The 288,358-nt window shown below is 39.2% G+C and overlaps 18 protein-coding genes across 34 annotated transcripts; 10 read left to right on the forward strand and 8 right to left on the reverse strand.

The window, feature by feature from the left end:
• Window positions 1-6,061: 6,061 nt before the first annotated feature.
• On the forward strand, window positions 6,062-10,075 carry LOC122018825 (transcription elongation factor TFIIS-like). 2 transcript variants are annotated; one of them, XM_042576264.1, is made up of 4 exons: window positions 6,301-6,437; window positions 8,349-8,394; window positions 8,525-8,597; window positions 8,922-10,075. In XM_042576264.1, exons 3-4 carry the CDS (start codon window positions 8,565-8,567, stop codon window positions 9,936-9,938), a joined length of 1,050 nt encoding a protein of 349 aa, XP_042432198.1. In that variant the 5' UTR covers window positions 6,301-6,437; window positions 8,349-8,394; window positions 8,525-8,564; the 3' UTR covers window positions 9,939-10,075. The 2 variants fall into 2 exon arrangements, with proteins under 2 accessions (XP_042432191.1, XP_042432198.1); XM_042576257.1 differs by lacking the exons at window positions 8,349-8,394; window positions 8,525-8,597 and adding an exon at window positions 6,062-6,151 and having other exon boundaries at window positions 6,277-6,437.
• A 950-nt stretch (window positions 10,076-11,025) lies between these two features.
• On the forward strand, window positions 11,026-16,025 carry LOC122018837 (serine/threonine-protein kinase AtPK2/AtPK19-like). 3 transcript variants are annotated; one of them, XM_042576273.1, is made up of 7 exons: window positions 11,026-11,176; window positions 12,334-13,254; window positions 14,396-14,478; window positions 14,564-14,684; window positions 14,768-14,941; window positions 15,265-15,372; window positions 15,474-16,025. In XM_042576273.1, the coding sequence occupies exons 2-7, from the start codon at window positions 12,604-12,606 to the stop codon at window positions 15,771-15,773; spliced, it is 1,437 nt and encodes a 478-aa protein (XP_042432207.1). In that variant the 5' UTR covers window positions 11,026-11,176; window positions 12,334-12,603; the 3' UTR covers window positions 15,774-16,025. The 3 variants fall into 3 exon arrangements, with proteins under 3 accessions (XP_042432207.1, XP_042432215.1, XP_042432223.1); XM_042576281.1 differs by lacking the exon at window positions 11,026-11,176 and adding an exon at window positions 11,239-11,317; XM_042576289.1 differs by lacking the exon at window positions 11,026-11,176 and adding an exon at window positions 11,388-11,512.
• Window positions 16,026-16,162: 137 nt separating this feature from the next.
• On the reverse strand, window positions 16,163-36,458 carry LOC122018855 (thioredoxin H4-1-like). Of its 6 annotated transcripts, none has more exons than XM_042576306.1 (7): window positions 36,358-36,436; window positions 34,365-34,427; window positions 33,498-33,704; window positions 32,290-32,409; window positions 18,079-18,201; window positions 16,569-16,736; window positions 16,163-16,485 (listed from the first exon to the last, which is right to left on the reverse strand). In XM_042576306.1, exons 3-6 carry the CDS (start codon window positions 33,534-33,536, stop codon window positions 16,572-16,574), a joined length of 447 nt encoding a protein of 148 aa, XP_042432240.1. In that variant the 5' UTR covers window positions 33,537-33,704; window positions 34,365-34,427; window positions 36,358-36,436; the 3' UTR covers window positions 16,163-16,485; window positions 16,569-16,571. The 6 variants fall into 6 exon arrangements, with proteins under 6 accessions (XP_042432240.1, XP_042432234.1, XP_042432264.1 ...); XM_042576300.1 differs by having other exon boundaries at window positions 16,560-16,736; window positions 36,358-36,434; XM_042576330.1 differs by lacking the exon at window positions 33,498-33,704 and having other exon boundaries at window positions 36,358-36,458.
• Window positions 36,459-69,939: 33,481 nt separating this feature from the next.
• Window positions 69,940-71,154, reverse strand: LOC122018884 (pathogenesis-related genes transcriptional activator PTI6-like). Its single transcript, XM_042576346.1, has one exon. The coding sequence runs from the start codon at window positions 70,908-70,910 to the stop codon at window positions 70,086-70,088; it is 825 nt and encodes a 274-aa protein (XP_042432280.1). The 5' UTR covers window positions 70,911-71,154; the 3' UTR covers window positions 69,940-70,085.
• A 17,036-nt stretch (window positions 71,155-88,190) lies between these two features.
• Window positions 88,191-102,594, forward strand: LOC122018894. Of its 3 annotated transcripts, XM_042576372.1 has the most exons (6): window positions 88,191-88,408; window positions 88,514-88,720; window positions 89,324-89,392; window positions 98,201-98,339; window positions 99,629-99,739; window positions 101,980-102,594. In XM_042576372.1, the coding sequence occupies exons 4-6, from the start codon at window positions 98,223-98,225 to the stop codon at window positions 102,211-102,213; spliced, it is 462 nt and encodes a 153-aa protein (XP_042432306.1). In that variant the 5' UTR covers window positions 88,191-88,408; window positions 88,514-88,720; window positions 89,324-89,392; window positions 98,201-98,222; the 3' UTR covers window positions 102,214-102,594. The 3 variants fall into 3 exon arrangements, with proteins under 3 accessions (XP_042432306.1, XP_042432290.1, XP_042432297.1); XM_042576356.1 differs by lacking the exon at window positions 89,324-89,392 and having other exon boundaries at window positions 88,253-88,408; XM_042576363.1 differs by lacking the exons at window positions 88,191-88,408; window positions 89,324-89,392 and having other exon boundaries at window positions 88,496-88,720.
• A 1,968-nt stretch (window positions 102,595-104,562) lies between these two features.
• Window positions 104,563-107,181, forward strand: LOC122018911 (dephospho-CoA kinase-like). Its single transcript, XM_042576382.1, has 3 exons — window positions 104,563-104,812; window positions 105,096-105,241; window positions 106,640-107,181. Exons 1-3 carry the CDS (start codon window positions 104,591-104,593, stop codon window positions 107,076-107,078), a joined length of 807 nt encoding a protein of 268 aa, XP_042432316.1. The 5' UTR covers window positions 104,563-104,590; the 3' UTR covers window positions 107,079-107,181.
• Window positions 107,182-113,648: 6,467 nt separating this feature from the next.
• Window positions 113,649-120,386, forward strand: LOC122018919 (rhamnogalacturonan I rhamnosyltransferase 4-like). 2 transcript variants are annotated; one of them, XM_042576401.1, is made up of 9 exons: window positions 113,649-113,829; window positions 113,947-114,318; window positions 117,881-117,948; window positions 118,088-118,176; window positions 118,271-118,433; window positions 118,517-118,806; window positions 118,923-119,127; window positions 119,200-119,357; window positions 119,511-120,386. In XM_042576401.1, the coding sequence occupies exons 2-9, from the start codon at window positions 113,991-113,993 to the stop codon at window positions 119,770-119,772; spliced, it is 1,563 nt and encodes a 520-aa protein (XP_042432335.1). In that variant the 5' UTR covers window positions 113,649-113,829; window positions 113,947-113,990; the 3' UTR covers window positions 119,773-120,386. The 2 variants fall into 2 exon arrangements, with proteins under 2 accessions (XP_042432335.1, XP_042432326.1); XM_042576392.1 differs by having other exon boundaries at window positions 113,649-114,318.
• An 869-nt stretch (window positions 120,387-121,255) lies between these two features.
• LOC122018933 lies at window positions 121,256-126,760 on the forward strand. 6 transcript variants are annotated; one of them, XM_042576419.1, is made up of 5 exons: window positions 121,256-121,348; window positions 121,420-121,529; window positions 122,241-122,768; window positions 125,407-125,447; window positions 125,571-126,760. In XM_042576419.1, exons 3-5 carry the CDS (start codon window positions 122,465-122,467, stop codon window positions 126,483-126,485), a joined length of 1,260 nt encoding a protein of 419 aa, XP_042432353.1. In that variant the 5' UTR covers window positions 121,256-121,348; window positions 121,420-121,529; window positions 122,241-122,464; the 3' UTR covers window positions 126,486-126,760. The 6 variants fall into 6 exon arrangements, with proteins under 6 accessions (XP_042432353.1, XP_042432347.1, XP_042432366.1 ...); XM_042576451.1 differs by having other exon boundaries at window positions 121,298-121,348; window positions 122,363-122,768; XM_042576441.1 differs by having other exon boundaries at window positions 121,312-121,348; window positions 121,420-121,518.
• Window positions 126,761-128,992: 2,232 nt separating this feature from the next.
• On the reverse strand, window positions 128,993-131,015 carry LOC121999899 (myb-related protein 1-like). The gene is made up of 7 exons (XM_042554530.1): window positions 130,650-131,015; window positions 130,355-130,565; window positions 130,204-130,280; window positions 130,068-130,125; window positions 129,937-129,988; window positions 129,806-129,875; window positions 128,993-129,679 (listed from the first exon to the last, which is right to left on the reverse strand). The coding sequence occupies exons 2-7, from the start codon at window positions 130,563-130,565 to the stop codon at window positions 129,095-129,097; spliced, it is 1,053 nt and encodes a 350-aa protein (XP_042410464.1). The 5' UTR covers window positions 130,650-131,015; the 3' UTR covers window positions 128,993-129,094.
• A 4,434-nt stretch (window positions 131,016-135,449) lies between these two features.
• On the forward strand, window positions 135,450-144,866 carry LOC122018966 (glucosidase 2 subunit beta-like). Its single transcript, XM_042576461.1, has 17 exons — window positions 135,450-135,687; window positions 135,804-135,917; window positions 136,119-136,214; window positions 136,763-137,002; window positions 137,432-137,604; window positions 140,075-140,167; window positions 140,242-140,310; window positions 140,403-140,498; window positions 141,737-142,076; window positions 142,180-142,281; window positions 142,365-142,466; window positions 143,057-143,114; window positions 143,216-143,284; window positions 144,005-144,092; window positions 144,174-144,235; window positions 144,358-144,409; window positions 144,501-144,866. Exons 1-17 carry the CDS (start codon window positions 135,576-135,578, stop codon window positions 144,561-144,563), a joined length of 1,929 nt encoding a protein of 642 aa, XP_042432395.1. The 5' UTR covers window positions 135,450-135,575; the 3' UTR covers window positions 144,564-144,866.
• Window positions 144,867-145,854: 988 nt separating this feature from the next.
• Window positions 145,855-146,283, reverse strand: LOC121996526 (glycine-rich protein 5-like). Its single transcript, XM_042550518.1, has one exon. It carries the CDS (start codon window positions 146,281-146,283, stop codon window positions 145,855-145,857), a length of 429 nt encoding a protein of 142 aa, XP_042406452.1.
• A 1,781-nt stretch (window positions 146,284-148,064) lies between these two features.
• On the forward strand, window positions 148,065-157,481 carry LOC122018972 (glucosidase 2 subunit beta-like). The gene is made up of 17 exons (XM_042576475.1): window positions 148,065-148,302; window positions 148,419-148,532; window positions 148,734-148,829; window positions 149,378-149,617; window positions 150,047-150,219; window positions 152,690-152,782; window positions 152,857-152,925; window positions 153,018-153,113; window positions 154,352-154,691; window positions 154,795-154,896; window positions 154,980-155,081; window positions 155,672-155,729; window positions 155,831-155,899; window positions 156,620-156,707; window positions 156,789-156,850; window positions 156,973-157,024; window positions 157,116-157,481. Exons 1-17 carry the CDS (start codon window positions 148,191-148,193, stop codon window positions 157,176-157,178), a joined length of 1,929 nt encoding a protein of 642 aa, XP_042432409.1. The 5' UTR covers window positions 148,065-148,190; the 3' UTR covers window positions 157,179-157,481.
• A 988-nt stretch (window positions 157,482-158,469) lies between these two features.
• Window positions 158,470-159,036, reverse strand: LOC121996534 (glycine-rich cell wall structural protein 1-like). Its single transcript, XM_042550530.1, has one exon. The coding sequence runs from the start codon at window positions 159,034-159,036 to the stop codon at window positions 158,470-158,472; it is 567 nt and encodes a 188-aa protein (XP_042406464.1).
• A 23,936-nt stretch (window positions 159,037-182,972) lies between these two features.
• Window positions 182,973-184,721, reverse strand: LOC121999910. The gene is made up of 4 exons (XM_042554538.1): window positions 184,298-184,721; window positions 183,590-183,742; window positions 183,400-183,516; window positions 182,973-183,309 (listed from the first exon to the last, which is right to left on the reverse strand). The coding sequence occupies exons 1-4, from the start codon at window positions 184,640-184,642 to the stop codon at window positions 183,208-183,210; spliced, it is 717 nt and encodes a 238-aa protein (XP_042410472.1). The 5' UTR covers window positions 184,643-184,721; the 3' UTR covers window positions 182,973-183,207.
• A 5,845-nt stretch (window positions 184,722-190,566) lies between these two features.
• LOC121996541 (pentatricopeptide repeat-containing protein At3g24000, mitochondrial-like) lies at window positions 190,567-192,771 on the reverse strand. The gene is made up of 2 exons (XM_042550541.1): window positions 191,069-192,771; window positions 190,567-190,956 (listed from the first exon to the last, which is right to left on the reverse strand). Exon 1 carries the CDS (start codon window positions 192,769-192,771, stop codon window positions 191,203-191,205), a length of 1,569 nt encoding a protein of 522 aa, XP_042406475.1. The 3' UTR covers window positions 190,567-190,956; window positions 191,069-191,202.
• A 15,076-nt stretch (window positions 192,772-207,847) lies between these two features.
• Window positions 207,848-212,048, forward strand: LOC122018989. The gene is made up of 3 exons (XM_042576499.1): window positions 207,848-208,562; window positions 210,409-210,495; window positions 210,656-212,048. Exons 1-3 carry the CDS (start codon window positions 208,212-208,214, stop codon window positions 211,739-211,741), a joined length of 1,524 nt encoding a protein of 507 aa, XP_042432433.1. The 5' UTR covers window positions 207,848-208,211; the 3' UTR covers window positions 211,742-212,048.
• A 3,213-nt stretch (window positions 212,049-215,261) lies between these two features.
• On the forward strand, window positions 215,262-224,630 carry LOC122018981 (E3 ubiquitin-protein ligase WAV3-like). Its single transcript, XM_042576487.1, has 2 exons — window positions 215,262-215,902; window positions 222,440-224,630. The coding sequence occupies exons 1-2, from the start codon at window positions 215,636-215,638 to the stop codon at window positions 224,348-224,350; spliced, it is 2,178 nt and encodes a 725-aa protein (XP_042432421.1). The 5' UTR covers window positions 215,262-215,635; the 3' UTR covers window positions 224,351-224,630.
• Window positions 224,631-264,281: 39,651 nt separating this feature from the next.
• LOC122018996 (UDP-galactose/UDP-glucose transporter 5B-like) lies at window positions 264,282-266,780 on the reverse strand. The gene is made up of 5 exons (XM_042576507.1): window positions 266,196-266,780; window positions 265,544-265,656; window positions 265,374-265,466; window positions 265,192-265,257; window positions 264,282-264,523 (listed from the first exon to the last, which is right to left on the reverse strand). Exons 2-5 carry the CDS (start codon window positions 265,646-265,648, stop codon window positions 264,449-264,451), a joined length of 339 nt encoding a protein of 112 aa, XP_042432441.1. The 5' UTR covers window positions 265,649-265,656; window positions 266,196-266,780; the 3' UTR covers window positions 264,282-264,448.
• Between the last annotated feature and the right edge of the window lie 21,578 nt (window positions 266,781-288,358).

Below are 288,358 nucleotides of genomic sequence, written 5' to 3' on the forward strand. Positions count from 1 at the left end.
AAATTAACCAAAAAAGAAGGAGCACTTTGTCGGGGCTTTGTTAGCGTCGCAGGAGCGTAGAGCAGCAGAGCAAGCAGTCGAAGAGTTCTCAGTTGTTTTTGAAGCTCCACCCCTGGGGCTTCTTTTATATGCTGCTCCGGGCGCCTGGATCCCTTCCGGGCGCCCTGGTGCGACGTGGCAGGTCTAATCAGCGAACTCCACGTGGCGACGACTCGGCCTGGATAAAATTCACCTCCGGGCGCCCGGATCCCTTTCGGGCGCCCGGACCTCCGGGTGCCCGGATCCCTTCCGGGCACCCGGACCTCCTATTTCCAGAAACTTCCTTTCCTGCAAAACAGAGTTAGTCCGAGGCAAATATATATTCTGCAAAACAGATTGTTAGCACAACTAAAGTAATATGATTTAACAAGAAAAGAGTATGACTTAGATTCCGTCTTTCCGAGACCGGAATCTAGTCACGATCTCGACTTAGATATCCGAAATGGATCTAAGCCGGATCGACGCCTAATGTTCCCTTCCTGGGAACGCGTCCTCGCAGTCACTCCCCTCCAGTGACTTACCTCACTTACCTGCCAGACGTCCGGTCAACCCGTCGACCCATCTGGACTTCGTGCCAGCTATCCGGTCAGCCCGTCGACCTAGCTGGGCTTCGTGCCTAAGCGTCCGGTCAGCCCGTCGACCCGCTTGGACTTCGTGCCAGCTATCTGGTCAGCCCGTCGACCTAGCTGGGCTTCGTGCCAGACATCCGGTCAGCCCGTCGACCTGTTTGGACTTATCCTGCACACTCGATCAGAGTGTTAGATCAACAATAAACCTAACTTAACCTATTTGTCATTCATCAAAACCTGGGTTAAATCGTTAGTGCTAACCGCACCAACAATAAACAATTGCTCATGACTAAGATGGAAAGGAACAAACCATTGGAATAGTCGTAGTGTAATTAAGTATTAGTTTATCTTGACTAATAAATTACACTAGTACACTCTAAGTGTATTGAGTATGACCAATTTAGGTAAGTTCTTTTTATACTGACTTGATAAAAGAACTAGACCTTAGTTATTATGGAAGTGTGTGCTCTTAATCCTAATATAATAACAAACACATATATTTAGTATTTATTTCTTTGACTTATCAATGGGTGAGATTTAGCTCGATAAATCAATAAGCCCGATAAGTTGGGAAATGATATTACTTATAGTGTGTGTTGTTGATTATAGAAGGAAACTGTGTCCTAGTAATCTAGGTTGAGAATGTCCCCAAGAGGAGCACATAAGGATTGTCATGTTAAACCCTGCAGGTGGACTTAGTTCGACATGACGATGAGGTTGAGTGGTACTACTCTTGGACTAAGAGATATTAATTAAGTGAGTTGTCAGTAACTCATTTAATTAGTGGGCATTCGACATCTTAAACATAGGGAGACTAACACACTCATAATAAGAAGGAGCCGAAGATGTAATTTGGGATTGGTGTGGTAGTTTAATAATAATTCTTTAGTGGTATAAATTATTCTTGATGAAGCTAAGTTGTGTGTTCGGGGCGAACACGGGAAGTTTAATTTCATCGGGAGACCAAAACCAATTCCTCCCCTCGGTCCCTATCGTAGCCTCTTGTATATAGAAATTTATACCCACCACATACCCACTTCTTACCCACCTTTATACCCATCCTATTGGGGTCGACCAAGCAAGCTTGCAACCGAAGCTTGGGTCGGCCAAGTAAATAGGATGAGTTGAGTTAGTGTGACCGACCCTAGCTTGAACCCAAGCTTGGTGTGGTCGGCCACATCATATTAAAAGGGATTTTATTTTTAATCTTTTCTTAATGTGGATATCATGGTTTTAAAAGAGAGTTTAAAATTTAAATCTTTCCTTTTATAACTTTCTACAAAAGATTAAGAAAATATTTGAAATCTTTCATTATTTGTAGATTGAAAGGTGGATTTTAATTTTAAGAAAAATTTCATTTTTAACCATATTCATGATTTAAAAGAGAGTTTAAAATTAAATATTTCTTTTATAAGTTTCTACAAAAGATTTGATATCTTTCCTTATTTGTAGATTGAAAGGAGATTTTAATTTTTAGAGATAACTTTCCTTTTTGAAAATTATCCACATGTTTAAAAGAAATATTTTAATTTATAAAAATTCCTTTTTATAATCCACGGGAAAAATTATTGGAGAAATTTTTTATAAATTTTCGGAAACAAATTAGGAAATTTTAATTCTTGTGTTAATTAAAACTCTCCTTGTTTTGGAGTTTAAAGTGGCCGGCTATTATAATTAAGAAAAGGATTTTAATTTTAATTAATTAAAATTTTCCTTTTCATGGCAAAAGAATTAAGGAAGTTTTTATTTAAATTTCCTTATTTGTCAAGACCAAGGATTATAAAAGAGGGGGTAGAGGTGCCCACATGACAAGAGAACTCTATTCTTTTTCTCCCTCTCTTCCTTGGTGTGGCCGGCCCTTCAAGTTCTTCCCTCTCCTTTTTCTTTCTTCTCCTTGGTGGCCAAATCTATTCAACCTTTGAAGCTTGGAAGGTGGTCGGATCTTGTTTGGAGAAGGAGGAAAAGGATGCTTTGTTTCTAGCATCCCTTGGAGCTTGGTGGTGGTGGCCGGACTTTTACTTCTCTTGGAGAATTGATGGTGGCCGAATCTAGCTTGAAGAAGAAGGAGCTTGGTGGTTCTCATCTCGGAAGATCGTTGCTCACACAACGTCCGAGATTAGAAGAGGAATACGGTAGAAGATCAAGAGGTTATTTGCTTACAAAGAAAGGTATAACTAGTAATTATTTTCCGCATCATACTAGTTTTCTTTGTATAGTTATTTTTGGAAATATCAAACACAAGAGGCATATGATTCTAGAGTTTTCAGATTTCTTTCTAATTTATGTTTTTCTTTATTTTTCGAATTTGTGATTCGATTGTTCTTTTTGGTTAAACCTAGAGTTATATAAGGAAATTAAATATTAGCTTTCCTTAAAGGGCTTTGTCTAGGCGGTGGTGGATGCTCTCATACTCAAGAAGGCCATGTGCCTCGCCATGCAGTCCTGGAAGCCAATTTTGGAAATTAATATTTAATGAAATTTATAACGTAGGTGGATTTGAATCAATAGTGTTAAGTTCCGCTTGCGATTCAAATCTAAACCATTAAGAACAGATAAGTTAAATTTGGAATCAATGATATTAAGTTTCGTCTGCGATTCCTAATTTAACTTCTAAAGAACACAATAGGTTATTTAGAAAAGGTTCAACACTTGTACAAAATTTTTGTACAGTGAAACCGGTACGATCTTCCTATGATTGACCAACAGTTTGAATGGACGAATCCGATGTGACAATCAATTGGGAGTAAGGTCAATTAATTGGGAACTCTAGATCTCAAGATAAAAAAGGCGTTTTCATAGGGGATTCAACACCTCTTTTTCATTGTCAATTCTTGAAAGATTCCGAGAGAAGTGTTGCTGTATTTTCGAGTTTACAAGAGACATTTTAAGTAACAAAAGATCAAGAAAGTAAGGTTTTTATTTGTATTGTGTATTTATATTTTGTTTTCATTGTATTATTGTATGTGAACTTGTACGAGGTTTTTTCACCTCTGGATTGTTTTTGAGGAGTGCTCTTCATAATAAAGTGTGTGCACTGTGTGAATCCTTGAATTAGTCATATCAAGGAAATGAATACCAAGTAAATATTAGTATTAGTACTATTTCAAATTTTCTGCTGCAACATATCAACAAGATGAAGCAATTTGAGTTAATTATCCCTGCTTTAGCTCCGAAAGTGTCATAACAAACATTTATGGTGTTGCATGTTGTACGGAATTTAAAAATTGATCAAGTCTATGCAACTCTGGTGTTTTTATTAAATACCTATATAAATTTTATTAAATATTAATTTTGTTAACAAAATAAATAAATCGAATAATTGAGGTGTTGAATTAAAATTGAATTGAGGTCCTACAAAATTCACCGGATAACCTTGAAGATAAGAATTATGTTAGTCGAAACCGAGGTTAACTTGTATTTGATGGTCAAATTATTACCGAACCAAATGTAATTAGGTTAAATCAGTTCAATTAATTTAAAATGAGTTAAGAATTTTTTTAAAAAAATATATATTTTCCTCCTATCTTTTCTTTTTAATTTTTCCATATACACCTACACAGAGCTCATATTGCCTTGCCTCTAAATGCCAGCTTCTCTTCTTCTTCTTCTTCTTCTTCTTCTTCTTCTTCATCTTCATCTTCATCTTCATCTTCATTTTCTTCTTATGTTTTTTTTCCTTTTTTTTTATAGGTATTTCGTTCTTTTTTTTTTTCCTTTTTTTTAGGTATTTCTCTATTTCTTTTCCAACTATAACTCTCTTTTTTTCTTCCTTTTTTCAATAATAATAACCCTCCTTCTTCCCCTTCCTTTTATTGTTTTCTAGCCAACCAACAATGATTCTATAGACTCTAGTCCTTCTTCCTCTCAAACAAGAGCCACCCGTTTTTTATCTTTTCTTATCATCAGAGTTAGCCGATCGAAACTATTAGAAAAGAGGATAAAACTTCCATTCTCTTCCTTTCACCCTTGTAATTGTTTTGTTTTTTTTTCCTTTTACAAATCAATAGTAGTTCCCACTGTTCTATTTGGGTAATCTTTTAGTTTACTTTATTTCTCGTCTTTAGCTAAATGTCAATAGTAGGAAAAATAAATAATCATAATTGTTGCCGTCCATAAATAGAAGTCCCAATTTTTATTTTATCTAGACTTTTTATCCTTTACCCGAAGTCCAACAAACAATAAGTTCAAGCCCTTTCCAACTTTAAGTTTTTGGATTCGTCCCATGAGACTCTAATGAGGGAGGAACTAAGTTAAAGGTTTATAACCTAACAAATAAATCTCAAATTAGGTAATAGTACATAATAATACATTATTTTTTGGATAATTTTACATACAGTCCCCATTGGTAAACAAATCTTTGCATGCAGTTCCCATCCATGAAATTCTTTGTTTTCACTCCCCAGTCAAACATCTTTACCTAATTGCTCATGCTATTTTTAGGTACAAAAAGTCTAAAAATCAGTATAAATCCTCTTAAATTGAGTATATTAACTTAGAATCTAGTATGTTTTCTATCAAATTGAGTACGATTCTTTTTTCACCTCAAAATATACTTGATTTTAGTTTAATGTGCTGAATTATACTCATTTTTAGACTATTTGTACCGAAAAATATGAGGATTAATTTCGATAGAAAATATACTCGATTCTAGTATAGAGTACTAGATCATAGTGTAAAGTGCTGAATTTAACATGAATTATACTTATTTTTAAACTTTTTATACCTAAAATATAAGAGGGACAATTTTGATAGAAAATATACTCGATTTTTAATATAAAGTACTGACTTTAAGAAAAATTATACTCATTTTTGATCTTTTTATACTCAATTTTGGAATTTTGTATCTAAAAAAATTTGAGAGGCAATTTAGGTATCAATATTTGCATGAGGAAGTTGAAACAAATAATACTTTGCATGCAGGGAGTGGAAACAAAGTTTTTTGGACATGGAGATTGCATGCAAAGTTAACATTGTGATTGAAGATTTTTCTCTAATTTACCGTTATTTTATTTTTTTTAATGCTAAATTTTAAAATAAAATAGGTAGATTTTACTAAATTAAATAAAAAATTATATTATGATAACTTGCATAACCTGCTACAATATTATTATTATTATTGTCCCCCGGATGGATTTAGTAACTAGCACATGAGGTGTTGCCACCAATGAGGTCTGTAGTTCGAATATCGACAAAGCTGAGGTAAATATTTCTCTTATGTGTTAGTCACTATTCCAAAGATTAGTAACTACCCTCCGTGTTGACCCTGGGATGGGTTGGCGACGAACGTATTCGTTTTTTTTTTTCCACCAATATTATTATTATTTTTGTTTATTTATGTGTTTTTACAAAAGTCCTCAAAGCATCATGCAAATTTTACCACCGTTCGATGCGAATCGCACAATCCTCCAGTTAGTTTCCCCTCTCTCTATATATACATAGGTCGAAACGCTTATAGACACTGTGGTCGGAGAAGCCGACGACGAGTGGTTCGTCCCACGCCCCTGGAACAAACAGACGCCCCTACGCCGCTTTCGCTTGCTAGGGTTCGTTCGTGCGCTTTCTCCTTCGTCCCCCCTCCCTCCCTTCAGTTTTCTTTCCTTTTGCCCTTTTCGATCCTTTGCGTCATTGCCATGTTTCTTGGTTTCTTTTACTTTCCCCTTTCTTTCAGCCCTGATGGAGGAGGAGCTCTCGGAGACGTTCGAGGCTGCAAAAAAGGCGGCGGAGCAGGTCCAGACCGGCGGGGAGTGCACGGAGGTTGAACGATGTGTCAGTGCGCTTCGGAGGCTGAAGAAGATGCCGGTGACCACGAAGGATTTGGTGGCCACTCAGGTAATGAGGTCCTTCCGAGCTGCATTTCTCGTACCGGGACTTATTTGACCGGATCGCTGTTCCTGCTGTTGTTTTCGAACCTATTTTGTTTAGAAAGTTTCGATCTTTTTATCTTTTGGAAACTCATTTGCCGCTTCTAGTTGTGGAGATTTGGTGTCTTTTTATCAGGGTGCATTTGGGTATCGACCTGATACAGAGTTTTGTGTTTGGAATGATCCGTGAGGTTATTAACTTTGCTGGTTTGTTATGGATCAGACGAGAGCTTGTTCTATTTTTATCGTCAAGATTATTGAAACTTGTTCTGTTTTTAGTAACAATAGACAAAAGCATCCCATTAAGTTTGTTCAATAGACGACAGTGGAATTATAGCATTCCAATGCCAATCCCCAACCTTGATAAATAAGTTGGAGGGTAGTAGGTAGTCTTAATTGTTTGAGTAGACTTAGAAAAGGGTAGATCCACATGTATTACTAGTAATACGTCTTAGAGTGAAATGATGACAGAGTGAGTATCAATTTGCCAAACCTCAAATAGTTGGGACTCATGGTTGTTTTTGTTGTATGCAAAAAATGAGAAAACACTTAACAAAATAGATGGTACATAAAGAAGGCAGTAATGTGAGACAAGAAGAAAAACAAAAAACTATCACTAGGAGGTTGATTTAACCAAGCTCAATTTGGTTAGCCAATCTCTTGATGCCTCTACCAAATTAGGAACTCATGCAAGAGTTTAGGCGTTTACAAGATCCATGCCTTGATGGCTCCACCGAATTAGAAACACTGCAGACAATAAATATCATCGAGAGATTTTAGTCGATTATTTAATGGCTGTATTAACACCAACAAACACCAAGCCTAGTTAAAGGTAATAGATTGGTTCCTTAATGGATTGTTTTTCTGAAAACCTAGCCAAACGTTATGCAATTGACATAGTGCAACACATATCAGGTATGCAGACATGTGCAGATGCATTTTGTGAGTTAGAAAATGCGCTTTGCCTTATTAAAGTTAGATAATTTAGGATGTCAATAGTAGATATGATTGATCTTCATCAAATTCACCTCTTTAAGTTGGGGTTTTATTATTCATGTGAGCTCCAAAACTTTAATTACCTCTAAATAAATTTAGAGAATCTTCAATTAAGGAGCTTAATATAATTGTCAAATATAAGACATTTATGTTTTTTATCATGTCAATTGTTACATGAAAGAAAAAATTGCAGCAAAAGCATGGGAAATATGTTAAAGGTTGATGGGACACTTGAAGACTTGAACTTTGTTTTTTGAGCTTGAGCAAGGGTGCACAACATACTATGGAGCTCATTGATCTACATTTGGTGGTTGCTGGGGGCATTTCTTTCACTTAGCTTATCGACATAAGCATGTTGAAGTAAGGCCTTAACTGAAGAATTTGAGGATTGAAGATCCAAATGGATGGATTTGGATAAAGTGAGCAATAGTCATTGAGTCATGGTCAGGAATTTAGTTTTAAGATGCTGGAATACATTGGGGTTGAACCTTGACTAATGAATTTAAGTTTTCGAGTTGAAACATAGGAACCAAAGTGTGTTTCATGATTTAGTAGGGGCTAGACGCATATGTGTGATACATGCAGACAGCTTAACAGCACATCGCATTGGTTTTTCTTTGTTCGACTATGAATAAATTCGAAGAACAAAGGTTGAGAATATTTTGAAAGAATGTATAAGACAACATGTGTCTTTTTTTGCCTAAGGATAAATCTTGTAATTATGAAGGTATTGTAGAATAAACAACAGCTAGGATTGAAAAAATGCACTTCTGTTATTCGTCAAGATATGCAATATTATTAGTATAAATAATGGAGCAAATTATGTAAACTTTTTCTTAATGAATTTCCTTGAAGCTATTTCCTCTTGGGTCTCAACACGCAGGTCTTAGTTTCTTTGTCCAAGCAGATAACTTCTGATGAGAACAAAGGCAAGTAGTTGTATTTCATTTACTTACGGTTTGATATGCCTCTTAGATAAATGTTGTCCTGTAACCAAAGCTAGTAGTTTTCCTCCAACTAAGCACTTACTCTTAGAAGGAACATCATTAAAATCTGTAGATAAGAAGCACATGTACACTTGTACAAAAGAATAAGCTGAATGATGAGGTGGCTTCCCTCCCTCCCAATTAAGGTAACCATCAACAAATTTTTTTGATAAAGGATCATATGCATGTACCACTGCAATTGTCTATTTTAAATTCATATTTTCTGAATGTTCTAGATCCTTGAACTTTTTGTCCATTGAATTGGAGCTTGACTATTCTCCCTTATTTATATGCAAAAATTAACGGTAGATTTTCCTCTTTACAAAGGATTGTTTTTTGATGAATTCAAGTTCATTCTTTATTTGTTTGGAGCCAAGAATGTGGGCCTCATTCTTCTACCTTGTATATATACCTACTGGATAATGGTTGGAAGTTCTGCATAATGATGGTAATAGAGTTTTATATTTCAGGTTGGCAAAAAACTTCGCCTTCTGACAAAACATTCCCATGATGAGATTCGGACTGTGGCAAATGATTTATTTCAGTTCTGGAAGAAACTAGTGGTTCAGGAGGCATCAAAAGATAATAAGAAATCTGAAGCCTCGGAGGGAAAAAATATTCCAAAGGTTGAAAAGGACACTGAGCGAGCAATGAAACTTAATGCGGACAGGATTCCAAAAGCTGCATCAACAGAGAGCAACATTGTTTCAAAATTTGAATGTGTTGAAGCTGGTAGGGTAGACTGTGACGGGGAAAAACAGAATAGCAGAATGTGCAAACAAGGATCTGGCAAATTAGAGAATACCAATTCTAGTAAATTTGGGCACACAAACACTGGAGAATCAAACAAGAGGGATGGTTTCTCCACGGATGAGAGTGCAGAATATATTTCAAAGAAACCTCGATTAGGCAGTGGCTCATTGAAGCTGTCTTCAATGGTAAAGTGTAACAATCCTGCACGTGATAAGATCCGAGAGCTTATTGCAGAAGCCTTTGCGCGAGTTTCTAAGGAAACAGCTGAGAGCAAATTAGATGAAGTGAGGAACATCCTGGATGAAGTTGATGCATCTGACCCTATTCGTGTAGCTGTGTCTATGGAATCTGCTTTATTTGAGAAGTTAGGCCTCTCAACTGGTTCTCAAAAACACAAATACAGGTCTATAATGTTCAATTTGAGGGACAACAATAACAAAGACTTCCGACGAAGAGTCCTCCTTGGTCTTGTAAAGCCACAGGACATAGTTACTTTGGCTCCAGAAGACATGGCTAGCGACGAGAGGAAACAGGTGAATAAACAGATAAAAGAGAAGGCCTTGTTTGAATGTGAAAGAGGATCAGCTCCTAAAGCAACGACTGATCAGTTCAAATGCGGGCGGTGTGGGCAAAGGAAGACCACATACTATCAATTGCAAACACGTTCCGCTGATGAACCAATGACTACTTTTGTAACTTGTGTAAACTGCAACAACCATTGGAAGTTCTGTTAATGAATCAACATCACCGTTTGCTTTGTTGCGGTAATTAGGTGATGCAGGCATCCAGAGACTGCATACTATCAATTAAACTTGTGCAGCTGTTGAGCTGATGACTAATTTCAGAACTTAATCAATTGACCTCCTGCCAATTGAAAAATCTGAACCCTTTGCTTTATATGTGATGCATAGGTGGTCAGAATTGAATATTCATTTATCAGCCACTTAGTCTTCCTAAGAGGTTTGATATGGTAGTTTGTTGATTTAATCATTTTTATTAGATGTTCAGCTGTAACATGGACGTTAGTAGTTACCATTTCTATTTGCTGCAAAGTCATCATTGCCTACATGATTTGCTTTGCAGAGTCCTTTCACTCGCCTGATTTGGTCAGATTAGTCCCAGTCATTGATCGAGCTAAAAATTTCAGTCAAATCGAACTACTCAAAAGGGCTCTTAGCATTGCATTTTGGCAACGATCGTTTCATTTGTGATCACAAATCTTCTACAGGAAGACGTCCTAATGCTCAGGGCGGTAAAGAGTTATCAAATTTATTTATTTAATTGATTAGACATATTAAATAAATATCAATAAATTTGTATTAAATTAAATGTTAAATAAATAATCAGTCCATTTACGGCCCTACTAATGCTGCCTGAATCCTTTGGTTGTCAGTCAGTGAACTAAGATATTGTCAAAATCCAAAGTTAAGATCAAAATTTTTTATTTGTTCTGATATTTTATAAATCAACAGAATATTAATAAAATTCATCTGGTCGATTAATTTCAGACGCCAAACTCGGTCAACGAATGCGGAAACGCGGAACCAGCCGCCCTCGCAATCCCCATCAATGTACTCGCATACAAATATCGTGCGTCCACGCGACGGTAACCCACCTTTTCCGTGTCATCCACGGACCCAGTAATATAAACGGATCAGATAAGCCAACAAAAAGATCTGACGGATGTCAATCTGAATTGTTGTAGGATAACGTACGGACGTCCGCACGGGCTGAGCGGTTCGGCTTTCGTCGAAGGCCAGGCAAGCTTTGCGCATATGCCAATATACGCATGGCTTAAACTGCTCCACCAGTAATTCGTTGCCACGTTGCACCGATAAGGATTCGACTGGGGGTGGGAACGATCCGGTGGGCTTCATTGTAACGCGAAATAAATATAAAAGAGCTTCGGAGATCGGCAATTGATCGCCCGCCGCGGTTTCCCGTGCTCCAATCAATCGCTCCGCCTCGCAAGGTTTGCGAATTTGCCTCTCCTCTACCCACCTCTATCGATTGGTGTCTGCTCGTTGTAATCTGGGGTTTCCTTGAGATTAGGGTTAGCTTTGGGGGTGCTTGGATTGCAATATTGTGCTTGCAGTCGCACTGCAAATCAGTTGTATGTCTTTAGATGTTTTTGTTTACCTTGTATTTTAGTTTGAATGATTGTCCTGGTACGATGCATGTGCTTGTAGCTGCGTTCGCTTGGCCTGATTCGAAAGAAAGTTTTGTTCTTTCTTGGGCATGGATGCTGTGGGAAATCTGGGTGTTTCAAGTAATTTCTATTTAGTTTGTGCCCTCTGATCTAGATCGGGTAATAGTTTTGCTCCTATGCTAAGATATGGGGATATTTTTCTTGTTAAATTCGTTTTTACGTATTTCTTGCCCTTTGTTTCGTTAATTTTATGCGTTTTATGACGATAAGCTTTTCTCCAAGTCGATTTCTTGTCAAGTATAGAACGAAAAACTTGGAATATTCATGCGTACATGAATCTTGGCTTTGAAGATGGGAAAGAAGGGGATTTGTGATGCCTTCATGCTGAAGTTGCGGTTGGGGGGGTATCTCACGCCTGCTGCAAGGGACTTCTTAGGATCTGCTTTGGATATTCCTTTGTTTTAAGCATTTACCTGAAAAGAGGCGTGCCTGATTAGCTATCTGACTACTTAGGAGAAGCTTAGGATATTAGTTCTTTTCTCTTTGTCGTGTGGGCTAAGTCATGGCAATTGCTATCGAGCGCCTTCATTTATTTTGCTGGTTTCCTCAAATATCAGCATCTCACATAAAATTTATTTTTAGATGAACTGTCAGGTCCTTTAGGTCTCTGAACCTTAGTCCTGATTACAATTTTGCAGTTTTATTGGTGATGAATTATGTTAATATTGATTCAAAGAACCTTTACTAATTTCATATGTATGAGCTACAATATGCCAGACAATCCTTTGGTAGGACTTTCTAATTCTACTGTCCTTAACACTTCAAGGAAAAAGGACTATTCATCCTACATCTATTTTTTGGAGTGTGCAATTTTATTTTTCTTCTGTATATGTTCCATCCATTGAAGTGTAATTTTCGGTCAATATGATTTCTCTGATTTTGATTGATGTGTCTTTTTCTTTTCTGTTAAACATCTCTAGGCAACTTGATCTTCATGAATTCAAGAAATACAGTGGTATCTTCCGTTTCCTCTACAGTGGGAAACAACATCAGCTCTGGGCTTCTTCTTTGCTCACTGCCAGGATTTCTGGGATTTCCTATTATTTATGTGGATTTCCAGTTATTGAAGGCCATTGTTAGGACTCCTTCTTCATCAGTTGTCTTGGAGACCTGTGGAGTTTGCCTGATTTAGTGGAAGGGAAACCAAAATCAACTACAGCAGTTTTGAAATCAGTCTAGCAATTTAAAAAATGGTCTCCTCTGAGGTAGGTTGTGTCGCCAAGGTCAATGTTCACAAGAACTTAAAGATGCAGATACTTCTTCCAGCAGTCTCTCCTGATGTTGTGGCCTCCGAAAACTTGGAATTTGATTTTTCTGATGTGTTCGGTCCTGTCCCAGTTCATGCCTCTGTTAACTTACATGTTGTCATCCCTGATAATACTGCATCAGTTTCAAGTGAGACAGTTTATGATGACCCAATGGTTATTCACAAACGATCACATTCATTAGTGGGCCCTTCAACTCCAGTTAGCCAATCATTGCAGCTTAGCAAGCTCACAATACACGAGAGTGATAGCTCCTTGGATCTTTTGGAGTGTGCAACTGGGGAGGCTGATGACCAGGATTCATCAATCTGCATCAGAGACAAGCACGAACCCATATCTGAGAAATGCGAGGGCATTGGACTTGATGATTTTGAGGTTTTGAAGCTTGTCGGGAAAGGGGCATTTGGGAAAGTGTTTCAGGTGAGAAAGAAAGGCACTTTTGAAATCTATGCAATGAAAGTAATGCGGAAGGACAGAATTGTGGAAAACAATCATGCTGAGTACATGAAAGCCGAGAGAGATATACTAACAAAAGTTGATCATCCTTTTGTAGTACAACTTAGGTATTCATTCCAGGTGCGATATCTTTGTCAACTCTTTACTTATTTTGGTCTGTATACCGATAACATCTAGGATATAATATTGAACACTGCTCAATTTTGGTATTTGAATGAGTCTTGGATCGTGCCATTATATAGATTTGTGGTAGGGTAAGTCTAGGAAATTTTAACTAGTAGTTTTCCTCCTTTTTCTTTTTTTTCAAGAGTTATTTTGGTGAAATTATCAGTTATACTTATTTGACAATAATTATTGTACAATAACATGTTACCGTCTTGGTAACTCTTATAAATTGAGTGCTTTGTTTATTTTTCATCATCAAGCAATTAAAAAGTGAGATTTCTTAGCCTCAATCTGAATAAAGATGCCTTGCTATGCACCTGGTAGTATCCAAGTGTAGTATTTTTAAAATATCTTTAAGCTAAAGATACTGCAAATACACTCTTCAGTCAACATGACAAAATCTCAATTACTACCACTATCTTCTTGCCTCTTCAAGATGCTAAATTAATGTTCTCTTACTAAAACATTATAAAATGTGTTAATAACTTGGAACCTATCACACCTTTAGATTGAACTTGATCAGTGACACACAACTTAAAAACAATGCGTCACAAAGCCCAATTATTTGGGGATGATAACATTATAAATTAGATCACTAGTAATATCCATTCTTGTAAATCATTTCTTATTATGTTAAGCAGTTTTTTGATTGATGTCTTGTGGGGGATTCAACTTGTCTAACTATATAATCTCTTTGTTCTCTCAAGTCTCATCTACATTTTCCTCTCCTTTTTATCACTATTGAAGATACACTTAATTGCTTCCTATGTTCTTTTTCTAGTTTTTTTTCCAATACTGTGTGCATATCCATTTTAGTATGTCATTATCACTAAAGAAATTGCTTGTGTATTGTTTCCTAACTACTCAACAATGATATAAAAAATATTATTTGTTATTCACTTTAATTAATTGACAGTCAATTTATCAGTGAGTTTTTTTTAAGAAAAATAAAATATTTATTGGTTTTGTCAAAGCAGCTTTATGTCCACTCAATTCCAAGTATGGATGAAACGCTACAATGTTGTTCTTTATGATGAAATATGTGCTATCACAGACTTTTGAACATTTTCATCTTGTCTTCCTTTGATCTTTGCAGACAAAGTACCGGTTATACCTTGTGCTAGATTTTGTAAATGGAGGGCATCTATTCTTTCAGCTCTATAATCACGGCTTGTTCAGGTGATCATATGTTCTTAATCTATTCTCTGTATACAAGATTCAAATGCGCCTTATTATGTCAATTTACTTTTAACTACTTTATCAGAGAGGATCTTGCTCGCATATATGCTGCTGAAATAATATCTGCTGTTACCCATCTTCATGCAAATGGTGTAATGCACAGGGACCTCAAACCTGAGAACATCCTTTTGGATGCGGATGGCCATGTGAGGATCTGTTTACCCCTTTTTGTCGACCACTTATCTCGATTGTTTCCAGGAATGACTTCAATTTTGTAATGCTTCCTCAGGCCATGATAACTGACTTTGGTTTGGCAAAAGAGTTTGATGAAAATACTCGATCAAACTCTCTCTGTGGGACACTGGAGTATATGGCACCTGAGATTGTGCTTGGAAAAGGCCATAATAAAGCTGCTGACTGGTGGAGTGTTGGGATTTTATTGTTTGAGATGCTTACTGGGAAGGTTCGTGATTTTCTCCATTCACTGATCTTGCAAAATTGTTGCTAAAAGTTACCTTATGCTGATTTTGCTGTTTAAATTGATTTTGTTAGAATCTTTCTAGCTTGCACAAATTCTAATAGAAACTGTGTATGGCTTAAAGTATCTACTTCAACATTTTTGGAGCTATAAATCACATAACTTTTGTCTTAGATGTACAAAAATTGGCAAATATGTATAGTATTGCTTATTAATTGATCTTTAGCCTAAGCCTACTTGTAAACCTATCTATACATTTATTATCCTATCTTCCTCTATCTATCTAATATGACCAATTGCATATGCAGCCGCCCTTTATCAGTAACAACAGAGAGAAAATGCAGCAGAAGATAATGAAGGAGAAAATTAAGCTGCCAGCTTACTTGTCCAGTGAAGCTCATTCCTTGCTCAAAGGGGTAAGTTTGCAGCATTGCTTTCTAGATTAAACTTGGAATCCTTGTTGATCTCACATTCCATCCTGTGGAAAGTTCATAAGGTGTTCTCTTTCTCCTTTCAGTTGCTCCAGAAGGAAGCAGGCAAGCGGCTCGGAAGTGGCCCTAGTGGCAGCAATGAGATAAAGAACCACAAGTGGTTTAAGTCAATTAATTGGAGGAAGCTGGAGCGTCGTGAGATCCAGCCTAGCTTCCGCCCTAATGTTGCCGGAAAGGCTTGCATTGCAAATTTTGACAAGGAGTGGACAAACATGCCGGTGTTAGATTCGCCAGTTGCCAGCCCAGTGACCGGACAGAATGAATTTCCAGGGTTCACGTACGTGAGGCCTGCTCCTTTCCTTCAGAAGCCTAGTCCTCTGAGCTGAAACACTAGTATCGAGCTGGAATGCTTGGGTATTGCAGTTTGTATTACAACATCTGGTTTGTTTTATTTTCGTTATCAGCCTTTTCTTCTGTGTTTATGTTTGTCTCTGTCCGGTTTTGATTTGCTTGAAAATTGTCTGTAAAGTTGCTCTAAAAACTGTTGTGAGCTGTCTTTACTCTAGCGTCTTTAAACTGTCATGGCTGCATACACTGCAAGATGTCACGTTTTCCTCTTTAAAACTAATTTCATCGAAGCTATCATTTCTTCATTCAAATAGTAATAAAAGCCAAGATCTCTGCAAGGTCACTTGCTCTTACTTTTTTCTTCTCCACATGAAAAGACTTGATGGAAAACCTCTTTCCTTCCTTTTTAACATTCCAAGCATCTAAATTATCAAAAAATAATTAATTTAGAGCATGATATTCTACTACTACAAACCTTGAGCCTTGAGGCTGTACAAATGGTGAACGCAGAATAATATTGGGCCACTAATTCAATGCCTCATTTCCTTAGAAAGTTAAAATTCCTGACATACACAAAATGGTACGAATACCACCATTTCCTAGGGTAATACGCGTGCACCACGTCTACAATATGACTACCGTCTATTCACCACAGACATCAAAAGAATTACTGTATGTATAGCCTCGACAAGTTTCTCCAGTACTAAAAGGTAGTAAGCAGCCTGCGTGAACCTTGCCAATAGTGTTTTCCTGTGAAATCAAGAAATCCAACCTTAGTTTTGAGAGCGAAAAAGAGGAAAACACACACAAGGATACAAAGGTACAATGCTTTCTCATCATAGAGCTGTGTCCTTGGAGCACTGAGTTGAGGAATCAGCAAAGGTAGCTATCTTTTTCTCTAGCTCTGGTTTATTAGCACCGATAAGTTTATCCATTAGCTCCCCGTCTTTCAGAAAGAAGAATGTTGGAGTTGCTCGGATGTCCCATGAGGAGCTAAATTCCTGAAAAGTGTATATCATATATATAATCTATGGAACAAAATTCCTAAAAGATAATTCATAAGCTTAAAATCCACTCTATTTATAATGTTTGATTGGCACGCTTTGCTGCTAATCATATTGCGCGGTAGAATGATTCACCTTGGCATTTATATACTAAACAAAGCAAATCAGAATGTCTATGAGCAGAACAACATTTGGCTATTATAAATATATACGGTTCTAAGTAAATTTCAACTTTAATTGAGTGCAGGAAAAGAGAAAATGAGATGCAAGTTAAGATATTCTGGGCTGCATCTGGTTGTCCATATCGTCATGTGAAAAGCTATTTAAATATAACTTGTACTTCTGTGCTGCCCGTGCTTGGAGGTATTTTAGCAACAACAGTGTATATCTTAAATCAATGGTGGGTATTCTTCTCTTCCAAAACTTTGCACAGATAACTAAGAGAAAAACATCTTAGCAGTTTCAATGAGCTAAAAGCCTAACACTTGCAACCTTAGCATTTAGAAACTCTACTAATCTTTATCACGAGTTCATGACCAATTTAGAAAACTGACAAAAATTTAAGCAACTAAGAATGTTCTGAAATTGGTACTGCAAGATTAATGGTGTACACGCTTCTTCAGAGAATCATCTAGCAGAACACTGAGTGGGAGCAATTTTCAATCTGGCAGTGCTATGGATTGCAATAACCACAGGAGGTATGAGTACTATGATACCAAGACACAGCAAATAACATAAAGACAAATTCAAAACTCAAGTCTTAAAAAAAAACTTATTATGAGCTTATCTAGGAAACCTGTATTGCAATTTATATCATACAGAGTAAGTCCCTACCAAAACTACAAGTTAATTCAGCTTTCCAACATATTGACACAAACTGATTCACCATTTTTACCTAGAGTTTGATGTGATTATCCATAATATACTATGTTCACCGCCTTGAGTAACAGATATCTCTATTCTCCAATCGTAATTCAAAGAAGCATCAGGATCGCACACCATAACTAAGGAGATGAGGATGATTTAGCAGGAAGCAACAAGGGTAATGACCTTATGCAAGCACAATGTGCCCGTTTTCTCAAGGAAATGATGCAAGAACAACAATAAGTGGACTGATAATTCACACAAGCACAGGATTATGGAATAATTCAAACAACCAAAGGATGGCAACACCACACCAAAGGAAATGAGGACGAATTAGCAGGAAGAAACAAGGACAATGACCTTATGCCAGCACAATGTGCCAGCCTTCTCGAGAAAAAGTAAGAATTATAATAAGTGAACTAGAATTTAAATATGGACTGGATTGTGAAGAAATTTAAATAAAAGAAGATATTACCATTAGTTTATCAACATCTATGGTCAAAAACATCAGTGAAGGATACTTCTCAGATAACTCTGCATATAAAGGCGCTATCACTCTGCATGGGCCACACCAAGATGCACTGAAGTTTGCTACAACCTGTGGAAAATCATATAGGAACATTCAGGTTCTATGGTAAAAGAAAAATAAGCTATATGTGAAGAACTATAAAATTAGTCTCAACCTGTGATGTTACAACTTCTATGCAGATCTTTGAACTAATTACCCAAGAAGATTTAAATTGGGTATGAGTTTTTTCATGAATATGTTTTAGATTAGCTATTACAAGTCACTGAGATCACTCCGTCACTTATTTGACAGAGGCCTATGAACAGCTGCCTGGAAAGTTCAGCATCTCTTTTCAGAACAAAATATCATTTTTTAAATTATTTTACTAATTAAAACAATCTCTCCCTCTAGCTAAGCCTCTACCTCCCTTTCTCTCCCTTGCTCCTTCCCAATCTCCTATAGCCATCGTGGAGGAAGACGAATATTCACTGCTGCCAACCAAAGTAAATGAGGGTAAAGGATTTCGTTGGAACAATGGCAAGAAAATTAGTAGGGACAGAAATGGGTAGCTGACAATCGGCTACCCACAAGAATCAGAGCCATTTAAGTCTGGTTTGAGTTCAAGACACATTTGGGTTTGCGTAAAATTGCAGGTACCCATGTATCATCTATAGTGGATATGTAAATGGGCCCTGAGTAGCAGATATTTAATGAGGTTTAAGTTCGGGTAATACCAAAAAAATGTGGGTACTAACACCTTGCCATTCCTACAAATTAGAGCCCTCCCACTAATCCTCTCCAATTTAATCCAGCTACCCATCAACAACAAGGGTGCTCTACCACTGCCAAGCAAAACTTGTGAGCATAAAATTGAACTCTATACAGAGTTGTAAGTCACCCTTGTTAAAGTTGTCAATGATCCAAACACAAAGGAATGTTAAAAAATGATCATCTAATCCAATAAAATCATTCTTTAGCCCACAATTCTATATGTGGGACTAAAGTAGAACGTCACAACTTCTCTCACTCAAAGCTTCAAAGCTTCATATCTTATTAAAGTTTAAATTAACACTCATATCCTATAATCTCTAATTGAGACATAGCCTAATGATGGTTCCACCATCAAACAAGTAGCTTTTTCCCAGAAACCAATCGTGTATAAGGTTAGATCAGCTCTAATGCCACATATAAGGATTCATGATCCATGAATTTTGGTAGGTTCAATTACAGATCCAAACTCCGCTCATGACGACCGGTCATGGCCGGTCCCAAGCCTGGATAAGGAGGAGGGTTGCGTTACGTTGCCGGCCAGCGTTAAAACTATGACAAATATTCAATGAATGAATATATTAAACTATTGTACTAATGCTAAGTTGTTCCCCGGAAGGAACACGTTGCACGGTCCAACTATAACGTCTCGACAAAAACCGCTACATCTCCAGAACTTGGGTGTAATGTTAAATATGCAAGAGTTCGCGTTATAGGGTCCGACTATAACATCTCAGCAAAGGCCGCTACATCTCCATGAGAACTTGAGTGTAGTGTTAAATAGGCAAGAGTTCTCACACCATAGGTTGGATAAAAACAAATATGATAGGAAAACTAATAATTTAAGATTTGGAACATGGAATATAGGAACTCTCACTGGTAAATCAATGAAAGTAGTAGATATGATGATTAGCAGAAAAATTAATATTTTGTGTGTACAAGAGACAAAATGAGTAGGCAAAAGGAAAAGATGATAGAGAACTCGGGTTTTAAGTTATGGTATACTAGAAAGAGTAAAACAAGAAATGGAGTGGGTATTATTGTAGATAGTTTGTTAAAGGATAAAGTTGTAGAAGTAGTTAGAAAAGGGGATAGAATTATAACTCTTAAGATAATAGTGGTGAAAGAAACTATGAACATAATTAACATATATGCACCACAAGTAGGATTAAATGAAGCTACCAAATCAAAGTTTTGAGACGACTTAGATGAAATATTATAAAATATTTCATCAAATGAAATGATTTTAATAGGAGGTGATCTAAATGAGCATGTCGGAGTGAAAAAATGAGGAATATGAGAGGGTACATGGGAGTTATGGGTTTGGAACAAGAAATGAGGAAGGGAAAATTATATTAGATTTTGCGATAGCATATGACCTTATATTAACTAATACGTTTTTTAAGAAAAGAGAAGAACACTTAGTCACATTAAAAAGTGGGAATAATAAATCACAAATTGACTTTCTTATGGTTAGGAAGAAAGATAGAAAGATTTGTAAAGATTGCAAAGTTATCCCTGGAGAAAGCTTAACTATCCAACATAGGTTAGTAGTGTTGAATATACGCCTCAAACATAGTATCAATAGAAAAAAATATATACGATTCCTAAAATTAAGTGATGGAAGTTAAAGGATGGAAAACAAAATATATTTAAGGAGAAGGTAGAAGTACAAGCATTAGGTGAAATATATGATGACTCTAATACAACATGGGATAAAATGGTATCAAAGTTGAAAATAGTAGCGAAGAGTGTACTCGGTGAGTGAAAGGAACATGCACCACTAAGTAAGGAATCTTGGTGGTGGAATGAGAAAGAATAAGAGAAAGTAAAGGAAAAACAAATAGCTTATAAGGAATTAAATATTTGTAAGAACGAGGAAAACTTAAAAAAATATACAATAGCCAAGCAAAAAAACTAAGAAAGTAATGAGTGAAGCAAAAAATAAAACTTTTGAACGATTTTATCAACAATTGGATACAAAAGAAGGGGAAAGAGACATTTATAGAATAGCTAAAGTGATAGAAAGGAAAACAAGAGATCTTAGCCAAATAAAATGTATTAAAGATCATAGTTATCAAAAGCGCTCGCTTCGCTCGCTTAAGCGCAAAGCGAAGCGAGGCGCAGCCCTTGCGCTTCCGAGAACTTGGAAGCGCAACAGGTTTAAGAAGTGCGCGCGTCGCTGCGCTTTGCGCAGAAGCGAGCGAAGTGCAACGACCCTAAAAGATTCCTTTTTTGTTTTAAATTTTATTTAAAGCCCTAATTAATCTCTTTAAACCTGTCTCTTCATCTCCCGCCGCTGTTCGTTGCGTCTGCCGCTGCTGTAACTAGACGGATCTGCTGTGGCTGCTTCTTCATGTGTGCTGCCGCTTCTTCACGCGTCGCGGTAAGTTTTCAATTTCTGTTACTTAAATTCAGTTTGAAGCATCCTGGCCATTCTGCGATCGCCTCCGGCGGCGTCCCGGGATGCGTCCGGCGGCGTCGGAGGCGTCGCGGGAGGCCTCCGACGCCTCCAGCGGCGTCGCGGGAGGGCCCCGACGCCTCCAGCGGCGTCGCGGGAGGGACCCGACGCCTCTAGCGGCGTCGCGGGAGTTCTCCAACGCCGGAGGCTTCCCGCGACGCCTCCGGCGACGTCGGTGGCCTCCGGCGATGGCTCTGGCGGCGTCGAGGGCATCGCGATGGCCGTGGTCGCGACTCGCGTGAAACGGTGAAAGGAGAAAAAGTTTGATTTTATTAAATCAAATTTAAATATATAAACAAAATTAAAAATATAAAAAAATTGATAAAGTTTATTAATTCATATCAATTTAATTTAAAGATATAAAAAATAAATTAAAATTTAAAAAAACTTAATAAATTGCATTAATTTATATAAATCAGATTTAAATATATAAAAATTATTTAAAATAAACAAAAATCTAATAAATATTATTAATTCTAATTTCTAAATCAGATTTAATTATTTAAATTTTAATTAAATGTATCAAAAATATTTAAAAAATCTAATAATCTTATTAATTTTAAACTAGATTTAATTATTTAAATTTTAAACATAAAATTTAAAAAAAAATCTAATAAACTTTATTAATTATAAATCAGATTTAATTATTTAAACATATAAAAAATATATTTAAAATAAAAAATCTAATAAATTCTATTAATACATATAAATCATATTTAAATATATAAAATATGTATAAAAAATAAAAATCTAATAAATATTATGAGCACATATACATCAGATTTAATCATTTAAATATATAAAAAAATATATGTAAAATAAAAAAAATATAATAAATTTTATTAATACATATAAATCAGATTTAAATATATAAAAATATATATATTTAAAATTAAAAATTGTAATTAATTCGTATAAATCAGATTTATATTTTGATATTTTTTACTATTTTATATTTTTTTTACTTATTGATTGTTTATTACTAATTGCAGCGCTCTTGACTCTTGATTCTTGAGTTCCATGTCAAATATAACAATTTCATCCACTCGAAAAGATATTGCTTGGAATTATGCAACATGTTCAAATCCTAAAAATTCAAATGTTGTCAGTTGTATTTTTTGTGGTAAAATAACAAACGGTGGAATTTATCGACACAAGTTACATTTAGTTGGGGGCAATAGAAATGTGAAAGCTTGTCCGAAATGTCCTGAGCATGTTAAAGAAGAAATTAGAGAGTTTATGCAAAAAAAAAAATAATTTGAAGAATCAAATAGATGAAATTCCTCATTCTGATGATGTTGATAATTTGGAAGATTTGGAAGAAGATGAAGAAGATGATCATCAAACTAAAGTGAAAGGGAAACGACCAATATCAGATTCAAGCAACCATCCTACGACCCAAGGTAAAAAGTGTAAACAAACTGGGCCTATTAATCTTTTATTTTATGAAAGATGTCGATGAAATTGTCAAACAAAGACGTGCAAAAAACAAAGGATAATTTGATGAAAATAAAAAGAAGTTAAGAGATATTGCAGTTGAGAAATTTGCAAAATGGATGTATGATGTTGGAATTCCCTTTAATGTTGTTAAATATGATTCTTCTAAGCCTTGTATTGAAGCTATTGGACAATTTGGATCTGGGATGAAACCTCCATCATATCATGAAGTGGGGGTTAAGTATTTGAAGGAGTTGGCAAATACGAACTCACTTCTCAAATCCCATGAAGAAGATCATGCAAAGTTTGGGTGCATAATCTTGGCAGAGGGATGGACAGATAAAAAGGGTAGGACTCTTATAAATTTTTTGGTGAATGGTCCCAAAGGAAGTGTATTTGTCGAATCAGTTGATGCTTCAAGCTATTCTCACACAGCGGACAAAATGTTTGAGTTGCTTTCTAAATTTGTGTATCGCATTGGAGAAAAAAATGTGGTTCAGATTGTAACAGATAATGCAAGCTACAATGTCAGTGCAGGTAATATTTTAAATTTTTGTTAAATATTAGCCTGTTATTTCCAAGTTCCAATTAATAATTGAATTATGTTTTTAATTTTTTTGATTAAATGTTTTTGTTTTTTTAGGTCGTCTTTTGGAAAACCGATTTCCACACTTATACTGGACTCCCTGTGTAGCTCATTATTTAGATTTGTCGCTTAAGGATATATTCAAAATTCCTCATCTCAGAAAATTGCATGAACGGGCATTGATGGTGAATGGTTATAGTTATAACAGACCACAAGTATTGAGCATGATGAGAGAGTTTACTGGACAGAGAGACATGGTAAGAACCGCAAAGACACGTTTCGCAACCGCTTTTTTGACTTTAAAGCGGTTTCATGTACAACAAGCAAATCTGAGAAAGATGTTTACATCTGAAAAGTGGGCAAATAGTCGATTTTCCAAAGAGGCCGCAGGAAAACGTGTAGCAGAAGTGATATTGATGCCTTCTTTTTGGAAAAATATGATTTTTGCATTAAAAGTTGGTGGTCCATTAGTAAAAGTATTACGGCTGGTAGACGGTGAAAAACGATCTCCTATGGGTTATATTTATGAGGCAATGGACAGGGCCAAAGAAGTTATCGCTGCGTCATTTAACAATAATGAAGAGAAATATCGTAGCATTTTTGAATTCATTGACAAAAGATGGAACATTCAACTGCATCGACCTTTGCACGCAGCCGGATATTTCTTAAATCCAGAGTGTTTTTACTCAAACCCTGATATAGAAAATGATACAGAAGTGATGGAGGGTTTGTACAAGTGCATATCTAGATTGGTGAGAGATGAGGATTTACAAGATAAGATCACAAATCAATTGGAAAAATACAAGAAAGCAGGACTTTTTGGTTTGCTCCGACAAAGAACTTTAAAATCGCCAGGTAAATTTATAAATAATATATTGTGCAATATCAATATTGGATGGTAATAAAGTTAATCTTATAATTTATATGTTTTTGTTTTTCAAGCTGATTGGTGGTCTTCTTATGGTGCATCAACGCCTGAATTAAAAACATTTGCAATGAAGATTTTAAACCTCACATGCTCTTCTTCAAGCTGTGAACGTAATTAGAGTGTTTTTGAACATGTAAGTTGGATTTTTTTTTAATACATATTAAAATTTATATTATGAACTTAACCTTTTACTTTTAAATTTTTTTGTAGATACATTCTAAGAAAAGAAATAGGTTGTCTCAACAACGATTGAATGATTTGGTATATATCAAGTACAATAGAGCTTTGAGGAGAAGATATGACATGCGAGATAAGATTGATCCTATTACTTTGTCAGAGATAGATGATAGTAATGAATGGTTGTTGGGAAAATTGAATGACAGTGATAAAGACAATGATAATGATTTTGTCTTTGAAGGTGAAGATTTGCGTTGGAGTGATGTAGCACAAGCATCTGGGGTTGGTGAAAGTGCATATGGCTTTCGATCTCGAAATGCGTCTTCTTCAAAAGGGACATCATCATCTGCATTAGCAAAAAGAAAGTAGTCTTCACCTCAAACTAGTCTTGTAAATGAAGAAGAAATTAATCTTGATAATGAAACTGAAGAAGAAGATACTGATGGATACAAATCAAGCGATGGAGCTGATGACATAGATTTGGACAATGAAGATGAAGAAGATGATTATTTTGATATTTGATATTTCATGTATCATATTTTCAAAGACTTTTAATTTTCAGTAATCTGCAACTTCATCAAAGAATATTTTGTTTATGATTATTTGGATTTTCAAAGACATTTTGAAAGTTTTTTTAATAGATATAATAGCCCTTTTGTTTATTATGTTTTTTTTCCGTAAAGCCTGCGCTTCGCCTTGTGCTTTGCGCTTCAAGCCCCAAGACCCTTGAGCGCTTTTTTGCGCTTTGCGCTTTTGACAACTATGTTAAAGATGAATATAATAGGGTATTAGTAAACAACAACAACAACAACAACAACCAAGTCTTTTCCCACTAGGTGGGGTCGGCTGTATGAATCCTTTTACGCCATTGAGCTCTATCTCCTATTTATCATCATCTATATTTAAATAAATTATCTTGTTTTATTGTTGCTAACCAAGTCTTTTTTGGTCTTCCTCTTCCTCGTTTTATATGCATGTTTATCATAGTTTCACATCGCCTAACTGGAGCATTTATTGGTCGTCTAAGTACATGTCCATACCATCTTAAACGTGTCTCTATGAGTTTTTCCTCAATAGATGCAACTCCTACTTTCTCTCTAATGCTCTCATTTCTTATTTTGTCCATCCTCGTATGTCCACACATCCACCTTAACATCCTCATCTCTGCAACTCTCATCTTCTGCTCATGTGCTCGAGTTCAGCTCCATATAACATAGTAGGTTTAACTGCGGTTTTATAGAACTTACCTTTAAGTTTAAGAGATACTTTACGGTCACATAGAACACCCGACGCTCTCCTCCATTTCACCCACCTTGCATGTATTCCATGTAAGACATCTCTCTCGATCCCTCCATCGTTTTGTAAAAATGATCCTAAATATTTAAATCTCTCTGTTCCGGACAACTCGTCCTCTCCTATCTTAACAATTGTTTCATTACTTCTAATATTGCTAAACTTAAATTCCATATATTCCGTCTTTAATCTACTAAGCTTAAAACCTTTCCTTCTAGTGTTTCCCTCCAAGATTCTAGCTTAGCATTTACTCCTTCACGTGTCTCATCTACCAAAATAATATCATCTGCAAACAACATGCACCACGGTCTTGTGTCTTGAATGTGTGCAGATGAGTTCATCCATAATTAATGTAAAAGATAGGGACTTAGAAATGATCCTTGATGTAACTCTATCTTTATTGGAAATGCTTGATACTCCACCGAAGTCTTTACTCTGGTCGTTACATCCTCATACATATCCTTAATTAGTTCAATATATGTTACGCTAACACCTCTCTTTTCTAAAATTCTCCATATAATTTCTCTTGGGACTCTATCATATGCCTTTTCTAAGTCAATGAATACCATGTGTAGATCTTGTTTTTGCTCCCGATATTTTTCAATTAATTGTCTAAGAAGATGTATGTCGACCTTCCAGGCATGAACCCAAATTGATTTTCTGTCACTATGGTCTCCTTCCTTAATCTTTTTTCTATTACTTTTTCCCAAAGTTTCATAATATGACTCATTAGTTTAATACCCCTATAGTTGCACAATTTTGTACGTCTCCCTTATTCTTATATAAGGGAACTAGAGTACTTATCCTCCATTGATCAGGCATTTTTTTCGTTTTCAATATCATGTTAAATAATTTTGTAAGTCATTCAATACCTTGTTTCCCTAAGCACTTCCATACCTCTATCGGAATATCATCTAGTCCAACGGTTTTTCCATTGTGCATCTCATTTAAAGCTTGTTTTACTTCTGAAGTTTGAATTCTACGATAAAAATTAAAATTTCGATGCTCATTTGACCTAATTAAATTACCTAAGTTAAGTTGGTCTCCTAAACCTTCATTAAAAAGTTGATGAAAATACCTCTTCCACCGCTCTTTTATTTCTCCATCGCTTACTAATACCCTATTACATTCATCTTTAATACATTTTATTTGGCTAAGATCTCTTGTTTTTCTTTCTCTCCCTTTAGCTATTCTATAGATGTCTTTTTCCCCTTCTTTTGTATCCAATTTTTTATATAACCGTTCAAAAGTTTCATTTTTTGCTTCACTCACTACTTTCTTAGCTTCTTTCTTGGCTATTGTATATTTTTTTAAAATTTTCCTCGTTCTTACAAATATATAATTCCTTATAAGCTATTCGTTTTTCCTTCACTTTCTCTTGTACTTTCTCATTCCACCACCAAGATTCTTTACTTAGCGGTGCATGCCCCTTTGACTCACCGAGGACACTCTTAGCTACTATTTTCAACTTTGATACCATCTTATCCCATGTTGTATTAGAGTTATTTCACCTAATGCTTGTACTTCTACCTTCTCTTTAAATATATGTTGTTTCCCATCCTTTAACTTCCACCACTTAATTCTAGGAATTGTATATATTTTCTTTCTATTGATACTATGTTTGAGGCGTATATCCAACACTACTACCCTATGTTGGGTAGTTAAGCTTTCTCCAGGGATGACTTTGCAATCTTTACAAATCTTTCTATCCTTCTTCCTAACCATAAGAAAGTCAATTTGCGATCTATTATTCCCGCTTTTGAATGTGACTAAGTGTTCTTCTCTTTTCTTAAAAAACGTATTAGCTAATATAAGGTCATATGCTATCGCAAAATCTAATATAGTTTTCCCTTCCTCATTCCTCGTTCCAAACCCATAACTCCCATGTACTCTCTCATATTCCTCATTTTTTACTCCGACATGCCCATTTAGATCACCTCCTATTAAAATCCTTTCATTTGGTGGAATATTTTGTAATATTTCATCTAAGTCCTCCCAAAACCTTAATTTGGTAGCTTCATCTAATCCTACTTGTGGTGCATATACGCTAATTATGTTCATAGTTTCTTTCGCCACTATTATCTTAAGGGTTATAATTCTATCCCCTTTTCTAACTACTCCTACAACTTCATCCTTTAACAAACTATCTACAATAATACCCACTCCATTTCTTGTTTTACTCTTTCCCGTGTACCATAACTTAAAACCCGAGTTCTCTATCATCTTTGCCTTCTCACCTGTCCATTTTGTCTCTTGTACACATAAAATATTAATTTTTCTCTTAATCATCATATCTACTACCTCCATTGATTTACTAGTGAGAGTTCCTATGTCCCATGTTCCAAATCTTAGATTATTAGTTTTCCTATCATATTTGTTCTTATCTAACCTATGGTGTGAGAACTCTTGCCTATTTAACACTACACCCAAGTTCTCATGGAGATGTAGCGGTCCTTGCTGAGACGTTACAGTCGGACCCTGTAACGCGAACTCTTGCATATTTATCACTACACCCGAGTTCTGGAGATGTAGCGGTCCTTGCCGAGACGTTACAGTCGGACCCTGCAACGCGTTCCTTCCGGGGAACAACCTAGTATTAGCACAATAGTTTAATGGATTCATTCATGAAATATTTGCCATAGTTTGACGCTGGCTGGCAACCTAACGCAACCCTCCTCCTTTATCCGGGCTTGGGACCGACCATGACCGGTCATCATGGGCGGAGTTTAATAGGGTATTAGTAAATGATTGAAAAATAAAAGAGCGGTGGAAGAGGTATTTTCATCAACTGTTTAATGAAGGTTTAGGTGACCAACTTAACTTAGATAATTTAAGTAGGTCAAATAAGCATAGAAATTTTAATTTTTATCGTAGAATTCAAACTTTAAAAATAAAATAAACTTTAAATAAAATGCACGAAAAGCTGTTGGGAAATAAAGGTATGAAGTGCATAGGGAAATAAGGTATTGAATGCTTACAAAATTATTTAACATGATATTGAAAATGAAAAAAATGTATGATCAATGGAGGATAAGTACTCTAGTTCTCTTATATAAGAACATGGGAGATGTACAAAATTGTGCAAACTATAAAGGTATTAAACTAATGAGTCATACTATGAAACTTTAGAAAAAAGTAATAGAAAAAAAAATTAAGGAGACCACAGTGATCGAAAATCAATTTGGTTCATGCCTGAAAGGTCGACAATAGAAGCTATTCATCTTCTTAGACAAATAATTGAAAAATATCGGGAGCAAAAATAAGATCTACACATGAAAAAGCTTATGATAGAGTCCCAAAAGAAATTATATGGAGAACTCTAAAAAAGAGAGGTGTTAGTGTAACATATATTGAACTAATTGAGGATATATACAAAGTTGTAACAACCAGAGTAAATACTTCAGACGAAGTAACTGAAGCATTTCCAATAAAGATATGGTTACATCAAGGATCAGCTCTAAGTCCCTATCTTTTTACACTAATTATAGATGAACTCACTGCGCACATTCAAGACACAGTACCGTGGTGCATGTTGTTTGCAGATGATATTATTTTGATAGATGAAACACGTGAAGGAGTATATGCTAAACTAGAATCTTGGCGGGAAACACTAGAAGGGAAAGGTTTTAAGCTTAGTAAGGGAAATGTTTTAAGCTTAGTAGATTAAAAACAGAATATATGGTATTTAAGTTTAGCAATATTAGAAGTAATAGACATACGAGGATGAACAAAATAAGAAATGAGAGCATTAGAGAGAAATTCGGAGTTGCATCTATTGAGGAAAAACTCCAAGAGGCACGTTTAAGATGGTACGGGCATGTACTTAGACGATCAATAAATGCTCCAGTTAGGCGATGTGAAACTATGATAAACATGTATATCAAACGAGGAAGAGGAAGAGGAAGACCAAAAAAAGACTTGGTTAGCAACAATAAAATAAGATAAAATTTATTTAAATATAGAGGATGATATAGTAGAAAATAGAGCTCAATGGCGTAAAAGGATTCATACAGCCGACCCCATCTAGCGGAAAATGTTTGGTTGTTGTTATTGTCGTCGTTGTCAATCACAGATCCAATGCTTAAATTCAGCCTAAAAGTAGTTAACTATCAAAGTTTATAAATTCTCATAATTCACTTGCAACTCTCCGCAAGATAAAATTAGAGTGCCACTAGCAGATTTGAAATAGATAATGAGAGGAGAGAGAGAGAGAAATTTGATTGCATAACTAATTAAAAAAAAAAAGCACATTTTGACTTTAGATTGGAAATCTGATGGTTTTCTATCCACCTTGGTAGCATTAATACCTCACTTATGATGTTGTATGACATTTTGATTTTATACAACAAAATGTAGTACCAAATTAAGGTGGCATTTGGTTTAGAGGTTTGGGAATGGGGGAATGGATTCATTCCCAAACCTTGTGTTTGGTTGATGGGAATAGAATCAAGATTTTGGAATGAAACCCAAAAACTTGGGTATGCATGAAACTCACCCCTCCCTTGGGTTTTGATCGAATGGGAATAAGAATTAAATTTTGGACGAAAATACCTTTAGTATATTTGTTCAATTTTTCTTTCATTCCACTCTCTCTCCTTGCTCTCTCTTATCATACTTTCTCTCTCCTCATTCTCTCTCATCACACATTTTCTACTATTTTCTCTCTGTATTCTCTCTCATCACACACCCTCTTTCATTATTTTCTCTCTTCATTTTTTTCATCATACTTTCTCTCTCATCATTCTCTCTCTCATCATTCTTTCTCTCTCCATATTTTATCTCATCACACTTTCTCTCTCTTCATTCTCTCCCATCACACTCTCTCTCCTCATTCTCTCTCATCGCACATTCTCTATCATTTTCTCTTTGTATTCTCTCTCATCACACACTCTCTCTCTCATTATTTTCTCTCTCTTCATTCTCTCCTCATTTTTTCATCATACTTTCTCTCTTATCATACTTTCCCTCTCCTCAATCTCTCTTACTATACTCTCTCTCCATATTTTCTCTCAACACTTTATCTCTCTTCATTCTCTTCCATCTCACTCTCTCTCCTCATACTTTCCCTCTCTTCATTTTTTCTCATCACACTTTCTCTCTCATCACATTTTTTCATCATACTTTCTCTCCTCAATCTCTCATTTTCTCTCATCACACTTTTTCTCTCTTCATTTTTTGTCAATCACTCTTTCTATCTCAACATACTTTCTCTCTCATCATATTTTTTTTCTTCTCAATCTCTCCAATCACACTCTCTCTCATCACACTTTCCCTCTCTTCATTTTTTCCCATCACACTTTCTCTCTCATCATTCTCTCTCATCATATGTTTATCTCACATTCAACTTTCTCTTCCATCTAATTTTTTTCTCTTATTTTTCTCTAAGGGTAAAAAAGAAAATTTAGGTTCATTCCAATTGAAAATATTCAACTTACCAAACATTATTTTTTAGAATGATACCCAAGCTCATACTCATTCCCATTCCGTAATACTATGATACTCATTCTCATTCCGATTCCTACGAGAGAACCAAACGCCACCTAAATTTTGGGTATACATTTATAATTACAACAATTAGCCTGAAAGTTTTCTTACTCCCACTAATTGAATCTTAGTTTCTTTAAAATGGCATGACTTGAATATTAATCACATTAAGTACAATTTGAGCAAGAGGCATCTATTGGTAGAAATCAACTAAAAGCCTCCAATTATTTTTCACAAAGTTGTACATCAGCTACAATACCAAAGTTATATCAGATCCAAGTAAAATGACCATAGTAAAATCTCATCCAAGGATATAAACCCTACAAAGGAATTTTATTTAGGAATTATTTATTATAATAATCATTTGAATAATATAGGCTTCTCTAAACTTTGATCTAGGGATAGAATATATTCAAGTAACCCTCACTCATGAGTATCTGAGACAATTCAGCCTATTTGTTTTACAAAACTTACCTTCTTGTATCATCAAAGCATTGCCCAACATATAATGCAAGCATTGTTTGGTTCATATTCAGAGCAATGCCTATTGTTCCTTCTTCAAACTCTACTAATTCACCTAACATTATTTTGCCAAGGCTACGAATATGAACAATTCTGTCATCTACTACCCTAGTCCAATCCCATTCTTAATGTCATGAATATGTCTTTTCATTTCTTCTTTGGATCTCCTTGAATTATCAGAACTGCAATAAAATCCTTGGTTATTAAATTTTAATGAATTACTAAGTTCTGGTCATTCAAATACTATGAAATTAGAATGAAATCGAATACGATTCCAATATTTCATATCTATCATGTCAGCATGTAACACTAAAAAAAATGAGGTAACACCATTTTGGATGGAATTGTGCAGAAATTCAGGGGACAAATTCACATAACAGAAACACGCTAGACTCAAAAACCTTCATATGCAAGTGTTAATGACAGATCATTTCAAATATATGCTGGATGCTTTGTGAAATCTCTTTAGCCATATTCCTTGGTCTGAAGAATGTACAAGCCTTTTTCTTTTCAATCACTTACAATCTTGCCTTGTTTTTCTGCTTCTGAAATCTTTTGCTCCCAGTTACCCTTGCTTGTTATTACATACACATTGCCACCTCCCATGTCTATCTCATCATCCATGTCACTAGCTGCCTCACTCTAAAAGGAAAAGGGAAGATAATGTAAAAAAATTAACAAGTAGGGAAGAAATTATAAGAGTGATAGATATATACTCAACAAAGATATGGTCCAGAGAAATAGAATAAAAATTTCAGCATTAGATATTGACCAAGAAATTCAATTAACTATTTAAAACAATAATGTGAAATAACAAAAAAATTCCATATATTTTTAGAAACAAACTATAAATTCCATTATTAAAAGAGACTCAACTAATCTACTATAGCAGGAACAAGTGAGTACATAAGCAAATAAAGATTCCAAGCTATTTCAAAAAATAACTCTATATAGAGTGTATGTGTAGTTCAAAACCATAAGAGTTGTTCTTGCCGCATAAGAATATTAGTCCACAAAAATTAATCCTACAAGGCTAGTTTGTCAAAAGTTACCTTGACGCACTCAATCATCATGTCTAAAATTTTTTACTCTCATTTAAAAATTTATTAACTAAATCCCAACTTTTTCAACTTTGGAACAATTTTTTGGCATGTCATTTTCCTGTTAACAACAATTAAATGACTTGCATAGGCTTGACATGGACTACTCTGCTGAGTTAAGAAAGCACAATATGTGCTTCTCTATGGATACATTATCTTGTTTCTTAGTATCCCTCCTTCCCAAGCTCAAACATATTGCACCATTAAATGGAATTGGAAGCAACACCACAAGCATATTTGTTAATAACATTGTTAGCAAAAGTAATATAACTAGTCACATTGACATGACTAACAAAGAGGATAATAAGTTAGGGCTTTGAATGTAAAAAAGGAAGCAAGGACCATATTTCCATATGTTAACCAGGTGGTCCAGGGATGACTCTTGGATCAGATGGTTAGTGTGGGGGCAAAAATTCAATGTCAAAGATATATTAGCACAAAAGTTTTAATGAAAACAAGCAACCACAACATTAGTAAGGATGGCTTAATAGATTTATACATTGTAATATGGGAGCTCTTATGATAAACTCACTAGTAATGTCTCGAGTCCTACAACTAAAGGACCAGTAATTCTTGCAATGATGCACAACATATATATATTCAACAACTTTCATACAGTAAAACTCTCACCATGAATAGCAATAGCAAGCATGAAAACTCTAGCAACATAATGGACAAAGGGTGTCTTCTTTCCAGTTACTAGTTTCACATAAGACTTCTGAAGAGGCAATAATCCACATCAGATTCCCTCATTCTTCATTCAATGATCCTTATGATATAGTAAAGCGATGAGGATCAAACACATCCAAAGTCACAACGAAATGATCCATATCATCACTGTCCAAAGTTGGATAGATATTTCATGTCAGGAGACGATCATTTTCATACCATTACTAGCACAAAACGAGAGAGAGAGAGAGAGAGAGAGAGAGAGAGAGAGAGAGAATTTTTAACATGGTTCAACAACATTTCCTTAAAATCAGAATTGTGCAGAGGTATCTTATAAAGGCATAAATAGAAAGAGGTAGGTTGCATAGGGTCAGAATAGACAAAAAGAAACAATACAAATTGCTTCAAGCTACAGACATGGCTGCCAACATGATGCCCCCATTATCACCCTACAATCTGAACAAACTCACTAGGAAGCTAAACCAGATATACATTAATGCACCATAATTCATAGTGCATCAGTTAAGCTTCATTCTTCTACATTTCATATCACATTAAAAAATAGACGTATGAGGTAACTAACTTTTTTGCTAGATTTGGTAAATTAGCTCCTAACATCAGCATTACCAGCTCAAACTCATATGTATTTTGAAAAGCAAAATATTTAGAATGCAGGATAATCATCCACCAATATAGCAAGGATGTTAACAAAATAGTGATGAAAGATGCAAGTCAGAGATGCAAAGAATAGACAGTGGCAACAAATACATAATTTGTTTATATTAAATAGTGAGAAGGTTTCGATATTGTCTATTGGTAACTTCTTACCTTCCTTACACAGTTTCCCATTTGAATTGAGAAAGGAACCAAAACAACAATTTATATCAGCTTCTGTGAAAAAAAGAACAAGGTCTGTATTACTAAAAGCCCATGAGAGGAAAAATTTACTAGATAATAACTATGAAAATAAATCTCAACAGCCAATAAAAATACAACAACCAAATCTTATCCTACTAGGTGGGGTCAACAACCACTAAAAATAAATGATCAGAAATCTTAGGAAATGATCCAGTAGCATATGATAAGGATATTATAATGCATGGATGGGTGGGTGCTGCAGCGTGGGGATGATTCTCATGTCACAAAAAAAGAACTAAAAAAGACTTTGCAGACAGAGATTTTAATTTGTATAAGATGATAATTCATGTAAATCGAATAGCTATATCATTAATTGTGAAATATTCTAGCGCCGATAAGATTATATTTATTTTCAATCTTAGTTAACTTATTGAGCATATGTATGTAGTGTATCTTATTCCATACATACATCTTTGAGGTTTCATTTTGTTAATAATAAATGAATTTGAAGAAAGTGAATTAAGGTATCAAATTAGGTTTCCGCTAATCTCACTATTTAATGATATTGATTGAATTTTTACAAAGAGGCACCATAATGGTCAATCATTACAACCTACTTTAGCACTCCCCCTAAAAATTGTGTATAACTATTGCTAATGCTCATCTTGCTTACAATGTAATGAAAAATTTTACTCCGTAGGCCTTTAGTAGGCACATCACCTAACTAATATGATTTGACAAAAGTAATCAAGATAATTCCTCTGTCCAGCTTCTCCTTCTAAAATGTCAATACACTTTAATAGCTTAGTACAATTGCATTGCATGGAGTTGTTTACCATTTGATGGCTGCTTTGTTGTCACAATATAGTATTGAAGAATAGCTTTTCATTATGTTAAACTGTACCAAAACAAATTTCTAAGCCGGAGAGCCACATATGGTCTATGGTTAGAGGCTTTGTATTTCACTCAAGAACTAAATCTAGGAAAAGTTTGTTTTGTTGTTCGGTTGTTCCAAGTCACTAGATTGCCAACAGCAGTAAGTAGAGAACCGAGGAACTTGCAGCTGTATACATCTCAACCTTGAGGCAATTGTTGCTAGCAAGGAACAATCTTGTTCTTGGGCATCTCTTTAAATGCCTCAAAATGCGTGTATCGTGTGGGGAATTATCCACTCAACCTCATTCACCTACCAGCAACTTTTCACTTTGGTCATTAGATGTCGCAGGCAATCAACACCCAGCCATAGCAGTCTCATAATGCATTAAACACAAATTTTTACAAGAAAAATAATTGCGCTGTTAAAAAGATTTTGCCACTTAAATAATATGGAAATATCATAGATTTCCTTGATACTTGTCATATTGATAGGAAAGGCACCTTCTTGGGCACAATGTCTTCACTTTTTGTTCTTTATCAATCTGTCACATCAACATAGACGATCAATAGGAAGGGGACGTTAAATTCCAAGAACAAGTTATTGCCCTTCCCCTCCAAAGTGAACCGATATATCTTCCAAAAGTTCTAATATTAGCTACTCCAAGACATTTCTTCTTTCTGCTGCGTTGACAGTTCCAGCTTATATAAGACTTACTGAAAATGACTAAATCAGCTAAAAACTTTTCTTCGTGCACCTATAAGCTACGTTATCAAAGGTCATCTAATATCTCCCGATCTCTAATTAGTCGTCTTTAATTCGCAACAGGCAAACCCAAAAGTTACGTAGAACTGACCATCATATCCCATTCGTCCATGTAAACGGATAACAACCATGCGGCGATATATGAACACAGAGAGGCGCACTAAATAGCAATGATCAGCAACAACTAATCAAAAAAGGGGCATATTTTAATGGAAAATACGGGGAAATGTGAGATCTTTCTCATATGGTAACAAATTCAGAACACACGGGACGAATTAGTCGCGGTGACGTCGCCGAATTCATGGTGAGGAAAGGAATAGTTACCTATTTCAGGCCGACGAATCGCAGTATCGAGCCCGCTCCAGGTTCTCCTCGGAGCAGACTGATCGACACTGTAACAACTAACAACCACGGATTGCTAAGTCGATTATCCCAAAGTCGGTGGTTCTAGAAAGAGCCGATCGAAGCCCAATTTTTCTTAATGGGCTGAACCCATAATCTTACCCCGGTAAATTATTAGCCCATTGCTGAATTCTCTTCTAATATAATTTAACAATTATTCGACCATGCAAGTATTTGCCCCGGGCGTTCAGCAAGCATCCATAGGCGGTTTCGACGGGACATTTTTCTTTTCGCTAGTCCCCGCTTCTCCGTCAGTTCATCCTTGACCAACACGAAATAATTCATGTATGTCTACTAATCTAGGCAGTTTAATAATATATAATAGACTAATAGAGGATATATTTAACTACTTGTCATGATTTGACCTCTGTATCTCATGAGGATAATATCATCATGTGTACATCTGAAGGGATAAAAAATTTGATAAATTGATTGCTAGAGCAGTTAATTTAGATTTATCCTTTGAATCGACTTGTCATGCTAAATAATTTGTAAGGTTAAAATTTTATTAACTTATTTAAAGACAGGTCCAAATAAATCAATCTGTCTAGCCCTCGCTCGCTCGTATAGGTCAATCAACGGCTACAGGATGAGAAAAGAAACATCTATAAAACTTAAAACTAAAATAAAAAAATTAATTTATCTTCTTGACGAATTAAAAAATTTCAATCTAACTCAAAAAGAGTGGTAAGTTAGGCGGATCAATTCATAAGTCCATCATAAAATTATATATATATATATATATATAATTTTATGATGGACTTATGAATTGATCCGCCTAACTTACCACTCTTCTTGAGTTAGATTGGAATTTTTTAATTCGTCAAGAAGATAAGATTATCTGCTCTATCAAATAACTAATCCACCATGGATTCATCTACCCTACTATGGATCGGCTCGCCTAGCAGCTCTATTGACTACTAGGCGAGGAATTATGCGCTTCTGAATTTTTTTCGGCAAGCGAAAAGGGAAAAACTTCTAGAATTAGTTGAGTCAAAGCCCATATACTATATTATAAAAAAACAATGAAATTTTAAGGGTGTATTTACAAATAAAAGAGAAATAAATAAGGATTTTAACTTTTAAAAAGGTTAAAGGCGCCTAACTTAATTTCACTAGTCTTTTAATTATTGTTTGAATGTCAATTTAACTCAAATGATCCTATTTGAAATTGAGAAGATGACATGTTAATTCAGATGGATAGTTTATTGACTAATGGTTGATCTTTTGATTTAGAATGAAGTTTCTCAATGATCTTGTGTACCATCAGACGATCCAATAAAATGTTAATGACCAAAGATTAGGGAAGGGGTCCCTGGCAAGACCCTCCGATACTCAAGTTAGTACAATTTCCTTACAAGTAGAAGAAGAATAATAGTGGATGTATGAATGAAGGTATCAGATGTAAGAATTACATACCTTGTCAACAGAGAGGATCTCTTTTTATACCACCTCCCAGATCTCCGTGATCATGAGATGACTTCATGCGTCAGAGTTTGTTAGGTAGTTCTTCAAAGAGCTTCCGAGGAATCTTTTTTGCACTTACAGATGTACCTCTTTTATCATTTATAACTTAAACTTTTTTTAAAGTCGTTGAAGGAAGATGTCGTTATAGATGAATCATCAATAAGAAACCAAATAGACTCCGGAGTTTCTAAAGTAATATTCCCCGACAACTATGCCAAGCTGTTAAAATGTTGTCGGTTGTTTGTTTGCTGAATATATCTGGGTCAGTCCGCAAGCCGACCATATTACTTGTCATTGTATTATATTATAGTATCTTGGCCTGTCCATAAGGCTGGTCGTATTACTTGTCATTGCATCAATCTGTCCTGTCATATGTTAAATACTGTAGGGATCTATTCTAATATAGAGCCCACAGTGTGTCAAACCTTCATTCAAGAAATCATATGGTAGATTATGTATGTTGATGCGGATGTGGCTGAGGACAGGGGAGTAATTAGGGAATAAGGGAGGGGTGTTTGGGTCTTTTCACTATTAGGGCTTTGGAGTTTATAGGTGGCCTTGTTCTTCGTGTCGAGAGGAGGAGGTTTTTCAGCTTGTGTGTTCGTTGCCCCGCCGCCATCGTCCCTTTGCTCCACACCGCCGCAGCCCAATCGATCAGCTAGCCCACTCCTTCGTCGCCGGCGAGCCTCCAGCTCCTCTGCTTTCCCCCTCTTTCTCTCTGCTTCGGGTTTTTTCCAATGCTGCAGTGATGTTTTTTGGCTGGATTCCCTTCTCGGCAGCAGTTCGTTACCACCAAGGGAGAAGAGGGGGAGGCCTGCCTTAGTGATCGAAAGTCGCCGCTACCCACTGGAGGAAGCGTACGTACGAGGCCGGCATCGACCACCCCGACTACGCTGACGTCGTCACGCGGGGGCTCTCCCGCCAGTCACTAACACCCCTTCTCTCTCCCGTGTGTGAGTCATCAACGCCGCGGGCAGTCTTGGGCAGATCTCACTGCTGCCTCAAGCCTACGGGTCGCTGTCGCCGTGCACTCCCTGTGGCACTTTGCGCCGGCCACGCCTCCTTTTTTGGTCATCGCCTCCAGCAGCCTTAGATGGCTCTACAGCCAACCACAGTGGCTTTACAGCCACTGCCTCCATCGTTTTCGGTGCAAATTAGATCCATCGTTGTGTCTCCGGCAACCATCTATTGTGTATTCGGCCATCGAGCCGTTGTGCTTTGTCTTTCGTGTCACCATTGGTATTGTGAGTTGTTGTTACTAACCGGCCTATGAGCTGTGACTGTATGTTGTATTCCGGCCTGCATGCCGATGTCCCATACTGGTCGTGTCGCCGTTGTATTCCGATTGTGTGTCACCTTTCGAATCCAGGCCGTATCCAGCTCCGTGTCGTCACCGCCGGACTTAGTTCCTCTTCGGTTGGCTCAGATGCATCCGCTCTTCCAGGTCACGATGACTCGATCAGCTTCACGACCAGCTCACCGACCCATCCGAGGGCGCCCCCGGGGCCAGGGTACGTCACTGTACTCGTCTGGTATTTATTTAGTTATGCTATCATTGTGCGGCTGCTTATATATTCATGGGACCCGCCTCGAGCATCGGGGTACCAGAGACCGGGGTGACCCGGTCGCTGGCTGCAGGTAGCATTGACCGGAGGTCTTCCAATGACTTGGTCGACACAGAAGATAATTCGCTCATGGAGGTGAGGTGGACATTCCAGACACGTCATTCCGACAGGTTCATCTTCTCAGCTTCCCGACATGAACATATGTTATAGCTTTATTTTAGAGACAATATGACATTAAGTAACTAAAACTCGGTCAACCTGTGCCTGACCGAGTGCATATGCAAAGTTTTCTAAAGATAAGTATCTTTAAGTTTGTCCGATCTTTACCCAGCTGGGCGTACAAGGGAAGCCTTGTATTCGACCAGTCTTCATCCAGTCGATCTTATACTAAAAGTTTTATAATACCACGTGTCTCTAAGTCCGTTCGAGTTTTACCCGACCAACCGTATATTAAGAACTATATATATATAAAGCTAAGTATCTCTGAGTTCGCCCGAGTTGCCCGGTCGGGTGTTCATAGAGAACTTTTATGTTTATTCGGCCTCTATCCGGTTGACCATATATTAAAAGATATATATAAGGTTAAGCATCTTTGGGCTCGCCTAGGCTTTGCCCGGTCGATCTTATATTTGTTGGTGCAGTTAGCACTGACGGTCTAACTCAAGTTTTGATGATTGACAAAGTAAGTTAAGTTAGGTTTATTATGATCTAACACTTTGATTGAGTGTGCAGGAGAAGTCCAGATAAGTCGACGGGCTGACCGGATATATGGTACGAAGTCCAGGTAGATCGACGGGCTAACCTGATAGTTGGCATGAAGTCTATATAGATCGACGGACTGACCGAATGTCTGGCACAAAATCTAGCTAAGTCGACGGGCTGACCTGATAGCTGGCACGAAGTCCAGACAGGTCGACGGACTGACCTGATGTCTGGCAGGTAAGTTAAGGTAAGTCACTGGAGAGGAGTGACTTGGTGAGGACACGCGCATTCCAGTCAGGGAACTTAGGCGTCGATCTAACTTAGAACCATTTCAGGAATCTAAGTTGAGATCGCGACTAAATTCTGATCTCGGTGAGACGGAATCTAATTACTACTCTATAATTGTGCTAACATTTTGTTTTGCAGGGTAGTATAATTTGCATTTGCCTCGGACTAACATTTTCTTACAGGAAATTGAGTTGCTGGAAAATGGTGGTCCAAGCATTCGGAATGCAAATTCTATCCCGATGTAATGTGGAGCACGCTGATTGGCTGGGCCGATGTCATGCTCTAGGCGTCTGGAAGGGATCCGAGCACCCGAAGCTTCCTATATAAGGAGGCCATCACCTAGAGCAAATAACAACAACTTTTGCTACGATTGCTCTTGTCCGCGCTGCTTCCAAGACACTCTTACTACGCTGCGAAGCTTCTCCAACAACCAACGATTTAGTCTTTACTTTCTTGTTGTCGGTAATTTCATTTTGAAAGTTCCTGTAGTCATTTTGTAAACATCTTTTCAAATTATTAGTGATTACCCAACGAAATCACTCAACGAGTGCGGGCCTTAAAGTAGGAGTCGACGAAGGCTCTGAACAAAGTAAAATTAGTTTGTATTAGCATTGTGTCTTTCGTATTTCTGCTGTGTACTCGACTCGATTTAATTACGAATTTTTTGAATGCTATTCACCCCCTCCTCTAGCGTTTTCACAATCCAATAATATTAAAAGATATATATAAGGTTAAGTATCTCTGGGTCCACCCGAGCTTTACCCGGCCAGGTGTTCATAGAAAATCTTATGTTCGTTCGACTTTCATCAGGTCGATCTTATACTAAAAGATATATATAAGGTTAAGTATCTCTAGGCCCGCCCGAGCTTTATCGGGTCAGGTGTTCACAGAGAACCTTATGTTCGTTCAGCCTTCATCTGGCCGATCTTATACTAAGACCTTTATAGAGCTAAACTTCTTTACGTTCGCCCGGTCTTTACCCGACCGGGCATACACAGAGAGTTTTGTGTTCGATCGACCCTCATCTAGCCGATCTTATATTTTTGTGAGGCTAGCTAAGTATTGCTAAGCTTGACCGACCCTTTGCCCGACCTGACTTTCCTTAAATCGGGTCGGCCATTAACTGACCAAACACACTACCTTTTTATTTTCAGAGTAAAACCCTAAAATCTTTATATTCAACCAAGTTCACATCCGGTTGTCCTTATCCGGACATTCTGCTGTGGAGTCGCACGGGCAAGATCTGAGAATTCTGAGGTTGGACAATCAATAGTACCGGGTATGAAATGTTCATCCATTTTGTCTTTGACCACCACATTACCTTGACTTTAACTACTACGTCATCTTCTAGATCCGCTCGTTATGACCTGTATCACTAGCCTCCCCTTCAAGTCTAGTCAAAGGAGACGTAGTTGACTGACTGGACTCGAGTTTAGTCTCGCTCGTTCTCCTTCTATACCTAGTGATTTTCAAGGTTTATGTTTTTGATCGTGCTTCTAGGCACTTGATGATCTTTTCAAAAAACGATCCGCTCCCTGCTAAAGCTAGTACCGACGACACGCGAAAAGGTATTTTTGACTACAAAATGTGTCAATTGTCACGTCCTACATAAATGTTCATTTATGGATAAATGTCATGTGGCCCCGTTACTCATTCTTTGCAACATTTGCTGACATCTGCTGTTTCGTATGGCACAATGTCACATTCGACTTCGTAAATTAGTGATCATCCTTATGCAAGCCATTTTAATCTAACAGTGGCAACTAAATTTCTCCTTATAAAACCCTAGACCTTATGCATTGTCCGCATTGTCTTTCATCTTCTTCAATCTCTCCTTCCAACAATCTCTTTTCCTCTCGGCTTTCTTTTACTCTTAACCTTACGCCCAATAAGTTGCTGATCTTCTGTCTACTTTTCATTCTACCATGGCTTATGAATTTTTCGCTCTATGGTATACTCTTACCTCTTCGAAGTTCGATGCCTCTGATAGGGCCTATTTCTATTCTAGATATGAAATTCCTCCCAATTACCGCATTCGTCTTTTTCCTCGGACGAGCATCCTCATCTTCCTCCTAATAATCGTGTGACTTTCTTCTCCCATCAATGAGTGGTTGATTTTCATTTTCCCGTTCACCCATTTTTATTAAAAGTAAGTCAGTATTTTCACATCCCACTACAATAATTTACACCGAATGCATTCCGTTATATGTGTGGGATGTTTATGTTTGTTCCACCTGTTTGTAATTCCTCCTACTCCTCGTAATCTTTATCTGTTTGTCTATCCGAAAAAAAAAATCAAAATTTGGGTTTTCCTATTCTAATCTTAACCTAAAGTAGTCTTCTTCGAGGATATGTCATCTTCGAATAAGGGTTGGAAATCTCATTTCTTCTTGATAGAAATACCTGATTCTGTCACTTGGCCTACTGCTTGGCAAGCTTCCTTTCCTCTTCCTGATCCTACAAGATTGAAGAAGGATCTTGTCTTTACTATTTATCTCCCCAAACTGAGCCATCAATATTTTAAAATTTACAAATGGTTACAGGAGGCCTTTTTATATCTTTTTGATTTAAGCCCCATTCAAAAGAGACTGTCATATTCTTTTGGTAAGCTTTGTTAACTTTGATGCTTACACTTTCTCTAACTAAAGTATCTTTTATTTTATGCAGTGGACTATTCTATTATCCTTGATTGATGAATCAATCTATCTGAAAAAGGCTGAGCTATGTGCCAAGGAAAAGGAATTATTGGCCAAGCGGAGTTTACAGTACCCCCTCCTTCTGAGGAGGCCTCTAAAGATCGTGGGATCGAGACGAGCACAACTGGAGTATCCGGGAAGTTGCCTTCAAAACCTTCTCCAACCCCTATGAGCTCTTCTCCAGAGAAGGCAGCTTCTCCCAAGAGACAACTCAAAAGGCAGCTTCTCCCGAAATACAAGAACCATCTCCTGAACCAACCGAACTACCATTCCTGCATAAACTCAAGAAGATATTTCCCTACTGAACTACTCTTCAGATCCCCTTCCTTCTATATCTCCTGGCCCAAGGGCTACTTTGGCTGATCCAGAATGTTCCCCATAACCATCAATTATCTTTTCCTTACCTTCTGCCCAAGCTTCGATTTCTTCCACGTCTTTCCTTCCTTCTACTCTACCAACATTATTAGGAGGTCATTTAATCAGGGCTTGAAAAGAGGCTAAGACTCAACTTAGTGAACTCACTCCCACAGAATTGGCGGATGAATTTTCTTATGAACAAACTAAGGTATTATAGATTGTGTTGGAACCCCAGATTATTTTGATGTGATCAAACAAGTTAAGTTAGGTCCTGTGGTGTTTTGACCTTGTGTCTAAGTGTGCAGGAACTTAGGAGCACAGGAAGTCAAGCGGAAGACGTTATTGGGACCGATATGCCCGCTAGAGAGGGGTGAAGAGCGTTTCTTCACGCTTGCGTTGATTTGCTTCGTCTTGATATGCAACGGAAAATAAAAACAAACACATAACAAACCAACACGCTAACACCTAGGGTTTACTTGGTATCCACCTCAAGAAGAGGTGACTAATCCAAGGATCCACACACTCGAGCACTCTCCACTAGTAAACAACTCCTTCTCGGTCACAGCCGGAGGCGGAGAAGCCTCGTATAAACACACACAACACTACAACACTCACACAAGAAGAAGAAACAAAAATACAATTGAAATACACTCTTCTTCTTGCTTACTTGTTGATTGTTGTTGCCTCTTAAACCTTGGGGATGCAGCCTAAGAGCCTTCAAGAACTGGTGGAGAAGCTCAGAGAAGATCGTCGAAAAATCGCTGTGAGCTCGCAGGAAAAGATCGCAAAAATCTGACAAAGAAAATGCTTCGCCTAGGTTTTAAACAGTGCTCCCAATCGATCCAATCCATCCCCAATCGATTGCCACGTCAGCACCGCTCCATCCCAGCCGTCCATCGCTCATTTCCTGCCCAACGGACACTTCCCAATCGATCGACCGATCGATTGAGACTGCCTGAATCGATCGCTCGATCGATTCAGAGCATTTCTGTGCTCTCGCGATCGCGCGAGAACTCATGTTGCCCAATCGATCGACCGATCGATTAGCAGCTCCTAATCGATCGCCTGATCGATTGGGAAAGCTTCTGTGCTCACGATTTCACATCCTAATCAATCGACCGATCGATTGGGCCTTCCCACAATCGCAGCACACTCCAATCGATCCACTGATCGATTGGACTCTGGTTCAATCGATCACCTGATCGATTGACCAGCCTGGACTTGACTCAAACTCAAGTCCAAATTTCCAAACCCAACTCTCGGTCAATCGTGACCTGTTGGATCTCCATGCCTAGCATTTGGCCACACCCGACCAATCTCGAACTAGCCTTCTAGCCTCCTCTATCAGTCTTGCGTCCCTCGGATATCTCCCATCCTTCACGCCTTGCCTTCAGGAGCTTCCTTCGGCCTCATCCTAGTTGTCGAGTTCTCCTTGCCAAGTCACACTAGGACTTACCTTGCCAAGATCACATGCTTGGACTTACAACCTTTGCCAAGATCACACTTGGACTTTCCACTTGCCTGGCTCCTCACCAAGACTTTCTCCTTTGCCAAGATCATACTTGGACTTTCCCGTTGCCTGGCTCCTCACCAGGACTTTCTTCTTTGCAAAGATCACACTTGGACTTTCCAAATGTCTGGCTCCTCGCCAGGACTTTCTCCTGCCTAGCTTCACTAGGACTTTCCAATTTGCTAAACCTCCAATTAGGACTTCCACCACTGCCTAAACTCCAGTTAGGACTTCCATATTGTCTAAACTCTAGTTAGGACTTCCACCACTGCCTAAACTTCAGTTAGGACTTCCATACTACCTAAACTCCAATTAGGACTTCCACCACTGCCTAAACTCTAGTTAGGACTTCCATACGCCTAACCTCCAGTTAGGAATTTTCCAGTCAAGTCTCTTGTCAACCTTGACCTACTTGACTTGTATTCTCATCACCCTAGTCAACCCTTTAACCATCTCCACAACCGGGCGATTGCCCTAGCAATATCCATATATTGTCAAACATCAAAACTCAAATCTCTACTCAAGCTTGACTCAACTCAAGCTTAGTCAAACTGGTCAAACTTAACCTAGGGAAATTGCCCAATAGACACAACTAGCGAAAAGGACGGCACCAGAGAAAGTCGATAGGCTCGGTGCGTCTGAGGGACCAGGCGCTACGTAAGAGTACACTGGCGGACGAGAACGAAGCGTACGGTGTTTCCGAGGGACGAGAAGCCGAAGCAGAAGATTACTCGGGGAACAAGAGATGCAGCCAGCGAGAAGGTCGGCACGAGAGACAGCCGACGGGCTCGGCGCATCCGAGGGACGAAGAGCTGTGAATGAGTACACTGGCGGACAAGAAGGAAGTACACGACGATTCCGAGGGATGAGAAGTCGGAGCGGAAGCCTGCTCGAGAAGGCCGAAATTGGGTTCAGGTGAGCCTTATTTCGGTTGACCGAAATCACGCAAGCGAGCAGAGCAAAAGATCTAGACCGACGCGAGCAGTACCGGAGCAGAGGGCCCAGATCGGAAAAAATCAACTATGTTGACTTTAGTGGTCCGGGCGCCCGAACCCAATCTGGGCGCCCGGAGCGATTCCGGGAGCCCCAAACTTGATTTTTGACCAGATCACGTTTGACCGTGATCCGTTGCGAAGGGGATAAAGTTTTATCCCCTTCCAGGTGTCTAGAATCCTCTAAGCGCCCTGACCAAGGCTATAAATACAGCCTTAGTGCAGCAGCTTTTCAATTCAACAAGCAATTGTAACAACACTTGTGTGTTTTCCTGTTTTGTTTAGCTTTCTTCTTTCTATGTTTACACTGTTGTAAAAGAGGCTTCTCCACCTGAAAGAGAATTTAGTGCGATCATCTTCCTTGCATTAACAACCTTCCCGGTTATAACTAAGTAAAACCCTTGTGTCTCTTTTCTTTTAAGTTCAGTCTTTAATTATTTATGTAAGTGTTATCTTAAAAAGTTAGAGAATGATATTTTATTTTGAAGTGCTATTCAACCCTCCGATAACCGACCACCAACGATCACCAACAAGTGGTATCAGAGTCAGGACGTCTCAGAAGGACTAACTGCCGACTGAAGCAACGAGATGGCCGGAGCTAACATCTATCCACCAATGTTCGAGGGGGAGTTCACGTTTTGGAAACGACGAATGGAGGTATTTCTTAAAACAAATTGTGGTATTTTACTAATAATAAAATATGGTTATGAAGTACCAAAGAATGCGAACGGAGAATAAATTGAAAAACGCCTCTGGAACAAAAAGCAGCGCGACTATTTCATGTCAAACGGTAAGGTTGAATATCATCTCTTAAGTGTACTACCGGTGGAGGATCTCAACAGAATCGACAACTACCAAAGTGCAAAAGAACTCTAGGAAAGTCTTGAAGCTCCACGAAGAACCGATTGAAGTCGAATTCAACTCCTTGATGGGCACCGAGTCATCCTTCTGAAGAATCCGAGACCGAAGAACAACCGTTATAGCCGAATTCCTTTCCAAGTACACAGAAAGCTCATCCCAGATGAGCATCGATGAAGGAGGAGAGTCTTCGGAGTAAAGCAGCTTTACAGGGGAAGGATCAGAGATCGACAAGATAAGTCATGTACGATCTCTACCACCTGACCAAAATGTTTAAATTTGTTAAATTATTAACTAAAGATTGTTGCATGTTAGAAAAAGAAAATAAAAAACTAAAATTAACTTTAGATAAATCTGGTCTGTCGGGAGATCTTAAAAGATTAGAAGTAGAAAATGATAAATTAAAATTTGAAAATGATAATTTGAAAATACAAGTAGATATTTTGAAAAATCATGCATGTTCAAATAATCAACATATTAGAAAATTTTATGGATTAAATTGGTACCTTAGATACCATAAGGGACAAATTAGAAATATTTTAAAAAAAATATATCCCTAAGAAATATCTAATTAATACAGTTGGCTGGAACTTATATTGGGTTCCTAAGTCTTGTCTTACTTAAACGTTAATTTAGACTAAGCACTTTTAGCAAGAAAATTAAACGTTGAATTTCCTTATGTGGCTTTGTCTAGAAGTGGTTGATGATCCAATAACCAAGAAGGCCTAATGCCTCGCTACAGCCTGGAAGTCAAATATTGAAATAAAATGTTTAATTGACTAACTGATAAAGCATTAATTTGAAATTAGATAATATTTTAAAAAGTCTTTTCAAACATTTTTTTTGGAAATTACTCAAATATTTTTTTTGCAAAGTTCTCTAAACTTAGAAATTTCTTTTGCAAAGTTTTTAACTTAGAAATTATTTTCTGCTTGAATTTTACTTAGAAAAATTTTCTTTCTAAAATTATTGCAAATTCTTTTTTGTGATATCAAAAATAATCTTCGAATTTTTCAAAGTTTTCAAAGTTATAACCCTTAGACTTGTTGTGATATCCCATTTTTTATGTGATCAAAGGGGGAGAAGGAAAATATTAAGTCTAGGGAGAGGTAGATTAAATTTTTTACACTTTCATGCAAAATTCATTACTCTTGATTTATGTTGGTTTACCTTAGCTTAACTTGGATTGCTCAGATCAAAAAGGGGGAGATTGTTGGAACCCCAGATTATTTTGATGTGATCAAACAAGTTAAGTTAGGTTCTGTGATGTTTTGACCCTGTGTCTAAGTGTGCAGGAACTTAGGAGCACAAGAAGTCGAGCGGAAGGCGCAGCTAGCAAAAAGGACGGCACGGGAGAGAGCCGACTGGCTCGGCGCGTCTGAGGGACGAGGCGATGCGGAAGAGTACACCGGTAGACGAGAGGAAAACGTGTAGTGTTTTCAAGGGACGAGAAGCCGGAGTAGAAGATTACTCAGGAAGCAAGAGACGTAACAGCGAGAAGATCGGCACGAGAGAGAGCCAGGGATGGCAATTTTCCCCGCGGATTTGGGGCCCGCGGGGAAAACCCGAAATGGGGATGGGGATCCCCGATTTTTCGGGGATGGGGCGGGTTTGGGGCGGGTATGGGAATACTATCCCCATCCCCGAACCCGCCCCGAATATTATTATTAATAATATTAATAAATAATAATATGATTTTTTAGAAAAATATTAATAATAGTGTTAACATTAATCTATTGGCTTCAAATAGGCAACAAGATCTGTGAGGTCTGTATGTACTTCATGATTTACCTGAGCTATTATTCGGAACCATGTCTTCTGTATTTCCCTGTTTGCCATCCTTGCAGGAAATCGAGCTGAATAAGACTAGCTAGAATGCACTGTTTGAGCCTTACCTTTTCTTGAGACATACAAAAATTATCTCCAGGTTGACATTGTTGCTGCTGATAAATCATGGAGATGGGGCGGGGATGGGGAATCCCCGAACCCGAAAAAATGAAAACGGGACGGGGATGGGAATGGCAAACCCGCCCCCGCCCCGCCCCATTGCCATCCCTAGAGAGAGCCGACAGGCTCGGTGCATCCGAGGGACGAAGAGCTGCGGATGAGTACGCTGGCGGATGAGATAAGGAAGCACGCGACGATTCCGAGGGACGAGAAGCCGAAGCGGAAGCTTGCTCAAGATGGCCGAAATTGAGTTCGGGTGAGTCTTATTTCGGTTGGCCGAAATCACCCAAGCAAGCGGAGCGAAAGATCTGGATCGAGGCGAACAACACCGGATCAGAGGCCCCAGATCGAAAAAAAGTCAACTGTGCTGCCGAACCAGTCTGGGCGCTCGGAGCGATTTTGAGCGCCCGGAACCCGACTTTTGACCAAATCACGTTTGACCTTGATCCGTTGCGAAGGAGATAAAGTTTTATCCCCTTCCAAGCAATTAGAACCCTCCAGGCACCCCGACCAAGGCTATAAATACAGCCTTGGTCCAGAAGATTTTCAATTCAACAAGTAATTGTAACAACACTTGTGTGTTTTCTTGTGTTGTTTAGCTTCCTTCTTTCTGTGCTTACACTACTGTAAAAGAGGCTTCTTCACCTGAAGGAGAATTTAGTGCGATCATCTTCCTTTGATTAACAACCTCCCTGATTGTAACCAAGTAAACTCCGGTGTCTCTTTTCTTTTTAGTTCAGTCTTTAATTATTTATGCAAGTGTTATCTTAAAAAGTTCAAGAAGGGTATTTTTATTTTACAGGGCTATTCAACTCCTCCGACAGCCGGCCACCAACAGTCACCAATAGATTGATCAACTATTCTTAACTTATTTCGAATGCTTCTAATTATATTTATCTTTCAGCGTTGGGTTATTTGCATTGGTGTTGCCTAGCATCTACATGTCTTGGCCAAAGAAAATGAGTTGCTAAAACAACAAGCCTCTGTAACAATTTTTACACAAAATTCCGAGTGAATAAAGGAATTATCTGCTCAATTAAAAGAAACTTAAGAACTAGCTGAAGCTGAGCATGAGAAAGTGACTCAATGGAAGACCTCCTCAAAAACTCTCAAGGCTCAACTTCAATCGGAAGCGAACCTTCGGGAAGAAATGAGAATGAAACTGGATGAGCAGATTACTGAGAATAAGCAATTATGCGCTCAAATGTCTGAATTAAAGTCTACTCACACAATCGAGCTAGCTGCCAAGGAAGCTAAGTTGCTGACTCAAAAGACTGAGCAAGATTCCTTACTCGCTAATCTACTGATCGCTCAAATGGAAGCAAGAACCACCCAGGTGACGTTGATAACTTATCGGGTGGGAGAGGACGAGCGTTTTGAAGTAAGGAAGACTGCCATTTTCAACACTCGCGAGTTCAATGTGCCCATTGTTGACTCCTTTTCTAAGGCTCCTTTTCTCGGAGCCAATAGAGCAATGACACAACTAAAAGAGGGTGGATATCTAATTACCAATCCTCCAGCCAACTTCTTGGATCATAAGAAGATACTACATGGTGCCTCTTCCGACTTACTTCCTCGCTTTTCTTAATCTGCCTTTCTTTTTATGTTCAAGTTGATTGTTAACATCTACTAGACTCTTATTGCCTATTCTAGTATTTGATTAAACTCATTGACCATATTTTAATTTTTATTGTTACTATTTATTTGTTTATTTTTACAAAACTTCACTGTGCAACCTCCATCGCTCGCTCGGGCAAAAACTTAGGTGAGCTGAGATTATGTCTTTTTGGATTGCTCGCTTGGGCAAAACGAACTATCACATGTGTCATACATTTGGTTCAGGACATCCATTCATACGATCGACCAAACTTGAGATTTATTTAAACTCACACTAGTTTGATTGTATGCCTTAAAAAAAACGAACTAGCCATGCCGCTCATTATTTACTCAAGTAAGTGGATCTGGGATTGATCAAAATTAAACACGTTCACTATAAATTAGCATGTTCACCTAGTATTTCCTAAACAAGTTTTGAAAACTCGTTCGAGCTTAAGACTGGTAAAGATTAATTATACCCTCACCTTGATAAATTACACAGAACACCTTATTTGCTTCGGTAACTTGCCTCGATAAAAACACTATCACTTCAAATTAAGAGCTCATCAAATCAGTTACTGCATATGACTTTTTATTAGTGACACGTGTGGATGCATCACTATAGGTGTACGACTTTTTATTTGCCCATGGCTTTATCCACGACTCACGACCAATCCCACCTTTTTTACTATTATAATCTGACAGTCTTATTTAGAAAATCTTTTCAAAGAATCTTTATAAACATTCTACGAAAAAATCCTAAGTTTTTTCATCTTCATCTTCATCATTTTCTCTCCTACTTAATTTCTGCTCCCTTCTCATTATTGATCCTAATAGTCTTTCTCTTTTTCAAGAATGGCGGAGAGTGATGAGTGACATGCGCAATGTTCTTTCAACTTCACCCTTGACGATAAATATGACCTCAATCTCAACCATGATATCCCTTCCTATATGGTCATCCCTACTCCGGAAGACCATCCTCACCATCCTCCGCCATAGAGTATTGTCATCTTTAGGAAACAAGTTCTGTCAAACTTTCATCTTCCCTTGCATCCCTTTTTTATTGATGTTAGTCGATATTTTAATATTCTATTACACCAACTTATTCCCCAATCCCTCAACATATTAAGTGGCGTGGTCGTTATCTTTTGACTACTGAATGCCCCCTTATCTCCTCGCCTATTTTACTATTATTTTTGCCCTCGCCAAGTGACAAAAGGGTCTATTTAAGTTCCAAGCTCGTGCTAAAGTAATTCTGTTTAACCGAGTTCCAACCCAAGGTAAATAGAGAGATAAATATTTCTTCATATGTCTCTCACCTTCTCCATCTCACCCTATGGCCTAGCAACAAGATCTTCCTCCACTCCCTAATCTAAGTAACATTTCTGCAGATCCAATTCTACGTGAAGCCTTAGAAAAGTTAAAGGGTGTAAAGTTCAACTTGCACGCCTTAACCATAGAAGGCCTACTATTAATTTTGGGCTCACTCCGGTTAACTTAGAACTTAGTGCCACCTTTGGTAAGCAAAATCTTTATCTTCAATGGTAATTCTTCTACCGTTTATTATAGAAACTTCTAACATTCACTTATTTTTATAGTGGAGGTCATTCTTCCAGTTTTCCTATATAAGAACACTCGACTAATCAGAGTGGTCTGAGCCTTCCTCCAGCTCCTCAGAATCGGATATGCCATTGGTTGTCCTTCGCAAAAGGCTCCAAGAGGTGGCTTCAGGCCTAGAGCTATTTGAAGAGCATTTCTCCCTATAACCTTCCCTCACTTTGGCTAAGATTCTTTTGCCTGAGGTAAAGAACTCAGGTCTCAAAAACATAATAGTTCTCATTTTACAGTTGCTATGATGAGATTGGGTCTTTTTGTACCTATGTCTCATGCGATTTCCCCAGTTATCTAACCCATTGAGACAATATCAAATCATACAACTACTTCACCTACTTCATTACGAGCCTTAATCATTCCTTCAACTAATTCTCGTGCCAGGTGGACCCCTTGTAGGAGATCGACTGATCGGGTGTCTGAAAGACTAATATTCGAGCAAAATCCTGAGCTAGCTAGGCAAATATCAACATCTTTACCCGCTCAATCAACTCTTGATCCCTCGTAATCACCTGAGCTTTCTCTTACTCTTCCTCCAGGGTCTACAACTTCAACTAGCTCTCCATGTCTCTTCAAGCAATCCCATGGGTTACCATCCTAACAAGGACTAAATCCTACCTCTTTTTTACCTTATGAGAAGATACTTAAGTTAAAGGGTCCCTTGGCTGAGTCCTAGCTACAAGCGTAGAGACAAATGCAAAGGAATGCAATTTCCGAGTGTGCTAATGAACACAACCGCAATGTCATTGCAATAAGTCCTTGATTAAATTTTCTTAGCTTATTGTTGTGAAATATAACTTTATTGTTATTTCATCCAGTTCTATGCCTTAAGTTTACATTTGAGTCAACTGGCTATAGACTTGAAAAGAGCCAACAAAGTTTTAAAAGATCGGGTGGAAGAGCTACAGGTCGTCCCTACTATTCCCAGTGATGAAACAATCCAATTATAGGGAAAAATAGAGGCACAGGTTGAGCTTATCACTGGCATGGAGAAAATTTAACAAGACTATCGCCAATTACTACAATCTCAAGAGACGGACAAGAAGAATTTAGAGCTCCAGTTACAGAGCAATGAGTCCAAGCTCCAAGTGGAGAAAGCAATGAAAGAGAAAGCCCTTTCAGATTTAGCTCACAAAACTACTTTGCTAGAAGAGTTAAAAATTAGACATGCATCTTATTCTCTTGAGCTGATTCAAGAGCTATCTAGTAAGAATTTTGTGCTTCTACAGCAACAGATAGAATTAGAGGCATAAGAAGCTCAGATAGAATCCCTATAAGCCCAGTTGGATACTGTAAAGACTGAAGCAAATACCGCTTGGGACGAATTATCTATGTACAACGCTGAGGAAGATGAACACATAGATGCAGGGAGGAGAGCTTATTTAGATGCCCTTGATTTTAAGAGAAAATTAGCTAGGAGATTTTCTGGGACACTTGATTATGCTCTGGGGGGAGTGATTCAACAGTTGCAAGAGAGCGATCATTTATCCTCAGAACCTTCTCATCAGTCTATAGACCAACATCGACTTCTCAGAGAGCTCCCATGGGATCTCTTGAGCAAGTCCGATTGACTACAGGGTCATGTAACTATTAAATACTAGGCTGTGTATGAGATATTATTAAATACTAATCTATGTATGCAAGCTGTGTATGAAAATCATCATTAAATACTACTAGGTATGAAATATTATTCGGTATACCTGTTCTCCTTACGTATCATCAGAACCACCAATGTTGCTGATAAGATTATATCTCATGTGTGTTCCTTGTGCAGTATATGTTAATCCATATAAAATGCTAAGCACAATCATAACACCAAGTAAGATAGCTTAACTTTCATATATTGCCAAGTAATCTTCATAATGAATTCTCAGATGAAAGAAATAAACCAATTGAACTTTCAAACTGGATTGTGCAATAAGTTGGGCGAGAATATAAGATCACACTAAATAAACAGGTCGGACATATATAAGCAGATTCTATAAGGAATTCCCAGATTGAATTATAAGTTGGGCCAAAACACAAGGTCGCGCTAAATAAATAGGCTGAACATATATAAGTAGATTCCATAAGGAATTCCCGGACTGAATTATAAGCTAGGCAAGAATATAAGGCCATGCGAAATAAACAGGGCCGACATCTATAAGCAATTTCCATAGGGAATTCCTGGACTGACTTATAAGATGGGCGAGAATATAAGGACGAGTGAAATAAATAGGTCGAACATCTATAAGCAACTTTCATAAGGAATTCTCAGACTGAATTATAAGCTAGGCGAGAACATAAGGCCGAGCGAAATAAACAGGCTGGACATACATAAGCCCTTGATATTAGAGTCCGTCTATAATGAATACTTATTTATAACCTGAGTTTAAAGTCGTCGTTTGACTGTATAGAGTTTAAAGTCACAATTCGACTATGTAGAGTTTAAAGTCGCAGTTCGACTGCCAACTGTGTAGAGTTTAAAGTCGCAGTTCGACTATCGACTGTGTAGAGTTTAAAGTTACAGTTCGACTATTGACTGTGTAAAGTTTAAAGTCGAGTTCGACTGTATAAAGTTTAAAGTTACAGTTCGACTGTCGACTGTATAGAGTTTAAAATCAAGTTCGGCTGTATAGAGTTAAAAGTCAAAGTTCGACTATCGACTGTGTAGAGTTTAAAGTCATAGTTTGACTGTTGAATGTGTAGAGTTCAAAATCGAGTTCAACTGTATAGAATCCACTTGCATTTTTTATTGAATGTATAAAAGTTGAACAAAATACAGGAGTAAGTTACAAGCATACTTGTTAAGCACTATAAGGTTGTAGATGATTAGCACTCTAAGGTCTGTTCAACCTCCGACCCTCAGCATCTTCTAGATAATAAGAACTAGAGCCGAGCTTTTGTACCACCATGAATGGTCCTCCCCATTGCAACTCCAGTTTATTAACATCCCCGACTAGCTTAATGCGCTCTAGACCAAATCAACCACTTGAAAAATCTAAGAATAACCCGTCTATTATAATTCTACCTCATCCTTTGACGGTATGACATAAGACAAGCTACTGTCTTGTCTCGAATTTCTTCTATCAGGTTGAGCTCTATAAGACGTCAGTTGGCATTATCTTCATCATATAAGCACCTACGATCAGATTCTATCCCTATTTTGACTGGGATTATTACCTCACCACCATACACCAAGTGGAAAGGAGTTATTATACCTATCGATTCTTGGGGAGTTGTGTAGTACGCCCATAATACATTGAGTAATTCATTCACCCAACTACCTCCAATATGATCTAATTTAGTCTTGAGCCCTCTGATAATTTTTTTGTTTGTTAGTTCAGCTTTTCCATTGCTTTATGGATAAATTACATATATGAAGGCCTGTGTAATACCATACCCTAGACATCATTCTTTGATCCTTCTGTCTTAGAATTGTCTTCCATTATCGAAAATCAGCTCATGTGGAATACTGAATCTACAGATGATATTTTGTCATAAGAATTTAATAATCATGTGCTCAGTTATTTTAGCTAAGGGCTTAACCTCCACCCATTTTGAGAAATAATCTACTGTTACCAGTAAAAACCTCCTCCGAGCAAATGTTAAGGGCAAATGCCCTACTATATCCATCCCTCATTGATAAAATAGGCAAGAAACTATAAAAGTTTTAAGCAATTCTGTGGGGTGATACGGGATGTTCTAGTGATTCTGACAAGATAAACAGACCCTTACTAATTGAGATGCATCAGCTTATAGAGTAAGCCAAAAATACCCAGCTAATAATATTTTTCGGACGAGAGAACGACTCCCTGCATGTCTTCCACAGGAACCTTGATGCATTTCTTGTAAAATATATTGCATATCATTCGGCCCGATGCATTTGAATAAAGGACAGGAAAAGACTCTCTTATAAAGATGATTTCCAATCATAGTAAACCAACTAGCCCTTTTCTTGAGTACCCGTGCTTGCTCGTCATTAGTGGGTACAGTACCCTATTGTAAGAATAAGATGATTGACATTCTCAGTCACTCTGTAGCTCCAGGTTAGCATGTCGCTCAATGCAGGTGACTAATAATGTTTGCTCCACGGGCTTATCCAAATTCTAGGGAATTATGGCAGAAGTTAATTTGGCTAACTCATCTGCTATTTGATTATCTGATCAAAAAATCTTTTGTATGGTCACTTCCTGAAATTCAACTTTTAATTTGTCAAATACTGTTGCATATAACTTAAGCAGCTCATTGTTAATCTCAAAGTTGTCGGACAATTGTTGAGCAGCCAACTAAGAATCAGAGTAGATTAAAATTCAAGCAACTCCTACATATTGTGCGACCTGTAATCCTGCTATTAATGCTCATATTGTATTTCATTATTGGTTGCTTGGTAATTTAGTCGAATAGATAATTACATTCGATCTTCCCTGGGTATAACATGAATAACTATCTCACTATCCTGCCGAGTAGAGGATCCATCTGCATATATCTTCCATGTTTCCTCAATTTTAGGGCCTTGTACTTCTGTTATGAAGTCAGCTAAGGCTTAAGTTTTGATGGCTACACGATGTTGGTATTGTATATCACACTCATTGAGTTTGGTTATCCATTTGATAAATCTTCAGATACCTCAGGGTTAACGAGCACTCGGCCTAGAGTGTTATTAGTTAATACGATGATTGAATACGACAATAAGTAAGGGCGTAACCTCTGAGTAGCCAAGACCAATCCATACGCCAATTTCTTGAGTGTAGTGTAGCGGCACTCTTGTCCCTTTAATAAATGGCTCAAAAAGTATACAGGTTGTTGATCTTTTCCCTCCTACCTCACCAATACTGAACTAATAGCATGTTCATTAGCTGACAAGTAAACCCACAATGTTTCACCCACTATTGGCTTATCTAGGATTGACATATCCGATAAAGAATTCTTCAGCTCCTCGAAGGCCTTGTCGCAGTCTGCATCCCACTGGAATTTGGTGTCTCAACCAAGTATCTTGAAGAAAGGTAGACTTCAATTAGCCGATTGGGAGATGAAGTAAATAGCGTGGTAATTTGGCCAGTCAATTTTTGGGCTTCCTTCAAATTACGTGGGGGAGTCATGTTCTGTAGAGCTTGTACTTTGCAAGGATTAGTTTTGATCCCTCGCTTAGTGACTATATGACCCAAGAACTTCCGCTTCTAGCCCCAAAGAAGTATTTGCAAGGGTTGAGCTTGAGCCCGTACTACCTCAGAGTTCTGTAACTTTTTTTTATGTCACCGATCAAATCTACCGGCTAAAGAGACTTGATGAGGATATCATCCATGTAAACTTTCATGTTCCGCCCAATAATTGTTTTTGAAAGACTTTGTTCAGAAGTTTTTGATAGGTAGTTCCTGCATTTTTTAGTCCGAACGACATAACATTATAACAATAAGTACCTCAACAGTTATGAAGCTGACCTTTTCTTGATCCTCCTTGACAAGAGGATCTTGGTGATATCCTTGATAGGCGTCCAGCATACAGATGAATTCGTAGCTAGAGGTAGAATCAACCACTTGATCGATGCGGGGTAGTGGATAATAATACTTCGAGCAAGCTTTGTGAAGATCTCTGAAGTCAATACAAAACTGTCACTTGTTCCCAGGCTTGGAAACCAAGACAACATTAACCAGTTAACTCGGGAGCTACACTTCCCTAATGTAGCCCACCTCCAGTAACTTGTTCACATCTTCTTTAATGATTTTATTTTGGTCGGCCCCGAAATCTCACTTTCTTTGTTTGACCAGACGGGCATCAAGATAGACATGGAGCACATGCTCCATGATTGTTGGAGATACACTCGTTGTTGGTGCAACCTTAGGTCAAGGTTGACCTGGTTGACCAGATTCGAGTTGACTTGACTCGAGTTGTGTTTTGATGTTTGACGAGTTATGTTTGACAATGTTTGACGTGAACAAAAAAGTTGTATCTTGATGTTTTACAAGGATACAAGCTTGGGAGATTGTGGGTGCAACCCGTGGTCAAGGTTGACCTGGTTGACCCGAGGTGAGTTGACCTGACTCGGAAAAGTCCAAGCAGGGAGCTTGGCACGGGAAAAGTCCAAGCAGGGAGCTTGGCATGGTGAAAAGTCCAAGCAGGGAGTTTGGCATGGTGAAAAGTCCAAGCAGGGAGCTTGGCACGGAGAAGTCCAAGTATGGAGCTTGGCACATGGGAAGTCGGAGAGGGCTCGGTAGCTCGTTCTCCGGACTGTGGTCAGAGAGGGCTTGGGAGCTCGTTCTCTGGACCGGATGGAAGTCGGAGAGGGTTCGGTAGCTCGTTCCCCGAACTGTGGTCAGAGAGGGCTCGGTAGCTCGTTCTCTGGACCGGATGTGGAAAGTCCTGGTGAGTGAAGCCAGGCAGACGGATAAGTCCTGGTGAGTGAAGCAAGGCAGTGGGAAAGTCCTGGTGAGTGAAGCCAGGCAGTTGTGAAAACCCTAGCGAGTGAAGCTAGGTGAAAGTCCTGGTGAGTGAAGCCAGGCAGTGGGAAAGTCCTGGTGAGTGAAGCCAGGCAGTGGGAAAGTCCTGGTGAGTGAAGCCAGGCAGTTGGAAAGTCCTGGTGAGTGAAGCTGGGCAGATTGGAAATCCTGGTGAGTGAAGCCAGGTGAAAAACCCTAGCGAGTGAAGCTAGGTGAAAGTCCTGGTGAGTGAAGCTGGGCAAGGAAAAATCCAGATGGATCAAGGGTGATCGGACATCTGGTGTTGAGAAGGTCAAGTAGGTCAAGGGAGTGACCGGATACTTGACACGAAGAGAAAAGTCCAAGTGGGTCAAAGGGATTGACCGGACACTTGGTGGGGAGTCTTAGTAGGTCAAGGGAGTGACCGGATGCTAAGCATGATGTACCAACAGGTCAAGGTTGACCGGATGTTGGTTTGGAAGACTTGGGACTTGGTTTGGGAAAAACCAAGCTCTGGATCGATCTGGGGACCGATCCAGCGATACGGCTGATCGGTCTGGTGACCGATCAGTAACCAAACAGAATGCTTCTGTGGATTATCTGATCGGTCTGAAGACCGATCAGGAAGCAAACAGAAGAGAAGAAGGAGAAAGGTTGATCGGTCCAGGGACCGATCAGACTCCTGGACCGATCAGCCTGATCGGTCCCCAAGACCGATCAGGGACAGTGTGGACCGATCAGGTTGGAGCCTGATCGGTCCAGGCCCTAGCCGTTGCGACACAACGGCTAGTTTATGTGTCTTCTTCTTCGCAGGTTATATATCGAGATCGAGGGCCTCTACAGGAACAGTTCTTGCTCTTCCTCCTTACTGCGATCTGAGCTTTGCTGAGCTCTTCTTAGCTGAAGCTTCACGTGAGCTTCCTCGGCTGGGGTCTCCAACAGTTGCTACTGTATTTGGCCCGTGAAGTTGCTGCTTCATCAACAGCCGACGAGAAGGCAAGATTGTTTATTTTTACATTCATATTGTTGCTTCTTCTTGTGTATTCTTGTACTCCTATTCTTGTCGGTGCAAGAAAGATTGTGGCGAGGTTTCTCCACCCAGAAGGAGTATATATATTAGCCGGTTCTCCGGGGACTCATCCACCGACGGATTGATAGGCTTCGTCCACCTTATGGACACGCCGAGGAGTAGGAGTATATCTCCGAACCTCGTTACATCGACGCGTATTGAGGTTTGATTTCTCCGCTTTCGTTTCTATTATTTTTATTTCCGCTGCGCTAACCCTAATCGTAGGAAGAAACGCAAAGAATTTGGGGTCGGCTATTCACACCCCCCTCTCTAGCCGCGACCATCGATCCTAACAAGTGGTATCAGAGCAAGGTCGCTCTTCGTTGGATCAACACCCGAGGGAGCACGAGCTAGAGAATGGAGTTATTTGGAGAAGATGTCACAATTCCACCTTTCTACGATCGCGACGACTTCGCGTTTTGGAAGGTAAGAATGAAGTACTTTCTTATGACTAACCTTGAAAATTGGAGTTGTGTTCAATTAGGTTTCAAGCCTCCGATGGACAAGAAAGGAGAAACCCTAGAGAAGAAGGAGTGGACCAAGGAACAAATCCACCAATCCCTAGTCAACGATGAGGTATTGAAAATTTTTGAATTTTCTTTACCTAATGATGTTTTGTGTAGGATAGGTGGATATAACGATGCCAAGGAGTTGTGGAACAACTTGACAAAGTTCCATGAGGAGAACTCCACTTCAAGTCATGAAGAGGAGTCAAGTGAGCCAAGTAGCTCACTTCATGGAGGAATGGATTTAGAAGTTGAGGGCCACTCAACATCTAAAGAAGAAGAGGAGGTCTTCTTCAAGTTCGGAGCAAGAAGAAGAAGCTTCTACCTCCGAAAGGGATGAAGGAGAAAGCGTTCATCCATCCTCAACTCTAGGTAACTCAAGTCATTTAGTTTCTAGCAAATTACACATAATGTGCTTTGAGTGTAGGGAATTTGGACATTACAAGAGTAAATGTCCAAAGAGGGTTAGAAAGACTCCACCGGCGCCAAAGGTCAAGGAAGCCGGAGTCCCAACACGCAAGGGCAAGGAGCACGTGGTGTGCTTCCAATGCAAGCGAAGGGGACACTATAGGAGTCAATGTCCGAGGGGGAGGCAACCTCACAAGGACAAAAGACCGAGCACGTCAATAGGGGGAGCGAAGGCAAACCCTAAGGTAACATTTAAGTCTTACTCTTGCAATAAGACACATGCTAGTAGTTTTGTTGCAATTGTTAATAATGATAAGCATGTTAACTTTAGGAACCAATACATGAGCTTAGGAGCCAAACATGTTAACCTAGATAAGGATAATACTAGAAATGTCAACCCTAGAATTAACCCATCTAAGGCTAAGGAAAATCTAGGTAGAAATCTCAAATCATCTAGACATATGCCTAGGAATACCTCAAAGAAAAATGAAAAATTAAAAATTGAGGTATTAGAGAAGGAGAATCAAGTCTTGAGATCAAGACTTGATACTTTGGAAAAGGCTCTTAAGAACTTGGAGAAGTCATCTCTAGGGTTTAAGGGTCAAAAACCAATGTCCAAGGACAAGAAAGGTTTGGGTCACAAACCTAAGTCCCAAGTGGTCAAGCCCACTTATCATAATGTTCCATTCGATTATGGAACAAAATCTAGGGCAAGGAAGACCATCACCAAGGTCACAAGGGGAGTCACCCCTAGAGTTGATCTTGACGAGTCCCAAATTACCAAGGCTTCAAAGCCTAGGAGGGGCATTAGAAGGGTTGCTAGGGAAGTCATCCCTAGTGAATACTTAGTGAACCCAATGAGCTCCAATAGGTATTGGGTTCCTAGGAGCGTGATTCCATCACACTAGATGGTTTAGGGTGTGCCAACCTTACTTGAATAGGTAGTTAACCTAATCATGGCAAAAGGTGACACCTTAGGAATTTTCAAGGTTTAATCAAGCCTTGAAAATGAAAGTGAAAATTATTCCTAAGATAATTAGGATGTGCCAACCACATTTTAGGAATTTTTCTAGAGTCAATCTAGTTGGCACATAGTGATCTAAAAGTCTTGAGGATATGATTTTAGGTCTATTACACTTAGGAATATAGAATTTATGGCAAAATGATCAAAACTATCAAAAATGGCAATTAAGGCTAGAATTAGGTATCTTCTATACCTTTACATGTTATTTGCCATATATTGTTTGTCATATGCCATGTCATGACATCATATTTAATTTAGTATCATTTGAAATGTCATGATAATGCTTAGGTTATTTAGATGTCATGCCTTATTTAAGTTTCATACTTTATGCCATGACATCATGACATTGGCACATGTTTCCATTTATGATACTATTTTATGTCATGTCATCATCTCTTGCATGTATAATCAATTAAATTGATTTAAGGACAAAAAACACAATTTGATATGGAGATCAAATTGTTGTTTAGAAAATGCATGAGAACTTAGCCTAAGATGACCTAAACTCATATCTCACATCAAAATTGACTTGGATGTGTTTGATACACCTTAGATGTGTGTGAGATATTAGGATTATGAGTTAGGATCAAGGTGCATAGTTCTTGTACCTAGATGAGCCTAATTCTAATTGGGGATCATAGGGAAAGCTTGTGTACAAGTCATGTACAGTTAGCCCTAAGATTGTGGTCCTAAATTAAAGGGTTTAAAATCATTTTAAAATTGATTTGAAAAACTTTGATGAAGCTTTTCTAGTGATAGCATTCATCATTGAACAAGGTAATACAAAGATGAGTTAACTTTGAGCTATTTCAAAGACTTGAGAACTTTGTATCAAGATTGAAAAATGGAAGCTATTTTCATAGAAAACTATTTTTCCATGATAGTATATGTTATGAGGAATGTATCCTCAAAATTTTACAATTTTTGAAATTTTCTGTGATTTTCTAGAGGTTTCTGAATTTCGGAAGAAGAAAAATTCAGAAATCAGAAATCAGAGGTCGTGGACCGATCAGGAGGTTCCCTGATCGGTCACTGGACCGATCCAGAGGGAGCCTGATCGGTCTGGTGACCGATCAGGGCGTGCCAAGTTGCTGAAATTCGACTGGTTGTCTGAAATTTCAGCTCGGGAGTTGGTATTTTGAAGGTTTGAAACTCTCCAAGACATTGTTGGTGCAATGGTCAAGGGGGAGTTGACCTTTAGGGGGAATTTTACCTATTAGTCAAGGGGAGTTGACTTTTAGGGGGAGTTTTTACTCCTAAAGACTTGAGTGATATGGGATTATCACTAAGTTAATTGTTGACCTTAGTATCAAGGGGGAAATTAAGGATTTCAATGAAAGGTATGAGACCTTCATTAGAAAGAAACTCTTGACCTTGATTCACTCTTTTTGATGTGTGTCAAAAAGGGGGAGAGTGTAGGTTTGGGGAGAATGTTCAAGGAAGAACATTAGAAAACCTAAGTTTGATTATGAGTTTTGTCAAACATAAAAAATGGGGAGATTGTTGGTGCAACCTTAGGTCAAGGTTGACCTAGTTGACCAGACTCGAGTTGACTTGACTCGAGTTGTGTTTTGATGTTTGACGAGTTATGTTTGACAATGTTTGACGTGAACAGAAAAGTTGTATCTTGATGTTTTACAAGGATACAAGCTTGGAAGATTGTGGGTGCAACCCGTGGTCAAGGTTGACCTGGTTGACCCGAGGTGAGTTGACCTGATTCGGAAAAGTCCAAGCAGGGAGCTTGGCACGGGAAAAGTCCAAGCAGGGAGCTTGGCATGGGAAAAGTCCAAGCAGGGAGCTTGGCATCGTGAAAAGTCCAAGCAGGGAGTTTGGCATGGTGAAAAGTCCAAGCAGGGAGCTTGGCACGGAGAAGTCCAAGTATGGAAGCTTGGCACATGTGAAGTCGGAGAGGGCTCGGTAGCTCGTTCTCCGGACCGTGGTCAGAGAGGGCTCAGAAGCTCATTCTCTGGACCGGATGGAAGTCAGAGAGGGTTCGGTAGCTCGTTCCCCGAACTGTGGTCAGAGAGGGCTCGGTAGCTCGTTCTCTGGACCGGATGTGGAAAGTCCTGGTGAGTGAAGCCAGGCAGACGGATAAGTCCTGGTGAGTGAAGCAAGGCAGTGGGAAAGTCCTGGTGAGTGAAGCCAGGCAGTTGTGAAAACCCTAGTGAGTGAAGCTAGGTGAAAGTCCTGGTGAGTGAAGCCAGGCAGTGGGAAAGTCCTGGTGAGTGAAGCCAGGCAGTTGGAAAGTCCTGGTGAGTGAAGCTGGGCAGATTGGAAATCCTGGTGAGTGAAGCCAGGTGAAAAACCCTAGCGAGTGAAGCTAGGTGAAAGTCCTGATGAGTGAAGCCGGGCAAGGAAAAATCCAGATGGATCAAGGGTGATCGGACATCTGGTGTTGAGAAGGTCAAGTAGGTCAAGGGAGTGACCGGATACTTGACAGAAGAGAAAAGTCCAAGTGGGTCAAAGGGATTGACCGGACACTTGGTGGGGAGTCTTAGCAGGTCAAGGGAGTGACCGGATGCTAAGCATGATGTATCAACAGGTCAAGGTTGACCGGATGTTGGTTTGGAAGGCTTGGGACTTGGTTTGGGAAAAACCAAGCTCTGGATCGATCTGGGGACCGATCCAGCGATACGGCTGATCGGTCTGGTGACCGATCAGTAACCAAACAGAATGCTTCTGTGGATTATCTGATCGGTCTGAAGACCGATCAGGAAGCAAACAGAAGAGAAGAAGGAGAAAGGTTGATCGGTCCAGGGACCGATCAGACTCCTCCTGGACCGATCAGGACATAGCCTGATCGGTCCAGGCTTAGCCTGATCGGTCCCCAAGACCGATCAGGGACAGTGTGGACCGATCAGGTTGGAGCCTGATCGGTCCAGGCCCTAGCCGTTGCGACACAACGGCTAGTTTATGTGTCTTCTTCTTCGCAGGTTATATATCGAGATCGAGGGCCTCTACAGGAACAGTTCTTGCTCTTCCTCCTTACTGCGATCTGAGCTTTGCTGAGCTCTTCTTAGCTGAAGCTTCACGTGAGCTTCCTCGGCTTGGGTCTCCAACAGTTGCTGCTGTATTTGGCCCGTGAAGTTGCTGCTTCATCAACAGCCGACGAGAAGGCAAGATTGTTTGTTTTTTACATTCATATTGTTGCTTCTTCTTGTGTATTCTTGTACTCCAATTCTTGCCGGTGCAAGAAAGATTGTGGCGAGGTTTCTCCACCCAGAAGGAGTATATATATTAGCCGGTTCTCCGGGGACTCATCCACCGACGGATTGATAGGCTTCGTCCACCTTACGGACACGCCGAGGAGTAGGAGTATATCTCCGAACCTCGTTACATCGACGCGTATTGAGGTTTGATTTCTCCGCTTTCGTTTCTATTATTTTTATTTCCGCTGCGCTAACCCTAATCGTAGGAAGAAACGCGAAGAATTTGGGGTCGGCTATTCACACCCCCCCTCTCTAGCCGCGACCATCGATCCTAACACTCGTTACTTCTTTAGGCATCTAGGCAAACACTTCACTATTGTGTGTCAAGCACTCCACCAACTCGGCTTTAAGATCAGGAGCTAGGTCAACCGCTATCTGAGTGGTGGCCTCCAACCGACAGACCTGAATTTTTACCTCTTCCCTTTTTTCATACACTAGGACGATGGGCGACTTTTCTTAGATAGCATTAACCTCCATCCTTTGCATTTTTTGAGTAACATTGGCTTTCTTCTTCACTATCTCCACGTAGTACTTGCGCGCTACCAGTTGATCACCTTTGACCTCCCCCACTTAGTCGTCCACAAGAAATTTTATCTTCTGGTAAAAGGTTGAAACGACAGCCCAGAATTTATTTAGGGTCAGTCAATCCAAAATAGCATTGTAGGCAAAAGGTGCGTCCACCACTATAAAAATCAATCGACACGTTCTCATCAGAGGCTCCTCTCCTAAGGATATGACCAACTTTATTTGGCCGAGTGGCTGAACCTCATTACCCGTGAACCCGTATAGAGGAGTTGCCATGGGTTGAATCTCACTTGGGTCGATTTGCAGCTGGTCAAATGCTTATATGAAGATAATGTTAACGAAGCTACTTGTATCAATAAAAATACGAGAGATATTGTAATTGTCTATAACATCCTTAATTATTAAGGGATCATCATGGGGTATTTCTACTCCCTCTAGATCTCTAGGCCCGAAGCTGATTTCGGAACTAGCCGCTCGCTCTATATTACATTCGACTTCATGAATGATGAGACGTCGAGCGTGTAACTTCCTTGCTCAGTTAGAATACCATTAGTTGATCCTCCAGCTATCATGTTGATATTACCTCGAGCGACATTACTACGATTTTCTTCTTGCCGAGCGAAAGGTTGTTATTGCTATACTCGGGCGAGCACATGGATTTGCTCGACTTAGCATTGTAGGGTTCCCTGTTGCTACTCGGTCGCCCGTTACTAAATCTTAAGCGGGTTATTTTGTTGTGCATACGATCGTCGGTTTGGGGTTGGTGAACACCGACGATACCTAGGTTGTCATTTCACCAATTCTGTAGAGTGTAACAATCCTCCGTATTGTGAGTGGTTGTCTGATAATACATGCACCACTTTCGTGGAGCTTCCCAAGGGACCTCCACGTGTTGTACGGCTTGGGGTTGCGATTCTTGATGACGATATTGAGGACATGTCCGAGGTCCTTTGGGTGGAGGGGCAGGTAACTCTGGGCGCTCAGTGGCTGGAGTAGGAGCGGGTGTGGTACCCTCCTTCTTTCGAGTAGCCTGAGCTTCTTCAATATTGATAAATTTAGTTGCCCGCTCGATCATCAGATTAAAGTTGGCCGAAAGTTTTTTTAATCAAATCTCAAAAGAAATCATTATCAATCAATCCCTGAGAAAAGACACTCACTAAAATCTCCATGGTAGCCATGGAAGCATCAATAGCCACCTGATTAAACCTCTTGATGTAGGCGCAGATGGTTTCTTTGGGCCCATGTTTAAGTGAGAAAAGGCTCTAAGGGGTTTTGTGATACCACATGTTGCTGGAGAAGTGGTGAAGAAATACCTTGTAGGAGTCCTTGAAATGACGAATAGAATTATCTGACAATCGTTTGAACCATCGTTGGACTACTCCACCGAATGTGGTGAGAAACATTCAACATTTAACGTCATCCATAAATTGTTGAAGGAGGGCAGCGTTCTCAAACTTGAGGAGATGGTCTTCCGAGTCGGTTATCCTCGAATACTTTCCTATGTTCAGATTTTGATAATGTTTGGGCAATGGATCAACCGACAACCCCTTTAATTTCCCTTGCGCTTATCTCGTACAAATGCTTCTCCAGAAGATTCCTGGAGTGCTCTTCCTTGGCACAACTATTCAAATGGTATGTAGAAAAGTGCTCGGGGCACCAAGTTGGTGAGAGAGGTGCAGGAAGTAACCGAGCAAGGGCTTCCTCTTGAACTCCTCTCTCCCTTTGATGGGTTGTCGTTGACGCTACCAGATTTGGTGGTGGCAACGTGCCACTAGTGTTGGCCTGTTATTGTTGTTGAAGTAATTTTTGCACTTTGGCGTTGATGACCAACTCCAGATCTTCTTGTGTTAAGGTGACAGTGTTGAGTTTTCTCGCCTCCTCCGTCTCGTTGCTTCATATTCAAGTGAAGATTCTCACAAACGGTGCCAAATTTGATCATGTCTAAAGGCTGAGGAGATTATGCGCTCACTCAGGTGGATGGTTTGTTGATGAATGGCTCCGATCTGGGATGAAGCTCATCAACGATCTTGCTCATCACTAGACGATCCAACGAAGTATTAGTGACCAAAGATCAGGGAAGGGGTTCCTGGCAAGGCCCTCCGACGTTCAAATCAATATAATTTTCTTGCAAGTAGAAGATGAACAGTAGTGGATGTGCGAATGAAGGTCTCATATGCGAGAATTGTGTACCTTACCAACGGAGAGAACCCCTTTTTATACCACCTCCCACGATCTCCGATTCGTGACCATGAGGTGGCTTCATGCGTCAGAGTTTGTTAGGTAGTTTTCGAAGAGCTTCCGAGGAATCTTTTTTTTACTTACAAATGTACCTCTTTTGTCGTTTATAACTTAAACCTTTTCTAAAGTCGTTGGAGAGAGATGTTGTTATAGATGAATCAACAATAAGAAATCAGATAGACTTTAGAGGAGTTTCTAAAGGAATATTCCCTAACAACTATACCAGACTGTTAAAATGTTGTCACTTGTTTGTCTGTCGAATATATCTCGACTGGTCTGCAAGGCCAACCATATTGTTTGTCATTGTATTCTATTATAGTATCTTGGCATATCCATATTATATTGCTTGTCATTGTATCAATCTGCCCTATCATATGTTAAATACTACAGGGATCTGTTCTAATATAATGCCCACAGTATGTCAAAGCTTCATTCAAGAAATCACATGGTAGATTATGTATGTTAGAGCTTTATTTTAGAGACAAGATGACATTAAGTAACTAAAGTCAGTCAACCTGTGCCTGACCAAGAGGATATGCAGAGTTTTCTAAGGATAATTGTCTTTAAGCTCGCCCGGTCTTTACCCAGCCAGACATATAAGGGAAGCCTTGTGTTCGACCAATTTTCGTCCAGCCGATCTTATATAAAGAGTTTTCTAATACCACGTGTCTCTAAGTCCATCCGAGCTTTACTTGGCCAATCGTGTGTATATATATATAGTATCTCTAGGCTCGCCAGGGCTTTACCCGACCGAGTGTTCACAAAGAACTTTTATGTTTGTTCAGCCTCTATCCGGCTGACCATATATTAAAAGATATATATATAGTCAAGTATCTCTGGGCCCGCCCAATCTTTGGTCGGTCGGGTGTTCATAGAGAACCTTAGGTTCGTTCGGCCTTCATCCAACCAATTTTATATTAAAAGATATATACAAGGTTAAGTATCTCTGGGTCCACCAGAACTTTACTCGGCCAGGTATTTACAGAAAACCTTATGTTCGTTTGGCTTTCATCCGACCGATCTTGTATACTATGACCTTTATAAGGCTAAACTTCATTACGTCAGTCCGGTCTTTACCCGGCCAAACGTACACAGAGAGTTTTATGTTCGATCAGCCCTCGTTCAACCGATTTATATTTTTGTGAGGCTAAGTGTTGCTAAGCCTAGCTGACCCTTTGCCCGACCTGACTTTCCTTAAATTCGGTCGACCATTAACTGGCTGAACACACAGCCTTTTTATTTTCAGAGTAAAATTTTAAAATCTTTATATTCAATCAAGTTCACACCCGATTGTCTTTATCCGGACGTTCTGCTATGGAGTCACACGGGCAAGATCCGAGAATTTTGAGGTTTGACGATCAACATAACCAGGTATAAAATGCTCCTATTTTGTCTTTAACCATTATATCACCTTAAATTTAACTAATACCTCATCTTCTAAATCTATTCATTGTGACCCATATCATCTAGTTGATTTGGAAGCCACTTTACCAGCTTCACTATTGTCTTTATCTTTTTAAAGTTTTGAGAATCTAAATGTTCATCTCCATTAATCTTGAAAATACATAATCTTCCTCGTGATTAATCAGATCTATAGTTGATATAGTTACTCCTTCATAGATTGATTTTGACCCTCACCTCTCTCTATCTCTCCTACATAAATGAGAGAGAGATGGGAATACATCCATCATGAGTCAGATCCATTGTTCCTTCACTTGCAATGAAGGCATTCATTGCGGCAACAAGTTGTTCACGCTTGTGCCTATAATAATCGTGTTATTCATGTTATTCATTTTTCTTGTTTCGGTCATCCTCACTCACGCACAAGAACAGACCCAATCTAAGGAGGCAAATAAAATTCAAAGAGTCTGAAAATCATAGTCAAATCACATTGGATTTTTCTCCATTCATGATTGGACTTAATCAAATTGAATGGACTCAATTTATTGGCTAATTGCAATAATTGAACCAGTCCCATCGAGCGATAGCCCCCAAGGTAGCAGGGGCCAGTTGAATTGCTTGGAAATTGGCAGAATCATAGACACCAGCGGGAGGCAGGATACTTGACAACACCACTGCCTAAACAATCCGTGGAGGCTAGATACTAACCACTTTCATTTCATGTCTTGGCGTGTGATTTCGAGTGGGAGTTAGCAGGTGCAATCTTATATTAAAAAAAATAGATAATAATAACATCAATAACAATTAAATCTTATCCACTAATTAAAAAATAACGGAAAAATTCCACGCGGATGATGGTGGATGTTGACTGTCACAGTTGCATAAGTTTTCCAAGGGGACGGGGAAAAACAAAAAAAAAAAAAAAATCAGCGTGGGTAATTTTGGCATTTGCGCGGCAGATGCATCGTGGCCGCCGCCGGGCCCGCCTCCTTCTGCTTCCTCAATCCGGAGCGTACGCCACGGACGTCGCTAACCGTCCGACGGACACGTAGCACGATCTTGGACGACAATATCTGTGTTTTTTAAGAGGACATGTGGAATTAAATATGAATATACGAACTTTACACGCCAAATCGTGCAATCCAAGAAAAGTGTCTCTTCCACACTTATTCCATCACACAACGATTGATAATAATAATAATAATAATAATAATACAATTCCACACCTTCGCTCACGTTTGAACATTTTTCTTTTTGTTTTTTTTAACTCTCAAAAATTTAAGATCTTAAGACGAGGGTAGTATCGTCATTTGAGGCGCTACTAGCTCGGGGAGGAAGTCGCCTGCGTCGAACTCGGCGAATTCCTCGTCCGCCGCCTGATGCTCCCCGACCGGGAGATAGAGCTCGGGAAAGTGGAGTGGAGGGTCGACGCTGAGGCCGAAGGCGTCGACGTTGCTGAAGCTGAGGAAGTCGAAAGGGGTGGGGTCCGAGCCGTAGCGGAGGACGGAGGTAGGGGAGGAGAAGGGGTTGTCGGAGGAGTCATCCCGAGCGGAGGAGGAGTTGCTGCTGTCGGTGGAGGAGGGGGGAATTTTGTGGTAGGAGAAGTTGGTGACGGCTTTGCCGCCTCTGATCTTGACGGCGGCGGCGTCGTACACGGCGGCGGCTTCCTCTGCCGTGTCGAAGGTCCCGAGCCAGAGCCGTTTCCCTCGCGAAGGATCGCGGATCTCCGCTGCCCACCGGCCCCACGGCCGCTGCCGGACGCCGCGGAACCTCTTCTGTCCGGACTCATCCGTCCCCGCCTCGCGAGGAAGCTCGGGCGTCGGTGACCGGCGAGGGTGGGGCCGGACGCCCGCCTCGATCGCTATCTCTTGGACGTGCCTCTTAATCCGACGACGGGGAGTAGCCAGGACACTATCCTCCCCCTCGTCGCTGGAGGAATCGGTGGCGTCTGCGTCGGTGCAGCGTATGCGAACGACCCTCCTCCGGCGTCTACTCCCTCCCACCGCTGGGACTGTCTTCCTGGTGGAAGTGATGTGCTCGGAGAACTTGACCGGAGCATCACGAGCGGCGGCCGGACTGCCCTTCCAGAGGGCAACAGGCGGCAGATTCATCGCTCAGAGCCACAGATCTGGCCGCCGAAGACCCGCAATTTCATCAAAGATCTAAAAGATTCATGCTCCCAATTGAAACAAACAGTAATCTAATTCTCTAATTAGAACCGATCAAAGGATCGAGTGAGGTTTTGACTAGGGTTTATACTGAAAATTGGAGAAGGGGAGACACAGAACGCGAAGACGAAGCGAAGAAAATTGACTGGAAAAAAAGGGACCCAACCAAGGAAGACGAGAAGAAGCCAGTTGTTAAAGGAACCCGAACCCTACATGTCATTTTCCCTTTTCCAATTATCCAAACCACCCCTTCTCAATTACTTTATTTAGGGTTAGCATGTACTTTTCTTCTTTCATATTTATGAGGGCCTCATGACATAAGTCATTAAGACCTATATCTAAAGTTTATATTATATTAGATCCATCAAATTTCATATATATATATATATATATATATATATATAATTTATAAGTATATATGAAGTTATATATTAAATATTTAAAATTATGATTAAATTAAATTTAGTCGAAATTTATTTTAATTGATAATTTTAATTTTTTGGTAGTCAAATTATATTTAGTGTAATTTTAAATTGTTTTATTTAATCAACAATTAATAATTTTTAATAGATTAAAGTTTAGATCGTTTTTATTTTTTTATTCTGGTTATATATATATATATAATTAATTTATAAGTATATATGAAGTTATATATTAAATATTTAAAATTATGATTAAATTAAATTTAGTCGAAATTTATTTTAATTGATAATTTTAATTTTTTGGTAGTCAAATTATATTTAGTCAGTAATTTTAAATTTTTTTATTTAATCAATAATTAATAATTTTTAATAGATTAAAGTTTAGATCGTTTTTATTTTTTTATTCGTTAAATTTAATTGATAATTTTAATTTCTTACCATTAAAATTAGATTTGGTTAATAATTTTTTTTTATTTTTTATTAAAATTTAATTAGTAATTTTTAACTTTTTACTGGTAAAATTTAATTTACTAATCAAAATTAAATTTTGTTAATAAATTAAAAATATTTATGAGTTATATTTAATTGATATTTTTTTAATAAAAATTTAATGTTACACTATTATTTTTTTAAAATTTTTTTTCCTATCTACTCCTACGTTATCAATTTTTTAAAAATTTTATTTTTCTTTTAATTTTTTAATAATTCGCTTTATTAGTTAACTAATTTTGGTTAAATAAATTTTCTTAATAGTTTATCAAAGTTAAAATTAATAAAAAAAATAGTTTGGTTTATGAAGCTCCTTCCAATACAAATTTCAAGAAAGAATCTATTTTAAGTAATTATTATATCTAGTACTCAAACCTATTTCTATATAATGTGAATGCATGTTAGAGCATAGGCGGAATTAGGGAGAAGGAGGGGGCATTTTGGGTCCTTTGACACATTAAGGGGTTTAGTGCTTATAAAGTGCACTGTTCACACGGGATTGGGGGGTTGGTTCACGTTTTTGGTCCGCCGCCAAGAGGACGACCTTCTCCCTCCCTCCTCGTCGGCGCCGACGTTGGCCGCTCCTCTCCTCTACCTCCTTTCCCTCGACCTCTTCACTCCAACGCCGCTACTAGGAAGAAGGGGCTGGTTCAGGTTGTTTCTACCGTCGGGAGGAAGATCCGTCTTCGTTACCTTCGACGCTAGCCAAGTCCGACGCCGCCAACCCCTTGTCCTCATGACATTGTCTCAGGCACGCCAGAGCCGTCTCATACGTCGGCGTTGCCTTCTCCGCAGCGCACCCGCGGCCACCACTCCCCTCCTCCTCGTGCCACCACCACCGGACGGACTCGGCATCGCCTTCCTCACGTAACGCGCCCTCCAGCACCACCCATGCTCCTCCTTTTCTCTCGGCGGCAGCAACCTCTAGCCGCCACACCCCTCTTCTCCGAGGCCGACGCCCCCTCCTGTCGCCTCTGACGCCGGCTAGATCTAAGGTCCGCAGTCCTCTTTCGTTCCTCATGCACGCCAGACAGATCTGAGCCCCTCTTGCCGCCTTCGTCCTGAGCCGGACGCTATCGCATCCAGTGGCATCCATTGGTCGATCCACGACCACCACTGATTTCACAGCTGTGGTCATTCTCCAATCCACGTCGACGAGTGCTTTTGATACTGTGCTGGCCTGCGAGCCACCGTTATATTTTGGCCTACGCGACGTTGTAGTGTGTTCGGCATGCGTGTCGATATTATATCCCGACCTGCGTGTCGACGTCATCTCTTGACCGGCGTGCTACTATTATCTCTCAATTGGTCTGTTGTTTGCCGTATCTAGGTCACGCTCGGCTCCGGCGGGCAGATCTAGCTCCTCAGCTAACACATTCATCTATCCTTCATGGTTGTGACGACTCGATCAACAGTGTGATTAGCTCACCAATCCATCCGAGGGCGTCCCCCGGGGCCAGGGTACGTCATCGTACTCGTCCTACATTTATTTCATTGTTCTGCTATTATTTGATTGCTTATATATTCGCGGGATCCGCCTCGAGCATCGGTGTACCAGAGACTGGGGGCAACCCGGTCGCTGGCTGCAGGTAGCGTTGACCGGAGGTCTTCCGATGACTTGGTCAACATAGAAGACAACTCACCATCCGGATCATAGAGATACGGTCAACATTCCAGACGCGTCATTCTGGTAGATTCGTCTTCTCAGCTTCCCGACAGGAACACTATACATATAATAATTTTATTGTTGTGTCGAGACTTTCTTTCCTTAAAGTTAAAATTGATTGATATTTTTTTAAATAGCAATTAAAATACATATTAATAATATTATAATAATTTATTACTCATTTCCAAATTAGTTAACATAAATATTTTTTATTTTTTAAATTTTACTAATAAAGAAGTGAAGTTTGACGCGAGAAAATGTTATTGATACGTGACATAATTTGTCACTACCTCCAATTATATAAATTATTATTGGCAATATATGAAACTGTTCTTTTAAATTTTATTAATAAAATTAAATATCACCTTGGGACATGGTTGAGTTGACTGATGCACAATGGGTAAGGGGTTGAATCTTGATAAAGCTGAGAAAAATATTTTTTCCATAATAGTTAACTACAGTTTCCTAATTTACTTTCTCATAGATAATCATAAGATTGGTCGTGTTAAGCTGTTAGGATGATAACTTCTACTTTTTACTATAACTAATAAAATTAAACATCTCTAATAATATTTATTTTTAAAAAATATTAAAACCTTATGTTTTTTCTGCATAGGATCTCAAGAAGGATTGAGACGGCCCTGATTGTTTATGTGACAGTTTCATTTTTCTTTTTAGTACACTGGAATTTTGAATATAACTCATACTTAACTGACCTTCGTTAGTATTTTGTTAGTAGTGCAAAAGAAGTAGATATTTATGGTGGTGAAAGTTTCAGGATAGTTTACCTTCTGGGGTTTTTTTTAATTGACACCCTAAATACAATTTAGATTAATTCTGTGACGACGAAACAGATTATATAAAGAAACTTCACTAAAGTGTTCGCGGACCCATATGCCAATGTTCTTAAGTTAAGTGTATATTAAAAAAAATTATCCATTAATTATTAAAATTAAAACTCCATCTTTAGATATCTAAAAATTTAAGAAAGTTACCTACTGCTACACTATTGTCTAGTGGGCTATCTTCCTATTGATCTTATGAAGGAAAACAATGAGAGTACCTTTCAGCGTTCTTATAACATTCATGAAAACAAATTGTTCTTGAATATCACCCCATTTGAGTGACTTCCAATAAATGAGTTTGTATTATATGTCACATGCTCGAGTTTTGAATACAGTCTTTTTGCAAAGTAAAATAAGATAGCATATAATAAATCCTTCCCTCATGTCACATTGACGAAAACTTGCACCGGACTGTTTTGTTTTTATATAACAACCTTGACATCTTAGAACGAATGTTGAATCTATTGAGAGTTTTTGCTGGATCCTGGTGGCAAAAAGGGCTCCTTCCATCCGAACTCATATTTCGGATATGGTGCGGTTCACTTCTCAGGCTTGCCGAAATTTAGATCGATCGGGTCATAAGCCAGAGCTTCGTCTAGTGTGTGTGCCTAAAAGCGGTCTGTTAAAACTCTGTCCAGCCTCAGTTTCATGGGCCTGTGGAAGTCATTGAAATAACTTTTCATTGTTCTTGAAATCTCTTGTTATGTTAAGCTCATAATGCATAGTAACAGATATCCAATAAATTGTCCAAAATTCAAAGAATCAATGGTACAAATGTAGTGTTCTTGGAAAATTTTATGTAGATAGAAGAAGCTCTGCTTAAAGAATTCCAAATCTTAGATAGAAACAGGAGATGGCTCAACACGTTTCCAAAATCTACCTTGTAGGTAAAGATTTTTGACAAAGTCACAAACAGCAGAGTTTCCTGAGTAATCTCAACAAAAGACACTTTCGCTATCAGTAACTAAAGTAAACTTAATCATACTTCCACTTTTCTGTGACAATCTTTGGGAAGTGGAGGCTTAGGGTTGAGAATCAAGAGGCCATACACAATGGTTATGAACCAAACGGTTGAATTGATATTTGATAGTACATTGAACAGCTCGTCAAGTCGAACAATTTCTCTTCTTCTATGCATCCCTCTGATTTTACCTGTAGTAAGCTACAACCAGAAATTTGATTCCTCTCTTCTCTCTCCCTATTCAAGACAACAAAAGTATATAACCATAAAAACATCAACTTTTTATCGAACCACATAACAAAGTTTCCAAAATACCCATGATCCGACGTAAACATCTTACCACAATGACACAGCGACAGAAATTCACCCCGAGGATGGTCAGAAATCTCATCACGATGTGGAGACAAAAATTCATCCTAGCATCAAGAACGATGACGTCGAGTAGACCTTTTCCTAGATTTTTTCCCGTAACATAGAGATTCCATGTGGAGAATAACAAACATCAAAGGGTTCACCGAGAGGCCTGGTGAGACCACTTCGATGCCTAATTATAAGTTAGCATGGAGTTTCAATAGAGATAAAGCGAAGAAACGATGAGAAAATGTAGTAAAGTAGATGATCATAGAACATATGAGATGATAGTATAATCGAATCCGAGAGCATAATAGAGCCTCCAAGATAGCACCCTGGAACCCCCCCGACGAGTCTATTGGATATATGTGAATGGAGAAGAGGTGGAAGAGGGAAGAAACTCCATTGTGAATGAGACTTTAATCCCACATTGGGAGTTTTAAAATATTTTGGTTGGTTTATATTGATTCACATGCTTTGATGATGTGAACAAATGCATGGGGAGAGACTCTCTCCCAAGTGTGGGTGCGTAGAGGGGGGCAAATCCAAGGTCTGGATTGCACTGAACTAAGTTGACTCGTCTGCGAGCATGACTTGTGCGCGCCGAAGGTAGGACCGGTCGGGGCAAAATTTGCCTAAGTGGAACAACCAATATTTTTTCATGTAAACCATTTTGCTGCTTGTGTAAACGTTGGCGTTTGACAGCTGGCGAATAATGATCATTAAACGATCATTAGCGCTGCGACCACAGGCAAAAGGTCACCTATGTTCCCCTTCTCCTCTGTCGTGCATCTCTTGCTCGACGGAGAGCTCGTGATAGCAGTCGGGTACCTCTCAGTTCGCCGTGACCATCAGTGTTTGGTGGGAATCATAATTCACCGTTGTATCCTAGGAAACAGACGACCTGAGGAAACCTCAAAGCACAGCCGGAGGTGGGGCGAATCTGTTTCAAGAAAACTGCGTTCATCGCGGACCTCAGTTCGCTCGGTCGTAAGTCCTCTTGCCCGGCCGCTCATTCAGTCTACTTGGCTGAAGACTCGCTCGCCCGGGAGGTCTCGTGTCGGGACGTTCACTTCACTCGCCCGCCCGACCACTTCATCCACTTGGGCTGCTAGCTCGCTCGGTCGCTCGCCCAGTTCGCTTGGTCACTCGCCTAGTTCGCTCGGTCACTCGTTCACTCGTTCGGTCGTTCGACCGCTTGGCCTCAAACTCGATCGGCTTTTTCATCTGGTCGGCTGCATGCCCGTCCGATCGTTCACTCATTCGGTCGTTCAACTACTTGGTCGCTCGCCTAGTTCGCTCGGTCACTCATTCACTCGCTCGATCGTTCGACAGCTCGGCCTCTAACTTGGTCGGCCACGTTCGACCGCACGCCCATCCGGCCATTCACTCGCTCTGTCGTTCGACCGCTCGGCCCTCTGTTCACTCGGCTGCTCCGCCCGTCCAGTCGCAGCTTGCTCGTTCTACTCGCCCGGCAGCTCACTTGGATCACTCGACCTCTCTCCCTTTAGGTCGCCCTGCCATCCACTGTAAGGCTAACTGCACACTCAACCTGTATACCCGTTCAACCAATCTACTGCTTGCCCGCTCGACCCTTCAGTTCGCTCAAACTTTTTTGCTTGAAGTCAGAGCTCAGTCTACACTCAACAATTAGCAGAAACCAACCTCTGTTGGCCGTCTGAAATTATCTGCTTAGGTCATCTCTACAGAAAAGTTGAATTTAATTTTGACAAAATCCCAAATATCTCTGGCAGATTGTTTTCTCCAACAGAGTCTCCTCCCCTTATCTTATAGGAAGAAGTCCAAGAGACTCACCCTTAAAGAGTCATTAAAGAGACATTAAAGGATGTGTTTGCAACCACCCTATCCTTTAATGTTAGTAAATGTCGCATGCTAAAAACTCGGAAGGTCGGTAGTTCGACGATTCAACTAGCTGGAAGGTCGATCAGTCTGGAGGTCAGGAAGATCAACAACTCAGTGGGTCAGCAAATCGGACAGGCATCCCCGATCTCCGGAGATTATTGATATGCTACATGGAGGCTATGTTGACCAAGTCTTAAAGAGCGCCACATGGTCCCTGTATTGACTGAACCTTGACCATGCCACATGACTTCCCTGTTGACTAGGCCAAGAACCCGCCATATGTTCCCTTACCTCCGTATCAACCCAAATCACGTATCATAGTTTAAAAATTATTAAATCACAAACTCAATTTCATTTTTGTCTTTCCAGTTGACTGTTATAATTGTAGCAGCTGAATGATTTGTGTTAAAAAAATTATTGCTCTCAATATAGTAGGTTAAATTGATATTTAAGGGAATGAATATAATCAGGAGAACGAACACATAGGATTTGGTTTCATGTCATTCCAAGCTCTCTAGGCCCGAACTGACTAATGATGACCTAGAGAGCTTATAATGAATCTAATTAGGATTGCAGATGGGCCAACCCAAGCTCAAGCTCGAGAAAATTAAAGAGGCTCAAGCTCAAGCTCGAGTGAGTTTCTGAATTTGAGCTCGGCTCAGGCTCGAAAATAGTGAATTTAAATGTAAAAACAAGTGCACACAAACCCCATTTGAACCTTCAACCTCTAACAACCATATGAACTACTCTAACCACAAACACCTTCTCAACTTATTACTTAACATTAAAGTAGTAATTATTTTAAATATTAAAATATTAAATTAGCCGAGCTCGAACAAGCTCGACGAGCCTTCGAGCTAGTATTAAATGGGTCCGAGATCGGCTTGAATAGTAAACGACCTGGCTCGAGCTCGGTCAACTCCGTGCTCGAGTCGAGCTTTGATCGAGCTACTCAAGCGGCTTGACTCATTTACACCCCTATTATAAATGCTCTCAAACATCAATTTGACCTACTATATTGAAAGTAGTATTTTTTTATGAATGTGCCTAAAAATGTAATTCATGTTAAAAAATCACTGCTCTCATATTTTGGATCAAATTGATGTTTTAGGAATTGGATATAATCATAAGAACTAGACGAATTCATTGTTGGTGCAATATCCCTAGGTCAAGGTTGACATGGTTGACTAAGCTTGAGTTGACTCAAGCTTGAGTCTTGATGTTTAAGTTTCAATATTTGACAATATGTGGAGATTGCATATGCAATCGTCCGATTGGGGAAATTGTTGGAGCAATTCCCCTCTGGTCAAGGTTTGACTAGTTTGATATGAAGAAGAGTCAAGTAGGTCAAAGAGTTGACCGAATACTTGACTGAGAAAGTCCTAACTGGAGGTTAGGCAAGGGGAAATCCTGGTGAGTGAAGCCAAGTGAAAGACCTAGTGAGTGAAGTTAGGCCGTGGAAAAATCCTAGTGAGTGAAGATAGGTGAAAGTCCTGGTGAGTGAAGCTAGAAAGATGGAAAGTCCTGGTGAGTGAAGCCAGACAGATGAAAAGTCCTAGTGAGTGAAGCTAGGCAGATGGAAAGATCTGGTGAGTGAAGCCAGACACATGGAAATCTAGGTGGGTCAAGGTTGACCGAACACATGGTGTTGGGAAGTCCAAGTAGGTCACGGAGGACCGGACACTTGACACAAGACGATAAGTCCAAGTGGGTCAAGAATGACCGGACATTTGACACGAGGAGTAAAGTCCAAGTGGGTCAAAGGATTGACTGAACACTTGGTGAAGAAGTCCCAGCAGGTCAAGGTTGACCGGATGCTAGGCATGAGGAGTCCCAACAGATCATAGTTGATCAGATGTTGGATTTGGGGACCCTTGAGCTTGATGTGAGCAAGTCAAGGGTGGTCAATCGATCAACCAATCGATTGGACCGAAGCCTAATCGATCAGTCAATCGATTGGGAGAATGCTGCGATAAACAACAGCCCAATCGATCGGTCGATCGATTGGGGGTGTTTTATCGTGCAAACAAAACGATCCCCAATCGATCAGCCGATCGATTGGGCACTGCCAATCGATTCGTTGATCGATTGAGATCAGTTTTCTCGTGCAGCTGCAAGAGCACAGAAAAAAGCTGAATCGATCAGCCGATCGATTCAGCCTCCCCAATCGATCAGCCGATCGATTGGGATGTGACTGTTGCGCAGGTTAAAGTCGTTGGCGAGCGAGTTCTTCGTTACTTCTTCGCGAGCTCCATCTCGATCATTAGGCGTTCTTCTCCACCGAGCTCACACACACACACACACACACCAGATCTTGGAGGCTTAGAGAGGAGTGTTGTTGCACTTCCAAACAAGTCAAGAGATGTATTCAAGCTAGAAGAAGAGCAAGCTAGGGTTTCTGCATTGTAAATCTTATAAGATTTGCTATTGTATTAGCTTGTATTTCGTTCTTCTTGTATATCTTATTGTGTGAGTCTTGTACGAGGTTTCTCTACCTCCGGTAGTTACCGAGGAGTGTTTTTATTAGTGAAGTGTGTGTCGCGTGTGGATCCTTGGATTAGTCACCTCTTTTTGAGGTGGATACCAAGTAAATCTACGTGTTAACATGAGTCTTGTTTCAAGTTTTTTCCGCTGCATCTCAACAACAACGAAGCAAGCATACGGAGCACAATGAGCTATTCACCCCCCTCCCCCTCTAGCATCAATCGACCCTAACATTCATAAGACTTGGTTTCACGCCATTTCGATATCTCTAGATCCATCAATCGATTTTGACTGAAAGAACCTAAAGAATTTCAGCCAAAATCGATTAATGAACCTAGAGAACTCAGAATGACATGAAACTAGATCTTATGTGTTCTCCTGATTATATCCATGCCCTTAAACATCAATTTGATCCAATATATTAAGAGTAATGATTTTTTGATCACGAATGTGTCCGAAAAATTTAATCAATATATTGAGTTAAATTGATATTTAAGAGCATGGATATAATCATAAAAAATATACGAGCTCATACGACCTAGTTTCACGTCATTCCGAGCCCTCTAGGTCTATCAACCTATTTTGACTAAATAAACTTAAAGACTTTCGGCCAAAATCGGTTGATGGACATAGAGAGCTTGGAATAATGTGAAAGTAGGTCATATGAGCTTGTCTAGTTCTAATGATTATATTCATGCCCTCAAATATCAATTTGATCATCCATGTTTCGACTAAATCGACTGCTAGACCTAGAAAGCTCGGAATGACAATGAAATCAAATTCTATGTGTTCGTCTAATTCTCTTAATTATATCCATATCATCAAACATCATTTGACTCACTATATTGAGAGCAATGTTTTTTTTAATACGAATTAGTCATTTTTTAAAAAAAATTAATCTATTCGACTATTATAATTGTAACAATCGACTGAGAAAGTAAAAATAGAATTGAGTACGTGAATTGATAATTTAGAAACTAAGTATGTGATTTGATTATTTTAAAAACTTTTTTACATCATCAATAAAAAGATGTAGAAACATTCCTATACTGGGACCTTTAACCTTTCTAAAAGGCAAGCAGATGAGACGTGCAATTATACAAAGATGAATGTAAATGAATAACAGCTAAACCATTGAAAAAGCAAGCATAATTGTCATCCATGGTCCATCTGTGGAGACGAGCTACAGCCGGTCGGTTTAGTCGCTTTGTAATGCTAGGAAACTTGTCTAAGAATTTGGGCTCAACAACAAGCCAGAAATCCTGCTCCCTGCTAAGCTCCCCAAAGTTTCAACTCATCTCAAACAATAACTCTTTGAAATGTTCCTCCTCATCAAGCATGAATTTTGCATTGGCCACTACAAAGTAATACTTCCTTGTGTTTCCCCTATAGTTTGATTCTCATCAAAACAAAAAATATATATAAAAAATAATTCTTCTCATTTGCTCATCTGAAATATGTCAGATCTGTATATGAAATCCTTTAACAAGCAGTTTCAGATTGCACTATCTGAATGCCATGGGACAGGCATGCACCTTAGTTATGTTCTTCTCATATTATCCAGCTAATATAAAATACTTAAATGTTTGTACAAGTAATTATCTTCTAATATTATTCAAGAACCAGAGTTTAACAAGCACATAAAGATTCATCTTTCAACCAAGGGAAAAAACTGAGGCATCTTGCTTAAAAGCCAGAGCTGTCAACAAATTGCTACAATTGTTGAGATGAACTAAACAATGAAACACGAAAATCTGAAACCTGTCATCTGCGCATCAACCTTCTCATACTGTTATTTGTTTGTAATTCACCCTAATTTAACTCGGGGTTGCTCACATCAAAAAGGGGGAGATTGTTAGTACCCCAAGGTAGTTTTGATGTGATCAACCAAGTCAGGTTAGGTTATGTTGTGGTTTAACCTTTGTGTCTAAGTGTGCAGGAACTTAAGAGCACAGGAAGTCGAGCGAAAGACGCAGCTAGTGAGAAGGATGGCACGGGAGAGAGTCGACGAGCTCGGTGCGTTCGAGGGATGAGGTGCTATGGAAGAGTATGTGGGTGCACGAGAAGGAGGCGCACGACATTTCCGACGGACGAGAAGCCGGAGCGGAAGGTTACTCGAGAAGGTCAGAAAATGGGTTCAGGTGAGTTCCTATTTCGGATGGCTGAAATCATCCAAGTAAGTGGAACTGGAACGAAAGATCCAAACCTAAGCGAGCGGAACTGGAACAGAATTCCTGAACCAAAAAGTCAACTGGAAGTTGACTTTATAGGTCCGAGTGATCGGAATCAAAACTTCATCATTTCGCAACGTGGTGTGATTCGTTGTGACAGGGATAAAATTCTATGCCCCTTCAGACGCCTGGACCCCTTCCAGGCGCTTAGACACCTTATAGACGTTCCGACCAGGCCTATAAATACAGTTCTGATCCTAGATGATCAGAACAATAATTGTAATTGATTCCTCTTGAGTTTTGTTCTATAATTGAATGTTTCAACGGTTATAAGAGATTTTTCCGCCTGAAGGAGATTATTTAGTGAGTTTCAACTTTCTTGAATTAGCAATTCCCTTATTGTAAACCAAGTAACCCTTTTGTGTCTCTTCTTTTTCAATCTTTTATCATTGTTTTTTGTATGCAGGTATTAGACTAATAAAGTTGTAAAGTTCGAGAAGAGCATTTGTTTATTTTTACTGTGCAGGTTATTCACTTCTCTCTAGTCGGTCGCCGAAGGACCATCATAAACATTCCAACTCTGGGACCTTTAACCTTTCTAAAAGGCAAAAAGATGAGAAGAGCAATTATGCCAAGATGAATGTAATTGAAATGAATAACAACTAAACCATTAAAAAAGCAAGAATAATTATGTCATCTAAGTTCCATCTGTGCAGACGAGCTACAACCGGTCGGTTTAGTTGCTCTGTAATGCTAGGAAACTTGTCTAAGAATTTGGGCTCAACAACAATCTAGAAATCCTGCTCCCTGCTAAGCTCCCCAAAATTTCAGCTCATTTCAAACAATAACTCTTTGAAATGTCCCTCCTCATCAAGCATGAATTTTTCATTGGCCACTACAAAGTAATACTTCCTGGGTTTTCCTACCGTCTGATTCTCATCAAAACAAAAAATATAAAAAAACATAATTCTTCTCATTTACACATCTGAAATTTGTCAGATCTGTATATGAAATCCTTTATCAATCTGACCCGGTCCGAAAATTGAGTATATGAGCGATCGACGAGGAAACGAAAATGTTGACAAAGGAAGGGTCTAGAGTTGGAAACCACGGACTTGCGCATGTCACAAAAAGAGCAAACAAGAACATCAAGGTGAGAACCGGGGAGGGGATTCTTACACAGACACTCTAACGCTCAAATCAGAAGAGTAGTTCCAATGAAAAATGTGGAAAAAGATGAACAATAGAACAATATTGTAGATGTGTGTGCGTCCATACCTGACCAATGGAGAGCATCTTCTTTTTATACCGCCTCTCATAACCTCCGCAATTATAAGGCGTCAGAAAATGTCCGGTGTCAGAACATGTCGAGTAGTGGAGGATGTACGACAACAATCTTCTAAGCAAAGGAAGGTTCCATTGTGTGTATATGTCAGAGTAGTAGAATATTTTCTAATGAGTAGTCATTATTCTCTGACAAGTGGTTGTGATTTTTAGACAATTCTGTCTCCGAGAGGGAGTCCGATCAGCTTGAAGCTGACCGGGTTTAGATTGGGAGTCATGCCCATGTGGGGTGGGGAGCCAAGTCTTGTCGAAGTCCGATCGGCCTAGGCCAATAGAGTTTATGTTAGGAGTCATGCCCCTTAAAAGTGGGAAGCTGAACCCCGGGGGTTCGACCGACTCTGAGACTGATCGAGATTATGCTGGGAGTCATGCCTATGAGAAGTGAGGAGATGAGCCGTGGAGGTTCGACCGACTTTAGGGCCGATCGGGTGTATGCTGAAAGTCATGCCCATGAGAAGTGGGAAACTGAGCCACAGAGATTCGTCTAGATCTGGAGTCGATCGGGTGTAAACTGGAAACCATGCCCATGAGAAGTGGGGAGCTAAGCCCCGGGAGTTCAATCAGTTCTAGAGCCGATTAGGTGTATGTTGGGAGTCATGCCTATGAGAAGTGAGAAGTTGAGCACCGGAGGTCCGACCGACTATTGGACCAATTGGGCGTATGCTAGGAGTCATTCCCACGAGAAGTGGGGAGCTGAGCCCAAGAGTCCGATCGGCTCTGGGGCCGATTGAGCATATGCTCATGTTAGAGTGTATACTAAAAATCTAGTTTTTTGTAAATATTTATTTTGAAATAAAGAATCACATTGGTCAAATGTCTACATTTATATGCTAAGTGTAGTTGTTCAATTAGTTTGTATTGTAGATAACATGGTGTGTGGTGTCATACATAGAAAATCATGTTATCAATTCCTTATAAATTATAAACAGTAGCTCACGACTAAGATGGATAGGAACAAACCATTGGAATAGTCGTAGTGTAATTTGGTATTAGTTTATCTTAACTATAAAATTATATTAGTACACTCTGAGTGTATTGAGCAAGACCATTTAAGGTAAGTTTTTTTTATACTGACTGCATAAAAGAACAAGACCTTTGTTATTATGGAAGTGTGTGCTCTTAATCATGATATAATAACAAGCACATATACTCAATATTCATTTCTTTAATTTATCAAAGGGTGTGATTTAGTTCGATAAATCAATAGACCCGATAAGTTGAGAAATGATATTATTTATATGGTGTGTTGTTGATTATAGAATGAAACTGTGCCCTAGTAATGTAGGTTGATGATGTCCCCAAGAGGAGCTTATAAGAATTGTCAGGTAAACCATGCAGGTGGACTTAGTCCGATATGACGATAAGGTTGAGTGGTACTGCTCTTGGAGCTATATATTAATTAAGTGAGTTGTCAATAACTCATTTAATTAGTGGACATTCTATATCTTAAACACAGGGAGATTAACACACTCATGATAAGAAGAAGCTCATATAGTAATATGAAATTTGTGCGGTAGTTTAATAATAACTCTTTAGTGGTATGAGTTATTATTGATGAACTCGAGTTGGGTGTTCGGGGCGAACACGGGAAGCTCAAATTCATCGGGAGACCAAAACTAATTCCTCCTCTCAGTCCCTGTCGTAGCCTCTTATTTATAAAGTCTTATACCCACCTATACCCACCTTTTTACCCATCCTTAGGTGGCCGGCCAAGCCAAGCTTGGAGCCCAAGCAAGAGCCGACCAATACATGGCTTGGATGGGTTGAAGTGTGGTCGGCCTAGCTTGAACCCAAGCTTAGGTGGTCGGCCACAATAAATTAAAAGGATTTTATTTTTTAAATTCTTTTCTTATGTGGAAGCCATGGTTTTAAAAGAGTTTAAAATTTAAATCTTTCCTTTTATAAGTTTTCTACAAAAAATTAAGAGAAAGGTTTGATATCTTTCCTTATTTGTAGTTAAAAGAAAGATTTTATTTTTTGATAAAACTTTTCTTTTTTTGTAACCATCCTCATGATTTTAAAAGAGAGTTTTAAAATTAAATCTTTCCTTTTATAGCTTTCTACAAAAGATTAAGAGAAATATTTGATATATTTCCTTATTTGTAGTTAAAAGGAAGATTTTAATTTTAGAGAAAACTTTCCTTTTTGTAAATCATCCACATGTTTTAATAGAGAGATTTTAATTTATAAAAGTTTCATTTTATAACCAACCATGAAGGAAATTTTTAAAAGAGAAATTTTTATTTTAAAATTTCGGGAAACAAATAAGGAAGTTTTAATCTTGTGTTTAAAATTTTCCTTCCTTGGAGGATTTGATATGGCCGACCACATCCATAGAAGAAAATGAAATTTTTTATCAATTAAATTTTCCTTTCTATGACAAGGAAAATAAGGAAGTTTTTATTAAAACTTTCCTTATTTGTCAAGACCAAGAAATATAAAAGAGAGGGTAGAGGTGTCTCACTTTACAACAAGATATCCTCTAGTATTCCTCTCTTCCTTGGTGGTGGTCGACCCTCTCTTCTTCCTCTTCCCCTATTCTTCTTCTTAAGTGGCCGGCGGCATCCTCTTCTTGGAGAGATCTTGGTGGCCGGATTTTGCTTTGAGAAGAATAAGAGATAGGAGGCATTGTTTCCTAGCATCCCTTGGAGCTTGGTTGATGGGCGAAGTTCTCCATCTCTAGGAGATTGTTGGTGGTTGAAACTTGCAAGGAGAAGAAGGAGGCTTGGGTGGATTCTCGTCTCGGTAGATCGTCGTCCACACGACGTCTGAGATAAAAGAGGAATACGATATAAGATCGTGAGGTTTATTAGCTACAAAGAAAGGTATAACTAGTTGTCTTGTTCCCCATCATACTAGTTTTCTTTGTATGGATTTTGAAATACCAAACACAAGAGGCTAACGATTATAGGTTTCGAATTTACAATTCGAGTTTGCGTTTCTTTTGTTTTTTCGATCTTGTGATTCGATTGTACTTAATGGTTAAACCTAGGGTTACTATAAGGAGATTAAATATTGAATTTCGTTGAAAAGCTTTGTCTAGGAAGTGGTGGATGCTCCCATAACCAAGAAGGTCTAGTGTCTCGCCTTGTTTAACCTGGAAGCCGATCTCTGAAATAAATATTTAATCAAATTTGTAACATAGGTGAATTTGGATTAATAATGTTAAGTATCGTTTGCGATCCAAGTCTAAACTTTTAAGAACAGATAAATTGAATTTGGAATCAATAATGTTAAGTTCTGTTTGCGATTCCAAATTTAATTTCTAAATAACACAATTTTTTGTTAGGAATAGTTCAGTACTTGTACAAAATTTTTTTACAGGGGAATCAGTATGATATTCCGAGTAGCAACCAACAGCTGAGACCATGCCCATGAAAAGTAGAGAGCTCGGATCGACTCTGGGGCCAATCAGGTATATTTTGAGCCGGAGTCATGCCCATGAGAAATGAGGAGCTGAGCCTTAAAGATCCAATTGACTCTAGGGCCAATCGAATGTATATTAGAAGTTATGCTCATGAAGAATGAACCCTAAGGAGCTGAGCCCCGTTAAAAATGATCCCTTCAACTATACACATTCTAAGGGGGTGTTTGGTTGATGGGTTTGGGAATGAGGGAATGAAATGACAGTAAAAGATTGTGTTTAGATTGTGGATTTGAGAATGACATTTTGGGAATGATTACTAGATTTATGGGAATCAACCAAACTCATATAACTTGATGAGTTTCATTTCCATTCCTATTCTCATTTCATCCTACTATCAAACTCATATCCATAGTCAATTCCATCATTTAACCAAATGCTTCCTAATTTTTACTGTCACCTTATCTTAATTTGAATTATCATATTATTTTAACTACCCATCCTACGTTATCTTTGGACCACCCTCCACGCGCCATATCCAAAGCAGTTTCAGATTGCACTATCTGAATGCCATGGGACAGGCATTCACCTTGAGTTATGTTCTCATATTATCCAGCTAATCTAATATACTTATGTCGGTCCAAGTAATTATCTTCTAATAGTATTCAGGAACTAGAGTTTAAGAGCACCTATATTAATTATCCTATTCAAAAATTTTATCATAAATTTTGAATTGGTAACTAAAAAATCTTTACATCAGCTATTTTATCCATTCTCTAAATTTAGATTTGATGAATAATGATTCTTTAAATTTAGGAAATGAAATCACTACTTTAAAAATAAAGTAATATTTTTTTAATCTCTCTTCTTCCACTCCATCTCTCTCTTTCCACTCATTTTATAAATATAATAATAAAAAAGAAAAGAAAATAATAAAAAATTAAGAATGATAGAAATTTTAAAATAATTGATATAGTGTGTAGTGAAAAATGATTATCTAAATTTAATAAAATAAATTATTTATTTTAAATTTTAAATATTGTAATAGAGAAATTGAGATGTCAACAAATTGCTACAATGTTGAGATGAAGCTAAAACACGAAAATATGAAACCTGTCATCTGCGCATCAACCTTTTCATACAGTTAAAAAAAAAAAGCTTTGAGACCAATGGTGATTAACCTACCGACAGAAGTGAAGGAGAAGTGTACCTCTTGGAAAGGGTCAGGCGAGCCAGCCTCATCGGAGTCCACGGCCACAGCTCTGACAGCAGGAACATAGGAAAGGCCGCGCCTTTCTTGGCGAAAGTGGCGACTGCAGTCTCCTCGCCGAGTGTTTTGAGGCGGGCGGAGTTGGGAGGGAGGAGAAGCGGAAGCCGCCGAGGGGATGAGGGAAGATTGGCCCGTTTGGGATAGTCCACGAGTGTGCCGAAGAGGCTAAGGCCGAGGAAAGGAAGAGGCTGGGGAAGAAACGAGAATTTTTGTAAGTTGACGACATTTTGGAAATTTAAAAAGTTATAAGGGGGTTTTTTAAACTGATCCATGCTCTATATAGCACACATTATGATCTCCTATACCTGGCCTCCAGACGCCCCATTCTGTAGGCTTTTACTCCGGAGGTTTCGATCGCGAGTCGTTTCCTCCCACAGTCGGCCCCTTGCTTTCAGCCCGCACTTCTCTCCGCGATTGCTTCTGTTGCCCGTTCGCCTGGCCGCCTACTGGCCTGCTCGCCTAGTCGCCCGCACACTTCCGCCCCATAGTAGCTTCTCCGGCCTGCGTTAGGGCTTGATTCCAGGTTAGTTTGTTGTTTTTTTTTCCTTCCTTCCTCCGCCTCTTCCTCTTAAGTTTCTTATTCTTATGTTTAATTGATTGTCCTCTGAGGACAGGACGAGTCGGACGAGCAAAAATTGTATTTCGTATCCATACCCGTGTTGTGTCTTGTTGACGCGGGTATGGAAGGAAGAGCCAAAGAGTAATCACCATCTTAAACGAATTAGGCGGACTGTGTCTTGCTTGGTTTTAGAAAAGTTACTTTTTTTCAAGTCACACATAACTCATTTTGGTATTGTAGATTCAATTTGCCATTCTTGCTTTATACCATGATCGAAGATGGACTGTTTCAAGGATATTCGTACGATTTCTTCCTTTTTTTTCAAGCTAAATATACCATGGGTCACAAGCAACAATAACCATTTAAGTCTATTTGATTCAATTTGCCACCCTTCACAAGTCCATGATCTAAGATGCACTACTGCAATGATACTGATATCATATTTACAAAAACAAACCCAGCACATTGGAAATGCCATATTTTGGATAAATCGTTCACAAGGAATTGTTATAATTACAAACCTTTCTTAAAACAACTGCTGGAATATGAACTATAGTTTTGTTGTAGGGAGAGTGAATGAAAGATGAAGCAGAAAAGTTCAACAACAAAATCCAATGAATTTAATTACATTCTCAGGTTTCGTATTATATACAGTTGCACTTACATTACCAGCTTTCAATATAACTTGGATTTTCTTAGCTGCTCAACATGTGTTACTAAAAATTGGCATGCACAACTATTTCAACATATGATTTTTTTTAGAATTAAAAGTTTTGACTGATACAATATATTAGTTTCCACCCGTGGATTCTTTTTTTTGATCTTGATGATCTGTAGAACTAGAAACTTGTATATTAGTTTCCTATATACAAGCATCAATTTATCATCTTTCTACATCAAAATAAGTATCCTTAATGTATGAACAAACAACTTGATGTTATTTGGTAATTTTAGATGAGAAGTGACAACATATATTATGCAACCAAACACTATAGTTACAGATCAATATCCTGAAATACTGGATAAAGCTGTACAAAAACTGAATCATTGTTGATATTTTAATAGGTGAAAAGCAACAAACCAAAACACTGGTAGAAAAACCTTGTCTATTTGAAGTAAACAATTAAAAACTAAAATCAAATATGAAGCATCAAACAAGCACAAACAAATAGTACCAAAGACAACGACATAGCAATTGAACTCGGTAACAAATTTCATCTGCATGACACTACTAGAATCTAATTTGTTTGGATTGCTAAATTTAGTTTAGAAACACTAAAAGCTAAAGGTCCCAGTGAGGCCGGCTAGAGGTGGCGGGGGTGTGAATAGCCTGCAAATCAAATTACAACTTTCTTTTGCTTTGTTCTTAGCAAAGACAAATACATATTAGATAGTTCGAAATAAACAACATAAAAAGAAGAGTAAGAGACATGAGCAATTTACTTGGTTACTGTTAGGACCAAAAGTAGCTAGAGGGGGGGGGGGTGGGCGGTGCTTCGTTGCTTGTTTCTTCGAAGTGATGCGCAGCGGAAAACAAAGAAACAAACTACAACAATGCTAACAATAGGATTTTACTTGGTATCCACCTCACAAGAGGTGACTAGTCCAAGGATCCACGCACACACACACCTCCACTAATAAACACTCCTTTTCGGTAACTACCGAAGGCGGAGAAGCCCTACAAGACTCTCAATACAAGTAGAAGAAAGGGTAGTAAAGAATAAGCAAAAGCTTACAAGAGATGCAGTAAAAACCCTAGCTTCTTCTTCTTCTCGTTGCAACTCGCCTCTTGACTTGGATGAACCTCCAAGAACCTTCAAGAACTGGCGGTGAGGAGCTTAGAGAGTGCTGGGGAGGAGCTGTGATGAATCTAGAATGAATTGGTGAAGTTCTACCGCAGCCATCGAACGCCTGCAGCTATAAACGATGTCAACGATCGGATCCCGATCGATTCGAATGTTCCCAATCGATCGGGGAGGCTTTGGATCGATCCACGGATCGATCCAGAGCGCCTCTGTGCTCTGGAAACGCGCCTGGATCGATCCACGGATCGATCCAGCGCTTATCGCGCGAAGCAGCCGCGTCCCAATCGGGTTTCCTGATCGAAACCCAGCTTCCCGATCGATTGAGATTGAACTCGATCGATCGACAACTATCGGATCGATCCACCGATCGATCCAGCACTTGGTTTTGTCCAAAACCAAGTCCTAAACCTCCCAAACCAACATCCGGTCAACCTCGACCTGTTGGTATGTCACGCCTAGCATCTAGTCACCCTCGACCTGTCAGACTCCCTTACCAAGTGTCCGGTCAATCCTTCGATCCACTTGAACTTTCCTTGTGCAAGTATCCGGTCAACCCTTCGACCTACTTGGACTTTTCTTTCACGCCAAGTATCCATCAATCCTTTGACCTACTGACTTCTCAACACCGGACGTCCGATCATCCTCGATCCATCTGGATTTTCCCGGCTTCACTCATCGTGACTTTCACCTAGCTTTACTCACTAGGGTTTTCATCCGCCTAGCTTCACCACTAGGACTTTCACCGGCTCACTCACCGGGATTTCCATCCGCCTAGCTTCACCCACTAGACTTCCCCGCTTCACTCACCGGGACTTTTCTTCCGCCTGGCTTCACTCACCAGGACTTTCATTTTGCCTCACATCCAGGATTCCGATCAAGTATCCAAACAACCTTGACCTACTGACTCTTCTTCAATCAATATCTTATCTCAAACATCTAAACCCAAACCAAGACTCACGCTTGGTCAACTTGACCGAGGGATATGCACCAACAATCTCCCCTTTGATGTTCGACAATACCACAATAACACTTACAATCTCATATGTAGTTAGGCTAATCCCATAGCCTCCTTCTTCATGCCACTAGGTAACGAAGCATAAATTAAGCTCTTCATTCTCCCCAAGAGGGCACTCCCTCTAGGTAACGAAAGCCTAACTTACTCCCTTTCTGAGTCCTTTCATTCTCCCCTATGACCTTCCCATAGTAAAGGACTAAGCTTAACCATACATTCTCCCCCTATTGGCACACATCAACCCATCGTTGGACACACATCAACCTATGCTCCAATTCTGGGCACACTTCAACAAATCCATTTGTTGAAGACTCTCCCCCTGAAGAGTTGCTCATCGTTGTTCACAACATCACTCGTTGTGATCAACACGATAATGAAGGTCTCATACCCTTCATTTATCCTTAACTTCTCCCTCAATGTAGACAACTACCCAACCTTGAGCATTATCTACCACTCGAGTGTCCACTTGAAATAATGAGGGTATCCACTCCCCATTTCAAGTTTAAATGCTCAACCTTGAGCAAGTCCACAATAGAAGGTTAACCACCTTCCAAGGTTCATGAAAAATAATTTTCATGTCTTTAAAGAGTCCCTCCCCCTAAAGACATGGTGGTAACTTCTGTCATTGCACCAACAATGACTTGGAATCCCTAAACCGTTAGGAAACCCAAATTTAGAAGTTTTGAGGTTCAAATATTCAAAATTTGAAACAACCTCAACCTAAACTTCTACTTAGTCTTCGTTAACCAATCCATCCTTGTTTTCAACATGAAAACACCCTTTGTATGTATACAAATGTATTTAAGGGGTTTGGAATGGTTACCTAGACTAAAATAGGTTCAAAGATGCTGAAATCAGGCCTTCCCAGCAAAATCAGCAACTTGGATCGATTGAGTTGGGTTCCAATCGATTGAACCTTTCTCGAATCGATCCATCGATCGATTCAGACTCCGATCGATCGGTCGATCGATCCAGTGAGTCCCCGCGAATTGGCTTTCAATCGACCCATGGATCGATTCATGGAACTCCAATCGATCCATGGATCGATCGAGGACTCGATCGAAATTCCATTTCACCAACTTCGAAACCCTAGAAAATTCTACAAAATCAAAAATTATGAAATTTCGTGTAGACATAATTTAGGCATACTTAATCATGGAAAATAGCTTTCATGAAAATACATCATATTTTCAAAGATTGACACAAACTTGAAAACTTGCAAAACTTTAGTGTTTTTCTTCAAGTTCTGTGTTCAACTATTCAATGGTGATTACTATCAAAAGATAGCCTTCACCAAGGTTTTCCAAAATATTTTAAAAACATTTTCAAAACCAATATCCCATCATGTTCCTTGGGCATAATGCACATGACTTGTACATTAGCTTTCCCAATGATGGGAAAACACATAACTATGTGTTTTGATGAATTTAAAACTCAAAAGAATGCACTAAATCAACATCTTGAGCTTTGTTCATCATCCTAACATCTCACTTGTATATAATATGCACTAAAACACATACAAGTCACCTTAGAGGTCTTTGTGAGATGTAAAATTTGGTTTTGCCCTATTCTAGGGATCATGCATATCTATCTAGGCATTTTAGAGATATTAGACATCCACCCAGGATGTCACTTGTCAATAAGTGTCGTTAGATGCCATTTGTCCTTAATTACAAGGAATTAAACTTAATGCATGATTATGTTATGGCATACATCAAAAGAAAATAATTTTCAAAAGAAAATATTCTATTGCTACATGATGTATGAATGTCATGACATGGTATTTTTGGATTTTTCATAATAAAACATGAATGCAAAAATAGACATGATGTCATGGCATATGATGGGCAAACAATCATGGCAAGATTTAGCATAAATAAAATATACCTAGATTAACTATCTAAGTATCCTTAAAGTCTTAGCTAAACTTACACCTTAAACCTAGATTGCCCTAAAGTGCTTCAAGAAAATGCCAAAGCCTAAGTTTGCATTTCTTATTCCCTTGATTAATTTATGCCAATTAAAATAAACATGTCCTCAAATGTTGGCATATTCCATTTTTCCTCAAGAGTAGCACTTTTAAATTTAAGGCCCGGATTGCCTTAAATTGCCTAAGAACATACCAAAAACCCAACTTGATAGTTCTTATTAATTTTCCAATATGTGCCATTTAAGATTAAAATCAATTCTTCCACCATTAGGCACATTTTACTCTTTCAAGGAGTAATCAATAATTCCATTTCATTTTCAAAGGTTAACAAAAACCTTGAAAATGCTCCTTGAGTGTCAATTTCCTCAAAGTTGGGTTAACTACCCTTCTAATCGGAGTTGACACTCTCTAACCCATCTATGGGGTAGAGAAGATGCTCCTAGGAACCCAACACCTATTGGTGCTCCTTGGATGCTCTAGGTACTCACTAGGGATACCTTCCTAGTGACCTTGTTGGGCTTCTTAGAGGCCTTGGTCACATTTTCTAGGTCAACTCTAGAGATAGCCTCCCTTGTAACCTTGTTCGTGACTTTCTTAGACTTCTTAGAAGTCTTAGTCACATTTATTGCAAAAATACTCTTAGGGATGACTTCCCTAGTATTTTTGGCTTGACCACTAGACCTAGGGTTTGTTCCATAACTATATGGAACTCTATGGTAAGAGGGCACATCCTTCTTAGCCTTTGGTTTGTATCCCAAACCTCTATGGCCATTGGATGGCTTTTGTACCCCTAAACCTAGGTTATGCTCATTTTGCCCTAATAGGATATTTTCCATCCTTTTTAGGGTCTTTTCCATTTTATCAAGTCTTGACCTCAAGACTTGATTTTCTCTCACTAAGTCCTTAGTATTTGACCCATGAGCATTTTTGTTTCTAGGCTTGTATCTAAAATCCTTAGAGTTTACGCCTAGATTTTTACCTACAATCCTAGCCTTAGGTGTAGTAGTTTTAGCATGAAAAGCTATATGTTTTTCTTTAACACTATCATGCTTTCTATTTTCATGGTAAATAGCATTAAAATGATATAAATTTGAACTATCATGCTTTTTACCATAATGTAGAGGAGTAGGCTCAATAAATGTTACCTTCTTCTTTACCTTAGAGGCTCCCCCTTGACTAGAGCTTCCTCCATGAGCCTTGACCATCTTCTTCCCCTTGGGGCATTGACTTCGGTAATGCCCTTTTTGTTGACACAAGAAGCACACAATGTGCTCCTTGCTCTTCTTTGTCCCGGGTGGTTCTCTGCTTCTCCTTGCCAGGTTATTTGCCAGCCCTTCTAGCGGCCCAACGGTCCTCAGTAGTGCCCACTTTCCCTACACTCAAAACATATTATATGATTTTTATTTTTAATGAACCATTTATACCTTCTTGTATAGGGATGGCACTTGCTCCTCCATTTGATATTTCTTGAATTTGGAGGTGGCACCATTTTCTTCTTCTTCACTTGACTGTATAAGCTTCTCCTTCTTCTTGATCCCGTGTCATTGCTCCCCCTCAATCCAGAGGTGGAGGCTTCATCATCTTGAATACGAAACAAGGAGTACGCTCCCTCCTTGTTCCCTTCTGCATTCCCTCGAGGACGAAGCTTCGATCTCCTCTTCTTGGAGGTTGAGCATCTCAACCCTGAGTCCTCCTCTTGGTCTCGATCCAACGAGTCGCCTCTTTGGATTCTCCTTGATTTGATTGGAAGGGATCTCATGAATTCTTGCCAATTTGCTCCAAAGCTCCTTGGCATCTTCAAACTCTCCAATTTGTTCCAAGATGTTGCTTGGCAATAAATTGACCAAAAGCTTGGTCACTTTGTCATTGGCCTCACATCTTTGAATTTGGTCTTTGCTCCACTTGCTCCTTTTGAGTACTTTGCCCTTGGAATTTGTGGGAGCTTCAAAACCTTCCATGAGAGCAAACCATTGCTCTATCTCCATCATAAGAAAATTTTCGATTCTTGATTTCCAAGAATCGAAGCTTGTAGATGAATATGGTGGAGCCACCCTTGTGTCAAATCCAAGTCCATCTTGGAATTGCATCTTGAAGTTGAGCTTGATAAAGTCTTGAACTTGAAGAATTTGCTCCAACTTCTTCACCCTCTAGCTTTTCTTGTTATGCTTGACCCTTCCGGCGATGATTCCGGTGAAGAGCGGCCTTGCTCTGATACCACTTGTTAGGCCCAAAAGTAGCTAGAGGGGGGGGTGAATAGCTTCGCGTGTGCTCGTCGTGCTTCGTTGCTTGTTTCTTCAAAGTGATGCGCAGCGGAATACAAAGAAACAAACTACAACAATGCTAACAATAGGATTTTACTTGGTATCCACCTCACAAGAGGTGACTAGTCCAAGGATCCACGCACACACACACACCTCCACTAATAAACACTCCTTTTCGGTAACTACCGAAGGCGGAGAAGCCCTACAAGACTCTCAATACAAGTAGAAGAAAGGGTAGTAAAGAATAAGCAAAAGCTTACAAGAGATGCAGTAAAAACCCTAGCTTCTTCTTCTTCTCGTTGCAACTCGCCTCTTGACTTGGATGAACCTCCAAGAACCTTCAAGAACTGGCGGTGAGGAGCTTAGAGAGTGCTGGGGAGGAGCTGTGATGAATCTAGAATGAATTGGTGAAGTTCTACCGCAGCCATCGAACGCCTGCAGCTATAAACGATGTCAACGGTCGGATCCCGATCGATTCGAATGTTCCCAATCGATCGGGGAGGCTTTGGATCGATCCACGGATCGATCCAGAGCGCCTCTGTGCTCTGGATCGATCCAGCGCTTATCGCGCGAAGCAGCCGCGTCCCAATCGATCCACTGATCGATTGGGACCTCTGGATCGATCCACGGATCGATCCAGAAGCTTTCTGTTCGCTGGGACAGGTCTGGATCGATCCACTGATCGATCCAGAGCTTGGATCGATCCAGAGCTTGGATCGATCCACTGATCGATCCAGCACTTGGTTTTTGTCCAAAATCAAGTCCTAAACCTCCCAAACCAACATCCGGTCAACCTTGACCTGTTGGTATGTCATGCCTAGCATCTAGTCACTCCCTTGACTTGCTAGGACTCCCTTACCAAGTGTCCGGTCAATCCCTTTGACCCACTTGGACTTTTCTCTGTGCCAAGTATCCGGTCAATCCCTTTGACCTACTTGGACTTTTCTTTCATGCCAAGTATCCAGTCAATCCTTTGACCTACTTGGACTTCTCAGCACCAGATGTCCGATCATCCTTGATCCATCTGGATTTTCCCTTGCCTGGCTTCACTCACCAGGACTTTCACCTAGCTTTACTCACTAGGGTTTTCATCTGCCTAGCTTCACTCACTAGGACTTTCACCTGGCTTCACTCACCAGGATTTCCATCTGCCTAGCTTCACTCACTAGGACTTCCTTCTGCCTGGCTTCACTCACCAGGACTTCCTTCTGCCTGGCTTCACTCACCAGGACTTTTCTTCTGCCTGACTTCACTCACCAGGACTTTCATTTTGCCTAACATCCCAGTTAGGACTTCCCAGTCAAGTATCCAGTCAACCTTGACCTACTTGACTCTTCTTCAATCAATATCTTATTGTCAAACATCTAAACCCAAACCAAGACTCAGCTTGGTTACTCAGGTCAACCTTGACCTGAGGGATATTGCACCAACAGTTACAACCGAGGAGGTTGTTAATCCAAGGCGTTGAAAAGCACTAATAAACTCCTTCGATGAAGGCGGAGAAGTCTCTTACAGCAATTAAGCACAAACAGTAAAGAAATAATAGATCTAGAGAATACGAACAAGTGTTGTTCTAAATGAAGAGGATAAGGGCTCTATTTATAGCTCACTGGTCGAATTTGTCCGTTGGCTGATGTGGCAGCTCCGAGCGCCTGGAGCAGGTCCAGGTGCCCTAGTGGTGCATCTTATTTGCTTCGCAACGGCTCTTTAAAGGCTTGATGATTAAACTTTATCCTTGCGCGGGCGCCTAGACTGGCTCGAGCGTCTGGAGTGTTGCTGATGTAGATTCTGAACGTCATCCCCAGCAACGGCTCGCCGAGGCGCCCCTGCTATACTAGGGTGGTCCAGGTGCCAATCTTTGACAACATCGGGACTGAACATTAATCCTTGTTATGGAGTCCCCTCAGGGTGGTGCAGTGGTTGAGACATGGGGTGTTGCCACATGAGGTCTTGGGGTCGAAACTCGGCGCGTCCGAGCATGCCTTCCCCCATGCCTTGGCCACCTGCACTAATGGTTAGTAGCCATCCGTGATTTACCTCCTCCGTATTGGCCTAGGGATGGATTGGCGGGGGTGTTGGGGGCGAGCGAATCGCTTTTTGCTACATTAATCCTTGTTATGGATATTTTTGGCAGAGAAACATCAGTCCAAAAACTTTTGAGCAAAATGAAAAAGACTGAAAGGATGGTGCAATAATTTAATTAAATAAATAAACATATTCTATCGCACAACATTATTTCAGTATTTCAATTGATATGATATAATCTAAACAGGAAGGAGACTCCAATTTTATCAGCCTCGTTATTCTTTCTTAAATCCTCTTGCACATTACTGCTCTTTTGTACTTTTTATAAAGCTAAAATTGTAGCATGGACATGACTGAAGTAATACAAACAACTACCCTTCATTAACTTATAAGTCCTTAAATGTGTTGCAGAGATACATAGTGTCACGAGAGGATGGATAAATTAGTTGAGTTTGGACGGAGGACTTGGTTTTTGGTGAAAGTCCTATCTGGTTATGAAGAAAGAAGAATCCGAACATATAGATTGCAACTTCAGAGGCAACTTGAACAGGTATATTACATTTGTTTAATTACACAATATAGTAGGACTGCTGGTAAAGTTTCAGTTTCTTGTGGTTTTAGTTCTGTTATAACATAGCTAATTTATCTATTTGAGCAATTCTTTCTAATGCTCACTTAACAGTTTAGGAAAAAAAAATACTTTGATTTCTACCTCAAAGGTTCTGGATGACATTTGGCCTTTCTTACCTACACAAGAAAGAAACTAGTAGGGAAAGAAAAAGGTGGGAGTAAACTCATACGGAAATAATTGCAAAATATTTTCCATCCAATTATTTCCTTGTATGGAAGGAAAGAGGGAGAAAGACTTAAATTTAAACCATATTTTACCAAAGTCACACCTGTTTCCCAAAATATGCTTTGGCCAATCCATTTCATTACCAGCCAAACCATTAATCCACTAAAGTCCAGAATGCCAGCTGAGAAAATGTTATTCAAGTCGATTATGCATCACTTGGCATGAATTTGAGGCCTTGTCAAACACGTTTAGCTATTAAATTCTTTTCGCCAAAATGTTTTGACTGCAATCACATCTAATGGACTGGAGTCATTTCCAATCTATCCTATAACTGTCAAGTACTTTGTCTAAAAGCGTATGACGGTGACAGGTCAACTGAAATCACATCACATTCAAAAGTTTGGTGTGCCCTTTGGATATTCTGCTACTTTGGGTATGCCCTTTGTTGAAACGCTGAATTTTAAAATCATAGAGAGAAATTATAATTGGAGAAAATTTTTGTTGGCTTATTTCAGTTAGAATTGTAAGCTGGTTTACCGTCCCTGTTTGAAACAACTGCTTGTTAAACCTAAAATAGGGTTATGACTTTGTATAGTTTTATGTAATAGATTAAGAAATGTATTTTTGAAGCTATGATTTCCAAATCTCAAGTTGGAACTTCCTTGACTAATTATTCTTTCACATCATGATTCTAACAACTATCTGTAGAAGTGCCATTCAAATGGAAAAATGTTTTGATGGATGAACAGATAGAGTGGACTATTTTGGAGGAGGAAACAATTTGTTTTATGGATTTGTGACCTTGTTTAAGTTTATATAACTCTTCATGAAAAAGTTGTACTAAAAAATTCTCATTTTCATTAATCTAGATGATGATTAAGACGTTGGATAACTGTATTAAGGATCTGGAAGAACAAATATAACTTGATCTGTTAACTTTTTCTCATATGAAACACCGTACTAGAGTTTCTTTGGTAAATTCACTGTAATTTTTAATATTTCTCCTTAATCCTGCCTATAATTTTACCTATTTCCTTGTCTAGGCACAGGCTAAGAAGGCAGCACTACGAAAGTTACCGGAGCAGATCATATTGTCAGAAGTTCGACAAATGGTTGAGCAAATGCAAGCACTCAACCAGCAGCTGGAAGAAACAGTAAGTCACAATCTGTTTGATTATCTTATTCACATATGTTTTGCATTTTCTGTTTATCTCAGCATCTGATTTGTGCAATTCTATTTTATGCTCGTAAAAAAATGATTTCAAAACTATGTTTGTGTCTTTAGGTTATTTCACATCATACAAAAAAAAAAAACTAGCTAAATATGTAAATTTAGTGACAGGATGTATATGCACCTTATTATCATCATTTTTTTCCCCTTTAGAAATTCTTTTCCTACCCATTTATTGCTTATCTATTCCTTCTATTGCCTTTTGATATTAGGTGATGAAAAGTAGGTTAAAAAACAGTTTAAGAGACTTTCACCCTCCAGATTATATACTAGCAGAATAGTAGTGTAGTAGTTATGCATCATTTGCAAACAAGCATCACAAGCCCAATTCTTTAAATTATAATTTATATGGAACTCTATACGTTGTTATATTGCTAGTAATGCTTGAATCTTTCAAATCAATTCTATTATCTTAAATAGACTCGTCTTTGGTCTTATTTGCCTGCCATATTTTCAATTATAGTGTAACATGTCTAATTGCAGAATGAATCACTTATCTTTGACAGGTCAAAAACTTATGCATAATAATTATTGTTAAATATATTAGTGGTTTCATAGTTAATTAGTATATTTAGATTTTTTTTTTTTGTAAATTTCATAGTTAATTAGTATATCCAAGTAAATAAATAACATTTTTTTGGTTTTCTAATAAATAACAATTTTTTAAATTACTACGAGTAACTATTTTAAAAATCACCAAATATTATGCAAGGGCATAATATTTTGTCTATCTGATTGATAAGATTTTAAGAAAAATATTGTACATGGATAGAGTTTCAACAACAACAACCAAGCTTTTTCCTACTAGGTGGGGTCGGCTCATGGATAGAGTTTGACATTGCAAAATCTTTTTCTAATGGCTAATTAGCTACTGAACCAATGAAAAAAAATTAATTCACTTGTGTCAGCCCAAAAATTAATGATGCTCAATTTGGTTCTGATCAAATGATGGAAATGTCAAAATAGCAATGCAGCATTTTTTTTTTAAACAAATCCATCATTCTGCTAAGCTGGACTCAATTGTTAAAGGTTCGTTATGATGAGAAGAGATGAGATATGACAAAAGGGTAGGAGAAAAGGAAGTATCATAACATGTTTGATTATTAGTTGAGAAGACAGTGCTTCTTCTTGTCCAAATGGATTTCATCAAATATACAAGCAAGGAATGTTTTTTACACATGCTTGCATTCAGAGACGGAGCCGGAAAAATTATATGAGGGGGGCAAAATTTTTTTTAGACAATCAATTATAAAAAAATAATCATTGATCTAAATATATGAAATAATAATGGTTTCTATTTAGACACATATATTCTAATTTTTAATAAAAAATAATGATAATTTAACTTACTACAATGAAAAATATTAAAATAAAACTGTAATGTAAAACAACTTCTACAAAAATAGATTAGCACGTACCATTCCAAAATAAAGTTGTAATTTAAAATAACTTACACAAAAGAGGAGCAAGATGTACAATTTCAAAATTTCAAAGCAATAAAACCTGCAAAAATGACAAAAAAAAAACTACTTTAATCATTATAATATAATTAGTAAGATAAAAAAATAGATATAAAAATTATTACTTCAGGCGAAGCTTCAATCGAAAAAAATAGATACAAAAACTTGATTTAGGGTTTCCAATTTTTTTCCCTCACCCTTTTGGACAAAGCTTCAATCGCCACTTGGGCTTCGGTGTTTTGGACAAAGCTTCAATCGAAGGCTTGGGGCTTCGGCGTTTTGGACGAAGGCTTGGGGCTTCGGCATTTCAGACGAAGCTTCAAAGTTTAATTGCCGCTGGCGCTTAGGGCTTCGGCGTTGGATGGGTTGGCGTTTCCAACTTCGGTTCAGTCTCATCCTTTGCCTCCATCTCTGCTTGCATTATCAGTGCATACTCAGGCTTTCTGAAAGCAACCTTTGAAATGAATGAAAAATAGTGGTGCTAAGTGGCACTTTTTCCTATAACTTATGGATACTATCATCTAACCATTGTGATTGTAAGATGTCAAAAAATAAACCTGTAGGCAATTTAATTTCGAGGCTTAGCTTCTTTTGGGTTAAACAGAGTACTGACTGAAGTGAATTTGAAAGAACAGTCTATGCTGATTGCTTCAGTTTGTTCAGTAATGAATGTTTTTATCCTTGTAAATTGTGATACATGTAGGAAGCTGCAATAGAAGAGTACTTCAAACCAATTGATAAAGGTGCCGAGCTCTTAATGAGTATGCAGCTTGAGAAAGAAGAAAAACATGCCAAAGAAATGGTAAAGGTGATGCGCGAGAATGCGATGCTACATAGAGAAATGGCACAGAAGAAATTTGAAGCTAACCGCTCTGACATAGGCCATCCTGCTTCAGAAAAGGAATCAGTCCTTCCAAACCAAGAGCAGAGTAACTGATTTTTTTTTTGGCACTAAATCTGATCAATATCACTGGCATGTTTGGCGTTGCTGTTTGGTTGATTCATAAAATGTTTGTACATTGAAAAATGGCACGTAACTATATTTTCCTGCTATTCTATCCGCTTAGATTTTTCTCTCTCTTACCCCCTGATGTTGAGAGTTGATATAAGCCTAGTGAATTATAGCTGATCACTGGTGGAAACCAAGAGCTCATCTATCTGAAGTAGGACTCAGGCCTGATTTCTGGATGAGATGTAGAGCTAAACTTGATGTACAATTTGATGAATATTGATGGCAATTGTCAAGCTTCAAGCATTCACTTTGCAGTTTATGGAATGAAATAAGACTGACTCTGACAAATGTCAGAAAATTATACCATGGTTCATTAATGTTTCTTTTTCTTGGATGTGAATGTGTGAAATTCCTTTTAGCATCATATTTATACCTAATTTGTGTCTAAAGAGCAGATTGCAGATGATGCGGCCGGCCTGACCTATCAATAGCATCAGAGAGCAAATTCATTGATTCAATTACTGCAGTCAGGTTCCCTCTATTTGTTGCCTTATGCAACCAGGAAGACACTCAATCCATCACTCTGTGCAGTTCAACAATAATTGTCTTTGTTTCTTCAACTCCACTTCTCTCGGCAACACTCAATGAGTCAAATTTTATGGCTGTAAAGTCGAGAAAAGCAACAATTTTATGATGTCTTTATTCCATTATAAGTTAGTCTAAGTGGCCACCAAATGCTCCAACATTAATTTAATTATTATGGAAAGGTTATTTTTATCTGAATTAAACTAATGTGGCAAAAAGATAAAATCGCTCGCTCCCAGTCCCCCGCTGTACTCGACTCCAGCCCATCACGAGGGAGGTAAATCATGACAGTCGAAAGGATAAATGATGATGAGATGAGTTATACAGAGTCTAGAGATTTATGCTCCGATAGTCCTCATCCGAATTTAAACTAAGCAAGCTCTGGTGGTGGTCCATTTCAGTGAGGCTGCACGGCAGGGTAAAAGAAATAAGAATATATTTTTTTTCAATATGCCAATGAGCAAAACAATCCAGGGAGATGATATTTATTATATTTTAAATAAATATTATTTGATTTTAATGGACTTTTATACATAGTAAAAGCTTGCTTCTTCACGGTATAGAAATTAGTAGGATTTCATATCATTTTAATTTTATTTTTAAAATAATAATTTAATTAAAATAATATTTTAACAAAAAAATTGATAGTGATTCTGACAATTATTACATTTTAAATGAATATTATTTGATGATGATTTTTTATGTAAAAATTAGTATATAGCTTTTATGTATTGTAAAAAAGATATATATATATTATATTAACGACTTTTTTTTAGTACCGATTCTACAAATATGAAGAAAGATACATATAAATATACAAACGTATGTTTGATGAAATAAATCCAACGTCTCAGAACGTTTACATATTGTAAAAATTAGTACGTAGAACTAGCTACCAATTGCTCCACAGAACATATATGCTAACTTTTACACGGTTAAAATATGGGTAATTTTGCATGCAGTCCCTATTGACAAACAAATCTTTGCATGCAGTCCCCACCCATTAAAATCTTTGTTTTCACTCCCCAGTTAAGCATCTTTACCAAATTGCCCATGATATTTTTAGGTACAAAAAGTCTAAAAATCAGTATAAATCCTCTTAAATTGAGTATATTAACGTAGAATCTAGTATATTTTCTATCAAATTGAGTACGATTCTAAACCCTAAACCCTAAACCCTAAACTCTAAACCCTAAACCCTAAACCCTAAACCCTAACCCTAAACCCTAAACCCTAAACCCTAACCCTAAACCCTAAACCCTAACCCTAAACCCTAAACCCTAAACCCTAAAAAATAAGAGGAACAATTTTGATAGAAAATATACTCGATTTTTAATATAAAGTACTGACTTTAAGAAGAATTATACTCATTTTTGGACTTTTTGTACTCAATTTTGAAATTTTTGTACTAAAAAATCTGAGGGGCAATTTAAGTATCGATATTTGCATGAGGGAGTTGAAACAAGTAATACTTTGCATGCAGGGAGTGGAAACAAAGTTTTTGGACATGGGGATTGCATGTAAAGTTAACATTATGATTGGGGATTTTTCTCTAATTTACCGTTAAAATTAAAATATCAAATAATCGTAAGAATATTTTAAGTGGGTCCTGTTATAAAATAGGACATCCATATGATTTTATAAATTATGGATGCTCTTTTAATTTTTGTTTTAAAAAAAATTAGTATCTTTTTTGTTTTTTTGGGAAAAAAACCTTTGAAGATATGTTTGGCCTTTTCTTTCCCATGGAAAATGAGTCAATTATGCCAACAGACTGATGCAATTTGCAAATAAACTCGCGATCCAAACCCTACCTGGGAACCTGCTCCTGATTCCACCCAATCTACTCTTCTACCTCGCCCGCCGCCGTCCCCCAGCTCCGGCCATAAGGATGAGGATGGTTGGTTTGACTGGCGGCATTGCATGCGGGAAGAGCACCATCTCCAATCTCTTCAAATCCGAAGGCCTCCCCGTTGTTGATGCCGACGTCGTTGCCCGGGTAATCTCCCCCTTCCTCCTTGTTATGTCTTACTTCAAAGAGTTTGGAACAACTTCTCTGTTACCAAAATGGTATCGCATCCGCCGAAGTTCTATTCTTCGATCGTATTTGAATTCATTTGTCGAGTAGTTTCATCGCGTGAAATAATCCAAATCTGTTTCGTCATAGGCAATTCTAGTTCTTTTGATCACTCTGACTGGAAATTCTATGATATAATTTCTGGCTCGTCTTCTTATGTTCTTTCCCCCTGCTAATTCTTGGTTCTTGGTGATTTAATATGAAGGATGTAGTGAGGAAAGGTACTGGAGGTTGGAAGAAAGTTGTAAAGGCATTTGGGAATGATATCTTACTAGAGAATGGGGAAATTGATAGAGCACGCTTGGGTCAAATTGTATTCACAGATCCAACAAAACGCCAGCTTTTGAATCGGTAAATCCTTGTGTATTTTTTCTAATGAATTTCAGGATACCCCTTGCATTGCACTAGCTAGAATCTCTTCAGATTTTGGAATTTGCATGTATGACCTTTATACATCCCGTAAAAGAAAGTGAATCATAGGGATTGAATGCAGTTTATCTAAATATCGCATTTTTATTTTATTGAAAAATTTATCTCTACTATCATTAGAGACAAACCATAGCAGTTTGCAAATAAACTTAGAGATGACAAGTTGGATCGATATTAGAAAACAGGAGAGCATCTTTAATGGGCATCAGAATTAGCAGTAGGCAAGATACGCAAATGGCCTTGAACTAGTTTTATTTGACCGGGATGGAAATGTAATAGCACCATCAAATGATCAACTCTTTTTGCTGAGTGGCTTGTCCAAAAGATGGCTTCTTGTAACTTCGAAAGGTGGATTAATATTAGAGACTCTTGAGAGCATCTGTTATGAGCAATAAAATCAGGAGTTAACAAATTACCTCGATTCCTTGAACTAGTTTTAATGTGACTGGGATTGACAGTTATTATGAATTACCAAATCATTCACTCTCATTGCTGAGTGGCATGCTAAAGATGGTTTAGTATAAATTTTAAACCTAGTAATTTCTGGACGAAGATAACACATTCTATAGTTTGGGGGTTGCTCATGTAACATTTTTTTTTTTTGCGTCTTCATATTGTGCAATATTTAGTTTTGTTAAGTCAATTATGTAAATTTGATGGCCCTTTTAGCTAGTTATTACCAAACCACCACCTCTAGCTTTTCATCAAATACTGCCTCTCACTGTTTTTCTTCTTCTTTTACTCTGCAATTTCAAAAAACCCTCCAAAATTTTCTCTTGTTAAATTAACTCGTGGTATGAATTTCACTCAAAAATCCACTTGTTTGAGTTCCTTTGCACCTAAAATCTTTATTTTGCACTTTGAACTCTATATAATGTGTTGTTCAAATCCATAAGTTGATTTCAAAATCACCTTTACGATTTTCACTCAAAGTTGTTTGTTATTGCACTTAAAATGATCTTTGGGAGTTCTTGCTTTTGATTGGTACAGAATGACAATGGATGTGGGGCATGATTTTCACTGATAAGTGATTTGTTTGAGTTCTTTTGTACCTCCTAAGATCATTTTTGAGTTTCACACCGGAAGAAAATTATTGAGGGGCACTATTCGACAAAAATCAATTAATGGAGCATGATTAGATTAAAAACAATATCAATAGGGGTGTATATTGGTAGATTCCCCTATAAGCTTTCTTTGTTTGAATTGCCCTGGAATGATCAAATTCCAGTTCCTAGTACTTTTTCTGATGATAAAATCACAAAGGAACCACTGATAAAACCCATCCAAAACTGACATGTTTTATTTCCTTCCTATTTTCAGTCTATTGGCTCCATATATATCCTTTGGCATCTTTTGGGAAGTACTGAAGCTATGGATAAAGGGCTCGAAGGTTATAATCCTTGACATCCCATTGTTGTTTGAGGCTAAGATGGATCGAAGAACATCTCCAATCATCGTCGTATGGGTTGATCCTGAAACCCAGGTGTCTCGCCTCACGGCAAGAGACGGTATATCCGTAGAAGAAGCAAGAAACAAAATAAATGCACAAATGGCACTGGATTTGAAGAGAAAAAAGGCGGATATAACCATTGATAATTCTGGTACAATCGAAGAAACAAGATTGCAGTTCCAAAAGGTTCTGAGCCAAATCAATGGACCTTTAACTTGGAAAGAGTATGCCCTATCAAGAGATGGCTTCCTTTGGATTCTTGCTTCTGCAATTGTAGGTGCTTTGGCAGTGCACAAAAGTTTGACATGATATTGATCCATGCTTGTCCTGGCCAAAAGACTTGATATTCTGCTTGAAGAATAATTTTTTAGTAAAATTATTAAAAGCAGTATAATTAGTTTCATACAACAAACCAGCAAAGGAGTTATATAAAATTATCCAATTATTGTCTTACTAAATTCATTAGATTATTTGATAAACAAAAGATTGAATTCTGGCTAACCACCTCTCAACTCAACCATAGAATTTTTGTTTATTGGCATATATAGTGGGGCATGCAATGGGCCTCTATCCTTTAATAAAATTCCTAAAAACATAGTTGTAAATAGTTAATTTGAAATGGTATAATTTACCATAACTGCAGCCTGAACTCAACTAATTGAGAGGGGTAGGTAAATTACTGGATAATTATTCAAGTTGTAAAATCTTAAGCGCATAAATTCTAAAAACTGAATAAACATGGATTTTATTTTAACGAAAATATGGCATAACAATATGAAGCATAAACAAATAGTGATAAAAAAGCTGCTTGAAAAGTCAAAGATAACAAATAGTGATAAAAAGGCTGCTTGAAAAGTCAAAATCTTTCATGGGGATTAGGGTTAATGACGCTGAACCCTTTTCGTCAATAGGAAAGATATCTTAAACTCTTGGGACTAATTCCTTATATAAGTAATTTGATTTATTATCTGTCTATAAATAATAATAAATTAGATTAAAAAAATCTACATATTAAATTCACATCTTAATAATCTAAAATCTAATAACCATAACTTAGATTACTTAAATGAATTTGATTCTTATTCATATGCCCAAGTTACAAATAAATCTACTAATAGGATTATATCCAACACATAATTTAACTGAATTTTTAACAATGCTAAGTATTTGTCAGAATATTTCTTTCTCCTTTATTCTCCCTGCAATGTCAAAACGCCACAAGACGTTTATATATAGATTGATTTGCTCAACCGCAATTTGGTGAACAAAAATTAATTTCTAAGTTTTTTTTTGAGTTGCTGATTAATTAATTAAGAGCTCTGTTAGCTTTGGCGCTTTTTTATTCTTTCATTTTTGTTTGGAGTTCTTAACTCTAATTATGTGGAGTGGAGTGCCATTGAAACTACCTTTATTTTAATTCAAGCATGTGATTGCTAACATGCTTTCCAAGCAATCTCGAATATTTAATGTATAGTGATGCAGCGATTGAGGAGGCCCATCCGGTATGGGTCAACTGTTAAAGTGAAGGTCAAAGTTAAGGTGGTCAATGTCAAGGTGGCAAAAAGTTCGCCTATAGTGACAAGTAGAGGATGGCTACAATAGTCGGTCGGAGCAATCAGGGTCCGATCGGCAAGAGACTACAAAGGTCGGTCGGGTAATAAGTGTCCGGGCGGACCAACCGTCTAACTCGGATAACATGGTAAGACAACCAAACGTTCGGTGTGGAGCAGCAAAACGCTAAGGAGATCGGAGAGCTTGTCCGAACGAGAGGAGCACGCTACTACACAGTCACCACAGGAAGAGCAACTTAGGTCAACAGAGCGGAAGGATCCCGGCCGAGCGGCTACCTTGCTCGACTAAGCAGTGGGACCCTTGTCATCTCTCTGAAGCCGATAGAGTAGAGGAGTCCCGGTCGAGCGGCTATCTCGCTCGGCCAAGCAGCAGGACCACGGTCGTATCTCACGATATCCTTTTAGAAGATAGTGCCGCTGACATGAGGCATGGTCGACAGGCGGATCGTACAGCGGAAGCTTCTACTGTATTGTCAGGGATATGCATGCTCTGTTAAGGTATGGTGTCAGAGGTACTTTCTTGACAGATCCCTTCATAGGACATATTGGAGAGCGTGTCTACTCCTCGAGGAGCGTGCACGTTGTCCACTAGAGCTCTATATAAAGAGGGGTCCATTATCGGCAGAGGTATGCGTTATTATTGTTTGTGCTTGCGTTACTGTTGTTCCGCTTCCTTCTACACTTCCGATGATTGACTTGAGCGTCAGAGGGTCAACGTCGGGGACCTCTTCCCTGACTCGGCACTAACGTTACTTGTTTTGCAGAGCGGAGCGCATTTTACAGCCAGTTAGCGTAATAGCCACATCCCCAACTTTGCATCCTCCCGTTTTTCGGACAGAATCATTTTGACACCGTCTGTGGGGAGGTAGTCTGCATTCTAAACGAGAAGATGGAAGACGTTGACGACTCATCACGGTAATTACATTGATAAAGGCGGAGCTCGATATGCTTATACAAGTCTGAGCGACAAGGATAGTGGAGTAGCAATAGCAATAAGCACTGACCGAGCGCCAAGCGCATGAGCCCGCAACATCAGCGACGGGGCATCAAGCAGGATATGGAGACCGAGTGGATCACGTATCTGTTCGGGGACAATACAGGAAGCCGACCGGCACATATGGGGAGGTACCCAATGCACCGATCCCGTTTCATCAAGCGTTGTTCTGGACTCCATAAGAGGAACGGGGTCGAGCAGACAAGGATCAGGGGTCTTCCTCGAATAACGCACCCATTCGGGACGCGCGAAAAGGAAAGGCACCAAGAGAAGATGATTCGCCCGAGTGGATCAACCAATAATTCTCGCAGGGGATTCTAGACAACCCTCTGCTGAGGCACTACATCCCGCTGGTGGTCAGGGAATACAAAAAAACTACCGATCTGGACAACCACTTGGCCAAGTTTGACAACGTGACCATACTTCATCAGTACACCGATGGGGTGAAGTGTCGGGTCTTCTTCACCACTTTATCCGGATTAGCACAACGGTGGTTCAAGAGATTGTCGAACGAATCAATCCACAGTTTTAAGGACTTTCGAGTGGCGTTTCTATACCATTTCGCCAATAGTCGCCGTCACCAGAAGACCAGCGTCAATTTGTTCTCCTTAAAACAAGGGTCTAAGGAGGCACTGAGGGCCTACATCTAGCGCTTCAACTAGGTAGCCATGGGCATTCCCTCAATCTCCGCAGAAGTATTGGTGAATGCCTTTACCTAGGGCCTCATCGAAGGGGAGTTCTTCTGATCACTCATCCGAAAGTCATCAAGGGACTTCGACCATCTGCTCAGGAGGGCCACAGAATATATAAACATGGAAGAAGTCTAAGTGACCAGAAGAAAGGAGGCAGCTGTCGAGCCCCAGCAGCGCTCGAGCGGCGACCATCGAGTAGCCATCAACCACTAAAGGGGCCATGATCGGGAGGAGCCCAGCAACACCAGGAGTCAAGGACACATGCCGTGTAGCATGTAGTGGTTGATCGCCCAAAGGTAGCAAAAGGCAAGACATGAACGCCATTATTTTGTTCATTCCATTAGTCGGTGACACACAACACACGCGATTGCTATGATCTGACGTTGATTGCAAATTGATCGGAAGCTTGCTCTTGCCGCCGATTGCAAAGGTAGCATTGATCTCAGCGTCCACAAGCTTGCTTTTGTCGGTCAGATACGCTCTTAACATGATGTGAGCTGCAAAAATGAAAACAAAATCAATTAGATTTAAGGATGAAAGGAAGAAAGAGTATACCTAGGTTGGACGGAAGTCGTGTGTGAACCGGGATCAAGCCAAACACATAAAGGACGCCCTCCAATAGCAATCGGTGAATGTGATATTTCTGACCGACCAAACTGGAAGCTGTCTGGAGAAAGTCTGATCGACTTTTATATTTCCCGAGTGATGGGGGATTCGTCACCTCTATCTGCCAGCCGATCGGGAAGTCTGGCCGCTCGAGAAATCGGAGAAAAAAAGTAGTGGTCCCTCCAATGTTTATTGGAGGATGACATCTTATCAAAAAAGACAAAGCTCACTCGGGCTTGAAACAAGAAGATCCCTGGCTCGGACAATTTAGGGTAATAAAAATAATGGAAGAGCCAAGAAGTCAAAGGAATGTCGTGTAAGCAGAACAAGACAACGACCCCGCACAAAAGCCTAAAGGAGTTCGACACTAATTGGTTAAGAAAAATATGGAAATATTTACAAACAGCGAAGAAGAACGGATTAACAGAGAATCGTAGGTCGCGACGAACTGGTCCTAAAAAACACACAAAAAAACTCACGGGCGGTTCGTGTGGCCGATCGTACGTAGAAGGAATAGCAACTTGGTAGTCGGATGGGAATTCATAGATGAATTTCAGACTTTCAATATTGTCCCTGTCGAACCTGGACTCAGTGTAAGTATACTAGAGCCCAGGGACAGGGACGGGGGGTTGCGAAGAATTAGCCATCGAAAATAAAAGAGGCATGAAGGAGCAGCGAACAGATTCAGATAAGGAAAAGGTGAAGAAGTTTACAGAAAAGATCGTCAGAGAAGAAGAAGAAAAGGTGAAGCATCACAAAAGGCTCGGAGACGAAGGCACGCGAAGTGAAGAAGACGGCGACGCAAGCAAGGTTTATAAACCTCATGGTTGATCGCCCTGAGCCGTCCAATCCAGTATTCGAAAACCAAGAGAAGATTTGACAATAGAATTTGAAAAGGCACCTGCCACACACCAGCGGATATCCGCTTGTCACATCAAAGTGCAACGGCAGAAAGTGGGACACATGACATTCAATTAGCGAAAGACATTAATGAGCTTTAATTAAAAGGTATGGCCACGTGCTCGGCCATAATAATCAGAGATTTGCACGGTCTTCAAGAAATTTGGATGACATCAACTACTGTGAAAGGGCACTCATCCGAGACAGCGCAGGGAAAAGAAAATTTTTGCCAAGTGTTGTCGCCCATCGTCCCGATCGGCACAGAGGGTGGGCTATCACACTGCCGAGCGACCGATTCACTATTTGTATTTGTAGGTATGATTCGAGCAACACCTACAAATCAAGCCTAGCAAAATAAAGCCGAACAACGTGAACTCTTGTTCTAAACAGAAACTTGGGAGCGTATCCGATAGAGGGGGGGCCCACTCGACACGGGTCAACTGTCGAGGTGGAGGTCAAAGTCAAGGTAGTTAACGCCAAGGTGTCAAAAAGCTCACCTACGGTGGTCGAGCGGAGGACGACTACAGTGGTCGATCAGGGCAATCAGGGTCTGATTGGCAAGAGACTACAAAGGGCAGTCAGGTAATAAGTGTCCGGACGGGCCAACCGTCTAGCTTGGATATCATGGTAAGATAGCCAGACACTCAATGTCTAGCAGCAGAACGCTAAGGAGACCAGAGAGGTTGTCCAAACGGGAGGGGCAAGCTACTACATAGTCACCGCAGGAAAGAACAGCTGAGGTTGACAGAGTAGAGGAATCCCGACCAAGCAGTTATCTCGCTTGGCCAAGCAGTGGGACCCTTGTCATCTCTCTGAAGCCGACAGAGTGGAGGAGTCCCGGCCGAGCGGCTATCCCGCTCGGTCAAGCAGCGGGACCTGACTGTCAACAGAGCTGAGGAGTCCCGGCCGAGCGGCTATTCTGCTCGGCCAAGTAGCAAGACCACAATCGTATCTCTCGATATCCTTTTAGGAGATAGTGTCGCTGACACGAGGCATGGTCGATAGACGGATCATATGGCGGAAGTTTCTATTGTATTGTCAGGGATATGCATGCCTTGTTAAAGTATGATGTTAGAGGTATTTTCCTGACAAGTAGGGGTGAGCAATTAACCCTCCAAACCGTCCAACCCGCTTATACTGACCTGAACCTAATCGAAAAAAAAATCCGTTAGATATAGGGCCGGATGTAGGGTCCTGATATTGCATTATCTGATCTAGTAGGGGTAGATAGTTTTTTATCCCAATAATCGAACCAACCTGATCCGCGATCACTCTTACTTGTAGCAACTATTGTTGATAGCTGCTATAGTTGTAGCAGCTACTGCCGATAAGCTGCTACACATTGTAGTAGCTATTTCCGATTAGCTGCTACAACGTGTAATGAGTAATGTCTATTATCATTTTAAAATATTTTATTTTTTTGTTGTATTTATATTTTATATTTCATTGGATATAAGGTCGGATATCCAAATCACTGACAACCCGTCGGATATCTGATACATAAGAACCGTCGGATATAAGACCAGATATAAGTCATGATATTACATTATCTGATATAGTAGAGTCGGATAGTTTTTTACCCCAATAATCGAACTAACCCAATCCGTGAGCACCCCTACTGACAAACCCTTTCATAGGGTATATTGGAGAACATGTCCACGCCTCGAGGAACGTACATGTTGCCCATTAGGACTCTATATAAAGGTCCATTATCGGTAGAGGTATGCGTTATTACTATTTACGCTTGTGTTATTATTGCTCCGCTTCCTTCTACACTTCCTGTAACTGACTTGAACGTCGGAGGACTAACACCGTAGACTCCTTCCCTAATTCGACATGACATTATTTATTTTATAAAACAGAGTACATTCTATAGCCAGTTAATATAGTACTCGTATCACTAATTTTCTATCCTCCCATTTTCAAACAGAATCGTATAGATTTATTCTGAAATGGATGTGCAAAAATTATTACGAGTTCATGAAATCAAAATAAATAAATGTCTAGTATCTTTTTCTAAATTTCTACCTTCTCGATAACTTAAAAGAAAAAAGAAATGAAAATTTTCACACCTATATATATATATATATAACGGATATTTTTTTTTTTTTTTTTCTCAACTCAAATCTTTCACCAACTCCGCGTTGTTCAGTAGGACGAGTCCATCGTCGTAGGGCGCACCGTCGCGATCCAACGCAAGGCGAGGCGATCTCGTCTTTGACGACTCCCTCTCTCCTCCTCTTCTTTCTCTCCTTTCGATTCCTTTCTTGCTTCGCTTCTCGATTCTCTGGAAAGCTGTGAGTTTTTTTTGTTCTTTCACGCCTTTTTCTTTTCGATTTGTGTGATTTAGTCTTGTGTTTGTGTTAAAAATCTCTTCTTGATGGTCTTAATTTGTCGTTGTGTTTCCGATGTAGTCGCTGATTTGGATATATATATTTTTTTCCCTGTTTGGGAGCTAATGGCGGACGAGGTTAGGGCGAGGAAGGCGTTGCCTCCGGGAAGCAGGACTTTTGGTGCGGGCGGGTGGCGGCGCACGGCGACGAGGACGTGGATCCTGCGGTTGGGGTCCAGTATCCTCATATGGACGGCGCTGATGCAGCTGACTTCGGTGTGGCATCCGCGTCCCCCCAAATCGTCGCCTGCCGCTTGCTTCGACGGCCGCGGTGCCGCAACTGCTGGCAACGGCGGCAGAGATCTCAATGGTTCCACGAATCTTTCCGTGCTTGATGGCGAAGAACACGCGCTGTTCGGGTCCCGCTCCTCCCCGCCCGCTCTTCTTCCTCGGAGTTAGTCTCGGTTCTTCTTTTTTACTCATCGTTTTGTTTGAAAGAGTACCTTCTTTCTTGATCCCTTTTTCTTGCGTTGCTGTATTCTTTCATCTATGTTTGTGTGGATTGCGCTAAGATATATTGATCTTTTGGTTTAATTAGACGTTGATAATCGGAGTTGGATATGAACTGAAATTAAGGTTCCCTTTTCCAACAAATGCCTCTACTTTCTTGATTTGGTAATATACAAGTTTATCTTGTCTTTTCCCAATCTTTAACCCCGAAACTTAACTGCTATTGATAGGTAGCTCTCCTGATAGAAGATTGAGGTTGCATAAGATATAAGAATTGATTGAAAATAAAGTGCTAGATATGAATAACATGAAGGATACATGCCCCTGCTGAAATTGACGTAAAGAGCTTGAGGATTGACAGTAAGAAATTTGCAGTGAGAGAGAATTTCATGCCAACAAAACTGTCATGTAACTTCTGTTTTTTGCTTTAGAACCATTGATATGTTTTGGCTTATGGGCCTGACTGAGCTATGATAGGTGTTCAGAACCATTTTCTTTGATATGTTTTGGCTCATGGACTTGAGTGAGCTATGATGGGTGTTCAGAACCATCTTCTTTGATATATTTTGGCTTGGGGATTTGTCACAAAAAAAAAAGAAAAGAAATGGAAAACAAATATTAAAGAACATATGAAATAATATGGATACAATTTTTTATGTTTATCAGCAAACATAGGTTTCTAACATTTCTCACTACACTTCAAGATTAAACTCAAAGCTTGAATTTTTGAAGAGATGCTTTAGAAACTAAAGATTTTTAAATTTAGTCTAATGAAATTATGTGAAAAACAGTTTCAATAGTAAGAAAAGAACAGAGGGAAGAGTTAAGATGGAAGTATGTAAGATATTTATATGAGTTGCAGTTTTCTTGGAAGAATTATTAAAAAAATTATATTGATGACGTGATCATAACTAGGTTAAATTTTGGGTGATTGGAATGGATAAGAACTTTGTGTTTTTGTGATCGTCTTTGTGCTCCTTAATGTAGTAGAGATTACAATACAATGCTAGCATGGATTTGTGAGATTATGAGTAAAGATGAATAGAGTAACTGTGAGTAGTTTCATTAGATGATAAATGAGAATATAGATAAAATGCTATGAACTATTTACGAAACAATCAATAAATTCTTTATTGGATGAGCTGTATCAATAAGAGTTAGTGTAGCAGTTGGAGTGATCAAAGAACACTCTAGTTAAGATGACTAAAAGTGATTTAATCAACTTGATGATCATACATTTTCTAATAACCTAAATCAACCTTATCTTTTCATTGATATTTCACTAACCTTTACTTGATGTTTGAGCTAATTCAATTTATTTGCTACTAGTACTTTAATCTATATGTAAATTATAACACTGTCACAATACCATTGGTCTTAGTTACCAGAATTTTGAGAGTAAGATAACTTCATCTTTAGGATGATTTTGCTGAGTGGGACTCCCACCTAACCAAACAAGTTACCTATGCTATGGATGGCTTGAATAGTTTCACTTGTGGTTCCTCATGTTGCTTATGCTAAGTTATTCATAATTGTTGGAATTCGACAATTCATGATTCGTTTCCTTTGATATGATAAGTCTTGAACAAAAAATAATATGTACCTAACCAGACTTTATGATAATAAATTTGACTTGATGCACTACCATTTAAAACAGAGTTGTTTTCTATATGATTTTGGAAAAAAAGGAAAGAAAGAAAAAAATGAATTCTTTATAGCAGTACGGAATGTCAGTCTATGATAAGGATGAGGTAAACACCTGACACCAGTTGAGAAGGTGAACAAGGTTGTCAAACTCATGTTCCTATATAGGTGTGGATTTGGGGGTGTATGGACTCATGTAATCTATAATTTATAAAATTTAATATTTTTCATCACAAATAAAGATGTGAAAATTGATACTAGTCGAAATAAGCTTAATGAATAGAGGCTTGCAAGTAACTAGGATTCTAAGTGGCAACAATATAGGAAACTAAGAGGCAAGGAATCATCAAGCCATTTTGCTAAAAGAGAAGGAATGAGGGACACAATGATGGCGACGTCACAAGAAATAATCAGTTGACACTTGAGAACGATGGAACAATCATAGATAGTAAGAAGAAGAGATGGTTATCTTACAAAAAGTCATTGCAAAATGAAGAAGATGGTGAAAAGTGTGATGTTGATCATGGGACTGGGGCCGCCAAGCATATGGAATAGCCAAGATTGAATGACAACGCTAAGAAAAATAAGATTTATGTTGGATCACATGCTCCATCAGTGAGCCAATTGGTGCTCAGTAGACTTGTAAAATCAGATTGAGTTCACAAGTATACAACTCGGAGCACAAGTTTTATTTGTAATCCAAGTACAAGACCCACTTTAACTTGGCTGATAGGCACTTGTAAATCTATATGTCTGTAAGTCAAATTATGAGTTTTAGAACACTAAAAAGGAGTCTTGCCACATCTAAACTTAACAGTCAACTAGTGGAGTAAAGTTGATGGTGACTGAGAAGTAGGGTGAGTATTCAGTTAAAACTGAACCGAACCAATTTTTTTCGAACAAACCGAACCGAACTGAACCGATTTCGATAAAAAACCTAATAAACTGAACCGAATTTTCGATAAAACCGAACAAACCGAATCGAACAAACTGATTTTTTCTAAAAATTCAGTATGGCTTAATAAAAATTCGGTTCGGTTTAAAATTTAGGGTCTAAAAATTTGATTCGGGTCAACAATTCATTCTATTCGGTTTAACTGAATTTGAAATTTCAAAACCGAACCCGAACCGAATTAACCGATTTTTCAGGAAAAAAAACTGAATTTCCAAATAAACTGAACCTAATTTTTAAATTTGGTTAGTTTGATCGGTTTAACCGAATTTTTGCTCACCCCACTGAGAAGTCTTTCTACATCCAAGCCTTCTTCATTTTCTATTTTCATTTTTGCCATTGACTTGCTCTTTATGTGTTACTTGCATTGATGCATTGAGATTCAAGATGCTGATGTGAGTGGATTTCATGATCAATAGTTTACTTTTAGGAACAATTAACGATGAAATATCCTGATCTCCAATTCATTTGAATTCTAAATGAAAATAATTTTAGAATGGAATTGTTCGATAAGTCTTTTTTTTTTTACATCAATTGTGATCATTGTGCTCTATTACTCATAATATGGTATTAAATTGGATTCAATTTTCAATTTTTGTTTTGACCCTATAATAAAAATACAATCATGAAAAAAAATCATGATACTACTCTCATTTGATCAATTATGTACATGTGGCCTATCAAATTTGGTATTGGTCGTTATTGGATGCTTAATAGAAACCTTGCTGCTAACAAGTATGCTAACAAATTGCAAGTTTCTCCAGCACTTTGAAGCTATTATTTTTTTTTTTTTAAATTTTCTCATTTATCTGATAGGATGTGCCCCACTATCACCAGAGACTACAATATACAATGAATTGAACTGAAGCTTTCATGTTTGACGATATGATCTTCTGTTTTCATTTTTCAGGACTTTACAAAAGCAATGGTTATCTTAAGGTGTCATGCAATGGAGGCCTGAATCAGATGCGTGCTGCGGTTTGTAAAATCCTTACCTTTTGTAGTCTCCTGAATCATTCATATGTTTCCAAATATTTTTTTTATGTAGCCAGATCATACTAGTTAATTTAAGTTACCTTTTTATATGTGTTATGACTGTTATTGGGTTTTCTTGCAGATATGTGATATGGTTACTATAGCACGCTATCTCAATCTAACGCTTGTAGTTCCTGAACTTGATAAAATATCTTTCTGGGCTGATCCTAGGTATAAATTTCCCTGTTAGCATTCACTAGTGAATGTGGCCTTCTTTCTTTTGATCTGGAGCTAAATTTCGGATAACACTTTCTTTCCTTTGCAGTGATTTTGGTGATATATTCAATGTAGATCACTTTATTAATTCTTTGAGAGATGAAGTGAAGATAGTAAGAGCGCTCCCTAAAAAGTTTAGCAAAAAGATCCACACTGAACCATTCTCAATGCCTCCTGTTAGCTGGTCTAGTTTGAAATACTACTCGAAGGAGGTTAGCTAAGAGAGTCTTTTCATTCATTGCTGTTATTATTTTCTATTCCAGATAGGTAATGTTTAAAGAAATGTTAATTGCAGATTCTCCCGCTTGTGAGGAAGCACAAGGTAGTTCATTTTAACAGAACAGATGCTCGTCTTGCAAATAATGGATTGCCGTTACACCTCCAAAAACTCCGTTGTCGTGTTAATTACAAGGCCTTAAGATTTACGCCTGCAATTGAAGCCCTAGGCAATAAACTTGTCTCAACTCTCCAGAGAAGTGGATTCTTCGTTGTTCTTCACCTGCGATATGAGATGGATATGCTCTCTTTCTCTGGTTGCACACATGGATGCTCTGCAAAAGAGACTGAAGATCTCACTAGGATGAGGTTTGCCATTCTTGTGCTCTTTTATACTTTTTTATACTATGCTTTTCGTTCCATTTTTTTTTTTCTTTTTCACCAACCAATAATAAAGGCTCCTTTTTGTGTCTTTGGATCTTAAGATATGCCTATCCATGGTGGAAAGAGAAAGAAATAATATCAGAAAAGAAAAGATCAGAAGGTTTGTGCCCTCTTACACCTGAAGAAACAGCTGTAGTTTTACGAGCACTAGGTTTCACAAGGGACACCCTAATTTACATTGCCTCTGGTGAAATCTATGGTGGGGAAAGAAGGATGGCTTCTTTGAGGGCTGCATATCCGAGAATAGTAAGACATTTATCTCTCGACTATTACATCAGGTGCGGATATGATATACTCACCTGTAATCTATCAATTCAGGTGAGGAAAGAAATGCTTCTTAGTGCTGAGGAATTGAACCCTTTCCAAAACCACTCAACTCAAATGGCAGCATTGGACTATCAGGTTTCTGTTGCAAGTGATGTCTTTGTCCCTACCTATGATGGAAATATGGCCAAAGTAGTAGAGGGGCACCGCAGGTTTGCTCATTATCCAAATTTATTACTGACAGATTTCTTAATCTTAGTTTATTTTTTATAATACATGATGCTTCTTTCTTGTATATATGTTTCATCTCATTATTATCTGTTTTGCTCTTGTGCATCTCATGGCCAGTTAATTCTTGTTCATAGGTATAATGGTTTTCGTAAGACAATCGTGTTGGATAGGAGAGAACTTGTAAAACTTTTGGATCTTCTCCAGGATGGGAATGTATCCTGGGATCAGTTCTCGACTGCTGTTATGGAATTGCACAAGGGCCGCATGGGCCAACCAACATTAAGGATGGTCCTGCATGGTCGACCAAAAGAAGAGGACTATTTCTATTCTAATCCTCACGAGTGTACTGGCTCTTCAAGGATCAGACATACTGAGTCGAGAGAATTTGACATCTAAATCTACTGCTATTGTGGCTGCTTCCGCTGATGAAATTCAGGGTGATGTGCAGCTCGCTGTATAGCTCTAATTCTAAAGTATGGACAACTCTTGCTCTTTTTAGGCAAGCCTGAAGTCCAGATGCTTGCAAATGATACTCTGGAAGAGAGTCAGTAGACTGCTGTGCCATTGAGTTGGTCATCAGAGATCAGGATTTGGGAGTGAAGCTTGTCAAGATTTGCGCCGATATAGATTTCTGATTACCCCCTTTACCATTCTTTCATTTCTTACAGGCATTTCCCCTCACCCTGCCCCTGCCTCCAGATTTGTACTGTGTTGTTAGTTACAGATTGATAGACTACAAGTGCGCCGACTAAGAATTTAGCATGTATCAGGTTTCTTTGTCACAGAGATTGACATGTTTTCAAAAGACAACAGTCCAATGCAAGATAGAACTACAATGTATCTGGAACTGCACGCACATTATCCTTCTTTTTTTTTAGCAGCTTGCAGAATATCTACAAGTTTGGCTGCCAACATCGAATTAAAGGGTACACGCTAAACACATGTTTTGTATTGAGTAATTAGTACCAATTTCTCACTATACAATGAATGAAGAAAAAGATGAGTTTGCACCCCGAGACCCCATATCACGCTTCCTATAGCATGGTGAAGGGAGGTATTTCTTAGATGGGAGGATATTTAATGCTCGCCTTCTATGCAATTGAGACATCAACATAACTTGCTCATTGGTTCCATAATTATCCTACTAAATTATTAAAAGAATAATTCCATCTTTCTGTTTTTCCAATTCATGGAACATTCTCAGGCTTTACATTTGAGCGTTATCATATTTTTTTTATTATATTTAGTAGGATTTGGTGTGTTCCCCGACTTTGTCTGCGGCCGAGATCAGAATGTGTTTGGGTGTTCGGAAATGCACTCAGTCGCAGACGGAATCGGACAGCATAAGTCGGGCTCTCATATTTAGTAGAATAAATGCTTAGTTTTAGTTATCGTTGTATGGTCAAATATGGCCCTTAAATAGTAGATGTTTTAAATTAAGCATTACAAATTATATATTAAACAAAAATAAGTAAAAGTATTATCATGTAATTATCATAAAAATCATAATTTTTTAATGTTGGAAAATTACTATCATTAAATTTCTCCACAACTAAAATGAAAGAATTAAATTCCTCCCTTCTTTCTCTCACCATCTTTTCAAATTAACAAGAATTAAACTTCCCTCTTATTTTCGTCCAAGTAAACGCCCCCATAAAATCGAGGGATCCAGGATTTATGCGAGACACTCATGGCGGTTGAGAGACCTGACTTGACTGGGTGATATCGGTATCAACGGTCGTATTTTATTTTAGCACAGTTGCTTTTTGGATGGAGTAGTTATATATTCAACCAGATGTTTTACTCTAGAGCAAAATCCAACAGTTTCCAATAGTAATGGAGGTGAATAAAAGTGTATTGAAAACCAGTATAAGTAAACAATTCTCTTTAATTTATTTAAACTATGCTACTTTTGTTCGCTTCCGCTGACTCCCCGAGGAAGGAGACGACCATTTGGGACTTTCCCTCGATTGTTCGTTCGCGTCTTTTCGATTCCCTCTCGCAAACGCAAACCACGCTCTTACAGTCTTGATTTACTTTCAGGTGTTTGGATTCCCTTTCCTGCATCCTCTGAATCACCCGGTTGTTTGGCCCTGTCTGTGGATTTGAGAAATTTCTCGAGCATTCCCCTAAATTCCGCCGGTTTGATTCTCGTTCGTCCAATCTCTTAGCTTTCTTTTCTTTTTCAAAAAAAAGATGAAACTTTGTGCTTATTGAATCCATTGCTTGTCGAAAGGTCTTTTAACCTTATTTTCTTCTTCGAGAGGTTGTAGACTGATTCATATGACATTAATCCGAGGAACTTTGCCTTTCGTAGTTCGTTTAGGCGCTTTTACGCAATTCAAAATGGATTATTTTTGTTATTTTATTTATCACTGCTGGCCATATAGTATGCTGACCTTGCCCTTTGTGAAAATGAAGTCCATAGACAATTTGCTATATTTGACCTAATCCCGTCAATTATTATTATTTTAAAGTTTTTGATTCAGCAGAATGTTACTTTTTTCCTGGCAGAGGAACAATGTTGTAAGTGATCATAACAAAGTGCGTATTCATGTCCTTTATCTTCACCACCTTTTTTTTTTTTTTTTGCTCTAACTCAGTTTGAGTCGTTAAATCAATTGGACCTATGTGTTTGATGAAGAAACTTGTTTGTTTTTTGTCAAATTGTTTATATCACGCTGATTTTTAAGTTGTGACTTATCTCGGTGTATATTGTTAACTCAATACTAGTGCAATTGTTTATATGTTGTGCATTTTGTAGGATCTGAGGAAGAATATTATGGTAAAAATACTTAGTCATATGTTGTTTTGGATAACCCTCTAAGCTCATTGTAGGTTAATGATTTTGATTTTTTGAACAGGTTACAGGTTTTCTTATCAATAAAGTGAAATTCAAATGTTAACACTGGTGGCTGTTGATATACATCCATGATTTTTAAATAGTTTCTCTTCTCAAGCTATTGGTCTGTGTTGCTTTCCTCAGATTTGTTGCGTACCATATTAAATCGATAAGACGGGTGCTCTTTGTTGTGTGGCCACTGGGCCACATGGACCTAAATCTAATTCCTCCAGAAGAGCAGGCTCCATGGATCCACATGATCCTCACTGGCGAACCAATTCAAGCTACTCACCTCATTTATCTAGGAGATGGGACTGCAGTTCTCAGCCACCTGAACTATCCAATAGAGTCCATGAAGTTCCTTTGACTGGCAGTTCATACTCTCTGAGTAGTAAAAGTGGCAGACAAACTTGTGACCTTAATCATCACCATTCTGTGTCAGATGGGGCAGTATCTTTGACAGGGAGCCCATCTGACCATCTCCAACCACGCTGCTGGACACCATGTATGCATAGATATGATCTTGGGGAATTTTCTATACCCACTGGAGGTATCTGATTGTTTTTTGCTTCCCTATCTCACTATGAGGACAAAATTTCCTCTCTCTATGTTTAAAATTTCCATTTTTTCCAGGAGGATATGACAATCTAATTTTTATATAAATTCTCTACTTGTATTTTTGTATTTAGTTAACATTGTGTGGCATTTGTACCTGATTTAGGAGGCACTATTTTGAGATGAGGTCACCAAATTTACCATGTCTGAGTTGGGAAACTGGTCTAGAAGTGTTTAATTCTATAGGAGTTTGTTGCAAGTTTGAAATGCATTATGGAATTATCATAGATTTTGTTGAGTGATCTTTAGTCCCACTTCAGCAAGGAGTGTTGAATCTCAAGGACTTATAAGTTTAAAGATATGTCCACTCTTCAAGGCACTTTTCATCAAAAGGGTAAAACCATGAGAACTTCAATCCTAAAGCAAGCAATAATCCAGTTGGCCCAACACCCACAAGACCCAAATCAACATTCACAAAATGACTTCATGGCATCATTGATGGGAATGTGACATTCAGCTGTCTAGGTGGCTCTGATGAAAAGGCTTTTGTCCCACATTGGTAAGGAGTGTAGAGTCTCAGTTTGATGTAAGCTCAAAGATAGGCTCCTTTTGACAAAGGACAAAACCAAGCAGGTCTCACTATTAAAACATACAATATTGTGCAAACTTACAGTCACGTGATTTGGATATGTTCATATATGATGTCATCAAGAGCAAAGGGAGAGTAGACATAATAAGTGGCAATTATAGATTGGCATGGATAGAAAATCATGAATACATTATGGGTGTACAACTGAATACATGTTTTCGGGTTAGGAATTGGATTGGTGAGCTTGCAAGTAATTTTCTTAGTAAAACTCTCATAACTGTCTAGGTTAATATATAGTAGTTACCTTAAATTTGATAGTTTCTCATCCAGTCATCAGAAATAGATAAAATAATTTGTTGGTTGTATGGTGATGACCATGTTGCCAGTAAGTTTATGATTGTTCTGCTGTGCTCATTTAGAATTTTTTTTTGAAAATTTATATTTCAGAAAATCTGCATGAATAGAACACCTAGTAAAATATTCCTTTAAAATAATGTAGTAACTGGAAATAATCCTTTTTGGAATAACAGGTGTGTCATGGGTAACAGATTGAATTTTCCATGTTTATCTGTCTGTTCAAGTTGATTATACAATTTAGATTGTTACATTAATATGCATATTTTATATGTTTCATTAAGTCAAACATTTTGTATGGAAGTACAGGCTTAGAAAAAAAGGTACATTGATTCCAGCATCGATATGGTGCTCCATTGTTTCTGTGTTTGCCACCAAATTGTTCTTCTGTGTCTTTAAAATGACTAGAATGGCATATAGGTTTTTCTGGAAGAAAGACTACATGGGTATGGGCAGGATGTTGTTTTGTGAATCAAAAAGGAAATACACAAAATTTGTCCACATAGGACTTCTAAAGGACATTACAAAAACCAAGAATGGCTTACATGGTCAAATAAGACAGCAGGTAGGCTAAAAAAGCAAGATGCAGTAACAATTAGTTCTGATATTATCAGTCACCTATAATCATTTCCAGATATTGAGGTTGAATTTATTGTGAATCACCATAAGTAATCATTCATTTTGAGAACCGTAAACATAACTTTGGTCATCCACAATATGGATAAATGTTCCTTTCTTATGAAGCTGGGAAATTTGAAATGTGATGTTTTCTCTGGCTTCGAACTTGAATTCCTTTGCCTTTTGTTCTACTATAGATTATGTTTTACACAATGCTAATGTAGAATCAACTTGATATTAGTTTCTACGCCATAGTTGTTAAATAATTTGCATGCAACAATGTTTAGTTCTAGTGTGTCAGTTTTTAATTTCTGGTTAGTAAAAACATCACTTTATACCTTGTTTTCAAATGTCTTCATAAATCGGATACATTGTCAGATCCATATATGTTATTGAACTTGATTGAACTCAAGTTGATTAGCAAGTGATCTATCACTCTTTTTCTTTTCATGTGAGTTTTGGTTTTTTTATTGGTTTTAGAAGAGCCTACATGGCTCCATCTGAGATGGAGCATGGTTTTTTACCGTATTCCTCTTCACTTCACCTGTAAAATAGAAACTTAGAAATACTAACAAATTAGGGGCTCACTTCAATTCTAAATGTTTGTGAATACTGTTTCATTGTTGAAGCTTTACTGCTGTCCAAATTACATTTAATTCTTAATATCTAGGGTTAATTACTATAACTATCATGAATTTTTTAGGTTTTAAAAACACTTTTTTTCTAACATTGCATCGTGTACTTATGATTTTGTAACAAACTTAGCCTGGAAAAAGTTTGAAGTAATGTTTGATTAATTCTCGAAAGTATTATGTTTCATGTGATATCATATGCCATTTTGACACCTCATTACATTCTCTAATGATCGAGATGTCATTTCTTAATATGCCAATTAATTTATAAAGATTCAAATTATAAAAAAATATACTTATTTTTGGTTGGGAATGACTGGAATTTTTTTACAAAATTAGTACTTTTATGCATTAATTAAAAATGAAAGCTGATGATAGATTTGTTAAAACCTTAAAAGTTTAAGTATGTAACTAATCTTCAATTACTTCTACATTGTTAGGTGGGAGGCCTGAAGCTTGTGTATTCTCCAGAGGAAGTGAGGTAGCATTCTAATTCAGAGTTCTCATGGTGTTTGTTTCTCTGAAAATCAATTCCCATCATGTCTGGCTGGCTTTATGTAGATTATTCTAAAAAGTAACCTTTTCCCTCTTCTTTTTATTGTAGGGATATGTTTCTGTGGCAAATAGTATTGGTTCTCCATTTTCACCATTAGAATCTAGTAGATGGTCATCTGCTAGCAAGCAACCCCGTCAACTTTCGAACAGGTGGTCATTCATTTCAAAGCCCATTTATCCACTTGTGTTCCAGAATCCTGTTTCAGATGCTGATGTCCCAGGAACAGCTGAAGCAAGTTCTAGTGGTGCAAGAATGCACCAGGAAGATATTAGGGCTTCACCCATGTGGTCTGAGAGAACATGGAGTCCTGAGCTTAAGTTCCATAGAGCCCTAACTGAACTCCAGAAGATGGAGGCTTCTTCAGAACTCAGCATGAGTTCGAGAAGGGAAGGATTTAGATGGAGTAACGCAAGCAGCTACGATTTCAGGTTTGACGGGGATGGCACAGAAATCAGAGACAATATTGATGTAGAGAATGAGAGATACCCTAATGACGCTGCAACATACCAGAAATGTGAACTTTGCAAGAGGTCGTTGCATCAGAAGTCTCCGTGGAGTTCTAATCAGATCATCAAAAACGGGGATATGCCTGTCGCTGGCATACTACCATGCCACCATGTTTTCCATGCAGATTGTTTGGAAGAGACAACTCCAAAGGATCAAATTCATGAGCCACCCTGTCCAGTGTGTCTGAAAGCCACTGGAGTAGAAAAACTGATATCATTCTCAGAACCTCTCCATGTGGCTCTAAAATCTTCTATCAAGAGTCATGGCATGGGAACATTCAGTGAAGCAGGTACTACTAACAACCTGATCTCACATCAGTGCAAGGAGGAAACGAGGCAAAACAATTTACTTGCCGCCCCTCAACATACGAGTTCGTCTATGAGGAACCACATCAAAAAGCTATTTTCTTTCAAGAGCAAGATAGGAAAGGAATTCCAGCGGAGCCAAAGTGTTTAGGACTAGCAGTTGACAACACCAATCAGAAAATTACGTGAACATAAATTCTAGGCAAGTGTAGATCATCGGTTCCAGGTTGGTGTTCCATTCCCTCGTTATGCTCCACCTTATTCTGCTTGCTCATTATGAGGGCTGTACTTTCAGTTTGTCAATATCTCTGGTGTTTAGACAATATCTTGTGACCATGATTTTTTATATTACCTGAATAATTGCATGGTCAAGAAAGATCAATACCATTTTTAGCAATTCATGATTAGCTAGTTGGATTATGAGAAGGCTGGATGTTGATTTAAGTTCATAGAATAGTTATAATTGCCAAGCTACAACTTGTGAAAACTCCATTCGTTGTGATGTGAATTGTAAATTTGTAACGGGTTTTATATCACTTTGCCAGCCATAGTCCCTCAGTTCGTTTCCCTAACGGTTTTAAGTAGGTGTCCCACCTCCTTTTAATGGTCACAATGTTCCACTTCTCCTCACCTTCCCCTGCTGTTATTCATGAAGGATTGTTTTTGCCTTCTCTTTTATTCCCAACAACTTTGGATCCAAGATGAAGAAAGGATTGAGGAACTTTTGTTATGTGTTAGTGAGCATTTGATTAAAACTGAACCCATTGAATTGAATTTGTTAAAATAAAATTTAGAGTTTATTTACCAACTAAACTGATTGATTTTTACTATTAAAACTGAATCGATTAAAAAATTAATGAATTCGGTTGGTAATTGATTTTTTTTTTTTTTTTAAATAAAAATTTAAGTGATTTAATATTTTTTTATTATTTAATAAAAACGATTTAATATATTTTCAAAATCTATAATTAAAATTGAATTGATTGAATTGAAATAATTGATATTTAATATATAAATAAAATTTTGAGTTCTTGCGGATAAAATTTTGAGTTCTTGTAGATTCATAGCAACAGTATGCCAAGTATAAATCCCATATGTTTCTTAAATATGTTTACTGATCTTGTATGAAAACTGGAGAGATGACATACTGGTTAGGTGGTTGCGATGTTGATTGTGTGAGGACTTTAAATTAGAGAAAAATGGGCTTTTCCTCTCTGCACACATCAAAGAGTGCAAACAAGACGTCAGCGCCAAAAATAGGGAGAGGGTCCCTAGCGTAGGCTCTTCGACACTCAAATCAGTACAATGCCCGAGCGAGAAAAGGGAGAGATGAACAGTAAATGCGTGTGCATAAGTAAGACTACCGTAAGACGTGTATCTAGCCAACGGAGAGGACTCCTTTTATATACCACCTCTTATAACCTCCGCGATCATGAAGTGACAAAGAATGTTGAGTGTTAGAGGTTGTCGGGTATGGGAAGATGTACAACCTAGGAGATGTACCGTCACCGTTTAAGGAATCTTTCGTTATCCATCTGTGCACCTCTTTTGTAACTTATGTCATTAATGAGGCGGTTGAAGGAATATGCTGTCATAAAATGTCGGGTGATGGGAAGTGATCACTTTCGAAGAAGGTTATAGTGAATGCTCATATTACAATAGAGAAATATTCTTTGAAAAAATGGTTGTTACATGTTATTGTGATTCTCTGACCATGTTGTCTGAGTGTATCCCAACCGGATCTTTAAACTAGCTGATTGTATAACTGCCCTTCTCTTAAGCTGCTCGGTTATGCACTAGGTGGTGCTGAAGTCTACTCTAGAAGTAATATGAAGCTAATTTCCTTAGGTCTGGTCAATTCTATGACCGACCGGCCATATACCGAATTACTTGCCTCTAAGAAATGGGGAACTGAGGACCGGGAGATTGGATCGGTACTTTAAGCCGATCGCCTAGATGATCGAAGACTTGCTTTTGAAGTGATAAACAGATATCTAGAAGCCCAATCGAGTTTATAAGGAGAGTTGTTTTACACTTATCTTCTATATGAATAAGCGACGGGCATGCTGAGTTATATAAATCTGATCAAAATTATTACCGAATGGTTATATGAAGGAGGACCGATATATGAGAAAACCCTTAAGGTCAACCGACAGTGTGGTCGACTGGTCATATTCTGAAAGACTTGTGCTGAATGGAGAGTTGGATCCCCTTACTCCGGTCGACTCTATGGTAGGTCAGACATCCCTTAAACTCGGTCGACTATTTAATGATAGTATACATAATAGATATATTAATATAGAAATGGAGCACTAAGCCCCCTAGGTTCGACCGACTCATGGCCTGGTCGTTCTCGTACTGAAGCGCTGGGCGAAGAACAAAGTCCTATTAAGAGTGACACGCTGGTTGTCACCTGCCTTTGACTGCCATATCACATTGACTTTGATCACGTCATATTCGGATCCGCCTGTAACATCCCGTATCACTTACTATTGATTAAACTTTGAAAAGGAGGCTTAATCAAGGCTTTCTCTTGTTTATGACCAGAAAGAATAACCTTGTGGATCAGTGGATGTTCACTATGTTAAATCTAGCTAAAAACATATCCTGATTAATTTTCTTAACCAGTCTTAATGAACCATTACTACAAACGAAAAGTGCTTTGAAACTCTTATTTACTATACTAGAGATTCAAATGACAAGTAGTTGTTCTCAAGCATTCTCTGTGGTACTTAGATACAACCATACGTACGTTTTGCCTCAAAATGGGCCTCCTTTCCGTGTATTAACTCCACTGAAGCCATTCAGGTCAAATTGCTTACAGCCTGATGCACCTCCACTGTCTTCATAGATTTTTAGTTCTAAATTTGTGGCAAGGCAGAATAAATCCGTCTGGCTGCTTTCTTCTGTCCTGTACAACTTCTGCTGCTCTCCTGTTACTGGATGTTCAAGAAACTTGTTCTTTGATGCTGAATCTTTAGACATGGATAAAGCTTTCTTCAGCTCAATCGGATCACTACACCTCATGTGTTGAGTATGTTCGAGCTTAGATCGTCCTCCATACTGTTTCATGCACAGGGAAAGCCCTTCTTGATGATCTGCAGCAGCTCTAAACCCCATCGATCCCTCAGATGTGGTCAGACAACTATCCACTGAGCAATCAATAAGTTGGGTTGGATTTAGTTGTAGCATGTGTTGGATGGCATTTCCTTCAGTGTATTCACTTGAGAGTCGTAGCCTGGAAGAACCCAAGTTCTGCTGCCTAAGTGTCTCTTCAGCCTTCTCCAGCACTGACTGCAAATACTTTCCCTGTGCCTCTATCTGGAATTGCAAATGTCTTTGTACCTTCACGTCCATTGCACCTTTATCAGAATATCATTTAGAAAAAAAAAAAAGAACAGGAAATTGACTTCAAAATAAAAGGTTCAAACTATGATTAGTTGCCAATTGTTTTGGAGAATTAGGACTTGCCCCGAGTTGTTCATGTTGCTTTTGCTGAACTTCAATTTGCATTCTGAAGGCTTCATTTATCTGCATGGTTCTGTGAAATATATTACTGTTAGAGAAACATGTTATATAAAGTTTCACTAATCTTATCGTACTTGTTCACCGGTGCCATGATATTTGTTGCTGATCCATTGTCCTCACCAAAAACTACAATTAAGTTGTAAAAACTTTGGAACTGATGTATCTGGTTTGAAGGCCCATATATAAACTCTAGGAGTTCACTTACAATTCTTCATGCTTCCAGTGCTTGTTTGAGCCTGCAGATTTTTACTGAGCCTGTATTTCTAAAAGACAAAATGACAAAAGCAAGTTAATTAGTTCTGAAAATGAAACGAGAGATTCTAGAGCATGGTAGTTAGGACCTGAAGATGACTTTTGAGATGATACAGAGTGAGTCCTGGAATGCCCATCAGCCTAATGATCGTCTTCGGGGTAGCCTCTGCAAGATACATATAGAACATGCTTTCTTAGTCTTGAACATGAAAACAATTACTTGCATCTATCTATGCTCACCATCTGCTCCACCTAGTTGGTTCACTGCATCGATAAACCTTTCATGGAGCTCAGGGGTCCATTTTAATCTAGGCTTGGCATCGGCTGAAAGAACTAGCCCAGGCTCACCTGAATCACTTCCTCTTTGCAAAATCAAGTGTCTCTCTGAAGGACATGGTGTCCTAAAAGAATGGAGGCCAGTTCGGCTTTGATGAGATTGATGCTGATACATCTGATTCAGGAAGAAAATTTTAGGAGACAAGCTAAATCATGGAGACCATCGGCTTTGTCGTCTCATTTTCTAAAATTTCATTACCTTTTCATCTTTCTCCTTTCTTTGTAGATCTACACTCCATTTGGGAGCTTCATTTCAGACAAACTGAATTGTTCCTAGGAAGCTGAGAGACACATTGGTGCTGAGAGATGACTCCAAGGCTCTCCTTATAAGGCAATCCTTAAGGGAGTTTAGAATCACTGAACACAGCACTCACAAGTTAAGGCTTCAGTTAATATTCTGCATCAACAAACTTTCTGCTAGGCTCCCTTTGGCTTGTCACATGTCCAAAGGAATAAAGAAGTAAGAACCTTCATGCTCATGTCAAGAACTTCCTTACTCAAATTTATGAAAGATAAAAAAAAAATCCAGTTGATAGAAATAGTTAATGAAGTTAAGCCTGAAATGAATTGGTTATGGCAGAAGTCTGAAAACTCTGTTTGACTGTGTAAATAATAGAAAACTCTACTGTATATGATGCTCTCGAGTTTACTTTGAAAGCAAGGAATGGAACAAGCAACAAGTATTGTATTCCATTTTGTCTCCTCCGCTATGTTTTGGTACTTATTCAGTTATCCCTTCGACACACACACACAAAAAGAGAAGGAATCTTGAAAGTTTACTACTGATTTATTATTATTTTTTTCAATCACGAATTTAAAGTATTCAGGGGGCGTTTGGTTTAGGGAAATAGGAGTGGAGAATGAGAATGAAAATCATTGATTGTCATTGTTAATGTTTGGATTATAGGAATAGGAATACAAATAAGGGAATGAATTCTTGAAATTGGGTAATGACTCATTCCCATGTACCTCCCCTTCAATGAGTCATTACCCTATTTTTATCAATCAAAATATTTCCTTATTCCAAAAATACCCTTGTCCTAAAACTAAAATTTTCTCCCTTAATATCAAATATCAAAATATATTTATTTATTTTTTCTTTCATATCACTTCTCTCTCCTTGTTCTCTCTCATCATTTTATCACACACTTTCTCTCTCCTATCACACTATCTTTCCTCTTTTTTTCTCATTACACTTTATCTCTCATCATACTTTCTCTCTCTTCAATTTCTTCCATCACACTTTCTTCCTTCTTTTTTTTCTCATCATACTTTCTCTTTCCTCAATATCTCCCATCACTCTCTTTTTTCTTTTTTTTCTCATCACACTTTCGCTCTCATCACACTTTCTCTTTCCTCAATCTCTCTTGTCACACTCCCTTCTTTTTTTTTCCTCAACACACTTTCTCTTTCATTATACTGTCTCTCTCATCATACTTTCTCTCTCCTCAATCTCTCCCATCACACTCACTGTTCTCTTTTTTTTTTCATCACACTTTCTCTCTCATCATACTTTCTCTCTCACCATATGATCCTGTCCGAATCGCTGAGTCAACGGACGCTGGGCACGTGGAGCTCTCCTTGTCGCTGACGTAGATCTTCGGCCGGTCGGACGGAGCTCCGGCGAACCTGCAAAGATGTCGGGCCGGGAAGGGGTTCCCGGCGGCGACCCTTCGACGCTCAAGTCAGGCAAGTGGACAACAAAGAAGTGGCTCCAAATCTCCAAGAATGCGTACCTCCGGCGAAGGGTGAGGACCCTTTATATAGAGCTATGAAGAGGCTCGGGCACACATACCGAGGTGCATACGTGTCCTTTGTCCATACCTCGGTATGGGCTTGTCAGAAGAGCTTACCTGACCCCTTACTGCTACAGTCCGAGCACGTCTTTGATGGGACAGCGGACTCCTGTCATAAGATCCTGCGTATGACCTGCTCCTCGAACATACCCGCTGTCAGAGGATGTTTCCTTGTCCTGTTGTCTATTCTTACTCCGTCTCGAGTGTCCATCTGGTCGGCAATCCCCTTACGTCCGACCGGTCTTATGTTGTGTGGACTGTTCGCAGTGTTGCTACTTTGTGCCTTCAGCCGAGCGGGCTACCCGCTCGGCCATACGACTCTGTTCAACATGAGCGTCGGAACCCCGGCTATGGTCGGGTTACCTTCCGTTCGGCCCGGTATGATTCCGTTCGGCCCGACATGCTTCCGTTCGGCGAGGCATCCTTCCGTTCGACCTTGCATGCTTCCGTTCGGCGCGGCATCCTTCCGTTCGGCCCGGCATACTTCCGTTCGGCCCGGCATGCTTCCGTTCGGCCCGAACTTGGGGTTGACCTCCACGTCTTTGACCCTACGGTCATGAGGGTCCGCTCGGCCATATGTCTCTGTTCGTCGGAACCCCTAGTCCCGTCGGGTCGTCTTTGGTTCAGCTGTGACCCCGTTCGGCCGACCGGTCTCCGCTTCTCCGGTCGGACATCGGATACTTTGACCTCCCCGTGGCGTTGACTTCCCAAAAAAGGGGGTCCCCCGTTCTTACCACCGGATCACCATACTTTCTCTCTACTCAATCTCTCCCATCACACTCATTGTTCTCTTTTTTTTTTCATCACACTTTCTCTCTCATCATACTTTCTCTCTCCTCAATCTCTCTCATCACACACTCTCTCCTCTTTTTTCATTATATTTTCTCTCTCTTCATCCTCTCACATCATATTTTCTCTCTCATCTTCTCTCATCATGCTCTCTCCTATTACACTCTCTTTTCTCATTTTCTCTCATCACACTTTCTCTCTCTTCATTCTTTCTCATCACACTTTCTCTCTCATCATACTTTCTCATCATTCTCTTTCATCATATTTTTCTCTCACATTCATCTTTCTCTCACATCTAATTTTTTCTCTTATTTTCCTTTAAGGGTAAAAAAGGAAATTTTGATTTATTCCGATAGAAAATATGCAAGTAACCAAACATTGCTTTTAAGAATGATATTAATGCTCATACTTATTCTCATTCCACAATACAATGATTCCCATTCCGATTCCTATTCCTAGGAAAGAACCAAACGTCCCCTTATTTTCATTTTTAGAGTTCTTGGACTACTTCATCACTATCCTTCTATGAACTTGTAAATTTGTAATATATGCTTTCGTATATGTTATTTTCTAGGCTTAGTTAACTGATAAGGAGATAATTAATCTTAAATAGAGCAGCACTTTGCTCCATTAGCTCGAGGAGTGGATATTATTCCCAGGGACTGAGGACAAGGTTGGGCATAGAATATAGTGTATCATCATTAGATTATTACTTTGTGATCATCCAAGAATATATTGTTTGAAGTACATTTGAATTGAACATCCAAACTGTTGGATGTTTCTCTGTGGCACTTAGTGGCATATCTCCTCCAAGCACCTTCCTGATCAAAAATAATGCCAGGAATCAATAAAAGTTTAAGTTGAAAAAGCAAGGAATATGTCTTCTTTTTTTTTTTTTTTTGTTATCATCTTCTTTTGTTGATGTTGACAAGGAAATTTGCTTGTTTGCCTGTTGGCGAGCATCTTATAGAGTAATATGGTTTTCTCCTATGTGGTGGAGCTGATTAACCATGAAATGAAGAATAACGTCATTGGTTCAACTTAGTAATCACCGTATAGATAGATATATTATACGTAACTTTATTTTGTATTTTGCAGCCGATTGTTTTCGCAACTCAAATCTACGACCTCAAAATCATATGATATTAATTTTACCATTATACTAAGACTCTTCAATTTAATTTAGTGCTCATTTGGGTGCATGTTGGACTAACATGCAACCCTAATGCATGAGCCAACACAATTAATAGGGCAAAAATTAAAAGGGCAAAAATTAAGAAAAACATCACATCAACACACTTTAAAAAAAAAATACAAAGTCAAATGGACGTTTCTTCTATGATTTTATCTCAAAAATACTCATAGATTAATGTTGTTGTAGAAGCTATCAAGTATCTTCTACAATATGTAGAAACTATTGGTTAACTTATATAATGTATAGAAGTTAGCATTAAGCTATTATATATTGTAAAAATTACATATTAACTTTTCCCAGTTCAATCATGATTAAATTATGTTCAGTAACAACTATTTATAATCTTCTACACTATTAAATGATCAGATAATAGTAAAGTGCTTTGGACAGTTCATGTTAAATAGGGTGTTCATTTAACTTTAATTGAAAATGAGACGCCTAATAATTTTATAAATGATGGATATACTTTTAAATTTAGCCCATCCTAATAGACCTAATATGGAGTACTTCTAGCTCTTATTAAACACTACATCTTAATATAGTAAGCGTTTTAAAAATGAGACATCCCTAATTAACACAATGGTTAATTTTTTTTTTAAAAAAATAAAATAAAATTACATCGTACTTTATATATATATATGAAAAATGAGATGTAGAGGGAAAAAATCTCAAAGAAAAGTTCAGGGATAGACACATAAAGTGATGAAGTTCACAAAAATGAAATGGTGGATCATGAATTTATGTGTCTATCCTTGAATTTTTTCTTGAGATTTTTTCTCTCTGCATATCATTGCTATATATATATATATACTACATTAAAGTAAATCATTTTTTAATTTTAATCAAAAATATTATATATAGAGTATTTTTATATCAAAAATATTTTAAAAAGTTAGTCAATATTATTTAAATTTATCAAAAACTTCTTAGAAAGATCAAAATTAATAAAATATTATCGTATCAATCACTAAAATCATTGTTATAATAATATTTTTAATTGAGCTAAATTGAAATATTTTAATATCTTTTAGCAATTAATTAATTAATAACGGTTATAATACTAAAATAAAAAGTATTATTTTAATTTTTAATTTTTAATTTTTAATTTTGATTTAACATGCGGCTCGGTTTGAAAGCGAACCGGTTCGAGAGGAGTGGAACGCGCCGGTTTGGTTTCGCCAATTGAAAGTGAACCGGCTCAAATGCGTGAGTTGAAGTCACCGACTTACGAGTGTGGTTCTGGAAGTTTACCAACTGGTACGAGTACGACCGGGGATACCCTTCGGCCGCCGTTCTCCACTTCTCCTGCATAGCGCGGAGACGAAGCTTTCTCGCTGAGGGATCGATGGGAACCCATCGAATCACGCTTTCTCTGACGATCACGTGTCTTTGCTCGCTGTGGATCGGTGGATTCGCCTCCCTCTTGGCTCGCGAGTTTCTAGGAATCGCTCCCCAAGGTCCTCCTCCCGATCGCATTTGTTTATTTTTTTGCGTTTTTGTAATCTCTCGCTTCATCTGAGTTTTGCCATGATATTTTTGTGATTATTCTGATTTTAACTTCTTTGATTCGTAGATGAGGGTTACTATAAGTCGGATGTGATCAAATGCAAGGACGGATCGAAGAAATTCACCAAGCAACAGCTGAATGATGAGTTCTGCGACTGTGTCGATGGAACTGACGAGCCGGGTGAGTCTTACTGCAGGAGGATTTTCTTTTTGTCCGTGTCTCTTTTGCCTGATGAGGCTATTGTTCCAAAAAGTTCTCCTTTTTCCGTCGGTTTCGTGAACATTGTAGGATGTCTCTAGGAAGCCAGCAAACGTTGATTTTTTTCCCCCATTATTGATCTATTCGTTTTTAAAATGCCAAATTGCCGCTGGGGTTTTGCAGGTACATCAGCCTGTCCAGAAGGCAAATTCTACTGCCGGAACTTGGGCCACACTCCACAGATTATCTTCTCCTCTCGAGTGAACGATGGTCTTTGTGGTAAAGTTCAATATTTGTTTCTCTTTCCATTTCAGTTGTCACTTTAATGACTTTATCTGGAGTGGAAGTTTCTTTGTAAGCACATAGATTTTTTAAGAAAAAGATATAAAATTTAGTCACGCGGCATAAAAATCATTTATATGATATAAATGCAATTGCTTGTGGCCAAGTATCACACATATTTTTAGGCTGTAATATGCAGTCACTTGATGATGTTGTTGGTTCATCAACTCATCAATTTGCCAATTATTGTTTTGTTGACCTACTATAGCTATTAATTGCAAAGAAATAATATATTGTTTGTTCTATGTTTAGACCTTTATTGTATGATAGGATCATGCAAAAATTGAATCATTCTGTTTTTAAGAAAGTTGGAACAAGATGAAATGAGAGCAAGTACCTTGATATATACCAGTAACTTTATTCAACAATTGCCTCGTGGTATTAATTCATAACATTTCCGTTGTTGCATTAGATTCTAATGACGTTCCTTTTGGTTTCTATTGTACCTTGAATGTTTATGCCTATCTTTTGCTCATATTGTGTAGATTGTTGTGATGGAAGTGATGAATACAATGGCAATATAAAGTGCTCAAATACATGTTGGGAAGCTGGGAAAGCAGCACGAGAGAGATTGAAGAAGAAGATAGAAAGACATCAGGATGGTATAGTTATCCGTAAACAAGAAGTTGAAAAGGCAAAACAAGCGTTTCTGAAAGAGGAGGCTGAGCTATCAAAACTGAAAAATGAAGAGAAGATACTTAAAGGACTAGTTGAGAAACTTAGAGGTGCGGTACTCTTTGCAACTGCACTGAAGTTCAGTAGTTCTAGTCTCATCAGTAAAAAATATTTGTTTAATGATTAAAATATTGTCAATTTTGACTTGGCTATGCATTTTGATTATAATGATTCATCATTCACATGTCTCATGACAACAAAAAATTGCCTATTTGCTATTCTCACATGGTTCATTGATTCAAATAGAATATGGAATTGAAATATCCTTTTAGTATGAAATATCTCAATTATCTTGATTTAATCTTCATAATGACATTATCTCAGTTGAAGTGCATGTTTGAAGAGGCTTTTATATTCTTGAATTTATTATGAGTTCTAAGTTTGTCAGTATTAAGTTTCTAACAAATATTTATTAGAGTTTATGATATCATAATCCAATGTTTCTTGTCCTACTCTTTTTTTTCTAACCCTCTACGCAGAGCATAAAGAAAGGATAAAGCAAGTAGAGGAGGAAGAACGTTTGAAAAAGGAGAAAGAAGAAGAGAGACAGAGAGTTGCTGAAATAAAATCAAATGAACAGAAGAAATTATCAGATGAATATCTGCAAGATCTGACTGAGGAGACTCAGGACAAGCTGGAAAGGACTAGTCAGGTTAATTTGATTGTTGAACTAATATGCTTTGTTTCATAACTTTATCATACCTGAGTTAGCCATGCACTGATAGATCTTGTGGAGTGTAACTAAGGACATCCTATTCTAATGTGTTACAAGCTCAAATGAGTTTTAAAGTAACATAGAATCATTAAGTAGCTAAAACTGACATGGAGAGTAGTCTAGTAAATTCACAATACAAATGTACAGATTTATTACCAAGTTTCTTATCTCATTTGTTTGCAATATCTGGGTGATGTCTTGGTTTGTACTGTTGTAGATCTCTGTTTGGTTATCAAGCAGTAAGCAAGTTGATTTGTAAAACTTTGGAAGGAAGTTATTCTAGTTAACTGATTAAAGAAAGACAATCTATTTATTCATTGTCTATAACTCTATACAGGAAGATATATAATTGAATATTTGACTGAAAAGATTCTGAAGGATGTAGGCTATTTATGTTGACGGTTTGATGCAGGAACGGAAGAGTAATTTTAGTATTTTTTATTATTTTGCTAAGCTAGGTTTTTGAGGGTATTTCAGTCTTTTTCATATCTAGGGTTGGAGTCTATATATTTGGCTTTTTTAGTTATTTTGAGATAGTTTTTGATCAATAAGAATTTGCAGCTGCGCTGTTTCTTCCCAAATGTGAGTTTGATTACCTATCTCCTGGCATTCTGTGGAATCAACAGGGTTTACGAATCAACGGAACCAATAGTTTCCACTGTATTGGTTGGTATCAGAGCAAAATAATAAATTAGTTGGCACCCTTCTCCATCAGAACGAGGCACTTTGATACCCTCAAAAGAAGTTACGCCGGGAGCAATTTCCATTCTCTGTGGTCAAGGGTGCAAACGACATATATGCAAAAGACTAAAATACCCTAAAAACCTAACTCAGAAAAATAATAAAAATACTAAAATTACTCTTCCGTTCCCGCATCATTATTTATTTGGCAAAAGAAACAAATTTGGAATAAATGTTCTATAACGTATATGATGGGTAGGCTATTGAGGCATCTCGTAGACATATTAGTATATGTAGTATATTAATTACCTTCATAATATTTCAAATGAAGTCAGTATTTGTTAATCGGATGTGGTTCTGTGAACCATCTATACACTAGCTGGAATTACAAATCAAAATTTGATCTATATCTTATTCTTGGTGAGTACCAAAATTGCTTATGCAGTGAGGGACCATATAATATTTGCTTATAGCCATATCAGGATCATTTGGCTTCTCATGCAATAAGTTAACATCTATAGCTTATGGCACTTTATTTTTGTTATATGGTTCTGTTAGACACATACAAAGATTTACTATGTATTGGTTAAGATGATTTGTTTAATTAGTAAGTGATGTATGTAAATTTTGTTTATTTTGGTTACTTAGGTTGATTAACTTACTGTATTACATAGTAGATGCAAATCAACATATTTTTAATTGGTGAGGTTATGCAATATCATCACGATAATTGGAAGCATCAAGTGGGGTAGGCCAACCTCTCTTGACCGACTTGGGTCGTGCCATGAACCACAGACAAGTTGGGGTTGGGCATCACTTACGGTGTTCATGTCTTGAGCCCAACCAACTTCAAATCTATCAAAAAAAATTTATTTAATTTTTTAAATTTTATTTATATTTTTTATTTTTAAATGTTTAATTATTTTTAATTTCTTAAAAATGTTTAAAATAATTATTAAAAAACTCAAACCTAATGGTACTTGTTCCTGTGCATAGGCTGGGTCAGCGTCTCGGCCTTGTCCAACCATGACATGACAAGTGTTTAGCCGATTGTGCCTGACCTAAAAAAATTGCAGGCATATTGAGCTCGCACTAGCTAGGACTAAGTATAGCCTGTTGACACCACTAGTTATAGCTAACGTTATTTGTTATAAAGGTGGACTGCATATAAACCTGAGCATGCCTTAAATTGACTCAACTGTATACTTCCTGGATATACTCATTATCATCTTAATTTTTGTTGAAACTATATTTCCTCTAACAAATTTCTAGTTTTATTTCACTTCAATTTTTTAGTTCTGAAGTTCCTTTGTGCAATTCAAACTTTGATTTGATTTTATTTACACTCATTATATCAAAAACAATATACACCAAGAAGCTTTATCACATCAATATAGTTATCTGATATTTATTTCTTCTCTGAACTTCGTCATAATAGTTATTTAGAACAAATCATGTGCTATTTAAAGCAAATTTAGAACTGTAGAAACTAGAAACTAACGTGGATGTCAAAATATACAAAAATATCCATGAATTGACATGGGAACATTCTATTCTCAGTTGTCTATATCACGTTAGGAAACACTTGGAACTTGATTCTTGTCCATCCTTGGAAAATATGTGGAAACAAGATCTTCAAGCAATTATACTAGCAATTTCTATCTTGCTCTTCTAGGATTAACCAGAAGTAGTATCTTAATGACACTATTTTTAATGCTTATATCAGGACAAGACAGAAGTACAGCATGAATCTACAGTTCAAGCGGGAAATGACTACAAATCTGGGAATGAGATTCCTGCTGATCACACAGTGGATCAGGTACTTGCTATATTGAGGATGCTAAAATTAGTACTATTCTCTTTCTTATTAATATATATTTCCTTCCACTAAAGTACATTAGAGATGATCATGGTTCTGATCATACAAGTGATGAGGTGCCTTCAGATCATGCAACAAATCAGGTAAAAGATCATCTCTTGTCAGGAGATCATTGTGTCTGAAATTTTCTGTGTTTTTTGGGTTTTGGTGAACATTTCTTGGCTTGTTTTACTAGCATGTGCCAGAAGACAAAGATATTACTACATTTAAAGCTAGAGCTAGTGAGGAAACTGGAGCCAAAGAGGTCCATCCAGACCATGCTGCAGAGCAGGTAATGGGTGTTTCTGAATCCTTTGCTTCTGTTTTGTCAAAGAATGTTTGTATTTCTGATAGATAAAGGATCTTCCAGTGATTGCAGCTCTTCAGCTGGTTCCAAATTTGAGATGACTTGCATTTGCTAAGAAGCTAATTTAGAGCTGTTCATCTATGACGACTGTGAACTTTGAATCTTTTTTATATGGGTGTTTGATAATGTTTCTATTCCAATCTTCTACTCATGTATAAACAAAATCATTGTTCATAAGAAAAAATTGCCGGCAAAAGTGCTACTAGTAATTTTGGGCTTATCACCTGAATGCTATTATAAAAACTATCCAAGTATGAGAGGGCATCTAATTTTTTTACTATTTAATTGAATTGCTTTTCAATGAGCTCAAGTTAAAAAAAAAATAAAAATTACAGGTCTATTTTTTTAAGGAAAAAATAGATTATTTTGTACTTGTTTGATCTTGGTTGTATTGTTGGAAATATTTTGCTGTGTTTGGGGCACACAAAAGGAAATAATTTTCCCTCTCTAGGTGGGGTTGACTGGGTCATCAATCTGCTCAGCTGGATTAGTCTGCTGGCTTGATCAGTCTGCCTAGTCATGCCCAGCATGACCGACCTAACTGTCCTGCTTGAATCGATTGACCAAAACCTTTGACCCATTTCCAATGAAAGTCATTTTCCTCAAAGGAATACTTAGACCAGAAGAAAGTTTCCCTGTGAAAAGGAATTTTTTGTTTACTATGATATTCTATTGCACCAAACACCAGAAAATTTAGAAAATGTTTTTCTTGAAAACATTTTACACGAAACAAATGGATCCTAAGTATGCAGTTGTACGTTGAAAGTTTAAAGCATCAAATATGCTAACAGTTGTATTCTTGGTTGATCCAAAACTAGAAACGTAAGTATGAGTGACGTACCTATCAGGACAATGATGTTGAAGGATGATTGTTATTGGTGAAGGTTTACAGAGAAATACTGTACTGTATTTTTTGATGAGTTTTCATTTTTAGTTGCCTTCATAAGCTACTGTTTCATGGTCTCAGGGCATGTATTGATGTGACGGCACATTAGTGGCCAATTAAGGGTAGGGTTTGTGTTTTGACTTCTGTTGTATCCTATTTTATGTTTCTTATTGACTACATGAATTCTTTGATGCTTGAATCCTTTCTTATAAAGCAATCAAATTCGTAGATCTGTGGATAAAAGTTGTCTTTCATGTTTCATCATGGATTCTTACAGGAGCAGAGTCCTGAGACCACTGAGGGCTTATCAAGAGAAGAGTTGGGTCGCCTTGTAGCCTCTAGATGGACTGGTGAAGTCTCTGACAAACAGACAAAAGAACACAATGATAGAATAGAGGAAGAGGAAGAGGAAGAAAATCATAATTTTGCTGAGAGGGTAGAAGAAGAAAATTATGATAGTTATCATTCTGACATTGATGATCATGGACATCAATATGATGAGGGTGAGGATGATGATAATGATATTGAAGATGATGCAGATGAGCAGTATGGCAAAGATGATATTGAACATGATGATTCCAGTTACTCTGACAAAGATTTTAAATCAGAGTTTCCAGGTTTTAGAAGTTTGATGATTTAGCTTTAACCATACACTATCTGGTTCTGTAAGAATATGTTATATGTAATGTTGTTTTAAGTATCTGTTTCTAATGCATGTAGATACAACTCCTGGTAGCCTATCATGGCTTGAGAAGATACAACATACTGTTCAAAATGTCATTCAAACATTCAACTTTTTCAAGGCTCCTGTAAATATATCAGGTATGTCATGTTTCTCAATCTTAAACTATGGTCCATGAGGCATGAGAATCTCCAACTCCTTGATTTTTTCAACACATTTGCAGAGTCTTCTCAAGTGAATAAGGAGTATGATGATGCAAGCTCAAAACTGTCCAAGTTACAATCAAGGATTTCCAGTCTATCCGAGAAGCTACAGCATGATTTTGGTGAGTATCAAGACAAACAACATAGTTTTCTGATAAAATCATTTTCTGTTAGGTATGTATATGTTTGTATGCTTATGAAATAAAAAGATTGCTTTCTTTTTAACTGTCGTTAGTCTTGTGTTCTAATTATATGGGCAGAACTCTTCATCTATTTGACATTTCATCTTAAGCTCCTTTTTCATGACATTGCACATTGTCTAATTGACCTATTGTGCTTACTTCTGTTTTATCAGACATTTATTCTTGTAAGTGCAACTAATCTGTTTCTTTGCTTTTAATATATTTCTATGTCAATGTAGCTCTGTTAGGTGCTTCACATGTGTCTGGGAAGCCATCCATTGTTGTAGGCCAAATATTTTATAAGATACCATTCAAATATAAAATTAAGTTCACTTCATATGATGTTATCTGGTGAGGAACATTACAAAACTGGAGATGCCATTGGATTCTTTTTTGTAGTATGATAGTAAATTGTGTACTAGATTCATGTTTGTTACATTTTGTTGATTTTTATGTGCACAATCTCTGTTATCCCCACCATTTGATAAATGAAAAAAAAAATCTAATCTCAGCTTAACTACTTTTGCCAGGGAAGGAGAAAGAGTTTTATTCGTTTTATGATCATTGCTTTGAGAGAAACCAGAACAAGTATGCACTTACACTTTCATCATTTCATGTGTCCCTTTTTCTGTTTGTCTCACATATGCACTCCAAATCTTTAATTTGGCTTTTGCGTTTGTTTTTGCCAGGTATGTCTACAAGGTCTGTCCATTTAAAAAAGCATCCCAAGTTGAAGGACATAGCACTACACAGTTAGGGTAAGCTCTGATTCACCTTGCTTGTAAAGTTACTATTTGTTTGTCTAGGTCAAGGAAGCTTTGGTTTCTTGACAATGAGAGACTTGTGTTTTTTGGTGGCTGCATAATGTTTTTGAAAATTGAAAGAGTTATCAAATGTTAATAAACTAATTAGGACATTCGTGAACAAGCTTAGTGCTCAGCTTTATAAGAACTTATTTATCTTCATGTGATATATATATAAGTGGCTTATATTAGATCAGCTATTTTTCTTAAATTATAAGGAAGACAGCATTGTTGCTTGAGCTCAGTAAAGAAAATGACAAGCTTGAACACCGTGAAACTTGACTTGGCTCAGCTTATGTATACCCCTACAACTGACCTTGGAAAAAGTTGGTTTACTGATTAGGCATGTATCGTCATGGAGCACTTTGTAAACTGTGTCATAATTTGAAGGAATTATTTAATTGCACAGCATTATTAGGTCTCTTCATTTGTTCTCAAGGCGTATTGACGAACTGAAGTTAGTTCAATAACTTTGGAGGACTTGACGAGTTGTATACATGTTATTTATCTTCATCAAGAGAGGCATTCACCTGGAAAATGACTGGCCTATCCAACTAATGTGACAAATGAAAGAAATTAGTGAAGTTCGCTTAAAAATTTGAGTTTGTCATTATTTAAAGGTTTTATTCCAAAAGGCTGAGGTTCATGTAATTCTGTTGCATGATTCATTATCAGGCGATGGGAAAGATTCGAAGAGTCTTACAGTGTGATGCAATTTTTAAATGGAGACAGATGCTGGAATGGTCCAGATAGAAGTTTAAAGGTATCAGTCATCATTAAATGGCCACTTTTGTGATCCTTAGCAATGTTGTTTCCCAATTGTTGACTTCCATACAACAAACAGATAAGGCTCAGATGTGGCTTGAAAGATGAACTTATGGATGTTGACGAACCAAGCCGATGCGAGTATGTAACTTCTTACCTCAAACCACTTGCCTCACAGCTGTTTCGTATGTTATTTTTTAATGCTATTTTATCACAAAATATTTGTTCAGTGAGGTATATTCCATTTCTTTTCTTATTTTCAGGTATGCTGCAATTCTCACAACTCCTATCTTGTGTCAAGAAGAGAAGTTGAAGGTACCCAAATTCATTTTTTACTTGGGACAAATTTAAAACTTTCCTTAAATGAATTTAAAGCTTACAGTACGAATGATGAAAATTGTGATAGGAACTACAACAAAAACTAGAGGATCTGAGCAAAAATCAACCCTCGACTCACGACGAGCTATAGTTTTCACGCAAGAAGATTTGACAAGCTGTGGTCACTCTCGAGTTAGCTCTGAAGAGCAACACACTTCACAGTAGATTGAGAACCAAGCGTTATTTATTGAGAAAACATCATGAGGCACCTCCCGATTATTTCCAGGCTCGCTTCTTTTGATGTTGTTATTCTTTTTATGCATTCCAGGCAAAGCTACGATTAATCTTTTCTATAAATTTTGGTAAGGCAACCATGGATTAGTGTGTACTTTTGTTATGGGTTTATTTCATATAAGATCTGATCTGAGGTAAACCAGTTACCTATTGTGAGCTCTATTTAGCCCTCACAAGCACAGCTGAATTCGTTAGGTGGTAGATTATCATAAAAGAGCATAGATTAAATTCCTTAGGAAATAATCTCTTAGGAAGTAAAATTCCTCTCACTTAAAGAGACATTGTTCGGCCATCGTGATTTATCTTCCTTTTAAATATCTTTGGATAGACGTGGAGCTGTGGAGGGGGCGTCTAGGATGAACGGATCCCATTTTGTCACAAGCTGAAAGTTATATTTGGAGTAGATGGACTCTGAGACAGTTGATTCCTTGGCCAGAGTTTCAAAACACAAGTTAGATTTGAGACATGGTTCATTTCTTCAATCTCGTGTGGCTCCATGTCCTCTTTCAATTCTTGAAATCTAGACTTGGAAGACTTTGTTATCATGATCTACCTTCTTTGCCCTCTTTCAATTCTTACGTAATCTAGACTTGGAAGACTTTATTATCATGATCTATTTTCTTTGTGTTGATCCTAGGACGGGTGTTGAGGGTGAACACTTCATCTTTCTTTTGCCACTCAGTAATCTAGACTTGGAAAAACACAATTTAGAGTGTATATATATATATATATAAAAGTAATCCAGATATCTAACTCTTTGAATTAATTAATCTTGAAGAAATTTTTTGAACCGACTAATCCTAAAATTGATCGGTCTAGTCTTATATAAAAAATTAATTATCAGGATAAATTAGAAAGGGTTCGTAATTTAATCTTAGATTCCTAATTAAAATCATTGTTCGGGGTTAGAGTAGAAACATGTTTGCACTCACGTAAAATATTTTATTGATTCACCGTCAAAATGACAAACTACACTTACCACACATGAGAGAGTACAACTTATGTAAAAGAAGATTGAGACTGCAAATTTAAGTTGGCAACGAACGGCCAAAGCTAAATTTATTCTTTAACTAATGATCATAGACTTGCATGGATTGTAACAATTCCTGCATGCATGCAGCGTACTTGAATATATCAGCAGACCCCATTCAATGACGGCCGCCAATTCCACCGTCGAACCCACCACCACCGAATCCTCCACTGAGGCCGCCGCCCTTGCCGAAACCACTTCCCAAGCCACCTCCCAGTCCGCCTACCTTGCCAAAACCGCCGCCGGCGCCGCCACCAAACCCAGCTCCTTTCTCTCTGCCGTCACCAAGCCCGCCACCTTTACCAATGCCACCGCCGAGCCCACCACCTTTCCCAATGCCACCGCCAAGTCCCACGCCTCCACCAAGCCCGCCGCCGAGCCCTCCACCCTTTCCAATGCCAGTGGCAAGTCCACTTCCCTTTCCATAACCACCGCCAAGTCCCACGCCTCCACCGAGCCCGCCGCCGAGCCCTCCACCTTTTCCGATGCCAGCACCAAGTCCAGATAAGGAGATAATTAATCTAAATAGAGCAGCACTTTGCTCCATTAGCTCGAGGTGGATATTATTCCCAGGGACTGAGGACAAGGTTGGGCATAGAATATAGTGTATCATCATTAGATTATTACTTTGTGATCATCCAAGAATATATTGTTTGAAGTACATTTGAATTGAACATCCAAACTGTTGGATGTTTCTCTGTGGCACTTAGTGGCATATCTCCTCCAAGCACCTTCCTGATCAAAAATAATGCCAGGAATCAATAAAAGTTTAAGTTGAAAAAGCAAGGAATATGTCTTCTTTTTTTTTTTTTTTTGTTATCATCTTCTTTTGTTGATGTTGACAAGGAAATTTGCTTGTTTGCCTGTTGGCGAGCATCTTATAGAGTAATATGGTTTTCTCCTATGTGGTGGAGCTGATTAACCATGAAATGAAGAATAACGTCATTGGTTCAACTTAGTAATCACCGTATAGATAGATATATTATACGTAACTTTATTTTGTATTTTGCAGCCGATTGTTTTCGCAACTCAAATCTACGACCTCAAAATCATATGATATTAATTTTACCATTATACTAAGACTCTTCAATTTAATTTAGTGCTCATTTGGGTGCATGTTGGACTAACATGCAACCCTAATGCATGAGCCAACACAATTAATAGGGCAAAAATTAAAAGGGCAAAAATTAAGAAAAACATCACATCAACACACTTTAAAAAAAAAATACAAAGTCAAATGGACGTTTCTTCTATGATTTTATCTCAAAAATACTCATAGATTAATGTTGTTGTAGAAGCTATCAAGTATCTTCTACAATATGTAGAAACTATTGGTTAACTTATATAATGTATAGAAGTTAGCATTAAGCTATTATATATTGTAAAAATTACATATTAACTTTTCCCAGTTCAATCATGATTAAATTATGTTCAGTAACAACTATTTATAATCTTCTACACTATTAAATGATCAGATAATAGTAAAGTGCTTTGGACAGTTCATGTTAAATAGGGTGTTCATTTAACTTTAATTGAAAATGAGACGCCTAATAATTTTATAAATGATGGATATACTTTTAAATTTAGCCCATCCTAATAGACCTAATATGGAGTACTTCTAGCTCTTATTAAACACTACATCTTAATATAGTAAGCGTTTTAAAAATGAGACATCCCTAATTAACACAATGGTTAATTTTTTTTTTAAAAAAATAAAATAAAATTACATCGTACTTTATATATATATATGAAAAATGAGATGTAGAGGGAAAAAATCTCAAAGAAAAGTTCAGGGATAGACACATAAAGTGATGAAGTTCACAAAAATGAAATGGTGGATCATGAATTTATGTGTCTATCCTTGAATTTTTTCTTGAGATTTTTTCTCTCTGCATATCATTGCTATATATATATATATACTACATTAAAGTAAATCATTTTTTAATTTTAATCAAAAATATTATATATAGAGTATTTTTATATCAAAAATATTTTAAAAAGTTAGTCAATATTATTTAAATTTATCAAAAACTTCTTAGAAAGATCAAAATTAATAAAATATTATCGTATCAATCACTAAAATCATTGTTATAATAATATTTTTAATTGAGCTAAATTGAAATATTTTAATATCTTTTAGCAATTAATTAATTAATAACGGTTATAATACTAAAATAAAAAGTATTATTTTAATTTTTAATTTTTAATTTTTAATTTTGATTTAACATGCGGCTCGGTTTGAAAGCGAACCGGTTCGAGAGGAGTGGAACGCGCCGGTTTGGTTTCGCCAATTGAAAGTGAACCGGCTCAAATGCGTGAGTTGAAGTCACCGACTTACGAGTGTGGTTCTGGAAGTTTACCAACTGGTACGAGTACGACCGGGGATACCCTTCGGCCGCCGTTCTCCACTTCTCCTGCATAGCGCGGAGACGAAGCTTTCTCGCTGAGGGATCGATGGGAACCCATCGAATCACGCTTTCTCTGACGATCACGTGTCTTTGCTCGCTGTGGATCGGTGGATTCGCCTCCCTCTTGGCTCGCGAGTTTCTAGGAATCGCTCCCCAAGGTCCTCCTCCCGATCGCATTTGTTTATTTTTTTGCGTTTTTGTAATCTCTCGCTTCATCTGAGTTTTGCCATGATATTTTTGTGATTATTCTGATTTTAACTTCTTTGATTCGTAGATGAGGGTTACTATAAGTCGGATGTGATCAAATGCAAGGACGGATCGAAGAAATTCACCAAGCAACAGCTGAATGATGAGTTCTGCGACTGTGTCGATGGAACTGACGAGCCGGGTGAGTCTTACTGCAGGAGGATTTTCTTTTTGTTCGTGTCTCTTTTGCCTGATGAGGCTATTGTTCCAAAAAGTTCTCCTTTTTCCGTCGGTTTCGTGAACATTGTAGGATGTCTCTAGGAAGCCAGCAAACGTTGATTTTTTTCCCCCATTATTGATCTATTCGTTTTTAAAATGCCAAATTGCCGCTGGGGTTTTGCAGGTACATCAGCCTGTCCAGAAGGCAAATTCTACTGCCGGAACTTGGGCCACACTCCACAGATTATCTTCTCCTCTCGAGTGAACGATGGTCTTTGTGGTAAAGTTCAATATTTGTTTCTCTTTCCATTTCAGTTGTCACTTTAATGACTTTATCTGGAGTGGAAGTTTCTTTGTAAGCACATAGATTTTTTAAGAAAAAGATATAAAATTTAGTCACGCGGCATAAAAATCATTTATATGATATAAATGCAATTGCTTGTGGCCAAGTATCACACATATTTTTAGGCTGTAATATGCAGTCACTTGATGATGTTGTTGGTTCATCAACTCATCAATTTGCCAATTATTGTTTTGTTGACCTACTATAGCTATTAATTGCAAAGAAATAATATATTGTTTGTTCTATGTTTAGACCTTTATTGTATGATAGGATCATGCAAAAATTGAATCATTCTGTTTTTAAGAAAGTTGGAACAAGATGAAATGAGAGCAAGTACCTTGATATATACCAGTAACTTTATTCAACAATTGCCTCGTGGTATTAATTCATAACATTTCCGTTGTTGCATTAGATTCTAATGACGTTCCTTTTGGTTTCTATTGTACCTTGAATGTTTATGCCTATCTTTTGCTCATATTGTGTAGATTGTTGTGATGGAAGTGATGAATACAATGGCAATATAAAGTGCTCAAATACATGTTGGGAAGCTGGGAAAGCAGCACGAGAGAGATTGAAGAAGAAGATAGAAAGACATCAGGATGGTATAGTTATCCGTAAACAAGAAGTTGAAAAGGCAAAACAAGCGTTTCTGAAAGAGGAGGCTGAGCTATCAAAACTGAAAAATGAAGAGAAGATACTTAAAGGACTAGTTGAGAAACTTAGAGGTGCGGTACTCTTTGCAACTGCACTGAAGTTCAGTAGTTCTAGTCTCATCAGTAAAAAATATTTGTTTAATGATTAAAATATTGTCAATTTTGACTTGGCTATGCATTTTGATTATAATGATTCATCATTCACATGTCTCATGACAACAAAAAATTGCCTATTTGCTATTCTCACATGGTTCATTGATTCAAATAGAATATGGAATTGAAATATCCTTTTAGTATGAAATATCTCAATTATCTTGATTTAATCTTCATAATGACATTATCTCAGTTGAAGTGCATGTTTGAAGAGGCTTTTATATTCTTGAATTTATTATGAGTTCTAAGTTTGTCAGTATTAAGTTTCTAACAAATATTTATTAGAGTTTATGATATCATAATCCAATGTTTCTTGTCCTACTCTTTTTTTTCTAACCCTCTACGCAGAGCATAAAGAAAGGATAAAGCAAGTAGAGGAGGAAGAACGTTTGAAAAAGGAGAAAGAAGAAGAGAGACAGAGAGTTGCTGAAATAAAATCAAATGAACAGAAGAAATTATCAGATGAATATCTGCAAGATCTGACTGAGGAGACTCAGGACAAGCTGGAAAGGACTAGTCAGGTTAATTTGATTGTTGAACTAATATGCTTTGTTTCATAACTTTATCATACCTGAGTTAGCCATGCACTGATAGATCTTGTGGAGTGTAACTAAGGACATCCTATTCTAATGTGTTACAAGCTCAAATGAGTTTTAAAGTAACATAGAATCATTAAGTAGCTAAAACTGACATGGAGAGTAGTCTAGTAAATTCACAATACAAATGTACAGATTTATTACCAAGTTTCTTATCTCATTTGTTTGCAATATCTGGGTGATGTCTTGGTTTGTACTGTTGTAGATCTCTGTTTGGTTATCAAGCAGTAAGCAAGTTGATTTGTAAAACTTTGGAAGGAAGTTATTCTAGTTAACTGATTAAAGAAAGACAATCTATTTATTCATTGTCTATAACTCTATACAGGAAGATATATAATTGAATATTTGACTGAAAAGATTCTGAAGGATGTAGGCTATTTATGTTGACGGTTTGATGCAGGAACGGAAGAGTAATTTTAGTATTTTTTATTATTTTGCTAAGCTAGGTTTTTGAGGGTATTTCAGTCTTTTTCATATCTAGGGTTGGAGTCTATATATTTGGCTTTTTTAGTTATTTTGAGATAGTTTTTGATCAATAAGAATTTGCAGCTGCGCTGTTTCTTCCCAAATGTGAGTTTGATTACCTATCTCCTGGCATTCTGTGGAATCAACAGGGTTTACGAATCAACGGAACCAATAGTTTCCACTGTATTGGTTGGTATCAGAGCAAAATAATAAATTAGTTGGCACCCTTCTCCATCAGAACGAGGCACTTTGATACCCTCAAAAGAAGTTACGCCGGGAGCAATTTCCATTCTCTGTGGTCAAGGGTGCAAACGACATATATGCAAAAGACTAAAATACCCTAAAAACCTAACTCAGAAAAATAATAAAAATACTAAAATTACTCTTCCGTTCCCGCATCATTATTTATTTGGCAAAAGAAACAAATTTGGAATAAATGTTCTATAACGTATATGATGGGTAGGCTATTGAGGCATCTCGTAGACATATTAGTATATGTAGTATATTAATTACCTTCATAATATTTCAAATGAAGTCAGTATTTGTTAATCGGATGTGGTTCTGTGAACCATCTATACACTAGCTGGAATTACAAATCAAAATTTGATCTATATCTTATTCTTGGTGAGTACCAAAATTGCTTATGCAGTGAGGGACCATATAATATTTGCTTATAGCCATATCAGGATCATTTGGCTTCTCATGCAATAAGTTAACATCTATAGCTTATGGCACTTTATTTTTGTTATATGGTTCTGTTAGACACATACAAAGATTTACTATGTATTGGTTAAGATGATTTGTTTAATTAGTAAGTGATGTATGTAAATTTTGTTTATTTTGGTTACTTAGGTTGATTAACTTACTGTATTACATAGTAGATGCAAATCAACATATTTTTAATTGGTGAGGTTATGCAATATCATCACGATAATTGGAAGCATCAAGTGGGGTAGGCCAACCTCTCTTGACCGACTTGGGTCGTGCCATGAACCACAGACAAGTTGGGGTTGGGCATCACTTACGGTGTTCATGTCTTGAGCCCAACCAACTTCAAATCTATCAAAAAAAATTTATTTAATTTTTTAAATTTTATTTATATTTTTTATTTTTAAATGTTTAATTATTTTTAATTTCTTAAAAATGTTTAAAATAATTATTAAAAAACTCAAACCTAATGGTACTTGTTCCTGTGCATAGGCTGGGTCAGCGTCTCGGCCTTGTCCAACCATGACATGACAAGTGTTTAGCCGATTGTGCCTGACCTAAAAAAATTGCAGGCATATTGAGCTCGCACTAGCTAGGACTAAGTATAGCCTGTTGACACCACTAGTTATAGCTAACGTTATTTGTTATAAAGGTGGACTGCATATAAACCTGAGCATGCCTTAAATTGACTCAACTGTATACTTCCTGGATATACTCATTATCATCTTAATTTTTGTTGAAACTATATTTCCTCTAACAAATTTCTAGTTTTATTTCACTTCAATTTTTTAGTTCTGAAGTTCCTTTGTGCAATTCAAACTTTGATTTGATTTTATTTACACTCATTATATCAAAAACAATATACACCAAGAAGCTTTATCACATCAATATAGTTATCTGATATTTATTTCTTCTCTGAACTTCGTCATAATAGTTATTTAGAACAAATCATGTGCTATTTAAAGCAAATTTAGAACTGTAGAAACTAGAAACTAACGTGGATGTCAAAATATACAAAAATATCCATGAATTGACATGGGAACATTCTATTCTCAGTTGTCTATATCACGTTAGGAAACACTTGGAACTTGATTCTTGTCCATCCTTGGAAAATATGTGGAAACAAGATCTTCAAGCAATTATACTAGCAATTTCTATCTTGCTCTTCTAGGATTAACCAGAAGTAGTATCTTAATGACACTATTTTTAATGCTTATATCAGGACAAGACAGAAGTACAGCATGAATCTACAGTTCAAGCGGGAAATGACTACAAATCTGGGAATGAGATTCCTGCTGATCACACAGTGGATCAGGTACTTGCTATATTGAGGATGCTAAAATTAGTACTATTCTCTTTCTTATTAATATATATTTCCTTCCACTAAAGTACATTAGAGATGATCATGGTTCTGATCATACAAGTGATGAGGTGCCTTCAGATCATGCAACAAATCAGGTAAAAGATCATCTCTTGTCAGGAGATCATTGTGTCTGAAATTTTCTGTGTTTTTTGGGTTTTGGTGAACATTTCTTGGCTTGTTTTACTAGCATGTGCCAGAAGACAAAGATATTACTACATTTAAAGCTAGAGCTAGTGAGGAAACTGGAGCCAAAGAGGTCCATCCAGACCATGCTGCAGAGCAGGTAATGGGTGTTTCTGAATCCTTTGCTTCTGTTTTGTCAAAGAATGTTTGTATTTCTGATAGATAAAGGATCTTCCAGTGATTGCAGCTCTTCAGCTGGTTCCAAATTTGAGATGACTTGCATTTGCTAAGAAGCTAATTTAGAGCTGTTCATCTATGACGACTGTGAACTTTGAATCTTTTTTATATGGGTGTTTGATAATGTTTCTATTCCAATCTTCTACTCATGTATAAACAAAATCATTGTTCATAAGAAAAAATTGCCGGCAAAAGTGCTACTAGTAATTTTGGGCTTATCACCTGAATGCTATTATAAAAACTATCCAAGTATGAGAGGGCATCTAATTTTTTTACTATTTAATTGAATTGCTTTTCAATGAGCTCAAGTTAAAAAAAAAATAAAAATTACAGGTCTATTTTTTTAAGGAAAAAATAGATTATTTTGTACTTGTTTGATCTTGGTTGTATTGTTGGAAATATTTTGCTGTGTTTGGGGCACACAAAAGGAAATAATTTTCCCTCTCTAGGTGGGGTTGACTGGGTCATCAATCTGCTCAGCTGGATTAGTCTGCTGGCTTGATCAGTCTGCCTAGTCATGCCCAGCATGACCGACCTAACTGTCCTGCTTGAATCGATTGACCAAAACCTTTGACCCATTTCCAATGAAAGTCATTTTCCTCAAAGGAATACTTAGACCAGAAGAAAGTTTCCCTGTGAAAAGGAATTTTTTGTTTACTATGATATTCTATTGCACCAAACACCAGAAAATTTAGAAAATGTTTTTCTTGAAAACATTTTACACGAAACAAATGGATCCTAAGTATGCAGTTGTACGTTGAAAGTTTAAAGCATCAAATATGCTAACAGTTGTATTCTTGGTTGATCCAAAACTAGAAACGTAAGTATGAGTGACGTACCTATCAGGACAATGATGTTGAAGGATGATTGTTATTGGTGAAGGTTTACAGAGAAATACTGTACTGTATTTTTTGATGAGTTTTCATTTTTAGTTGCCTTCATAAGCTACTGTTTCATGGTCTCAGGGCATGTATTGATGTGACGGCACATTAGTGGCCAATTAAGGGTAGGGTTTGTGTTTTGACTTCTGTTGTATCCTATTTTATGTTTCTTATTGACTACATGAATTCTTTGATGCTTGAATCCTTTCTTATAAAGCAATCAAATTCGTAGATCTGTGGATAAAAGTTGTCTTTCATGTTTCATCATGGATTCTTACAGGAGCAGAGTCCTGAGACCACTGAGGGCTTATCAAGAGAAGAGTTGGGTCGCCTTGTAGCCTCTAGATGGACTGGTGAAGTCTCTGACAAACAGACAAAAGAACACAATGATAGAATAGAGGAAGAGGAAGAGGAAGAAAATCATAATTTTGCTGAGAGGGTAGAAGAAGAAAATTATGATAGTTATCATTCTGACATTGATGATCATGGACATCAATATGATGAGGGTGAGGATGATGATAATGATATTGAAGATGATGCAGATGAGCAGTATGGCAAAGATGATATTGAACATGATGATTCCAGTTACTCTGACAAAGATTTTAAATCAGAGTTTCCAGGTTTTAGAAGTTTGATGATTTAGCTTTAACCATACACTATCTGGTTCTGTAAGAATATGTTATATGTAATGTTGTTTTAAGTATCTGTTTCTAATGCATGTAGATACAACTCCTGGTAGCCTATCATGGCTTGAGAAGATACAACATACTGTTCAAAATGTCATTCAAACATTCAACTTTTTCAAGGCTCCTGTAAATATATCAGGTATGTCATGTTTCTCAATCTTAAACTATGGTCCATGAGGCATGAGAATCTCCAACTCCTTGATTTTTTCAACACATTTGCAGAGTCTTCTCAAGTGAATAAGGAGTATGATGATGCAAGCTCAAAACTGTCCAAGTTACAATCAAGGATTTCCAGTCTATCCGAGAAGCTACAGCATGATTTTGGTGAGTATCAAGACAAACAACATAGTTTTCTGATAAAATCATTTTCTGTTAGGTATGTATATGTTTGTATGCTTATGAAATAAAAAGATTGCTTTCTTTTTAACTGTCGTTAGTCTTGTGTTCTAATTATATGGGCAGAACTCTTCATCTATTTGACATTTCATCTTAAGCTCCTTTTTCATGACATTGCACATTGTCTAATTGACCTATTGTGCTTACTTCTGTTTTATCAGACATTTATTCTTGTAAGTGCAACTAATCTGTTTCTTTGCTTTTAATATATTTCTATGTCAATGTAGCTCTGTTAGGTGCTTCACATGTGTCTGGGAAGCCATCCATTGTTGTAGGCCAAATATTTTATAAGATACCATTCAAATATAAAATTAAGTTCACTTCATATGATGTTATCTGGTGAGGAACATTACAAAACTGGAGATGCCATTGGATTCTTTTTTGTAGTATGATAGTAAATTGTGTACTAGATTCATGTTTGTTACATTTTGTTGATTTTTATGTGCACAATCTCTGTTATCCCCACCATTTGATAAATGAAAAAAAAAATCTAATCTCAGCTTAACTACTTTTGCCAGGGAAGGAGAAAGAGTTTTATTCGTTTTATGATCATTGCTTTGAGAGAAACCAGAACAAGTATGCACTTACACTTTCATCATTTCATGTGTCCCTTTTTCTGTTTGTCTCACATATGCACTCCAAATCTTTAATTTGGCTTTTGCGTTTGTTTTTGCCAGGTATGTCTACAAGGTCTGTCCATTTAAAAAAGCATCCCAAGTTGAAGGACATAGCACTACACAGTTAGGGTAAGCTCTGATTCACCTTGCTTGTAAAGTTACTATTTGTTTGTCTAGGTCAAGGAAGCTTTGGTTTCTTGACAATGAGAGACTTGTGTTTTTTGGTGGCTGCATAATGTTTTTGAAAATTGAAAGAGTTATCAAATGTTAATAAACTAATTAGGACATTCGTGAACAAGCTTAGTGCTCAGCTTTATAAGAACTTATTTATCTTCATGTGATATATATATAAGTGGCTTATATTAGATCAGCTATTTTTCTTAAATTATAAGGAAGACAGCATTGTTGCTTGAGCTCAGTAAAGAAAATGACAAGCTTGAACACCGTGAAACTTGACTTGGCTCAGCTTATGTATACCCCTACAACTGACCTTGGAAAAAGTTGGTTTACTGATTAGGCATGTATCGTCATGGAGCACTTTGTAAACTGTGTCATAATTTGAAGGAATTATTTAATTGCACAGCATTATTAGGTCTCTTCATTTGTTCTCAAGGCGTATTGACGAACTGAAGTTAGTTCAATAACTTTGGAGGACTTGACGAGTTGTATACATGTTATTTATCTTCATCAAGAGAGGCATTCACCTGGAAAATGACTGGCCTATCCAACTAATGTGACAAATGAAAGAAATTAGTGAAGTTCGCTTAAAAATTTGAGTTTGTCATTATTTAAAGGTTTTATTCCAAAAGGCTGAGGTTCATGTAATTCTGTTGCATGATTCATTATCAGGCGATGGGAAAGATTCGAAGAGTCTTACAGTGTGATGCAATTTTTAAATGGAGACAGATGCTGGAATGGTCCAGATAGAAGTTTAAAGGTATCAGTCATCATTAAATGGCCACTTTTGTGATCCTTAGCAATGTTGTTTCCCAATTGTTGACTTCCATACAACAAACAGATAAGGCTCAGATGTGGCTTGAAAGATGAACTTATGGATGTTGACGAACCAAGCCGATGCGAGTATGTAACTTCTTACCTCAAACCACTTGCCTCACAGCTGTTTCGTATGTTATTTTTTAATGCTATTTTATCACAAAATATTTGTTCAGTGAGGTATATTCCATTTCTTTTCTTATTTTCAGGTATGCTGCAATTCTCACAACTCCTATCTTGTGTCAAGAAGAGAAGTTGAAGGTACCCAAATTCATTTTTTACTTGGGACAAATTTAAAACTTTCCTTAAATGAATTTAAAGCTTACAGTACGAATGATGAAAATTGTGATAGGAACTACAACAAAAACTAGAGGATCTGAGCAAAAATCAACCCTCGACTCACGACGAGCTATAGTTTTCACGCAAGAAGATTTGACAAGCTGTGGTCACTCTCGAGTTAGCTCTGAAGAGCAACACACTTCACAGTAGATTGAGAACCAAGCGTTATTTATTGAGAAAACATCATGAGGCACCTCCCGATTATTTCCAGGCTCGCTTCTTTTGATGTTGTTATTCTTTTTATGCATTCCAGGCAAAGCTACGATTAATCTTTTCTATAAATTTTGGTAAGGCAACCATGGATTAGTGTGTACTTTTGTTATGGGTTTATTTCATATAAGATCTGATCTGAGGTAAACCAGTTACCTATTGTGAGCTCTATTTAGCCCTCACAAGCACAGCTGAATTCGTTAGGTGGTAGATTATCATAAAAGAGCATAGATTAAATTCCTTAGGAAATAATCTCTTAGGAAGTAAAATTCCTCTCACTTAAAGAGACATTGTTCGGCCATCGTGATTTATCTTCCTTTTAAATATCTTTGGATAGACGTGGAGCTGTGGAGGGGGCGTCTAGGATGAACGGATCCCATTTTGTCACAAGCTGAAAGTTATATTTGGAGTAGATGGACTCTGAGACAGTTGATTCCTTGGCCAGAGTTTCAAAACACAAGTTAGATTTGAGACATGGTTCATTTCTTCAATCTCGTGTGGCTCCATGTCCTCTTTCAATTCTTGAAATCTAGACTTGGAAGACTTTGTTATCATGATCTACCTTCTTTGCCCTCTTTCAATTCTTACGTAATCTAGACTTGGAAGACTTTATTATCATGATCTATTTTCTTTGTGTTGATCCTAGGACGGGTGTTGAGGGTGAACACTTCATCTTTCTTTTGCCACTCAGTAATCTAGACTTGGAAAAACACAATTTAGAGTGTATATATATATATATATAAAAGTAATCCAGATATCTAACTCTTTGAATTAATTAATCTTGAAGAAATTTTTTGAACCGACTAATCCTAAAATTGATCGGTCTAGTCTTATATAAAAAATTAATTATCAGGATAAATTAGAAAGGGTTCGTAATTTAATCTTAGATTCCTAATTAAAATCATTGTTCGGGGTTAGAGTAGAAACATGTTTGCACTCACGTAAAATATTTTATTGATTCACCGTCAAAATGACAAACTACACTTACCACACATGAGAGAGTACAACTTATGTAAAAGAAGATTGAGACTGCAAATTTAAGTTGGCAACGAACGGCCAAAGCTAAATTTATTCTTTAACTAATGATCATAGACTTGCATGGATTGTAACAATTCCTGCATGCATGCAGCGTACTTGAATATATCAGCAGACCCCATTCAATGACGGCCGCCAATTCCACCGTCGAACCCACCACCACCGAATCCTCCACTGAGGCCGCCGCCCTTGCCGAAACCACTTCCCAAGCCACCTCCCAGTCCGCCTACCTTGCCAAAACCGCCGCCGGCGCCGCCACCAAACCCAGCTCCTTTCTCTCTGCCGTCACCAAGCCCGCCACCTTTACCAATGCCACCGCCGAGCCCACCACCTTTCCCAATGCCACCGCCAAGTCCCACGCCTCCACCAAGCCCGCCGCCGAGCCCTCCACCCTTTCCAATGCCAGTGGCAAGTCCACTTCCCTTTCCATAACCACCGCCAAGTCCCACGCCTCCACCGAGCCCGCCGCCGAGCCCTCCACCTTTTCCGATGCCAGCACCAAGTCCACCTGCCTTGCCAAAACCACCACCAAGTCCAACACCGCCACCGAGGCCCTTGCCAAAGCTGCCACCTTTGATGGGCCACAAGAATTCCTCGCCGAGCTTCTTGTCGGCCAGTTGCCTACCGAAGGCAGAGGCGGCGACAGAGCTGAAGCAGAGCAGCATCGCAAGCGTGCTTCTGCTCCCCATTGTTAATACGTGCTGGTGCAGAAGACTATACGCTTGCAATTGTGTTGGAAAAAGGAAGAGGAAGAGCTCAAATATTTATAGGAAAGAAAGAACGAACAATTAATGATTCCCAACTTTTCAAAAACAGTAGTTTGGATCTTCTGTTCCGAAATTTTTTTGTCCTCGTGTCCCCTTTGTTGATCGGACGGATCAAATTATATCTCAAGGATATTTTACGCATCACGAGGATATTGCACACATCTTAAGGATGTCATGATATCTTGAGATGTAATCTGATCCGTCCGATCGGTAAAGGAACACAGGAATAGAGAAATTTCGGGACAGAGATTCCGAACTACAGAAACAACGCATCCATGGCGACGCAAGTTGCAAGTCATGGTCTTCTGTGTGGCCTAACAATTTGCTTATCTTGCTTGAAGTTAGATTTCCTTTCACTTTTCTCTTCGCTTTTCTATTTTTTTTTTCTGCAAGATCAACCCTAGACATTCATTCGATCGACTCCATAACCATACATAGAAAAATTAATTAAAAAATAGAACGGCCAGAGAGTATTTTATCGGTTTCATCGCGAATCAATCTTGATTAATTTATACAAATATCATATGAAAACTAACTCAACTGTCCTGGGAGCTTCACATGTCTCTTCACGTTAGCAAAAAGATGATTGCGCTCTCCCCTAGCGCTCTCGTCAATTCATTCCAGGGTCAGCACGGAGAAGATAAATATGATTACAAAGTCAAGACATTAAGTTGACAGTATCTCATATGATAGTCAATAGAACGTATTGATGATACTTCTCTTGTCTCTTCACGTCCATGCTTATGGTGGTTAGTAGTTGAATGATCATTAATGTTGAAAAAAGATAATTATTCATCCCAAGCAGTCGAATATCGTGAGTCCTATGACTATATACAGACAGATAAATTATATACCGAACATGCCCCATATGAAAGGGCATTTTCCACAACTTCATCTTATTCAATCCTTATCTTATGCTATAAATCTGCCATATAGTTACCGGTTCAGCACAGTCATGGAAACACTTAGACTGATCATTAACGATGGATACTTTGAACAAGAGATTAATTACCACTCAGTACTCTAGCGCTTTAACGACCTGAGCTATAAATTGAGTTTAGCTATGTTTAAGCAGTCCGATTATGTTAATAAATTTATCTATTAAACATTTTACTTGGGACGCAGTATTTTAATCACTGAGCTCGATCAAAAAAAACTTTTATATTTATAGTTTAGTTAAAAATTTTAATATCAACTAGTACATTTTTAATATCATGTAAATAACAGAAAATTATATGATTTGAGTTACTATAAATTTTAATATATAGATTGTTTTTTGATAAATTTTATTTATGAACATTAATGATAGTTGGAGTTCGTGTTTAAACGTAATTAAATAACCATAAGAGAGCAAGTATAGTATATTATTATACTTAAGCTTGATCATCCGATTCATTTACTTCTTATTATGTTTATTTGAGATCGAAGATGGGAAAAAACAGAGTCAGCCACTTCTTTTGTCCATTTGAGCCATAAATAAATAAAACAAGTATTTTAAAACACTATTTTAAATGCGTTGAAGGCATTGAACAGCAATTAACAACATTGAATTCTATTCTTCTAAATGCAGCAAACAAGAGGTGGAAGATTTGAGCAAATGCTGCAGCCACAAAAAGAATACATCTGCTACACAAGAGTAAAAGATGAACTCGTCATCTTAGTGGTCTCATATTTTTTGAAAAGGAGTGAAAAATCTAGGAAAGTAATTATCCAGGCAAATATCAACTATGTAAATCTACGGAAACACACTGCTTGGTCTGCATGCATACACATTCCATGTATGGTGGCGCCGAGCTGGCGTAGTGCCCATAAATGAATGAAGCCACGGGAATTGTTTCTAACTCGAATGGCTCAGTATGTGAGTGATCTTAGCAAGCCATTAGATGTCCTGACTACGGCATGTGCAATGAATGCTCCAGCAGCAGCAGGGGCGGCAGTAGCTGGTGGTCTTTAAGGCTTTAGGCATTGGGCATGCAGCAGAACCTTCCGTCCAGTGCAGGTCATTTATTGCGAACTCCCGCGGGAGTTTGAAGCCGAGATTTGGATATGGTGCGAAAATAATTGCAAAATTAAGAACATTTAAAACCATTAAATAAGAGGGAGTAATTTAGTCCAGAAAGTGTTATTTCTAGTTGATAAAATGGGATTGATAATTAAGATAATTGTCAGACAAAATCAAGATAAGGTGGTAATCAAAGTCAAAACGTGTATAGTCAATCAGCCCCTACACTGGTCATACCTTTAGGGCTTAGCTCCCCATTCTTTAAGGGCAAGACTCCCAGCATACAACCGGTCGACCCTAGCAAGGATTAGACTTATAGGGCCCAGCTCCCCACTTCTCCAATATAAGTGTCTCAGCATATATCCGATCGACCCCAGTGCCCGTTGGACTTACGGGGTCCAGCTCTCCAACTTTCCAATGTAAGGTTCTCAGCATACATTCGATCGTCTCTAGTGTCGGTCAGACCTTCAGGGCTCAACTCCCCACTCTTCAAGAGTAAAACTCCCAACACACAGTTGGTCGCCCCCAACGCCGATTGGACTTAATTACGGGGCTCATCTCCCCACTTCTCCAAAACAAAGTTCTCAACATATATCCAGTCTGCCCCAGTGTCGGTCGAACTTACGATGCCCAGCTCTCCACTTCTCCAATACAGGGTTCTTAGCATATATCCGGTCGGCCCCAACGCCTATTGGACCCACGGGGCCTAGCTCCCCACTTCTCCAATACAGGATTCTCAACATACGCCCGATCGGCTCCAGTACCAGCCGGGTTCTCTTAAGGAGACAATATTGTCAGAAAATTACAACAACCTGTTAGAAATAACAACTACTCACTAGGAAATATTCTACTACTCTTACATACACATGCAACGGAACCTTTCTCTGAGGGTAGCCGTACATCTTCCATTACTCGACATATTCTGACACCAGATATTCTTTATCATCACATTATTACTGAGGTTATGAAAGGTGATATAAAAAGGGATCCTCTCTGTTGTCCAAGTACGCTCTCACGTGCACTCACACACACATCCACACTTATAGTTCTACTGTTCATCTTCTTCAACATTCGGTTACTATTCTGACTTGAGCATCGAAGTATCTGCGCCAGGGACTCCCTTCCTAGTTCTCACTCTAACGTTTCCATTTGCTTTATCTGTGATGTGCGCAGAAAGGACCGCTCAACGTCATCTTCTTCCAACTCAAAGTCTTCTCATGATAAACAGCAGAACCATCTATCTAGCGTGCCATCTCCCCTTATTTTAGGCAGGAGTAAATTTGGAGTCATCTGTGGGACCTTCGCCCGAATCTGAAAGGTAGATATGGAAGAGACTGGATGATTCACTACAATTATTTTATCACAAGAAGACTGTAAGTACCCTATGACAGTTTTGATGTGGTCAACCAAGTTAAGTTAGGTCCTGTTATATTTGATCTTTGTGTCTAAGTGTGTATGAGCTTAGGAACACAAGAAGTCGAGTGGAAGACGAAGCTAGCGAGAAGGATGACATGAGAAAAGAGTCAACGAGCTCGGTGCATCTGAAGGATGAGGTACTGCAGAAGAGTACACTGGCAGATGAGAATGATGCACGCGACGGTCTGAGGGACGAGAAGTCGGGTAAGAAGGCTGCTCGAGGAGAAGGTTGGAGTTGGGTTGGGTTGAGCTCAACTCCGGTTAGCCGAACTATCACCCATGCGAAGAGATCAACTTATGGGAGCTGATATGCCTTATGGAAGGTGCCCTCCATGGCTTGAAAGGTGCCTTCGATGAATAGTGCTAAGACGCCTTCCAGCCATAGAAGGTACCTTCCCTAGCCGTTAATTGATGATAATGTTTTATCCTTGGGGGGATAAAATTTATTCGATGGAAGAGGCCTTAGATCCTCCTTTGAAGGCGCCTTCAAGTTGCGGATAACAAAAAAAAACCCGAGACATAGTAAATTAATAACAATTCTTGTATTCATTTCCTAGCACATTTCTGAGCATTCAACGAGTGTAAGAGGCTTCTCTACCTATACGAAGGAGACTTTTTTCAAAATTTTCTCTTATTTTGGATTAACAATCACCTAGGTTGTAACCAAGTAATTCTTTAGCCTATTTTATTTATTAGTTGCTCAATTATTTTAATTTAATTGTGCTACTAATCTGAGTTGAAAGATAGAGAAGGTTTAGCTTTATTTTTTTACAGGCAATTCACCCCCCTCTTGTCGGCCGCACAGGTCCAACAAGTGGTATCAGAGTTAGAATGCCTCAGAAGGAATAACCGTCAATTGAAGCACCGAGATGATGGCCGGATCGAGCATCTACCCACCGAAGTTTGAGGGAAAATTCACGACATGGAAGAAACGCATGGAGGTATTCTTTAAAACAGACTTTGAATTGCTTTTAATAATTAAATATGATTTTATAGCTCCCAAGGATCACAAGGAGGTGAAAAAGAGGAATACTAGTGGACCAAGAAGGAGCAAGCAAACTTTGTAGCAAATGGATGAGTCTAATTCCATCCGCTGAGCGTGCTACCTCCAAAGGAAGTCAACAGAATTAGCACCTACGAATCAGCAAAGGAACTTTGAAAGAAGTTCATGGAGCTACATGAAGGTACGTTTGAAGCCAAGCTCGCTAAATGGGATCTGATCTAGAACCAACTGACCAACCTCTAGCTAAAATAAGGAGAGTCAGTAACACAACTGCACGCCAAGCTAAAGGAGTTAATCACCATACTTACGAATCTTGGAGAGCAGGTAACAAACCAAGATTCTTTAAGGTATGCGTTAAATGATTTTCCTATAACACAAGATTGGACATCTATAGTAGACTCTTATTATATTTCAAAAAATCTAGAGGTAAGTGTTGGGGATCTTGTGGCCAGCTAGAAAGAGGTTGAATAAACTAGGTCACCCCAATTCGATTGCTTCTATACAAGAAGGTTAGTGCGCAAGTGGAAATACAACTAACTAATGAAAATAATAAGGAAAGAATATCAAACTGCTAACACGATTCCTTTTACGTGGTTCGGAGATTGCTTGTTCTTATTCTACGGCTTGTCCTTGTGGTGGACGAACCCTTAATCCTTCAGTGGATTAGTCCCCGATAATCTCCGACTAGAGGTTTCTCCTTCTCGGTGGAGCAAATATCTCATAATGCTCTTTTTCTCTTTACAAGATGAAACTTAGGTTTGGAAAGGAAGAGAAGACTTGGAAGCTTGAAGGCAAAGACTAAGGGGCTGCTTGTTTGGGGGGTTTGGAATGGGAATGGAATGAAACTTGGTGCGATTTGGGGAAATGATGGTGGGACCCACGGATTCATTCCTCTAAATATAGGAATGGGTCATTCCTGAATAATATGAGAGGTTTGGGAATCATTCCCATTTCATTAATATTTGCAATCATTCCCATATCCTTTCCCATTCCCTTACCTGAACCAAGCACCCCCTAAGAGTATGCAATTAGATCAGTAACCTCCTTTATGCCCCAAAACTCCCCTTAAATAAGAGGAGAGAGTTGAATACAAGGTCAACTCATCTCAGCACCAGTCGACTGGTCTATGCACCAGTTGACTGGTGTAGCCGTTGGATATAGCCAACGGCACTCCGCATAATCCACGATCCTACTAACGGACTGGTGTCATCACCAGTCAAGTGGTCTTCACAACTGTTGAGCACAGAATCATGCTATGCTTTTGTGAATTTAGACCAGCCGACTGGTACTAGGTCCTAGTACCAATCGATTGGTACCTTACATTCACTCATACTCATCCTTTCCAGAGTCACCTTTAAAGCCCTCTTCCTCGGCCTTCGTCCCTCAGATGCACCCTAGCCTATGGCTCCTCTCCATGCACCTTTCACGTTGCCTTGAAGTTCGCTTCACTCAACTTCACTCCATTCCTCGTCCGGCGGTCCCTCGGATGTCTTCCACACCATCATTCACCAACTCAAGGATTCGAGCCCTAGGATGAGCTTCCCAAACTTAGTCGCACCAAGTTCCTCATGTGTTTCACCAAGTCCTGCATGACTCAAACACATATCAAATACATATAAAAGCATAACTTAAACTCTTTGACACACACATCAAAACCATGATCATACCGATCAATTCTAAGTCGATTGCACCAACAATAAAAACCTTAGAGTGTTTATTTTCCACTTTAAAACTTCATGAATCTGGATGTGTAAAATTGAAAAAGGAGCAGAATGTTGCCTTGAAGGCAAGAATGGACAATCCAGACTCCAAAGTGTCAATTGATAAAGAAGAAGCAACCCTAATGGTAAGAAAATTTAGTAAATTTATTAAATCTAATAAATTTAATAAAGTGTAGGGTAAGAAACATTCTCAGAGCAAAAGGAAGGTTTGATATTACAACTATAATGAAGAAGGACACATCAAGGATGATTGCCCAAAGCTAAAGACAAAGGAGAAGAAGAAAGAGTCAGTCAAATCAAGGTACAAAAACTTAAAAGCTACATTGGACGAGTCATTATTGGAGTTAAAAGTTGAAAAATACGCCGAACTAGCCCTATTAGTGGACAACCTAGGAGAAGATAAAAGTAGCTCAGAGATGAACATTGATGAAGGGGGAGAAACCTCAGAAGAAAGCCACAATAAAGGGAGAGCATCAAAACACGAGGTAATTAAAGTACATGCTCTACGTTCTGAAAAGTCATTTCAATTTATTAAGATGCCTACAAAGAATATAAAACAATTAGAAAGAGAAAATGCTAGGTTAAAATTAAATTTAGCGAATTCATGCCCCTTAGATATGTTTGATAATCTAAAAATAGAAAACAAAAAATTGAAAGTACAAATAGAAAAATTTAAAAATAACTATGCATGTTCTAACGACTTTCAAAAATCAAAATTTAGAAAGCATGGTAAAATTAATTGGTACATTACAAATCACCAAGGACAAATTAGAAAAATCCATACGAATTATGTGCCACCGAAATTTTTAGTAAACCCAATAGGAAGGAACCTATATTAGATTCCAAAATCATTCTTAGATTAATTTTTTGGGTAAAAAAAATTTATGTTAAAATAATTTTTTGGGTTATATTCTTTGCTCAAAATTTTATCTATGCATTAATTAATTTAGACATTTTTATAAAGTCATTTATTTCATTAATCTTTCGGTCTTAATTTTTACTAAATTTTGTTTGGGTGCAAAATGGAAATATGATTTACAAACATGATTTTTTTTGAAATTGTTTTACCATTGATTTAATTTCAATAAAATTATTAACTAAAATTATATTTTGAAATTTAAAATTATTTCACAGACTTAGTTTTTGAGAATTTTATTATTCTGTGATAAAATATAATATTTTTTGCCAAAGGAAATATTGTTATAATTTTTTGATAAATTATTTTCTATGAATTTATTAATGAAGTAGTATTTTGAAATTAAAAATAATTTTCAGACTTATCTTTGAAATCTTTTATTTTTTTTGGATAAAACATGATGTCTTTTATTATAACAAAAATATTTGGTATTTTTTTTATTTTATCTGATTTATTATGAATATTTTTTTAAAAGTTAATTTTTAATATTAAAAATGTAAGAAAATAGAAATTCAGAAACTTTGTTTTTTCTTGTATTAGACAATCTATTTGCCATATCCAAAAAAATTAATAGAATTTTTTTGAGTTAAAAAAGATATTTTTTTACTTATTTTTTGAAAATTAGTTGTTTTACTAAAATAAATTATTTTTGTTAGATTAAATAATATATTTTATGAATTTTTTTACTAGTCTAACTTTCTCTGCTTATATTCGACAAAAAGTTTCACGATTTTTTGAAACTGAGTAATTTTTAATTTATTTTTGTTAGAATAGAAGCTTAATTATTAAAACTAGAATATGTCTGAAAATTATTTCTACAAAATGTCGACCTACTAGTAATATTTGTAATATATCCCTAGATTTTTTTTAAAAAATTTGTTTAACTGTTTGTTGTATTTTTTCCCTATTTTTTGATGTGATAAAGGGAAGAGAAATAAGTACAAGTTAAGGGAAAGTTATGATATTTTTTGGATTTAAAGTTTTTACTTATTTTGTAAACTTCGTTAATTAATTGCATTGTAATATTTTATTCTAACTTCAACTTATTTGCATAATCATGTTATTATTTTGTTTGACCCTAACTTTAACTTGGGTTAATGCACATCAAAAAGGAGGAGATTGTAAGTACCCCGTAGTAGTTTTGATATGGTCAACTAAGTTATGTTATGTTGTATTTAATCCTTGTGTCTAAGTGTGTAGGAGCTTAAGAACACAAGAAGTCAAGCAGAAGACGTAGCTAAAGAGAAGGATGACACGAGAAATGAGTCGACAGGCTCGATGCATTCGAAGGACGAGGTGCTGCAGAATAGTACACCGATGGACGAGAAGGACGCGTGCGATGGTTCGAGGGGCGAGAAGTCGGGTAGGAAGGCTGCTCGAGATGAAGGTCAGAGTTGAGTTCGGATAAGCTCAACTCCGGTTAGCCAGATCATCATCCATGCGAAGAGATAAACTAATGGGAGCTGATATACCTTAAGGAAGGAGTCTTCCATGGCTTGAAAGACGCCTTTGATGAATAGTGTGAAGGTGTCTTCCAGCCATAGAAGGCGCCTTCCCTAGCCATTACTTGAGAATAATATTTTATCCTTGAGGGGATAAAATTTATCCGATGGAAGGTGCCTTGGACCCTTTTGAAGGCCTCTTCAAGTTGCGGATAACATTTTCCAGGGGCTATAAAAAGATCCCTAGACCTAGGAAATTAATAAAAACTCTTGTATTCAATTTCTAGCATATTTCTGAGTGTTCAACGAGTGTAAGAGGCTTCTCTGCTACACAAAGGAGACTTTTTTTTAGTGATTTCTCTTACCTTGGATTATACCTACATTGTAACCAAGTAATTCTTTATCATCTTTTATTTTATTAGCTATTCAATTGGTTTAATTTAATTATGTTACTAATCTAAGTTGAAAAATCAAGAAAGGTTTAGTTTTATTTTTTACAGGCAATTCATCCCCCCCCTTTTGCTGGTCGCGTAGGTTCAACAAAGACTTGGAGTTATTAATAGCCACCCGAGCGTAGAGGTTAGGGCAATGACAACAAGTATCAGTCGGGTGTCCTTTGTCGAATGACCTAGTTGCATCACTAACGAGTCCTCAACCGAGCAAGGAACCCAATGTTGGAGCAATTTCAATGGTTCGTGCGACCATGTGTTTTGATGTTGAGGCAAAGGATTTAAGTTAGGTTCACCCTTGTATTTGATATATGTATTTGAGTTGTGCGGGTTTGCAGGATACATATATAACTCAGCTTGATGACTTCGGGTTTGGTGAAGGATGGAGCATCCGAGGGGCTATGGAAAATGCAGCAAGGACAAGGGCCGAGGGAAGCGACTTCGAGACATACCGAAGGATGACATTGGGATGATCCGCGGGCTTGGGTGCATCCGAGGGACGAGAGCCAAAGTAAGTAAACTTGAAAGCAAGAGGTCAAGGCTGCAACGAAAAATCAAGTGAGTCGTAAGGGTGAGGGTCCGAGTACGTGAGATTGTACTTGGGGTACCAATCAACTGGTACTTTCACCAGTCGACTGGGGAGCGAACAGAATATCTCTGTTTGCTCAGCCAGTGTGGAGAATTCGACTGGTACTTTCATCAGTCGATTGGTATCGGGTTGTTGGGATGTAACGGTCGAATCTCTACATAGGGCAGTCGACTGACACTTTCACCAATCAATTGGTAGGTGGAGTTTTCCAACCTGTGACCTATATAACCAAGGCTTTGGAGCTTGGTTAAGGTTGATGAAATAGAGGTGGTTAACCCCTATTAATAGTCTACCAGTGCCCTAGCTTCTCAAGAGTTCTTATAAGAGTTGTGGTGAGGTTTCTCCACCCACAAGGAGCTACGTGAGCTAGTTAGAGGTCTTCCAGGGAGTAATCCACCGACGGATAGGGATCATCCACCTTACGGACAGCCGTGGAGTAGGAACTTTATCTCTGAACCACGTAAATCGGCGTGTAGCAACTTTCTTATTCTTTTTCTTATTGTCTTTTGCTTTTGTATTCATATTAGTATTAGATTTCCACTGTGCACTAACGAATACATAGGGAGCAATCGATTTGGGGGCACCGTCTATTGAATCTCCCTTCTAGCCGGCCATACAAGATCCTCAACAAGTGGCATCAGAGCCAATGTCGCACTTCACTGGACTAACCGCTGAGAAGAGCAACGCTTAAGAAGATGACCGACTTAATAGAACTGCTGAAGTATGAAGGAGGAAGCCTAGGGGACATCACATTTTGGATGATGAAGATGGATGTCTTCTTTGACATGGATTGGGATACCATGATGGTGATCAAGGAGCCGCTCGAAGTCCCAAAAGATAAGAAATGGAAGAAACTCTGACAATGACATTGGACGAAAGAGAAAACCTTACGATCGGAGGCAAACTCAAAGGTAATACCAATCTTAATAGATATATTGTCGTCTAATGTGATAAGTGGTGTAGGTGAATATGAGAACGTCCATGATTTGTAGAGCAAAGTAAAGATGGTTCTAGGGAAAGAACCTAAACCTACACAAGAAGAAGAAGAAGAACCCAAGGAGATGAATTTAATTGCTCAAGTTGAAGAGAAGCAAACGGGAGTTGAGCCATTCTCAACATCCGAAGAGGAGAAGGATAAAGAAATGTCATCCGCAAATGTGGATGAGGAAGCATCATCAATATCCTCAAAGGTTGAAGAAGAATCCAAGACAAGCGAAGAAAAAGTCTTGGAAGTCAACCTAGTGAGCATCTCCATCGAAGTGAAGTCAAAGGACCACATCACTTGCTTCGGGTGCAATGAGAAGAGACACTACAAGAGTAGGTGCCCATTGGGTAAGAAGAAGGTAATTCCTAAACTCATTCAAGTTAATTTAAATACTAACAAGGGTTGTAGGAATCAAGAAACCCAAAGGAGGAGGATGCAAATAATATGTTTCACGTGTGGGGAGAAGGGACACTACCACACCATATGTCCTAAAAAGAGGGAGATGAAGAAGCTTGCACATCTAAAGAAATGGGAGCAGAAGAAAAGCTTGTAGGATCGGAAGAGTGCGATAGAGGGGGGATGAATATCGCACTTTTAAAAACGTTTCTTCGACTTATCAAAATCAAAGTCGTGTAGCAGAAAATAGAAAACACAATTCAGTTACTTGGTTCGAAGCCTAGGTCAACTTTTACTCCAAAATCCGCTATCCTTGATTGCACAGATGGACAATCCACTAAAACTCTTTTCTCCGAAAACCTCGGAGAGAATCAGATCGTACAATGAAATGAGTAAGATAGTAACAGTCTACTATCTTACTTTTAAATTAACTACAAAACAAGTTAAATAAATATACCGATTACTTAGATAGAAGATACAACTCGATCGGTACTTCTTGGATGGTACATCAGCTTGCTTGATGGATGCGTAGAGATGAACTTTGAATAGATCTAATTTCCTTGTTCCCAGCCTCGGATCTCGAGCTCACTTTTATAAGAGTCGTCGACGTTCGGTCGACCGATCATTAAGTTGGGCTGACCAAACCAGCTCCCTTCCATCTTCGTTGAGATATGATGTTGATTCGATCTTCGATTTTTAATGACATTAAAGTGTTCGGTTGACCGATCACATTCTTCGGTTGACCGAACAAAGAATTTCCCTGTTTGTCGAGATTCGCACTTAATGCTGCATTGATGAGGTGATCGTTCAGTCGATCGATCTACTGGTTCAGTCGACCGATCAGCTTAGTTTCATTCTCTGTTTCTGATCGAACTGATCTGTGTCACATCATCAGTGTTTGATCGACTGATCTTTTGGTTCGGTCGACCGATCAAGGTTTGATCGCTTTGCTTTGGTCTAAACTTGTATTTGCTCTAAGTCAGACTTGTTCGGTCAACCGAACAAGGAGTTCGGTCGACTGATCAGGCCGAACCTGCAAAACAATGTTAGATAATAATTCTATAAAATGGATATTAGCACAGTAATAATATATCTAATGCATGAGTAATAATAATAGATAGTTTAACTGTCTTGATCTCAACTTGGAAACCTTTCCGATTTCTTTAGTTGGATCAACGACCTTAGGTTGTTCCTTTCGGGAACATGACCTCACTGCCGCTCCTCTAATCGTATACCTCAACTTACCTACCAAACATTGGTCCTCTAGATCTGTTTGGACTTTGTCTGCTCAGTGTCTGATCGTCTGATCCACTAAGACTTTTCCTGCAATGCTACATTAGCCAACAACAATAATAGTAACATAGAATACTATGGTAAACCTAAAATTAGATTTACCGAGATCCGCTGGTCCGGTCGACCACGCGATCTGATCAACCTTGCTTAGAGTTCACTCCTCCAAGACTTCTCGTTACCTAAGGTTATCTCCCTCTAAGATTTTCTCCATCTGGCTTCACTCACCAGAACCTAAGGTTATCACCCCCTAGGGGTTCTCCACCTGGCTTCACTCACCAAGACTCAGTATTTGACTACCCAGGGATCAGGTCCTCCAGGCCTATCGAATCCACCTAGCTTCCATGATCTACCGATATTTCCCTTGCCTAACCTGCAACTAGGACTTCCCTTGCCTAACCGCAGTTAGGACTAGTCACTCGGTTGACTTCCCACCCTTACCTAGCCACGACTAGGACTTCCCATAATCAAGCTCCATTAAACTTACTTAAACATATTTGTCAGACATTAAAACCTTGGATGTCGATTGCACCAACAAAGCTTAAGTCAAGGGGGAGCTTCAAGGGTAAGGGAGGTATATTTTAACTTGAATTGCAATTATAATTCTTATGCTCTCATGCATGCTAGAAATAATTTTTATTATTTATCCATGCAAAATTTTGGATTTAAATATCATGATAGAAATAGGGTCAATGTAGATCATAACCCTAGGAGACCAATTCATGATAACCCTAGACATGTTAAATTCCCAGTACCTAAGGGAAAGAAGGTAATAGAGAACCAAGGCATTAATCCCAAGAAGTGGAGACATATGCCTAGGAAGAGTAGGTCTACGAATGTCCAAGGTGGACATGTTGACTCTAGGTTTAGGAACCTAGAAAGGGAGAACAAGCTTTAAAGGCAAAGCTTGATAAGTTGGAGAAAACCCTAGAAAGATTTAATGTTGGATCTAGAGGGTTAGGTATGGTGTTGGGTAGCCAAAAATCGAATAATAATAGATCGAGTTTGGAATACCGATCTAGTTCCTCCAAGGCTAAGGAGAAATCATCTGCTAGGGTGACAAATGATAATGGCAAAGGAGAGTCATCCAAGGCCAAGGAAAAGAAATATGCTAGGGTTGTATAACTTTGACAAGGATGTTATGTCTAAGGTCAAGAAGATAGGGAATCTTCTAAGGAGCATCATTGTCGTTTAGCCACAATATATGAGTCACCTATGGTGGTGGCTAAGGTTAAGAGCTCTAGGGGAAGCTCAAAGAGTCAATTTGGGATCCATGGCCAATGGATCTCAAATGGGTATTACTTGGGATTCTAGATGGGTCATGGAATGTGCCAAAGGATTTTGGAAATGACTTGAGTCTCAAACCTAGAGATTTGACACAATTAGGTTGTGTTTCATACTTGAAAATATGACATTGGGGTCATATGACATGACAATTGGTTTGGATGTATAGATGTCATATAAACCAATCGTAGGGATGCATTATGGTTTAGTATAGGCAAATACATCAAGAGGAAGTCAAAACAATGACTTTAGGTCAAGGTTCAATTGAACCATCTAGATAGTTTTAGATTTTGTGTCAATCTTGGGATCAGTGATAGATATCTTTTTGAATATATTTTTTTTAAAGAAGACACGGGTAAAACAGATCTCTCCACAAAATTTGAAGATTTTTGGATGTCTGTAGAATATTTGGCGCATTTCTGAAGTTGGGTTCAGAATGTTGTTTGGACTGAAAATAGTGTGTCAGTCGACTGATACAGTTACTGGTCAACTGGTAACAGTGTTTATCGGATACAGAATGGTTCTGTGGATTTGTTTCGATAAGGGCAGTCGACTGTTACTTTTGGCAGTCGACTGATACAAGTCTGAAACTGTTTTCAGCATTAGTTTGTGACCGGGTCAACTCGCATTGGTGTATAAGATCCTTAGAGAGATAAATACACGAGTTTATAGTCATTTTGGATGATAAGTTTTGAGAATTGGGATATTGTTGAAGCTTTTTTATATTAGGCAAAGGGGGAGAAGTAAGATTTAAGTGGGAAAACCTGAAATACCTTTGCAGTGGTGAAAATCCTAACTCAATGAGGAGTTTAGATGTATGGGGAGCCTTGTGATAAGTTCTTAAATAGCCTTGTGGTAAAATTCCTAGCTCAATGGAGAGCTTAGGTATAGGGGGAGCCTTGGGATAGGTTCCAATGCATGTTTGCATTTTCCATTCGGCTATGTAAGTCCAAGTGTGTAGCCTTGGCAACGTAAGTCCATTCCGCGGTATAAGTTTAAGTGTGTAGCCTTGACAACGTAAGTTCATTCGGCGATGTAAGTCCAAGTGTATAGTCTTGGCAACGTAAGTTCATTCGGCGGTGTAAGTCCATGTGTGTAACCTTGGCAATGTAAGTCCATTGTTTTTAGCATGTGTTATTGCTATTTGTTTTCCCTAACTTAAACGTATTGCTAATCATCAAAAAAGGAAAGATTGTTGGAGTAATCTCAATGGTTCGTACGACCATGTGTTTTGATATTTGGGCAAAGGGCTTAAGTTAGGTTCATCCTTATATTTGATATGTGTATTTGAGTTGTACAGGTTTGCAGGATACACATATGATTCAGCTTGATGGCTTCAGGTCCGGTGAAGGATGGAGCATCCAAGAAACCATGGACCAGGTAGCAAGGACAAGGGCCGAGGGAAGCGACTTCGAAGCATACGCGAAAGATGGCATTGGAATGAGCCGTGGGCTTGGGTGTATCCGAGGGACGAGAGTCAAAGGAAGTAGGCTTGAAGACAAGAGGTCAAGGCTACAATGAAGAGTCAAGTGAGTCGTAAGGATGAGGGTCCGAGTGCGTAAGATTGTACTCGGGGTACCAATCAACTAGTACTTTTGCCAGTCGACTGGAGAGTGAACAGAATGTCTCTGTTCTCTCAGCCAGTGTGGAGCAGTCGACTGGTATTGAACCGTTGGGATGTAATGGTCGAATCTCCACAGAGGGCAATTGACTGATACTTACACCAGTCGACTGGTAGGCGGGGTTTTCCAACCCATGGCCTATATAACTAAGGCTTTGGAGCTTAGTTAAGGTTGACGAAATAGAAGTGGTTAACCTCTATTAGTACTTCTTGTGAGAGTTGTGGTGAGGTTTGTCCACCCACAATGAGCAACGTGAGCTAGTCGGAGGTATTCCGAGGAGTAATTCATCGACGGATAGGAATCTCCCACCTTACGAACAACAGTGGAGTAGGAGTTTTATCTCCGAACCACGTAAATCGGCGTATAGCGGTTTGCTTATTCTTTTTCTTATTGTCTTTAGCTTTTGTATTCATATTAGTATTAGATTTTTGTTGTGCACTAACGAATACGTGGGGAGCAATCGATTTAGGGGCACCGTCTATTCAACTCCCCTTCTAGCCGACCATATAAGATCCCCAACACCCAAGTGGAAGGGTCAACTGGTTTCCAACCAATTCCTCCTCCTCTTGTCGGCTTCATGTAAGCGCCTGTGTGATCAATTATCTTGTCGTCTGTTCCTCCTATTTTTTAAATTGTGGCAATTTCATTTGGCAAATCCTTTTGTTATCTCTATTCAAGATAAATTTTAAATTATCATCCACTCGGTAGCCTCGACCAGCAGCTTAGCCACACTGAGCAGCCCATTCATCCTTATTTAACAGGTTGAGGGTATTCACTCAGGTCCACTCAATAGATAAGTCTAAAATGTGAATTTTATATCTTAAAAATCAAATATATCCTTAATTTTAACAAAGCAAAGAGTTGAAAAGCTAAGGCATTCGGGTCATACACCATGCTCCCACTATTCAGGACATTCGGGTTCTACACCATGGCTCCACCATTGTTCTTCCAAGCTCCACGACATTCGGTCATACATCGTGCCTCCACTATCCAGGGCATTTAGGTCATACATCATGTCTCCTCCATTGTTCTTCCAAGCTCCAAGACATTCAGGTCATACACCGTGCCTCCACTATCCAGGGTATTTGAGTCCTACATCATGGCTCCACCATTACATAAAATTTCTATAGCTATGTCTATGCATGTGTGTATTTTGTATGTGTATTGTGTGTTGTAATAATTTAGAAAACCATTACGCTTACGCTACTTGTTTACGAAATAAATTTTTAAAATGCATATAGAGACACCCAACATGGTGCACATTCTTCAAGCAGGACGAGGTGACACTAGAACTAGACCACATATTTTTCAGATGTACTCCTATTTGCCAACTATGAGGGAGGATCCGAACATAGTTGCAAATGCAACCTGAGATGACCACTTACAGACATATGCTAAGGACATTCAGAGTCTAGTACCGTGAATAGTCACTCCATCATGACCACGGCACGCCACCTTGTCATGTTAATACTGGTGCATCATGTTTGGAGGGCGAGGAACTGCGATATGTTTAAGGGGCTTAGATTTGATGTGGATCAAGTCTTTAGTCAAGTACAGACCCACGTCTATAGATCGGTGAAGGTATATTCAAATTAGCTATTCAAGCATGGATGACACTCCGGGGGCATGCAGGTTTTGGTTACTACCCCATTTTACATTTGTTGTGGCATTTACACTTGTATGCATTTACTACACATACTACACATATAAGTTAGTTAGAAGGGTGTGCAATTTAGGCATTTTAGGTAGCATCATGAGTGTGAGTGGCATTTTAGTGACCCGAGTTGCATTTTGATAGTGTCACCTTGCATACAACAAGCATATATTTTGGAGTTGATATAGAGCAGCGTATAGATAGACTTATGATAGACCCCTACATGATTTTGGGAGCCTACCTCCTGCATTTACATGTAGTCTTGTAGCATAGGAGCTCATCTCGGGCAATTTTGACACACCACCCAAGGGTCTGGAGGATTTACATCCACAATTACATATTGTATAGAACTGCGACCCTACTTGGGATAGACACAATGTTCACCCAAGTAACCGACCATGGTATAAAAAAAATGTACTTGATTTGGCGCCTTCAGAGATATGTAATCATACGAAGCTTACTTGCCCTAGAGATCTGAGACACATGCAGTTGCATGGAGCCTTGGGGCAAGACCTTCAGCATCATCGAGATACGAGGATCATTACCTAAGCTGGAGGTTGAGAGACATAGTGCCACATGGAGCATGAGTGAGAGCTATGGAGCTACATAGAGCCTTGGAGGGTACATGCTCCCTGGTCTGAGGAGGGGGAGATGAGACTATGTACACTTGGAATACATCTCGAGTAGGTGGGCGAGAGGAGTGATTTTTTGTGAGTGAGGAATGAACGGATTTACATGAGAGCACACTTATTGAGCATGAGAGCATGTACATCTTGATAAAGGGGTGAGGATATAGGTGAATAGATTTACCTTTAATGATCTATCTAGTCCGCAGTAAATAGCTCACAATAAAGACTTTCCAAATCCATTTATAGCTCATGCTTTGCTAAAAAACCTATGAGGGTGAATAGATCCATCAGAATGATCTATCTAGTCCGTAGCAAATGACTCATAGTAAAAACATTGCAAATCTATCAATAGTTGAAAACTTGCTAAAAGTGTGTGGGGGGCAGTGATGGTGATGACAAACCAAGTTGAGGATATGAGCACTCGCATTAGATGAGTCAATCCACTAGAGGAGGATGGATAGTGATGCTAGCTAGATGGCACATGTGCTACACATGGGCAGATGTTTAGTGGCATATGATATGATGATGTGATATACGACATAGAGTCATGGTATGCTTCATGATGTCACCTTTGGATGGAGCTTGTTAGGTGCTAATGACACGGACTAGCCGCCTATGATGGATAACGAAGACTTAGAGATCGGTCGAAGCTTGCTCTCCCGTGGTTGTGCGAAAGGTAAGTTATCAACCAGGGCATAATTGATGAGAGATATATCTGTATGTATAAGAGAGATGGTACACATGTGAGCACTTGTACGCCATACCTCAGATCCCCTAACAGATCTGACACTTCATCAAACATGACATATGTAGGGATCTTTGATTTTTATATGTTGGTATATTTCTTTGATAATATATATTTACCTTTTATATAAAACTAAAGCATCATCATGAGGGACATCGACACTTGCCAAATCCACGAACTCAAATAGGTCTGTTGATCAGGTTAATCAGACACTAAGCGAGACCAGAGAAATACAAACAGGTCTAAAGGACAAGATATTTGACCAGTAAGTTGAGGTAAGCTCCTAGAGTGGAGTGGTAAGGTCATATCCTAGTCGGGACAAATCTTAGGCGTTGATCAAATTGAAGAACCCAACGGAAGCTTCTAAGTTGAGATCAAGACAGCTCTAACTATCATATTCATGCATCTCTATTTTATATTGCCTAACTCTGTTTTGCGGGATCATTATCATTTGTATTCTTATTGTGCTAACTTAGTTTTACAGAAAGAAAGTCAGTTGACCGATTGGTTTAGTCGATTGATCCAAGTGGATAAGAACAGTAAAGGATCGCAATCTGGCAAAGAAGGCAACAAGATTCCATTGATGGATCAGTGAGATCAGTCGACCAATCTATTTTTAGTAAGCAATTACAAATTGATCAAATCACTTAAGAAAGGAAATCCAGAGGTTCCATCGACAAATAACATGGATTAGTCAACCGAATATCATAATTTATGGGATTAGATAGATTGAATCAGAGCAAACAAAGAAAGTCACAGAGTTTAGTAGACGAAAAGGATCAGTCAACAGAATGGGATTTTAGTCGATCAAATGATGCCTATAAAAGAAGGTCTCAAGGTCTGAGCCGATCAACAATTCATTCTGTGCTCATTCATATCTTTGCTGCTATTGATCGTGCAAGTTACAACAACTACGATGTTGGGAGGCTTCCGACAACCGACACTTCATTTCCTATACTTGTTTTCAATATTCTTTATTGTACTTGCATAGTTTGTTACTGTATATCTCATACTTGTATGGCATTGCTTCTTCTCTGAAAGTTTTCAAAGAGAAGAAATATTAGATTGCCCATCGGAAGTGATCAAGGATCGCAGATCTTAGAGTAGTAGTCGCTTGACTATGAACCAAGTAAAATTAACTTAGTATTTGTCTCACTTTTTATTCCACTGCAACTTTACTCTAATTTGGTTTTACGATGATGAAAAAGAAAAAGATTTTAAAACAATCAAGATTCACCCTCCCCTCTCGACTTCTATGATCCTACAGAGTGTTGTCAAGAAGACGGGATATTTGACATCATCTGAATACTGATGTAGTAGGGAAGCATTTTCAAATTTACAGATATAATCCTCAGGGTAAGTAGTACCGTTATATTCCCCTATATGCAATGCCCGGAAATGTCTCAGTAACTCGTCCTGAAGGATGCTTCTTGAGAACGGAGGGTCTCGAGGGGTCTTTCTCCCACTAGATGTTGGAGCCTTTCCCTTCAAAGGATCCTGATGAGAGGTCTCTCCTGAAGATTTCCTTATGACCGATGTACCGAATGGCATGGGGAACACAATCTGGAGCATTCCTATGGGCCAGGGCATCCTCTAATGAGGCGTCGACGTAGCTTCGACCGACCGAGGCTATGACTCAGTTTGGGAATGGGTTTCCAGTAGGAGTGGCTATTGGGGATGCCCTTGCAATATCACCTGCACCATCGCAGCTACCAGCTTGTCAAAATCTTTCTATTACCATGGTGGTAACGTAGGGTCTTCCGGTGTCATCCATCCTAACATCTTAGTTCATTTCTTAACTTAGTGTTTCCACAGACGTTGTCAATTTGATCCTACCAAAGAATGTCGATGAACTAACCATCGATGAATAGGTGTAAAAGCCACCTTAGTTGCCAATTACCTAGTGTTAACAAGGATTGGTAGGGAGGTCCGCCGGAACCTGGATAGAAGAAGATGAAAGAAAGATGGTTAGAATGACAGCCAAAGGGTTACTCAGTATAGCCACTCTGATGTTCAAGTCAGTTGTCATCGGAAGAGGAGGAAGAAGAATGAAAATGGAATGTTTAGGGTATAAGTACCTCGAGTTGGTTTTGATATAATCAACCGAGTTAAGTTAGTCTCTACGGTTTTGATCCCTTGTTTCTAAGTATGTAGGGACTTAGGAACACAAGAAGTCGAGTGGAAGACGTAACTTACAAGAATGACAACACAGGAAGTCAGTCGATGAACTTGGTGCATCTGATGGATGAGGAGCTGTGGAAGAATACACCTGCGGATAAGCATGACACATATTGCACTTCCGAGGGATAAGAAGTTAGGGAGGAAGACTGCTTGAGGAGAAAATAGGAGTTGTGTTTAGGTGAGCTCAACTCTGGAAGGCTGAAGAATCATCCAAGTAACCGAATAAGTCAACTATTGAGTTGACTTTGTTTAGGCGCCCAGACCAGGTCCAGACATCAGGGATGTCTCAGCCAAGTTAGCGAAATGTTGCAGCGAAGATCAACACTGGAGTACACGTCAGCCAACTCCAGGCGCTCGGACCAAGTCCAGACGCCCAAGAAGCGAAGATCCATTGGAAAGAAGTCATTGCGGTGTGGATCGAACCAACCATGTCCAGGCACCCAGACCGAGTCTAGGCGCCCTGGAGGTGTCACATCATCCAATGGCTAACTTTGATCAGTGGGTTATAAATAGAGCTTTGGTACTTGAAGTTCAAATACAACACACTCTGTACTCGAATTCTTTTCTGTTTTTAAGTCTACACTTTCAACTGTTGGTGCAACATCCCTCAGCTCAAGGTTGACCTGGGTGACCAAGCTGAGTCTTGGTTTGAGTTTAGATGTTTGACAATAAGAAATTGATTGAAGAAGAGTCAAGTAGGTCAAGGTTGACCGGATACTTGACAGGGAAGTCCTAGTGAGTGAAGCTAGGTGAAAGTCCTGGTGAGTGAAGCCAGGCAGAAGGAAAACCCTAGTGAGTGAAGCTAGGTGAAAGTCCTGGTGAGTGAAGCCAGGTGAAAGCCCTAGTGAGTGAAGCTAGGCAGATGGAAAACCCTAGTGAGTGAAGCTAGGTGAAAGTCCTGGTGAGTGAAGCCAGGTGAAAGCCCTAGTGAGTGAAGCTAGGCAGATGGAAAACCCTAGTGAGTGAAGCTAGGTGAAAGTCCTGGTGAGTGAAGTCAGGCAAGGAAAAATCCAGATGGATCAAGGATGATCGGACATCTGGTGTTGGGAAGTCCAAGTAGGTCAAAGGATTGACTGGATACTTGGCACAAGGAAATACAGATAGGTCAAAGGGATTGACCAGACATCTGATGGAAGTCCAAGTAGGTCAAAGGAGTGACCAGATACTTGGCATGAATAGAAAAGTCTAAGTGGGTCAAAGGGATTGACCAGACACTTGGTGGGAAGTCCTAGCAGGTCAAAGGAGTGACCAGATGCTAGGCATGATGTACCAACAGGTCAAGGTTGACCGGATGTTGGTTTGAGAGGCTTGGAACTTGGTTTTGGGCAAAAACCAAGTGTTGGATCGATCAGTGGATCGATCCAGGAGCTGGATCGATCAGTGGATCGATCCAGGCTTCTCCTAAGCGAACAGAGAGCCTCTGGATCGATCCGTGGATCGATCCAGATGTTCCAATCGATCAGTGGATCGATTGGGACGCGGCTGCTTTGCGCGATAAGCGCTGGATCGATCCAGGCGTTTTTCCAGAGCACAGAGGCGCTCTGGATCGATCCGTGGATCGATCCAAAGCCTCCCCGATCGATTGGGAATATTCGAATCGATCGGGATCCGACCGTTGACGTCGATAAAGGCTGCAGGCGTTCATTTCCTTCGGCATCTCTTCTCCGATTCACTCCAGATTTCTCGCCAGTTCTTCCACAGCACTCACAAAGCTCAGATCGCCAGTTCTTGAAGGATCTTGGAAGTTTTCCAAGTCAAGAGGCGGATCAAAGCCAAGAAGAGAAGCTAGGGTTAGGGTTTATACTCATTGTAAGCTTGTAAGCTTGTATTTCTTGTATCCTTTCCCTCTCTTCTTGTATTGAGTCTTGTAGGGCTTCTCCGCCCTTGGTAGTTACCATAAAGGAGAGTTTTATTTAGTGGAGGGTGTGTGTGTTGGTGTGGATCCTTGGATTAGTCACTTCTTGTGAGGTGGATACCAAGTAAACCAACCGTGTTAGCGTTGTGTGATTGTTCTTTGTATTTCCGCTGCACATCTTTGAAGGAACAAGCAACGCCGAGCACCGAGCGAACGCGACGAGCTATTCCCCCCCCCCCCCCCCTCCCCCTCTAGCTACTTTTGGTCCTAACATCAACGATTGTAAGATGTTACTCTACATTCATCAAAGGAGATCTTTTAGTAGAGTTTTTCAACTACTTTGGATTAACAACCATCCCGATTATAATCAAGTAAACTCCTTGTCTCTTACTTTATTTTATGTATATTTTTTATTTTAATTAACGTGTGTTTTACCCTTGCAAAGTTCAAATGGCAAGAGAAAATGTTAACTTTTAATTGCAGTCTATTCATCCTCTCTAACCGGCCTCACCGGACCTACATAAGGTTTTTGTATGTGTGTATTCACGTACCAGAGCTCATAGGAGTTGACTACCTTTTATAGAGTGATAGTTATTTCCTACGTTCTCCACGTGTTCCAAGATCCACATGTGTGTTATCTACTTCCTGAAATAAATGACATTGTCTTCAGTTTGGTGTCATGTAGTCGGGGCGCCGCCTCCTGAGTCAAGAGGTGGCTTGAAGACAGACGACCCAGATCGAGAACGTCATAAAATTGAGATGTCGCCAAGTCGAGGGGCAGCTCGAGGGCGAACAACCCGAGGTTCGAAGCACCATGGAGTTGATTGCTACTAGTAGTTGAGGTTGTATAGACTCAGGGAATGACTCGGCTCTTCCTTGACTTTGTCTGCCATCTCAACAGGACTATATATATATATATATATATATATATATATATAAATTCGTGTGTCAAATATCTAAATAAACATGTTCATGAGCTCATGAGTCAAATATTGTTAAGCTTGACTTGATAATGTTTTCAAGCTTGAAATTAGGCTCGAACTTAGCTCATTAACTTAATCGAATGAACATGAATGAGCTATTTTTCAAATCGAAACTCGAATAGCTTATGAGCAGCTTGATTCATTTACACCCCTACTTATGTAGGGTTAGAGGTCAACTTTTAAAATATTTATCTAACATAAGCTATCCAGTAAGTAAACCAGAAAAGGTCATCTAATTCTATAATTAATCAGGTAAAACTTAACACCTAGATTATTAAAAAGAAAAAAGAAATAGGTCATCTTTACCCATTGGGATGTTGAATATGAAGATTTTGATAGCTGGTGAAGAAAGTGAGATGGTGATCAAATGGCCTTTCTCTAATTGAACCTCTGGGTTTACATAAGTTAAGTTGTATTTTAGATTTATCTGATACATGAATTATAGAGAAAGACTTCTATTACTTTATTTGAATATTAAGATTTTGACAATTGTTGAAGAAAGTGAGATGGTGGTCAAATGACATTCATGTGATCAATCGAACCTCTTCTCCCAATTAGCTATAAGTTAGTTCAATCACCTTAGTCTCTTTGGCCAGATCAACTGAACAACACAATTATATAATCATGTTAATCACAAATTCCGTTCGATCTACCTCTTTCGCTTCGTGGGGCTAATCAACCCCCTAATCAAGTTGATTTGTCCATTCAAATGGGATGACAAAGTTCATTTATTCGACCCGGTTACATATTGAACATGGTTGATCCAATCCCCCCTATCAACTCCAAAACCTCTTTCACTTGGACAACAAAAAATAACTTTTAGTGTCCAAATATCATTTTACATTCCATTCATTTTATTGGATGCCTCATGGTCGACATCTGCAAAAGAGAGCAAAAGGACCCAAAGTTCTTTGATCATTCATGTGCTCGCTCATATCCAAGATTCAAGAGCCCAATTATACGCAAAGGAGTTAACGCCGCTGATGAGTTCAAGAATGTCCGAGTCGAGCATCTCTTCTTCCTTTACCGCCACCTACAACAACAATATAAACTACCCTTTCAAAAAATTTTGTTTTTGTTTCCCTCTGAGCAACCATAGAAATGATCACAAGGACACGCTTACTTTGTGAAAGTCATGGTTGCTTATGCTGCTCTTCGTTTCCTCTCCTCGCTCATCAAGCTTCGCGAATCGCCCTCGGACTCTCGGTCGCGTATCTGCTAATGTTTTCCTACAAGCATACTGATAGCCAAAGGATGAATCACTTAAACTTCAATTTATAAGTTTTATTCAGTTGCATGATCGACTGAATTACCTTGATCGTTTTGGTGAAGTTTCTCTTGTTCCTCTTCTCCATGTATCTGTGGATCTTCTCCTTCCTCTCTTCTGGCGACAGCCGGAGGCCTACTTTATCTTTGGAGGAGGAACAATCCTCCATTGCCACTGCGGCCGTGTCTCCGCTGATCACCTTGATTAATTCACAAGGCAAATTAACGAACAGTTTAACTAATTTCAAAGTGCTAAAATGTGCACTAAGTTCTTTTATCCTAAAAACTGTCGATGGAGAATCACAAGTAAAATATAAGATATTTTAGAAAAATTCTCTTCCTCTTTCTCTTTTTCTTTTTCTTCCTCTATCTCATAATTGATTTAGTTGCAGATAACGACGGAAGTTGGGAGAATCTTACTATAGATTGGTCCTTGCATAATATCATACGACTCTCGGAACAGTTTTGTTTTTTTTCTGGATGGCTCATGAGGAATCACCTTTCTTGTAGATTGTGATCATTCCACAAGATTGATTGACGCAACAATTGAATTATTATTTTTATTATTTTTTTTTTTTTTGTACTTGGCAACAATCTGAATATCCATTGTAAATTTTAATAATAAATTATACTTCCTTAATCACAGAGTATAGTTATTTCTTAATCTATCTAAAGAACAGTTCAAACTAGAAGACTCACTGTGAAAATTTATAAATGAAATTCCAAAAATTAGGAATTTAATGTCAATTTATTACCTGCGACACCGCCTGCTCTAGTTCGCAGAACAGGAAGCCGTCGTCCTGCTTCGGATGATCCTTCGCCACATCAGCCGGACCCACAAATTCCCCGACGCCGCAGGCGGTCCCATCTGGGTAGCACAGCGCACCGAGCTGGAGCAGCTCGCTAGCGAATCTTGGCGGCGGCGGCGGCGGCGCTTCCACTTCTATCGTCTCTGCCGCCAGCTGGCGGTTTGGTTGGCCACAGGAGTACCCATCCGCGAAGCTGTAATCAGCTTCACAAGCGGCACCGCCAGCGGCGACCATGGTCGACGGCTGGCCAAAGTGTCGGTAGCCGGCGGGTGGATAGGAAGCCGGAAACATGGTCGAATCGGCGACAGAGGAAGGAGAAGCTGCTGAGGTCGCACAAGCTGCTGTTCCGGCTAGAAAGCAATCACCTTTATAGAGAGAAGGACGTCGTAGACTAATAGCACTTTTAGCGCAGTTGGATCTTTACAAATGGTGAAATCTGCCATCCTGTGACATAAGAATGGTAATCCCAGTTAGACTATCTTTGGAGTGATAAGTCCGATCTTATAAAAGTTTTTTATCGATTATCAAGATAAATCAAGAATTGTACACGACGGACTAATCTAGAAATCTAGACTCCTTTCATTACACCTCTCATTTAGAAGAAAATTTTTTATAAATATGTGAATTCGAACCACGGATGTTTGGATGATAATCTGAATATCCTACCATGATACCATAATTCCTAGAACCATCCTAATATAAGAATGTCTTTATTGAAGGGAGTACATCAGAAAATTAAAGTTACTCATCTTATCTTATGATAGGATAATTTTTCGATCTTTCTCATAATTTAACCATGGTTTAATTCTATAAACTAATAACCAACTCAACCAGTAACTGAACAAAGTAAACCGTAAATGGAAGAAAGAAAGTTTTGGCGTTGACATCATTGTCAACTATAGGTTTGACTCTAAAAGCTTGGGGCCAGACCCTGTTTAAAAAATTTTAACGTTTCTAGTAAAACTGAGTAAGATTCAGTAGTAAGAAAAAAGATTCTCTGTGGTATTCACTTCAGTGTATGGACAAAACAAGCCTAGTTCTGATCACATGACGGTTATTCTAATTCTGTTGACAAAACGCAATATCCCAATGTAACTTACTTCAATTGGCAAACAAGGTGTTAGATTGACGTCAAAAACACAGAAGAATATAGGGAATCCACTAAAAGTGTTTGGTCGGGTCAAACAGTATATCAAGAGGATTGATTGCGATGATAATTTAAAATATATAAATAAAAAGGAAGATAATTTGTGCAGAATGCAAATTATAAAGATAATGCTGAAAAAAGGTTAGCTATCGTTTTGGCATCTCTGACTGCAATGTTATTCTGACAATTACGTTTCACTTCAGCAGACGTGCGATTCTGGATAAAATAATAATGCATGCATGGTTATCCCATGGCATAAATCTTTGGGACTCTAAGCCCCAGAGGATCTTGAGAACATGTATGCCACTAGTCGAAGTACTGTATATGATACATAGTTGAGAAGTAGCAGGGAGTGATTAGACTCTTAAATCTTTGCACATCTCAAACTTTCTGAAACAACTAGTTTGAGTGACAATCTTTTGCAGCTGAATATTTTCTTCAGTAGGCAACAGTGCTAATATGGGATGCTTTGTGGAAGAACATAAAAAGTAATGGCAAATCTTTAAAAAGAAAACATAGTTGCATAATTATCTTTGATATATCCTGAAGAGATATCATAAAGTATTACGATTGAAACATCTCAAAATCGTCGGTCAATTCCTCAACGGATAGTTTGAGATAACGAATTCTTGTTGTCATATTTTCCTCCAGTGGAGAATAGTTCTAATATGGGATGCTTTGTGGAAGAAGATAAAAAATTGCAGCAAATTCTTAATAAGAAAACATAATTACATAACTAGAGTTGCTCTTGTAATTTGCATAACCACTATCAGTAGATTTAGTTGAATATGATTTTACTTTTAACCTTTATCATGGCATTTGCGTAGATTGAATAACACAACAAAATTTTCATATGCACTTTCTAGCTTTCCTGGTGGCTGCTATCATAATAATCCAGTAGAATGTAAACTACAAGATGGTTGTTTTCCAGTTAAACCAATACCAGCATATATAAACCTAGTTGATAAAGTAAGGAACACTTCTAGGAAAATATAACACAGGCCAAAATGCGAGTATATTGGATGTAGCGGCAGACAAACTTGCTAGACAGAATTTGGTGAGGGAGTTAACACTACTTCATTGCAGGGGGAAAAAAAAAGATTTGAGGTTAGCAACTTATTACGAAGAATAGCAGTGTGGTATGATATATGTGACAAAAGAATTGTGCAGTATAGAAGTCTCATACAAAGGTAGGCACTAGCAAGAGCATTTCTTTTTGGAAAAATTCTTGCTGCAATTTGCAATCTTAGCAGTTGCCAGATCCACTGAATCAAAATGCAATTGCTCTACATGTAATAGGTCAGAAAGCAAGTGTGTAGCATTTACAGTTTCGATATGGTTTGACCGTAAGGAGATGTCTCCCAATTGAAAGCTGTGTTAAAATTGATGTAGGAGAAATGAATGCACAGAAGAACTAAATATCAACAGGCAAATAACATTTGAGGCTGCAAGTTTACACTAATGAAGAGTTTTCTATCCTACTAGTAATACAACAGGACAAGTAGCCAATGAAAGGTTAGCTAGTACTAATAATACAACAAGATAAGCTACCAGGGACATATAAGCTACTTCGAACATGTAACAACTACTCTAAGACTGCTCATTTTGCACCTTTTGAAAAGAATACTTATGGGTTTGGCATCATCTTAAAGAGAGCACATATTAATAAGAGAAAGAAATTTAGGAAAACACAAGAAATCAGGAACATGATAGAGATATTGGAATAGACAACATGAATAAGATAGAGCACTTGAATTCTGAATGATCCAAGGAAATGACAAACTAGTATATCTAGCGGCATGAATTTCTTGAAGTAAAGAGAATGAATCAGGATGGTGTACCATTACATTCAGTGTACCACTGTCCAGACCAGAAGAAGCATCAGCACTAGCCTTGAGAGACCAATCTCTACTTCCTTTGTGTCTGTAGAAAATTCAAAAGGGCATTAAATTTCAAAATGTCAGTGGATATGGACTTTTATTTATGATGATGTGACGCTAACTTAACACTTGTTTCATTCAGAAGTTCAAATTCACATTTATGCTTGCAAGAGCAACATAAATCCTAAAAATATAGTGCATATTAGCATCCCATGCCACAATGTACCTGTCAAAACCTTACCTATTTAAATGTCTGTAAAATTCCTAGGAGATCCTTGTTGGTTGCTACTGGGAAAGCCTAGAGGTTCCACTGTATAAAAATTTTGTACAAAGGTCTGAACCTTTTCCTAGCTACCATGTGTTCTTTTAAATTAAATTTTGGATCGCCTGCGGAACTTAACACGTTTGATCCAAAACTTAATCTATTTGTTCTTTTAGATTTTGACTTGGATCTCCTGCGGAACTTAACACGTTCGACCCAAATCACCTTAAGTTATTAATTCCATTAAATATTAATTTCCATAATTGGTTCCCAGTACTGACGTGGCGAGGCACATGGCCTTCTTGGATATGGGAGCAACCACCACCGACTAGACAAAACCTTTTATAGAAATCTAATATTTAATTTCCTAAAATAACTTTAGGTTAACCGAAAAGAACAATTAAATCACAAGGAAAAATAAAACAAAAGAACACAACTTCGAAAAACATATTCGAAATACTAGAATCGTAAGCCTCTTGTATTTGGTATTATTTCCATAAATAACTACCATGATGCGGAAAGAAAAATTACTAGTTATACCTTCTAGAAAGACCTCTTGATCTTCTACCGTATTCCTCTTCTAACCTCGGACGTTGTGTGGGCAACGATCTTCCGAGATGAGAAACCACCAAAGCACCTTCTTCTTTCTTCAAATTTCGGCCAAGCACAAAGCTTCCAAAAGATGAAGATCTTTTCCACCAACCAAGCTCTAAGGGATGTAGGCTTTCTCTCCTTCTTCCTCAAGCTAGATCCGGCCACCAATTAAAACTCCATGAGCATGAAGAAGTTCGGCCACAAAGAGAAGAAGAAGAGAAGAAGGAAGGGCCGGCCACACCACCAAGGAAAAGAGGGAGAAAAATAGAATAGAGTCGTTCGCCTTGAAGCCTCCTCTACCCCCTCTTTTATAATCCTTGGTCTTGGCAAATAAGGAAAATTTAATAAAAATTTCCTTAATTCTTTTTCCATTGAAAAGGAAAAATTATTTAATTAAAAATAATTTTCTTTTTCAATTTTATTTGGCCGACCATATTAAAGCTACAAACAAGGAGAGTTTTAATTAATTAAAACTTCCTAATTTATCTCCAGAAATTTATAAAAAATTTCTCCAATAATTTTCATCCCTTCATGATTGGTTAAAGGAAATTTTATAAATTAAAATCTTTCTTTTAAACATGTGGATAAAAAGAAAGTTATCTTGTAAAAATTAAAATCTCTTTTAATCTACAAATAAGGAAAGATATCAAATCTTTTTTTAATCTTTTGTAGAAACTTATAAAAGAGAATATTTAATTTTTAAACTCTCTTTTAAATCATGAACATGGTTTAAAAAGAAAGTTTTCTTAAAATTTAAAATCCACCTTTAATCAACAAATAAGGAAAGATTTCAAATTTTAAACTCTCTTTTAAACATGTAGATGATTTACAAATAAGGAAAGTTTTTACCAAAAATTAAAATCATCCTTTTAATCTACAAATAAGGAAAGAGATTAATCTCTTCTCTTAATCTTTTGTAGAAAGTTATAAAAGGAAATTTTTAATTTTTAAACTCTCTTTTAAAATCATGATATCCACATAAGAAATAATTTTAATAAAAATCTCTTTTAATATTCTAGTGGTCGGTCATCTAAGCTTGGGACCCAAGCTTTGGCCGGCCACTTACATGGCTCATCCAATTGGTCTTGGCCGGCCCTAGCTTGGGTTCCAAGCTAGCTTGGCCCACCCCATTGGATGGGTAAGAAGGTGGGTATGCGGTGGGTATAAATCTCTATATACTAGAGGCTACGATAGGGACCGAGAGGAGGAATAGGTTTTGGTCTCCCGATGAAATTAAGCATCCCGTGTTTGCCCCGAACACACAACTTAATTTCATCAATAATAATTCATTCCACTAAAGAACTATTATTGAACTACTGCACCAATCCCAAATTACATTTTGGGCTCCTTCTTATTATGAGTGTGTTAGTCTCCCTGTGTTTAAGATAACAAAAGTCCACTAATTAAGTAAGTTACTGACAACTCACTTAATTAATATCTAGCTCCAAGAGTAGTACCACTCAACTTCATCGTCATGTCGGACTAAGTCCACCTGCAGGGTTTAACATGACAATCCTTATGAGCTCCTCTTGGGGGCATTCTCAACCTAGATCACTAGGACACAGTTTCCTTCTATAATCAACAACACACACTATAAGTGATATCATTTCCCAACTTATCGGGCTTATTGATTCATCGAACTAAATCTCACCCATTGATAAATTAAAGAAATAAATATCAAATATATGTACTTGTTATTATATTAGGATTAAGAGCACACACTTCCATAATAACTGAAGTCTTTGTTTCTTTATAAAGTCAGTATAAAAGAAACGACCTCTAATGGTCCTACTCAATACACTCTAAGTGTACTAGTGTAATTATATAGTTAAGATAAACTAATACCTAATTACACTACGACCTTCCAATGGTTTGTTCCTTTCCATCATGGTCGTGAGCTACTGTTTATAATTTATAAGGTACTGATAACATGATCTTCTGTGTGTGACACTACACACCATGTTATCTACAATATAAATTAATTGAACAACTACATTTATCATAAATGTAGACATTTGACCAATGTGATTCTTATTTCTAGATAAATGTTTTATACCAAAAGCTAGACTTTTAGTATACATCCTAACAATCCTGACTTCAACATGTACCTTACTCGGTCCAATCTAACTCCTCAAACCATCAAGTTTTCTCCACCATCCTTGTATCTATCTATATTCATTCTTGTCATCCTTTTCCTCTAGCAGGTCATATGCTCAATGTGCAGCACAAAAATCAAACAAACAAAATTCACACAGAGGTCACAGCAATTGATGTCGCATAAAGGATAAATATCTGATACAGAGAAACTAGATCTCACACAAAGAATCAGAAGTAGCGAAGAACAGATTTTTTTTTATTGAATTAAAGAATCTTCTTACATGAGGGATATAAACCCCTTTTATACCAGGCTAAGATTTACCTGGTTTACAATTGTGTTTTTTTGACAAATTCTAAAACTTAAACCCATAAATAATTCAAACACCATTAACAACTGTCTAAACTTGAAGTCATAAAATAATTTAAACCCTAATTTTATTCCTAATTAGTAAACAGAATCAATCAATGATCTCTAGGATCAATTTCCAGGAGCTGCTGCTATCCATGAGCAGCATCTGCCAGATTACTGCATCTCAAGTTCATGGAGAACTGGAAAGGAAAGGTCCCCTATCCACATGAACCCCTACATATCTCCAGCACACAGAATGTATCGAGTCTCAAAGCTCTGGTAGAAACAACATCACAAATCCATCCAATTAATTAATTGTCAGTCATCTTCAAGACCAGCCACACTTGCTCCAGAATAAATTAAACAACAGGAAGCATCAACATCAAACCTTGAGGTAGTCATCATGTTACAAATCTATTTGCAAACAGAGAGAACTGCAACTTTGAGGAGCCTAGCAGACATATCTGATGTTGGTGATGAAGAATGCTGGTATCACTTTCCAGTGTGACAGCTGAAGTCAATTCACCAGTAATCCTTGCAAGTGCAACATCCATCCTGAAAAGTATGGTACCTATTAGCATCTCTCACCACAATCTCCCTCTCAATCACCCTACTTACGTACTTGAAATATTCATGGCAATCACTACATATCCTCAAATTCTTCACTACTCTCAGTGGTTTCCCCTTGGGAGCTGATCCACTTGCCAATCCAAATGCCACTGCTAGTCTCTCACTGTGGTACCAAAGTCTCTCATCCATCTCATTATAACCCAGTTTGCCTACCTCCTCCATCAACTCCGTGATCTTGGCATAAATATCTGCCATCCTATCATGCTTCCTATCCCCTGCAATAAACGCATGCACCTCTCCCCTCACTTCAATCCAACTCCGTCCACCTTCCTTCTTCACTCCATGGTCCCTCATATTTTTCCACATTTCAGCAGTCTTGTCCATTTTGCCCACCGATGAATATAGATTAGCTAGCATGACATAGGCCGAGTCATCTTTGGGATCAAGCTCTAGGAGACGCTGGCCAACAGCTGCAGCCACATCAGTTGCACCATGGACCACAGCACCAGATAGAAGAGTTCGCCAGAATGCTGCATCAGGCTCACAAGGCATTGTTAAAGCAAGCTGTTCAGCATCCACTAGACAGCCCACACGGGCCAGCGCACCAAGTAAGCATGTGTAGTGTTCAATTCCTGGCACTACCCCAAAGCGAGTGTTCATGCAGTCAATCCATCTCTTGGCCTCATCTGGTAACCCAGCATTGCTACATGCAGTCAGAACCCCAAGAAAGGAGTATTCATCAGGCTGGAAGTCTCGTCTCAGAATCTCATTGAACAATTCCACTGACCTCTCAGTGTTCCCTTGTTGCGCATATACGCCTAGCATCGCATTCCACATAACGAGATTAGCATCCGCGAGCATTCCATCAAACACCCTCCGAGCATCACCAGTGATACCAGATTTCCCATAAGCATCAATCAGGGCGGTGCCGACCACTGCATTAGTGTCCAGCCCAGCGACAACAGCATGTGCGTGAATGATCCTAGATTGCTCTAGCGCTGCTAAGTGAGCAGCCGCACGGAAAGCACCAGATAAGCTATACGTGGTCGTCGACACATCGACATCAGACCTCATTGCGGCGAAGGCTCTGAGAGAACTAGTGGCGCATTGGTTCTGGGCGAGGCCAACAATCAACGCACCGTAACAGACCTCGTCTCGGTTAGAAATCTCTTCGAACACATTATGGGCGTCACGAGGGAGCCGCGCTTTTGAGTAAAAGTGGACGAGGGCGGAGCCGGCAAAGGGAAGGCGAGAGAGGGAGAGCTTGATGGCGAGCGCGTGGATCTGGAGGCCGGAGAAGAGGCTGGAAGGCAGACAGGAAGAGACAGATTTGAGAAGGGCGGAGAGGTTGGCCTGGGATGGAGGCTTAGGGCGGCGTAGCATGGAGATGAAGAGGCGGAATGCAGCAGCATGATCGTCAGAGCGCGCGGAGATGAGAGCGGTCCAGGAGGCGGCGGCGGAGGTGAAGGAGAGGCGAGGCACGGAAAAAGGGATGGAGTAGTCGGCGACGAGGCGGCCCATATTTTCCAAGATTCTCTAGATTTTTACTACTTATAGCAAAATCCTAGCAGGATCAACGGTAATTTCGGTTTTACGCAAGTTAAATTTCTTTCCGGTCTTCCGGAGACTTGAAGCTTTAAGATACGACCTTTTAGCCGACCATATTTCAAAAAATTTAAATATTTAAATCACATATTCTAATTTTAAAATTAATAAATTGGGTATTCAATTTCATTTTTACATCTGTCATATTGTTACCCATGGACTATCGAGTTCAGATTCTCTATCCCTATTTCTCCCTATCCCCATATTCTATTATCGATCGGACGGATCAGATTAAATCTCAAGGATGCTTTGCACATCACGAGTATACTGTACATATATTAAAGATGTCATGATACCTTGAGATTTAATTTGATCCATCCGATCGATAATGGAACACGGGGACAGAGAGAAATAGAGACAGAGGATTTGAACTATGGACTACCACAACAGTCGAATTGATTATTTTTCTAAAAAAATAATTAATTTATATTTCAAAAATTATTATTCTCAATATAATAAATAAAATTGATATCTAGTTTTATATCATTCTTAACTATCTAAGTACATCAGCCAATTTTGATCTACCATATTAAGAGTGATGATTTTTTAAAAATTAATATATCCAAAAATTAATTCATATTATAAAACTATTGTTCTCAATATATTAGGTCAAATTGATTTTTGCATATATAAATACAATTAGAAGAACTAGACCAACTCATAGGACATAATTTCACATCATTTTGAGCTCTCTAGGTCGATCAATCAATTCTAATCGAAACTCTTTATATTCATTCGATCAAAATTAGTTGATATATTTAGAGGGCTCAGAATGACTTGAAATTAGGTCTTATGAGCTCGCGTAATTTTTATGATTATATTCGTGGGACTTGATGCTGGGTAGAGGGGGTGAATAGCCTCTTTGAAAACTTAAACACAATCTTTCTTAAAGAAAAACTTGTTAGCACAGCGGAAGTAGAAAACTAAAACGAAGGAAGAAAAACACACACAGCAGACACAAGGATATACGAGGTTCAGGGATAACTTGCCCCTACTCCTCGGCGTGTCCGTAAGGAGGACGACTCCTTGATCTTTCGGTAGATCACACCCCGGACAAAATCCGGCTAAAGATGTCTCCTTCTCGGTGGAGCAACCTCTCAACAGAGTCTCAGTTGATTATAGAATTAAGCACAAGACTTACAGTGGCTGAGAAGAATAATCAGATGAGCTTACAACCACGCGGAGAAAAAAACAGAGCAGAGAGCGCACAACAACCTTCTTAGCAAGGAGCTCACAGCTTCACCAACTTGCTTTCTCAAAGGATTGATCGAAAAGAAAACAGAGAATCCAGTTCTTGTTTCTGAACCTCTCTTCTTCCTTCTTATGTCTCTCTGCTTTACTGGCTCGAATCACCGCCGCTTGCAGAATCGCTGCTGCCAACAAGGCGTAGCCAATCACCTCTCCTCCTCATCTGGTTCTCTGAACCCATGCCAATGGAAATCACTAGCGTCTCTGGATACGAACCAATAAGTAGAGGTCAAATTGAGCGCAGCCCAATCGCAATCAGATTCGCCAGTGAACGTTGATGCCTCAAATGCATCTGTTGCAGCAAATCACAGTGAAAAGAGCACTTGTCTTCTTCTCTTAATGAAGCTTAATTTGAATTCAACCATGAGAGTGTGACCTGCAACCTGCAAGCTAAAAAGACTCACAGCAGATGGTTAAAAACAGATGGGTGAAAACAAATACGGCAATCAGAAAAAGTGCATGCAAAATAAACAATACCGTGGGTCGGTCTAGACTTAATTTTGGATTTAAATTTGGAGAACCGATCGAGAACTAATATGATCCATCCATTCAAGATTTGAGGAGAGTTGGGTCATCCATCAAAGATCTAGTCCATCAAGCTCAAAGGAGAGTAGATCACAACCATTTATTAAGATCTAAAGACTTTGACCCAAATTTAAACTTATCCAGCTGTTGATCTAGATCTCGAGTAATTCTATCCATAGATTAGGATTTGATTAGATTTAAAATAAGAAGGAAGCTACAGTGTGCTCATTCGTTAAATTGAACATTACGAGAATGCACATAGAACAAAGGAGTTCCTTCTCTCCGACTTCATCTGGTCCTAGAGAACGAGCTACCGAACCCTCTCTGACTTCGCATGCCAAGCTTCCTTCTTGGACTTTTCAACACCAGATGTCCGATCACCCTTGATTCATCTGGATTTTCCCTTGCCTGGCTTCACTCACCAGGACTTGCACCTAGCTTCACTCACTAGGGTTTTCACCTGGCTTCACTCACCAGGATTTCCAATCTGCCTGGCTTCACTCACCAGGACTTTCCAACTGCCTAACATCTCAGTTAGGACTTTCTCAATCAGGTCAACCAAGTCAACCTAGATTAGTAATTAATCTGAGTTAAATATCTGATACAAACTTAAATCAGTGTCAACAGCAAAACAACATCCAGGTCAGACTGTATCAACAATCTCCCCCTTTTTGTTGTTTGACAACACGATTTAAGTTTAGATCAGAAATGCTCATATACCCATAATTTTTAGGAAAATCAGGATCCTCCCCCTAAGACGGATATACCTTAGTTATCTTCTCCCCCTTTTTCATCACTAAACTTAACTTAGTCGAATAGGTGCGAATTAGGTAAGAGGATTCAAAAAGACTCAAAGTCATCCTCTCCCCTAAAATCAACCTTTCATTCATTTCTAAACTTAGATATCCTCTCCCCCTTTGTCAAACACCGAAAAGGTGCGAATGGGGTGATAAGACTCAAAAGACTCCCCCTTAACCCATACTGTCTTTTTCTTAATGCACCTAGAATTACCTCTAAGTGTATTATGAGACAGTGATAAATGAATAAGAGACATACAAAACAAGGCATATCAGTAGCATATTAAAAACCAATAAGGAGCAAGACATAAAGAAAGAAAATAAATAGCATACATAGATGAAATGAACAAGCATCCAGGTCAGACATAAAATATCCAACAATCAGCATCCAAAAACATAGACAGTCAAAATGAATGTATCAATCAATGTCCTCAACATGAGGAACATCATCATCATCTGCGAGAGGCACGTAATCCTGAGGCGGCATGCTGGAGCTCGAAGATGGATGGCCCGAGAATCGCTGCGGAGGTGGGTAGTTGGCCATCCAGCCCAGAAGTAGCTGCTGCGTCACCAGCTGCTGACTGCGCAAGTCATCGTAGCGCTGGTCGATCCGAACACGCAGTCCATGGAGCTCAGCAGCCAGTAGCTCATCGTGTCGATCAAAGCGACTATCCAGCTCGGCAATCTGCCAGCGCAGATCAGGATCGGCCTCTCCATCGTCAGCAGCAGGAGGAGCAGCAACAGGAGCAACCTGTCGTGGAGGTCCCCGTGGTAACTCATCTAGTGCCCTCCCATCCTTCCACCGAACGTCCCCATTTTGTCCTATGATTCCAGACTTGGAAAATGCCCGCTTCCCAAGCCTGCAATCCTGTCTGACCATCTTGATTATTCTACCCTTAGAGACATCAACCTGAAGGGTCTCGAGCCAGTCTGTAATTATATGCCCATAAGGCATATAAACAGTGTAGCCGCTCGGCTCACTATAGGAGACGATCGAAGAGTAGATGCTAGATACGATGTCAAAGTCGAGACGCCGACGCAATCCATAAAGCATCAGACAATGATATGGTCGGATCTCAGACAATGGTTTAGATGTGATAGGCAGAAGGCAGTTTGTGACAATTTTAAACAGAATGTAGTCTTGAGGAGATAATCTCAAGGCTGCAAAAGTAGGAAAGTCAACATCTAGCTCATCAAGGCCACCCGGTCTAGGTTGCCTGAAGAAATACTCATAGACGGAGTCAGGTGTGACATCAAAAGGTGAGGGTAGGGGGTCTGGTAGATCAGGAAATATCGAGAAGACATTACCGGAACACCTCCGACAATCGAGATACTCAAAGAAGGATACGAAATTGAAATCAAGAGTCTGCTTAGCAACTCTTGTTTTATAACCTGCTTCATTAGGAATCTTATGAAGGTTGTTATAAAACTCAGAGACCAAGTCATAGTTGATATCCCGTTCTAAGTAGACAAGTGAGTGAAGATTGTAGTAGGAAATAGTTTCAGACACAGTTGGGCAAAACTCGTCCATGAATTTACGATCTACAGATCTACACGGGAGTAATTTGAAGGTTCTTAGTCTAAAGGCTTCCTCAAAATTTTGGTTCGGGAATCTACCGGAGACAGCTGGTTGAGGACGGGAGGTTTCTTTGGACTTGGATTTATCTTTGGACTTGGAAGTACCCTCACCTACTGGTTTCTTCCTAAGGGGTTAGGAACATGACACAGATGAAGCAAAGGAGCACAACCCGAGCACCACCCCAAATCACTGAAGCAGTGAGAAATGAAACAAATGAAGTACTAACGAGAAATAGAGCTGATTAAGTTACCTTGGAGCCATTTCTCTGGTTTTCGGAGAAAGAAAGAAGTGCTGAGGCAGGAGGGAGTCGTCTAGGGTTCGACAATCAAGGGGAAGAAGAAACGGGAAAAGAGAGTCGGCTAGGGCTTCGTATGTAATGGGAAAGGAGGGAGTCGGGAGGAGTTAAAACCAGGGATCGATCTATTCCCTGATCAGACGGCTGTTCGATCAGGAGAAATCCTGATCGATCAGATCCACCACAGTGAATCGGCGACACCTGATCGGTCAGTGGACCGATCAGGGATCATCCTGATCGGTGCCCGGACCCATCAGGGGGCTTCCTTCGTGCGTTGATCGGTCACTGGACCGATCAGATACCAAACAGAGAGTTTGGCTTCGTTCTGGATCGGTCGACAGACCGATCCAGACTTTCCTGATCGGTCTGTGGACCGATCAGTGTCTAATAACCCGATTTCAGTAATTGCAGTAACTGAAATACTGAGCCATGAAGTCTGAAGAATCCGGAACTCAAGAATTCAGAACTTCCCTAAGACATACCCTAGAACTTAGGAATCACCAAACACTAATATATTCGAAATATGATTTCTTATGGCCTGAACTTGTTCATAATCCAAAAGTTTCAGACTCTTATCAAACAAAACCTCACACTAACTCCAACCATATGGAGTTCTGTCTTCTTGGTCCTTAAGAGTTCAAAACATATTTTTGCTAAACTCATCTCTATGATCAGGTTCAAATTTGTCAAAATATAAACAACTTGTCCTAATTTTCAATCAAGGCATGTTAAGTATCAATCAAAAATATCAATCAACAAATCACCCATAGTTAGACACTTTTTAGACAAAGGTCCAATCAAGATTCCTTAATTGGAATATATGAGTAAGATCAAGAAATCAATTACACATGAATTATGTAATGGTGTTCCCCATACTCAATTAATGTCTCTTCAACCTAATTATTCAAGGGATGCATGATATATTTTGAATAATTTGGTTGTTCCTAGCATCTCACCCCATTTCTATCAAACAAAAATATTTTGTTAAACCTTATAGTTTGTGTGAGATGTTCCCAAGTTGCCCAAATTATTGTCCCAATTACTCTTGTCATTTTACTAGTCCTTATTGATCATGGTGAAGTTCTAATGACCTAAGGAGCCAAACACATTCCCAACTCCCTCCTTAAATGACTAAATTCATTCTCCGGAAGGGGTTTGGTGAAAATATCAGCGAGGTTTGACTTTGACTCAACATATGTGAGTGCAATGTCTCCCCTAGCTACGTGATCTCTTATGAAGTGATGACGCACTTCAATGTGTTTGGTCCTCGAATGATGGATTGGATTTTTAGTTAGGTTGATCGTGCTAATGTTGTCACATAGCACTTGTACACCCTTATAAGAAAGTCCATAATCCTCTAGGGTGTGTGTCATCCACAACAACTGTGATACACTCTCTCCCATGGCAATATATTCGGCCTCGGTCGTGGAGAGAGCAACACAATGTTGCTTCCGACTTGACCAACTAACTAAAGATGAACCTAAAAATTGGCAGCCCCCACTAGTACTTTTCCGATCCAATTTGCACCCAGCATAATCGGAGTCGGTATAACCTATCAAGTCAAAAGACTCAGTACGTGGGTACCAAAGACCTACTCTAATTGTGCCTTTAAGGTATCTCAGAATTCTCTTAACTGCAATTAAGTGAGATTCCTTGGCACAGACTTGATACCTAGCGCACATGCCCACAGCAAAGAGTATGTCCGGTCGACTAGCTGTGAGATATAGAAGACTACCAATCATGCTTCTATATTGCGTTAGATCAATTGGTTTTCCACTCTCATCATTGTCAAGGCGAGTGTTTGTCGCCATTGGAGTGGACACTTCCTTAGAGTCACTCATATTGAATTTTCTAAGCATCTCTTGAGTGTATTTTGTCTGATGGACATAAATTCCATCTCGAGTTTGTTTGATTTCAAGTCCGAGGAAGAATGTCAACTCTCCTACTAGACTCATCTCAAACTCACTTTCCATGTGAGAAATGAATTCATTCAAATAGCCCTTGTTATTTGAGCCACAAATTATGTCATCGACATATACTTGGGCTACAAAAATGTTTTCACCATCTCTACGTAGAAATAGTGTTGGGTCTATTTGACCTCTTACAAATCCCTTCTCTAGTAAATAAGTTGACAGCCTTTCGTACCAAGCTCGAGGTGCTTGTTTAAGCCCATAAAGAGCTTTCTTGAGCTTGTATACGTGGTTTGGAGCTTCGGTACTCACAAACCCCGGTGGTTGCTCAACATAGACCTCTTCTTTGATGAGACCGTTTAAGAAAGCCGATTTAACGTCCATTTGATAGAGCTTGAAACCTCTATGTGCAGCAAAAGCTAGCATCAGGCGAATGGATTCTAATCGGGTCACGGGAGCATATGTCTCATCATAATCAAGACCTTCGACTTGGCTATAGCCTTTGGCTACAAGTCTTGCCTTGTTTCTTACAACTTCACCCTTTTGATTTAATTTATTTTTGAAGACCCATTTGGTTCCAATAATGGTGGTCTTCCTAGGTCTAGGAACTAAATCTCATACTTGGCTCCTTTCAAATTGACCTAATTCGTCTTGCATAGCTATGATCCAATCAGGATCGTGCAATGCTTCATCAACTAGTCTTGGTTCAATCTCTAAGATTAAGGCAACCTCATTGGACTCATTTCTAAAGAATGATCTAGTCCTAACCCCTTGTTGGATGTCTCCCATAATCTGGTCTTGGGGATGACTAGAGGCTAACCTAGACTGCCTTGGTGTTGGCGGTGCCTCATGAGTGGTCTCACTCGGCACAGGCGAGGACTCAGTATCAGGCAATGGGTCTGCCTGAGTTCTTTGTTGCCCTTGCTCATCATCATCAGAGTCAATTTCGACTCTTTCCATGTTTGGATCATTCAAACCTAGCCTTCTAAGTTCGAATTGAATTTCTTCTACATTCCTTGATTGATTATCAGGGATTTCTTCGAAAGCAACATCCGAGGACTCTTCAATCAATTTAGTCCTCTCATTGTAGACTCGATAGGCTTTGCTGGTAAGAGAGTACCCGATCAGTATCCCTTGATCAGCCTTAGCCGTGAACTTCCCAAGATGATCCTTGGTGTTCAAGATAAACACCTTACAACCAAACACCCTAAGATGTTTAATTGTAGGCGGTTTCCCAAACCAAAGTTCATGGGGAGTCTTTCCTAAAAACCTATGATTAAAACTCGATTTTGCACATAGCAAGCTGTATTCACAGCTTCAGCCAATAAGTAGCTCGGTAGTGAGTACTCATTGAGCATGGTTCGTGCAGCCTCTTGTAGGACTCGGTTCTTTCTCTCCACAACCCCATTTTGCTGTGGGGTCCTTGGAGTAGAGAACTCATGTCTATATCTCTTTTCTTGACAAAACTCTAAAAACCTATGATTTTGAAATTTCCCACCATGATCACTTCTAATGGTTTTAATTGTTGTCGATTTTTTATTTTCAGTTCTTCTACAAAAAGAAATAAAAATATCTATAGTTTGGTCCTTATGTTTCAAGAAGAAAGTCCATGTGTATCTAGTAAAATCATCAACGATTACCAAGCAATATCTACTTCCATTCAATGATATTACACTACTGCAATCAAATAGGTCCATGTGCAATAAATCTAAAGCAGTAGATGTACTTACAGTGCTTTTACCTTTATGAACAACTTTTGTTTGCTTACCCTTTTGACATGCATCACATAGTTTGGTCTTGTGGTACTTGATGCTGGGTAAGTCTCGCACTAATCCTTGGTTGGCCAACTTCCGGATGTTCTTCATGTTTACATGTGCCAACCTTCTATGCCATAGCCAAGACTCTTCTTCTTTCGACATGAAACACTTAATCAAAGCATTAGTAGCATTTTTAAACGATACTTGATAAATATTATCAACCCTTGTGCCTACTAGTACCGTGTCAAGTGTGTCAATGTGTTTAACCAAACATTGACTTGAATGAAATTCAATTGTGTAACCCGTATCACACAATTGACTGACACTTAGGAGATTAAAAGTCATCCCCTTGACTAGAAGGACATTCTTGATATAGAGACATTTGGATATATGAATGTCTCCAACTCCTACAACCTTAAGGCTACCATTATTACCAAAAGACACATTACCTCTACTTTTGTTTTGAATGGTTGTAAACAGTGATTTGTCCCCGGTCATGTGCTTGGAGCATCCACTATCAACAAACCAAGTTGATAGATGCTCCCCCTCGACCAATGCCTACAAGACACGGAAGATAGAGGTTTTAGGTACCCAAATCTTGGGACCTAATGCTTCTACAACGAAAGACCTAGGAACCCATGCCTAGGTCATACCTTTCCTAGTTTCATGAGCCCTAGAAACATGTGATCTACTATTTTGAGTTCTAGACATTAGAGAAATGAAACTCGACTCCTTGGGTTGATACCCTAGCCCGGCCTTGTTGTAGACTGCCCTTTGGGCATTTAGAATCATGTCTAGAGTCTTAGAGCTAGTTGAGAACTTCTCAAGCATTTTCTTGAGTTTCTCAACCTCACCCTTTAAAGCCTTGTTCTCATCCTCAAGGACTTCTAGATGTAGGTCATCGACCTCATCTTCCCTAAGGGTCCTTAAGGTTTTTACTTCTTCTTTTAACAATTTATTTTATGTTTTTGACTTTTTAAGCAATGTAGATAAGTGAGTGATAGTCTTATAACACTTTTCTATATGAGAAGAGGTTACCTCTTCATCATCCGACGATGATGAAGCCGCGGTTGAAGCGTCGCTCGAATCTCCCTCACTTCCGGAGTCCGAAACCTCCCTTGCCATGAGTGCTAATTGTCGTGTGCTCTTTTCCATCTTCTCTTCTTCTTCCGATGAGCTTGATGAGGACTCATCCCAAGTGGCCTTGAGAGCCTTCTTCTTCTTGACTCTTTCCTCCTTCTTTTTGGCTCGTTCCTCCTTCCTCTTTAATTTCGGGCACTCGCTCCGAATGTGTCCTTTCTTGCTACACTCATAACATATAACATTAGATTTATCAAAATTTTGATCATTAGTTTTACCTTTTCCTTTGTATCTTCGGCTTCTTCTCATAATCCTTCTTACGAAGTTCGCCATCTCACTTGATGATGATCCACTTTCATCATCGGATTCGGAGGAAGAGGTGGATGAGGAAATCTCCTTTTCCTTCTTCTTTTCCTTCTTCCATCCTTGCTCTTTGGTCCTGCAAATAAAGCAATACCCTTCTCTTTTTGACCTTTGTTAGCAAGCTCATGAAGTTCCATCTCACAGAAAAATTCATCTAGTTTAACAATGGAAAGATCCTTGGATACCTTGTAGGCATCTACCATAGATGACCACAAGGCATTCCTAGGAAAAGATTTAAGAGCGTACCTCACTAGATCGCGATTCTCCACTCGTTCGTCCACAGAGTGTAGACCGTTGATGATCTCCTTGAATCTCCCATGAAGTTCACTTACCGTTTCATTGTCCTTCATGGTTAGATTTTGGAGCTGATTCAAGAATAGGTCCCTCTTGGCAATCCGAGAATCTCGAGTTCCCTCTTGGAGCTCGATGAGTTTGTTCCATAGGTCTCTTGCACTCGAGAACGGACCTACCTTGACGAGTTGGTCCTTGGCGATTCCACATTGCAAGGTGACCATAGCCTTGGCATCGGCTTGTGCTTTGCGGAGTTGTTCGGTAGACCACCTTGACGAATCGAGTTCCTTACCTTCTTCATCCTTTGGTGGTGTGAAACCTTCCTTGACTGAGAACCACATGGCAATGTCGGTCTTGAGGTAATACTCCATGCGACCCTTCCAATATTGAAAATCTGCTCCTTCGAAGTAGGGTGGTCGATTTGTGCTAAAGCCTTCCTTCATAGCCATCCTTGTTTGCTCTTTTGGGTGTTAATCCGAATCAAAGAGCCCCTTGCTCTGATATCACTTGTTGGGATCTTAGATGGCTAGAGGGGGGGGGGGGTGAATAGTCTCTTTGAAAACTTAAACACAATCTTTCTTAAAGAAAAACTTGTTAGCACAGCGGAAGTAGAAAACTAAAATGAAGGAAGAAAAACACACACAGCAGACACAAGGATATACGAGGTTCGGGGATAACTTGCCCCTACTCCTCGGCGTGTCCGTAAGGAGGACGACTCCTTGATCTTTCGGTAGATCACACCCCGGACAAAATCCGGCTAAAGATGTCTCCTTCTCGGTGGAGCAACCTCTCAACAGAGTTTCAGTTGATTATAGAATTAAGCACAAGACTTACAGTGGCTGAGAAGAATAATCAGATGAGCTTACAGCCACGCGGAGAAAAAAACAGAGCAGAGAGCGCACAACAACCTTCTTAGCAAGGAGCTCACAGCTTCACCAACTTGCTTTCTCAAAGGATTGATCGAAAAGAAAACAGAGAATCCAGTTCTTGTTTCTGAACCTCTCTTCTTCCTTCTTATGTCTCTCTGCTTTACTGGCTCGAATCACCACCGCCTGCAGAATCGCTGCTGCCAACAAGGCGTAGCCAATCATCTCTCCTCCTCATCTGGTTCTCTGAACCCATGCCAATGGAAATCACTGGCGTCTCTGGATACGAACCAATAAGTAGAGGTCAAACTGAGCGCAGCCCAATCGCAATCAGATTCGCCAGTGAACGTTGATGCCTCAAATGCATCTGTTGCAGCAAATCACAGTGAAAAGAGCGCTTGTCTTCTTCTCTTAATGAAGCTTAATTTGAATTCAACCATGAGAGTGTGACCTGCAACCTGCAAGCTAAAAAGACTCACAGCAGATGGTTAAAAACAGATGGGTGAAAACAAATACGGCAATCAGAAAAAGTGCATGCAAAACAAACAATACCGTGGGTGTGCGACCGATCCACGCCTGATCATCGCGATCGGTGCGGCGGGCGATCGATCAGAACTAATCTGATCGGTCCCGGACCGATCAGATGTCGCTCTTTCCAAATGCGCGCGGCTTCGATCGGCGGACCGATCAGCACTAATCTGATCGGTCCCAGACCGATCGGATGTCGCTCTTCTCAGCGCTTACGGCCTCCGATCGGTCTCGGGCCGATCGGTAAAATCCTGATGAACTCGATCGATTTCGATCGGTGCACCGATCGAATTGCTCGAGAGCCATCGATCGATTCTGATCGGTCGTCGGACCGATCGGTGTCCAGTTTCACCGGATCGTGCCGACCGATCCGACTTCGATGCGGGTTGAGCCCTCTCGACCTAGTCCGGAGAAACGAGCTCCCTAGCCCTCTCCGACTTCATCTGGTCCTAGAGAACGAGCTACCGAGCCCTCTCTGACTTCGCATGCCAAGCTTCCTTCTTGGACTTTTCAACACCAGATGTCCGATCACCCTTGATCCATCTGGATTTTCCCTTGCCTGGCTTCACTCACCAGGACTTGCACCTAGCTTCACTCACTAGGGTTTTCACCTGGCTTCACTCACCAGGATTTCCAATCTGCCTGGCTTCACTCACCAGGACTTTCCAACTGCCTAACATCCCAGTTAGGACTTTCTCAATCAGGTCAACCAAGTCAACCTAGATTAGTAATTAATCTGAGTTAAATATCTGATACAAACTTAAATCAGTGTCAACAGCAAAACAACATCCAGGTCAGACTGTATCAACACAAACATCAATTTAATCTAATATATTAAGAATTATAAATTTTTTTACTCAAATTAGATTTTTTTAACATATTCGTATTAAAAAAATCATTGCTCTTAGAGTAATTTGATATTTGAGGGCGTGAATAATAAGAAGAACTAGATAAACATATAAGAACTGATTTCATTTCATTCCGAATTTTTTAAATCTATCAGCTGATTTCTAAATGAAATGAAATAAGTTCCTATGTGTTCGTCTAGTTCTTTTAATTAAATATACACCCTTAAACATTAATTTACCCACCATATTGAGAGCAATAATTTTTTAATATGAATAGGTAATTTATTCAACTTTTATAATTATAGCAATCGACTAGAATATTGACATGGACATAAATGAAATTAGATATATGATTTAATGATTTTAAAACTATGGTACATCATCATTTAAGTATTTGAGAAACTTTCCTAAGTAAAATAGTTTTTAAAATAGTCAAAATCTTGTCTAAAATTTTGGGTATTTTAAAATGCTCTAACATTTTCTTAATACCAAAATATCCTTTTAAAAAATTATCACCAAAACACTCATATTCATTAACCAATATGTAACTTAGATAAAAATGTAAAACTTAAAATATGTATTAAAAGTTTTTGATAAAGATATTTTGTTAGTTATGAAATATTAAAATCATATTTTAAATTATTATGCAATCCGCATTCATCAATGCCTTTACAATTAATGAAAAAGTAAGATGATAATTTTAATTTATATAATGTAATCTAGTTCTCTTAATTATATTCAAATCTTTAAATATTAATCCCATTATATTGAAAATAATAATTTTTTAACATGAATAGATAATTTATTCGACTGCTATAATTTATAGAATTAGACTATAATAGTAACATGGACAAAAAAGAAATTGGATATATGATTTAATAATTTAAAAATTATGATACATAATTTAAGTATTTAAAGTAAAATGCTATTTAAAATAGTCCAAATCTTGCCTAAAATTTTGGGTATTTTTAAATGCTCTAACATTTTCTTAATACCAAGATATCCTTTAAAAAAAATTATCACCAAAACACTCGTATTCATTAACCAATAAATAACTTAGATAAGAATGTAAAACTTAAAATATGTATTAAAAGCTTTCGATAAAGATATTTTGTTAATTATGAAATGTTAAAATCATATTTTAAATTTTAAATTATTATTCCATCTGCATGATGCCCTTGCAATTAATGAAACAATAAAATGATAATTTTAATTTATATAATGTAACTATTATAGTTCTTTTAATTATATTCATATTCTTAAATATCAATTTAGCAATAATTTTTTAACATAAATAGATAATTTATTTTATTATTATAATTGTAGCAGTTGACTAGAATACTAACATGGATAAAAATAAAATTGGATATATGATTTAGTGATTTTAAAACTATGATACGTAATTTAATTTAAGTATTTCATAAACTTGCCTAAGTAAAGTAAAATGCTATTTAAAATAGTTAAAATATTGCCTAAAATTTTGGGTATTTTTAAATGCTCTAACATTTTCTTAATACCAAAATATCCTTAAAAAAAAATTATCACCAAAACACTCGTATTCATTAACCAATAAATAACTTAGATAAGAATGTAAAACTTAAAATATGTTTTAAAAGCTTTCGATAAAGATATTTTGTTAATTATGAAATGTTAAAATCATATTTTAAATTTTAAATTATTATGCCATCTGGATTCATCCCTTCAATTAATGAAACAATAAGATGACAATTTTAATTTATATAATGTAACTATTATAATTCTTTTAATTATATTCATACTCTTAAATATCAATTTAATTTAATTTAAGTATTTCATAAACTTTCCTAAATAAAGTAAAATGCTATTTAAAATAGTCAAAAATTGCCTAAAACTTTGGGTATTTTTAAATGCTCTAACATTTTCTTAATACCAAAATATCCTTTAAAAAAAATTTTCACCAAAACACTCGTATTGATTAACCAATAAGTAACTTAGATAACAATGAAAAAGTTAAAATATGTATTAAAAGCTTTCTATAAAGATATTTTTTTAATTATGAAATGTTAAAATCATATTTTAAAATTTAAATTATTATACAATTCGCATTCATTTATGCCCTTACAATTAATGAAAGAATAAGATGACAATTTTAATTTATACAACGCCACATTTTTATCACGCTTTTAGTTTTATTCATAAAGTACTAATGTTGTTTAATTGAGGGTAAAATGGCATGAATGTCAAAATTTCTAAAACATCAGGGCATTCTAGAAAATTAAATCAAAATTGTGTTTAAAAAATTCATTAAACACTAGAAAATTTTACTCAAAATTTAAGAGTAAAATATATATTTAAAAAAAATATTTTTCTCATTTATAGCATAAATGGAAAGGAGAAAATTGTTCTTTTACTTTTTAATTTTAACATGATAACTAATAATAAATAACAAGTGGATAGCCTTTAAATGGAAATGGGATAAACATACTACATCTATGATTATCTTATCCATTTATATTATTATTAAACAGTTTGTGTAATTTAAGACTAAATAAAATGATGATTGATATTTAATTAAATACTGATATATAATATTATGACGTATATTATTAAATATTTGATAATAAAATGGGATGGTTCTAGAAGCACAAGACTCCGGAATGGGTCAACGCCATTGATATTTGGGGAAAAATGGAGAAGCAGCATGGTATTTGTATATCATTTTACGTAATTAATTAAATAATTATTAATAATTTTCAACTTTTGTGGCAGGACTACGACCGGCGGTTGCAACTAGATTTTATTTTTATTATTATTATTATTGTTATTATTATTATTTCGAATTTAATTCGATGGCTAATTAAATTCCGAGATCGAATCGGTCTGGAGTTGGAAATAAATCCGGATCCGATGGAGCCGCAGGATATATGTTGTGGTTCCAACTCGGAAACCCTCCCCTGCCTCTCTAGTCTCTACGGTTTTGCTCCGATGGAAATCCCGGCAAGATAATGCGAGGGGAAAAGGCCGCCTCTCTCGTCGACTGCTGCTTTGTTTGATCTCGGGTGATTGCTGATTTCAATCGGTAAAGCGCTGTTTTTCTTTGCCTGATCTGTGTTTGCTGTAGTGCCGGGTGAATTTTTGATTGTGCGAGAATGGGACTTTTTGATAATCGCGGCCCGGGGAATTTGTAAGTTTCTTGGATGCGAGATGTGGAAAAACCTGCTTTTTGTGCGGAATCGAGTTGCTCTTGGAAAACCCTTTCTTAGTCAACTGGAGTCGTCGAGGCCAAGGGAATGGAGCGCTTCGTCGTCGATATAAGCTCCGATGAGGAGGAGGATTATGGTCGGGGGAGGACCGATCGCCGCTCTTTCGACTGGGTAGACGAGCTGCTTGATCGCGCGGTGGGGCGGCGGGTGGAGGAATCTGACGATGTTGTCGTAGTGGACGAGTTCTCGCTCCCCGCTGCAAAGAAACGACGGCTGAACCCAGAGCCTTTGGGTCTGAGTAAGCGGGACGATGAGGATGATGATGAGTGCTTGGTGCTGGAAGCGGACCCGGACAAGCCTGCTGTAGCTGCTGAAGATAAGAATTTAGGTGGAGATGAAGAAGATGATGATCTGCTTGTCGTAGCGGAGAAGGGGCAGGTAAGGATCACTCCGGTTTCTTTTCCTTTTCCCTATTTTTCCTTACGATGCGTTTAAATCTGTTCAAATATTGGCTTCATGCTCGTTATGCTTGCATGACTCCTAGCATAGATCAGTAGTAGCATCATTCTTGAAAGCTTCCTCATTGAACATTCTAAAGCATTCTGTTTCTGTTCATTGAAGTTTTAAATCTTTGATACTGTTGAACATGAGAAATATATATTTCTTTAAAAATTGATAATCTTGCATGTCATTTTGTCAATATCTCATAGCCAGGAGATTAAACAATGCTAATCCAATATGAAGTTACCAGGTTTACTACACCAGCAGTATTCACATTAGAAACTTGCTTCCTAGTGCTTATTTCATGAACTTGGTGTAACTCGATGCCTAAGCTTTACTCTCTTGGAAATAATTTTCCTCGATGATTAAATAGAATATGTTTTAAGTCAGGAACATGGTGTAGTGTATATGTTATGGAGTTTTTGTAAGGCTAGGTGCTTACCTAAAGCAACTCTAGGTTCCTTCATCATCCAAGCTTCTCAAATTGCAAGTGGATTTAAGAGGATGTCCTGAAGTGAGCCAATCATATTCCAAGTGTGACTTAAAATCCAGAATTCTTGGATTAGTCTGAATTGTGCAAGTTAATAAATGGACTTCAACTTGTAATAGGAAGTGTAGGAACACTTAAGCAAAGAGTTGAACTATTATATATGGTGATTGCAAGAAGGATTCAGAGAGATCTGCACAAATTAATCTTAGTTCTTAGTAAACAAGTTGAGAAACAAAATAATTAGATGGAATAGTACCTGTTTTTTTTTTTTAAATTAAGACAATAATTTGTATTAAACAATTAATTTAGTTGGCATTTCATTTCCATAGTTGTTAAAGTTTTTGTGTTAGTTACTACTTATGCTGCTATGAAGTTTTCGGAAACCATGGTCTTGCTCTTGTGAAGGATAGTGTGTACAGTCATACAATCTCATATATTAAAGCATAAAGAAATGACGTTTATGCATTGGGCAATCTGTTTGTTATCTGCAATGGATATACATTGCCCAATATGAAATGATAATAATGTAAAGATTTCTTTTTGTTTTACATTCTTGATTAAAGTTTTTCATGCAAAACATATTTTGTACTTTTAGATGGACGCTCTTGTTCATTATCTTGGTTGATTCCAAGTGCAGTCTCCTTGGTACGGTCTAGTGGCTAGCGCATGAGGTGCTACTAACTTAAGGTCTGGAGTTCAAATCTCGGCATAGTCGAGGTAAATATCTCCTTAATGCGCTAGTCACTATTCCAAGGGTTAGTAGCCACCTGTGATTTACCTTCTCCGTGTTGACCTGGGACGGGTTGGCGAGGGCATTGGGGCGAGCGTAGTTGTCTTCTGCCAACTTGGTTGATTCTAAGTGCAAGAACCTTTGCAGTTTTAATTGCATATCCTGTTTCTCACTGTTAATTGAATGTCATAAATATGATGTTTGGCCACTTGTTCATTTTGGCATCTATAGATAAGCTTACATGAAGCTGACAGTGAAGGATTCTTGTGACTAATTTGTTTTATTAGTATTTTTTCCTGAGTCATGATGAACGACTAAATTACTTGTCTTCAATCATTCAATCTAGCAGGGCAGGTGACATTTTGCATAGTTAAACAGACTTTGGATTATCCAAAATCGACATTCTTTTTTGCAGCTAATATTACAAATACATTGTTGCTTCTCCTTGCCCTAGAGCTGCATATCTTTTTGTTGGTGAAAAGAGCTGCATATCTTATGAAGCATGGAGTAGGGATTTCATTTTTTTTTTCAAAAAAAAAAAAACTCATATCTATCATTTATAGGTGGCTTGCCGTGATTACCCACACTCACGAGATCAGTGTGCTACATACCCTTTTGCCTCATCATCACACAGAGAGTATTGTCATTTGGTGAGTCTTACCTTTATGCTCAAATTTGATATTTATTTTCCTAAAACATTAAAATCTCAGGTCAATATGTCAAAGATACCTAACACACTAGAAAATTTAAGATTTTTCTCTTGGTACTTTCGTATGCATCAATGGGCTGATATTTTGTTACCTAATGCAGTGCCATTGTTATGTCTGTGATTCTCCAGCCCCTTGCAGTTATTGGGGCAATGGTAATTTTGACAGAGATCATTGCCATGCTAGTGATAAAGAAGAAAGATGGAAATCTTTGAGGAAGTACTTCAAACAGAAGAACACAACCACTGCACATCCACTGAACTCAACAAATGATTCATTTAATATCCCAACGTACAGAAATGCAGTACCACTAAGTCATTCCAATATGGTTCCTTTAAGATCAAGTTCACTCCAGCAATGCTCAACCATCTCAAACTCAGATCTAACTGACATTGTAAACCAATGTCAACCTTATATTGCATCTTCTCGTAACCTGCAACTCGGCCAACAGCTAACGAGGTCCTCACTTAATCCTAGGCTGCAACATGTGCAGAATGAGGTCCATCTTCCTGCATTAAATTCTCAACGTATGCATTCTCATGCGAGATCAAGAAGCTTAGGGTCTATGCAATCTGGATCTGCTGTCATTGCTAGCCATTCCCTGAACAATATTTCCCATCATAATCGAGCTCAAAGAGCTGTGCAACAGAAGTCTACTTATACAACAGTGTCATCTCAGATTCCTTATTGCAATCAAGGGCAATTGAGATCTGAGGATGTCTTGGTAGTATCGCCTGTTATACCAGATCAGATGCAAACAACTTTATATTCTGAGAGTACGGTAGCCCAAGTTGAAAGTTCTACATTACCTTTGATAACAGCAACAGATATTATGGAGAAGAGTTGGGAAGATCTGCTGGCTAGTTTGCAATCTGAACTCGAAGATCCTACCCTTTCTGACTTTGGCATCAACAATAACCATCAGTCTCTATTAGTTCCTTCTCCACCACTGCATTGTGATAATTTACTTTATGGAACTGATGCAACTATAGCTACTAGCTCTGCTCCTGTCATTAATCGTAGTCCCATCAGATATGAGCCGAGTTTGTCAAATGACAGAATGGATCAAATTCTAGGGCATGATCAGGGTAAAGATCCTGATTTAAAAACAGCGCAGACACCCAATGTATCTCAGGTGACTAGCTTTGATAGTTTGATAGCTTCCATGGAGAATGAAATATGGTCTTAGTTATTGTAGATTAACAAGCTTGTCGGAATAGACGGTCAGTAGTTCTCACAAACATTGAATGTTTGATTAGGTCTTATCTCGATGCCTTTTTTAGAATTGCAAGTTGTGCTACATCCAGATCATGTCCTGTCTTACGAGTTAGATAAACATATAGCTTGCATAGATCAAGGAGGGTGGTTTTGCGTTGCTTTCAGGTAGCGTGGAAATCTCAACTGATAGATTTTCCACTTGCGGGCATCTATTATCAAATGTCTATTGCTTAATACAATCAGCAACACTATTCGTATAAATCTTGATGTGAAAGATAGAATTTGTGCATAATCTGTTGGAATGTCTTGCTGCTAAGACACTATTCATAAGGACGGTTAAACAATAAGTGAACAATATAGACGTCAAATAGTTGAGATTTACTACTTATTATCATTACAGTAATTAAAATTGTCCATATGAATGAAATTCTCTAGAAGACTATTAAATCTAATTTGTCGACAAAGTTTATTCATTCAATGTTTGTATTATTAAAGTTCCTTAATGCTTAAGAAGACGGCCATGTGCATTCAACTTCTTTATGCCCCGTTTGTTCGATGACATTGAACAAAGATATAGGCCATTTTCATTTTCCTTATTTATTTTTGTATATAGCTGGCAGTAAGAAATTGACTGCTACAATTCAATAACAATACTATTTTTCTTTGTAAGATTTTGACTAATTTAGATGGAACGCCATCTCCAAGGCACTGTGTGTTTTTATGATTACAAAGTCAACTGGTGGAAATTTATTATCCATTATTTGGGGTGCGGGGATGGTCATTTTAGGCCTCTGTTTTACTGAGTTAGTGCGGGAAACCACAATCAGCTTCTTTTACACTTAATTTTTAGATTCTAGAGACTTCTAGGGTGATCTTGGCACGCTCAAGTTAGACCATTTTTCTCTTAAAATCTCAAAAAGACTTCATGTTATTCCCTCCGGCAGACTTTTCTCTACCACTATACTTAAAATAAAATTTAAACAATTACATGGTAAAAATATTATTATTTAAAAATAAATCTAATTTTGAATGCAAGCTAACCTATTATAATAAAAGATGATAATCTTCACGATACATCACGGAAGATTTTATCCAATATAATGACTCTCTTATACGAGAAATCAGATGATCAACTAGTCGAGAGAATATATTCTAACCTGTATTATCATCAGTTGGGTACTCATTTGTCCATCTATTTTTAACACATTTATATGTACTATAAACGTAGCTCAACTTTTTGAAATACAAACTCTTGGTTAGGGGTGAGTATTCGGTTAATTCGATCTATAAATTAATCGAATTAACCGAAAACTGATTTAATGTTGGTTAATCGAACCAAATCAAAATTTTACTAAAATCGAATTAATTAAATCAGTTATTTCGATTATTACTAAATTAATTAAATTTATTTAAAATAATAAAAAAATTTATATAAAATTAATATTAAATTAACCAAATTAATCGAATTCTCACCCTAGAGTCTTTACCTTACTCTTGGGACACGTTAAAGTAGATTCTTACATAAAGTGTCATTTAAAGAATATTTTTTCTTTTTTCTTTTTCCTTTTTTGAAAAATTAATCATGTTTTTCATGATACAACCTTCTAAATTGTTTTGTTCTCCGTCAACATTCTCGTCTCAAAAATATCATCTCATTTTCTCAACTTTCTCTGTTTTTTTTGTCACATAATCTAAAATCTCATGCACAACTCCATGTACTTGTAAATTCAAATAATTAATAATCTTAAATTCTATATTCCACTCATGTTCTTGCAAATTTAAACATGGCATTAATATTTTCTGTATCATTTTTTTATATATATTTTACATATGATTTTAAGCATGTTGAATTTATCATTACTACATTTATAATAGTTTCACACAAATAAGAATTGAGAAGGATAAGATAAATTGCTAAAGACAACTGTAAGGTTTTGTCACTGTCTGAATACTTTTCAAATGTCAAAATCACCCTTAACAAATTTCTGGATTTAAGATTGTTTTACATTGACCAAGACCATCGAAAAAATCGCTAACGACGAACACTAGCTCAGACTAAAGAAAGTAGAACACAAGCTGTTGGCGACATGAATTGAGTGGTCCACTTACGTAGCGGTAGTGGATTTTGTCTCTCTAAATGAGATTGAGCAAAGTCAAAATGAATCGAGTGGGAACATGCAGCGAAGATTGCGAAGTAGACCACTATTCAAATGACAATGAGGGGGTGAGTGAGTGAGTCAGTCACACACATAATACTCATCCAAATTCCTTGCATGAAACATGGCGCATGGTGAAATTTTCACTTTTTCCACTCGTCCAAATTTATTTTTGTTAATATATATATATATATATATATATATAAAAGGACTTGAACAATTAGATCTTACTTATATCCTGTGGGCTAGAGATAAAAGGGTTAGAATATAAAACCTTATGATTTTGGTAGTTTTGAAAAAACAAGAGAGATTTTTTTATATATATAATTTTGTCATTGGGCACCCTGTTGAGTCAGCAGGAATGTGTAAGTTTGGACGATATTAATATTTTGTAGAGACCAAATGAAAGTGTTCCAACAAAATTTCAAAAATTAATTGATCATAATTTTGGTGTTTTTTTTAAGCTGGCCTCCAATTATTCAAATCGATTAATTTTAAAAATAATTAATTTAATTCTATAAAAAAAAATCACTGGTCATATATGATAAATTCACTCGTAACAATCCAATATCCCAATTTTATCATCCCATTAGAGAAAAATATCATGCAAAACTGTATTTAGGAATAGAAATAACAATTTCATCCAAATTAGTCGAAGAATTCGAGAAGGATATGAAGGAACTATCAATATCCGATATAATTATTCGAATATCTAATTAAATAATATATATATTTGAAAAAACAATCTAAAAAATTATTAACTATTCTTTTTATTGATATTAGAAATATATTAGATGGTAATAATTAGATGGAAAAAAGAAAAATTATTAGGATAAAAGATATTTGATCTTTTAATTGATATGGTTATGAGAATTAATATATTATATCATATGAAGACAGAAGATATAAAATTTATTTAAATTTGATATATTTTTTTTTCTAATTATGAATCGAATTATGGATGTTTAGACGACATGGTGTCCTCTCGTTGTACCATAACCCAAGATTGTATTTTGATTTTTTTTTTAATATTAGGTATCCAAATTATATCAATTAATTAACTGGTTTTTAAACAGTTCATCGATCTAGCATAAGTCAACCACTCGTTAAAAAAAAAAAAAATCATCTCTTAATTTATCAATACTAACCCTCCACTCATATATGCCTCCAAAATTAAGAAGGTTCGGTCGTTAGGGTATAATTTTGGTGTTCGCATGAGAAACGATTTAAAAAAGGCACATGTTTAAATTTAATGGAGGTCAAATTCCCAAAAGTCAAAACCACTCTCAGCGGGTTCCTTTTATATATTTTATTTCTTCTCCTCCCTCCGTTTCCCTCCTCAACACGTCCGCTGGGATAATTTCTCCTCCTTTTCTCCTTCGAGGTCAAAATTTGTCTGCAATGGCAGCTGCCACCGAAGGAGACTCCAACTCATCCTCTCTTACCCGCTCCTATCGCTGACCCGGCCCACACCGCCGCCGTCGGCGCCGCCTCCACCCCCATTGCTTCCGCGCCTCCCCTACCAACCCTAGTATAAGACTATGCTACGCGAAAAAGTCGACGAATACTTAAGAGTATTTTGGAATCTTCTTCCGAGATCGGATCCTGCTCTGGGAGGTACAAAAGGCGGGATTTTCTTTTCTTCTGCGTGGTGGATCTGAAAGGAATTGTCGAGGGAGGAGAGTGAGGAAGAGGAGAAGGGGGGCAGGATGGGAAGCGCGTGGAGAAACGCGAAGAGGACGCTGGGTTTGAACCTCTGCGTTCACGTCCCCAGGCCAATGGGCGACGAGGAGGGCGACATGGTTCGCCGCGGTGCGTCCGCCGAGGGGCGGAGGGCCTCCGTCGCCGCGGCGACTGCGTCATCTTCGCCGCGGTCGTCGATGAACGCGTCGCAGATCATATCGCGGACGACGTCGACGCCTACGCCATCCTCCGACGGCCTTCGAATACCTAAATCCGGCAGCAGATCGTCCAAGGTACGATTTCTCGACTCCTTTCTTTGTCTCTCTACTGTAGATTTTTTTTCGGTGCGAGGATAAAATTGTTCTGTTTTTTTCCCATTCAATGGCGAATCATATTTTGCCCTTTACCGTCCTCTCAGAAAGGTCTAGTGATGAATTATTGTCATCGATTTAGGATTCAAAGTTCGACTTAAATATTTCTTTTATGTGTTAATTATTATTTTAAAAATTAATAGTCGTTCATTATTTATCTCGTTCAAAAATTATATTATTAACATATTTTATCCTTTACCCAATTCCTATACGAATTTGCTCGCCGTCTTTCTTTTTATTTTTAAATTCTTTACAAGGCACTTTCAAACATTGACTACGAAGGTGGAATACTCTTTTGGCGTTTGCTTTTATCGATCTTTCTTTTCTTTTTAATTGAGGACCAATTTAGTTTGCCCAATCAAAAAGGGAAACCCTACCGTCTCTGTTTTCTCTTTATTGATGTGCTGGTGCTTTCACAAGCCTCGAAAGGACTAGTCTTTTGTTTTTGGTTGCTTCCTGTGCCTTATAATTTTTTGCATATATTTTCTAAGAGAATGAAACCGTCTTGCTCAAGTAACTAATTTATCTTAGTTGAAGTAATCATCTACCATTTTAATAGAGGAATACTAAAAAATAAAAAAATAAATAACAATATCGAACATATTATTAAACAAACAAAAAAACTCTTTCTAACATTAACTAACAAGATGATTATATAAATCCAAAATCCTAAGTTTCAGATAAACAATAGAAATTCTAACAAAAATGGAAAATTCTTAACAAACTTATCATCCTAAAATCTCTAAATATTAAAATATAAAAGAGAAAATAACTTAAAAAAAGATAAAATCTTTTGATCATCTTACATTAGTCGCTCCAGGTTGAAAAAGAATTCATCCTCGAATTTAGAATAGTATTAGGTGGTAACCGAGGAGGAAGATTTTCTAACACTAAATTAGTAAAATCTACTTAGCATCCGCTGCACTTCTATTGATAAGTTAGAGTCAATTGAAAGTATGATGTTTCTATCAGTGGTTTTTTTGCAACCATCAAGATTATGCATCCTGAGAGTGCTTCCATGTGCCTTAACCAATATATTGACCAGGGCATCAAAGACATTAACGCAACCACTTAAATTGACCTCCATAATACGAGACCAAATCCTCTAGTCCAAAAAAAAAATGGATCAAAGGATGGACCACTTGTAATTGCGGTCACGATCTGATCGCAATTGGTTGCGATCCCTCCCTAAGTTTATTGTCCCCCTAAGTTATTGTGTGGGTTGGGGCGGATGGCTAGAGGCCATCGGCGGTGGACAAGTGGCCAGGTTGCCTGGAGGGGCGGTCTCCGGCCACCTGTCCCGACCCAAACTACAACCTAGGGGGGCGGTGAACCCAGAGAGAAATTGCAATCAATTACAGTCGGATCACGACTAGGATCCAACTTTAATAACAAGTGATCCATCTCCTGATCCACTTTTTTAATGAACTAGGAGATCTGACCTCCCACAATACCTATTTCAGAGCTCTGGATCAGTGGAATAAGCGAAGCATCTATGACTGCAGCTTGACAACTAAAGTCGACTTTCTATAACCTGACATATTTTCCCAACCGCTTGTAAGCTAGCAATCATGACACCAGGATAGTTTTCAATGGTCAAGGACTCAAGTGACTTACATGATGGCAGTTGGGCTGGAGCAAAATCTATATCTTTAATACCTAAGCCTCTCGTTAGAGATAGTGACTTCAACTCTGGGTTGCGTGTAAGAGCACCAATGACACCCATAAGAGTTAACTACTGGCATTCCTCAATGGACAGTTCTAAATAGCTAGAATATGGCTGCTAGCATGAACTTTTTTATAATTTTTAGGATCATTATTAAGGTTGTCCAAGTAATATCATATTTTATGAATCAATTATATCCTTTTCCACCTATTTTGATATTTAATTTTTTAAAATTATCTCTCTCTATATATTAATGATTAATTGCATTTCCAAGATGGCATGATTAAACCCTTTATTAATATATAATCTAAAGATAGTCTGGCTACAAATCAATCATCAAATTATCTGTATGGTTTTCTTGAAGGATCAGATCAGTTTGATTCTTAACTCCAAATGAGTTCTTGTTTCAGTTCGATCATCACCAAAACTATGAATTATTTTTTTTTAACAATTTTCCCCTTTTTTGGTGTTGTCAAAATTTAAGCAAGAAGATTTTTATAAACTGAACTGAATAAATATTGAACTGGCATAAAGCATAACATTCAATTAATACATAATTGGCTATCTTCTATATGGATGAAACGATGAGTGGCTTGGTCCTCTTCCTCCAGATTGAGTTGGTCCTCTTCCTCCAGATTGACTTGGAGGAGGAGATGGTCTTCTTGAGCTGCTTTCCCCCTTTTTGACATTACCAGGAGGGTTCTTTAAGAAATCCATGATTTCTGTCAATTGCTTTCCAAACGTGGCATGTATGTCATCTATTTGTTGGAAAGATCAGCTTGAACTTGTCGTTAGCCTCTAACTGTCTCTTCATGTTCACTTACAAAGACCTATGTCTTGGCATTAAAATTAACATTTCAGGATTGAGATCATGGTTGTGGTTTATGCATATTTTTGAAACCACCCAACACCCATTTACTTGCTTGATTGCGTTAATTCTAGATGGGCAATCTATTCTCTTTGAAGAAATTTCAAACCATCATTTTCTACCCCTATCACAAATAATCACTGCATACTTATCTTCTCCACTAACCTTGTGAGTTGCTCTCTTTGCAAAGCTAAAGCCTTTGAGTCAGGCATGTTCTTGATAAACTAAGAACATACTATCAATACTATCAAATATCATATCTGGTAAAGATCCAACATCAACATTTAAATTATTCGAGAATCCTTCCACAATCTGAGTACTGTCGACTTCGTCTGAGTTGTATTGGTGTTCATGTTCTGAAATTTCCTTGAACAAACTTTTGTCATCAGAATCAAAAATTTCTATCAAAGAATCTCTATTTCTGAAGTTTTCGGTCTCCATAATTTTTAATAGAGAAAAAGAAAAATAGAATTGGTGTTATGATTTTCAACTATCTAAACTAGTTAAAGTCACCATCAAAAAAAGAGTAGGATAATTAATAGCTAATTATTAATTTTTTATGGGCAAATGCTATTAACAATTCCCAATAAATTTTCCAGCTTGTTTCAAGTTCTGCAAGAAAGTAAAAGGCGGAAATAACCAGTAATTTAATTTAGGGCTAATTAGTAATTTGTTATGTGTAAATATCATTAATAATACCTAATTAATTTTTTAGCTGCCAGATTCTAACCATTTAGATTCACCGTTCCTCAATATGCAAATTCTCAAGTGCCCTTGTTTTTTCAGTAAAAGAAGCTAAACCAACATTAGATTGGTCACATGATTTGCGGACAAAGATCTGCTTCAGAAAAGGTGAACCTTTTGCTATAACTTGCAAGCCTATGTGAGTTTGTTGCAATGGTTAACGGTGATCGATCTTAACTTCTGTAACCCACAAGTATTGCCCATAACCCAAAATCCCTTCTTCTCGCATTCTTGAAGTTAGTTAGAGACAAATCTGTTAAATTCTTCTCATATTGTCCAATCATGCTGACATCAGCCGAGCAGCTAGAGCCTCCGTGAACTCCTTTGTATTCGTAGGTTGAAAATCACATGTTTAGATTCTTCCTCATCTTTAAGAAACTTCTTCTCCGCACTGTCCTCCAATATGACATGCATTGCATCCTCAACTAATCCACCATCCGGAGTCTCCTCTTTCTCATCATTTTGAATAGAATTCAAACCTAGAAGATGTTTTCTGCCAATGGTGCCTCTATCGAGGGAATTCTCAGTGTTTGAAGCCTGCAACACGCCGTCGCCAGCTTTATCGATAACTTCATCCACTTCTTCATCATCATAAACTAGATCATTAGTCACCTCGGTCTCATCTTCCACGTCTTCTTCAACAACAAATTATTGTCATGTAGTGACTGTTGCATAGAACGTGGATCTTGAAGGTAAGTTGGCCAACGGTTTTTATCACCCCTAATCATCGACTTTCGATTTTGTGACTTTTCACTAACTATGGCACGTTGAAAACCTGCATTCTGTCTTAAAGTACGAAGTCGCTGAGATAGAGATTGAGTGTATCAAACGAGAAGAAAGTGACTTTTCATCTTTTTCTTCATAATCTCTCAATCGATGATCTTGACTTTGCCCTGTCTATCTTGTGAGCGTCGCAACTGCTCCCACCACACCAATGCTCGGCCCTTGAATTTGATGGCAACCATATTTATTTTCACACGATCGAGTAGTTCCTCATAATCAAAAATCCTCTCCACTTCGTTAAACCAATCAACAAATTCCTCAGTCCGTAGCTCACCAGAAAACTCAAGAAGATCAACTAGAAACCCAATATCTCCATATTGTTCCTCTCAACCACGACTTTCACAATTGCGATAGGAGTTTTCAAAAGTGGAATTCGAATTAAGATAAGGGAATTTATGACCTTTAAGATCTTGCGCAGCTAGACATTGGGATAATTTTGCGACTTGTCTCTGTAAATCTTCAAGTATCTCATCTTGGGTACTACAATTATGGTGCAAGGTTTCGTTAGTTGGAACCTGCGTCATGACCATGACAACCACCCATGGGATCCAAAAAACTTTGATACAAACTGGCGTCGGGCGAGATAATGATTATCTTGCGGGCTATTGAATTCATTGATTCGTACATGAATACCGAAAGCAATTTTCTACAACTTGTTAATTCCGCATAGGAATATCAGGAAATAGTAAAATAAACAACACAAAATATTATTAAACAAAAAAAACTTCTTTCTAACATCAACTAACAAGACACTTATATAGACCTAAAATCATAAGATACAAAGAAAGAAAAGAAATTCTAACCGAAATGAAAAATTCTTAACAGACTTACAATCTTAAAAGCTCTAAACGGACTCAAAATCCAACAATATAAAAGAGGAAAATAACTCTAAAAAGTAAAAAATGATAAAATCTTCGGATCCTCTTGCATCATAAGTTTATTTCTTTTGGATGGAAGTAAAAGTTTGTAAGTTAATTTGCTTGAGATGTTCTCACAGTTAGCCTTTAGAAATTGGCTAAGCCATCTACGGAAGGAAAAAAAAAGTCTGTTCTTTTCTAAACACCTGTGCTTTAACAGAAAAAATCTTTAGAAACCTTCAACTTGATTCAAACTCAAGAATTTCCACAAATCTGAAATTCAACTCATCCCAAGCTGAATCTGACATGTACTTTTGAATTCTTTACAAAAATACCAAACCAACCTGATCTAAACTCAAGAAATCCTGTGAAATCTGAAATTCAATTTGACCTAACCTGAAGCTGACATGTTTGAATTTTTATCAAAATATTAGGCCAATATTTGGATTCATTTTACTTGACCTGACACATGACCAAATTCAGGAGGCTATTATGATTTTGAAGGCACAATATGCTAGCCTGGAGTATGCATCTTTTGAATGACTAACATTATGCTCCATTAGTTTTTAATTAGTAATTATTTAGTCAGTTACACCCCCGCTTAAAAGTGAAACTATAATTCGAAGTTCGACAATTATCACTGTGTTTTGTCTACTATTTCAGATAGTTACATGGATCAGATCTTATCATCTCACACAACTCCATGAAGCTTTATATAAGATTGTATCATTGTCAATGTTTAATTCAATTAAATCTTTTAATATTATTATAGACTATTTGGTCCCCTCTTTTCTACAATCTACCTAATATTTACAGCCGATCACCAGCAAGTCGTGAATGACCCAAAGCCTACAAAAGATTCGCTCTACTCTCTCCCTAGCGGTCGAGCCATCTAAAGAAGTTAACTATTCTTGTAGTCAACCCTCTCCTTATCAGTCGAGCCTATCCGGGATCACCTTCTAAATCAATTCAAGTCTTCCAATTATAGAGCTATATAATCAAATGAGTTCATACAATCTTGTTTTCAAAATTTAGGGTTCAACTTGAGTCTTGAGTCTCTTGACCAGCCCTAAATTTAGATGGAACATTGGAACACCAGTGAGTGATTGGTGGCTAAATTATAACCAAAAAGTATGTATCTATTAAAATCTAGTAGTAGATAGTTGGGTAGCATCCAAGTAATTAACTTACATTCTATTTTTCTTGGAGACATGCAGTTATCTGAATCTGCTCTATCTTCAACGAATACCATGTGGCTTGTCATTCTTTAGATCTTGTTTGATTGGTTTGTTGGCATTGTTTAATTGAGATCCCTTCCTTTGCCATACAACCTTTAACTCTATAAACTATTAGAAATTAAATTTAATTATATTGCAAATTAATAACATAAGATCGGGCAAACATAGCCTTTTTTTCTGAATATTGCAAATTAATAACATCCGTCTTTGAATCTTGACATTCAAATCATTCTTCATACACAACCTTTTTTTAATGCCCACTTCTTCAACCTTTTTTTTGACAATGTAACGTTTTTACTTCAGAGAACATGTGCTATTTGTCTTGGATCCATGAAAACTGGGCGTGGTCATGCGCTCTTCACAGCTGAGTGCTCCCACATGTTTCACTTTCATTGCATTACCTCAAACGTCAACCATGGAAACCTTGTATGCCCTCTTTGCAAAGCCACTTGGAAGGAAATTCCATTTCAAGGTCCATTATCTTCTGACCACCCTCGTGGAAGAACCAGAGTAAACCCAGTCAACTGGCCTCAAGATAATCATATGACCATTGTGCGGCAGTTTCCTCGTGTAGATTCTACAAATAGGCAGCGCCAGCGGTTTCCTTCCTTCTTTCGTGGTTCTGAACCGGACGTCTTTAATGATGATGAGCCTCTAAATTTGCAATCTGAAGCCACTGAAGATTCCCGCCAAGGTTACCTTAACACAGTGGAAATAAAGACATATCCCGAGTTTTCTACGATTCCACAGTCAGCTTCTTTAGTGGATTTTTCTGTCCTGGTCCATTTAAAGGCTCCTCGTTCAACCTCACAAGCGATTTCATATCAGAATCTTGTATCAAGTTCTACAATGCCACAACATTCTCGTGTCCCTGTTGACCTGGTCACGGTGCTAGATGTCAGTGGAAGCATGGCGGGCACAAAGTTGGCGCTTCTCAAGCGTGCCATGTGTTTCTTGATTCAAAACCTTGGGCCTTCTGATCGTCTCTCCGTTGTTGCCTTCGCATCAACTGCTCACAGACTCTTCCATTTGCGTCGAATGTCCGACTCCGGCCGGCAACAAGCTTTGCAGGCTGTCAATTCTCTGGTGGCCATTGGTGGGACAAACATCGCAGATGGGCTCAGGAAGGGGGCCAAAGTGATCGAGGAGCGGAAAGCAAAGAATCCAGTGTGCAGCATTATACTTCTTTCCGATGGTCAGGACACTTACACTTTTTCCTCAAATGCTGGAGCAACTTTTGGTGGAGCTCATGAGCGCTCACAATTGAACTACAATTCACTTGTGCCATCCTCTATTCTTAATGGAACGGCAATACCAGTGCATACCTTTGGTTTTGGGAATGACCATGATTCTACCGCCATGCATGCCATTGCAGAAACCTCTGGCGGGACATTTTCCTTTATAGAATCAGAAATAGTAATTCAGGATGCTTTTGCTCAATGCATTGGTGGGATTCTGAGTGTGGTACTGCAAGAGATGCGCTTGGGGATCGAGTGCGTGCATCCTGGAGTTCATCTAGCTCCCATCAAATCAGGAAGCTATAGGAACCAGTTGTTCGATAACGCTCGTGCCGGATTTATTTATGTGGGCGACCTCTATGCTGATGAAGAGAGGGACTTTCTAGTTTCTATAAATGTCCCATCTGCCGGAGAGGATACTGTATTGCTTAAGATAACCTGTAGCTACACAGACCCACTTTCGAAAGGCATTGTTCATCTGGAGGCTCTAGAAGTGAGGGTTCAGAGACCCAAAGTTGTCCTGTCTCAGACTCCCTCAATCGAGGTTGACCGCGAGAAGAATCGGATCCAGGCTGCAGAAGCAATGTCAAATGCCAGGGCTGCTGCCGAGCGAGGTGCCCTGTCTACTGCAGTTTCAATACTCGAAGAACGTCGAAGAATACTGTCTGAGTCACCGGCAGCGAAGTTGAAGGAACCACTGTGCATGTCACTGGATGCCGAACTGAGGGAGATGCAAGAGAGGATGGCAAGCCGGCAGAGGTACGAGGCCTCGGGCCGTGCCTATGTGCTCTCGGGGCTGAGCTCGCATTCATGGCAAAGAGCAACTGCACGCGGTGACTCCACCAATACTACCAGTCTTGTCCATTCATATCAGACACCGTCGATGGTCGACATGTTGCATCGTTCGCAAACAATGAGCCCTCCATCTCGGCGTCGTGTGCCGCCCGTCAAGGCTACAAGGTCCTTCGCTTCTTAGTGATGGCCAAGCTGATCGAGGAGGTACCATTTGCTGGAGGTAAAAAGAAGCTAAAAATTGTTTTATAGGAGGTGCTGCTGAATTCATTAGTAGATTGGATAAGGGATATTAATTCTGCCTCTGGTGGTTGGATACAATGGAGAGTTGGGTAAAGTACTAGATTAATTCCTTTTTTTCTTCTCTTTTTTCAGCATTGATTTGGGTAATGTACATAAAGGAGAAAGGTATCCTTTATGAGGATGATGGATGGTTTGATTGTATTATGCCCCCCAGGAGAATTCGAATGTGGTTATATTTGAGGGATTTGTATGATGTTTACTATGAAATCTGCGAATGCTTCAAATCTTCTACTTGGATGATGATTCATGTGATTATAAATTCTTAATTGATAAGGTGATTATTTTGTGAGACCTTATAGAAGATCCTAAGGTGGGAGATTAACATGGAAATTCCATGCGTGTGGTATCATTTGAAATTTTTGCTCAAGTTCGTCTTAAACGATTCTTAAAACCTTTACTTATTTAATTTAGTGGCTGCAATTCATAAATTTATTTTCACGTATTATTTTTTTCAAAAAAGAACTATCACAGTCATTTATAAAACGGCAAACTACATGTTCTAAAATTACATACTAAAATTTTAAAATTACTAAATCAAGTTCTAATACTTATTTTGCCCCTCTAATTATTGTTTTCAATAGTAGTGATCCTGTCTGAATCAGGGTCAACGAACGCTGGGGATGTGGCGCTCCCTGCTGGATCCTCGAGTACTCCGACGAACCTGCAACAAAACCGAGCCGGGGGGGGGTGTCCCGGCGACGGCCCTCCGACGCTCAAGTCAGGCGAGGGAATAGATGAAGAAAGTGGCTGCAGGATGAAGACTAGCGTACCTCCGGTGAAGAAATGGAGACCTTATATAGACCTCTCGAAGGAGCCTAGGCACGCCAATCAAAGCAATCACCTGCTTTCGACCATGCCCAGGTATGGGTCTGTCAGAAGGGCATCCATAAGGCCATACTGCTACTGTATCGACCTCTCCATGATGTGACGGCAAGACCCTCTATCGTGAAATCTTGTGTACGGTATAATCATCAGACATGCCTTTGCTGACATCCCATATCCCGAGCCGAACGAATAGGCTGCTTGGCTAACCTTTGTATCCTCGCCCTTATCCTGGCCGAACGGACCACCCGCTCGGCCCTTCGGTTCCAGCCGGGCAGACACCCGCTCGGCCATTCAGTCCTCCCGCCTTGGCGTCGGAAACCCCAGCCTATGGCTAGGTTATCTCTGGCTCCGCTCGGACCTGCTCAACTGCTTGACGCGACCATTACCCACTTGGTCAGCCCTCCATCCGTCCTCAGGCTGGGACCCTTCAGGAAGTGGGTCCCCCATTCTTACCGCCGGATCACTTGCCTCCCCTAGTCTAGTCCGACTGACTGGACTATGTGTCCGAGCGGGCGGTCGTCGCCTTACCGTCGCTTATAATATCCCTTGAGCCGTTCGGCCTTTATGCCAAATTCAGCCGCTCGGCTCTTCGTTTTGGATGTCTTGGCGCTCAACGTGGATGTTTGCTTGTCTAAATCTTCTCGAAAATCACGCAAATCCTTTTCATTAAGTCGAAGCATGCGCGGTATGGGCGCATTAATTGCGCCTGGTGACAGAGCGCCACGTGGCTCTTCTCGCGTGGCGGTGATGATCCGTACGATGGGACGCCGATTGTTTTGAAATGGACGGTTAGATGATGACCTCGTCTCTCGTGACCTGCATCCGACGGACGAGGCCGACCAGCCTCGTTCGCATAAAGCCTTCGTCTTCGCCCTTACGCTGCATTCTCTGTTTAATTGCGCGTCCTCCGTCGAAGGTGCCCACGGCTGCATCGTTCTGGCTGTCCTAGTTCTTGCCTCTTGATGGTTTTCGGCTTTCTGGTGATCCTCTCCGTTCATCTTCCATCAGTAAGCTTCTCCCTTCCTTTCGTTCGGCCTTTCCCTTTCGCGGGGAACTCCTTTCGTCCCTTTGCTTGCGAACTTTTATCTGTCCTCCGTTTCCGAGTTTCTCTCGGCTTCCTTCTTTCCTTTTCTTGGTACTTTAGTCATGGCGAGCACTTCCGTACCCGCTGTTGATGTTCATGGTCCCTGGTATATGACCATGGAGAGTAAATTTGACGAGGAGGGCGCTCGGCGTCTTGTTCGGACGTACGGGATCCCGGACGACCATGAAATAGTTGTAGCCGACCCGACCGACCGGCCCCATAACCCGCCGATCGGTACCATTTGTTTTTTTTGGACCAATTCCAGGGTGGCCTTAGATTTCCTACCCATCCATTTATTTTGGAAGTTTGTAATTATTTCCGCATCCCGCTCGGCCAACTTGTGCCGAATTCCTTTAGGCTACTGAGCGGGTTGGTCGTCCTCTTTAGGCTGTACAGTATCCCCCTCAACGAACGCTGGGGATGTGGCGCTCCCTGCTGGATCCTCGAGTGCTCCGGCGAACCTGCAACAAAACCGAGCCGGGGGGGTGTCCCGGCGACGGCCCTCCGACGCTCAAGTCAGGCGAGGGAATAGATGAAGAAAGTGGCTGCAGGATGAAGACTAGCGTACCTCCGGTGAAGAAATGGAGATCTTATATAGACCTCTCGAAGGAGCCTAGGCACGCCAATCAAAGCAATCACCTGCTTTCGACCATGCCCAGGTATGGGTCTGTCAGAAGGGCATCCATAAGGCCATACTGCTAATGTATCGACCTCTCCATGATGTGACGGCAAGACCCTCTATCGTGAAATCTTGTGTACGGTATAATCATCAGACATACCTTTGCTGAAATCCCATATCCCGAGCTGAACGAATAAGCCGCTCAGCTAACCTTTGTATCCTCGCCCTTATCCTGGCCGAACGGACCACCAGCTCGGCCCTTCGGTTCCAGCCGGGCAGACACCCGCTCGGCCATTCAGTCCTCCGCCTTGGCGTCGGAAACCCAAGCCTATGGCTAGGTTATCTCTGGCTCCGCTCGGACCTACTCAACTGCTTGACGCGGCCATTACCCGCTTAGTCAGCCCTCCATCCGTCCTCAGGCTGGGACCCTTCAGGAAGTGGGTCCCCCATTCTTACCGTCGGATCACTTGCCTCCCCTTCAAGTCTAGTAGAAGGAGGCAGTGAGTCCGACTGACTGGACTATGTGTCCGAGCGGGCGGTCGTCGCCTTACCGTCGCTTATAATATCCCTTGAGCCGTTCGGCCTTTATGCCAAATTAAGCCACTCGGCTCTTCGTTTTGGATGTCTTGGCGCTCAACGTGGATGTTTGCTTGTCTAAATCTTCTCGAAAATCACGCAAATCCTTTTCATTAAGTTGAAGCATGCGCGGTATGGAGGCATTAATTGTGTTGGTTGCTACTCGGAAAGCCTAGAGGTTCCACTATACAAAAATTTTGTACAAATGTCTGAACCTTTTCCTAGCTACCATGTGTTCTTTTAAATTAAATTTTGGATCGCCTGCGGAACTTAACACGTTTGATCCAAAACTTAATCTATTTGTTCTTTTAGGTTTTGACTTGGATCTCCTGCGGAACTTAACACGTTCGACCCAAATCACCTTAAGTTATTAATTCCATTAAATATTAATTTCCATAATTGGTTCCCAGTACTGACGTGGCGAGGCACATGGCCTTCTTGGATATGGGAGCAACCACCACCGACTAGACAAAACCTTTTATAGAAATCTAATATTTAATTTCCTAAAATAACTTTAGGTTAACTGAAAAGAACAATCAAATCACAAGGAAAAATAAAACAAAAGAACACAACTTCGAAAAACATATTCGAAATACTAGAATCGTAAGCCTCTTGTATTTGGTATTATTTCCATAAATAACTAGCATGATGCGGAAAGAAAAATTACTAGTTATACCTTTTAGAAAGACCTCTTGATCTTCTACCGTATTCCTCTTCTAACCTCGGACGTTGTGTGGGCAACGATCTTCCGAGATGAGAAACCACCAAGCACCTTCTTCTCCTCCTAGCTAGGTTCGGCCAACACAAAGAAGCTTCACCAAGGACGAAGAACAAAACACCAATCAAGCTCCAAGGGATACAAGCTTTCTCTCCTTCTTCTTCTTCTTCTCCAAGTAGTATCCGACCACCACAAGAGCTCCAAGCCAATAGAGAAGGTTCGGCCACCACCAAGAGGAAGAGAGGAAGAGAGGTTGGCCGGCCACAACACCAAGGAAAAGAGGGAGAGAAATAATAGAGGTTGATCACCATGAAGCCTTCTCTACCCCCTCTTTTATAATCCTTGGTCTTGGCAAATAAGGAAATTTAATTAAAAACTTCCTTAATTCTTTTGCCATGAAAAGGAAAAATTTATTTAATTAAAACAATTTTCCTTTTCTCAATTTACATGGCCGGCCACACCAAAGCTACAAACAAGGAGAGTTTTAATTAATTAAAACTTCCTAATTTATCTCCAGAAATTTATAAAATTTCTTCAATAATTTAATCCCTTCATGATTGGTTTATAAAAAGGAAATTTAATAAATTAAAATCTTTCTTTTAAACATGTGGATAAAAAGAAAGTTATCTCTAAAAATTAAAATCTCTTTTAATCTACAAATAAGGAAAGATATCAAATCTTTTCTCAATCTTTTGTAGAAACTAATAAAAGAGAATTATTAATTTTAAACTTTCTTTAAATCATGAACATGGTTAAAAAGGAAAATTTTCTTTAAAATTTAAAATCCACCTTTTTAATCAACAAATAAGGAAAGATTTCAAATTTTAAACTCTCTTTTAAACATGTAGATGATTTATAAATAAGGAAAGTTTTTACCAAAAATTAAAATCATCCTTTTAATCTACAAATAAGGAAAGAGATTAATCTCTTCTCTTAATCTTTTGTAGAAAGCTATAAAAGGAATTTTTTAATTTTTAAACTCTCTTTTAAAACCATGATATCCACATAAGAAATAATTTTAATAAAAATCCTTTTTAATATTTTAGTGGCCGGCCACCTAAGCTTGGGACCCAAGCTTTGGTCGGCCACCAACTTGGCTCATCCACTTGGTCTTGGCCAGCCCTAGCTTGGGTTCCAAGCTAGCTTGGCCGGCCCCATTGGATGGGTAAGAAGGTGGGTATGTGGTGGGTATAAATCTCTCTATACAAGAGGCTACGATAGGGACCGAGAGGAGGAATTGGTTTTGGTCTCCCGATGAAATTAAGCATCCCATGTTCCGAACACACAACTTAATTTCATCAATAATAATTCATTCCACTAAAGAACTATTATTGAACTACCGCACCAATCCCAAATTACATTTTGGGCTCCTTCTTATTATGAGTGTGTTAGTCTCCCTGTGTTTAAGATATCGAATGTCCACTAATTAAGTGAGTTACTGACAACTCATTTAATTAATATCTTAGTCCAAGAGTAGTACCACTCAACCTTATCGTCATGTCGGACTAAGTCCACCTGCAGGGTTTAACATGACAATCCTTATGAGCTCCTCTTGGGGACATTATCAACCTAGTATCTCTAGGACACAGTTTCCTTCTATAATCAACAACACACACTATAAGTGATACCATTTCCCAACTTATCGGGCTTTTTGATTTATCGAACTAAATCTCACCCATTGATAAATTAAAGAAATAAATATCAAATATATGTGCTTGTTATTATATTAGGATTAAGAGCACACACTTCCATAATAACCGAGGTCTTTGTTTCTTTATAAAGTCAGTATAAAAGAAACGACCTCAAATGGTCTTACTCAATACACTCTGAGTGTACTAGTGTAATTATACAGTCAAGATAAACTGATACCTAATTACACTACGACCTTCCAATGGTTTGTTCCTTTCCATTATGGTCGTGAGCTACTGTTTATAATTTATAAGGTACTGATAACATGATCCTCTGTGTGTGACACCACACACCATGTTATCTACAATATAAATTAATTGAACAACTACATTTATCAAAAATGTAGACATTTGACCAATGTGATTCTTATTTCTAGATAAATGTTTATACCAAAAGCTAGGCTTTTAGTATATACTCTAACAATCTCCCACTTATACTAAAAGACTAAGCTGCCATATCTGCTGTCATACATCTGATTCCCAAACCTTCAACATGTCCATCAAAAGCTCTCGCCTTAAGGACCTCGCTGGAAGGATCTATAGGTCATCACCTGATGCAATCTAGGCAGCAACAACTTCTCCTCGTCTATACGATTTCTCGTATTGGGTGGTACTTGCGCTCTTTTGTGTTTACTTGCCTTTATAGACTTATGGTTTCTTCGAGTTTGCTACTGCACCAATATTATTACAATAAATTGTAATAATCTTTGGACAAACCAGAAATCATATCTAAGTCTATCTTGAGATTATTGAGTCATTCAGCTTTTATAGCTACCTCAGAGGCTTGCCATATACTAAGCTTCTATGGTGGAGTCCAGAAAAACACCTATGCTTATCACTCTTCCATAGTTATGACTTTACCTCCTAAAGTAAACACAAAACCCTGAGGTTGACTTATTATTGTCCCTATCCGATTGGAAGTCAAAATCCATGCAACCCACAAGGACTAAATTAACTGTCTTGTAAGCTAGCATATAATCTCTAGTGCCTCTAAGGTACTACAATATATGCTTTACTGCAGTCCACTGTCCTTGTCCAGGGTTACTTTGATATCTGCTAACTATGCCTTTGGCAAAACAGATTTCTGATCTCGTGCATAGCATACATTAGGCTTTCAACAGTCGTAGCATAAAGAACTGCCTATATTTCCTTTATCTCCTTTGATGTCTACAGAGACATATCTTTAGATAAAGTTACTCCATCCTGAAAAGGTAAGAAACCTTTCTTGGAGTTTTGTATGCTTAAAACGAACAAGGATTTTTCCGATGTATGAAGCTTGGGATAAGTAAAATATTCTTTTCTTGCGATCCCTTATTACTTTGATCTCAAGAATATATACATTCTCCCAAGTCCTTTATATCGAATTTGTTTGGACAACCATATCCTTACTTCTGACAACATTTTGATATTGTTTCCAACTACCAAAAATGTTATCTAAGTATAGTACAAAAAATACCACCATGTTTCCATCACATCTTTTGTATACACAAGACTTATCCGGTTACTAAATCCATAGATCTGGATTACTTTGATAAACTGGATGTTCCAAGACCTTGAAGCTTTGCCTCAGTCCATAGACTGATTGAGCTTACACAAGATGCTCTTAGCCCTTTGCAATGAACCCTTCTGGTTGCTTTATATGGATGCTTTCTTCAAAACTTCCATTAAGGAATGCTGTCTTGACATCCTCTTGCCAAATAGATAAAAGAATCCGGATAGACTTAAGCATGACTACCAGTGAAAAAGTTTCCTTTTACATCAAGCCTTGCTTTGAAAGTTACTACCTTCCTGTCTATCCCTCTTTTCCTATTATAGACTTTTTTATACCCAACGGCTTTTACACCATTTGGTGATTCTACAAGCTTCCAGATTTTATTAGAATACATATATTCTAATTCTTTTATTCATTACTCTTTGCCAAGATGCTGCATCTTTATCTTGGAGTGCTTCATCATATGACCGGAGATCAGGTTCATGCCCTCCAGGGATCGAGTCCAAAAACTCTCCCAAAATATGAACCTATTTAGGTTGCATAACAACCCTCCCACTACAATAAGACACTTTCTGTGATTGTGTATCAATTTGTGATACGTGTTGCAGTTTTCTTGTGGTATCTCATCTTGTACAGTTGGTACTAGGTTAGACATGTCCTTTATTATTTCCTTAAGAACAAATTTACTTATGAGCACGTGGTTCATTATATAGTCCTTTTCTAAAAAATCAGTCATTGATGCTAACAATGACCTTCTGATTTTTAAGACTATAAACCTACTTTTGTTTATCTAGGATAACTTACAAACAAGTGAACTCCTATCCAACTTATCATTGTCTCTCTTTAACATATGTGCTGGATTACCCGAATCCGAATATGCTTCAAAATAGGTTTTCACCTATTCAACAATTCTATATGAGTAGAGAGTTCTAACTTGGAAGGTACTATGTTCACTTTAGTTATCAGAGTTTATCCTTAAAACAAATTTGGTAATTTTCTAAATAACTCATCATCTATCTAATTATTTCATAAGAGTCCTTTACCTTCTTTCTACTACACCATTCTGTTGGGGTGTACCAGGTGCAGTTAGTTGGGATTGAATCCCTACTTTTGATAAGTGACTCCTAAATTCTCCCAAGAGGTACTTGCCACTACGATCTTACCATAGTGACATTTACTTTAACATTTCTCCGCATCAGCCTTGTACTCTTTGAACTAATCAAAGTACTTAGTCTTGCGGTACATTAAGTAAATTTATTTGTATCTTGAATAGTTGTCTATAAAATAGATGAAATATTCAATACTACCTCTTGTCTGGATAGTCATAGGATCACACAAATCAGAATGAACCGATTTCAACATATCTTTGACTCCAAGCTTCTTGGTTATTTTCCTTCCAAGTAAGACTCGCAGGTTGGAAAGATTTCCACTACTAATGAACCCAAAAGTTCATCAGCTACCAATGAATCCTACTTAAGTTAATATAACCTAGCCTTAGATGTCAAAGATATAATTGGTTCATTTTCGAAGGTTGCTTTCTCTTAAGTTAGAAGATGTGTTATTAATTTCCATTTGTTGCATCATGGGAGTTATTGGATTATAAATTGTCAACCAACATACCAGAATAGATAACTTACCTATTTTTCTTGATAACAACTTTGTTATCAAAATAGACACAATATCTATTCTATAAAGTTTAGAAACTGAAATCAGGTTCTTTCTAAACTTAGTATGTAAAGACAATTCCTAATAATCCAAATTTTATTCCTATTAGAGAATAAACCTCTCCCACTGCAACAGCTGCTACTTTTGCAGTAGTGCCCATGTGGACGGTGTTTTTTATTTTCATTTAGTTGTCGGATTTCCTGGAACCCTGCAATGAATTGCAGACATGATCAGTGGCTCCCATATCTACACACCAGGTACCGGTAGATAACTCCACTAAACATGTATCAACTAATGAATAAAATACACCTATATTGTTCTTAGTTCTAAGAGGACAGTCTACCTTAATGTCCAAATTCTATTTCCAATCAATTATAATTGGGACCACTAAGTCTATCCTAAAGTATATCAGCTAGGGATTGACCATCTTCCTAAGAATCACAAAAATATTTGGTTAAGACCAACTCCTTAAAAATCCCCATGAATTTTGTATGCCACGTTAGTGTGGACGTATACAAATTCAAAGAGGAAATTTTATCATTTAATTTTATTATCTCGTCAACCTTACTTTATGACGAATAAAATTAATAGTTGGTCTATCTTTGATCAAATATTTGGTCAAGACTCTAAATTTAAAATAATATTGATTCCTCTAACAATACTATTTAAATTTACCAACACCTCAAAACACCGTGAATTTTGCATGCCACGTTAGTGTGGACGTATACAAAATCAACATTTGTAAGAGGAGGGTTTTACCCATTAACTATCTTGTCAACGTAACTTTATGACAAATAAAATTATCTCAAACACCGTTAATTTTGTATGCCACGTTAGTGTGGACGTATACAAAATCAATCATTTGTAAGAGGGGTTTTAACCCTTTAATTTTATTATCTTGTCAACCTAGTTTTATGACAAATTAATAGTTGGTTTCATTTGGTCACACAAATAATAGCAGTGACTCCGATGGGGAGGATACTATTAGATGTGTCTAAGTGTATACCATTACTTGACACTAAGTCCATTAATAAGATTATGCCCCTTCCGTTGGGGAAGATCACACGCTCTTAATTAACTTCCTATAGTCATCCAAAAATGGAAGTCTGTTCTAGTGATCCACAAACAAGCTCATCCGTTATGGAGGAAGACACTCAGAGCCAACGCGCAAGCTTGTTTGCATCACTTACAAACCAGTAATGGAGACCATGAGATTTACTTAAAAATCCCTCTCCCACTTAGTTATTTATAAATGAGGAATTTTAACTATGCTAGCCTACTAAATATGTAAACTAACATGCACACATAATATAAAAGCAATAAATAGAAAATCTAATTTTCAACTATTATGGCTTTTATCTCTTGTTGTCCTCCGTGTGTTGTCATCCCAAGCTGCTGCCATATTTGGCCACCGCCACCGGGTCTAGCTGTCGCATCCATCTTGCTCCTAGTTCCGCTGCGCCTCTGGTCCTTAGAAGGTTCCACGCTTTGCAAGATTCGATCCGCGACATAAATAGAATTTTACATTTTGATCCTATATTCCAAAAAAGGAATGTACATGTATCTAGATCAAAAAATAAAATCCTAATAAAACTAAATACACTCATGTTGTATTTTATAATACAATCATGCACATACAATAAAATGCCCTTGACATGTCCAAGGGTCCAATCACACACATAATAACTATAAGCCATAATAGTTGGATCCTGCATCCACAAAGTTAGCACATCCTACTATTATCCTGCCTAAATTATGTATGACATGTGCATGATTAAACTAATACCAAATACACAGAGGCAAAACCCTAGCTCTGATACCAATTGTTGGTTGCTACTCGGAAAGCCTAGAGGTTCCACTGTACAAAAATTTTGTACAAAGGTCTGAACCTTTTCCTAGCTACCATGTGTTCTTTTAAATTAAATTTTGGATCGCCTGCGGAACTTAACACGTTTGATCCAAAACTTAATCTATTTGTTCTTTTAGGTTTTGACTTGGATCTCCTGCGGAACTTAACACGTTCGACCCAAATCACCTTAAGTTATTAATTCCATTAAATATTAATTTCCATAATTGGTTCCCAGTACTGACGTGGCGAGGCACATGACCTTCTTGGATATGGGAGCAACCACCACCGACTAGACAAAACCTTTTATAGAAATCTAATATTTAATTTCCTAAAATAACTTTAGGTTAACCGAAAAGAACAATCAAATCACAAGGAAAAGAAAAACAAAAGAACACTATATCGAAAACAAATTCGAAACTCTAGAATCGTATGCCTCTTGTATTTAGTATTATTTCCAAAAATAACTAGTATGATGCGGAAAGAAAAATTACTAGTTATACCTTTTAGAAAGACCTCTTGATCTTCTACCGTATTCCTCTTCTAACCTCGGACGTTGTGTGGGCAACGATCTTCCGAGATGAGAAACCACCAAGCACCTTCTTCTCCTCCTAGCTAGGTTCGGCCAACACAAAGAAGCTTCACCAAGGACGAAGAACAAAACACCAACCAAGCTCCAAGGGATACAAGCTTTCTCTCCTTCTTCTTCTTCTTCTCCAAGTAGTATCCGGCCACTACAAGAGCTCCAAGCCAATAGAAGGTTCGGCCACCACCAAGAGGAAGAGAGGAAGAGAGGTTGGCCGGCCACAACACCAAGGAAAAGAGGGAGAGAAATAATAGAGGTTGTTCACCATGAAGCCTTCTCTACCCCCTCTTTTATAATCCTTGGTCTTGGCAAATAAGGAAATTTAATTAAAAACTTCCTTAATTCTTTTGCCATGAAAAGGAAAAATTTATTTAATTAAAACAATTTTCCTTTTCTCAATTTACATGGCCGGCCACACCAAAGCTACAAACAAGGAGAGTTTTAATTAATTAAAACTTCCTAATTTGTCTCCAGAAATTTATAAAATTTCTTCAATAATTTAATCCCTTCATGATTGGTTTATAAAAAGAAATTTAATAAATTAAAATCTTTCTTTTAAACATGTGGATAAAAAGAAAGTTATCTCTAAAAATTAAAATCTCTTTTAATCTACAAATAAGGAAAGATATCAAATCTTTTCTCAATCTTTTGTAGAAACTAATAAAAGAGAATTATTAATTTTAAACTTTCTTTAAATCATGAACATGGTTAAAAGGAAAGTTTTCTTAAAATTTAAAATCCTCCTTTAATCAACAAATAAGGAAATATTTCAAATTTTAAACTCTCTTTTAAACATGTAGATGATTTACAAATAAGGAAAGTTTTACCAAAATTAAAACCATCCTTTTAATCTACAAATAAGAAAGAGATTAATCTCTTCTCTTAATCTTTTGTAGAAAGTTATAAAAGGAAATTTTAATTTTTAAACTCTCTTTTAAAATCATGATATCCACATAAGAAATAATTTTAATAAAATCCTTTTAATATTCTAGTGGTCGGCCACCTAAGCTTGGGACCCAAGCTTTGGCCACCTACATGACTCATCCACTTGGTCTTGGCCGGGCCTAGCTTGGGTTCCAAGCTAGCTTGGCCGGCCCCATTGGATGGGTAAGAAGGTGGGTATCGGTGGGTATAAATCTCTATATACTAGAGGCTACGATAGGGACCGAGAGGAGGAATTGGTTTTGGTCTCCGATGAAATTAAGCATCCCGTGTTCGAACACACAACTTAATTTCATCAATAATAATTCATTCCACTAAAGAACTATTATTGAACTACCGCACCAATCCCAAATTACATTTGGGCTCCTTCTTATTATGAGTGTGTTAGTCTCCCTGTGTTTAAGATAACAAATGTCCACTAATTAAGTAAGTTATTGACAACTCACTTAATTAATATCTAGCTCCAAGAGTAGTACCACTCAACTTCATCGTCATGTCGGACTAAGTCCACCTGCAGGGTTTAACATGACAATCCTTATGAGCTCCTCTTGGGGACATTCTCAACCTAGATCACTAGGACACAGTTTCCTTCTATAATCAACAACACACACTATAAGTGATATCATTTCCCAACTTATCGGGCTTATTGATTCATCGAACTAAATCTCACCCATTGATAAATTAAAGAAATAAATATCAAATATATGTGCTTGTTATTATATTAGGATTAAGAGCACACACTTCCATAATAACTGAGGTCTTTGTTTCTTTATAAAGTCAGTATAAAAGAAACGACCTCTAATGGTCCTACTCAATACACTCTAAGTGTACTAGTGTAATTATATAGTTAAGATAAACTAATACCTAATTACACTACGACCTTCCAATGGTTTGTTCCTTTCCATTATGGTCGTGAGCTACTGTTTATAATTTATAAGGTACTGATAACATGATCCTCTGTGTGTGACACCACACACCATGTTATCTACAATATAAATTAATTGAACAACTACATTTATCAAAAATGTAGACATTTGACCAATGTGATTCTTATTTCTAGATAAATGTTTATACCAAAAGCTAGGCTTTTAGTATATACTCTAACAAATTGCGCCTGGTGACAGAGCGCCACGTGGCTCTTCTCGTGTGGCGGTGATGATCCGTACGATGGGACGCCGATTGTTTTGGAATGGACGGTTAGATGATGACCTCGTCTCTCGTGACCTGCATCCGACGGACGAGGCCGACCAGCCTCGTTCGCATAAAGCCTTCGTCTTCGCCCTTACGCTGCATTCTCTGTTTAATTGCGCGTCCTCCGTCGAAGGTGCCCACGGCTGCATCGTTCCGGCTGTCCTAGTTCTTGCCTCTTGGTAGTTTTCGGCTTTCTGGTGATCCTCTCCGTTCATCTTCCCTCAGTAAGCTTCTCCCTTCCTTTCGTTCGGCCTTTCCCTTTCGCGGGGAACTCCTTTCGTCCCCTTGCTTGCGAACTTTTATCTGTCCTCCGTTTCCGAGTTTCTTTCGGCTTCCTTCTTTCTTTTTCTTGGTACTTTAGTCATGACGAGCACTTCCGTACCCGCTGTTGATGTTCATGGTCCCTGGTATATGACCATGGAGAGTAAATTTGACGAGGAGGGCGCTCGGCGTCTTGTTCGGACCTACGGGATCCCTGACGACCATGAAATAGTCATAGCCAACCCGACCGACTGACCCCATAACCCTCCGATCGGTACCATTTGTTTTTTTCTAGACCAATTCCAGGGCGGCCTTAGATTTCCTACCCATCCATTTATTTTGGAAGTTTGTAATTATTTCCGCATCCCGCTCGGCCAACTTGTGCCGAATTCCTTTAGGCTGCTGAGCGGGGTGGTCGTCCTCTTTAAGCTGCACAGTATCCCACTCGACCCCAAAATATTCCACTACTTCTTCTACCCCAAAAAATCTGAGTTGGGTACTTTTATTTTCCAAAGTAGAATAGGCTTCAAATTTTTTGAGAATATGCCGACCTCCAACAAGCACTGGAAGGAGTTCTTCTTCTATATACGACTTCCCGAGCGGCCAGCATTCAGAACCAAATGGCAGACTGCCCGACCCAGTAGGAGCTCGGCAAATTCGAAGCAATCGGCCTACCTTCATGCGGCGAACTAGCGGTACAAAATCGACCAGTTGCTTCTCAAGGGTGTTGTACATTTTGGATTATCTCCCGTTCGGGCCAATCTCCCCTACCGCATGAGTAAGGACTTTTACTCTCTTCGCCTTTTTGTCTAACTGATTTTAATTTCTTTCATTTGTTAGTCATGTGGCGCTCAAGGCTACCGATCATCTGAAATTGAAGGCCGTGGAAATTGAGGCGGCGACCAAAAAGAACTCGCCGGCGGGTCTAATCCCGCCCGGCCCTACGGAGAGGGGGTCGCCACGAAATAAGTTACCCCAGCAGCGGAGGTTGAGGCGGATCTGTTCCTCCGCTCCATGAGGAGTCCCCAAGCCGGATTCACACCTGGAAGTTCGGCGGAAGCGTCGAAGGACACCACCTTCCGCCACCCAAGGCGAACCACAAGCGCCGATCGAGATCGCCGCCGGATCGCACACCATCACAGATCGGGACCCCGGTGGCCTCGCCCACCGCACCCTCCGGCTCTCCTCCACGGACTCGTCGTCGCTTACGACGGTTGGTGAAACTTCAACCACTGCTGCTGAGGAAGTGCCGGTCGGCCACCCCACCATCAAGACTACCCTTGATTCCCATCGGAGGAATATTTATTATCTGCCGATCGGCCATCAAGCCCGTTCATGAAATAACCTTGACGGGTCCGCTCGCCAAACTTTTCGAGGGCGCCCAGATTGGGTGGCCCTCATGAGCGGCTCGGCGATAACCACATGCGAGCCACTCGGTAGGTTCATTTTCTTCTGCGTCGTGCTCTTGTTTGGTTTCGATTTTATTATTTCCCTTACAGCGCTGAGCAAATCGCCACTAGTCATCGGCTAGCCGAGCTGGAGGATCTCATGGAAAAACTCCAAGTCTCGGGGTCCATTGGCCGGGCGGGAGAAACAAGCCCGCGAGGCCGAACAGAAGACTATAGAGGTGGCTCGACTTGAAGGATTGGTGAAGAAACGCGACGCAGACGTGAAGCGCGCCGATGGCCGGAAGAAGCGGGCGATCACCGATCCGGACAAGATGAAAGTTGAAGTCCGAGCCCTAGATCGGATCTGGAAGCCCAATTTCGCCGAGCGGGATGGGCGCTCAACGTGCCACCCGGAGGTGGACCAAAAGTTCTCAAGATTCACTAATTGCCTCCCGGGCGCCGGAGGGAGAGCCGAGTTTCCTAGCCGCAGAGCGCCAAGAATACCTCCGCTCGGAGCGGTTCGGCTCAAAATTTGGTGGCCGTCTTCTCAACTTTCGCCGAGGCGGTCAAGGTCACCAGGCGTCTTGAAGAAGGGGGCACCTTCCTGCTGACCTGAGCATTCCCTCTTCAGATCTGGCGGCATCCCGGACGCCTTTTTTAATTTTGAGGACCCGGAGTGAGGCGAGTTCTTCCAAGTACATTCTGTATTTCATCCGCTTTGCGGATGTAAAATTTTTGTACGCGCCGTTCGGCATAGTTGTGTTCCTTTGCTTGTATTCTTGTTTGCCCTTCATTGCCCCTTTTTTTTTTTTGTCTGTTTGGTGCTTATCCGTAGAGTCAGTTAAGCTCCACGTGTTCCCCACTAGGCGACCGATCAGGTTAATCAGTTGACTTGTTTTCCTCGAAATCGTTTAGCGCTTGGCTATGCTGTTTGCATTCAGTGAATGCGAAGTATTGGTAAACTGATGGCCGATCGGACTTAATCAATTTAGTACTTGCGAACGCTCGTTATTTGGCGTCCTTAGTTTCGTCCAGTAAGCTCACAGTCGCGGGTTCGACTCTCGATATTTAACGACGGAGCTCGTCGGTGCGGATATTTATAGCCGGTCGGCGCGGCTCTCAATCTTTAACGACGGAGCTCGTCGGTCGTCGGTCTTCTGCTCGGGGATTTATAGACGCCGGCTCGTCTCTATGGTTTAACGTCTGGGCTAGACGGTCTTCCGCTCGGAGAGTTTATAGACGTCGGCTCGTCTCTACGGTTTAACGTCTGGGCTAGACGGTCCTCCGCTCGGAGAGTTTATAGACGCCGACTCGTCTCTACGGTTTAACGTCTGGGCTAGACGGTCCTCCGCTCGGAGAGTTTATAGACGCCGGCTCGTCTCTACGGTTTAACGTCTGGGCTAGACGGTCTTCCGCTCGGAGAGTTTATAGACGCCGGCTCGTCTCTACGGTTTAACGTCTGGGCTAGACGGTCTTCCGCTCGGAGAGTTTATAGGGCTCGTCTCTACGGTTTAACGTCTGGGCTAGACGGTCTTCCGCTCGGAGAGTTTATAGACGCCGGCTCGTCTCTACGGTTTAACGTCTGGGCTAGCGGTCTTCCGCTCGGAGAGTTTATAGGCGCCGTCTACGGTTTAACGTCTGGGCTAGGCGGTCTTCCGCTCGAAGAGTTTATAAACGCAGTTTAACGTCTGGGCTAGACGGTCTTCCGCTCGGAGAGTTTATAGACGCCGGCTCGTCTCTACAGTTTAACGTCTGGGCTAGACGGTCTTCCGCTCGGAGAGTTTATAGACGCCGGCTCGTCTCTACGGTTTAACGTCTGGGCTAGACGGTCTTCCGCTCGGAGAGTTTATAGACGTCGGCTCATCTCTACGGTTTAACGTCTGGGCTAGACGGCCTTTAAGGCTAATTTTGACACTTCCGTTCGGTGAAGCTTTTTGTCATCCTTTTTATCACTTTTGCTTCCTGCACGTGGCCTTCGGTTTGTGTCGATGCTTGGGTATCGTACGCCCGGCCGAACGGCACGGGGTCTTCAGCATTGAGCATTTTGGCTCGGATAGTTTACCTCCGTCCGAACGGTACGGGGCCTTCGATCCTCGAGCGCTCGGCTCGATCAATTTACCTCCGGCCGAACGGCGCGGGGCCTTCGTTCCTCGTTGACGATGTCTTGTATTTGTTCTCTTGATTTTTCATTTCTGCATTTCAAGTATTCAGTCGAAAAAAGTACACAAGATGATTTACATTGGCACACCTTTCACCCCGCTCGGTAAGGCTGGAGGTGATTCGCGCTCCACGGCCTATCTAGCTGTCGACCGTCCTCATCCTCCAAATAATACGCGCCCGAGCGGAGCTTTTCGATGATTTTGAAGGGGCCTGCCCACGGAGCTTCAAGCTTGCCGACGTCGCCGACCGGCTTGACTTTCTTCCAGACAAGATCGCCGACCTGGAATGATCTGGGAATGACGCGCCGGTTGTAGTTTTGCTTCATCCGTTGACGGTACGCCATCAGCCGAATGGATGCCTTGGCCCGCTCCTCATCAACCAAATCCAGCTCCATGTTCCTCCGCTCGGCGTTGCCTTCATCGTAACATTGGACCCGGACGGACTCGGCCGACTTCAACGGAATGACCGCCGCCGTACACGGATGAAAAGGTGTGACACCGTTCCTTCCTTAGGAGTCGTTCGGATGGCCCATAAAGCGCCCGGCACTTCATCCGGCCAACTTCCTCCGGCCAACTTCCTCCCAGATGGTCGTGACTTCTGCTTGACCGTTGCTTTGGGGTAAGCCACGGACGTGAAGTGTTGCTCGATCGTAGCTTTTGCACCAATCTTCTAGCACCTTCCCGTGAATTGCCGCCCATTGTCGGAGACCAATCGGCGAGGGATGCCGAACCGACAGATGATGTGTTGCCAGATGAATTTTTTGACCATCTGCTCGGTGATCCTCGCCAGCGGTTCAGCTTCCACCCACTTGGAAAAATAGTCGACGGCCACTAGCAAAAATTTCCTCTGCCCGGTCGCCATCGGAAATGGACCAATGATATCCATTCCCCATTGATCGAACAGGCATGAAATGGTGGATGCCTTCATTTCTTCGGTCGGTCGGTGGGAGACGTTGTAGATACTATCCGAGCGGCGTCTGCTTGCAAAGTTGGCCCAACATACCCGGCCAGGAGGATCTTCTTAGCTAATGATCGTCCGCCCGGATGCCCTCCGCACGATCCTTGATGTACTTCTTGGAGAATGTAAGCTGAGTCTTCCGAGCTCACGCATTTCAACAGCGGGCGAGAGAAAGCCTTTTTGTAAAGTTGATCGCCGATGAGTGTGAACCGACCGGCTCTTCTTCTCAGTAATTGGGCTTCATTCCAGTCGGCTGATGTAACTCCCGAGCGGAGGAACTCTATGATGGGTGCCCTCCAATCGCTTGGAAATGTGAGGCTTTCCATCCGGTCGACGTGCGCCACCAGCAGTACTTTTTCAATTGGTTGCTGAATGGCGACCGGCGTTATAGAACTTGCTAGTTTGGCTAACTCATCGGCTGCCTGGTTCTCCGTTCGGGGAATCTTCTGAATAAGAACCTCTCAGAAAGTAGCTTTAAGTTTTTCGAAGGCCTCAGCGTAGAGTTTAAGCCAAACGCTGTTGATTTCAAAGGTGCCAGAAAGTTGCTGAGCGGCCAACTGTGAATCCGAATAGAGTGTCACCCGACCGGCTCCCACATGCCGTGCTGCCTGCAATCCGGCTATGAGGGCCTCATACTCTGCTTCATTGTTGGTGGCTTTGTAGTCCAGCCGGACGGATAGGTGCATCTTTTCTTCTTGGGGTGAGAGCAGCAATATTCCAATCCCACTTCCGAGCCGAGTGGAAGACCCATCCACATATATTCTCCACATAGCTTCCGGCTCTGGCTTTTGCACTTCGGTCACAAAATCAGCCAAGGATTGCGCTTTGATCGCCGAGCGGGGCTGGTATTGGATATCGAATTCGCTCAATTCTGTAGTCCATTTGATGAGCCGTCCGGACGCTTATGGATTCAACAGTACTCTTCCTAGTGGACTGTTCGTCCGGACAATGATGGTGTGAGCCAAGAAATATGGTCGAAGGTGCCGAGCGGCTAGAACCAGAGCAAAGGCCAACTTCTCGAGTCCAGTGTAGCGAGATTCGGCATCTTTTAAAATGTGGCTCAGAAAATACACCGGCTGTTCCTCGCCTCTGGACCTTACAAGTGCCGAGCCTACAACATGCTCGGTTGAAGACAGATAAATATAAAGTGACTCACCCCCGATCGGCTTGGCTAGTATAGGCAGAGAATTAAGATATATCTTCAATTCTTCGAATGCTCGGTCGCATTCCTCGTCCCAGTGAAATTTAGTGGTCTTGCGCAAAATTTTGAAGAAAGGGAGGCTCCGGTCGGCAGTTTTGGAGATGAATCGGGACAATGCGGTTATCCGACCGGTCAAACGCTGCACTTCCCTTGCATTTCTCGGAGGCGGCATGTCTTGTAGAGCTTTCACCTTGCTGGGATTAGCTTCAATTCCCCGCTCGGTCACTATATACCCCAAGAAACACCCTCCTTTTGCTCCGAACAGGTACTTCTGGGGATTTAACTTGACTCCATATTTGCGTAGCGTTCGGAAGGTTTCCTCCATGTCCTTGAAGAGATCGGCCGCTCGGGCGGATTTGATAAGAATGTCGTCCACATAAATTTCCAGATTCCGCCCGATCTGCTCCCTGAACACTTTGTTCATCAAGCGTTGATAGGTGGCCCCGACATTCTTCAATTCGAACGGCATCACATTATAGCAATATGTGCCGTCGGCCGTTACGAAGCTTACTTTTTCTTGATCTTCCCGGGCGAGCGGCACTTGGTGATAACCTTGGTAGGCGTCGAGCATACAAATTAATTCGCAGCCGGCCGTAGAGTCCACTCCGAGGCAGAGGATAAAAGTCTTTGGGGCATGCTTTGTTCAAGTCCGAAAATCAATGCAGACTCTCCACTTGCCCGGCTTGAGACTAATACTCGTTAGCCAACCAACTCGGGGCTGTACTTCTTGTATATGGCGGCCTCCGAAGCTTCTCGACTTCGCCGGATGATGGAGTTACGCTGAAATCTCTTTTTCTCTGCTTTATCGCCGAGCGTCCGGTCGGACGTGCAACTCATGTTGCGCTATGCTTGGCGAAATTCCGGGCAACTCATGTGTCGACGAATACATCATGATTTCGTCGGAGGCATTGGATCGGCTCCTCCTTCGCTTCTCCTCCGGATCGGAGGCAACAAAAGTCGTGGCCTCCGATCGGGTCGGTGAATCTGCACTTCCTCTTTTCTTCATAAATTAAAGAGGTGGCTTTTCGGTGATGGCATTTACCTCGATTCGGGCGCCTTCCGAGCGAGTTGGATTCTGCTCGGACCATCTCGATGTAGCATCGCCGAGTTGATCTCCCGTACTTCTCCCACCTTGCCTTCGATGGGAACTTCATCTTCTGGTGGAAGGTTGAGGCGACCGCTCGGAATTCGCTGAGCGTCGTCCCAAAATGACGTTGTAGGGCGAGGAAAGTCGACCACCACGAAATTTATAGTCCTGGTCCTCTGAGCGGCTCCTCTCCGAGTGATATGGATCTGTCCGGTGAACCGTTACAAGTAAACCCGTAGGCGGGGTTGTCATGGGAAGCAACTCGGCTCGATCAATTTGCAGCTGGTCAAACGCCTTCTTGAATATGATGTTGACCGAACTCCCTGTGTCAACAAATATGCGGTGAATAGTATAATTTGCTACTACCGCTTTAATGAGCAAAGCGTCGTCGTGGGGCACTTCAACTCCTTCTAAGTCCCCGGGCCCGAAAGTGATTTCCGGTCCACTTGCCCGCTCTTGGCTGCAACCGACTGCGTGGATCTGGAGCCCGCCTTTCTGGCTCGGTTGGAGTCTCCTCCGGTCGGCCCACCAGCAATAACGTTGATCTCGCCCCGGGAAGTATTGCTCCTGTTTTCCTCTTCCCGAGTGGACGGTCAGGACCGTTCTTTGGACGCCCGGCGATTCTCCTGTCTTGGAGATCGGTGCCGATCGGGCGTCTGGTGATGTCGCCTCTCGGTGCAGGTCCGGTCGGCTTCATGGGTCCTTTGTCTCCTGTCGATGGGAGAAGACCGTCGTTCGGCATTCCTGGGAACGGGATTAGCCACGAAGGGAAGATTTCGACAATCCCTCGTGTTGTGCGTATCCGTCTGGTGGAAGGAGCAGAACATAGGAGTCCATCTCTTCTTTGGCTTGGGCCGAGCGGCAGCCACCTCTTGTACGTGTGATCTGGCGTGGGGGGATCGAATTGCTTCGGCCCTCGGTCCTCTGGGCGGCTGATGAGCGGCGTGCTGTTTCCGTTCGGCATGAATAGGTGCCCGCTCGGTTGGAGTTTCCTTTTTCCGAGCGGCTTGTGCTTCTTCCACGTTTATGTATTCGTTGGTCCAATGTAGCATGTGATCATAATCTCGGGGCGGCTTTCGGATGAGCGACCGGAAGAAGTCCCCATCCACTAGGCCTTGTGTGAAGGCATTCATCATGGTCTCCGATGTGGCCGTTGGAATATCCATCGCCACTTGGTTGAATCGCTGGATATAAGCTCGGAGCGATTCACGGGCTTCTTGCTTGATAGCGAACAGACTAACGCTAGTTTTTTGATATCGCCGACTGCTTGCAAAGTGGTGGAGGAAAGCCGTTCGGAAATCTTTGAAGCTGGTGATAGATCCGTCCGGCAGCCTCCGAAACCACCGTTGAGCCGATCCCGAGAGAGTGGTAAGAAAAACTCGGCATTTTACTCCATCTGTGTATTGATGGAGCGTAGCTGTGTTATCAAACCTACCCAGATGATCATCCGGGTCTGTTGTTCCATTGTACTCGCCTACCGTCGGAGGCACGTAATGCTTGGGCAGAGGGTCTCGTAGAATAGCCTCCGAAAATTGGCGATTGATCCGCTCGGGAGATGAGTCCGCTCGGGGGGCTTTCCCCTTTCTGTCATCTCGCCTAGGTATCTCATCTGAAGAAGATCCTCTATCTCTTCGAGCTGGTACGGCTTCAGGGGTGCGAAATAAGGCTCGATGGAATGCGACGGTGGCTAGAGGTGCTTCTGCTCGACCACCCGACGCAGACGTTGTTTGTTGCTCCGGCCGCTCGGCTGCTGCTTTCTGTTTTTGCTCCACAAGTTTGGCGGCCCTTATCTCGACCAGAGCGTCGAGTTCTTCCGTGGAAAGCGTCACTGTGTGTTGTCGTCCAGCCTCGTCCATTGTTCCCGTTCGGATGCAGGAGCGTTCCCACAGACGGCGCCAAATTGATCCTGTCCGAACCAAGGGTCAACGAACGCTGGGGATGTGGCGCTCCCTGCTGGATCCTCGAGTGCTCCGGCGAACCTGCAACAAAAACCGAGCCGGGAGGGGTGTCCCGGCGACGACCCTCCGACGCTCAAGTCAGGCGAGGGAATAGATGAAGAAAGTGGCTGCAGGATGAAGACTAGCGTACCTCCGGTGAAGAAATGCAGACCTTATATAGACCTCTCGAAGGAGCCTGGGCACGCCAATCAAAGCAATCACCTGCTTTCGACCATGCCCAGGTATGGGTCTGTCAGAAGGGCATCCATAAGGCCATACTGCTACTGTATCGACCTCTCCATGATGTGACGGCAAGACCCTCTATCGTGAAATCTTGTGTACGGTATAATCATCAGACATGCCTTTGCTAACATCCCATATCCCGAGCCGAACGAATAGGCCGCTCGGCTAACCTTTGTATCCTCGCCCTTATCCTGGCCGAACGGACCACCCGCTCGGCCCTTCGGTTCCAGCCGGGCAGACACCCGCTCGGCCATTCAGTCCTCCCGTCTTGGCGTCGGAAACCCCAGCCTATGGCTAGGTTATCTCTGGCTCCGCTCGGACCTGCTCAACTGCTTGACGCGACCATTACCCGCTTGGTCAGCCCTCCATCCATCCTCAGGCTGAGACCCTTCAGGAAGTGAGTCCCCCATTCTTACCACCGGATCAAGTAGGAATGGATTGAAAATGATTCTGTGTAGCAATCGATTGGTAAAATTTAATTCGATTAGAAACGAGTTGAATAAATCATAGTGTTCCATATGATCACATATGAAAATGATAATTTGAGACATGGATTTAATAAAAATAAATAAACGAAATCCTATCAAAATCAATTGATGTATTTAGAGAATTTGAAATGACCTACAATTAGATCTTATATATTTATTTAGTTTTTTTAATTATATTTATATTCTAAATATTATTCGAGAATGATGATTTTTTTTAATATAAATTAACTTGATTCATGCTTAATATGATGTATCTCAATCAGTAGAATTAAATTAATATATAAGATATAGTTTAATGTTATTCTGAACTCTTTAAATTCATCAATCAATTTTATCCTAAAATAAAATAAAATAGATTAATTGAGTTATCTAGTTTAGAATGATATGAAATTAAATATTATTGTTAATATAACTTTATTCATTATATTGATATCTTTAAATATCATTTTCATAATTTGAGTAATTTTTTTAAAGACGAATTGAATTTTTTTTAATCAACTACTAAACTTTGAATACGTCATTTAAATATTCTAAAACTTTCAAACACACGACCGTGGAGCTCATTAGCCGAACCGTTCTCCTCACTCGATTGACTTCACCAAAAGTGCCGCATGCATCGTCCTAGTTGATGACTTGATGCAGTGGCAAATTTCACATTGTGCAGCCATGCGCATACAACACATGTTCCTTCTTCTCCCCACGCGTCAATACAATACGCGTAAATTGAGAAGAGATGGATGAGAATATAAATTCTGGTATAATCTCATATTAGAGTTTTAAGATATATCGGTTAATTTATATTGATTTATATATATTTGAGGATATAAATAAATATATGAAAAGAGATTCTCTTATTTGTATATTAACTCGTGTGTGGGTATGATCTGTGCACGCCAAATATCGGATCAGTCGGGATAAAATTTGGTCAAGTGGAACAATCAACATTTTGTTACGTAAACCTTTTACTGCTGTATAATCGATGCACTAAATTTGAGATTAATGCAAAATTGAAACAGTCGAATGATAATGAGTGAAACGGTCAGCATTTCACTGCTCGACAAGTAATGATATTTAATCGACTATTAATGTTATCGTTGATCTGAACTCCTATAAAGAAGGTTGCGATCACAAACAGAAGACATACAAAAAGCAACAAAAGCTCTCCACCTGTGTTCCCTCCTCCTATGTCGTGCAACTCTTGCTCAGCAGAGTGTCCGTGATAGTAACTGGGTGCCTCTCAGTTCGCCGTAACCATCAGTGTTTGGTGGGATTCACGGTCAGCCGTTGTATCCTGAGAAACAGACGATCTTACTAAGCCTCGAAGTATAGCCGGAGGTGGGGCGAATCTGTTTCAAAGAAACTGCGACTTTCGCATACCTCGATTAGCTTGCTCGATTTCGTCGTCTGCTCGGTCAGCCCCTTCGCTCGATCGACCTCTCCACTCGTCTGATCGGTCTCTTCGTCTACCCAACCTACTTCTTGTTATAAATAAAGCAATAAAAACAGCAGTATTATATTGACAAGAATAGCATGCAATAGACAGATAAATAAAGTAGTCGGGTTTAGAATATAGTTATCCGGTTGAAGCGTCGGCACGCCGACTGTCCTTAGAGAATTTATTGCCGCCTCACGGTGCAAAGGCTCCCCGGCAAAATTCCCCCAAGATCCGACAACCGCTCGTCTTGTCCGTAGGTGCACTCCAAAACGGACGCGACACTCGGACCCAACCTCAGATCGCCAAAAGACCAAGCCTCAGGACACAACAAAGGCGCAGAAAGACTCGAACTCGAAAAGAAAAACAGAGGAGGTGCTGTGCAGAATGTATCGCACAGAGAAGGGAGAAGAAGGAAGATTGAGTGAAGAATAAAGGCACTGTTTGTCCCCTTTTATTCACTCTGAGGAGGTACGAAGCACTGCTTCGCTAGCAAGGAAACGCGTCCGCGTCTCCTCACGCGTGGTGTCGCGTCCGCGTCTCCTCTCGCGCGGTGTTGCGTCCGCTCCTTACGCGGAACAAAAACCAAACTCTGGTTTGGTTCGAGCCAACCGAACCGGAAACCAAACTGGTTTGGTTCAGACTGAACCAAACCAGCAAAAACAGATCGGGCCGCCCGTGAGCGCAAGGCCCACCACCCCCTGCGCGCGTTAATCGCGTACGTGACGCCCGGTTTATGGATTTCCGGCTCGAACCCCCCAAATCCACTCGATTTGGGCTTGGCCCGCGCATGCGTGTAGGTCCCCTTATCATTGCTAAGCAAGGATGGAAGGGCTTCCTATATAAGCCCTTCCAAGCTTCTCCACTTAGCAATGTGGGACTAAAAACACTACCAAAAAAAATGCTTTGAATTTAATACAAAATTCAACAATCCCCCACAAATTCAAATCATTTCGGTTTAAAAGATAAAATATGTCCTGAGGCTAGGTTGCAATGAGCTTTTAGTGAAAATACCTTCCGGTTTGAATTTTCACCTGAGTACACCAATCTTATTCACATAGGTTTGAAGTGAACTAGGTCTTGAACTTAAACCTTTTTTATATGTGAAGTCAATTGGTAACAACTCATCACGGGCGACGGTTGAGTCCTTCTGGGTTGGTGCATTACGCCCATGCCACCGAATCTTGTTTCATAAGTGCTAAGGAGAGTTGCCTAGACCCCCCACACTGCGGCCACACAGTTACACTTACATAGGTGAATTCTCCAAGGATGTACTGCGAGCATCCTATCAATAAGACCTTGAACTCATTAAGAGCCTCCAAGCTCATCCTTACTAGCAGTCAAGCATCTATCCACGGAAGAGACTATGAGATTACATCTCAATCAATTTGATGCTTACGGTTCACCCTTATAACTTGTTTATACCACATTGAACCTACTTCTTGGGATCTCCAATCAGATAGGTTGGGTTGCCGTTATAGATGAAACCAGGATAGACCTCAGTCCCATTCCCTTACTGGATCTCTTGATTTTCTCAGAATCAAGTCCTTTTGTGAGTGAATCAGCAATATTGTCTTTTGAACTTACGAAGTCCAATGATACCACTCCAAGAGACACTAGCTCACGAATAGACTTCACGAATAGACTTCAATCTTATTCGTACATGTCTCTTCTGTTTCTGGTTATACTTGGAGCTTCTAATCTGAGCTAATGTTGTTTGATTATCACAATGTACTGAAATAGAAGGTATTGGCTTTACCATCAAAGGAATTTCTGAAAGAAGACCCTTAAGCCAATCAGCTTCAGTTACTGTGGTATCTAAAGCACACAATTCTGCCTCAGATGTAGAACGAGATATAATCGTCTGTTTAACAAACCTCCAAGCAACTGCACCGCCTCCAAGTGTAAAGACATAACCAGTAACGCCTTTACACTCAGCAGTGTCTGCTATCCAACTAGCATCACTATATCCCTCCAGGACTGCAGGGAATCTCCCATACCACAAGCCCAAGGATATAGTACCTTTCAGGTATTTGAGTACTCTGTCTAATGCATCCCAACGCGTTCTGTCTGGACAGCTGGTAAACCTGCTCAATTTCGTTATAGCAAAAGAAATATCAGGTCTAGAACAATTAGCTAAATACATTAGACTACCTATTATTTGTGAGTATCTTAATTGAGACACTGCCACACCACTATTATTCTTGTGGAGAGTTTTTGAAGGGTCATATGGTGTGACAACAGATTTAACTTGGCTATAACCATATTTCTCTAATACTCTCTCAACATAGAGTGACTGAGAAATTGTTATTCCATCAGTTGAACGAGTCAACTTCAGCCCTAAAATCATATCAGCATAACCCATATCCTTCATATCAAACTTACCACTTAAGATGCCTTAGTCTCATTAATAATAGAAAGGTTAGTTCCAAATAGTAGAATATCATCTACATATAAACATAGGATAATACAATTATCACCTTTCATTTTAGCATACACACATTTATCAGAGTCATTTACTTCAAAGCCAAACGATAGCATAGCTCTATCAAATTTTTCGTACCACTGCTTTGGGGCTTGCTTCAAACCATAAAGAGATTTGACTAACCTACAGACTTTATTCTCATTTCCAGAGACTACATATCCCTCAGGCTGATCCATATATATCTCTTCTTCTAAATCTCCATTTAGGAATGCCATTTTGACATCCATTTGATGGACCTCAAGATGATATATGGATGCTAATGCGATTAACACTCGGATTGTAGTAATTCTGGTAACAGGAGAATAAGTGTCAAAATAGTCAATCCCTTCTTTTTGTTTGAATCCCTTAGCAACTAGGCGGGCTTTGAATTTATCTACTGACCCATCAGACTTTAGTTTTCTCTTAAACACCCATTTACATCCTATAGTGGTACACCCAGGAGGTAAATCTACCAACTCCCAAGTGGAATTAGAGATAATAGAGTCCATTTCACTTTTAATGGCCTCTTTCCAGTGCTTAGCTTCAGGAGAAGTCATAGCATCTCTATATGTCACAGGGTCACCTTCTATATTATAGGTGATAAAGTCCTGGCCTAAATCCGTAGACACACGTTGCCTCTTGCTCCTTCTCGGTTCTGTACACTCACTAGATTCATCTAGTTTAGAGTGACTTGAGGAAGGTGTACCCACTACGGATAATGGGACCTCTACAGAAGAAGGCTCATTTCTAGTAGGAATACTAGATTGAGGTGTTTTCGTCTTCATAGGAAATATATCCTCAAAAAATGTAGCATCGCGAAGTTCTACAATAGTATTTGCATCTATTCCAGGAATTTCTGATTTAATAATCAGGAACCTATATGCAATACTATTTTGAGCATAACCCAAGAAAATACCATCTACGGTCTTTGGACCAAGTTTTTTTCCTTCTGTGTTCATGTACTAGTACCTTTGCAAGGCACCCCCACACTTTAAGGTATTTCAAACTTGTTCGTCGGCCTTTCCAAAGCTCATATGGGGTTTTATCCCTTGACTTCATTGGGACTCTATTTAGCACATGACATGCAGTGTATAGAGCCTCCCCCCACATAAAGTTGGGTAACCCAGAACTGCATAACATGGAATTAATCATATCTTCAAGGGTTCAATTTTTTCATTCTGCTATACCGTTGGATTGAGGACTATATGGAGCAGTTATCTCGTGGATTATACCTGTATCTTGACAAAATTTTTGAAACAGGTTCGAGGTAAATTCTCCACCCCTATCAGACCTTAACCTCTTAATAGTTTTATCGGTTTGATTCTCATCTTCAGATTTAAAAATCATAAATTTATCTAAAGCTTCATCCTTGGTTTTTAGCAAATAAACATAACAATAACGAGAGTGGTCATCAATGAAGGTAATGAAATACCTTTTATGGTCTCTCGTTATTATACCGTTAAACTTACAACAGTCAGTATGAATCAATTTTAAAATATCAGAATTTCTATCAACTGATTTGAAGGGTTTATGGGGTTGTTTATATTGCACACAAATTTCACATTTTTTCTTATCATTTATAGCATGCTTAGGGATCATGTCAAGATTCATCATCCTTTTTACTGTATTAAAATTGACATGTCCTAATCTGTCATGCCACATATCATAAGACTTAATGTTATATGAACAACCAATATTAGAAGTTTTATTTAAAGTAGCATTTTCTACATTGAGTTTAAATAAACCTTCATTAAGGTAACCTTTTCCAATAAAGGTTCCTAAATGTAATATTACAACTTTATTACATTTGAAGTTCAACTCATAACCAGCACGAACTAACTTTGATCCGCTAATCAAATTCCAACGGACCGCTGGAACATGATGCACCTCATGCAGTGACAGGACTTTTCTAGAGGTGAACCTCAGGTCAACTTGTCCTATCCCAAACACCCTGGCTGCAAAATGGTTCCCCATGGTCACGGAAGTGCCTTCAATTACCTGATAAGTAAGGAAGGCAGATCGATCAGCACAACAGTGTACATTAGCACCTGTATCAACTAACCATTCATTGGGTTGATAGATCAAGTTTAGTTCGGGTTTGAAGGTAACAAACCTATCGCTGGTGTCGTCACTAGCAGTCACGACATTTACTTGTGCCTTGGTGTTGGACGTATTGCTTTGGTTCTTGTCCTTTCGCTTAGGGCAGAATTTGGCATAATGTCCAACCTGTTCACATGCCCAGCAAGGCTTAGGTTTAGTTCCAGTTTTCTTTTGAACCTTTGGGTTGGGTTTCATCTTGTTCTTCATTTTTTGATTTTTGAATTTCTTCTTGTCAGATGAGACTACTACATTTGCCTTTGGAATAAAATCCATAGGCATTCTTGTATCATCATTTTTATGTTGCTTCCGATGTTCTTCTTCGATATTTAAGGCAATCATCAAATCTTCTAGAGAGATTTTACCTCTCCGATGTTTAAGAGTCATGCCAAAATCTTCCCAACTCAGAGGCAATTTTTCGATGATAGACAAGACCTGAAATTTTTCAAGTAATGGCATATCTCCTTCAGCAAGACCATGAATTTGAACTTGGAATTCATGTGTCTGCTCAACCACAGATTTGCCTTCAACCATTTTGAAGTTCAGGAATTTTGCCACAGTATATTTTTCTAAACCAGAATCTTCGGAGTTATATTTTTTATCCAAAGATTTTCACAGCTCTTTAGCTGAAGAGGTTGAGCAGTATACATCAAATAGTGCGTCTGAGAGGGCAGACAGGATTCTCCCATGGCAGAGATAATCCCTTTGCTTAAACCTCTCTAAGGCAGCACTACGGGCAGGTTCCTCTTCAGTAGGTGAAGGAGGGTCTGTTTCTATAATGGAGAATAGCCCTAGGATAGTAAGCCAAAATTTCATCCGTTGTTGCCAACGTCTGAAGTTTTGCCCGTAAAATTTCTCGGGTCTAGCACTAGCCTCATCAGATCCTATTACCCTATCATTCATCATGTCTATTGATACAAGCAATAAATTCTCTAAGAATGTTGTAAATAAAGCAATAAAAACAGCAGTATTATATTGACAATAATAGCATGCAATAGACAGATAAATAAAGTAGTCGGATTTAGAATATAGTTATCCGGTTGAAGCGTCGGCACGCCGACTGTCCTTAGAGAATTTATTGTCGCCTCACGGTGCAAAGGCTCCCCGGCAAAATTCCCCCAAAATCCGACAACCACTCGTCTTGTCCGTAGGTGCACTCCAAAACGGACGCGACACTCGGACCCAACCTCAGATCGCCGAAAGACCAAGCCTCAGGACACAACAAAGGCGCAGAAAGACTCGAACTCGAAAAGAAAAACAGAGGAGGTGCTGTGCAGAATGTATCGCACAGAGAAGGGAGAAGAAGGAAGATTGAGTGAAGAATAGAGGCACTGCTTGTCCCCTTTTATTCACTCTGAGGAGGTACGAAGCACTGCTTCGCTAGCCAGGAAACGCGTCCGCGTCTCCTCACGCGCGGTGTCGCGTCCGCGTCTCCTCTCGCGCGGTGTTGCGTCCGCTCCTTACGCGAAACAAAAACCAAACTCTGGTTTGGTTCGAACCAACCGAACCGGAAACCAAACTGGGCCGCCCACATGCGCGCGTTAATCGCGTACGTGACGCCCGATTTATGGATTTCCAGCTCGAACCCCCCAAATCCACTTGATTTGGGCTTGGCCCGCGCATGCGTGTATGTCCCCTTATCACTGCTAAGCAAGGATGGAAGGGCTTCCTATATAAGCCCTTCCAAGCTTCTCCACTTAGCAATGTGGGACTAAAAATACTACCAAAAAAAAATGCTTTGAATTTAATACAAAATTCAACACTTCTCTCACCGCTCGGCCTGTCGCTTCGCCTGAACGCCTGGCTTGTTGCTTCACCGGCCTGGCTTGCCTCTCGCCAGACTTATCTGTCCGCCCGGCATACCTCTCGCCAGGTCTGTCTGCTCGCCCGACTTGGATCTTGCCAGATTTATTTATCCACTCGACCGTACCACTGGTCGGCCTTACTGCCCAACCGTATTGCCTGGTCAACCTTTATAATCAGACTCTGTGCTCTCGACTGTTCGGCTCGACAACACAGACTTGCTGCTCAGCAGATCTGTCCGCTCGACGACTGAATCAATCTATCACTTTTCGACATATAGTAAAAATCAATCCCTACTGACATCATAAGATTATCCACTTAGATAATTTATATTGTAAATTAAATTTAAATTTTATATAATTTTAAATTCAGTTAAGTCCGGCATATTAATTTTAGCAACACTGCTTCCAGGTGAAGTCCATTTATCATGGTTTGTTCTCTGCTGTGCGTTGTCTGAATTTAATTTATAGTGCTCCGTCGCTGTCGCTCTAATCTCGACCTGTAGTTATTTGTAGATCATGGCGCAAGCAGTGGGAAGGACAAGTTAAGGGAGCCAGGGTTTAATTAATTAATTAATTAGCGTTTAACCTTGCTTGTAATTTCTTTCTTAAGAAAAGATGCCCGTACAGCCAGAGGCTACTTAAAATACATATGCACCTCTCAATCTTATCTAAGACAGCTCATCTATAAAGCTTCTTCCACCATTCTCACCAAATGATAGGTTAAACTGGGTTCGCATGATTTAAAGTGATATCAGATTTAAGTATTTTATTTCGTTCAAGAAAGCCAGTTGTTACCATTAATTTGACCCAACGAATTATTTTTTTACTACTATTATTATTATTTTAGTAAAATAAAATATTTTCAAAAGATGAATAGACTAGTTGGTCAAACTTATTTGTCAGTCCCAAGGTGAATACGATTGAGATCGAGTATTGATTTGATTCGATCTCTCGTTAACCTAAATTCTAATAATAGTTTTAGAGAATAAATTAATAATCTAAATTTGTTATTCAAAAGTAAATTAAATATTTTAATAACTAGGTAAAACGAGTTAATGCTTTTAAATATTTATTTAGTTTCTTATATTCGTGGTCCCGACACGTCTTGCGAAGCATGAACTTAATTGTTTTAAAATAAAAAAATATTAAAAGATCTAAAATTTAGAAAAACTAAAAATATACAACTAAAAACATAAAAAATCATATTGCTAATATATTTGATACTTTTTGTTTTTTTTCCAGCACATTGCAATGTTATATATACACCTTGTGACGGTTTGGAATAGCTGATTCTATGTTTTTTTTTTTTTTTTTTTTTTTTTTTTGATAGATATATTTTTAAAGGGCATTTGGTTTAGGGAAATAAGAGTGAAAATGAGAATAGCAATAATTGATTGTCATTGTTGATATTTAGATTATAGAAATAAAAATATAAATAAAGAAATGAATCCTTATAATTGGTTAATGACTCATTCCCATATTTCCCCATTTTAATGAGTCATTATCTTATTTTCAACAATCAAAATGTTCCATTATTCCAAAAATACCTTTGACCAAAAACTAAAATTTTTCCCCTTAATTAATATCAAATATCAAAATATATTTATTAAAATTTTCTTTCATATCACTTTCTCTTTCTTGGTTCTCTCTCATCATACTTTCTCTCTCCTCATTTTGTCATCCACTTTCTCTCTCCTTAATCTCTCACACACTTTCCTTCCTCTTTTTTTCTCATTACACTTTATCTCTCATCACACGTTCTCTCTCCTTAATCTTTTCCTGTCTTCCATCATACTCTCTTTCCTCTTTTTTTCTCATCATACTTTCTCTCTCCTCAATCTCTCACATCACACTCTTTTTTCTCTTTTTTTCTCATCACACTTTCTCTCTCCTCAATCTCTCCCATCACATTCTCTCCCTTTTTTCTCAACACACTTTCTCTCTCATTATACTTTCTCTCTCATCATGTTTTCTCTCTCCTCAATATCTCCCATCGCATTAGCTTTCCTATTTTTCTATCATCACATTTTCTCTCTCCTCAATCTCTCACATCACACTCTCTTTTCTCTTTTTTCTCATGACACTTTCTCTCTCCTCAATATCTCCCATCATATTCTCTCCATTTTTTCTCAACACACTTTCTCTCTCATTATGCTTTTTCTATCATCATACTTTCTCTCTCCTCAATATCTCCTATACATTCGCTTTCCTATTTTTCTCTCATCACACTTTCTCTCTCATCATACTTTATCTCTCCTCAATCTCTCTCATCACACTTTCTCTCTCCTCAATCTCTCTCATCACACTTTTCTCTCTCCTCAATCTCTCCCATCACACACTCTCCTTATTTTTTTCTCATTACACTTTCTCTTTCTTCATTCTTTCCCATCATACTTTCTCTGTCATCATACTTTCTCTCTCATTATATTTTTTTCTCACATTTAATTTTCTCTCACATCTAATTTTTTTTCTTTTTTCCCCTTAAGGGTAAAAAAGGAAATTTTGATTGATTCCGATAGACAATATCCAACTAACCAAACATTATTTTTAAAAGTGATATCTATGTCCATACCTATTTCCATTCCACAATACTATGATTCTCATTCCAATTCTTATTCTTAGGAAAGAATCAAATGTCCCCTTAATTTTAACTGTTCAAGATAGTAATGTTTATGGTTCGGAACCACGTGAATATTCACGGTTCATCATGATTTAAAATTATTATATTAAAAATTTTAAATTTTAAAATTTATTTAAAAAAGAGTGTGTACTCATTTAAGTTGTCTATGTATCTCCTCACGGTATAAGGGAATCAAAATTTATGTAGTTCTTTTACATTTTTATCCTTTTACATTTAAAAGTGGTGTTGTCACTCACTTCCATTTCTTGTTCCTTCGGTATTAAAATATTCAATTTTGTCATCTAAAAGTTGTATTCCTTATATTCTTTTCTCGACTGTGGTCTAATCGTCGAGTAATGCTTGGACTTCCGATGAGTAGAGAGACAAAGTTGATCGTCATCATCTAATATGTTGTCGCCGACACTAAACGTCTATTTCATAACAACAGTTGACATTAGACAAGTTAAAATTTCTTTAACAATCATGGAGAGGACGGGAAAGTTTTGAGCGCTCAGTGACCACTATTTTAAATATCGAAATTTTTTTTATATGCTTCATTAAAATCAAAAGAAATTGTAAAATAATTCTCAAGATTCTGTGTATAATTTGAAGATCCTTGTGGACATTTCAGCTGTTCTTTTAATAAAAGTTATGCTTTTGTAAGTTTAAATTACTACTATTAATTTGTTGTATTTCATAAATATTAATTTATATTTTATATTTTACATAATATTGATTATAAATATTATATAAATAAATTATGAAGAATTTTTAATTGGAATTAAAGTGTCATAATATCTATATAAAATTTAGTATATAAAACAAATACAATTAAATAAACTTCAAAAGTAAATTAATTTTTTTCATTTAATTTTCATAGTTAATATGCAATAAGATAAATATTCATTATTAATATTTTCATTTAAAATTAATACTATATTAAAAAAAATTAAAAATAATTGAGCATTGCGATAAAACAATGAAAAGTTGTTAGACTGCATCATTAAATGCTTTTAAAACTTTACAAATACTACTATAAATATTTCATTATTGTAAAAATAAATATATATTAGCATTAGTATTTTATGCAAAAAAAATATGAACATAATAATTCTTTATATTGAAATGAATCGTATAATAATTGGTATGTTGAATTCCAACGTGTTGGTATATCATGTGTAAATTTTTTATGTCTTATTCCATCAGTTTTATAAACCTACCCCATTATTTCGTTATCATAGATGCAACCATAAATAAGAAATTACAATTCTAATTGGTTAAATATAATTTTCTAAAATTTTTAATCCATCTTGAATATATAAATTTAAAACATGGCATACACAACGAATATAAAAAAATCCACCAATAATAGGTTAACAAACAAATTTTAGATCATTTATACAAACGGTATTAGAACTAGTATTATCTAATGATATTGAAAATATTTTATAAGTTAATCCATATTCTTCTAAAATTAAACATAATAATTGTGTGATGTTATGAGCATTATATAATTCATCGAAAACTCTATAAACTAATTGTTGGTGCAATCGACCTTTAGGGTTTCAATGTTTGACAATATACCTAAGTTTAGTCAATTTGACCAAGGGTTTGTTAGTGCAATATCCCTAGGTCAATATTGATTGAGCTTAAGTTGGCTCAAGCTTGAATCTTGATGTTTGAGTTTTGATATTTGATAATACATGGAGATTGTAGATGCATTTGTCCGATTGAGGAGATTGTTGATACAATTCTCTTATAGGCAAGGGATGACCAGTTTGATGTGAAGAAGATCAAGTAGGTCAAAGGATTGACCGGATACTTGATTGAGAAAGTCCTAACTCGAGGTTAGGCATGAGGAAATCCTGGTGAGTGAAGTCAGGTGAAAGACCTAGTAAGTGAAGCTAGGTAGGTGAAAGATCTAGTGAGTGAAGCTAGGCAGGTGAAAGACCTAGTGAGTGAAGCTAAGCAGGTGAAAGTCCCGGTGAGTGAAGTCGGGCAATGGGAAAATCCTAATTAGTGAAGCTAGACGAAATTCCTGGTGAGTGAAGCCAGGCATATGGAAAGTCCTAGTAAGTGAATCTAGGTAGATAGAAAGACCTGGTGAGTGAAGCCAGACACGTGAAGAACCAGGTGGGTCAAGGTTGACCGGACACCTGGTGTTGGGAAGCTAAAGTAGGTCAAAGGATTAACTAGATACTTGGCACAAGAAAATCTAGATGAGTCAAGGGTGACTAGACATCTGGTGGAAGTCTAAGTGGGTCATGGAGAACCAGACAATTGGCACAAGACGGTAAGTCAACTGGGTCAAGGTTGACGAGACAATTGGCACGAAGGAAAAAGTCCAAGTGGGTCAAAAGATTGACCAAACACTTGGTGAAGAAGTCCCAGCAGGTCAAGGTTGACCGGATGCTAGGCATGAGGAGTTCCAACATGTCACGGTTGACCGGATATTAGAATTGGGGAACCTTGGACTTAAGTTTAGGCAAGTCAAGGTTAGGGCAATCGATTAGTTAATTGATTGACCTAATCCCAATTGATCAACCGATCGATTGGGAGAGTGCTGCAACAAGCAACGACCCAATCGATCGACCGATCAATTGGTAGCAATTGTCGCAAGCATAGAGAGCTGCCCAATCGATCGGCCGATCGATTGGAGCTAGTTTTCTCACGCGATCACGAGGAAGCTTGAATCGATCAGTCGATTCATGTTTCTCTAGCAGAGCACAGAGGCGCTCTGAATTGATAAACCAATCGATTCAAGCCTCCCCAATCGATTGGTCAATCGATTGGGATACGACTGTTGCACAGGATGCAGGTTTTGGATGGCCGAGATCGCTGGGATCTGACACGATAATCGATTGGGAGCAACCCCAATAGATTGGAAGCCCTAGAAGTGCAGATATAAAGGCGACGAAGTGTTCAAACGCTACAACCTTTTCTTCTCCAGCTCACATGATCCTTTACTGCTACTGTTCGTCGGACTTCAAGTGTAGAAGACAAGTGTTATTGCACTTTCCAGCTAGTCCAGAGGCATTTTCATCAACAATGTCAAGCAAGAAGAAGGTTTTTCATTTCCATTCTTGTATTTTCTTCTTGCGTGTGTTGTATCTTGTTGTGTGAGTCTTGTACGAGGTTTCTCCATCTCCTGTAGTTACCGAGAAGGAGTATTTTTCTTAGTGGAGAACGTCGTGTGTGTAGATCCTTGAATTAGTCACCTCATCTTGAGGTGGATACTAAGTAAATCCCTTGAGTTAGCGTTGTATTGTTATTTCGTGTTCTTCATCATCATCATGAAGCAAGACAACGAGGCACGGCGGGCTATTCACCCCCTAGCTACAAATTCACCCTAACAAGGTTGATCCAAATAAGACTTGATGTTTGAAAGAGAGAAGTTTAGCCAGAACTAGATGATTAACAAAGGTAAGTCCTAACCAAAGGATAGGCAGGTGAGAAGTCTACTGAGTGACTAGTCCTAACTGGATGTTAGGCAAAGTGGAAGTCCTAGTGAGTGAACCCGAGCCCTAGTGAGTGAAGCTAGGTAGTGGAAGTCCTGGTGAGTGAAGTCGGACCCTAATAAGTGAAGCTAGGTGGTGGAAGTCCTGGTGAGTAAAGCCAGACCCTAGTGAGTGAAGTTAGGTGGTGAAAGTCCTAGTGAGTGAAGTCGAGTCCTAATGAGTGAAGCTAGGTAATGGAAGTCCTGGTGAGTGAAGTCGGGCCCTAGTGAGTGAAGCTAGATGGTGAAAGTCCTGGTGAGTGAAGCCAGACAATGGAAGTCCTGGTGAGTGAGTCGGGCCCTAGTGAGTGAAGCTAGATGATGGAAGTCCTGGTGAGTGAAGCCAAACAATAGAAGTCCTGGTGAGTGAGTCGGGCCCTAATGAGTAAAGCTAGGTAGTGGAAGCCCTGGTGAGTGAAGTCGGGTCCTAGTAAGTGAAGCTAGGTGGTGAAAGTCCTGGTGAGTGAAGCCAGACAATGAAAGTCCTAGTGAGTGAAGCTGGACAGCCCTAACGGAAGTAACCTTAGGTTATATGTGACCGACTGATTTTCGGTCGACTGCGCGGGGTCAACCAGACTAGCGAATCTTGAAATCTGTTAACACTGTCTTACTTTACTGTTCTATCTATTGTGCTAACTCAGTATTGCAGGGAAGTTCAGCTAGGTCAACGGGCCAATCAGATAGCTAGCATGAAGTTCAGACCGGTCGATAGGTTGACCGGATGGCTAGCAAGACGGTAAGTTAAGGTAAGTCACTAGAGGGGAGTGACTTAGTGAGGGCGCGTTCCTCGTTTGAGGTACAGTAGGCGTTGATCCAACTTAGATCTATTTTGGAAATCTAAGTTGAGATCTTGACTAGATTCTGATCTCGAGGAGACATAATATAATTACTACTCTATTTTGTTATATTATGCTAACTTTATTTTGCTGGGTAGTATAATATTTATTGCCTCGGACTAATCTTTTTCTTGCAGGAAAAAGCTTTGCTGGAAAAAGTGGTCCGGGCGCCAGAATGTAAAACTCTATCTCATTGCAAACGTGAAGCGCGCTGATTGGCTGGGTCGACGTCACGGTCCAAGCCCTCGGAAGGGATCCGGGTGCCTGAAACTGCTTTTATAAGCTCTTCCACCAAGAGCCAGATATAACTTCTTCTACGATTGCTCTATTGCGCGTTGCTCCAAAGACGCTCCTGCGACACTGCGAAGCTCCTCCGACAACCTGCGACTCAGTTTCGTTTTTCTTGTTGTCGATATTTTTTATAGTTCTTGTACTAAATTGTGTAATACTTTTGCGAATTATTAGTGATTGTCCAACGAAAGCACTCTCACGTGCGGGCCTTGGAGTAGGAGTCGACGAAGGCTTCGAACCATGTAAAATTAGTTTGTTAACATTGCTTCAATTTTTCTCTTCTGCTGCATACTTTAATTCTGTCTCGATTTTCAACGATCGCTATTCAGCCCCTCCCCCCCTCTAGCGAATTTTACGATCCAACACTAATAATCTTTTTTTTAGAGGTTCCAAGAGTTATTGATCTAATAGCAAATCACACTCATATACAAATGTATTTATCAATGATCACTCAAATATTAGAACATAAAGAAACTTTATTATCTAATTTACTAAATTCATTCATTAAATTATTTTTTTATTTTACTATGTTTTTAATTATACGAGTAAATGTAATCCTAATGATATGGTGCGTAAAGAAGGGGCTCAATAAGGCCAAGAGGTCAAAAGTTAAGGGAAAGTGGCAGTCAAAAGTCAAGGGGACGTGGTAGTCAAAAGTCAAGGGGGTGTGACAGTCAACAACCAAGAGAAGGCAAGAGTCAGACTGCCTCGCGTCATTAGCCACATAATTCTTGGTCAGTCACAGGTAGAGCAGGTCCCCAGATCTGAGACATAAGACGAAGCCTAGACTAGTTCGTGGCCTACTCCCGATCGATCAGATTGCCCCAGCTCGAGCTTTATAGATGGTCTTAGTACTTTTACTAAGACAAATCCCGACTGGCTCTTCAAAGGTCAAATCATGAAAAATGGGGAAGGTCATCGCCTAAAAGGGGTTGAGTCTCGATACACGACCTTTGAGAAGTTGGTTTACGAGTTGGTCCTTATTGCTCACCGCCTAAGGCCTTACTTTCTAGCACATCCAATTACTGTACTGACCAATAACACCATGGGGAAAGTTCTTACCAACACAGAAAGAGTTGATTGTCTTATCAAATGGGCAACCGTGCTGGGAGAGTACAACATACAGTACCAGACCCAAGCAACAATCAAGGCACAAGCCTTGGCTGACTTTCTGATGGAGATCTATCAGCATGATTCTGAAGAAACATGGAAGATATACGTAGATGGGTCATCCACTTAACAAGGAAGCAAAGTGGGAATACTTCTTATATCTCCTCAAGAAGATATCATGCAACTAGCTGTTAGGTTAAACTTCAGAGCTACCAACAACGAGGCAGAATATGAGGCGCTCTTAGCTGGACTATAGGTACACTACAAGAAAAAAGCTAATAGACAACATTTTTAAAGCGTTGTCTTTGTGCCTGAAAAAGCATTGTTAAAGGCACTGTTGTTAAAAGTCTGCTCAACGACAACGCTTTTAAAGCGTTGTCATTTGTAGCGAAGACAACGCTTTTGCAACGCTTTAAAAGCGTTGTCGGTTTATGCAAAGACAACACTTTTTGCAACGCTTTAAAAGCATTGTCGTTTTAAAGAAAAAAATAAAAAAATTTATTTAAAAATCATTATTTTTATATTTACGAAACTATTATTTTTCTTTTACCATGTCTAGATTCGAATTTTACATATAATCAACTCAGCTAATGATTTCAAACTCATACCAAAATAATAGAATTCTGACATTGAAGTAATATTAGTATTTAATTACATGAGAAGCTAGTAAATATCAAAATTAACACTAATTCTGTTTCAAAGTAGATAATAATATTCACAAATAAAACAAAAGAGCACAAAATAACTAGCCGACCTCGAAGCCAACAATCTGTTTACTTCTACTAGCTACACTCAAAAATTATTATCGGCTTGAGAACGGGACAAAACAGTACAGTAATTACTACCACAATACTGAAGAAGTAGCTTGTCTTTCTCAATCTATTACAGGAATAAACAATTGGATTTTGTCTAGGATCTTTGTGAGCTTTGAACAGATTGAACAGTTGGCCTAAAATATAAACAAAAAATTACAGTCAATAGTTTGAACCAAAAAATTACTTCTACTAGCTATTTTCTATAAATGAATCAAAACTCATTACTCAGAAATGAAATGCTTGCAGAAAGAAAGAAAGAAAGCTTGTAGAAATGCAACGTTTCTTCAAACTGCAGAAAGAAAGCTTGCAGAAATGAAACTCTTTCTTCTCTGCAAACGCTTTCTTGCAAAAAGCACTGTTGTTGTAGAAATGCAACGTTTCTTCAAACTGCAGAAAGAAAGCTTGGCTTGCAGAAAGGCAACGTTTCTTCAAACTGCATTCTAAAATGCATACAGTTTCTAATATGCATTCTAAAATGCATGCAATTTCTAAACTGCATTCTTCAAACTGCACAGTTTCTAATATGCAGAAAAAGCTTGCAATTTCTCCATTCTAAAACAAAAAACACATTAATGTTTATCCTTAATATACCAAATCCTCCAGTTCAACCCATATCAATTTTATGTTAACTGCTGTACAATTTAAAAGCCAACAAAAAGAATGGCACGGAAGGAAAAGGTAAATTGTTTGAAAAAGAAAAATTGGAATAATGTCAAATGCCATTTGGACAGAAAACCAGACATGTTTTAAGATGCATCAGAAATTATATTTAAAGATAGACATAATCTTGATGGAGATTTACCATGACAGGTATCATTTTTACGCATTTTGCAAGGGTCTGCACTGGAAAACTAACATATTTCAAGGCCTGAAACAACCAAGAATAATTTTACTTGTACTGGAGACACAAAGACAAAGGCAGTAGAAAGGCTTCTGATTAAGTCCAAAAGATGATGATAAAGTCACTGAATAAAAGTTATTTACCTCATATTGGCAGGTTGTGGTTAGTATGTTAGATATAGATACCGCACAATACTTGTACATGGGTGCTACTGGATCCAGTGACTTTTTACTTGCCTATGGAACAACAAGCATGGAATGGTTTTCTTTAAATCAGGCGAGCTAAATATGAAATAGAGACATATAAAACTCACCAGCAAAACTCCTGCAGATACTGCAGATATCATAATGCGATTGCAGAAAACAAGAAACAATGAATATCTAAAATATTCTTTGTTTATCCCATATGGAATTCTCATATCTTCTCCTGAAAATAAAAGCAATCTAGTGAGCAAGATAAAAAGTAGAAATCCAAGATTCTCCAGGGTACCACATGATGCTGCTTGGTTAGAATAACCCGTGCAGATCTTTAGTGAGATTTAGGAGTATACATGAAAATAATTTCATAAACTTGAATGTTTATATAGTTTCAATTGAATTAAAGAGTGCAAAATGAAGGTGAAATAACACCCTACATTGAATGGACAAACTAGCGTAGTAGCAACTGATTACCCCAAACTTTTGTCCAGTGAATTATGAAAATGATGAAAAGTGCAATTTTGAATTTTCCGAACATATGCACTCTGCATTACACCACTAAGATTACTGAACTTCCCTACTTAAACGAGAAGAGTTACTCCAGGTTTTGAGTAGAATAATTAGAGACCATATGCACCCATTTCAAATTTTTGTTTATTTATTGAGAATAAAAGGACAAACGAAAATCGTTCCGTTAACACAATCAGAAATATTGTAAGATATATACATAACTAGGGTTTGCCGAAATGGATGAGTATGCTGATCTACCTGTAGGATGCCATAGATAAGCAGGCTGCTCATGATCCCAAGCACCGCGAAAGCGCACTTGAACACCCTGTTCTCCTTCACTTGTGCCGCACCAAGGAGTTCAACCATTGTGTTATGCTCGCACGCGACGTGTCCACGAGCGGCGATGCACTCCAGTCACGAAACCGTAGAGGAATCGTCGAGATTTCTGTTTCCCCTATTTAGAACCAGAGGGGATTTGGTCGGGTTGGGTAAGAGAGAAGCTGAGGCGACCGGGTAGTCGCAGGAGTAGCTGAATAGAATCCGGGAGTACGATGCGTGTAGCTCGGTCGACCACTGCTTGGGTTGGCACAAGAAGCGGATCGCGACCTCGAGTCACCATTGCAGGTAGCAGCGGCGATACGTGCCAAGGGTTGGATGTCCCGGTGCTAGAGATCGGGCGAGGTTGATGGCTGGTGGTGCGGTGGGATCGATCACCTCAGCACGGGATCTGCCGCTTGAGAGGAGGAGTTGGATGGAGAAGGCTGATGTGAGATTTAAACGAGAACTAGGGCATGAGAGGAGGAGTTGGGAGAAGGGTTCGGGAGGGATTTTCGATCTGAGTATAGATAGGTGGGCGAGCGAAACTATGATTTTCTGTTCCTTACTTGATCCAACGGTTTATATTAATCTAAATTTAGATGAGAACTTGATAATATACAACACTTTTTAAAAAACATTGTCTTTGACCCATAAAAATCACTAATAGACAACGGTTTTAAAAAAAAACGTTGTCTATTAAGAAGAAGATAATGAAAAATAGACAACGGTTTTCACTAAAAGCGTTGTTAAAAAAAAGACAAAATTTTTTAAAAAATACGTTGTCTTTTAAGTGTTGTAGAATCCCAATTTTCTTGTAGTGGTAAGTCAACACATAGGAGTCATGCAGGTAATCATTTACTCAAATTCCCAATTAGTGGCTCAGCAGGTGGCCGACAACTTTAAAATCAATAATGAGAAGCTACAGCTTTATAGAGACGCATATGAGAAAATGAAGGAATGTTTTAAGGAAGTCACAGTAACTAAAATTCCCAGGGCAAGCAATCAAAGAGCAGATGAATTAGCCAGGATGGCCAACTCTTTGACCACTTGGGTCCTGGATAAATTGATAGCCCAGAGTTTCCTAATAGCTCAGATCAACTTGCATAATAACTTGGAAGTACCAATCAACTAGAGAACCCCAATGATCCTATATCTTCAGCAAAGTGTCTTACCCGCTGATTCTGAAGCAACAAGATTGATTAAGAAGAGAACTCATGGTTATACACTGATCGGGGAGCAATTGTACAAGCAGACATTCTCTCAACCATTACTTAAATGTTTAGGCTCGGGCGAGGTGGAGTATACTCTGCAAGAGATTCACCAGGGATGTTGTGATAATCATGTGGGAGGAAGGACGTTAGCTCACAAAGTATTACTGGCCGGGTATTTTTGACCCACATTGCAAAGGGATGCCCAGTAGTTGGTGGCTACTTGCCTCTCCTGTCAAAAGCATCATAACATGTCTCATAGGTCGATCGAGATTTTGAAGACCTAAGTAGTCACTTGTCCCTTTAATCAATGGGGCATGAACATCGTGGGGTCATTCCCAATGACCCCGGGTCAAAGGCGATTTCTGCTCGTAGTTGTAGATTACTTCTCTAAGTGGGTGGAAGCATACGCCCTAGCCAGGAATATGGAGGGAGTCATTATCCAGTTCCTATGGAAAAATATCCTATGTCGATTCGAAATTCCACTAAAATTGGTCTCAGACAATGGGCGGTAGTTCCAAAGGCGCAAAATTTAGGAATGGTGTCAAGAGTTTGGTATAACCCAAGTCTTCACTTCTGTAGTGTATCCTCAAAGAAATGGACAGATCGAGGTCATCATTAGAGAGATAGTCAAGGGGCTCAAGGTTAAGCTAGACCATGTAGGCGGTGATTGGGTTGAAGAGCTCTCCAGCATCCTTTGGGCATACCGAATGACTTCACGAGAAAGCACAAGGCTCACTCCGTTTCACCTCATCTATGGTAGCAAAGCAGTCGTGCCAGTCAAGGTTAGGGTTACATCCGTCTATTGATTATTGTACGACCCCGAGAATACCGAACGACGACTTTTAGAGCTAGATCTTATCAGTGAAATCTGAGAGAGAATGGCCACTCGGTTAACCATCTACCGATAATGAATGCGGTAAAACTACAATAAGAATGTGATCCCCTGTTACTTCGGAGAGGGGGACTTAATATAGAAAAGGATAAAGTCGGTAGGGGAGGTAACTAAGATAGCACCTCAGTGGGATAGTCCATATAAGATCATTAAAAAGCTCGTATCAGGTGCCTATTACCTGCAGGATGCTCAGGGTAGAAAGTTGGACTGCCCATAGAGTGTTAATTATCTTTAGTCTTACCGTACTTGAGTTTGTCATTCTTTGTACTAATATTTGTTTAAGAGAAAGATCCCAGGTCGAGAAGTAAGCACTACTGGCATATGCACAAAGTGTCCGGTCGGGAGAACCCGACCAGGATTATGCCTAAGTCTTTCGGAGATTCATGAAAATCAAGGCACTCTTGAAGTCCTCAATGCACAGGACATGGTCGGGTCATAGTGCTCCCCTCCTTGTACAAGCCCCAAATAGAGCTCTTCCAAACCTGGACTTACTGCCCAAGCTAGGTTAGGCAAGGATCTAAAAATCTCATTCACAATTAGCCCTTGTGGCTCTAAGCATAATGAGTGTCGCCTCGTTCGCGCATGCAAGGACCCCAAAAGCACCCCCGCAATGGGATCTAGCCTAGGGAAAAGTCGTAAGGAGCGAACGAAGAGCAAGGACTAAAGAGCTAGAAGCAAACTTTTATAGAACTGTAAAGGTGCTAGACAAGGAATCATTTGAACTCTGAAAAAACATCATCAGACATTTCTTTAATGATTCGATGATGGTCCAGAAAGTCCTCCAGAGGGTTAGATGATAGGTATCCTCCTTCCCTAAGTTGTTGGATTGCTCCTATTGCCCTATAGTCGAGTGATCGGACAAAACGGTCTCCCACTTGGGAACCAAATTCTGGAGAGCGCAGATACTCTTCTCGATTAGTCCGAAGGAGATCGCTCTCCTCCGCCTTATAAACTTCCACGACAATGGCTGAGTTAGACAAGGCAGATCAGGCTTGAGATAGCTCCATCTGTAAGGAGCCCAGTTCGACGGTCTGGGATTCCAAATCTTTTCAATAGTTCATAAGGAGCAGGTCTTTGGAGATGAGTTCGTTAGTCCAGTGGCCAGTTTGAAGTTATCTAGGGCCTTGGTCTATCGGGCCAGCTTTGACAATGCCTTCTCCTTGAGGGCTAGCTCCTCGTGGTACTTAGCATCGATTGTTTGGTGGAGGGCTTCAAGTTTTTTCTTATCATCCCATAAAGGATTTGCCGCTAGTAAGGCCTCATTAAGGGTTTGTTTTTGGGCTGCATTTAGCTTCTTCAAAGACTCCACCTCCTCCTTGAGTTGGCACACTGCTGGAGTGGAGTCAGAAGGATGAGATTTCAGGTGTTCAATGCGATCTTTCAAGATTTTATTCTGCTGATACATGTCTAGGGACATCTGGCTCAAGCATAACCCCGCGACAAAGAACTAGCCATAAAGAAGGTCAGTCGAAATCGGAAGGGAAGAGCAATAAAGGAGGGTGAAGGCTTACCGTAGCAACATCTTCAAAAAATACGTCTACTTGGGCCAGAAGTGTGATGACATCTATCTGCTCCATAGAATCCATCCAAGCATCTGCTAGTTTTCCCCACAACAAAACTGTGTTAGCATGAATAGGGGGATCATGATGTAGCCCCCGCTGGGAAGGCACAATGGTGTGAAAGCGGAACAGCCGCGACCTGGAGGATCCAGGAGCAGTCTCGCTGGTAATAGGATGGGTGGAAGTGGAAGGTCGAGGAGAGGAAGGCCTGACAGGGGCAACTGGTGGAGATCACCTCTTCGGAGTGCTCTCTTCCTGATTGACTGAGGCTTTCCCTCGGTCAAGCCCTATTCTATCTTCCGGAGAAATAGTAGAGCCACCTGAAAGTTTTGACTCTGGAGTGGAGGTTGAAGCTGGCTTGGGTATCTGAGTTATTGGGGTGGCTCTAGCAGGCCTGCGCCTCAGCCGATGCGAAAGCGGCTGCTCGTTTGAATCTGACCCCTCTTCCAGAGTAAGGGACGACGAGCGCAAGAAGCAGGTGGAGTTCGCCGAGTAGGATCAAGAATAGAATGGACAGGCTGCGTTGCTTGAGGGGTGGAAGGATGAGAGGTAGAATCAGCCGTGGTCATCCGGGGAGTAGTCAGAACGGAGGGCAAGATGCCCTGCTCGCTTAGGACTATTCGCCCTCGGCGATTTATTTCTAAAGCACTCAGCGGAAGATGCCTAATCATAGATGCCAGGGCAATAGTATCCGCTACAGCAAAGTAAGGGTCAGAATAGAAAGGCAAAAGCAAGCTAGGGTCGGGGTAGTACTTACTCAAAGAGTGTGGCAGTTCTAAAGGAACAAAACTTAGCCCAAATAGAGATAGGACGTCCTCTATCAGTAGCACGCGTAAATCAAAGCACTAGCTTGCTAGTTGCGTCGACGCCTTCATAAATATTGGGTACGACCGATAAGTCTCCCAGAAAAGATGTAGAAGGAAGAATTGATTGACACCTGGTGGGCCACGCTATGACAGAAGGAAAGCTGAGGAAGAAATACTTCTCTTTCCACTCTAGCTCTGAAGAGGATAGGGGAGTAAAAAAGGTGGTCCTGGTGCAAGCCTGGAAATAAAAGAGACCCTCACTATGACGACGAGGGGTGAAAAAGTAATGAAACAAGCGAGGAGTCCAGCGGGTGTCACACAAATTACAAATGAGGACGAACCCGCATAGAATTCTGATGGAGTTAGGGGTAAGGTGACAAAGGGAAATGCGGAAGTAGTGACTCATGTCGAAGAAAAAGGGGTGGATGAGAAAACGAAGACCTGCTATAATCCACTCATTGAAAAAAGATACATAACCCAGAGGGGGCTGGTGGAGGCGATGGACCTCGAAAGGTATGATGATGTGCATAACGGCGGACACTTCGTATGTGAAACAAAGATCGTCCAGATCTACGACGCTAAAGGTCGAAACTACAGGAGCATACCTGGGCTCTGAAGAATCCATGGAGAAGTTACAAAAGGGAGCAAGGAAGGCAAAATCAAAAAGAGAAGAGAGAAGGGAAGACGCCTCTGACTATCAACGATAACTCCAAGAGAGAAGTCAAAGGGGACTATTTATAGCTAGCAAAAGGGGTGCAAGGCATGGCGCCTCAACATCAACACCAATCATATGATTCGTAGAAGAAGGGGGTGGCGTTAGCCAAGGGCAAGGAGATTACGTCAGTCGTTGGATCATCATAAAAAATCACAATAGGGTTTGTCTTGTTTGGAAAAAGTGGTTAAAGAACAACGTGGTGAAAAGGGAGTGAAAGCCTTTATGACATCGGGAATAGACGAGGCTATAGTAACTCTCGTCTGAGAAAGTGGGGTGACTCTAGAATCACAGTAGCTCACTATCGAGCAGGCGGCTGACAGTGCCATAGGGCGGCTCGCTCGAGAAATTAGAATGACTGGTGTTCATAGTAAGGCACGACCCAGGGGAGCAATCCTCCCTAGCAATGGTACTTGCTCAGGTAGAGGGGCTGACCAGACATCCACCAAGTGGTTAGGCACTTGGCCTATCACTTAGCTGTAAAAGTGGAAATGTCAAAGGGTCTAGCAAACATTCAAGCAACACAGTTCGCTAACAACATATCCACTTACCCAACACAATAACCACAATTCTAAAGTGCAGGAGAAAATTTAGGACATCACATCATTATTAAACAAAGGAAGATAATTGTAGGATGATCGGTGGTCGGTTTGAAGGGAGGTTGGATAGACGACATCCCCAAATACTCGCTTCCTACACTTGTTAGTTTGCGCAGTGGAAATACAAACTAATATGAATACAAAAAAAGCTAAAGACAAGAAAGAAATCAAACCAAGCTACACAATCATTTAACGTGGTTTGGAGATTGCTTGCTCCTACTCCACGGCGTGTCCTTGAGGTGAATGATCCCTATCCGTCGGTGGGTTAGCCCCTGGTAAACTCCAGCTATCTCAAGTCGCTCCTTGTGGGTGGACAAATCTCATCACAATACCAACCAAGACTCTTGAGACTAGTAGACTACTAATTAGGGTTTACCACCACTAATTTCGTCAGGGATAACCAAGCTCCCAAGCTTTGGTTATATAGGTCGCGGGTTGAAAACCCCCGCCTACCAGTCGACTACTAAAACTAGTAGTCGACTGCCCTCTGTGAAAATTCAACCGTTACATCCCAACGGCTCGATACCAGTCGACTGCTAAAACTAGCAGTCGACTGCTCCACATTGGTCGAGTGAATAGAAGTATTCTATTCGCTCCCAGTAGACTGTCCCAGTCGACTGTACCAGTCGACTGTACCAGTCAACTGGTGAAACTAGCAGTCGACTGGTACCTGAGTACAATCTCTCAGCACTCGGACCCTCACCCTTACAACTCATTTGATGTTTCCTTCGCAGTCTTGACCTCTTGCCTTCAAGCATACTTCCTTTGGCTCTCGTCCCTCGGATGCATACAAGCTCACGGCTCGTCCCCAATGTCATCCTTCGTGTATGCCTCGAAGTCGCTTCCCTCGGTCCTTGTCCTTGCTACCTTATCCACGGTCCCTCAGATGCATACAAGCCCGCGGCTCGTCCCCAATGTCATCCTTCACGGGACTCGAAGCCATCAACCTGAGTCACATGTGTATCCTGCAGTCTTGCACAACTAAAATACACATATCAAATACAAGGGTGAACCTAACTTAAATCTTTTGCCCAAACATCAAAACACATGGTCGCACAGACCATTGGGATTGCTCCAACAATCTTCTCCTTTTTAATGTTTGGCAATACGTTTAAGTTAAGGAAAACAAATAGCAAAACAATATGTTAAAACAATGGACTTACGATGTCGATGCTACACACTTGGACTTACTCCACCGAATGAACTTACGTTGCCAAGGCTGCACACTTGGACTTACACCGCCGAAACAATGTAACATGCATTGGGACCTATCTCAAGGCTCCCCCTACACCTTAGCTCCCCATTGAGCTAGGATTTTACCACAGGGCTTGTTAAGAACCTATCACAAGGCCCCCCTACACCTATGCTCTCCAATGAGCTAGGATTTTATCACAGGGTTTTTTAAGAACCTATCACAAGGCTCCCTTACGCAAAGACACACTTTCAGGTTTTTCCAACTAAACCTTACTTCTCCCCCTTTGCCTAACATCCAAAAAGTTCTCCAACAATATCTCAATTGTTGAAAACTTGTCTTCTAAATTGACCCTAAACTCGTGTATTCATCCCCATGGATCTCATACACATATATGAGCTGATCCGGTCAAAAATCAATGATGAAAACAGTTTCAAACTGGTATCAGTTGACTGCCTCAGTCGACTGCCTTTATCGAAACAACACACAGAATCATTCTGTATCTAATTTTCACTGTTACCAGTCGACTGGTAACTGTATCAGTCGACTGGCATATTGTTTTCTCCCTTTTCAGTATTTCTAACCCAACTTCAGAAATGCACTGAAAATTTCACAGACATCCAAAAATTTTTAAATTTTATGGAGAGGTCTGTTTTACCCATGTCTACTTGGGAAAAATACATTCAAAAATGTATCTCTTACCAATCCCAACATTGACACAAAATCTAAAACTAGCTAAATGGTTCAATTGAACCTTGACCTAAAGTCCTAGTTTTGACTTCCTTTTTATGTATTTGCCCATACTAACCCGCAATGCATCCATAGCATTGATTTATATGACATCTATACATCCAAAACCAATTATCATGCTATATGCCCCCAATGTCATATTTCTAAACATGAAACATAACTCAATTGTGTCAAATCCCTAGGTTTGAGACTCAAATCCATCTCCAAACCACTTGACACATTCTATGACCAAACCTATACTCCCAAGTAAAACTCACTTGAGATCCATTGGTCATGGGTTCCAAATTGACTCTTAGAGCTCCCTCTAGAGTTCTTAACCTTAGTCACCTCCCTAGGTGACTCATCCACAATGGCTAGGCCACATCGGTGTACCTCCGTAGACACTTGGCATACAAACCTAACATTCTTAACCTTGGACACCTTGTCCTTGGTTAACTTCTCCTTACCTTTAAATGATTTTCCCTTGCCATTTATTAGCTTCTCCTTGCTATAGTCATATGCAACTCTAGCATAGGACTTTTTCTTAGCCTTGGAGATCGTAGATCGGTATTCTAGACCCGATCTATCATTGTTTGGTCTTTGACTACCCAACACCATATCTAAATTCTTAGATCCAACATTAAATCTTTTTAGGATTTTCTCTAATTGATCAAGCTTTGCCTTCAAAGCTTGATTTTCCCTTCCTAGGTTCCTAATCATAGAGTGAACATGTCCACCATAGACATTTCTAGACATACCCTTTCTAGGTATATGTCTCCCCTTCTTGGGATTAATGTCTTGGGTCTCCTTAAGTCTACAATTTCTAGAGTTATCATGAATGGATTTCCTAAGGTTATGATCCACATTTGCCCTACTCCTATTATGATATTTAAATCCGAAATTATGCATGGGTAAATAATAACAATTATTTCTAGCATGCATGAGAATATAAGAATTTGAATTATGATTCAAGTTAGGGTATACCTCCCTTACCCTTGAAGCTCCCCCTTGACTTGAGCTCCTCTTCTTCTCTTTCTCCCATTTCTTCAATTGTGTCAACTTCTTGATATCTTTTTTCTTTGGGCATTTGGTGTGATAATGACCCCGCTCACCACACGTGAAGCACACTATGTGCTTCTTCTTCTTATTCTTCTTCTTCCTACAACTCAAAATAGATTCAAAATAAATTGGATTGAGTTTAGGAGATACCTCTTTCTTACCCAATATACATATACTCTTATAGTGTCCCTTTTCATTGCACCCGAAGCATATTATGTGGTCTTTTGACTTTGCTTCAATGGAGACGCTCACTAGGTTGACCTCCAAGACTTCCTCTTCTTCTTTACTTATCTTGGATTCTTCTTCAACCTTTGAGGATGTAGATGATGCCTCATCTTCATCATCCTTCTTCTCCTCAAAAGTTGAGTGCTCATCACCTTCCAGTTGCTCCTTCTCTACATGAGCTTCTTCATCCGTTTCTTTGGATTTTTCTTCTTCTTGTGTAGGCATAAATTCTTTATCTAAAACTTTCTTTACTTTGTTCCACAAATCATGGGTATTCTTGTATTCACCTACATCACTTAACACGTTTGAAGGTAAAATATCTACCAAAATTGATATTACCTTTGAATTTGCCTCCGTTCGTGTGGTTTGCTCCTCCGTCTAATATCGTGGTCAGAGCTTCTTTCCTTTCTTGTCTTTTGGGACTTCAAACGGTTCTTCGACGACCATCATTGTGTCCTAATCTGTCTCGAAGAAGTTTTCCATTTTCACCATCCAAAAGGTGATGCCCATAAGCTTCCTCCTTCGAACTTTGGCGGTTCAATTAAGCTGGTCATTTTCTTAGCTTCCTCGGCGGTTAGTCCGACGGAGAGCGACCTTGTTCTGATACCATTTGTAGGATGATCAGTGGCCAGCTTGAAGGGGGTTGGATAGACAGAACCCCCAAATACTCGCTTCCAACACTTGTTAGTTTGCGCAATGAAAATACAAACTAATATGAATACAAAGAAAGCTAAAGACAAGAAAAAAATCAAACCAAGCTACACAATTATTTAACGTGGTTCGAAAATTGTTTGCTCCTACTCCACGGTGTATCCTTGAGGTGGACGATCCCTATCCGTAGGTGGATTTGTTAGAGTGTATACTAAAAGCCTAGCTTTTGGTATAAACATTTATCTAGAAATAAGAATCACATTGGTCAAATGTCTACATTTGTGATAAATGTAGTTGTTCAATTAATTTATATTGTAGATAACATGGTGTGTGGTGTCACACACAGAGGATCATGTTATCAGTACCTTATAAATTATAAACAGTAGCTCACGACCAAAATGGAAAGGAACAAACCATTAGAAGGTCGTAGTGTAATTAGGTATCAATTTATCTTGACTGTATAATTACACTAGTACACTTAGAGTGTATTGAGTAGGACCATTTGAGGTCGTTTCTTTTATACTGATTTTATAAAGAAACAAAGACCTCGGTTATTATGGAAGTGTGTGCTCTTAATCCTAATATAATAACAAGCACATATATTTGATATTTATTTCTTTAATTTATCAATGGGTGAGATTTAGTTCGATGAATCAATAAGCCCGATAAGTTGGGAAATGGTATCACTTATAGTGTGTGTTGTTGATTATAGAAGGAAACCGTGTCCTAGAGATACTAGGTTGATAATGTCCTCAAGAGGAGCTCATAAGGATTGTCATGTTAAACCTCGCAGTGGACCTAGTCCGACATGATGATAAGGTTGAGTGGTACTACTCTTGGACTAAGATATTAATTAAGTGAGTTGTCAATAACTTACTTAATTAGTGGACATTGTTATCTTAAACACAGGGAGACTAACACACTCATAATAAGAAGGAGCCCAAAATGTAATTTGGGATTGGTGCGTAGTTCAATAATAGTTCTCTAGTGGAATGAATTATTATTGATAAAATTAAGTTGTGTGTTCGGCGAACACGGATGCTTAATTTTATCGGAGACCAAAACCAATTCCTCCTCTCGGTCCCTATCGTAGCCTCTAGTATATAGAGATTTATACCCACCGTGATACCCACCTTCTTACCCATCCAATGGGGCCAAGCCAGCTTGGAACCCAAGCTAGGGCCGCCAAGACCAAGTGGATGAGCCAAGGGCCGGCCAAAGCTTGGGTCCCAAGCTTAGGTGGCCGGCCACTAGAATATTAAAAAGGATTTTATTAAAATTATTTCTTATGTGGATATTATGTTTTTAAAGAAAGTTTAAAATTAAAATTTCCTTTTATAACTTTCTACAAAAGAATAAGAGAAGAGATTAATCTCTTTCCTTATTTGTAGTTTAAAAGGATGGTTTTAATTTTGGTAAAACTTTCCTTATTTGTAAATCATCTACATGTTTAAAAGAGAGTTTAAAATTTGAAATCTTTCCTTATTTGTTGATTAAAGGTGGATTTTAAATTTTAAGAAAACTTTCCTTTTTAATCATGTTCATGATTTAAAAGAGAGTTTAAAATTAAATATTCTCTTTTATAAGTTTCTACAAAAGATTAAGAAAAGATTTGATATCTTTCCTTATTTGTAGATTAAAAGAGATTTTAATTTTTAGAGATAACTTTCTTTTTATCCACATGTTTAAAAGAAAAATTTTAATTTATAAAATTTCCTTTTTATTAACCAATCATGAAGGGATAAAATTATTGGAGAAATTTTTATAAATTTCTAGAAACAAATTAGGAAGTTTTAATTTTTATTTTAATTAAAACTTTCCTTGATTTGTGGATTGAAGGTGGCCGGCCAAATAAGTTGTAAAAAGGAAATTAATTTTTAATTAATTAATTTTTCTTTTTCATGGCAAAAGAATTAAGGAAGTTTTTAATTAAATTTCCTTATTTGCCAAGACCAAGGATTATAAAAGAGGGGGTAGAGGAGGCTTCAAGGCTAATGACTCTATTCTATTTTCTCCCTCTTTTCCTTGGTGGTGTGGCCGGCCCTTCCTTCCTTCTTCTCTTCTTCTTCTCTTTGTGGCCGAACCTCTTCATCCTCATGGAGTTTTAATTGGTGGCCGGATCTAGCTTGAGGAAGGAGAGAAAAGCTTATATCCCTAGGAGCTTGGTTGGTGGAAAAGATCTTCATCTTTTGGAAGCTTTGTGCTTGGCCGAAATTTGAAGAAAGGAGAAGGTGCTTTGGTGTTTTCTCATCTCGGAAGATCGTTGCCCACACAACGTCCGAGGTTAGAAGAGGAATACGGTAAAAGATCAAGAGGTCTTTCTAAAAGGTATAACTAGTAATTTTTCTTTCCGCATCATACTAGTTATTTTTGGAAATAATACCAAATACAAGAGGCATGTGATTCTAGTATTTCGAATATGTTTTTCGATGTTGTGTTCTTTTGTTTTGTTTTTTTTTTCTTGTGATTTGATTGTTCTTTTCGGTTAACCTAAAGTTATTTTAGGAAATTAAATATTAGCTTTCCATAAAAGGTTTTGTCTAGTCGGTGGTGGTTGCTCCCATATCCAAGAAGGCCATGTGCCTCGCCACGTCAGTACTGGGAACCAATTATGGAAATTAATATTTAATGGAATTAATAACTTAAGGTGATTTGGGTCGAACGTGTTAAGTTCCGCAGGCGATCCAAAATTTAATTTAAAAGAACACATGGTAGCTAGGAAAAGGTTCAGACCTTTGTACAAAATTTTGTACAGTGGAACCTCTAGGTTTTCCGAGTAGCAACCAACAGGATTAACCCCCGGTAAACTCCGGCTATCTCAAGTCGCTCCTTGTGGGTGGAGAAATCTCACCACAATACCAACCAAGACTCTTGAAACTAGTAGACTACTAATTAGGGTTTACCACCACTAATTTCGTCAGGGATAACCAAGCTCCCAAGCTTTGGTTATATAGGGCGTAGGTTAAAAGCCCCGCCTACCAGTCGACTGCTAAAACTAGTAGTCGACTGTCCTCTGTGAAAATTCGACTGTTACATCCCAATAGCTTGATACCAGTCGACTGCTAAAACTAACAGTCGACTTCTCCACACTGGTCGAGCAAACAGAAGCATTCTATTCGCTCCCAGTCGACTGTACCAGTCGATTGGTGAAAGTGGCAGTCGACTGGTACCCGAGTACAATCTCTCAGCACTCGGACCCTCACCCTTACGACTCATTTGACGTTTCCTTAACAGCCTTGACCTCTTGCCTTCAAGCCTACTTCCTTTGGCTCTTGTCCCTCAGATGTATACAAGCTCGCGACTCGTTCTCAATGTCATCCTTCATGTATGCCTCGAAGTCATTTCCCTCAGCCCTTGTCCTCGCTACCTTGTCCACGGTCCCTCGGATGTATACAAGCCCGCGGCTCATCCCCAATGCCATCCTTCACTGGACTCGAAGTCATCAACCTGAGTCACATGTGTATCCTGCAGTCCTGCACAACTCAAATACACATATCAAATACAAGGGTGAACCTAACTTAAATCCTTTGTCCAAACATCAAAACACATGGTCGAACGGATCATTGAGATTGCTCCAACAATCCAGGGAAAGCTTCAGGCTATTCAAGAGGAGTTCTTCGGGGAAGATAATTAAAAGAAGCTTCAGGCTATTCAAAAACAGGGAAAGCTTCTTCGGGGAGCTCGTTGAGTAGGCGAGCGTGATCTAAGAAGTCTTCAAGAGGAGTTGATCGTAGCAGACCCTTCTCTTGTAGCTGCACTAGAACCCCTTCGCCACCATAACATAGCATCTAGTCGATGAGGTGGCCTACCTTAGCCCCAAAGTCCTTGGAAGCTAAGAAGGAGGTCTTGTGAGCTGCAAGATGAAAGTCCTCCCCTGCCCAATACTCCTTTAGCTCTTCCTGGACCTTGTTCAGGTTAGCTTGCGCCCTGGTCAGCTCCTGGTGTGTATTCGTTGCCTTGGTCTGGGCCGCCAAATGCTCCACTCGCATAGACTTGATGGTAGCCCGAGCCGCATCCACTTGTTTCTGAAGGGCTGCCTCCCGATCAGCACTGGTAGACAGTTCAGTCATTTTAGTGGCCAGGTCTATCCGTAGGGAGGCGTGGGCCTCTTGGAGGTCCTGTAGTTGGGAGGAGAGGTTGACAACCTCTCTGTCCTTCGCCTCCAACTTAGCTAGGATTTAGACGTGTCTCAGACCCTCGGACTTAAGTTTAGTCACATTGGTCTTTAAAGCGGCCTCCAGTGACTTCACTTTGTCAAACTCGACACGGGCCAGATCTCGAGCAGTTCGAGTTCGTTCCTCCACTATTTGCAAGTGTGACTATAGTAACTCTCCGGGGGCGTCATATAAAAAAATCCAACTCGCGGTCATAGGAGACACCAATTCTTGAATATGTGCCCTTAAAAACTCATTTTCTCGATGAAGACCGACTACAAACTGAGAGATGCTCAGCCCCATGATACAAGTCTGCAAAGAACACTGGATCAGCAGTGTTTTGAGGATATGGAGAGGGAGCAACTAAAACTTACCGATACCATCTATTGGAAAAATGTGTTAGACAAATCCAACTGAGGGCATTCTAAAATTTGGTTGGATGTGTTCTTTCATGAGTCGACCAGGGCGTCATGTAGCTATACCTAGCCACAGTGGGGAGAAGTGCTGGAAGAAGGGGCTGGGCCCAGCACTTGGAGGGACTGTAGTTGAAAGGAGGAAGTGAATACATACCGCCCCTTGGGGCGGTCTTTAGAGTGGGAGGAAGGCACAGGAGCCACAGAAGATGGCTAAGCCAAGGATGTTGGAGGGGCAGAGACACAGAAGATGGCTAAGCCACAGAAGATGGTGTCTATTCCGTGAGTTGAGCAGGGATAGGAGAAGAGGTTGCGACCTTTGAGAAGGCTAGAGTGCCTGCCTAGGAAGGAGTCATGTCCTGGGCAGATATCCGCAGCAAGAGTGACCTCTTGGGGGAAGACTGGACTGAAGGAGTAACACGTTGCCTCTTGCGTTGAAGGCGCAAGGGGCGCTCAGAGGCTAGAGAAGAAGTCTTCTCACTACTAGCTGCGGCGACGAGATATTCCACTGAAGGGAGAGATTCATCTTCAAGGACCTTATGCTCTCCCGTTTGCTGAGAGGAGACTCCTGCTGAGGCGCTGGCCTGGGGAACCTCCTAGCTGAACATAATTGTTGGTGCAATATCCTTTAGGTCAAGGTTGACTGAGTTGACCAAGCTTGGGTCTTGGTCATAGTTTCGATGTTTGACAATACATGTAGACACATGGACAATGCAGGTGCAGTTGTTCATGTGGGGAGATTCTGATCAGGAATTGATCAGTGTGATTGAAGGAGAGTCAAAGTCAAAGTGAGTGAAGCTGGCAGGAGGAAGTCCTGGTATGTGAGGCCAGGTGAAAGTCCTGGTGAGTGAAGCCAGGCAGAAGGAAAGCCCTAGTGAGTGAAGCTAGGCAGATTGGAAATCCTGGTGAGTGAAGCCAGGTGAAAGTCCTAGTGAGTGAAGCTAGGCAGAAGGAAATCCTGGTGAGTGAAGCCAGGTGAAAGTCCCGGTGAGTGAAGCCAGGCAAGGGAAAATCCAGATGGATCAAGGATGATCAGACATCTGGTGGAAGTCCAAGTAGGACAAGAGAGTGACCGGATACTTGGCACGACGAGTAAAGTCCAAGTGGGTCAAAGGGATTGACCAGACACTTGGTGGGGAGTCCTAGCAGGTCAAAGGAGTGACCAGATGCTAGGAATGATGTATCAACAGGTCAAGGTTGACCGGATGTTGGTTTGAGAGGCTTGGGACTTGGTTTTGGGCAAAATTGCCGGATCGATCGCTGGATCGATCCAGCCTTCTAGCCAAGAGAGCCTCGGATCGATTCGTAGATCGATCCAGATGTCCAAATCGATCTGGATCGATTGGGACGCTACTGCTTCGATAAGCGCCGGATCGATCCGTGGATCGATCCAGCGGTTTCGAGCGATAGGCGCCGGATCGATCCGTGGATCGATCCAAAGCCTCCCGATCGATTGGGAATATTCGATCGACGGATCCGACCGCTAAGGCCGATTTGAGCCGCAGCGGCGTTGGGTAGCATCTCTTCACCGCTTCATCTCGATCTTTGCCTCCTCCACAAGACTCTCAAAGCTCGTGATCGCCTTGAAGGTTCTTGGAAGCTCTCCGAGTCAAGAGGCGGATCAAAGGCAAGAAGAGAAGCTAGGGTTAGGGTTTTCTGCATTCATTGTAAGCTTTGTGCTTGTATTTTGTTTCCCTTTCCTTCTTCTTGTACCGAGAGTCTTGTAGGGCTTCTCCGCCCTCGGTAGTTACCGAAAAGGAGTGTTTCATAGTGGAGGGTGCGTGCGTGGTGTGGATCCTTGGATTAGTCACCTCCTTTGGAGGTGGATACCAAGTAAAATCCTAGTGTTAGCATGGTTGTATTTGTTTCTGTATTTTCCGCTGCATATTCTTAAAGAAACAAGCAACGCCGAGCAACGCCAAGCACCGAGCGAACGCGACGAGCTATTCACCCCCCCTCTAGCTACTTTTGGTCCTAACAAGTGGTATCAGAGCGAGGCCGCTCTTCACCGGAATCATCGCCGGAAGGGTCAAGCATAACAAGAAAAGCTAGAGGGTGAAGAAGTTGAAGCAAATTCATCAAAAGTCAAAGATTTCAAGAAGCTCAACTTCAAGATGCAATTCCAAGATGGACTTGGATTTGACACAAGGGTGGCTCCACCATACACTTCCACGAGCTTCGATTCTTGGAAATCAAGAATCGGAAATTTTCTTATGATGGAGATAGAGCAATGGTTTGCTCTAATGGAAGGCTTCAAGGCTCCAAGAAATTCAAAGGGCAAAGTTCTAAAGAAAAGCAAATGGAGCCCGGAGCAAGTCCAAAGGTGCGAGGCAAATGACAAAGTGACCAAGCTTTTGGTCAATTTATTGCCAAGCACCATTCTTTGTAAAATTGGAGAATTTGAATGTGCAAAGGAACTTTGGAGCAAATTGGCTAAGCTTCATGAAGAGATCCCCTCCACTGTACAAGATCATGAAGAATCCAGAGAGGGTGACTCTTTGGAGCAAGACCAAGAGGAGGACTCCGAGGTTGAGAGATGCTCAACCTTCGAAGAAGAGGAAATCCAAGAAGCTTCATCCTCAAGGGAATGCACCGAAGGGAACAAGGAGGGAGCATACTCCTTGTTTCATGTTCAAGATGATGAAGCCTCCACCTCTAGGATTGAGGGGGAGCGATTCTTGGTGACGCCGGATCAAGAAGAAGGAGAAGCTTCTACATCCGGGTCAAGTGAAGAAGAAGAAGATGGTGCCACCTCCGAAATTCAAGAAATATCAAATGGAGGAGCAAGTGCCATCCCTATACAAGAAGGTATAAATGTTTCAATTAAAAATAAAAATCATATAATATGTTTTGAGTGTAGGAAAAGTGGGCACTACAAGAGCAAATGCCCTAAATTGGCCAAGAAGAAGGGCCAAGTGGCACAAAAGGGCAAGGAGAAGCCCAAGGAGACCATCCCCGGAACAAAGAAGAGCAAGGAGCACATCGTATGCTTCTCTTGCAATCAAAAGGGGCATTACCTAAGTCAATGTCCTAAGGGGAAGAAGGTGGTCAAGGCTCATGGAGGAAGCTCTAGTCAAGGGGGAGTCTCTAAGGTAAAGAAGAAGGTAACATTTATTGAGCCTACTCCTTTACATTATGGTAAAAAGCATGATAGTTCAAATTTATATCATTTTAATGCTATTTACCATGAAAATAGAAAGCATGATAGCGTTAAAGAAAAACATATAGCTTTTCATGCTAAAACTACTACACCTAAGGCTAGGATTGTAGGTAAAAATCTAGGCGAAGACTCTAAGGATTTTAGATACAAGTCTAGAAACAAAAATGCTCATGGGTCAAATACTAAGGACTTAGTGAGAGAAAATCAAGTCTTGAGGTCAAGACTTGATAAAATTGAAAAGACCCTAAAAAGTATGGAAAATATCCTAAAAGGGCAAAATGAGCATAGCCTAGGTCTGGGAGCACATAGGTCATCTAATGGCCATAGAGGTTTGGGATACAAACCCAAGGCTAAGAAGGATGTGCCCTCTTACCATAGGGTTCCATATAGTTATGGAACAAACCCTAGGTCTCGTGGTCAAGTCAAAAATACTAGAGAAGTCATCCCTAAGAGTATTTTTGCAACAAATGTGACTAAGACTTCTAAGAAGTCAAAGAAGGTCACAAAGAAGGTCACAAGGGAAGAAATCCCTAGAGTTGACCTAGAAAAAGTGACCAAGGCTTCTAAGAAGCAAAACAAGGTCACTAGGAAGGTATCTAGGGAGGTTATCCCTAGTGAATACCTAGAGCATCCTAGGAGCACCAATAGGTTTTGGGTTCCTAGGAGCATCTTCTCTACCCCATAGATGGGTTAGAGAGTGTCAACTCCGATTAGAAGGGTGTTAACCCAACTTTGAGGAAATTGACACTCAAGGAGCATTTTCAAGGTTGTGTTAACCTTTGAAAATGAAATGGAATTATTATTTACTCCTTGAAAGAGTAAAATGTGCCTAATGGTGGAAGAATTGATTTTAATCTTAAATGGCATAAATTGGGAAAACCTAGAGAAATACCAAGTTGGGATTTTGGTATTCTCTTAGAAATTTAAGGCAATCCGGGCCTTGATTTATGTGATTATTCTTGAGGAAAAATGGAATATGCCAACATTTGAGGATATGCTTAATTTTTAAGTGGCATAAACAAATCAAGAGAAATAGAACTGTCAATTTAGGTTTTGGCATTTCTTTGAAGCATTTAGGGCAATCTAGGTTTAACATTTTAAGTTAAAACAAGTGATATATTTTGAGTTAGCTAAGTGGTTAAGGATACTTAGATAGGTAATCTAGGTATATTTTATTTATGCTAAACCTTGCCATGATTATTTGCCCATCATATGTCATGACATCATGTCTATTTTTACATTTATGTTTTATTATGAAAAATCCAAAAATACCATGTCATGACATTCATACATCAAGTAGTTATAGGATATTTTCTTTTGAAAATTATTTCATCTTAATGTATGCCATAACATAATCATGCATTAAGTTTAAATTCCTTGAAATTAAGGACAAATGGCATTTAACATCACTTATTAACAAGTGACATCCTAGGTGGATGTTTAATATCTTTAAAATGCCTAGATAGATATGCATGATCCCTAGAATAGGGTAAAACCAAAATCTCACATCTCACAAGGACTATAAGGTGACTTGTATGTGTTTAAGTGCACATTAGATACAAGTGAGATGTTAGGAAGATGAACAAAACTCAAGATGTTGATTTAGTGCATTCTTCTGAGTTTTAGGTTCATCAAAACACATAGTTATGTGTTATCCCATCATTGGGAAAGCTAATGTACAAGTCATGTGCATTAAGCCCAAGGAACATGGTGGGATATTGGTTTTGAAAATGTTTTTAAAAATAATTTTGGAAAACCTTGGTGAATGCTATCTTTTGATAGTAATCACCATTGAATAGTTAGACACAAACTTGAAGAAAACGCTAAAGTTTTAGCATGTTTTCAAGTTTGTGTCAATATTTGAAAATATGAAGTATTTTCATAGAAAACTATTTTTCCATGATAAAGTATGCCCTAAATAATGTCTACATGAAATTTCATGATTTTTAGATTTTTGTAGAATTTTCTAGGGGTTTCTGAAGTTGGCTGAATTTGAAATTCAGCAACTATCAGAGCTCCAATCGATCCATGGATCGATTGGAGTGCCTGAATCGATCCGTGGACCGATCCAGAAGGCAATTCTCGCGAGCAGAAGCTCACTGGATCGATCAGCCGATCGATCCACACATCCTGAATCGATCAGTGGATCGATTCAAATAGGTTGAATCGATTGGAACCCAACTCCAATCGATCCAGGACGCTGATTTTGGCTGGGAAGGTCTGATTTCAGCACTTTAAACCTATTTTAGTCAATGTAACCATTCCTAACCCCTCAAAATACATTTGTATACATAAAAAGGGTGTTTTCATGTTGAAAACAAGGATGGATTGGTTAACGAAGACTAAGTAGAAGTTTAGGTTGAGGTTGTTTCAAATATTGAACATTTAAACCTCAAAACTTCTAAAATTTGGGTTTCCTAAAGGTTTAGGAATTCCAAGTCATTGTTGGTGCAATGATAGAAGTTACCACCATGTCTTTAGGGGGAGGAACTCTTTAAAGACATGAAAAATTATTTTTCATGAACCTTGGAAGGTGGTTAACCTTCTGTTAAGAACATGCTCAAGGTTGAGCGTTTGAACTTTAATGGGGAGTGGATATCCTCATTATTCAAGTGGGTTCTAGTGGATAATGCTCAAGGATGGGCATTTGCCTACATTGGGGGAGAATGTAAGGTTAAGGATAATGAAGGGTATGGGACCTTCATTATCGTGTTGACCACAACGAGTGAAGTTGTGAACAACGATGAGCAACTCTTCAGGGGGAGAGTTTTCAACAATGGGGCATTTGTTGAAGTGTGCCTAAAATTGAGGCATGGGTTGATGTGTGCTCAAAGATGGGTTGATGTGTGCCAATAGGGGAGAATGTGTGGTTTAAGCTAGGCTTTCATTACCTATGGGGAGCTCATAGGGGAGAATGAAGGGAACCAACATTCATACTTTTGGCATGAATGGAGTTAAGGCTATGGGACTAGCTTAACTCAGAATGGTCCTAACTTAAAGGTATTGTCAAACATCAAAAAGGGGGGGATTGTTGGTGCAATATCCTTTAGGTAGAGGTTGACTGAGTTGACCAAGCTTGGGTCTTGGTCATAGTTTCGATGTTTGACAATACATGTAGACACATGGACAATGCAGTGCAGTTGTTCATGTGGGGAGATTCTGATCGGGGATTGATCAGTGTGATTGAAGGAGAGTCAAGTAGGTCAAAAGTGACCTGATGCTTGGCAAGAGGAAACTATGTTAGGCAGGTGAAAGTCCCGTGAGTGAAGCCAGAAGGAAAGCCCTAGTGAGTGAAGCTAGGCAGATTGGAAATCGTGAGTGAAGCCGGTGAAAGTCCTAGTGAGTGAAGCTAGGCGAGGAAATCCCGGTGAGTGAGGCGGTGAAAGTCCCGTGAGTGAAGCCGGGCCAGGAAAATCCAGATGGATCAAGGATGATCAGACATCTGGTGGAAGTCCAAGTAGGACAAGAGAGTGACCGGATAATTGGCACGATGAGTAAAGTCCAAGTGGGTCAAAGGGATTGACCAGATACTTGGTGGGGAGTCCTAGCAGGTCAAAGGAGTGACCAGATGCTAGGCATGATGTATCAACAGGTCAAGGTTGACCGGATGTTGGTTTGAGAGGCTTGGGACTTGGTTTTGGGCAAAAACCAAGTGCTGGATCGATCAGTGGATCGATCCAGGAGCTGGATCGATCAGTGGATCGATCCAGGCCTTTCCTAGCGAACAGAGAGCCTCTGGATCGATTCGTAGATCGATCCAGATGTCCAAATCGATCAGTGGATCGATTGGGACACGGCTGCTTTGCGCGATAAGCGCTGGATCGATCCGTGGATCGATCCAGGCGTTTTTCCAGAGCACAGAGGCGCTCTGGATCGATCCGTGGATCAATCCAAAGCCTCCCCGATCGATTGGGAATATTCGAATCGATCGGGATCCGACCGTTGCGTCGTATTTGAGCTGCAGGCGTGCATTGGCTGTAGCATCTCTTCACCGTTTCATCTCAGATCTTCGCCAGCTCCTCCACAGCACTCTCAAAGCTCGTGATCGCCAGTTCTTGAAGGTTCTTGGAAGCTCTCCGAGTCAAGAGGCGGATCAAAGGCAAGAAGAGAAGCTAGGGTTAGGGTTTTCTGCATTCATTGTAAGCTTTGTGCTTGTATTTTGTTTCCCTTTCCTTCTTCTTGTACCGAGAGTCTGTAGGGCTTCTCCGCCCTCGGTAGTTACCGAAAAGGAGTGTTTCATAGTGGAGGGTGCGTGCGTGGTGTGGATCCTTGGATTAGTCACCTCTTTTGGAGGTGGATACCAAGTAAAATCCTAGTGTTAGCATGGTTGTATTTGTTTCTGTATTTTCCGCTGCATATTCTTGAAGAAACAAGCAACGCCGAGCAACGCCAAGCACCGAGCGAACGCGACGAGCTATTCACCCCCCTCTAGCTACTTTTGGTCCTAACAATAATCTCTCTTCCGTGATTCTGTAAAATGTCACTGGGCAACGTGGTGGAGTCGAGGGCAAAAACTCTAAACATGATGATTTCTGCAGATAAAAGGAGATACCGCAGTTAGTGAAAATATGAGGGAGAAGTTGTTTGATCTTACCAAAAGGTACAGTCAAGGGTGTCCAAATGGGACTCAACCCAAAGATATACAACACACTCTCTCGTAGTAAGAAAGAGAGTTAGAGCTGCACCCTGTCTAATTTCCTAGAAGTAGTAAAGCAATCTGGCTAGTGTTGATGATCACTTA

Source organism: Zingiber officinale, chromosome 1A (assembly GCF_018446385.1).
Source record: "Zingiber officinale cultivar Zhangliang chromosome 1A, Zo_v1.1, whole genome shotgun sequence".
NCBI lineage: Eukaryota > Viridiplantae > Streptophyta > Magnoliopsida > Zingiberales > Zingiberaceae > Zingiber > Zingiber officinale.

Coding starts and splice junctions, on each gene's coding strand:
- LOC122018855 (XM_042576306.1), bottom strand. CDS start 33,536: ATGTTGCTAGAGTTTTCATGCTTGCTATTGCTATTCATG. Junction 18,202..32,289: donor CAGAAAAACAAGGCAAGATT/GTAAGTGATTGA, acceptor GATTTTCCACAG/GTTGTAGCAAACTTCAGTGC. Junction 16,737..18,078: donor TAGATGTTGATAAACTAATG/GTAATATCTTCT, acceptor TACACTTTTCAG/GAATTTAGCTCCTCATGGGA.
- LOC121999899 (XM_042554530.1), bottom strand. CDS start 130,565: ATGTATCAGCATCAATCTCATCAAAGCCGAACTGGCCTCCATTCTTTT. Junction 130,281..130,354: donor CCAACTAGGTGGAGCAGATG/GTGAGCATAGAT, acceptor TGTATCTTGCAG/AGGCTACCCCGAAGACGATC. Junction 129,876..129,936: donor ATCATGGCACCGGTGAACAA/GTACGATAAGAT, acceptor TATATTTCACAG/AACCATGCAGATAAATGAAG.
- LOC121999910 (XM_042554538.1), bottom strand. CDS start 184,642: ATGTTTCCGGCTTCCTATCCACCCGCCGGCTACCGACACTTTGGCCAG. Junction 183,743..184,297: donor TAGAGCAGGCGGTGTCGCAG/GTAATAAATTGA, acceptor GAATTAATCAAG/GTGATCAGCGGAGACACGGC. Junction 183,310..183,399: donor GCAACCATGACTTTCACAAA/GTAAGCGTGTCC, acceptor TTGTTGTTGTAG/GTGGCGGTAAAGGAAGAAGA.
- LOC121996534 (XM_042550530.1), bottom strand. CDS start 159,036: ATGGGGAGCAGAAGCACGCTTGCGATGCTGCTCTGCTTCAGCTCTGTC.
- LOC122018966 (XM_042576461.1), top strand. CDS start 135,576: ATGGGAACCCATCGAATCACGCTTTCTCTGACGATCACGTGTCTTTGC. Junction 135,918..136,118: donor CGATGGAACTGACGAGCCGG/GTGAGTCTTACT, acceptor GGGGTTTTGCAG/GTACATCAGCCTGTCCAGAA. Junction 144,236..144,357: donor GACGAACCAAGCCGATGCGA/GTATGTAACTTC, acceptor TCTTATTTTCAG/GTATGCTGCAATTCTCACAA.
- LOC122018996 (XM_042576507.1), bottom strand. CDS start 265,648: ATGAGAATTCCATATGGGATAAACAAAGAATATTTTAGATATTCATTG. Junction 265,258..265,373: donor CCACAACCTGCCAATATGAG/GTAAATAACTTT, acceptor TGGTTGTTTCAG/GCCTTGAAATATGTTAGTTT. Junction 264,524..265,191: donor TAAAAATGATACCTGTCATG/GTAAATCTCCAT, acceptor TTTATATTTTAG/GCCAACTGTTCAATCTGTTC.
- LOC122018989 (XM_042576499.1), top strand. CDS start 208,212: ATGGAGCGCTTCGTCGTCGATATAAGCTCCGATGAGGAGGAGGATTAT. Junction 208,563..210,408: donor TCGTAGCGGAGAAGGGGCAG/GTAAGGATCACT, acceptor TATCATTTATAG/GTGGCTTGCCGTGATTACCC. Junction 210,496..210,655: donor ACAGAGAGTATTGTCATTTG/GTGAGTCTTACC, acceptor TACCTAATGCAG/TGCCATTGTTATGTCTGTGA.
- LOC122018911 (XM_042576382.1), top strand. CDS start 104,591: ATGCAATTTGCAAATAAACTCGCGATCCAAACCCTACCTGGGAACCTG. Junction 104,813..105,095: donor ATGCCGACGTCGTTGCCCGG/GTAATCTCCCCC, acceptor TTTAATATGAAG/GATGTAGTGAGGAAAGGTAC. Junction 105,242..106,639: donor AAACGCCAGCTTTTGAATCG/GTAAATCCTTGT, acceptor TCCTATTTTCAG/TCTATTGGCTCCATATATAT.
- LOC122018825 (XM_042576257.1), top strand. CDS start 6,282: ATGGAGGAGGAGCTCTCGGAGACGTTCGAGGCTGCAAAAAAGGCGGCG. Junction 6,438..8,921: donor AGGATTTGGTGGCCACTCAG/GTAATGAGGTCC, acceptor TTTATATTTCAG/GTTGGCAAAAAACTTCGCCT.
- LOC122018837 (XM_042576273.1), top strand. CDS start 12,604: ATGGTCTCCTCTGAGGTAGGTTGTGTCGCCAAGGTCAATGTTCACAAG. Junction 13,255..14,395: donor AACTTAGGTATTCATTCCAG/GTGCGATATCTT, acceptor TGATCTTTGCAG/ACAAAGTACCGGTTATACCT. Junction 14,479..14,563: donor TATAATCACGGCTTGTTCAG/GTGATCATATGT, acceptor CTACTTTATCAG/AGAGGATCTTGCTCGCATAT.
- LOC121996541 (XM_042550541.1), bottom strand. CDS start 192,771: ATGGGCCGCCTCGTCGCCGACTACTCCATCCCTTTTTCCGTGCCTCGC.
- LOC122018919 (XM_042576392.1), top strand. CDS start 113,913: ATGGTCTTAATTTGTCGTTGTGTTTCCGATGTAGTCGCTGATTTGGAT. Junction 114,319..117,880: donor GCCCGCTCTTCTTCCTCGGA/GTTAGTCTCGGT, acceptor TTCATTTTTCAG/GACTTTACAAAAGCAATGGT. Junction 118,177..118,270: donor TCTTTCTGGGCTGATCCTAG/GTATAAATTTCC, acceptor TTTCCTTTGCAG/TGATTTTGGTGATATATTCA.
- LOC122018972 (XM_042576475.1), top strand. CDS start 148,191: ATGGGAACCCATCGAATCACGCTTTCTCTGACGATCACGTGTCTTTGC. Junction 148,830..149,377: donor AGTGAACGATGGTCTTTGTG/GTAAAGTTCAAT, acceptor CATATTGTGTAG/ATTGTTGTGATGGAAGTGAT. Junction 150,220..152,689: donor AGCTGGAAAGGACTAGTCAG/GTTAATTTGATT, acceptor TGCTTATATCAG/GACAAGACAGAAGTACAGCA.
- LOC122018981 (XM_042576487.1), top strand. CDS start 215,636: ATGGGAAGCGCGTGGAGAAACGCGAAGAGGACGCTGGGTTTGAACCTC. Junction 215,903..222,439: donor CCGGCAGCAGATCGTCCAAG/GTACGATTTCTC, acceptor TTTTTACTTCAG/AGAACATGTGCTATTTGTCT.
- LOC122018884 (XM_042576346.1), bottom strand. CDS start 70,910: ATGAATCTGCCGCCTGTTGCCCTCTGGAAGGGCAGTCCGGCCGCCGCT.
- LOC121996526 (XM_042550518.1), bottom strand. CDS start 146,283: ATGGAGCAAAGTGCTGCTCTATTTAGATTAATTATCTCCTTATCTGGA.
- LOC122018933 (XM_042576419.1), top strand. CDS start 122,465: ATGGATCCACATGATCCTCACTGGCGAACCAATTCAAGCTACTCACCT. Junction 122,769..125,406: donor ATTTTCTATACCCACTGGAG/GTATCTGATTGT, acceptor CTACATTGTTAG/GTGGGAGGCCTGAAGCTTGT. Junction 125,448..125,570: donor TATTCTCCAGAGGAAGTGAG/GTAGCATTCTAA, acceptor TTTTTATTGTAG/GGATATGTTTCTGTGGCAAA.
- LOC122018894 (XM_042576372.1), top strand. CDS start 98,223: ATGGATAAATTAGTTGAGTTTGGACGGAGGACTTGGTTTTTGGTGAAA. Junction 98,340..99,628: donor TTCAGAGGCAACTTGAACAG/GTATATTACATT, acceptor TTCCTTGTCTAG/GCACAGGCTAAGAAGGCAGC. Junction 99,740..101,979: donor ACCAGCAGCTGGAAGAAACA/GTAAGTCACAAT, acceptor TGATACATGTAG/GAAGCTGCAATAGAAGAGTA.